This window comes from Hesperophylax consimilis, chromosome 22, assembly GCF_061612785.1.
Source record: "Hesperophylax consimilis isolate HC1 chromosome 22, BYU_Hcon_1.0, whole genome shotgun sequence".
NCBI lineage: Eukaryota > Metazoa > Arthropoda > Insecta > Trichoptera > Limnephilidae > Hesperophylax > Hesperophylax consimilis.
In genome coordinates this window covers 23,742,655-23,968,481 of record NC_142857.1, presented here as the reverse complement: position 1 = coordinate 23,968,481, position 225,827 = coordinate 23,742,655, and the positions used below count along the sequence as shown (strand labels likewise).

The window sequence follows — 225,827 nt, the reverse complement described above, 5'->3', positions numbered from 1 at the left end:
CGGTGGCTTCGTCAACAAGCAAAATAGTCGCATCTGGGGCTCGGAAAACCCAAGAGTTATTGTTGAAAAACCTCTCTATCCTCAACGTGTGACTGTTTGGTGCGGTTTATGGTCCGGCGGAGTCATTGGACCTTACTTTTTTGAAAATGAGGCTGGAGCAACAGTTACGGTGAATGGATTGCGCTATCAAGAGATGATCAATGATTTTTATGGCCGAAATTGGATGGTATTGATCAGGACAACGTTTACTTTCAACAAGACGGCGCTACGTGCCACACAAGCAACGAAACCATTGATCTTTTACGATTGAATATCAAAATAACACCTCTTATTGGAAAACCCTGTATATAAGTTAGTTTAAATTATAATTAGTTATTATATTGCTATTATCTAACAAAGACTAGGCTGATATGTTTACATAGTTCTAAGATCTTTAGTAATTCCTTTAAAGTTTATGTAACTACAGCGTACATTGATAAACCAAAAGCAAATTAATTTATTCAACGAATTGCTGTCTTTTATTTCATTATGCATTTTATTTAACAATACTTAAATTAACTCAACAGTTCAACAGTAAAAATGTAAATTACTTATTTAAATAACTTTCGTCTGCGGTCTCGGCCGAAACTAGAATAGAAGCTAAACGTTGGTTTCGGCTGTAAATCTAGTTTCAGTCAGTCACTACAACTTTCTACAGTAATGTCTAATTTAAGATCATTTTATTGACTTCTTCTCGGTAAATATGGTATGGATAGTTTTATGACCATTGGAACATATGGAGCCGAAGTCAGTTTGTTTAAAATAAAAGGTAACGTTACATGATTTTTTTTTCAGTATTTCTTATGCATATCATAAAAATCACACAAAAACGTGAATTGTTGTTGCAAATGAAAAAATTGCTTTTTAACCTATTATCAATATTTTTGTGAATAAATAAGCGTGTCTGTTTAGAAGCAAGACCATAGAAGTATTTTAATTTGTAAAGAAAATTGACAAATTGTTTGTATACTGAACAATATTTTTTAATTGCATTGCAACATTGTTTGATTGTTGCTTGGGTTTAATTATTTTTGCTAGCTATCCTACATCATTGCAGAAGCAACATATTCTTACTATAATTATGGTAGTTTTTTTTCAAATATTGCCATGTAAAGTTCATAACGCGGGATTATTTATCTTTCATGGAAAATATGTCAACTGCCCAGAGCCAGTGAAGAAATTTTAAGTTAAAATACTAATTTTGGTTGATGAACTTTTGCTTTTAAAATAGGCTTCATTTTCAAAACAAAGTGTTTGTTTGGAGATAGCAGACAATTGATAAAGTACCTATAATATTATTATTTATTTGTCGGGAATTCTGACTATCCCCATTGACGTATATTTAGATAAGACACAAAGCGAAAAAATTGGATCCACTATTTTTACTTCAACCTCTCTTACTTTTGACCTCCAAAGCCCAAATGCCGAACAACCGGAAACTACCAAATCCGGCCTCCATGCACTGCTACTCGCGTAATAATAATGGAAAACGTTTTAATGTATTAGAATAAAAGCCTTTAAAAAGGAGTGATGCCATTTTTCCTGTGAATGTCAAACATAACCTCACATTTGAATGTACTCATTTGTTCCAAAGTTGGTGTTACTCTGTGTTGCCAGAGTAGGGACAAAAATTGTTCCATTTTATTAAATTTCTATACTTTCTTAACGAATTGTGTGTGGATACTTATTTGTTATGAACATGCTGAACATAAATTATTATAACGAATGCCAAAATGATAAATACCTCTATGGTCTGTGATCATGACAGTTGTATGACTTAGCAGTGGGGATGGTGTGTAAAGAAGTGTATAGTTGCGAGGGTAATACAGAGGGCGGGGAGGTGTTTATATGTTGACGCCGCCGTTGTACGCGTAGTCGGCCTTGTTGTGCATCACCAGCCGGTTCTCCACGAAGTAGAAGCTATCGGAGCAGGTCTCAAACGGGGCTGTTATCATCTCTTCCACTGGAAATTAAACACATTCGTATTAACCACCGAAGAGATAAACTGATAGAAGTGTGTTGCCTGAAATAAGATCAATTTTCCCTTAATTAATTTCACTGACCTACTTGAGGCTAAGGAGTTGAAAGGTAGTAAATTGGCGACAATCATTTTATTTCAAATTGGTATAGGGACTTCTAAGGATTATATAATCTAGTGTTACAAGTTGCCCATATCCTCCAATTAATCAAGTATCCCTACGACTACAAATCATAGAGGATACACCAGATAACTTCCAAGGTACAATTGTTCCAAACAATAGTTTAAGCTAATTTAGTAATATTATGCATAACCTTGTTGCTAAATAAATGGTATATCAGTATAACTGCATATATATTGTGGTTTCTTTGTTTTGGTTTCTTGAGAGATGGCCAGAACCCTGCGATCCCGGAGATGTCAATAAACCAGTGGTCGATATATATATCTTATATTTTGTATCATAGGTTAGTTTTAATATTCTCCTGACGAAGGAAGGGTGCTTTCAAAACCGGTAAGAGTGTAATTAAAATTAAAGTGGTCTAAAACAAACAAATTTATATATTTTTATGGTGGTGTGGCTTTGTTTTTATACAAATCTACAATTTTATTCAGAGATTGATGAAATTTTCTACGTGAGATCTTGAAAAACCACCCACATCCCCCTTTCCCACCCTTTAAAGTAGAATTTTGATACTTCAATTCAAAATAAGTGGAATATTATTGTCTACATATGATTTTCTAAAACTCTGCATAAAGCCCGGGTAACCCCAAGGATTTCAGGAAGTTTTTTTTTTTTTTTTTTTTTTTTTTTTTTACAGTATTACCGCACAAGAGTCCCAACTGCTCCCGTCTGGAGCCAGTGAGACTATGGCATCCCCAATTGGGGTATGTTGTGAGGTTGAGGGTATTGGGGAGGGGAGGGAGATGGGGAAGAGGAAGGTGGGGAAGTACCTGGCTATTCAGATCTGGTCACCAAACACGGCTAAAGCCATTTCAAGCAACGTTTCAATTCTGAATGGTGGTCTTACACCAGGGCGTTACTGAGAGTATCTTCCACTCTGGAACGTGCCGCAAATATACTATACATTATTTTAAATTAATTAATTGTGAAATAACACAAATTAATCAAATAAAATTTATTTGCGCACGCCGGGTTCGAACCCGCGACCTTCGGATCTGTAGTCAAAAGCGTATACCACTAGACCACGCCGGCCGTCAATTAAAAATATAAAGTAATAAAATTGATAAAACTTATTTTAAAAGATGCCAAAAAAACATGGATTAAAACATTTGATTTGTAAGTTATAAATACTCTAAGTATCGCCCTGGTGCCTTCACCATGGTGGTCATTACCACTATTCAAAATTGATCAGATCTGAATCCTAACCTTCCTTTCCCTCCCCACACCCTTCAACCTCACAAGATACCATGGGATGCCATAGTCTCACGGGCTCCAGGCAGTTTGGAGTTGCGCGGAAAACACATAAAATAATAATTAAAAAAACAGGTTTCCAAGAGTTTCCCAAAACCCAATGGATGACAGTGGTGGATAGAGTTACCAGCCCTCAAAAAACCTTCTGTCCATAGATAAATTTACGTTGTATAACATCTCAGATAATTCGTAATCTTCTTAAAAGCATTATACACAAATTAAAAATTCGAAATTCAAACACACCAAAACACAAAAAGCCAAACAGTACATTGATAACATAAAATTAACAAATTTATTAGTATTACTGGCAAACCATTGCATGTCAGACCCACTAAACACACTTGCCTTCTTATTGTGATTGAAATAATCCCATTGAAAATTGTTTACACGGCTGGGCTATTGACCAGTCGTTAAATTTATTACCCCTTGGAACCATTAATCCACAACATCAATAGTTCTAACATGCAAGAGACATGCAATGGCTTAATCCAATACGACCGAACAACATGTCGTCAAACTCTTATTAACCTCTACATTTCAGGAGGTAAAAATAACATGTCACCTAAAAGGGGGTTACTAGGGTCCCCCATATATTGCGAAGTGATTGTGTCTTTTAAATTCCTTTTGCCCTTTCCAGTAACATTCAGATATTAGTTAGTACCTACCGTTTTAACCGGACATCGCACATCTTCGCCCTGTAGTCAAACACTAAGGATGGGATGTTTCAGAGAATTTGAACAATTCATCAAATTTAAGCATTTATTTTCTGGTTCTGTGAAGATCCCATTCAAGTTCTGTTATTATATCATTATGGGCTAATTGCTTGACAGAACTGAAATAATAACAGAATTTTAAAAAAATGTTTCACAGAACATTGAATTAACTTTGAAGTTTGAAGAATTGTTCAAATTCTCTGAAACAACCCGTCCTAAGTAATTCAAAACAGTAACTTTCTTGTAAAATGCACCTTTTACAACCACACTCGCAGCTTCTTTGCGGTAATGATTTATTTTTAAAGTAATAAGAATCAAGCAGGGGGAAAGGGACAGTCATTTCATCGAATTGAATAGATATCATTTAATTATCTTAAAAAATAGTAACAGGTAATAAAAAAATTACATGCAGATCGATTACAGAGTGGTTGTTCTAAGATTACCTACAATGTGGAGCATGTGATGTAAAAAAACAACTCAGATATCGCACAAAATTCTCATTCGGGGGAAGTGCATCACCCCCCTCCTTGCGAGAGGGTTAAATGTTGAATAATACAACATTGCAAGCTCATCAATAATCCAAGAAATAAATATGGTTGGGGTTTGAGACAGAATGACCGTCCAGTTAAAACACTGAATTAAAGATTGTTTGTGAAATTGTCATATAATGGCAGACGTAACGGACTTGTAAACTGACATTTCTTGTAGTTTTTTAAACAAGATCTATAAAAATTAAACATAACGCAAAATGAAAGTAGTTTTTATACAACCGGCAATAATCCCCATTTAAGTGTTAGGAGTCTTCTTCTATTCTGTACCTTTTTATTGGTAGGACTAGTCTTCTTATTTTTAAATATATATAGCTGATACGGCAACAAGTCATCGTCTTCTTCCTATTCTAACAATATTTGCTGTATTTTAATCACCGTTGAAGACAGGCCGGCAAAGGAAACATTGGATTAAATGGTACAGCTCTAGAATGGGTAAAAAGTTACCTTTCCAAACGACCTCAAGTCGTAAAAATTAACAATGTGTTTAGTTTGCCAAAAACGAGTCAATTCGGCATACCGCAAGGTACAGTCCTGGGTCCGTTACTGTTTATCATCTATGTTAATGACATATTCATACAAAAACTAAATGGGCAAATAATATTGTATGCTGATGACACTGTCATAATAATCGAAGGAACGGATTGGAATACTGTTAATAACTTGGCAAATGCTGATATTAATATACTGAAAAATTGGTTCGATAAAAATCTTCTCCCCTTAAACACAGAAAAAACAAAATTTATCCCATTTTCAATCAATAAATTTAAATCAGAACCAGAGTTAAACATTATAATACACCAACGCAAATGTAGCAGAACTAAAATAGCAATCAAACTTGTCCTATCCTTAGTCCAACATCCAAAATCAAATATCTTGGTGTATATAGATCAACATTTTAAATGGAAAACACATATCTGTGAACTCGTCAAAAGGATTAGGAAATGTATTTATATATTTATAAGACTAAGAAATATTATTAGACTAGAAAACCTAAAAAGAGTGTACTATGCGATTGTTCAATCTATATTACAATATGGTATTATTGGTTGGGGAGGAACATATAATAAAATTTTGAACCCACTTAAAGTAGTTCAAAGATTGGTAAACAAAGTAATTTTGAAAAAACCGTCAAAATTTTCTACTGAAATTCTTTTTTCAATTTGCAAAGTACCTACAGTAGACAAAATGTATCAAAAATATTCAATACTTCAAATTTACAAATAAATACAGTCAAATACTCATAACTTGCAATTCAATACATCAGCAAGATACCAGAAAACTATTAAAATCCCAAAATTTAACAATAAGCTCATTCAAAATACCTATCTTTATCTAGGCATAATTTATTTTAATAACCTTCCATTAAATTTAAAAAATATCGAAAATATTCAGGAATTTCACCTTAAATTAAAAAATTACCTTAAACTATTATAAGTCCAAAATACGTTCACTACTTACATCTAGAAGTAATATTGTTTAAATCTTGTGTTGTTTCTTACTAATTTATTTACCTTAATACTAACATATATATAATTGAACTAGAATTCCCTCACCAAACACAAGAGCATTGTCTCTTTATGGTGAGGAAAGGCTACTTTAATTTCTATTGTTTTATATCTTGTCTATGTCCTGTATACTTATCTATGTAAAAAAATTTTTTTTTCAAATATTAAATTAAAAAAAGAAAAAAAAAAAAAAAAAGGTACGTCAATTATGCTGGCCGCAATATAATTATAGCCGGCTTCTGAATGCAGGATGGTGACATATGTCGCTTAACGGCAAGCGCCGTTGTGACTTACCGCCATCATCCGTCGGCTTATGAGTCGAAAGGTCAGTTTTCTTTCACAATTTAAAGAATTATCTATTCAGGGTATCATAAGAATGGGAAACACATTTATTTTTAATTTAAATCATTAGAAAAGCAATGGGCCTGCAATGGACGGAGGCAGCTGAGATACTCGTGGGGAAGCAGTCGAGATGAGATAAAATAGTGGCTTACCCAGATCAGGCGGCAGCGTGGGAAATTCGTAAATGTGTTCGCAGGTGTTGCGCGAGTACGGGATGCAGAAGCCAAACTCAAAATCAAAGGTCTTCAGCAGCGTGTCACGGAAGAAGTGGCGCTCAATCATGCGGAAGTGATTCACCGGGCGCCCGCCTACCGTGAACTCAACCCTGTAACAATGTCAGTATATTTACTAACCAATCTTTTTACAATAACATCTATTTGAGTTAGTAAAGGATACATATTATTTTAATAAATATATAAACACATTATCTGGTAAGAGGGCACAATTTACAAAAACATTGTTTTGTAGTTACGACGAAAATAGAATCAGATGCACGACGAAAATTCCCAAGTACTGAAAAACTGTAATCTTTTAACCTTCATGCAGGCGCGCCTTTTTTTATTACAAGTGGGAGCGGGGCGGTAATCACTTATTTTACAGCTTACGAGCTATTTTAATATAGCTTATTTTACAGGTATGTCTCACCATAAACCTTTGTAATCGGGGTTATTTATTTATTAGAATCATCAAAACACATACAATGAAAACATTTATTAAAGCTTGGACATTATATAAAATAGATATACAATAAACGGTTATTACTCATGAAAGTTGGGCAATTAATCACAATATTAGTGTACTAGGTCCAAATAGGAAGGCATTCATTCTACACAATATCCATAATAGATACATATCAATATCATCAGGGAAGTCCACTTTGTCCTCCTGAACTCCATTTTTTTCTTCTTCCGCATCTATTTCGAGGAGGATTTTCTCAATATCTTCTGGGTTTGTGTGTAGCAGTTCACTTTTGCCCCGCCACAAATTATCAAACTTCTTACAAGACCGCTATGTAGTCTTTGGGATGAGTGCACTATGGGCCGTTCTAGAAGGAAGCTCGAGTCAGGATTTCAGAACGCTAGTACCAAACGGGCAGCCAGCCGGTGTGGTCGCGTCTACAAGGAGGATACGAGCGAGCGCTACAGTCGACAGATTTCCAGGTGACGCGATGACGCAATCAGCTAGATAAATTAATTCGCTGGTCATCGGGTTGATCCTCTTCAAAATTTTGCAACACTTTCTATGTGTGTATGTTGCATGGCGCCCTATTCTCGTTTAACAGGTCAGATATTTAATGTCTTTACACAATGTCACACTCAAACTTTTGCTACCATGATAAATTCCATCCGTGCGTATAATACTTCGTATTGCCGCTCACCCCTGAGTTTTAATCTAATTTTGTTGTAAGAAGAGATCTCTAGCTCTATGCGATATTGAATTAAATGTAATATTGAAATTCTTTTATTTCATTATCGTAGCTATATATACATGTTACAACTGCTGGTTGAGATTGTACATGTGAATTTGTATGACGCAGGCGATATTATTATTATCTAATAAAACCTGTTACATGTGAAGCGTGCTCCGAAAAAGTTTAAAAAAACCTTAAAACATAATTTAACCTACTGTAGGTATATTTGATATGAAAGGTACCTACTACGTCTACAATAATTATTGGGAAGGAAGGTCCTAATTATTATACAATACAAGTAAATATTATAGGACCCCTTACGCATTTAGTAAATAGACTTATTAAACAAGATGAAATTCCTGATGAACTTAAATGTGCTATTACTAGCCCGATATACAAACAATCTTGTCTGCAGTTGAAAAATATATTTCTTTAAAAATTAAACAAATACTTAGAAAATTAGACCAAAAACAACATGGCTTTTGAAAGAAAAAAAGGACAGAAATATTACTACGGAACTTCTAGAATTATATGAATAATGAATTAAACCATAAAGGCATGTGTTAGTATTATTTATTAATAATTCCAAAGCATTTGACACAATTGATCTGCAAAAATTATTAATAATTTTAAAAGCAATTGAATCACAGAAAACCTATCAAATTTGTTTAAAAATTATTTATTTAATAGACATATATGTATAAAAATATTAGAATAAATGAGTGGGAAATAAATTGTGTGCTGGTGTATGCTCAATTTTGGGACCTACCCTTTATATTATACTAGCTGATGTGTACCCGGCCTTGCTGGGAGTTATCCTTGGGAGATAGACATATACCGTGGCGGACATTTCTATAGGACTTTTTAAGATATACAATTCCATAGTACATTATTTTGATGTATCTCATAAGGTTTAGCCCGCTTTAGCAATGTAAGCGCCCAAAAGTATTTTTTTTACAACTTAATTAAAAAACATTGAATCTTATCTACTTTCTATAAATATAATATGCATGTCATTTTCGACCAAAAAAACAAACCCCAACAAACACAAAATATCACTAATAGACCGGTCAGACAAGCGTACAAAGAAAACATAAAAACTCCGACGGTAAACACTACCTTTGGACAAAGACACCATAAATACCACGTTATTAAAGCATTCAACAGTCTTCCACTTGAAACAAAAATTGAGGAAAATAAAAATAAATTCAAACACAAAATAAAAAAATGGATTAAAGAACAAAAAGACAATATTACCAAAATACTATAACATAAAAGAATAAAACATATACACGCAACACAAAAAAAATATATAAAACACGCAACACGCACAAACACATATATCATTATAAATGCCGATTTACATTCTCTATTGATATTTTTCTTTTAGTGTTATAATTATATTTTAATTTTTAATCTTTATTTTTTATTTTAAATTTATCTTTATTTTAATGTTGTTTTTCTTTTATTTTTTTTAAATGTATAAATTCTTAAATTATAAAATGGGGGCCTCAGCACGGGTAAACAACCCAGTGAGGCCAACATTACTAAATTGAAATATGAAATATTGTAAAAAAAATGTATCAACAATAAAAAATAAAAATAATATGCATGTCATATATATAAAGCTTGCAGAAGAAATTCTCTAAATGATAGTGAAAACCCTATCAAAAATAGAAGAACTAAGCGCATAAGCAGACAGACGCGGAAAGTGACTTTATTTTATACTATTGAGAGATTTGTATCATTAATGAAAAAACTTTTTTCACATGTATATGCTGACGACACGGCTCTTGTCATATCTGATGAATAATTATCTGTTGCTATTTAATGTGTGCAACAAAACTTTACGTCGCTAATAAAATGGTCACATGACGCAGGCCTAATCATAAATACCAAAAAAACAAATTGATGCACATACAATCTCCGCATACAATGCCTTATACAAAATGAAACAAACACTTAGTTTTAAACCACTTTATTACGCAATAAAGTGGTTTAAAACTAAGTGTTTGTTTCATTTTGTTTAATGTCAAGCCACAAAGTGTTTGCTTTCTTCAATAAAGGGATGGTCCGATGCTCTGTAGGAAACTCGCTTGCACAGCGCGGGTGTAAACTGTGCACCCTAAAGTTTAAGTTTAGACTTACGGAATTCAATACTTCGTTTGTGTGAAAGCACTATGAAACAATAATACAATGTCTTAGTTTACAATCTCCACATACAATGCCTTAGTTTCGATTACACCTGAAATAATATCTTACAATTTTACATGTGTTCATCAAAACATTTTGCAGCACTGCAAATGCGATAAAATTGAAATGGTAAATGAATACGTTTATTTGGGAGTGACTGTTGATTGCCATTTTAATTGGGACATTCAAATAAATAACATGCGTAAAAGAGTGATTGTGGATAAATTATATAAACTGAAATGTTCGTTCCTGTGAATATTAAAAAATCATTACCTATCTCTCGCAGAATCCACTCTACGATATGGAATAACCGCTTGGGGACATTCTTGCAAAACTAATTTAAATTACCTTCTATAAGTACAAAATTCTATACTTAAATTGCTAGTTTAAAAAAAAAAAATTCACCGAAACCTAACATTTCATTGTTGTATCGAAACTTCTAAACCTAACCTAACATTTCATTGTTGTATCGAAACTTAAATATCTTGCCTGTGCAGGCCGTACTATGGGATAAAATATTGATTTAACATACATCTATACTCTGAATATAAAAATAAATTGGAATATGAACATAACACTAGGTTCACAAAGAGTGAAGGCATTCTTGCTCAAAAATATAACTATAAATACGGACAATGAAACCCTAGAATAGACCGTGCCCAAAATGTTCAACATTTTGCCAAGTAACACAAAAAATTGTAAATTCCCAAATATATTCAGATATATGCTGAAAACGGTTCCATGATAACTCAACACAGTGACAATTCAACACACTTTTAAAAAGTGATATAAAGTCATTAGAAACGATGAAAAAATTATTTTTTTAACCTAACCTAACATAACCTACTTAACCCAGTTAATAAAGTTTTTGTTTCATCACTTTCCATGACTTTATATAACTTTTTAAAGATGTGATGAATTATCATTGTGATGATTTATCCGGTCACCGCTGAAAACAGGGCTCATAAGTAGAAATACTTTATATTAGTCATAAGCTTTCGAATTCCACAACGTAATACTAGAAGTCAGGATTTATTTCAGTGCAGAAATTCTGGGACTAACTCCCGTATGTATTCCTCTTTGCCAAGAATACTAATGGAGGGAAACAATTATACCAAGTCCGTGGACATCTTCAATTTATCTTTAAACAAATATAAAATGTTATTAATGAAGCAATTCAGTTATGTACAATAAATATTGTATATTTCTTAATATTCTCATGTAAAAGCCCCGAAAAAGGGCATTGATAAATAAATAAATACTTGTTATTTATTAGCATGTAGATTTAGTGTTATTTTGGATTATGTGTGCCAATAATAAAAATAATCTGAATATGTTATGTGTAGCAACAATATTATGTATTAGTAATAATATTAAGTATAGATACTTTCATCATAATTGGTAGATCCTGTTAACAAACTGCTTAATTGTAGTTTAGCGAGAAAATACTTTAAAGAACAATAAAAAATTAAAGATATTTATTATAATGAATAAATTGGTAATCATACTTGGGAGAGAGTGATTTAATAAATTAATAATAAAGAAGAAAAAACATGAAATTGATGATAGTACCAATGTAATTTTGGTAAAACACTTAATGATAGCACATAATTATGATCCTGTTGGATGCAAAGCACTGCAAAACATTAGTTTATTAATGTTTTTACTCATACATGCAATAAAACAAGAAAAAAACACGAAATTGACTACTCACATTTTCCTCGGATGGTCGGAGAAATTAGTCACATCACCGGGCGCACGGCGGTAAATTACCGACAACCAAACCCTTCCAACTTTTGGGTAAAATTCGGTTTATGGGAGTCACTCGAATAACCGAAATTGAACTTGATTTAGACTAATTTAGAGCTGGGGAATCCGAATCTGTAAGAATTAGGTGGGGGTCGGCACTATTAACTGAGTTATAGAGTTTTGAAATTTTGTACGCGATACATAGAAACCATCTTTTATTTATCAACTATGACTTAAGAAAATCAAATTAATGACTATTTAATTACTTTTGAAATTTCAGTAGTGCTAACTAAAAAAAGAAAAGTGTTGCCATATACTAATAATATTTTTTTTACAAAATAGGTAAGGTTTTTAGTTTGGGTTAGAGTAGGCAGAAGAACATGGGAAAAAGGTATTAGAATTAAATCACAAACCAGTCTATACAAACCTAGCGTAGCCCACAAACTACTTGAAAACTGGGATATAACTCTAAAGGGGACGCGAGCAGGCATTATTAAAGGGGCAATTTTTTGTAACAGGAAATAACATGAAAAAAAGGTATTAGAATTAAATCACAAACCAGTTTATACAAACCTAGCGTAGCCCACAAACTACTTGAAAACTGGGATAAAACTCTAAAGGGGACGCGAGTGGGCGTTATTAAAGGGTCATTTTTTTGTTATAGAAAATCACAGTTAGGTTAGGTTATATATATATATATATATAAATTTAATATTTACAAGATTTTAAATAATAAACTACAAATCTGGCAAATGATATTTAATTTTCTGAATTTTCCATGCATTGATATTATTATTTATATTTTATATTATAATTTTATTATAATTTTCCATGCATTGATATTATATTTTATTTATACCAAGAGCTACTATAACTGATATTGAAAACATTGTTAAAAAAATGAAGAACTCTAAAAGCACAGGTATTGACAATATAAGAATGTTTGATTTAAAAAGAAATATAAAAACTCTTGGGCCAATAATTACTCATTTAATCAATACGATAATAAAGCAAGCAAAAATTCCACAAGAATTTAAATGTAGCATTACTAGACCAATATTTAAAGGTGGAAAACACATTGAACTGGGAAATTATAGGCCTATTAGTATACTACCTGCGTTAGAAAAAATTCTCGAAAAATTTTTATCAAATAAATTAAATAATTACATTGAAAAATTCGCTATCATAGATCCCAATCAATATGGCTTTCAAAGAAAAAAAAATACTGAAAAATTACTGCAAGATTTTTCCAATTACATAAATAATCAATTAAATAATAAATTACATGTTATTGTGTTATTTATCGATAACTCTAAAGCTTTTGACACAATTAACTCTAAAAAACTGCTAGAAACCTTAGAAAAAATTGGAATAAGAGGAAATGTGTTAAATTTATTTAAAGATTATCTTAGAAATAGAAAAATATGTACCAAAATAAATAATACTTTTAGTAAAACAAAGAATGTATCTGCAGGAGTTCCACAAGGTTCCATATTGGGACCTACACTATATATAATTTATGTAACTATAATGAAAAAACTTTTCTCTTTTGTTAAACATTTTGTATTTGCAGATGATACGGCATAGAATATGTCTATCTTGGTGTTACAGTAGATTGCTTTTTCAAATGGGACAAACATATTAAAAAAACCTGTAAAAGACTCAGATCAATTGCTGGCAGAATGTACACATTAAATTTTTTCCTATCAATTGAAACACTTAAAATAATCTATATGTCAATGGCAGAATCTATTATAAGATATGGATTAACCATATGGGGAAATACTAGTACAACCAATCTGAAACAAGTCCAAGTTGTACAAAACGCAATTGTAAAATTACTAGTCGTCCCTAATATTTTTAAACAGAGACATAATACACCGTTGCTGTTTCAGAGTGCCAAAATTTTACCTGTTAAGGCTATACTATGGCAAAAAATCATAATTCAGTATATATTTACCCCGCAGCATAAAGAAAAATTAGAACATAAATACAGTACTAGATTCACGCGCAATGACGGGTTAATAGTTCCGAAATTTAATAATAAATACGGACAGAGAACGTTTGAATACAACATACCGAAGATATTTAATTTATTACCTGACACTATAAAGCAATGTAAATCTATGAATAAGGTTAAATATATGGTGAAAAATTGGCTATCGGAAAAAAAATATTTATTTTAATATGTATGAAATATTGTATGAAAAAATTGTTAATTCTGTAGATATAAGATGTAAATTATAACTTTAAAAAATGTATTTGAAACTAACTTTAAGCACCTGTTGACAAGCCAATTCAATCGGCTTAGCAGGACTTGTTTTTTTGATATAATGTATTAACTATTTATTCAATAAAAAAAAAAAAAATTAAAAAAAAAATTATATGGCAGCACTTTTTATTTTTTGGTTGGCACTTCTGAAATTTCAAGGTATTAAAAAGTCATTAATTTGATTTTCTTAAGTCATAGTTAATAAATAAAACAAGGTATCTATGTATCGCGTACGAAATTTCAAAACCCTATAACTCAGTTAATAGTGCCGACCCCCACCTAATTACAGATTCGGATTCCCCAGCCTTAAATTAGTCTAAATCAAGTTCAATTTCGGTTATTCGAGTGACTCCCATAAACCGAATTTTTTCCCAAATTTTGATGATGACTGCCACGAGAGAATATGAGCCCCTCGTGTAGTATACGGTATTCATGTTTTTCAGTAGGGCAGTAGGCTTGAAGGTTAAGTAACTTTTTAATTGTAGGTACCTTAGTAATAATTAATACTAATTGTACATTTTGTATAGTGCGGTTTATATGAAAAAAATTATCTGAAGGGCACTTTATTTTTTGTAAGGTGTACTACGATTGCTTGGGCCCTCTCGCCAAACGCCAGACCGGTGATTTATATCCCCTGAATTCCCCTCTTGGCGAAACCGTGTAAACCATACCAGTATCATTTTAAGGTATACGCTGACTACGAGTGCCCAGTAAAATTTAACACTTTCCCGACATAATTAATAATTCCTGATGATCTCAAACTGTGCCCGTGGTATTGTTCTCAGGTGCAAAGCTTTCACTTAGAACAAATTTCACTTCGTTTCATTTTTACACTCAAAATAAATATGACATATTTATCAAAATATCCCACTGGTTAGGTTGGGTTAGGTTAGGTTAGGTTAGGTAGTATAGTAAACTTGTAAAAATAATTACATCATTAGAAATCAACATGGCCGCTTATAATTTGTTAATAAATGTCTATCTCAAACTATATTCTCAAACTATATTTTCTGTTTTTTTCCATGTTTTTCCTTTACTATTTCAACTAAAATGAAGCATAATACGTTTGCCCCAAGGTAAGTTCATAATTACTTCTCATACCGTCGAGATTTGGCTTAATTTGACAATTTTAGCGCAAAAACAGTGAGGGCACTGCTAGACAGCAAGTTCCCATTTTAACAGAGCATGGTTTGTGGCAAAATATATTTACTTAATTCTTTCAAATAATTTCAATAAAGTGATCAGTAATAGAAACCAGAGAGACATGAAATGAATCTAAAAACAGAAAATATTTTCTAGATCTCCATCTCAACTCAGACAACAAAGGACTGCTTAATATAAACTGCATTAAATGAATTAAATCTACTACAGGAAGATGCTACTTCGCAGATACTACTGATATTTTCTATAGCATATTATTCAATGAGGGACTTACGTTGCTCCGACAGTCTTCAGCTTCAAGAACTGTGGTGTGAACTGGTAGCGAACAAATCTCCCGGCATTCGGGTCCAGCGGCTCCTCTTGCACCTCCGCGTCTCCCCCTTCTCCACTCTCAGTGTTGGTTTCACAAGGGGGCTTAGCTATTTCAAATAGAACAGTCCCTGTCTCCAAATCGCGAATTTTGAACCTCGTGAAATCAATGTCGTATATATTAGCTTCTGGACTACAGAGATAATTGTCTGTTATATTTGTGAGTCGCAAAACATCCTCGGGGGTGATACTACAAGGCGTGATTCCTTCCTTCGCTTCTAGGGAATGATTTGAGGTCAGCGGCCCGCACTTCTTGCTGAGGACGCTCATCTTGCTAATTCAATTGTAAATGTTTACACTAATGTTTGTGGGAGTCCTGACGCCTACCCTAACCGATGTAAAAACTAATTTCACTAATTGATCGTCAATTATCGAAGAGAAACGTCAGATTTTACTACTTGACAACCACATTCCACAATGACAACAATCGCGTGCGCGAATACTTTTTCGAATGGAATTTGGGACTCCATAAATACATTTAAAAAGTATAACACTTATGCACTGAGGGGTACTTTTGAACGTCGATTTGAAGTCGACACACGCAACCATATATAAACCACGTGATACACGCCAATATGTGAGTGGTTAATATATATGCAAAACCAAAAATAGAATGTGCAAAACTACCTTCCCCAGTCAACTTGCACACTAGAGGTGAAGCGTAAATACTAGAATATACGTTTGGAATAGGTATGTCAAAGATACTTTCGTACTTAGTATTTGTTCTTAAGTATTGCGCGTCTTGCGTATACATACACATACCGTGGGCGGAAAATTTCTATAGTCATTTCGCTTACTCGTCTACACAAGAAGAATGTTTCCCTAGTATTTGAATACTAAGAAAACACACCTCTTATATAGGTGAGTAAGCGAGAAAGGATATTTTATTTCCCTAGTATTCAAATACTAGGGAAACACTCTTCTTGTGTAGACGAGTAAGCGAAATGCCTATAGAAGATATCTTCCGCCCACGGTTTGTGTATGTATGTTCCAGAAAATACGATATCATTATTTATAAAATAATTGTTCGTTGCAATAGTTGATGCCCTAAAATTTGTTATGAAGATAAAAATAATATTTGTTTTAAACATTCACTTTTAAATTTGTTTACTTCGTATTGTGGCGCAACTTGCTATTTTTTTTTTTAAATCCTCAAAGTTGAAAAAAACACTTTTTAATGTTGATGATTCATTTTAAAATGCTTAAATGCTTTACATATGAGTATGCTTTGTCTAGTTTACAATATTTTATTTACACTGCAAGCCTAAAAGCATTAAAATTGCGCCACAATACGAAGTATGTCAAAAAATACAAATAAATAGTAGTATATTTGTGTGTAAGGATAGAATGGCCAACCTTATGATTCCAGAGATAGCCTCATTTTTAATGTCAGTGCCATAAAAATTTTTCTTAAAAAAATGATAACTCCTTCATTTGTACATGCAATTGCTTCGTACGAAATTTTATAGCATAGTTATAAACAGCAGAATCCATTTATAGCCAAAAAAAATACCCTTGACAATTCAAGACTCTATGTCTATGAAAGGCGATTTTCAGCCCACTGTGCGTCGGCGAGTCACTGCGAGCACACTGCGCTCCACCCGCGAGCGGCTCGCAGTAGACTCGTGCCATCGTGCCTACGTACTCACTTGATACAGTATCAGATACGTTACAGGTTACACGGTTAGGTGAGTACCCGGCTTAACGTCTACTTTTGACCGCAAGGACCGCAGGGAACTAAAAATTGCAAGCGACTTGAAACACATGTTCACACGTCTCGATTCGGCGGGAAAATCGAACGATGACTCATACTTGAATAACAAAAGTAGACGGACTTTTCGTTCAACTAAAAACTTGATCAACTCTGTTGAAAGGCTGTTCACACTTGTCGATTAGCTTTCAAGTGTCATTCAATTCCGACTTGATCAACTAATATCGCTCTGTGTGAATGGGTATTATAGAATGAACTGACAGTTGAAGAGATTTTTTTTCTGACTTTTGCACCGGGTTTATATGTGTAGTTAGTATAGGTTAGTAACATGGATTAATAACAAACCAACGTATCTTTAACTGTCAGTTCATTTTCTACAGCGCGGCCTGTAAATCGAGATGGCGGTGATCAAAGCCATCGTTTCCGAAGACTCCATAAATAAACCACTCACCTCACTCACTCCCTAAGAATACCTTACTCACAATCACACTAATTGCGAAGATATATTAATAATATATTAACAAATGAACATGTATTACATTTATATAATTATACACAAATTTCGACTACCATAATACGGAAGTGTGTCTAGTGTGGTAGTCGAAAAGCATGTAAAATGTATACAAATATATTTTACGAATAAAGGAAAGAAAAAAAAGAATTTTCTCGTGGATTATTTTACTCAGTGCCCATTTCCATAGAAGTATTGTCATAAATAAATATAAAAATATCCACAGAAAAAGTCATTTTGACGCAGCGTCGTTTCGCTGTTTATTTTATTTTTATAGAGAAATATAGTTGAATTCATCGTTTTTTTGCACAAGGATGCATTAATAATAGTAAAATATGAATTTTTCGTCAAGTATTTCATCAAATGCGTTAAAATCAAAGCGGCCCGAACGGTGTGAGGTTTGTGGTATCTAACCTTAAATCTGATATGATAAAAGATTTCGAGCTTACCATAAGATTGTTTTGCATTGCTTTCGTTCTGTTAATAATTCTGCTGCTTAAGGAATACTTTTACGCATCTGTGTTCTAATCATTAATCTCCCAAGATGAGTAACAAAAAAGTGTCATATTTTTACAATGCTGATGTTGGAAACTTTCATTATGGCCCCGGGCACCCTATGAAGCCACATAGATTGGCAGTAATTCACAGTCTGGTGTTGAATTATGGACTAAACACGAAGATGAAGATATACCGGCCGTACAGGGCCTGTGCACATGATATGAGAAGGTTTCATAGCGAGGAATACATTGAATTCCTTCAGAGGGTAACGCCGCAAAATATTCAGAGTAAGTTATCAATCAATTTCATTTACAGTATGATGGCCTATTTTATTTCACTTTTGATCTTTTCTACTCACTGTTTTTCTCAATTTACCGCTATTCACATTCACTGTACGCTAGAATAATTGGTAAATATTTCCCTAACTGCCGTACTTTTAGTAGCCACAGATTATGGAAATTACACTTGGTTTCAACTTATTTACTACAAGAAACGGTAATTATTTACCTACGACTACCGTTTGAGAAAATATTCCGTACATGTTAGGTTAGGTTGGATTAGGTAGAATTAAATCACAAACCAGTCTATACAAACCTAGCGTAGCCCACAAACTACTTGAAAACTGGGATATAACTCTAAAGGGGACGCGAGCAGGTGTTACTAAAGGGGCAATTTTTTGTAGTAGTAAAAACGGTAGTCGTAGGTAAATATTTACCCAAGAAACAACTATTTATGATTTATGTCAGGTGAGATGGTAAAAGATGCATTAAAATTCCATTTTTCTCAATCAAAGTTAAGTTTGAAGATAGGGAAATATGCATAAATTATTTAAATAGCCCAAACTAATAACCTAATTTGTTGCATGCAAAGCGGAATTCAGCAAAATTACCAATAATTTGAACATAGAATGATTTTTATCAAAATTATCTCTGTAGGTACCTACAATGAAATTCCACTAAAAAGGTGCTAAATAATTTATTTTTTTAGGTTTCACCAAATACCTACAGCACTTTAATGTGGGGGATGATTGTCCTGTGTTTGAGGGACTATTCGACTTTTGTTCCATGTACACGGGGGCTTCCATGCAGGGGGCCATGCAACTAAACAATGAGGACTGTGATATAGCCATTAATTGGTCAGGGGGACTCCATCATGCAAAGAAATTTGAGGCCTCAGGTAATCTATTACATATCTAGGAATCCTTTTATTAAATTATTATTTTATGGAAAGTGCTGCAGAAAGTCAGCGGCAGCCGCCTAAGCGTTATGAGGGTTTTGTGTTTATTTAGAGAATCTTTAAGTGTCACACAGTATAGCATTAACACTGAAAATTTCAGTGGTCCTGCAGAACATATTGTTTTATTATTTTTGAATTGCTGAAATATATATAATGATATTTTCCTTGTGATTTGAACGACACAGTCAATTAAAACACAATTGAGTTTCTCTGTAAGGAAAGAAGAGGTTTATTTTGCTAATCTCACAAGATTTACATAAAGAAAAGCATTCAGTAACAAAACATTACCTGTAAGGAAAGAAACGACATTTAATGTTATTAATTGTTATGTCAATTCCTTAATCACAATCACGATAGAAATTACCAATTATTCCCATCAATCTGCCTTGTCACAACCCATAGATTATTTTTACTATGTCTTAAACCATAGATTACGAAATATCGAGTCGACTGTGTAGGTACTGTGGCGCACATCCAGCCAGTGACAGTCCACGACACACACAGCCACAATGACGAGACAAGCTCGGCATTGCCTTGAATAAAAGAAAATTATATTTTTTGTTACATATATAATATTATTGCCATATTAATTTTAACATACAAAGAGAAAGGTCATTAACAAAACCCTATCCGCATTAATAGGAGTTAAACTTAATAGCATGTCTCTAGCGGATTTGCTGGGAACTCGCCGCACATACCTCGATTTTAACACGTTGAACGCCATTGTGGAAATGAAAAAAAATTACCATTTTAAATTTGAAAAAAAAAATACTCAGATGGCATCAGCGACCATCAAAACGTATTCCTTTTTTTTTTTTACCAAAATTTTCCATGAAAATCAAGAAAATTAACTGCGGTCACCGGTGACCGTCATGGCGCTATGGGAGAAAAATGACGATTTTAGTTATGAGGTCACCGGTGACCTACATGGCGTTCAACGTGTTAAGGTATTTTCAACCTTCAAAATTGTTCCTAGCATTCTAAAATATATTTTATTTGCTTGACAAGCAAATAATGAATTTGATAGTATTATTGTCCTAGCGTCTGGACGATGTAGGCCCTCTGATTGGTCAAATTAAAATTGTCTGTTTCGGGTAAATTCAGCTAACTTGAAAATTAAGACACGATTTCATACTAAAATAGGATCGCCTCATAATACGAGATTTCTTCAAGAGCATCGTTTCTGCTCATATAATTTTTGGATAATATCGAAGAAAATATGTTTTAGAAAGTTCATAATCCATTGGATTAATTACATTACAATGAAAATTATCCACAGTTACGTGATTATGTTTGACGTTTATAAAAAAATCACGCGTTCCTTCAATGGCCGATACGCACGGCTATAGATGGCCGACAGAGCGCACCTCTGGCGGTATAAAAACGAACCAAATGAATAGCGCGAATATTTAAATATGCAGCTCACAATATTTGACTACTTACGATTAACAAGCGTTTAATAAGAAGATTTCTTCTCGAAACTTATCACTTTGTAATGGCTTTTTTCATTATTATTTATATATTTTTTTTGTTTATTAATTATATCTGCTTTTATATTAACACGTTTCCTCATTTCTAAAATTTCAAAATTATTTATAGTGAAGTATTTTAAGACCTGAAAAAAACAAATAGCATATAACCATAAAACAATATATTCATAAGACAAATAGCATTTAATAACGGTTATTCTAATAAATTGATAGTTGAAATAGATAGATAGAAGAATTTTTTTATAAACTCTCTTTTAATAAAATATTTCTTTTAAATACAATATAATTCTTTTAAATATTTTCCCACTCAATTGGTCTTTCCCGTCTAACGATATTGTAATTCCTAATTATTATAAACCCAGCCTACTCTCACCCCTCCCCCCACCTTCCACACCTTCTTTCCCAATTGCAATCTATATTTAATTTTTGACTTCGGTGTATACACAATAAAATGTAAACATTATATTTATTTATTTGACAATTTGCATAGCGCCGCTTTTGTGAGATATCACCTCAGGGGCGCTATATTGTAATAATCTACCTTTATATATAGATTTTTACTCTCCTGATGATGTTGTATATATAATCTAACTTTAAACTTTATTAGATACAGTAACAGTTGTAGGTAAAGAATTACCACCAGTTGGAGTAAAATTAACACCTTTTAATTAAACCGACTGCTAATCTCATCCCACAATTACCCTCCTTTTATTCATAAACACGGGTACAATTAATCAATATGTAATAATCTATTATTTAAGTCAACTTTGTTATAACTATCTTTAATTGTGACAAACTAAACGATATTGATTCAACTTATAGTCATTGACGGTTGTAACACATATTTAAGCACTGCAAGTCTCCTATGAGCTAATTATATTAGGTACCTAAGATAACAGTTAATATCAGTTGTAGACATGTAGTCAATAATAGTGTTTAATTTGAAATAATCCATCACAAATACGTAAAATTTAATTTATTCAAACAACTGTCATTCTTATTATGCGTAAATTTAGCATGTTATTATTATTAACTCCCTCCTGTTCCGTGTTTTAACAATATATATACTCACCCTCTCTCTGTGAATGTCCTAATATCTATCTTTTAAATGTAACTGTTGTTAATAACACTTGGGCAAACAAATGGGCGAAGCCCAACCAAGAGCCGCCCGCAGGGCCTAGCAGAAAAAAACCCGCGGAGCTGGTTTTTAACTGCTAGTCCTAATATTATTCTAGCTTGTCATTTCATCACTTGCAAACATATTTATTTTATCTGTGAAAAAAGTGTGTCGCGAATTCCGTCTCAAATGTCATAATTCAGATTTTCAAAAGTCATGACAGGGAATTTATTTTCAGGAAAGCCTCGGATGACTTATTTTTACTGTGAAGAACGCTGAATTAGCTTGAAAATATAATAAAATTCAAGAGTATTTTCATACATCTTTATTATACTATTATCTATCTTCTATATAAATGTTCGTTTGTTCAAAATTGTAAATCTCCGAAAGTTTTTCACCGGTTACTTTAAAATTTCGACACAACTTTGCATTCAAATACGCATGTGTTTTTATATACCTGTATTATATAGGGTGTATCGGCACGTACTCGACAAACTTTAACCAGCTATTCCTTAGCACATTTGGAGTAAAAAATGTTATGGGCACTTTGCTGTGCGGTAACATTTTTTTTAATAAAAAATTTACTATTCATATTTTCACCACATGTCACCAATTTTTTATCCTTTGTCAAAGTTTGAAAACCCGTCTGGCAATATTTTGTTCAAGTTTCGTTGAATAATGTACGTACGTACCTACGTTGGCGCGCTTTTACAATCACAACGAAATGGCACGGCACCATTCGTCTCATTTTTAACTATTATTATTTAGTGTGTACGAAAGAGCGAGGACACTTTTTGACACACTTGCTAATAACAGCTGTTGAACACGAGAAACAATGCAAATGACAGTGACGGAGTGTGGATTTTTTAATTTATTTTTTGTTTTTAATGAAAAAAAATGTTACCGGACAGCAAAGCGCCCATAACATTTTTAACTCCAAATGTGCTAAGGAATAGCTGGTTAAAGTTTTTCGGGTACTTGCCGATACACCCTGTATAGATGTCACCTGTGACAGGTGAAAACATGCTTTTTTGAAAAACAGCGCCATCTGTTGGACGTAAACGCAAAACGCGCTATTGTTTATCTATCTGCACAGACAGACTGAGTCACAGCAACGCGTGGAACGGTACAGCTAGTATTTGTTATAAAATCAGAGAGAGAAAACATTTATACTATAGTTCACTAACTACGTAGGAAGATATACACAATTATTAAAAATATATATATACATTATCTGGTAAGACAGTACAATTTACAAAATCACCACTTTGCAAAACACATGTAAGTTATTACGAAAATAGTGTCAGCCGGCGCATGGCGGGCCGCTCTCCATTTAGTTTATTTTTTTTATTTTTTTTTTTATAGTGAATACCTCACAAGAGTCCCAACTGCTCCCGTCTGGAGCCAGTGAGACTATGGCATCCCCAATTGGGGGATGTTGTGAGGCTGAAGGTAAGTGGGGAAGGGAAAGAGGAAGGTGGGGAAGTACCTGGCTATTCAGATCTAGTCACTAAACACAGCTAAAGCCATTTGGAGCAACGTTTCAATTCTGAATGGTGGTCTTACACCAGGGCGATACTGGTAGTATCTTCCACTCTGGAACGTGCCGCAAATATACTATATATTATTTTAATTAATTAATTGTGAAATAACACAAATTAATCAAATAAAATTTATTTGCGCACGCCGGGTTCGAACCCGCGACCTTCGGAATGGCAGTCCAATGCGTTACCACTGGACTATGCCGGCCGTCAAATAGTTGGGCATTTCAATGGTTAAGAGGATTAACGAGGGCAACACGGTATCATTTCTACAAAAATAAACAGTTTTCACAACAATCTAGAAATTCGCCCTGATAATGTATTGTGGTTATTCCAGGTTTCTGTTACGTGAACGACATTGTGATCAGCATCCTGGAGCTGCTGAAGAAGCACCCACGCGTGCTCTACATTGACATTGACGTGCACCACGGTGATGGAGTGCAGGAGGCCTTCTACTTTACGGACAGAGTAATGACCGTCAGCTTCCACAAGTACGGCAACTATTTCTTCCCCGGCACGGGCGACATGTACGAGATGGGTGCCGAGAGTGGACGCTACTACTCTGTCAACGTGCCGCTCAAGGAGGGCATAGACGATCAGAGCTACGTGCAGGTAAACACTTACATAACCCCTTTATTTTTAATCTCAAACAACAACTTAAGGCGATGCCATACGTAGTAATGCAAAATCATGTGTTTTTGGTTTGAAAATTTGGTCGCCTAGAAATGTTTCAGATGCTTTCATTAAATATCGAGTATTTTTTAGATAAGTCTTTTTATAAGCCCAGAAAAAAATAATGTATAGGCCTATGAAAACTGCTTTAAAGTTCAAAATCTCCTACTTACGAACCCATTTTCGGTTATGATTTTATTGTATAATGTGGCAAATTAAGTTATTTATAAAATGATCGGAAAAAAATTAAATATTTATGCCTGAACATCCACAAAATAAAATAAAAGGCACTTTTTGGCCATGTTTTTTTCTTGCATAAATTAAAACAGGCGGTGTTAAGCGGAAATTTAAACCTTATCGCCATCTACGTAAGGGTTGTTATTGATAGCGGCTCAATTTAAAATATTACACAACGTAGTGCATCGCCTTAACATAGCGTTTGGAGTATCAGGCCCTAAAGCTTTTATACTTTCTCTTACCACTAACAACAATGGCAGTAATCGTAACGATATGTAATTTATAAATTTAAATAAGTGTGTTAGTCTCAAGTCTCTAGTTTTAAGTCATAGTCGTAAGTTATATTATAACATTATTGAATTCCACAAGCCGAAGATCGACACTTTGTCGGTGGATGTAGTCATCGGCGAATTCCCCAGTTCGAAGATCGATGCCAGATCTAAGCGGAGATGATGGTGGTGAAGTGGTCGAGGCAATGAAGTTGGTGGTTCAACACTGCGTTGGTGGAGACCAGACTTGTAGATGGTGTTCAGTACTGGGGATGATGTTGAGTCTTTCTGGTACACGACCCGAAGGTGGGTTGACCTGGTCGACAGATGATGCGAGCTTGGATATGCTCGCTGCACGGGAGATGCAGGCGAAGATGATGCAGGGCCAAGGTGCAAACCAGAGATGATGTTGATGAGGGCCTAGGCGCGTGGGGGGCACAGGCCAGGGATGATATCACAAGGCCAAGGCTGTTGTAATCCTGCGGAGTCAATGATTATCCTTACCCTCTCCTTTATGTTCATGCAACGCCTGGCGTAGTAGGTCCGTGGCCCATGGCGTTGAGGTAGGAGCGGGACGTGGCGCAGGGAGCCGGTGCGCGGGATGGGGGCGACGCACGGGACCGCTTGCTCAGTAGGCGGTTGGCGCCAGTTTCCCGGAGAGATTGACCGCATCGGTTTATCATGTGTGATTAAAATCATGTTTTTAATAATAATTTCTCTTCTAATAACCAATTCACTATTACATTAGTATAATTCAATATATTTGTGTTATTTTTTCAGTTTTAATCCATTAATAATGTCACATTATGAGTAATATAGTTTCATCAATGCGAGATTATTTCCTACTATGATTTAAGATTTTCACGGCCAAAAGTATTTTTGTTATTTGTTATTGGGGTGTTATGCCGTGTTGCGCTAACTCCTTCTTTAGCCAACGTTTCGGACAGCATTGCAGTGTCCATCATCATGGCAGATGTGTTATCACATATAACACATCTTCCCTGATGATGGCTAAATTAGCATTTGTGACTGCCAGATCTTGACAAATTTGTTGGTCTCCAGGTGTTTAAGCCGGTGATATCCAACGTGATGGAGTTCTACAAGCCCACGGCCATCGTGCTGCAGTGCGGGGCCGACTCGCTGGCCGGAGACAGGCTGGGCTGCTTCTCGCTATCCACGCGGGGACACGGGGAGTGCGTGAGGTTCGTCAAGGAGCTCAACGTGCCCACGCTCGTTGTCGGCGGTGGAGGGTAAGCAAAATAGATAAAATGCTACACGGATATTGACCTCTTGCATTGAAATCACATATAGCACTCTTAGTAGTAAGCAGAAAAGATAAAGTGTCACATGCATATTGATCTATTGCACTGAGATCAAATGTAGCACTCTTGATAGTAAGCAGAACAGAAATCACATCTAGCATTCTAAGTACAGGGTTTTCCAATAAGAGGTGTTATTTTGATTTTCAATCGTAAAAGATCAATGGTTTCGTTGCTTGTGTGGCACGTAGCGCCGTCTTGTTGAAAGTAAACGTTGTCCAGATCAATGCCATCCTTTTCCGGCCATAAAAATTCATTAATCATCTCTCGATAGCGCAATGCATTCACCGTAACTGTTGCTCCAGCCTCATTTTCGAAAAAGTAAGGTCCGATAACTCCGCCGTACCATAAACCGCACCAAACAGTCACACGTTGAAGATAGAGAGGCTTTTCAACAATAACTCTTGGGTTTTCCGAGTTCCAAACAATTTTGCTTGTTGACGAAGCCACCGAGGTGGAAATGGGCCTCATCACTCAAAATGATTTTCATTTTATTAACTCAAGTGAATTTTAATAATTTCAATGCGTTGTTGAAGCGTGTATCGTTCCATTTTTATTAATGGCGTAGTTTCTACTTGTCAAATGTCAAAAAATGACAGCTTCAAAAGTAACATCTACCGAAATAGCGGGCTATTCAAAATAACACCTCTTATTGGAAAACCCTGTATTTAGATAGTAAAATTAGAATTATTTCTTTTGGTATTGAATTCAAATTTGGAGTAGTGCCTATCAGGCAGTGTGTGTATATTTGTGGATTGTTGCAGATATACCCTGAGGAACGTTGCGCGGTGTTGGACCTATGAGACGTCCCTGCTGGTGGATGAGAACATATCCAATGAACTCCCGTACACGGAATATCTAGAATACTTCGCCCCCGACTTCACGCTGCATCCTGAAATAGCCACAAGGTTTGTTATTTATTTATTTATTTATTTATTTACGGACAAATAGTCCATTAACAACATATTAATAACACGAATAAGTTTTATAAACAGAGATGACAGTGAAAGGAGAGCATATATAAATGAGGAGCGAAGACAATAACAATGACAATAATAATATAAAAGTAAGAATGGGAGATAATAATAAGTCAAAGCATGAAGATGGTTCAAAGGGCATTAGAAATTAGACATTGCGTATTGACTGTCGAAAGTCATTTAGGCATATACCACAAAATTCAATGCTTTGACTTGACAGTGAGTTGACAAGTCTCGACATTCTGGACAAAGGAGAATGGTATCCATAATTGGTAGAATGTTGATTGACGAACAGCAATTCATTATTTCGGAGTCTACGGGAAGGGATGTTGAATTGGATAAGTTGCAACAAAGCAGGTGAGTCTGTAATACCATTGATAATCTTGAATATGCAAATCAGATCAGTGTCCCTTCTACGTTTCTCCAAAGAAGAAATGTTTAAAGTTTGTTCAACTTCATCATATGAGTACTCTCCTCTTTCAAGACCCAACCTCCAAGCGATTCCTCGTAGGAAGCGATGTTGTACGGATTCTATGTGACAGATGTGGACAGCATAGAAAGGAGACCAAATAACACTAGCGTATTCAAGGTGAGGGCGAACTAACGAGCAGTAAAGAGTTTTAAGGGTACTTATATGTTTAAAGTCAGAGGTTATTCTATGAACAAAGCCAAGTAGTTTAAGTGATTTGTTAACAATGTTGTTAATGTGGTCACGGAAAGAAAGTTTGCAGTCTAGAGTGACCCCAAGATCCTTGATAGATGTTACAGTAGATAAACAAACATTGTTTATCAAACTGAATAGGTTTTTTGGTTCTATAAAAGGACAAAATTTTACATTTATCAACATTAAGTTCCATGCAGTTTATTTTGCACCAATTATTAAACGAGTCAATATCACGTTGAAAATGTAAGCAGTCAAGGTAGGATTTAATTATCTGAAGAATCTTATTATCATCCGCAAAAAGCCAGAAGCGTGTATGAGAAAAAACTTTGGTGATGTCGTTAATAAAAAGGTTGAAGAGAAGCGGGGCCAAATGAGCTCCTTGGGGAACGCCGGACGTTACGTCAATGTTAAAGGATTCAAAGTTGTTTATTTTAACCCTTTGTTTTCTATCGCTCAAGTAAGAGCGAAAGAATGATAACAACGGGTTTCTAATGCCTATAGCATAAAGTTTGGCCATGAGAATCGAGTGATTTACTTTATCAAAGGCTTTGGAGAAATCAGTATAGAGTACGTCAACCTGAGTGTTGTCTTCCAAGGCTTTAACAATGGTATTTGTAAAGGACAATAAATTAGTTGTTGTAGATTTCGCCGATCTAAATCCATGCTGTTCATCAATCAGAACATTTTTGAATATAGGAGTGATTTTCTTTGTAATTATCGACTCAAACATTTTTGGAATACAAGATATAATTGATATTGGTCTGTAATTTTCAATGTTTGACTTGTTCCCGGACTTAAAAATGGGTCGAATATATGAAATTTTCCATGAATCAGCAAATGTTCCAGATGAGAGTGATAAGTTGTACAACATACAAATTGGGTTAGATAATGAATATTTACATTCTTTTAGCAAGATTTCTGGAATGCCATCAGGTCCGGTACTTTTTTTGTTAGAAAGTTTACTTAAAGATTGGTAAACCTCTACAAGTGAGATTTGGCAATCATTCAAGTCAATGTTGTAGTCATAGTTGAGTGGAGGGATGTTGCATGAGGCACCAGAATATACAGAGGAGAAGTGTTTGGCAAAAAGGTTGGCGATATCAAGACCGTTAGTAGCATGAGTTTCATTATAGTGCATACTAGAAGGAAGATCATTATCAGTACGCTTTTGCGCAACAAATTGCCAAAATTGTTTAGGGTTTTGCAGTAATTTTGACTCAGTAACTTCTACATAAGATTTATAGCATTTGGCTGATTCGATTTTGGACAGTTCCCTTAAATGAGAAAATTTTCGATACAAGTTTAAGTTGCCAGTGTCTTTAAATAGCTTATGAGTTTTCTTTTTTTCAATTATTAACTGTTTGAGTTTTGAGCTAAACCAATTTGGAAACTTGGGTTGATAGTAACATCCCTTAGGAACAAACAAATCTATAGCGCGTGAGACGCATTCATTAAATTTAAATACAGCGTCATTAATATCAGATTTTAAAAATAGTACTGACCAATTAATCTGGGAAAGAAATTTGTTCATATTAGAGTAGTCACCATTAAGATATTTGTAGTGATAAGAGGCACTTGGTTTCAAAGAATCTAATTGGAAGAAATTAGTGATGTTAATAGAGAGAGGTGGATGATATTTATCTATAGGTAACAAAGAGACATCAGCTTCACTTACTATGATATTTGGTATGCTAGAAAAAATTAAATCTACAAAAAAATAAATACTAAATCTGCACAAAAACATGTTAATCTTAATGAATCTCGATTTGTTTCACAATTCAAGGTTAGATAAACCTCTATGCATATAGAAGAGTGTCATCTGATTTTATTTCTCTGTTTGAAGTTCAAATAAGAACACTGAAGTCTTCAATAACAGACGCTTGTTTTTTTTTGTTTTTACTGCACAAAACTGCATTTCACTTTATTTAATGTTACAAAGAGTTAAATTATTCCCGACCCGGACAAAACACTTTTACTAATGGTCTGTCGACCATAATGACTGCTTGTTACTATTTTATAGGAGAGAAGAAGTGAAAAATCCAGTCGGCGAGGCTTTTTATAAACTAACCAAGTAACACACATTGACAAGCTAATTGTAAACAATTGATAAAGCAAAACATCTGTTTCATCTGTTAGCCCTAGTTTTACCTCTGACCGCTAGGTGGTAGGCAGGAGCCTGTAAAGTAACTGGTGGTGAACTTAGCTAATGGTTCGTACATTTTTAACAACCACTTCTAATAATAATAATAATTTTCTACCGAGCTACATACAGGGGTTTTGCAATGCAATGTAATGTAAAAGAGTATACTATAGTCCAAGGTCTGTAAAAAAACATTACTGTTGATCGCTTAAATTGACGCCCATGTGATTCGTAAATGCACTTTTTATTGTATTAAAAATGTATGGGAGATATTTTTTTGTTTAACGCATTCAAATTTCACAGTGGAGATTTTTAAAATATTGTTTTTTATTCATATTAATGTTTGTCTTTCTTTAAAAAAAAAACGGTTAATCATTTTGCCAAATTTATCGTTATTTGTGTTTTTTTTTTCAGGCAAGATAACGCCAACAGCAAACAGTATTTGGAAGCAATTACAAAACACGTTTATGACAACCTAAAGATGTGCCAAAATGCACCCAGCGTCCAAATGCATCATGTACCAGGTATGTCTGATTCTGTTGTGCCAGTTACGATTTAAATTTTATCACTTATGACAGCTGCTAAAATCTTTTTGGACTTTTCATCCAACTTGACAATAAACACCACAATACCCAAATAAGCATTATTGAATACAGTTATTGTAATGAATGTGCAACTGAGGTTTTGTATGATAGAGACTGCATGAATGCGATACAACTATAGGAATACAAATAACGAATTTGAATGGTTGTCCATTCTCTCTTCATTATCACCTGTCAACATGATTGGGTTACTTTTTCAAGAAAGGTTCGATCATCGGCACCCGAGTTCCGTGATGGAGGACGGTGTAGCGAGCTACCATAGATGTATGAATTTCGTAGACCAGGCAACTCAAATCTCATCCTCGACCGATACACCACTCGATCCATAGAGATTTCCGGGTATTCAGTTTTCGATTTCGCCATCAGATTTAATTAATATCATAGCCTATTCAAGACTCGCATCAATAAATCATAAATTGTTAAATTTAACAGCACGGTTTTTTTCTTGTTGTGGTTTTTCAGTTTCTTCTCGTCAATTCAAAATATTTTGGACAATCTGACAATGTATTTATATTATGTATGTTTCAGGTGACGCCTTTAAGAAAGAAGAATGCGTAAAAGAGGAGCCCGACCCGGATGTGCGAATCAGCCAGGACGACGCCGACAAGATGGTGGACTGCAAGAACGAGTTCTACGACAGCGAAAAGGACAATGACAAACCAAACGTGGAGCCGCCAGCGCAATAGCCGTTTTCCAGAATTCCACACGCACAGAAGTGATACACATGACCGTTTCCTGCCAAGACGGAACTTTCTGTTTTTGGCACATTGACTGCTACACAGATTTAAAATATGTACAGTTGAAAATAGAACTGCAAGTTTTTGCGTGGCTTATTTGCTGGATTCATAGTTGAGTATCTTAACCGCTCCATTACGGAGGTCCCCAATAGAGCATGTTGGGAGATTGGCCAACTGGGCAATAAGAAAAATAAAAGGAATGCTGTTGGTTTAGGTTAGGTTGAGAGGGGCGTTAACGATTCAATCGCTAGCCCCTGCAGAACTTGGAGTTTTTAAAATTTCAAATGTGTTTTGCTTCTAATATACAGGTTGTATCGGTACGTACCCAACAAACTTTAACCAGCTTTTCCTTAGCACATTTGGAGTAAAAAATGTTATGGGCACTTTGCTGTCCGGTAACATTTTTTTTTAATTAAAAAAAAAAATGATAAAAAAATCCACACTCCGTCTCTGTCATTGGCATTGTTTCTCGTATTCAACAGCTGTTATTAGCAAGTGTGTCAAAAAGCGTCTTCGCTCTTTCATACATACTAAATAATAATAGCTAAAAATGAGACGAATGGTGCCATGCCATTTCGTTGTGATCGTAAAAGCGCGCTAATGTAGGTACGTACGTATATTATTCAACAAAACTCGAATAAAATATTGCCAGGTGGGTTTTCAAACTTTGACAAAGGATAAAACAGTGGTGACATGTGGTGAAAATATTAATAGTAAATTTTTTATTAAAAAAAATGTTACCGCACAGCAAAGTGCTCATAACATTTATTACTCCAAATGTGCTAAGGAATAGCTGGTTAAAGTTTGTCGGGTATGTGCCGATACACCCTGTATAGATGTAAAGTACAGAGTGTATCCGCACGAAAAAAGATTTTCACCGGCGATTATTATGTCTTCTTGCTGTCTGATCATATTTTTCAATTAAAAAAAAAACACATGTCGCCAGTGAGCGTAATGATCATCATATGATACGCACTCTGTCTCGTTCCAGCAGCACCACACAGACACGACATATTACGCTTATTTGTTGTGACGCATGGCAGTGTGTTCAGTGGCAGCGTTTTTTTTTTTGTAATTGAAAAAATATCATCGGACAGCAAAATTACTTATATATTTTTACTCCAGATATGCTGATTGTGGGTTAAAATCTTTCCAGTACGTGCTGATACACCCTGTATACAGAGCTGTTGAGAGTAAGATAAATAATTCAGTAACTTAATTTTCTAAATAAAAATTTTACTAAACGGCTTTGAAATAAACAATGCTAACTGCGCTGTAGTTGCAAATTTTATCTGTGAATCAATCAATTATATTATGGCCCTGAGGGAGCACTTCACAGGCTTTCTTAAAAGACCGGTTTGTACAATTTTTGTAATGTCACTGATGTAGGTATTTACTCCACACTGTCAAACAGGGACAGGTGGGTGGAGGAAATCAGGAAAATATGTTAGAGGGAGATGCGTATAGTTGCGTCAACAAGCGTTCGCTCTAATTTGGCACCACACAAAAGTTTCATCTGCCTGGAACCAGTGGAACTATGGCACCCCCGCATGGGGAATGTTGTTGAAGGAGAAAGAATATTGGAAAGCACCTGGCTATCGGACCTGTTCACTAAACATTGCTAAAGCTACTTTAAGTAACATTTCAACTGTTAATCTTACTATTTTTATATATTGACATGATTAATGAAAATAGCCTTGTATTTGTTGGTTTTAAAAACAGATCTGTTGAATTTATTACATACAATCGATAATATTTTTTGTTGCTATACAGAAATATGTATATGGTTTATCGACACTATTGTTACAACATTGTTGTAGGCATTGGAAGCTGAGGTGGTTTTATGATAATGGATCTTTTTAGGTATCGCAGCTAGAGTTGACCCAAACATAGCACTTATACAGATGCATTGCTTTCATACAGCATGTTCCAAACTCGTTATTCGACATTGGAAAAGAAAATTCCAGTCAAATTGCGAAATTTCGTTCACAATATATAAAAAGTATTCGCTCGTAAACTTTTAGAATATTCAAATTTGGTCAGTGTACATTTTTGTACCTTTCTCACTAAAAACAATAATAAATATCATAAACGAGACAAAAGGCTGTTTCTCGGTGATGTTTGGCAAGGTCATCGCTGTTGGAAGTGTGTACATATACAGAAATACTCACAATTTTGAGACCCTTCTCCCACAGGGATACGCAAGTGTCTGATACTCGACGATTCAAGTACATATATTTTATGTTGGCAAAACTTATGTCAAGACATTTTGTAACAATATGTGTGCTTTAAATCATCTCTAAGAAGAAAACAGTCGATAAATAATGACACGATTTCAAAATGACAGCTATGGCAACTGTTTGGTTTTGAGTGAGGTTATGAAAGCATTGTAGTTTTAATGTTTTGAGAATTTAACAATGATTGGTTGCGACAATGACTGGTGCGAGTGAGTACGCAACATGACTATCAGTTACATACATGCGTATCCCTGTGTAAGCAAGGCCGGCCCAGTGTAGGCGCAATTGGAGCAGTGCTAAGGCCGACTTGCCAAGGCGCTGATAATTCCTAATACAGCGCCTGAGGTTTTTATTGGTGACAGGCGCCGTTTGGCTCAGGGCCCAAATGTGTGTTGCTTGGGTTAACTCTAGTTGCACAACCTATGCTAGTTGAATCTATGAAAGCAAATCATTCATTAGTTTTAGATTCGAGTGTGGAAAATTGCATTTATTTGGAAATCCATTAAGGGACTTCTTTCTAATGCCCAAGTTATTTTGGCTGATATGAAATATGTTTCCTAACAATTTGTGTGCAATTTGTCAGATTAGAAAAATGTTTGTCTTGATTAAAATCAGAAGTAAGAAGTGGGAACTTTAGATCATTTATTATTTGGTTGTCCCTTTCTAAACAAATATCCTATTCTATCGAGCCTTATCTAAAAATTGCTTCTTTTAAGTCTGAATTTGACTACAATCTTCCATATAATTTTGAAATTTGCCCATACAAAATTGAATTACAAATTCACCATCCCTCTCTCCATAATTTGAAAAGATGGCCTAGAAAACTCTTGAAAGGTGAAAGCCAGAAGCAATTGGAAAACAAAAAAATATATTTTTTTGCACAATCCTAACGACAAGATCATGTTTAACTCGGTGACCGGATAAATCATCAAAATGATAATTCATCACATCTTTAAAAAGTTATATAAAGTCATGGAAAGTGATGAAACAAAAACTTTATTAACTGGGTTAAGTAGGTTAGGTTAAAATTATTATTTTTTTTCTACGTTTTTAATGACTTTATATCACTTTTTTAAGATGTGTTGAATAGTCACTGTGTTGAGTTAGCATGGAACCGATTAACTCATTTCCAACATGAGCTACGAAGCTTTGAATTATCAATTTAATCGGAAATTTTTATAAGATTTTTAATTGTCAAAAAAATCTTGAAATCTATGGTTCTTCATTTGGCCACCTGCATAATTAAGTATGTCAATCTGTATGCAGTCATTTGGAAAACTTTACAAGTAAAGTTAAGAATATTCTCATCAGCGTTGTGCGAAAAGTTTTCATAAATGATTTAAATCGAGAAACATAATGAAGACAGATTGACTGGCCCATGTAAATTGGGCACAAGCTGGATTGCTGTCAGTAAAAATACTGAATTATATTTGTGATTATGTATGTATTTAAATTTATTTAATCATAAAACTCCTTGTAAATATTTTATACTTTCTTTTAATGTACATACATAAAAATTTTTTTTTTAACAATTTTATTTATATTGTAAGAAAAATTATATAAGTGATGAGTGTAACGCTTCATAAATTTATTGTCAATAATTATATAGTGTAAATATACGATTAAATAAATAAAATATAGGAATGTGTTAAACATTTAGGAAGTGAAATTTTTTTTTATATTTGATTTTACTTCCTGTCCCTTACTTTTAATACGTGCACAAGAGTTTCAACTATCCACAGCTAGTGGTAGGTAATGGTAGGTGCAGGCGCAGTTGGAGCAGTCCGCTCCAAGCGCCGGCTTGCCAAGGAGCTGAGACTACCTAACACCTAGCACAGCACCCTTGAGGTTTAATTAACGCCAGGAGTCGTTTGGATCAGGACCGGCCGTAGCCGAGATCCTCCGTGGTCAAGGGGTAAGGCTCTCGAATACTAATCTGGAGGTCGCGGGTTCAAATCCCGGCGTTCGCAACTAAATTTAATTTAATTCATTTTGTGATCTTTAATTAATTAATTGAAAATAATATATACAGGGTGCGGCAGAGAGAATGGACGTTTTTGAGATGGGTAGTACTCTCCCCCTCCATCTACGAGAGAGGTGGGGGGGTGTCGCTTGACTCGTTAGTTCCTAGCATTGTTTTACCAGTTGTCGTCATGGAGCCGTGGACGGTGGAGCACCGCGTTTTCGCCTATGATTGTTTCGTCCGAAATAATGAGTCAGTCACCGTCGTACAGCGTGAGTTTCGTCGCCACTTCAACATTCATCGGAATAGAGCTGTTCCCTCTCGAAACACCATCCTTCGTTGGGTTGAATCACTTTGCAGGCGTGGTGAACTGATCTACAGAAGACCAAGAGGAGCTCCGCGAACAGTTCGAACTCCTGAAAATGTTGAACGCGTTCGACAAGCCTTTCTTCGCAGTCCGACTCGATCTGTCCGGAAACATGCTGCTGCACTTCGCCTCAGTGATCGTTCGGTAAGGCGAATTTTGCATATGGATCTCCGCTTTCACCCCTATAAATTGGCCATTGTGCAACAGTTACAGCCCGGAGATTATGCACAACGAATGAACTTCGCACGTAAGATGGAAGCACTGATCGATCAAAATGAGAACCTCACTTTTTTAATGAGTGACGAAGCCCACTTTCACCTAAATAAAACATTTGAATTATTAGGGCGATATTCCAATGCCAGCAGCGCATGAATGGTTTGTTGGCGGGAAAAAATTCTTGTCGTTGGTGCACAAATGGTTTTCCAAAAGTTAAAATAATAGTGAAACTACGGTGTCCCCACCTGCATTGGAAAAAACTAACTATTCAGATCTGGGAACTAAATACATATATTAATTTTTTCGGAATAACTTTTATTGAGTAAAACCTCAAATTGTAATTTAGCTAATATCCTTTCAACATAGAATAAAGAAGATAACTAGAAGTGTGTTTCTTCCATACAAATTTAAATGGAATTAAATGCGCCACTGACTTAGTACCTTTTGGTTCTAGACCATTTAGCATGCGGTCTGTCTCTCTTACACTTGCCTGAAATTGTATATCTCCATCTGTTTGAATTTCGTAGTCATGCCTCAAGCTCTCATAACCTTAACCACTTAATGCTCTTGAACGAGCGGTGTTCGCGGACGGCGCGTGTATCGTACCGCGACAACCCGAACACTGCTCGCGTCTTTTGACTTGTTTGCGTTATACAAGATAAACAAACGAACGGCGCTCGCCAGATTTTTTTATTGTTTTTATTTTTTATTATAGTTAGTATTGTTTTATTTTTTTGAATATGGTTAAGTTTTTTTAAAAAATATAATTAATTTTATTTTATATTATAGAAACAAACAGTGGCAGCCAGCCAATATGTGCTCCCGAGCGCCGAACAAACAACAAGATTTCCAACATGGCTAATCACAATACGAAATTCGGTTCGGTTATAATATCTACAAAAGGTACCTACTTATGAAGCGCGCTTAACGTGCAGACCGACTTTGACTTGTGCCAATGTTTGTAGCAGTTCGTTTTCGATTGCGATCCAAAATTTAACTGCTTTGTAGCATATTCTGTGGAACAGTCGAAAGCGTGGGTACATACCAGTTCATACTATTCTTTGCAAATAATACCATATCAAGGACGGCGTTCAGGGTTTTACCACCACATCAGAAGGAACGGTTTATTCAGTAGAAAGTTAAACTAAAACGCGTATGTTTGATATTATTGTCGATATCGTGGTTTCAATTTACCATCTGCTATTTTTCAGCGAATGTTCCGCTTCTTCGATACAAGCGTACAGGATAAAACATGTCATTAAGAGATGAGTGATGGTCAGATTACTTATTATCAGTTCAGTCAGTACTCACCGTTACCGGGCAATGGGCATTGTCTGTTGAATTTAAAACTTTTCTTACTCTGCGAAAGTTTTAAAGTTTAATTGCAGGTTATATCGATCTTATATATCAATTATTAATAAGGCATATCAATTGCAGGTTATACTAATTTATGATTACTTTTGTGATTGTTCAACGTATAAATTAAGAATGAGTTTGAATGTGGAATATATTAAAAACAATAGGTCGAGTTTTGAAAACAAAGTGATAATAAAAAATGCCGGTCCACCGAACTGATAATAAAACAAGAGTGCAAATCTGAATCGAAGAAGTTTACTCGATCATTTAACAAAGCAATGTATAACAAAGGTTCGTAGCTCTGTGCATGTGATCAATTGAATAGTTTATTTTGTTTTAAGTGTTTAATTTACGATATTGATTCAGTTTGGACAATCAGCGGTGTTACTGATGTAACTCACCTTTCTGAAAAAATCAAAAAACATAATTCTTGTCATTTACACTTACAAAAAGTTTTGAGCTTAAAGGTTTTAGGAAAAGTTGACATCAGAATGCAATTGGATTCAGGCTACCGTGCCTAAGTTAAACACCATAATGAGCTATTTAATAAAAATCGATAAAGGTCAAATTTCCCAGAACATGATTACAATGTGACGCTTAAAACGTATGACTTCCTAAATAAAGTTCAGTAAAAGATGAACTCTGTGCAATTTACGCCCGCGACAAAAGCTAACGGCGCTTTATCAATTTTACAACTTTTTATAGTACTTGTTTATTAGAAGACTTTCGCGAGACTGTGAAATTACTAAAAATTTTGTGCGCCATTCATGACGTTTGGAATGACCTCAGATGAAAGCTAAAGATGTTTCTCAACGTTGAAAAGAATAAAATCTTTTTTAAACACGTTGAGTCAGGACAGACTGAACGCACTATCAGTGTTAAGCATTGATAGAGGTCTTCGTTAAACAAAAGGAGCAGAGAATAGAACTTCTTTATAAATAGGTATATACCTTTATTTAATTTATTTTATGACTTAATGTTATAATCCGGTGAACCCCCACATATTTTGACCACCGGCCGCCACTGGAAACAAACAGTACATGATTTACAGTGACGAAACAATATATATAGGAATTATATACTTCATGTTGGGTACCTATGATATGGTTCCTTGTAATTTCTGCTAAGTTGTATGTTTATTCCTTAATTACCAGGTGACGTGTGTACTATATATGTGTGTAATGTATGTGTGAGTGTTTGTGTGTGTGTGTCTGTATGTATGCGCATTAAACAGTTTATATTATTGACATGATGCCACATTTGAATTTAAGCAGTGAATCTGAAAAAATGTCAATGTTTTTTTTGTTTAGAAAAATATCATTTAGAGTATGAAGAACTCGGTTAATTGGCGAATTAGATGCTGCATTTGTTTTATAATTAAGCTTGTGGAATAGCGCTATATGTTGTGTACGTCTCAAAGGTATGTATGTCACAACACAATTTTCTTATTGGATTTACATTATTCGAAATCTGTCTGATAAATCTGTCCCTCAGTATACTGAGGGACGAATCACATTTAGGAAGATGTATTCTGATCAAAACCTTGTACTGTAGTACCGCCCAGCATAAAATTTTCTTTTCCTTTCGTAAAATACGCTAATTAAAGAACATAAACATTTACAGGGTTTTCCAATAAGAGGTGTTATTTTGATATTCAATCGTAAAAGATCAATGGTTTCGTTGCTTGTGTGGCACGTAGCGCCGTCTTGTTGAAATTAAACGTTGTCCAGATCAATACCATCCAATTCCGGCCATAAAAATCATTAATCATCTCTCGATAGCGCAATCCATTCACCGTAACTGTTGCTCCAGCCTCATTTTCGAAAAAGTAAGGTCCAATGACTCCGCCAGACCATAAACCACACCAAACAGTCACACGTTGAGGATAGAGAGGCTTTTCAACAATAACTCTTGGGTTTTCCGAGCTCCAGATGCGACAATTTTGCTTGTTGACGAAGCCACCGAGGTTGAAATGGGCCTCATCACTCAAGATGATTTGCATTTGATTCACTCAAGTGAATTTTAATAATTTCAATGCGTTGTTGAAGCGTGTATCGTTCTATTTTTATTAATGGCGTAGTTTCTACTTGTCAAATGTCAAAAAATGACAGCTTCAAAAGTAACATCTACCGAAATAGCGGGCTATTCAAAATAATCCTCTTATTGGAATAAATACCAGAAAGTCCAATTATATCCTGTGTGTGTGAACCGTATTTAAATTTCTATAATAAACAAAAAACAGTGTTAATCTCAAGTGACCTACCAGGTAAGTATGGTACTGTATATTATCTGCCTGTACAAAATATACATAAATAAGAGTAATAACATAATATGTACATTCTAGCATCACATTCATCAATCAAATACATTGTACATATAGCTGTGTATTAGGGATATAGTTAGTATGTAATAACATAGAGCATTGTAGAAATGCATTATATATTTTTACAGCGCCCTTAAGGTGATTTTGCACAAAAACGGTGCTATAAAAATCATCCAGATATTATTACAGTGATACACAGTTTTGTATGGAAATATAGGCCCAAAGAGGGCTTATATTTGAATCACGAAACACGCCCACAAGGCAATTCTTGTGTAATTCTATGTTCTATGCCTTCTAAGCAATGTTTCGTTTTTTTTAAATTTTAGTCTCTTACAAGGGTGATACTGAGAGTATCTGCAATGAGGTACAGATACTAATAATACTAATTTCAAAATAAATTAAAGCTTTTTTTAATAAATATTTTTTATTCAACAAAACATACAATATTTCAAAAGAATAAAATCTCCTAAATCAAAACAATAAATAAAATATCACCTTGCTTTTGAATTGTAATAGTGTAAAATTATACTTATAATTAGAGCAAGCAGATTAAACAAATGTCACACAAAGAGTGATGCTCTGTACGTTTTTGCCAGGCAGATGGATTAAAAATAACACAAAGATGGCCAACAAAACACAAAGATGAAGATTGTCTACACTCAAAGAAGAGCATGTAGCCTGACTGGACAGAGTAAGAGAAACATAGGTTGTTCATAAGTGAGATGGCTTCGGATGGGTGTCAGCTGTCAACAATCTGCAAACACTGTTACATGACTAAAGGACAAGCAATGGACAGAGAGTAAGAGAAACATAGGTTGTCTATAAGTGAGATAGTTTTGGATTGGTGTGAGCTGTCAACAATCTGCAAACACTGTAGCGTGACTAAAGGACAAGTGATGGACAGAGTAAGAGAAACATAGGTTGTCTATAAGTGAGATGGCTTCGGATGGGTGTGAGCTGGCAACAATCTGCAAACACTGTAGCGTGACTAAAGGACAAGTGATGGACAGAGAGTAAGAGAAACATAGGTTGTTCATAAGTGAGATGGCTTCGGATGGGTGAGAGCTGTCAACAATCTGCAAACACTGTAGCGTGACTAAAGGACAAGTGATGGACAGAGTAAGAGAAACATAGGTTGTCTATAAGTGAGATGGCTTCGGATGGGTGTGAGCTGGCAACAATCTGCAAACACTGTAGCGTGACTAAAGGACAAGTGATGGACAGAGTAAGAGAAACATAGGTTGTCTATAAGTGAGATGGCTTCGGATGGGTGTGTGCTGGCATCAATCTGCAAACACTGTAGCGTGACTAAAGGACAAGTGATGGACAGAGAGTAAGAGAAACATAGGTTGTTCATAAGTGAGATGGCTTCGGATGGGTGAGAGCTGTCAACAATCTGCAAACACTGTAGCGTGACTAAAGGACAAGCGATGGACAGAGTAAGAGAAACATAGGTTGTCTATAAGTGAGATGGCTTCGGATGGGTGTGTGCTGGCATCAATCTGCAAACACTGTAGCGTGACTAAAGGACAAGTGATGGACAGAGAGTAAGAGAAACATAGGTTGTTAATAAGTGAGATGGCTTCGGATGGGTGAGAGCTGTCAACAATCTGCAAACACTGTAGCGTGACTAAAGGACAAGCGATGGACAGAGTAAGAGAAACATAGGTTGTCTATAAGTGAGATGGCTTCGGATGGGTGTGAGCTGTCAACAATCTGCAAACACTGTAGTCTGACTATAGGACAAGCGATGGACAGAGAGTAAGAGAAACATAGGTTGTCCATAAGTGAGATAGTTTTGGATTGGTGTGAGCTGTCAATAATCAGCAAAAACTGGACAAATTTAAGGGTCGCCTATGTTCAAAATGAATTTACAATTAACGGCACAAGTGACATTTATGATAATGATACATGAAAATTATTGACATAGTCCAATAGGAAAGGAAGAAAAAATATAAGATTATTAACATGAAAAAAGGATAAACACTAGTAGTTATTCAAAGAAATAACGACAAAACATGTTTGTGCAGTGATCACATAAATATATGCACTGTTAAAATGTTTAATCAGTATAGATTTATATTTCGATAGAGGCATATTAAAAATATTAGCTAACATTGCGTTCAAGCTACCAGTGGTGTGTAATCTACTTATAACAGAATTGTAGCCTGAATCTGTAGTATGATTGTTATAATAATACATACTTGTTATTACCTTGTTCTAATGGTAGGAACATGAAAGTGAATCAACATTAGTATAACATGGCACCAACTGATAATTTACAATTTTATATAAAAATATAAGATCAAAAAATTGATTCTAAATCTAAAATTAATACTCTCGAAAAATTTGCGAACTCTGTTATGGACTTTTTCAATGATAATAATGTGATTAACATTAACATGATAGGTGACCAAATGGTAGTTATATTCAAGAATGCTTCTAACGAGAGATGTGTCCAGAAATTTTAATGTGTGAATATTTTTAAAGGCTGACAGATTACTCTATAAGTTCAAAACGTTTTAAATAACTTTATATTGCTCGCCTTACAATTCCATACAGACCTGTCACACCTAAAATGATGATGTGTTGTAAGTGTTGACAATATGCGCTGTGATCTACTAGCCAGGCGATATTTGAAAATTATGCAACCCCGGGGTCAGAACAATTTACGGAGCGCCATAATTATGCGGCTGTCGTCTGTCAAAGTGACAGATCCCATACAAAGAAATGATATTCGGCAGCAGTTACCCAATTGATCTGACCCCCCTCTCCTGAGGAAGATTATAGCCTAGTGTGTTACCCCCAGAGATGTGCTTTATTTCAAATAAATCCATTTCAAATGGAAATGCAAAATGGGTATTTTCCATTTTGCATTTTAAATGCTTTTCTAAAAACCATTTTGCTTTTTAAATGCTTTTCTGAATGCATTTTCCATTTTAAATGCTTTTTGCAACATTCTTCCTACTATCTCCACTCATCTTTTTTTAATAAGCCCCAAATATCAGTCGGTCTTCAACCTCGCTATGAGAGATAATTTACATTTGTCAAGTTGCTCCCTGGTAGGAGCCCTGGCAATTGAGTGATACCATTACAAAAAATACTGAACATGGGGCCATGACGCTGTAATATTAAATGTTAGATAGCAGTTTCTATGTTTTTACGTTGGCAACATTAGTCCCGCGCAAATTGTTTTTGGATTTACCATCATGTAATATGTTTGTTCTTCATTGATGTCCATTATTAAATGATAAAATTGTTTAAAAATTCTATAATTATTTTAATTGTTTGACCTGAGAAACCATTTTGCATTTTGAAAATAGGTATTTTGCATTTTGCATTTGAAATGCTTTTCTAAAAACCATTTTGCATTTTCAAATGGAAAAGTTTCGACCCATTTCCATTTTGCATTTCAAATGGTTTTGGGTACCCATTTTGCACATCTCTGGTTACCCCAACATATAATATGCACACATAATATAGCGTAATGTGTCTAAAGCTTAAAACCCAACATTTTCATAGTCCTGTTAGCGATAGAAGTTGTATGAGATACAAAGCGAGAGTTTTTTTGTCAAAAGTTTCGACTACAGAGATTTCAACATTACCCAATGAATTACGACAATATAAAGAGATAATACAATTAATTGGAAGCACATAAACTACTCAAACAATATGCTTACAAAAAAATCCTCAACATTAAAAAGCAAGAGATTAAAATCTATCTTTAGAAATTATTTTAATATGTAATATATAAAAATACTCTTTTAGGTAGCTGTCGATGATGTATCAATGTAATGTAAAATATATTGAGAGAAGGATTCTTAAATTCTTGATCGCCGATGATGCAAAATTTTCACCGTGGGCCAACTAATCTCATAATAACTTATTTGTTGTTTGCAAAATTCTGTTCTTGTAAATTGTACTGTTTTACCAGATGTGTTTAATATTTATAAAAATAGTATATAATCTACTGTCTGTAGCTTCCCCAGAATAGCTATTTATATTCAGAGAAATGATTTTTTAATGGTATCCTTAAGGGTACCCTGGCGAACAAGAGGTTAATTAAAAATAATTCATTGATATTTTCAACTAACTTTAAAAAAAATTATTATTATTAAAAAAATATATTTACACTAATTGAACAAAACAATTTTACAATCATCAATAAGAAGCATTGGTTAATTGTTATTTATGGATTTTTTTGTACAGAGACAGGAAGGATAGTTCCTGTAAGCAGTCTAGCAAAAGCCCATATCTCTTATATAGCGTATTTGTTAGTAGTTGTTCGTAGCCTAGTCCCTTTAAAAGGTTGTCAGTAGGAATCCGCAAACATTGCAATGTTTCTTGGTTCCTCGTAATTGTTCCTGTTGAAACCACCTCATCTGGGATACTTACTTCTATAAGAAGACTTGTTGAATAATGGATCGATAATAATAATATTAATTGAATATACCTAAGCTAACATAGCTTATGAATTAAGTAGATGACAGATTAAAGAACACATAGTTTTCTGACCCAGGAAATTAATTGTGGCATTACAAGGAAAAAATTCACAAATATTCAAAATTGTGACACAACACAAAGTTGTCCGCTGTGGTTACGATCCTTGGCAACGAATTCGGAGGTTGTTGGTTAAAACCCCGGCGTGTAAATTTTATTTGATTAATTTAGATTATTATAGTATATTTGCGGCAAGTTCCAGAGTCGTAGACACTTCTAGAATGGCCCGTGTAAAAGACCACCATTTAGAATCGAAACGTTGCTAGAAATGGCTTTAGCCATGTTTGGTTACCAGATCTGACTAGCAAAGTAATTATCCACCTTCCTTTTACCCGTCTCCTTCCCCTCCCCACTACCTTCAGCCTCACAACTTATCCCAATTGGGGATGCGATAGTCACACTGGCTCAAGACGGTTGGGAGCAGTTGGGACTCTTGGGCGTTTTGTATAATAAACATTTAAAGTAGGAACAATATCAAACGTTGAAACTCTTAAAATTAATAATTACTATCTAATTTCAAGTCAAAGTTGTTTTGTTTGATGTACGATTGAAGTGTTCCATCGCAGTCATAACTGACTACGAAATTATTCAGTAAGTTGCAGTGATCTATGATGTTTTTGATGACGTCGTTGGAGACAATCAGGGTGCAGTCCAGCCACAGGAAGACCAGATGCTTCAGCAGACCCCGACTCAGCAGTCTCATCAGCGTATCGTTCACGGATATCTTCGTCTGGTACTTGACGGACAACCGAGATAAACATTGGGCGTGCGTTAAAAAGAATACGAGGATATTCTCAATCACAAAATTATCACAGCCTAAAGTTAAACTTTTCAACTCACTGAAGATGGGCCCGCTTTTACTCTTGAAATTCGCCGGCACGATCAAGCGTTTCGATTGGGTTATTAATCTGAATTTTACAATGTTCGGGCAGTACTTACCTACGGTTAGGATAGACTCAAACGAGAGAGAGGTGTCAGTTTCTAGAACGGAGAAATTAGTTATATGGCTGCCTTTGATCTTTAAGAGTTCTTGCATGTTATCGGAGAATCCGAAAAAGGATAAATCTAGTCGGTTTAATCTGACGTCGCTTTGGGCTAGCTGTTGAAGGATTTCTTCCTTGTTTAATCCTGACAGATGAGTGAGACTGAGATCTCGTAAGCAAGGACAAAGCGTTAAGAGTTTTTGCACACTGTCGAGGTAAACAAAGTGGCAGTTTATCTTCTTCAATGTGAGGGGACCGTATTCGTGATCCCCGGCAACAAGCGTTGATCCGATATCGCAAGACTCTACCCGCAATTCTTCAAGCGCTGGTAATTGACTGACGATTCTTCTGATACCCGCTTGCGAGATACATCTTCCAACGCGAACACTTAACCTCTCATTCCTCGGGGGGTCGATAGCCAAGATCCTGAGATGCTTAAGATTTAACAGATGGTTCAAACCAGCGTCTGAAACATTCCTGATGAGGACTGAAGCGTTAAACGGAGATTTTCGCAAGTCTACTCTCGAGACTGCGTTGATCTCTTCGAGGTTTAGGCAGTTCTGTCCGATGGTTTCGAGGATTTCGTCGGTGCAGATGAGTTTGAGGTCGAGGACGCGCAGCCGGGTGAGGTTGGGGAGGTGGTCGATCCAGAAGTAGTGCGGGATGCTGTTGTCCATGTCGGACTTAAGGAAGCAAGTTATGTTGGGGTGCGCCATGATGGAGAGCTGTATTCTAGGATCAGCGTGGAGGGCATGAAACCTCCGCTGCGCGCACAATACATCGAACAATCTACAAAAATAAAATTATATTAAAAAAAAAAATAGTGCTATAAAAAACGGTAAAGGTTACGAATTCCGCTTCATGGTAAATATGGAATGTTTACTTTGAATTTAGTTATATTATTACTAAAAGTTACTATAAATGTTGGGGAACCTTTAATAATGCCTGCTCGCGTCCCCTTTAGAGTTATATCCCAGTTTTCAAGTAGTTTGTGGGCTACGCTAGGTTTGTATAGACTGGTTTGTGATTTAATTCTAATACAATATTATGAATATAATCCAACTCTTGATATGAACATAGTCGCCGTCGGCTGCGACTATAACGGCGCTGCATACTAATTGACATATCGCGTAAGTGACTTAATAAACAAAATTAAAATTAAAAGTGCGTATTTTTCCGTCTCCCCCGACATAATAAATCATGTTTTGAAAGAAACAAGTGAAATATTGCGTATTAGGAGTGAAGCGGAATAAGAAAAAAATAATAAAATAACTTCTTCAAGGAATAATAATGTCAGGGAAATGTAACCCGTAAAACGCAGTAAAAAAAAACTATATTTTAAATTCCACAGACAAATTTATTTAAAAAAAGTTAATTATTTTTTCATTGTTTTTCCCGAAAATATTAATATTTCTTCCTGCGCGAAAATTAGTCTATTACCTGGCTGGAAGCAATGAAAACAAATAATTTCTGAGCTCCAGTATATGTTGCTGACAACTAGGATACTCGAATTCATGGCACTCATCGAAAATATTATGACAGGCAGTGTTTATTGTGACGATGGTTGCTTTCACTGCGATATCGAAAAGTAGCTGCGGTTGCTTTCTCGGAGGCATTCTCACTGGCTAGAGTCAATAAGGAAGTTGAGTGAAAAATATTTTGACTTATAAAAAATATGTTCATGTAGATCAAAAAATATCGATTCTAAATATATAAATATATTTCTATATTATTATTCTTAGAATTAGTTAAACGTTCTTGAAAAAGCATTCAATAGCAATATACTGTATACGCTCCACGATTGGTCGAAAGAATTCTGTCGTCACATGTGTCGTGACTTGTACGTACAACGGAACACCTATGGTGCATCTCTTTCTATTACATGAGAGATGATCGATTTAGATGAGAGAGGTGTATAGGCCAAAGGTTTATTTGGGTTTGTCAAATATATGTACGTATTTGTTATTATTATTATATGAAATGGATTTCTAAAGATACATATTCGTATAGTGCTTTATAATAATATGTTGTTTATTGCATAACTTAGATGTTTTTATTATTATACATGTCACATGGCATGTGATACACTTCAGGCCGCCGGCCGCTCAGAAAAGTCTCACAGTGAACTGGGCTGTAAACCGTTATTTTACTTTTGGTCTTTACTTTTCTGCGCGGTGGTCCTGAATTCGCGCAAGGGAACGTCAACAAGTAACGACGGCGATACCGTATAAGTACCGTATCGGGCGTGAAAAGCAAATATTCTAACTTAAAATATTAATTTAACTATGAAATCTTAATCAATTTTCTTTTTTTTTTAATAACATCAATTATAATAGACGGTTAACATTGGTAAAAAAATTACTGGAATTCCTTGTTGAAGAATTAAATTTTTTTCCATACATAATGCTTAAGCGACGTGGTTTTCACAGTTCTAATGACGTCACACTACACCCCGCCTGTTACCGCTCGGATTCCGCTCGTTTTGGCGGGCTTAATAAAATTTAAACTTTGAGAATTAATTTAACTATGAAAACAAACTTTAAAAAAAAAAAAAAAAATACCAGTATTTAAGTTTGAATGCGAACATTGATAAAAAAAAATAAAAAAAATGGACTCAACTTCCTTATTTACAAAATGGATATGAAAATATCCCATAGTTTCTCAAAAGCTAAGGTCTCGACAGTACTTTTAACGCTTTTTTATCGGATTATTGACTCTGTTATGAAGTATTCTTTTCCAAAACAACAACTGACATTGACAACTCGCGCAATACCATAGATATTTGCAGTTTGTAGAATAGTAATTTAATTGCTGTCAAGAAAAATAATGGAGAAAATTCTTAATTCTTCCGCAAAGGTTTTTCTATTTCCACCAAGTTTTTATTACTTTTGACTAGCATTTGATCACCTCCGTGGCGGGGTGATGATTTCAACCTTTATTAAAATATTTTTAATTTTCTCGACTAGAAGCCGAAATTATGGAAACAGACTTAACTTTATTCATAATAATAATAAAATTTTGCCATTTTAACCATAATTATATACCTTTTGGACTATTGCAAAAGAGACAGTGTCAATTTGTATCCCTCACCGGTTCTTTAGAGGTAATCCTCTAAAAAACCAATCACAATCAAATCCAAAACTTGGTGAGCTTTTAGCTATTGTTAATTTAGCCTGCGCATGTTTCTAGACCCTCGTTAATAAAATCACTGTCGAAACGTCAAATCAGTAATCAGTTGATAGACCTTTGGAAATATTTAAAATGGATTGAAAATTATCCACAGTAAACATGGCCGGAGATCAAACGACATTCTTCAAGAAAACAGTGCAACATTTAGCAAGGTCCTTGGCTAACATAAAGCCGACGCCATGGGACAAGGTACCGTTAATTCAACTTGATCTTATTATGATCTCATCTCTAATTTGCACCCTCTTTACAGCTGTCAAAAATCGATGAAACCCGATGTTTTTAAAGTGTGTGATGATTTATGTGATTTGGTTTTAGATCAATACTTTGATGATGCTATGTCCCTCTGTGTCTGGGAATGTGATGGTGACGGCCAGGTCCCAGGAGGCCACCTTTGCCTTGGGTATTTACTTCCTGCAGAGTGGACTCCAGCACAGAGATCACCTCCTGCCATACTTCCTGAAGCTCCTGGGCAGTCTGCCAACAGCGCAATGGGAGGAGTCAGCCTGCACCGTCTCCACAAATGACCGTGAGTCATCTATCTCTCTATCCTTGAGTGTCAAAGTACAGTTAACAGGTATTATTGTAATAATTAGATAATAATTAGAAATGGGTACCTATTTCATTTTTTCTGAAACGGAAAATAATACATTTTAATAATTATTTAAAACAATTGTTATTGATGCATAAGTTTTAAGGTTAGTTTTTCCCTTCTATTATTTAAGTCAAAATAATAATTTATTGAAAACAAAAGACAAATATTTCTGGGGTACGAATAACCTGAAAATATTTGAAAATCTCCTACTGCCACCAAAGTAAGTGGAAAATGTTGCTTGTGTTGTGACGGAGGACTTAGCCAGACGAGGAATTGAACACACAACGCCTGGATGAGACCCAAACAAATAAATTTTATTTGATTAATTTGTGTTATTTCACAATTAATTAATTAAAATAATATGTAGTATATTTGCGGCACGTTCCAGAGTGGAAGATACTACCAGTATCGCCCTGGTGTAAGACCACCATTCAGAATTGAAACGTTGCTCCAAATGGCTTTAGCCGTGTTTAGTGACTAGATCTGAATAGCCAGGTACTTCCCCACCTTCCTCTTTCCCTTCCCCACTTACCTTCAGCCTCACAACATCCCCCAATTGGGGATGCCATAGTCTCACTGGCTCCAGACGGGAGCAGTTGGGACTCTTGTGAGGTATTCACTATAAAAAAAAAAAAAAAAACGCTATGCCAACTCAGCCACTGACCGGTCAACGGAACCTATGATCCTAAAATAGTTTCTTAGTTTGGGTTTAATTGAGATAAATAAAAAACTATTGTAATGTTATTATGTCAATAGATGGTGCGAAGAAAAGACGTCAATTATATATCCATGTTTTTTACAAAATACTTCTAATTATTATCTAAGTACTAAAAAGTAGCGATGAGTCGTTCACTGAGCTAACTCTTTTTTATGAGCCGTATTCGTACGACTCCTCGTAAACCGTACCACGTCTCAATTGGATGGTTACTCTTTTTTATGAGCCGTATTCGTACGACTCCTCGTAAACCGTACCACGTCTCAATTGGATGGTTACTCTTTTTTATGAGCCGTATTCGTACGACTCCTCGTAAACCGTACCACGTCTCAATTGGATGGTTACTCTTTTTTATGAGCCGTATTCGTACGACTCCTCGTAAACCGTACCACGTCTCAATTGGATGGTTACTCTTTTTTATGAGCCGTATTCGTACGACTCCTCGTAAACCGTACCACGTCTCAATTGGATGGTTACTCTTTTTTATGAGCCGTATTCGTACGACTCCTCGTAAACCGTACCACGTCTCAATTGGATGGTTACTCTTTTTTATGAGCCGTATTCGTACGACTCCTCGTAAACCGTACCACGTCTCAATTGGATGGTTACTCTTTTTTATGAGCCGTATTCGTACGACTCCTCGTAAACCGTACCACGTCTCAATTGGATGGTTACTCTTTTTTATGAGCCGTATTCGTACGACTCCCCGTAAACCGTACCATTATTATTATTATATACTCATAGATGTGAACGGCGTCTGACAGTCCGACATCTGGACTAGGATATATATACCTACACCCATTAACTACCTAGCATCTTATTTTACTCGTGTTACGAGGCGGCGTATTGGTACCGAGAGTCGTATGATCACTCATACGCTGGGAGCCGTACCGGGAGAGCTGTATCGAAGGAGTCATACCGGACGAGCGCAGTATTCTCATACTCTCTGAGCAATGGGAATACTGCGTCAATTAAGCTGTCATTCAATTGAGTCGACTCTGAGCCGCACGAAAATATTGAGCCAGTCCCGTGGCTCCCACTCTTAATGAATAAGTTGAGGCTTAGTAAGTGGGAAGATGGTAGAAGATTAATTTAGGTTCTATTCTTTTTCAAACAAATTTTCCCGTGTCAAAAGATGTTTTGCCACCGTGTTGGATTTGGTTAGTATGAAGTGACGTTTGCCGAAATGTTCCATTTCAGTATAAATACACACAAATTATTTAAGTAACCCAAACTGAGAACCTAATAATCTGTCTTGTGCATGTTTTTCCCTCAACGTAAATAGTCATTTCTTATACTGATGAGTTGAAAAATGGGGCGTATTTAGCAGTAATCGGGGTGAGGAAAGTTTATCGTAAATTAAATCAAATAAAACACAATTTTTCTGATGAAAGTACATTTTATTCAGTGAATTACAAAATAAATGATGTAAACTTTATTTTAGTTATTTTTCACAGATTTTTACTTTCCCTTCTCTTTTTGTTATTGTGCTTTTATCCATTTCTGAAACAAACAAAATATTGTTAATTGCTTTATAATTACCTAATCAGAACTTCTCTCTTAGTTTAGGGTAAGAGGGGAATGCAATATGTTACTGTGACCGTGTCAGTACAACCATGCAATATAACGCATTCAATTTGTCTATATTAACAAACGGACTGCAGTTTTTAGAGCACAGGCGTCAGGTGGGAATGCTGTCCTTCTTCTACCAGTATTCCGAAGGAAGATGCTCCTAGGAACTAACATTATTGATCCCTTCGGCACTGGTGCATAGTCGGGAAACACACCAAACAAGCGCCCAACATTTGTCAAGTCGACCTGTTTTTGAGTTCAACAGCTTGACTGTGCAACGATTTGCCGGCCTCTGTGTTTCCTCCCTCCTACAATGTGGGCCTCTTCAAGACCCATGTTCACTCCTTCCTCTTCTCAAAAAGACCCTCTCCACAGCGTCCCCAAAGATGACATAGGACCTGAGATTATGAGATAATTTAAAAAGAATAATAATAATTAATTTCCTCCGACCCGGAATTAATTTATTTGATAACCAATACCCCTGCCATAGGTCACCCCGAGTTGCAAGCTACGGCCAGTGACTCTTTGACCTCTCCAGCTGAACTCTCGAGCCATCCCTCGCGCCACAGCGGGAGGGATTCCAGATAAATTCGCTGTTTTTGAACGCAGATGAAACACTCTTTTCAGATTTTAGTGCAACAAATCGACACATGTAATTGAAAATATGTATATTAAAGTGTTGTATGCAAACATAGATAAATCTCACCAATGATTTTTATCAAAGGTATATAAAAGTTATTGTCACTTTACTTTTGCGTTTTATATAATTTTTAAATTTGCAAACTTTGAAAAATTATTTGTCACTAATAAATGGTGCTTCAATAGAATTATTTAAAAGATATTTACTTTAAAATATTTGTATAATTCATCAGTCCAGAGTCATATTGAGTAAAACCAAATACCCGTACTAATAATACCTCAAATTTCTGACATTTCTATAAATATAGTATTAATAATACCTCCAATTTCTGACATTTCTATAAATATAGTATTAATAATACCTCCAACTTTTGACATTTCTATAAATATAGTATTAATAATACCTCCAATTTCTGACATTTCTATAAATATAGTATTAATAATACCTCCAATTTCTGACGTTTCCATAAATATAGTATTAATAATACCTCCGACTTCTGACGTTTCTATAAATATAGTATTAATAATACCTCCAACTTTTGACATTTGTATAAATATAGTATTAATAATACCTCCAATTTCTGACATTTCTATAAATATAGTATTAATAATACCTCCAATTTCTGGCATTTCCCATACATTATGATGGCAACCTGCTACACTAGCGTTTCCTAACAGCATGAGTTGTGCACCTTGGTTTTTCCTCATACATTTTAATGGATTTGATGTTAAATGTTTTTTTGTTTGTTCCTAAACTGAACCACGGAACCCAATTGTTTTAACAATATTTTAAAATCAAAGTTGATCAAAATACAAATTAGAAAGAGCAAAACACCGCCATCAAATGCTAAATAAAATCAATTTTCTGCCATTGAAAGGAATGTCAAAGTCAACCTAGCTCCTTCTAGCGGCTAGAGTTGTTGAAATTGCCATTATTTTACTGGAGTTGGACGTATTATTAATATTATAGGGTATTTGTAGAGATGGCAAAATTTCGTTTTAACTAAAAACGCGAAAAAATATTTATGTTTCGAAAATAGGGCATTTATAAGTTTTCTTTGCGTTTCAAGGCATTTGAAAGTGTTTCCAGTGATTTCTATTTCGCAAATTAACGCGAAAAACGTGATTTTGGCCGTATTTCAGCTAAATTATTCTATTTAGCGAAATAGGCGCGAATTTCCCGAAAATACCGGGTATTAAAATAATATGTGAGAATTTCAAAAAATCGATATTTACATTACGATTTTTTATAATTTTGTTACTATTTTATGTGTAAATATTTAATTTTTTTGTACTGTAGGCTAAAATTGCTTTTTGACATTACACAAATTGTGCGAAATAAATTACGCCTATTGATGTTAATCGCAATCTGCATTTGTTGTGTTTGTGTTCGACCCGTACTTAGAGTTACCTTCCTTATTCATTTAATATTAAAATTAATTATTTATAATCTTTCACATGGAAATACTTGCAAATGAAGGTTAAACATATATTTTACCAAAAATACTTAAAATATGCGCTAAAAACATTCGGGAAATACATTTTTTTCTATTTTGCTACAAAACGCTAAATTATGCCTCAAAATGCTATAAAACGCTAAATTTCTAATTGTTAATGCTAAAAAATCTGAAAATTAATGCTAAATTTTGCCATCTCTAGGTATTTGGTATAACTCACCTATTTGGTCACTTCATTATAAGTTTCACTCAGATTCTATTGTAAAAATACAGCACTAATTTTGAACTGATATGCCCAACTGTATCTCTTAAACGGCTGTATTTACGAGATAGAGCTTCGTGTCACTAATACATATGATAATGGCATTACCGAAACCAAGCTTAACTCAAAACACCAGTTTTTGTAGCTAAGCCCCTGAGGTTCTTCAGTTTATATACATAATATAATAATATGGCAATAGAATTAGTGGTAAATACTTACAGATTTCTCAATTTCCTTGTCCCTGTGCCCCGGCTCCTGTCTTCCCTCCTACGCCAAAGTTCATACCAGCTGTAATATTATTTATTTATTTTATTTTAAATGCGCACCAATAATAAATATACATTTTATTTTATTAACCACTCAGAACATTAGAACGTCAAAAGACGTAAATATGATAAAAGCGGTCAAGACATTAGAACGTCTTTTCACGTAAACGCGCGAGATTTTACAAAAATCGATTTATTTCCATCACTAGTACACGGATTGCCATGATTTAAAAAACAGAGTATCGGTAATGAATAACGCTACGCGTCTGTATTCAAGAATATCTATGGAACGTAGAGGTGCATTATCTAAGCCGATTGGATCTGTCATCTTGTTCGTTCATAATTTATTGCTTTTCTAAATAATTTATTAAAAATATTTTAGTTTGAACGGTTAATATTTTGAGGTGACTAATATTTTTTAATTATATTTCTTCAATATATAAAGTGTTATTTCTTTATGATACTCAGAAAAAAGTACATTTTTCACGGCTTTGAAATAATGGTCAGCGATTTTTACATATTTTTGACGTTTTCATAAAATGTATATTTAGAAACGATAATAGCGATAAAAATGATAATAGCGGTCAAGACATTAGAACGTCTTTTCACGAAAACGCGCGAGATTTTACAAAAATCGATTTATTTCCATCACTAGTACACGGATTGCCATGATTTAAAAAACAGAGTATCGGTAATGAATAACGCTACGCGTCTGTATTCAAGAATATCTATGGAACGTAGAGGTGCATTATCTAAGCCGATTGGATCTGTCATCTTGTTCGTTCATAATTTATTGCGTTTCTAAATAATTTATTAAAAATATTTTAGTTTGGACGGTTAATATTTTGAGGTGACTAATAGTTTTTAATTATATTTCTTCAATATATAAAGTGTTATTTCTTTATGATACTCAGAAAAAAGTACATTTTTCACGGCTTTGAAATAATGGTCAGCGATTTTTACATATTTTTGACGTTTTCATAAAATGTATATTTAGAAACGCAAATATTTACGTATAACAACACAATACGATAGTGAATTTCATAATCTTTCCAAAACATTTTTTAGAATGAGGCTACGTTTCCCAAAACGTGAGTTATGAAGCTTTTAGCAAAACTCGTAAATAACACAAAAATTTTCACGTTTTGACAGTTCTCAAAGGAACACACAGTAAATAAAAGTCTTTGTCTGAGAGGTTAAGTAATAATCGCATTTTTGAAATGTTGAATATATCTATATCAGGGGACAGGTAATTTAGTAACAGAATCATTTTTCCGAGCGGCATTACTAATGGTAAGTTAGTTCTGCATTTTGGAACGACAAAGGTTCTGTGCCTGTTTGTCGGGGACATAAAACTCAAGTGTTTCTATTATATCGGGAATACAGATGTTACCGTTTAGAACTTTATATGCTGTTGTCAGCAAAGCAGTTTTCCTTCTATCGGTGAGACTATTAATACCCAGCATGCCGGACAAAAAGGCTGATGGATATAACCAGGGATAATATCCGAAGTCTCTAAGATATAAATATCTCAGAAACTTCTTTTGTACTTTCTCATTATCATTTAAGAGTAGGTTAAATCCATTGGTCCCCATATTACAGAACCACTTTTCAAAATGCTACACACAAAACTATAGTGTAGTGGGTTCTAAGTTAATTTCAGTGATTCCTGACATTATAATCTGCCTGTACCATAGACACACAAATTGATAGAGTAGCCCATCAAGGCAAGGGAAACAGACCAAGTTGGGCAGAGTGCGGAGGACGGCTTGACCGTCTCCCTTTCTGTAATTTTTCAATAAATGAATCTGACGGTAAACAGGCAACTTGCATTTTGATATCAGCATTTAGTGAAAATAAAATCTGTTTACGAATTACCAGGCATTTTTACAATGGCGGGCAAATAGCTGGCTGCGTTATAATTTACCCACCTAACTCATTTTTAGCATCGCTACGCAACCCGATTTGAAAGAGGTTCGGTTTTTTAACCATTTTTAAAAAACACTCTGATCCTGCGCAGAAAAGGGCAGTCCACAATGGACTGCCCTGCAAATCTTTGTCTTACTTTTCTGCACCTCAGGTTATTTTAATGGCTCTCTGGTGTTAAAGGTACAACTGATGCCATAGATTATTCAAAGCATTCTCCAACCTTGCTGGTGCCAAAAATATGGTCACGTGGTTTGCCTTTAGCTTTCCGAAATGATGCCCGGATATCGTGTTAGGCAAGTCTATCAATTTGTCTATGGCCTGTACATAATATAAATAAATTATATCCTAAAATACAGGGAAAATATATATACATAATATGAAAAAGACCAATGAGGGATTTTTTTTTCTCATTTTTTAATCTCCGATTGAACTCCCAATGAAATAGGCCAAGAAGCGCCGCCGGCCTCCGTAGCATTCCACGAATTGGGGATGCCACAGTCTCATTTGTTTCGAGCAGTCGGGGTATTAGTGCAGTGGTAAAATAAATAAATAAAGTTTGAGTATTACCTCCCGCATCCCCTTGGGCCCCATCTTGGCCTCCGTTGGCCCCTCCGCCTGCTCCTGCATTAGCACCCAAGTTGAAACCCATTCCCGCTGCGGAAAAACAACCTATGTTAGTATTATGTTGGCTTCTTATGGGTGTTGCACTTCAGCAGCATGTTGAGTTTGTTGAATTATGATCATCTTGGTACAATTCTTCTGCTCATAAATTCAATTTAATACAGGGTTTCATTATTTCCAATAAGAGGTGTTATATTCAATCGTAAAAGATCAATGGTTTCGTTGCTTGTGTGGCACGTAGCGCCGCTTGTTGAAATTAAACGTTGTCCAGATCAATACCATCCAATTCCGGCCATAAAAAATCATTAATCATCTCTCGATAGCGCAATCCATTCACCGTAACTGTTGCTCCAGCCTCATTTTCGAAAAAATAAGGTCCAATGACTCCGCCGTACCGTAAACCGCACCAAACAGTCACACGTTGAGGAGAGGCTTTTCAACAATAACTCTTGGGTTTTCCGAGCCCCAGATGCGACAATTTTGCTTGTTGACGAAGCTACCGAGGTGGAAATGGGCCTCATCACTCAAGATGATTTGCATTTGATTCACTCAAGTGAATTTTAATAATTTCAATGCGTTGTTGAAGCGTGTATCGTTCCATTTTTATTAATGGCGTAGTTTCTACTTGTCAAATGTCACAAAATGACAGCTTCAAAAGTAACATTTACCGAAATAGCAGGCTATTCAAAATAACACCTCTTATTGGAAAACCCTGTATTTTAAGAGCTGTGTATACACTAACTTGAAGTGCAAATCTGACTGATCAATTCTAACCGAAATTACTCCCAAACAATAAATTTGTATCTTTTTGGGACATTGTCTACCAATAAGGCAGTATGATATAGATACCTCCAAAAGGAACCCTTTAAAACACCGTGGTTCACTCAAGTTAATCTGACGAGATCGGAAATGAGAATCATTTTTTTGATTAAGATCTGGACTTGCACTAATGGAAGAAGTTGTATTAGATAGGCCTCTTTGAGTCTCCAATTTGCTTGATATGTGAACAAATTGAAGAAGTTGAACATACTTTAACGAGTGACAATATTGATTACATACTTCAAACCCATCGGAAGTTCAAAATTTAATAAGTTCATCTGAGTTCTACGCCATATCAAGAATCTTAAAATGATCATGTAAATTGGAAAATATTTGAAAGTGAATTCTTACATAAAGGACTAAATACCCTTTAAAGAAGGAAAATATTTGAAAGTGAATTCTTACATAAAGGACAAAATAACTTTTAAAGAAGGAAAATATTTGAAAGTGAATTCTTACATAAAGGACTAAATACCCTTTAAAGAAGGAAAATATTTGAAAGTGAATTCTTACATAAAGGACAAAATACCCTTTAAAGAAGGAAAATATTTGAAAGTGAATTCTTATATAAAGGACAAAATACCTTTTAAAGAAGGAAAATATTTGAAAGTGAATTCTTACATAAAGAACTAAATACATTTTAAAGAATATTAGACTTTATAATGACAGTATATTAATATGGTTATTGCAAAACAGTTATTGCGTCAGAAACCTCGATAAAAAAATACTATAAATGACAAAAAAACAAACAAACTGAAGTTAATTGCTTTAACTCAATCGTTACTGGTGGTGTGCTTATAGCAAACAAGCTCACAAATTTATAACTTAATTCAGCTACTTTTACTTGTGCAAATTTCTTACCTCCAGCTCTCGCATCTCCTTTAGTGCTCTGGGCTTCGCTCTGAAAGAAAACATAAATTCATTTTTACTGTTTGGTAATTACAGTGTTACAAGAGTCCCAACTGCTCCCAACCATCTGAAGTCAGTGAGACTATGGCATCCCCAATCGGGGTATGTTGTGAGGCTGGAGGTAGTGGGGAGGGGAAGGAGATGGGATAGAGGAAGGTGGGGGAGTACCTGGCTATTCAGATCTGGTCACCAAACATGGCTAAAGCCATTTCAGCAACGCTTTAATTCTGATTGGTGGTGTTACACCGGGGCGATACTGAGAGTATCTTCCACTCTGGAACGTGCTGCAAGCATACTATTATATTATTTTAAATGAATAAATTGTGAAATTGTGGGCAAAAAAGTTTGGGAACCTCTGATGTAGAATCACCTCGTGAAGTTTGTGTATTTTACCTTCGGTCACCCTGTATATAGCAGAATTTCACCCTGTACATAAGTGTTAGTTAATCTCATTTCATGATACATTCAGGTAAATGAAGGTTATTTTATAACAACACGCTTACAATAAAACATCTATTAAAATTTATTTGTGAAGTTGTTTATTCCAGTGTTAATTGTAATTTTAATTGTGGTTATTTTCACGTGTCGTTCTCACAATAGAACGAAATGATATGTATTATGCCTGGCAGAGTTTTTATTGTGTTTTTTTTTATAATCTTTGAGGGTAATCTATTGCATGTTTATCATAATTTTAATGTCAATTATTGTTGTCATGATGAATGTTACGCAATTATTATTAAATATTATGGACTGTTTAAGAATAGATTTTAAAGAATGAAAGCTGAAGATTATTTATTACCTCTCATGCTGCTATAAAAAAAAATGAAATGTGAAACCCTTTTGATATTGGCACTTATGAATTTTGTGAAAATCGAGACCAGTTTCAATTCAAATTAAATCTGAATCTTGTAAAAATGTTTTTATTTTCCAAAGCTATAGGCACTGTTAGTTTTATTTTGAACTATGTTCAATAGCTCTGGCCCTTCAGGGTTGCACAGTAAAAATTATAATCTTAGAAAAAAAACTTTTGTATCTCTGGCACTCGAAAAACTGATGTAAGGTGTTGATTTTCTTGAAATCTAATGACATTTTATTAAAGCTGTATTATCATATTTTTGTCTGTCATGAGTTGGCATATCAGCCCTCCAAAGGATAACATTCAGTTTTGGGATACCCTGCATGTGTGCGAATAACCCGTGCCCACAGCGCTAAGCGCACACATGTGCATCCGTTTTCGTGTGAAATGTTTGAATTTCACAAATAATGGTGAAAAAGTAGAAGAAATAATTTGTTAATATATGCGCGTAGCACTGTGGACACAGTTTATTCGCACACCTACAAAGTGTCTCAAAATCATTGGAGGGCTAATAGCCCTACTCATGACAGACTAATTCTACCCGAAATGATTGGAAAATAATCAATCAACATTTTGGTGAAATCGGGATTTTGATAATGTCCATGCTGCGTTGGACATGCAGCATTCCTGTGAAGAGGTTATGCCCTGAACCAAGGCCAATTGACTGCAAGGCACCTTAATCTTGGATCGAGGATCGCCAAGATCATTTGTCAAAGCCTGGAATGATGACTGTCGAAACACCACATGTAACATTTGAAAAGGAACATGAAGTATCTATCCCGTTTGCTATTTTGTGTTAGTAGATTAAGCCCTCGTAGAGCACTTTTCAGGATTCATTGTAGGTTGCAAATTTCCTTGTTAATATGAAGCCTATTTGCCTCAGTTTAAGTAATACCATTATCACAATTACCTACTCCTAGGTTCAAGACGTGCGGTAAGATTGCTGAAAGGTTTATTGGTTTCTTTTTCTCCCTAAAAAGGATGGCGCTCGTTACCAATTATTTTAAAATCCTAAGATTTGCTAAGAATATGATAATATGACTTTTGTAAATGAAATTAGCAACGAGTCATTAGTAAATTATAAAGATAATAGGAAGTCGAGAGAGATGGGAAGAGGAAGAGTTCACTGGTTTTGACAAACTTCTTTGCTGTAACACAATATTTAACAAAACATTGTGCCACAAAACATTGTATGAGATCTAATTAAATAGACATTTAGCGCCAAATTTACATTCCACATTGATGGTTGTAAGCAACTACGTGACAGCCTATTTTGGCACCAGCGGCTTTTGATTCCCGGCTGCATAATGTTGGAATATTTTGCAGAATAACTGTTGCAATCATGGTTTCCTGTGCATTCAAATTTTGTAAAAATATTAAATATAAAAGTGAAAGACAATCCTAAAGCTCAACAACAGGGGCCTAAGTACACAGGGGTATGCGAATGACATTGCGACCATAATAAGGTGTTGGGATGCAGACACAACCAGAGGCCTTATACAATCAACACTGGCAACAGTGGAACAATGGTGTTAATAAACGGGGCTGTCAGTCAACCCAGACAAGAGAGAACTGGTAATCTTTGCTCGCCAAAGGAAATTAGAGGGATGAAGCAATCCAACCTTCTATGGAAAGGAGCTAGAACCCTCGCGGTTCAGTATCTCGGAATCATCATAGATGCCAAATTGCGCTGGAAAAACCAGGTGGAAACTGTAGGCAGAAAGGTATGTGCTCTAATGTGGGCAACTAAGCGAATGTGCGGCAGAACGTGGGGATTCAAACCTAAAATGATGCAATGGCTGTACACACCCAACCAACTTGTAAAACCAAGAATAATGCATGCAACCTTGGTCTGGTGGAGGAGCATAACACTGAAAATAGTAATGGCCACACTCAAGCACATACAGGGACTTGCATGCAGAGAAATCCCAGGAGCCATGCGAACCACTCCAATACTAGCCATGGGAGTGCTGCTGCATCTACCCCCCCACTAAACTTAGAAATAGAGTGGTCGGCGATGGTGGCAACCTACAGGTTACTATGGAAAGGTCAATGGAGAGGTGAGTTGCCCAAAAACAGTCACACGGAGATTTTAACAAGGCTCAGGGCAATTAATCTAACAGCTGGAATGAGGCAGGATGGCAAACAAGCCGAATACTTCTTCAGACAGCAGTTTAGAGTGACCTACCCCACAAGGAAGGAATGACAGACCCAACCCACAGACAGGAACTAATCTGGTTAAAAGATGGAGGAGGGAACAGGGGCTGGGGTCTATCCACAGGGTTCCAAGAGGGAACTTAGAGTATACCTCTAGGAACGCACTGCATTGTATTTCAAGCTGAGATGGAGACTATCTTAGCCTGTGCAAAGGAGAACATACGTATCGGGTACAGGATTAAGGACATAGGCATATGCTCTGATGCCAGGCAGCCCTAATGGCACTAGAAATTAACAGATGCGACTCCACCCTGGTGATCAGATGGAATGCAGGATCATTCTTGAAAAACTTGCTACCGTCAATAAATTAACCCTGATCTGGGTACCAGGACATAAAGGAATTGAGAGCAATGAGCGGGCTGATGAACTAGCAAGGAAAGGGGTGAAAGGACCACTTACGGGTTCCGAGCCGGCTGTAGGAGTAGCAGCATGCCACATTAAAATACATATTGAAAGGTGGGTCAAATCCCACCACTGGGAGGAATGGGAAAGGGCACCCGGAATGAGGCAATCCAAAGTACTTATAAACAGACCAGACCCAAGAGGAATCATACAACTACTCAACAGAAACTCACTGAGGGAACTGGTAGGACTACTAACGGGACACTGCCATCTCAGGAGACGCATGCAGTTGTTGGGAGTGGAAAACACCGACAGATGCAGGAAATGTGAAGAGGATGAAGAGACTCCAATTCACCTTTGGTGCCAATTTCCCGCTCTGTTGGGAACAAGACTCAGATACCTGGGAAGACACATTGTAGAAACAGAAGACATAGCCACATATCCAATGACAACCCCGGTAAACTTTATAAAAGGGGCCGGATTACTGTTAAAGGAATGATGTAAAATGGGGGATAGCACATTGGCCCACGGCCTAAGTGCTCACGGGAAACTTACGTCAACCGTCACATATTAAAAAAAAAAGATAATGAACAGTTTTTTATACATCAGTGAGTGGCACTCATAGTATCAAAGCATACAAGTATAGCGATGTAAAAAAACAAAATGTGTTTTTTAGAAATCTCATCCAGACAGTGAAATTATCGGACAATTGCAAAAGTGAAAACTATTTACTCCTACAAAATATTCGTTTTTTTTTTAATAAGTCAAATCTTTTTCAATAGATCAGAGATTTTTAGTAACAGCTTGGGACGGCCGTTGTAAAAAAGAATGTGTTGTTCATAAGCAGATTTCATTATCGAAGACTAAAATACTTTACAATGCGAGCTGCCTGCAGATTGTCGGATACACACCTAAGACTACCCCACTGCCTTGCTTATGTTAGTTTCTTCATCTCACCTTTAATGGCATATCTCTTGTATCTTTGATCTGTGTATGAACATTTAAATAAAATCAATCCAAAAAACTAAGTTTTTTTTTAACTATCCAGCAGCCAAGTGGGGGAGTAGGTAGTACCCAAAATTACTATCCTCCTTATATTAGCTTAAATACTTGACATATCATTAGAGTATTTTACGTATTCCTGCGCAAATACATATGTTACCATTAACAGAATAATTGGGATTTCAATAGTTTAAAAGCCCAAAAGACAGAAAAATGAATGGGGTCGTCGGAAAACCCACTTGGTTACAGACGTTTTGTTTGGCATTTTGACCTATCAAGAGTTAAAGATGAATTTATTTTCAATTGTCTTTTAAATTTTTTTCAATCCAGTCAAACAATTTTTTTATTTTTGACTGAGGATTGAATCTTTCTACCCAAGAACTGGAGTCAACGACTCTAACCAACCGACCCAACTCCCAATTTGATCAACATACATACTAAATAATATTTGCTTAGCAACTGTTACATCTATTAAAGACCTTGGTGTCTCTCTTGATAGCAAGCTTTCTTTTCGGGATCACATAACTGCAATCGTTAATAAATCGCTCAAACTACTTGGTTTCATCACTAGAATCACTTCGGACTTCAAAAACGTAAATACCCTTAGAACTCTTTACTGCTCCTTGGTTCACCCCCATCTTGAATATGCTTGTGTTATTTGGTCTCCTTTGTATGCTGTCCACATTCGACGCATTGAATCTGTTCAACATCGGTTCTTAAGAGGGATTGCTAGGAGGCTAGGATTAGAAAAAGGCAAATACTCATATGATGAAATTGAACGAACTCTAAACCTAACCTCCTTTGGAAGTCCGTCGGGAAAGAAATGACCTCATTTGCTTCTTCAAAATTATAAATGGTATTATTGATTCACCTACTCTACTGCAACTCATTCCCTTCAATATCCCCTCGCAAAGACTCAGAAATAATGAACTGCTCTTCCTCAACCATCATTAGACAAATTATGGATATTATTCACCATTGTCCAGAATGTGTAGACTGGTCAACTCAAGTCAAAACCTTAACTTTTTTGGGATAAGTCTAAATGATTTTTGCCAGTCGCTAAACAAGTGACGGAATATTATAAGTGTCCTGTGGTCCTGACCCACGGCGTATTCTTGACTTGATTCGACTTGTCACTTTATTTTCTAATATTATATCTACCATATGTCTTTGCTTTCATGTACATTTGTCTACTCCTGTATTTTTCATTTTACTTTATTCGTGTTATTATTTTGTAATTTGGACGATGTCCGTTAATAAATAAATAAATAAATAAATAAACATGTATTGCGTATTTTAACTTCTGTAATGTCATAGAATTTCAGAGATATGCATATAAGTCAGCATGTGTGTGTGCATGATTGCCACCAAAAGTTGATAGAATGCATCGTCATCAACAACGAGTACTATCTGCCAGGTTACAGCTCAATCAGACATTACCGCCCAAGTATTACAGCATCACCATCATGAAAGACCACTGTTCAGAATTTGAATGTCGCTTACTAGTGATGATATGAATTTATTCAATGGTTCATGCGTAAATTGAGGTTATTAATACTTCAGACTAATTTGTTTGCTTTTGGAAACAACTCAAAGTCTGATAGAATTTGTTGTCTCCCTTACTGCTGTGGTGAGAAATATGATCTAAATACTGCTAGAAATAGAAAACACCAAGCTTTGTATTCAAATCTAGAAGGAAACCACACAAGAATTAAAATGTACACCTCTATGAAACCAAAGGTTTCGACCGCAATTCGAGATATTTTTTTATTAACCCTTAACGTCGCAGAGAGAAATTTTTTCGTTTTTGTTATATTTCATACGTTTTGTGTTGTTCGCAAATCACACAACCCAGGAATAAATAAAGAAAAATTGCTAATTTACAAATCGTATGTATGTAATAGTTTACAAGGCCAAGTTTTCATAATTGGTTTTTATTAATTATTTCTGTGTGAAATTACAAAAAAGTGAGGTCACATTAACATTTATTTTTCTCGTTATCAGTAATTTTAGCTCAATGTTTAGACAAAAAAATGTAAGGTTAGCCATTTTTAAAACTTTTTAATATTTGCATTCAATGTTTTATTTTAAAAAAATGATATGTTTATTTTTAATAACAAAATTTGAGAGCATATTTAATCACCTTTATATCCCATATAGATTATATGATTTAAGATTTTCACTGCCAAAAGTGTTTTTGTTCTTTGTTTTTGGGGTGTTATGCCTTGTTGCGCTAACTCCTTCTTTAGTCAACGTTTCGGACAGCATTACAGTGTCCGTTAGCTAAAGAAGGAGGTAGCGTAACACTGCATAACACCCCAAAAACAAAGAACAAAAAAAAAAGATTATACAGGGTTTTCCAATAAGAGGTGTTATTTTGATATTCAATCGTAAAAGATCAATAGTTTCATTGCTTGTGTGGCACGTAGCGCCGTCTCGTTGAAATTAAACGTTGTCCAGATCAATACCATCCAATTCCGGCCATAAAAAATCATTAATCATCTCTCGATAGCGCAATCCATTCACCGTAACTGTTGCTCCAGCATCATTTTCGAAAAAGTAAGGTCCAATGACTCCGCCGTACCGTAAACCGCACCAAACAGTCACACGTTGAGGATAGAGAGGCTTTTCAACAATAACTCTTGGGTTTTCCGAGCCCCAGATGCGACAATTTTGCTTGTTGACGAAGCCACCGAGGTGGAAATGGGCCTCATCACTCAAGATGATTTGCATTTGATTCAATCAATTGAATTTTAATAATTTCAATGCGTTGTTGAAGCGTGTATCGTTCCATTTTTATTAATGGCGTAGTTTCTACTTGTCAAATGTCAAAAAATGACAGCTTCAAAAGTAACATCTACCGAAATAGCGGGCTATTCAAAATATCACCTCTTATTGGAAAACCCTGTATATCCCAATCACCTTTCGACAAAGGTTTTTAGTTTTCAGATACGTTCAGGAATATTCTATTTATTCGGATTTTATGGCAATGCGGAAATATACACAAATTCTCTGAAATTTTGACAGCGTCTTTAAAAAGTATATTGGTCAATATGCCAGAGGCCCGTTTTTTTTACAGTAAGGAAGTTGAGTCCATTTTTTTTATTTTTTTTTATCAATGTTCGCATTCAAACTTAAATACTGGTATTTTTTTTTTTTTTTTTAAAGTTTGTTTTCATAATTAAATTAATTCTCAAAGTTTAAATTTTATTAAGCCCGCCAAAACGAGCGGAATCCGAGCGGTAAGAGGCGGGGTGTGGTGTGACGTCATTAGAACTGTGAAAACCACGACGCTCAAGCATTTTGTATGGAAAAAATTTTAATTCTTCAACAAGGAATTCCAGTAATTTTTTTACCAATGTTAACCGTCTATTAGAATTGATGTTATTAAAAAAAAAGAAAATTGATTAAGATTTCATAGTTAAATTAATATTTTAAGTTAGAATATTTGCTTTTCCCGCCTGGTACGGTACTGTACGGTATTGCCGTCGCTACTTGTTGACGTTCCACGCGCTAATTCAGGACCACCGCGCAGAAAAGTAAAGACCAAAAGTAAAATAACGGTTTACAGCCCAGTTCACTGTGAGACCTTTCTGGGCGGCCGGCGGCCTGAAGTGTATCACATGCTATGTGACATGTATAATAATAAAAACTTCTAAGTTATGCAATAAACAACATATTATTATAAAGCACTATACGAATATGTATCTTTAGAAATCCATTTCATATAATAATAACAACAAATACGTACATATATTTGACAAACCCAAATAAACCTTTGGCCTATACACCTCTCTCATCTAAACCGACCATCTCTCATGTAATAGAAAGAGATGCACCATAGGTGATCCGTTGAACGTACAAGTCACGACACATGTGACGTCAGAATTCTTTCGACCAATCGTGGAGCGTCTACAGTCTATTGCTATTGAATGCTTTTTCAAGAACGTTTTTTTTTTTTTTTCAAGAACTAATTCTAAGAATAATAATATAGAAATATATTTATATTTTTAGAATCGATATTTTTTTATCTACATGAACATATTTTTTATAAGTCAAAATATTTTTCACTCAACTTCCTTATTTTAAGTTTAAAAAAATGTAAAGCGAGTCATTTTTAAATTTTTTTATGTTTTCATGAAAACATTTTATATTTCGTAAATTATATGTTTATTTTTAATAATAAAATTTGATGCCTGAGGGCTTAAATATTTTCTAAAGAACTTACCCCAATCAATAGGCAGATAGCCAACAGAGAAAAGATTACAATCTTGTACATTTTGTGGTTTTCGTAACACTCTTGGAACGCAATCTGATTCTTCTTGCCATGATCTACTTTATTTATACCAATCCTTCATGTGAGGGCATTATGTACGGGTGAATATTGAAGTGTTCCACGTGTAAAATTATATTTTATTATATGTTGTGTAAAAACGTATTTATTGTTGCATAAATTATTGTAATATTTTATTTTCATTTGGGGAATGTTATGAAGCTAAGGGAGAGGATCGAGTAGGGAAAAGTACCTGACTTTATCAATCTGGTCACTAAATATTATTTTTTCTTTTCTTACCGTTCTGCCACAGAGCTCATCAATTTATTTAATTTTTATTTTTTTATTTGGACATAACAGTACATTTTACTACAAGTGATAAGGTACTAATTATTCATTTATACATAGTTAAAATACCTATCGCATAATTTGTCCAATACAATGTCTTAGTAATTTAGTAAGAAATAGGAAGAAAGGGTGTGGAGAGATGAAGAGAGAATTTTTAAATCAAGAAGTGCACGAAGGTCACGAATTGTAATTGGCACAAACACAGCTGTGCGGTCGTAGGTATCGATGGTCTAAATCAAAAACTACAACTGCAGAAGTGTGGATGTCTCATGTTCCCGCATAGCGAATTAAAGCGGGACATCAATAGTATGTCATTTCTTCGCACTCTTCGCGTATTAGTATCACACGGTTGATTGTATTGGTGTATTTGTTCCCGATTTTTAACAAAAAACTCTGATTTTTAATTGAATTTGAAAACTATGTAATATATTATTTTTTAATTCAGTACATAAATGTATAACGGAGGAATACCTAAAATCTGAACCCAGAATTTATTATATTTATAGAGTTATTAGAAGCAATGTGTAGTAAATACACACCACAGATAAGGAAAGGTTAAGTTAATTCAAAGAAAATGTTTACAAGGTTGTAAACAAACTGAAAAAACTACTACTGCTATCATTATAAGTGGAAAATTTTGCTTGTACAACAGTGGAGGACTTAGCTAGTAGAGGAATTGAACCCACAACTCCTGGGTGGGAACCAACTAGCTATAATACCCAGGTTATCTGATTTTCAATAATCTTTAATTGTATTGAGCAATTGAAAAATATGTTATATACAATATATTTTTACTGTTAAAGAGCTGAAAATAGATGTATTAACCTAAAAACTCGTAGACGGAAAACGGAACCCACTGATCAACAATTTTTTCCACTTCATCACACAGATTAAGAAACACGTGAACTTCGCAGCACAGGTTCTCCTAGTGAGGTGTTCAACACTATATCAAATAATCCATTTACGATACCCATTTAGGGAAATGTATGTACAGGTAGGGTACCTTACACTCCACAGGTGACCGGATAAATCATAAAAATGATAATTCATCACATCTTTAAAAATTGATATAAAGTCATGGAAAGTGATGAAACAAAAACTTTATTAACTGTGTTAAGTAGGTTAGGTTAATTTTTTTTTTCACTATTTCTAATGACTTTATATCACTTTTTAAAGGTGTGTTGAATTGTCACTTTGTGAGTTATCACGGAATCCACTCCACAATATAAAAAGTAAATTATATTATTTGTATTCTCTTCATTTAATTTACCTGTTAAAAGTATAGAAAAAATGCCCATAGATTATTCCGTTTCTAGTGCGACCTCCATAGGTTTATCAGTGATAATATAGTAATTTATATAATTAATTAATTCTGTATTTATCTTTGCACTTGATATAAACAACGGCGCTATAAAAACAAATTATAATTTGTATCTTCATGCCACCGGCTACATTCATGTAAAAAACATAATTATTTTCCACCTGATATAATTAAGATACCCTATTAACCCTCCCACACCAAAGGGGGTAATACATATCCCCCAAATGAAAGTTTTTGTGATATCCATGTTGTTTTTTACATCACATAGGTACTCCTAGAAAAACTATTCTGTAATAGATCTGCATTAAAAAAAAATTGTCAATTACAATTTTTAAGTATTAATTAATATCTATCCAATTATGATGAAATAACTGTCCCCCCCGGATCCTCATTATGTTTTTAAGAAAATTCCTCACCCTAAATAAGCCGCAAGTACCAACGTAAAAAGCGGATATTACTAAGCGGCGATTGTGGTCGTTAAAGGTGCATTTTACCGGAAAGGGCTACCATAACATGTATTTGAGATACGCTCAGTTTATTACTATATCTTTTACCCTTTTGCTTACGTTAACGATTGACTGCTGGTTCAAACGGTACGTATAGGAAATTTACTAATATCTGAGTGTTACTGGAAAGTGTAAAAGATTATTAACCCATTCCCTCTCCTCTCTCCACCATATATAGTATTTTAATTTGGGAGGCAGGTATGGGTACCGTCGCCCCGAGATCCAGTTATTGGATAACCAAATGACGGCCGGCATAGTCCAGTGGTAACGCATTGGACTGCCATTCCGAAGGTCGCGGGTTCGAACCCGGCGTGCGCAAATAAATTTTATTTGATTTATTTGTGTTATTTCACAATTAATTAATTAAAAATAATATATAGTATATTTGCGGCACGTTCCAGAGTGGAAAATACTACCAGTATCGCCCTGGTGTAAGACCACCATTCAGAATTGAAACGTTGCTCCAAATGGCTTTAGCCGTGTTTGGTGACTAGATCTGAATAGTCAGGTACTTCCCCACCTTCCTCTTTCCCTTCCCCACTTACCTTCAGCCTCACAAAATCCCCCAATTGGGGATGCCATAGTCTCACTGGCTCCAGACGGGAGCAGTTGGGACTCTTGTGAGGTATTCACTATAAAAAAAAAAAAAAAAACACCTCTGCCATAGGTCGCCCCAAATGGTTCGCTACCTTTGGTGACTTAGTAGGGGTGCCCGGGTTCATGGGGTGAGGTTTGTCCAGGTCTTGACGGCGCGACAGGTGGGATTAATTGGGTGACACTTCTTGATGTCTTCAGTCGGACTTTCTCGACCTATCACCTTGCATCGCAGTGGGAGGGAAGAATTCATATGTCTATCCTGGATATACTGACCCCCAGATTCCTACTCACCTCTCATACTATTTTCCTTCCCAGAACTTCTTATTCTTAAAAAAATCCTTCACACAGCATCCCCAAAGATGACCCCAGGCCCTGAGCGAAATTATTTTCCTCAGGGCCTGGGGTTAGTGTAAAAAAAATCCTGCAAGGTAATCCGAGGATTTCCAACATATTCTTTCATCTTTGTCCTTTTAAATTGTGGCATAATATTTTGAATACATTTATTTTTTAATCCTTTTCTTTTTTAATGTAAATTATTTTTTCTCTCTTTCTTTCTTCTCTGTTTTTAAAAATAATAGTTTGTTACATTTTTATTGCAATTAAATATCATGGCCACCCTACATGTTTACAGCATTTTATTGTAATGAATAGGCTGATAGGTACCATGGAGGTATCCAATTCATAAAGCCCAGCTACACTACTCGCGAAGTTGATCGAAGTTGACCGAATACGATAGTGTGGGCACGAACTTCGCTTCGCTTCGGGCAACTTCGCTTCGCTTCGCCCGACTTCCGATTGTTGTCGGTAAATGCGCCCGAGTCAAAGGACTCGAAGCGTTACTCGCGAAGTTGCACGAGTGTGTGGGCACGCACTTCGAACTTCGGCTAACTTCGTCCAGGACTTCGTCGAAGCGTCGAAGCGAGTAGTGTAGCTGACACTTTAGAAACGTCAATGTAACAATATTGTTATCTTAATATTTGTATTATTTTTTTTTACTATTTGTAATATTTTAAATCTCTTATAATCTTTCTATTTTTTTTAATATTTTGTAAAATTATTAACCTCAACACAGGCTTGTCCTAGTGAGGTTAAAAATTCTAACTTAAAAAAAAAGATACAATGTAAAGAAACGATAAATAAATAAATTTATAATTAATTTTTTTTTTTTTTTTAATAGTTATTTTAAGAACTAAATCCTTCTCTCTACTGATGGACAAAGCTATCAAATGATGCTTATAATTATTTCGATTTAACCGTTTCCAATGTCATTATGTTGTATTACATTTTTAGCCCCATTTATTGAGTTATTTAAGTTAACCCAGATCTTTATTTAATAATGACAAACCTCGCACCATTCTGAATAATACTCAATGTGATAATGAACGCAATGACAGAAATTTCATGCGCTATTTTATCTGATTCTGCCTAAGCCATACATTATGTTAATTATTGCATATATGCGCTGCTTCGCTGTTATTAGATCTATTTTCACACAACATCAACGATAATTACTGGCCATAATTAAATGTTGTATGCGCTGGTCAATTTTCATTTAAATTATTTTAATGAAAGAAATACAAAATTCCCCGGTAAAACTAATGAATCTAAATGAAACATGAAACAAAACAAGACACAGAAAAATAAAAATATTACGGTCTCGACTGGGAATCGAACCCAGGATTTCTGTCTTACCGGGAGTAAGATATTTTAAAAAAAATTTATGGTAAACTTTGGTATTGCTTGTTATTCCGCGTTCTTGTGGAGTAAACCGATTCATATCTTGTCAATTTGTATTCTGCGTTTGTTTACTTCACAGATGTCAAAACCGAATTGACATTTGGCGCCATTTGCAAAAGTTATTGCGTTTTCCAATAGGGTGATTACTTTTGCCCCACATGCCTTGTCGATTTGTATTCTGCGTTTGTTTACTTCACAAATGTCAAAACCGAATTGACATTTGGCGCCATTTGCAAAAGTTATAGCGTTTTCCAATAGGGTGATTACTTTTGCCCCACATGCCTTGTCGATTTGTATTCTGCATTTGTTTACTTCACAAATGTCAAAACCGAATTGACATTTGGCGGCATTTGCAAAAGTTATAGCGTTTTCCAATAGGGTGATTACTTTTGCCCCACATGCCTTGTCGATTTGTATTCTGCGTTCGTGTACTTCACAAATGTCAAAACCGTATTGACATTTGGCGCCATTTGCAAAAGTTATAGCGTTTTCCAATAGGGTGATTACTTTTGCACCACCCTGTATTAATAAGCAGAGGCGCCTCTATGAATCCAGTCGTGGTAGGTCATTTGAAAAAAATGTGTGACTAATCTTTATTTGATATTGTGAAAAATGCCCATATATTATTATCTGTATCAATTTGTAAATAGGTATGTCATGAATCCGCAACTCAAAATAATATTATTTATTCTTTATTTTTTAATTTTATTTTACATTATAGAAATAAACAGTACATGATTTACAGAGATGAAACAATATATAGGAATAAGATACTTCATGTTGGGTACCTATGATATGTTTCCTTGTAATGTCTGCTAAGTGGTATGTTTATTCCTTAATTACCAGGTGACGTGAGTAGTATATGCGCATTGAACAGTTTAAATTATTGACATGATGCCACGTTTGAATTTGGGCAGTGAATCCGAAAAAATGTCAATGTTAGAGTTTAGACAAATATTACTTAGAGTATGAAGAACTCGGTTGATTGGCGAATTAGATGCTGCATTTGTTTTATAATTAAGCTTGTGGAATAGCACTGTATGTCATGTATGTCTCTGTAATATAGTAAATTGGAAATAACTATACAAATCATGTACTTCAGGCAAATTATTTTAAAGAGGATACATTTTAATGTAGTTGTGCACACCATAAAATAAATAAAATATTTAAAAAAATAAGAGTTTGAAACACTCGTCCGCAGTATCTTACGATACTTGGTGCGAAGCTAAGAGTATGGCGGTTCCATGGTGCGAAGGGTTGGGACATGTATCAATTCCATTTAAATTTAGACTTAGATTCTATTTCACAATGATCTTTTAAGTTTTTTGTTTTGTTTCATTCTTCAGCTTCATTCTAAATCGTAAACAACATAAAGAATTATTCCAAACCTTTCCCAAACTGTCCAATTGTCCAACAACCATTGTTCCACACACAACAAGTGTGTAAAATGAAAAACCGACATATGTTTATATCACCATATCTTTAAAACGTAGTTGCGCGTAAGGTTTTAAAATTGAATAGCCTTAAAATGTGTACCCTTCACCCCCCCCTTTGCCCCTTGTCCCCTTTCCTTGACCCGGGCCAAACGACAGGGAGCATTATTATCGTTGCATCTTGGTCACCGCGAACATTTGTGTCATTTTGTGAATACCCGCATATGTTGAACTCGGCTGTGATTGTTTTGGAGCATCACAATCGTCTAGTGAAACGTTTTTACCCGCCGCAGTGAATGTCACTGTTTTTTTTTGTGTTGAGTGAGCGAGTGTTAAAGGGAATTGCCCTTAATTGTATGCAAGCTGATAAGTGTAAAGGAAGCAGCGGCTACAGAGGACGAGACCTAGGGTAAGTCTTTGGCCTTTCCCACTCATTTCCTCTTGTAAACAAACACTAAGGCAAATACAATTCGTTTTTGTTTTGTCTAAGTCATTATCGCACTTACCGCAACCCACCCCGCACAATTGCGAACGAAAGATTTGCGCACCACCAAAACGTATAATATTCATCGTTCTGTCTCTCTCACGGCCATGACCTAAGCATCCCTAAGCTTTCTTTGGTACCTAATTTTTACTTAGACTAAAGACATAGTGCCATCTCGTTTATTCTATGGGACAGAAGATGCCAAGGCCGTGGACATTCTTTAAATTGACCCAGCGAATCGTATGTACTTGTGAATGAAAGCTTCTATTAGGGACAATAGATGTCACTGCTCATCACTCGCTGCCCCAGCCGCTCGCAGCTTTGCTATTTCGTGGTACATTTCAAATAAATTAAGAATAAGGCCAGTTGTTTTGATGTTGTCTTATAATTTTCGGGGGTCAAAAACCAATTGACCTAAAGGAAGAGCCGCCCCTGTTGATAAGTAAGACAGAGATCCTGAGATCAATTCCCAGTTGTGACCGTTATCTTTTTATTTTCTGTGTCTTATTCTATTTCATGTTTTGTTTAGATTTATTAGTATTATCTTCTTCTTCAATGATATATTACATTGATGGGTATAATCACGCTACAAGGTTCACAGAAAACTTATTAATCCTAAAAGCAAACAAAACTATATTTCAAAAAGGACCACACTACATGTCCATTAAGGCGATGCCATACGTAGTAATGCAAAATCATGTGTTTTTGGTTTGAAAATTTGGTCGCCTAGAAATGTTTCAGATGCTTTAATTAAATACTGCGAGTAGAATACATCTTGGCCTTTGAAATAATCGAGTATTTTTTAGATAAGTCTTTTTATAAGCCCAGAAAAAAATAATGTAGAAGGCCTATGAACACTGCTTTAAAGTTCAAAATCTCCTACTTACGAACCCATTTTCGGTTATGATTTTATTGTATAATGTGGCAAATTAAGTTATTTATAAAATGATCGAAAAAAAATTAAATATTTATGCCTGAACATCCACAAAATAAAATAAAAGGCACTTTTTGGCCATGTTTTTTTCTTGCATAAATCAAAACAGGCGGTGTTAAGCGGGAATTTGAACCTTATCGCCATCTACGTAAGGGTTGTTATTGATAGCGGCTCAATTTAAACTATTACACGACGTAGTGCATCGCCTTAAAGTATATAACAACCTTCCACGTAGCATCAAACTAATAGCCGGCATACTTAAATTTTAATCATCACTAAAACATTTCTTTTAAACAAATGTCACTACACCTTAAATGAATACCTTACATAAATTAAATACCTCTGTTTTTTATTTATTATTTACATACATTTGTTAACATGTAATTGTTGGGTTATGTAATAAAATTTGTATTTGTTGGGTTAGCTGGAAGAAATAGGATGTAACCTATAAGCTATACCCTTTGTACTCTGTATTTTTGAACAATAATTTTTTTTTTGAATTTTGAGTCTTCAAAAGTTATTAAAGAAAATAAAAATTTAAACCTCATAGTATTTCTGTACCCGAGAAGTATAATGATGCAACTCCGATATACGAAACGTTCAGGAGATCCGAAAACTTGAACGTTTCATGTGTTGGAATTGCATCCCTATGCTTCTCAGGTACAAATTTTAATTCCTCCTATTATCAGCGTTATAAGTGTAAAATTTTGCATGTATAGTGATTTATTTAATTTCCACGGTATAAATATACCATAAACAATAATTGCATGTCACAGTATACAAGCATAATCAAATACTAAAAATATGTTTTTGTTAAATAACAATGAACTGTGTAATTTGATTGTAAAATGACGACAGACAGTATAATATGAATACAATCTCTAGAAGGATGTAAAAGTAGGAAATAAAGTACCTACAGAATATAATATACAAGGTGTCCGGAGGGAAAGTGCACTAACTTCGCGAGGTTCTACATGATAAAATAAAAAATAAAATAAGTTTTTTCGAAATTCCAACTTTTTTTTCCCATATTAAAATATTTAAATATATAGTTTTTTTTCCCTTGCTAATATATTTTTCCATATAAGAATATTTATTTTCCCATACAAACGATTCAACTTTTTTTATCTAAAAACTACCTTAAAACGTTGGAATTTCGAAAAAGTTATTTATCTTTTCTACTTCTAAAATTGTGTAAAATCACCCCCTGAAGTTAATGCACTTTACCCTTTAGGTTAAATTAATATTGATTGAAAAGATATGACAGTATAGCCTTTTTGTACCTACCTTCCCTGCATACACATATTACTAACTTCATTTAATCCAGGTACAAGCAAGTGTTTGAAATGCTCAGTCCTGGTATTGTTACATTTAAATAGGATTTTGGCATGAATAGCTCTCGTAGGTATGTTAAATTCAATGGGGTTAATTAAATCAGGGCTGTCTATACTACTATTTACAATTTTATACAAAAATATTAAATCGGATATAATTCTTTAATCTGAGAGTTTTAGTATATATAATTCTTATATTGAGTAATTATAGTTTACTTATTATGGGAATACCGAGAACGATTGAGGACTTATCTAACTGAGGATTGACTAAGAAATCCTACACACTTGTCCACTCGGCTCTTAACCGGGTTTATTGTAGCAAGCGTATAATACGGTTGTATTCCATAGAACTTGTAATATAAATAAATTGCATTGCATTAATAATTGTTACTTCCATTCCGTTTAACTATTCTCGTTTTACCATTCATTTTCTCCTCGCATATTCTAAGAAATGTTTGAACTCTAATTCCAGGTATTCCCGCGGCAGAGAAGTTCAGTTTCTGCCTCAACACACTCCTGTCCGATATCGCCACGCGTCATGCCGACCTACGCGATGAGATCATCTCGGCTCAAGTGGAACTCATGAACAACCTCACCAAGCACATCACCGAATGCCACGACAGCAAGGAGAACGCCCTTTCTAAGTTGCAACTCTGTAAATGCACCATTCCCGTGCTGATTGGCCTGGCAAGATCCATGGGACGGTTTTGCACAAACAATCCGCCACTTCTTTGCCGAATATTTCCTGAACCCGACCCACCTGTTCAAGTTAAGATTGTTAACTCGGTGATGCACGATACTCTAAATAAGAAACGGAGCTTCAGTCAGTTTCGCTCGATCATCCCACGCTCGCTTTCCGGTAACTTGAATCCGGCGGCGATCGAAACTTTAAGCGTGAACTCGCAAGATATAAGCGACGGGATAAATTCGACGAATTCTCTTAAGAAGGGTTATCTTCAGAGTCATAATTCGGTTCCTTACGATCCGACGGTATATTTCTTCACAAAGTACGGGTCGAGTTTTAACCAGTTCCCGAACATGAGATTCGCGATGGAGTCGCCAGAAAAAAGAGCAAATTTGCAGTTTCCACTGATGCATCTGCAGACTATCTTGGCTGTGGCAAAGAAGTTGTTAGTTAAGGATCTGCTAAGCTATTTAGATGAGGAAGCAGAGGATATTTTTGCATCAGGACAGATTCAGGTATTTTATTTTGCGTTCATTTACTGTCAAAAATATCAATATCAATCAATACTGTCACAAAAGTAATTCATTTTGTATTTGTTTTTAATTTGTTTAGGTGTTCCCCTACCGATCCTTCTCCGAGACTCTGAACTTGGCCATGGTCACACTCCTCAGGGAGTTACTGCAGAGTCAAAAGGACTTACCTGTTCCGTTTACCAAAGATGTTCAGGTAATATGAATTGATTATTGTATTTTCGAACTCTTTTTTTTTGCTGTCTAAAAACGAACTAACTAACAACCGTCATGCCGTTTCCCAGTAGGGAAAGGCAGAGAGAATGGATCGCCATACAATTCTATCTTGGCACACACTTCTTTGCTTCATTTACATTCACAACCACTTGAGTGAATGGTTTTCGGTTTTCGATTTAATTAATATCATTCCTCTAAATATTAATATGGAAACATATATGAACAGCGGTTTAAAGCCAATGATCCCACCAAAATTTACCGTTTATCCCATATTTTTAGGTCTATGCACATTCTATTTGGTACATTATGGCAAGCGATCGCTCAAGACATTTTTGCAAATTTTCCATAATATGCCAAAAATCGTTCTACTGGAATAAATTGGTGGATAAAAACTCTTCCGTTATTCTAACATGGCCCGACTAAAGTATTATTATCATTCCATATCTTCCCAAAGCGTCCCCGACTTCTACCATTCACTTTCGTATCGTATATTCTTCATTTCCTCCTTTCTATCTGTTGTGTAAGTAGAGAATATAATTTAAAAAAAACTAACCAACCATTACGCCGTTTCGCCGCAGGGGTAGGCAGAGAGGACGGACCGCCAAACAACTCGGTCTTGGCACACACTTCTTGCCTCATTCACACTCATACATACTCTTCTATTATTCTGACTCTTGACATGGCCCGACTTGAGTATCTGATTCACTTGGTCGTGCCATGTCTTCCTCGGGCGTCCTCGACTTCTGCTACCATTTGCATTTGCATCATATATTCTCCTTCCACTCCTTTCTTTGCTCATTTGCTCTACATGCCCAAACCATCTATGCGTCCCTTTCTTAATCTTATTCATCAGCCTTGCACTCTGTGGATCTCCACATTTCTCACACGATCATACATGGTTTTACCACACATACGCCTCAGGGATCTCATTTCAACAGCATTTCAGCATCTACTTTCATCCTTTCTCTGCTAGTTCCATGCCTCACTTCCATACATCAGGGTGGGTTTATTAGCGCCAACTGTGTTCAGTCTTCCATTAATGGAGTTACCTACATTTACCCTTCTTTCAATATCTCTGTCAGCCTTCCCATCTCTCTAGAACATACTTCCTAAATACACAAACTCATCCACCTGCTCCAAGTATTCCTCATTCACAACTATATTGCACACTGTTTTCGTACTCTCTCTTTCAAACACCATTACTTTAGACTTACTTATGTACATTCATCATTAACTCATTTTTCATACATACTTCGTGCATCCTAGACACGAGAGACTGTAGATCTTCAATACTGTTTGCAATCAGCACCGCATCATCAGCATACAACAGGCAACATACTTTCAGATTACTCAAATTCGCACCCAATCCCACCTCTTTCAATTCTTGCATACAATTATCCATGTTAAGATTGAATAACCACGGTGACATTACGTAGCCTCGTTTAACACCTTTTGTGATATCAAACCACCCTGAGAATATAATCACCGCAGTGAAACGAAGACGGACTTTTGAAAATTTCATGATTTGTGGAATTTGATAACCCAGGAAGAATAATTAACCATACAGACAATTTTCAATAACAAAGAGTGGTCCTATTGTGAATGTCCTGTTTTTAAATGCATCTATTTGAATTACACTTTTGTTTTCGGTAGTGAATGAATGCATATTTTGAAAGCGGGAATTAACCCACTTCCCGACATCCGATTGAGCTAAAACTCGACAGATAGACTCGTTGTCGATGACAATGCATTCTATCAAACTTTTGGTGGCAATCATGTACACATACGCGGTCATACATGCATTTCTCTGAAATCAGATGAAATTAATGCAGTTAATATGCAAAATAAATGTCGTTCCTACATGGTCGGCATTTAGCGAGGTTGGTACAGTTGTCGACTGCATTTCCTAGGTAGGAAGGTTCAATCTTCAAAATATTTTAAAGACTTTCGAAAATAGATTTACTATTTTAAAACACGATTTTACGGATCGATTTTTTATAAGGTTTTATCACCGGTGAGAATTTTTTTTTAGATTTTCAATCAATTTGTATTTAACAGTAATTTTTTTCCAGGAATTTGTCAAGTGCCTCTTCTTGAACGGTCAGACGGAGCTACAGAGCCGCCACCACGACGCATCGGAACGGGAGGACCGTGAAACCAACTATGCAACGGTCAACAAATTCAAGGTCAACGTCATGGCCAACTCGGCTTGTGTCGACCTGCTCGTGTGGGCCATCGGTGACGAAACTGGTGAGAACTGCTCAGCCTTTGAAATGTAACAGTAAAGTTGTAAATGCGGCATGAAAAAGAATGAAAGGTTGCAACTGAGCTATAGCAGTAATTATGGGCATAGTTCTGATGTCTCTATTATAACCTCTCACGTTTTCTTGTAAACGATAAAGATAAATGATAGGCTGCAACGGAGATCTCAGCAGCAAGAATGCATTCTTTTGGCTGCCAGGGCGTTAAGACCTGGCATTTAGAATTTCTGCCGATATGTAACATACTTCTTTTCTTTAAAAAATTTATGATCTTTTTGAATATAATTTCTATTCAGTTGCCGAGATAAAAATTAACTATACAAAATTCGCTCAACAGAAAAAAATCGCTAAGTATGCTCCAAAAATTATGAAAAAACACTTCTGGTTCTGATATTTAACATGTTGTAGGTATGAAAAAATTCACAGAGATTCTTTAAATGCTACATAACTCAGATGTAATGTATGATTTAATAAGTCATGCCTCTTGCGCCTATTCATTATACTCTTTTTTTTATATTAGCGTGTTTATTAGTCTTATTTACATATCTCCCTTTCAAACAATCTTTTTCTTCTTCTTTTTGAACACTTATAACGGAACCTTAACGAGAGGGTTCAATTCCGGTTCCAGTAAAGAATCGGTCCAAATTAATACTTATTTCCAATCTTTGCTACAAAGTTAGCTATTCCGTGTACGATGGTTTTTTCAATCTTCGATTCCTCGTTTGGTGATATTTATTCATGATTAAACCTGAAACCTTTTACAACTGGTTGAAATTTATTTATTTAGCTACCATAAGCATTCAGCCCATAGGCTCCCATTTTTCAACTTATTTCTTTCCCAGTGCGCCAATCCCTTTGGTAAAGTTTACCAAAGTTATCATTGGGTTTTTGACAATGTTTCCCAGTTTTACAACCTACTCAATTGCTGCCATAGACGAATGGGTGTTACTTTGGTAAAGTTTAGCAAAGTATTATTGGGTTTTTGACGATGTCTCACAGTTTCACAACATGGTATTCAACTCAATTACTGCCATAGACGAATGGGTGTTACTTTGGTAAACGTTTCTACTCCAATTACTGCTAAATGAGCCCAAGTCATTGAAGTAACACTTCATTTCAACAACTATTTACGCCAGGGGAGGTGGAAAAACATGCACAAAATAGGTTATTAGGCTTTTAGTTTCGGTTATTTAAATCATTTGTGTGTATTTAGATTGCAGTGGGAATCTTTTGGAAAAGGTCACTTCATACTAACAAAATCCAACATGGCGGTACAAGATATTTTGATGATGGAAATTATGGAAAAAATGGAACATTAACTTCAAAAATTTGTATCCGTTGAGCGCCAATATGTATCCAACTTGAAATCTGACAATAATATTTTCTGTTTGTGGGATTCTTTCCTTTGGCCAAACTACAAAGGTTAAATCGCGGAAGTTCGGCATTTCAATGGTTAATGCATATTTTACTATCTCCCCCGACGTCAATAGTAGTTTCATGTTGTAATTAAGTTGAAACGAAGTATTATTTAAATAATTTAGTTTATTTATTCATTTTCGGGAAATCGACAGCTTACATTTAATCAGTTTGTACATAAGTATTATATACATAGTAAAAAAAAAAACAAATTATGGATTTCCTCCTTGTGACTTTAACTGAGACAGAATAAAATGGAATAAGTTATTTAAATTTGTGAGAAAGGAATATGAATTAAAAAATTTATACAAAGCAAAGATTATATAAAACGAAAAATTTACAAAACAATAGCCAATTCGCAACTGAAAATATCAGCCATGGATAATACGCTATCGTAATTATTGCATAGTCTGTTCAGGCAAGAATTCTGCTTAGAGTTCGTTTTGCATTGATCCACCCTGAACAGGACACAAGAGCGTGTTTAACTCTGGGCATTGAATATTATTGTTAACTACTTTATACAGGAATAGAGCATCCTTATGATGATGCCTCCTTAGTGCAAATTAAGAAGTAACTTTACGGTTACTTCATCCTCTTCTCATTTCCATTAAAAGCTATTGATGTGTTCAACTCCCGAAAGCTACCACTAGTTGATTCTATTTCCTTAACAACTTATGTTTTTAGAAATAGTGTAACCAAATAATGTACCTATATAATCTACCATGAGTAGTTTCCTCAGAAAATTGATGATTTTTCTATTGTGTGTATATGGATACGGCGGCACTCTGTATTTTTTTATGTGCAAAACTTTAGCCTCTTTTGTTTAATATTCATCTCGTGTTGTATATTTCTATGTAGGTATTATATATTTTATCTTATTTTCCAGTTGAAGATGAGTATGACGTATTAGACTTGGCCCAAGTCCTTATGTATGAAATAGGTGAAAATGTTCTGTCAGTTAGTGTGGCCCTTGTTGCAAGCATAAAAAAATAATAACCCATAGATAAAAGTGCCAATTTGACAGGCTATAAAATTATATGTTTTTCAGCCATGTTTTTTTTTTTATTCCAGTACCTGCCCGCATAACTAAAAATAATTGTTCATCGTCCCTTTGCTATAAATAATTTTTTTTTTTTAATTTTCTGCCTTCCTGTCCTTAGCCAATTTGATGTCATTTTTGATTTTAAATCCTTGCTTGCTGGTTTTGCTTCCCGTTTGACAGCTCCGATCAAAGCATTTGTTTTTTATTTTCGAAAATATATTTTTTTCGTGTTTTGTTTTTGTTCTTTTATTTGAATATTGTTTTTAGGTGCTGACTCTTTGTGTGGCCGCTTGAATGAAAAACTGACTTCAACACACAATCATAAACTTGTACTGGCCCATATGCCATTACTGATGGTTTGTTTAGAGGTTTGTACATTTTTTTATTGATTAAAGTTATAAAATACTCTTGTCGTCATCTACTTACACGGCTAAATTTGGTATTAACTCATTACAATGCATTGCACATAAGCAATATAACGCATTACCTAGTAATCTAAAACTTTCGACAACTAACAAAAAAACATTGGCAAAAGCTCTTAAAAGCTATTTCCTCAGCAGTTTTATTAATGACGGACACATTCTTTCTTTGGAACTCCAAAATATCTTCTGCTTTTATTTATTTTAATGTATCTATGTTGTCTTGTCTTTAACATAATGTTGTCTTTCCTGAAATGAGTTTTGTAAACTCACTGGGAATAATATATTATAACTTATTATTTTGTAATAAATAAATAAAAAATATTTTGTACTGTCCGAGCGTCCTGTTTTAACTCAACCATTTGTCATTTTAAAATAAATGTAATTTTTTTTTGTTAAATCCGGTTCAGGTTTCGAGATGGTGGCCATTTTAACCTGTCATGCGCTGCAGTAACCGATTGGTACAGTAAAAAAAATCAATTCAAAAACATTAAGTTATTATGAAATTAGAATCAGCTGGCGCATAGCGAAAATTTTGCATCGTCATACAACGGGTTAATGGTTCAGTAAAGATTCTTTTTTCAAATGAGAAATCATCTCGTTTATTAACTAAGTTGGTAGGAAGTTAAGTACCTACTTTTAAATTTTATAATTTAAGAGAAAATTTATGTTTTTGATTGAAAATAGGAGAAAATTGGAAGCATTCTTTTTTGGACGCGAGGTCTAATATTCACAGAACTACTAGTATTAAGAACTACTAGGAAAATGTTTTATTATTTTCTGATGACAGGGCCTGGGCAAGTTGGCGGTGAAGTTCCCCAACATCGCGGGCACATCCATCAACTGCCTGCGCGAGTTCCTGGTGAAGCCGTCGCCTATCCTGGCTAAGCTGCACAAGCTGGCCGCCGACCGGGTCGTCAAGGAGAAGGTCAAAGTCACACGTTAGTAACAACACTATTCGTATTGTGGTCGGCTTTGTGGTAACGGCAGTAGTTACATTAATTTAATGAGTTCAACAAACAGAACACTGATAAAACAGAACATTGAAAAATGGAGAAAAAAATAAACAACACATAACTTTCTTCTTTTTCTATTCTTCGTGGTCCTGCGCTGCATTTGTGGATGTGATATTTGATCACTTAAAGCATTTGTGATTTTCCTCTGTTTCTCCTAGCCTAGCCTAATCTATTCTAACCTAACCTAACCTATCTTAAACTCACCAAACCCAATGTCTGCTCCATTTATTCCCTGGCGGAATTGATGATGTCCACAGGACTATGCCTGAGGTTCTAGGCTGGCTCACAGGCCTAGATGTCCCTCTCTGACCCTCCCACCATACGGAAGAAGAATAAAAAGACCTAACCTAATCTATTCTTTTATCATGTTCTGTTTTATTCGGTAACCCATTTAATGATATTAATAATTAAGGTTGGGGTGTTCAAAATAATGCCACTTTTGATGACAGTACAATCGGAGATCAGTGCTATTTTTAACATTTGACATTAAAATGGCTGTTTAACATTGATTCTTTGTCCGTTTCAGCTTTTCTTCAAACAAGTCGAGCATAACTTGTCTGCCGATCATAATTTGTTAAAAAGCTACAATGTACCGACGCATTTAACGGGGACCGTTCAAAAGTCTATAATTCAAAATGGTGCCGATTGTTGATTTGACTGTCATTAAATGTGATGAAAGTTTGAAACAAACCAACCTTAATGATGTTTGGGGATTGGTAAATAGCTAGAAATGCTAAAAACAGTATATATATATACAGTGAAACCCTCTTATAAGGTTTTTCAGGGGATCAAAACAAAAACTATGTGGTAATCTTACAAGGGTTTTACTGTATTTGCTAGTTGAGTTGAGTGTTGTAAATGTTACTTTATCATATTGTGTACATTAAAACAATGATTATTTTTTTATATTATAATTCAGAGATTTCTGTAATATTTTTTTGGGTGGCCAGATAACTCACCAAAATGTCAATTCAACACACCTTTAAAAAGTGATATAATGTCATGAAAAGTGATGAAACAAAAACTAGATTGCTTTTAATGACTTTATATCAATTTTTAAAGATGTGTTGAATTGACATTGTGCTGAATTATTATGGAACCTTCATGTCATATTATGAGCACTATGGCAAAGAAAAACCAAAAAAAGTTTTTTTTGGATTTTTTTATTTGCTTCTTGTGCTAATGAGTCTGTTGAGAAAGTGCTAGTCAGAATCGAGATGTTGCTTGAAATGGCTTTAGCTATGTTCGGTGACCGAATCTAAATTATTATTAACCTTAGTCTTTCCTTAATTTGGGTGGACTGGTTGGATACTGTAGTCTCAATGGCTTCTAGAAATAATGTAAACAAGATTCTTATAATGTTAAATGTGATTTACTGATCAATTTGGCAGCACTTTTCTGATATGTGGAATAATTTGAATAATTAATAATCATTGTTTTAATTTATTTGTTAATAACACGTCTGCGTTAAAAAGCTGTTAATACAAACAATTAAAATTTATCCTAAAATGTACATGTTAAAATAAAATTTCTGCTTCATTTTTCAAAAGAGAATCCAAGCATTATTCAAGATAATTATTTATATATACATATATGGCGTCCGGAAACCGGTGGTGAATCTACAAACGACTCCAAATAGTCGATTTTGTGGTATAACTTTTTTTTACAAATAAGTGATACCACAAAATCGACTATAAGCTCAAAAGCTTTCATTTTGGAGTAAATAGAGTCCGAAGTTGGAATTCATTAGGGCAATTTTATCAAGCCACAAAATGAAAACTTTACAAGAGGCGATAAAAATTAATATTTACAAATTCGTAAAATTAATTTAAAATGTTTAAGATTTTATGAAAGTGCTTATTTAAAAAAAAATTCTATTTAAAATATTTCATTTTATTTATATTCTATTTTAATTTTCCAGAAAAAACCTAAAAAAAACTTTGCCCATAAATAAAGGTTTAACGATCGTTGTTCCCAACTTTTCGAACGATCAATCTCAGGATCCGATCAGCCAAGTGATTTGTTCAGTAACGTTCAACTTGCCGTTTCCAAACATCTTTACAGTTGATTATCTTAAGTAGCCCTGCCCACTTTCATAGACAATAAAATGACGTCAAAGTAAAAACTTTCAATGTTAAATTAATATTGACAAATTAATTATTGCATTTATTATAAATGGATATAATTTAAAAAAATATATATATTTAAACATTATCCGATGTTTCATATATTTTTAAACAAACGTATGTAATATATTAAAAATAAAGTGTTAGCTTGACTTTAATGCCACCATGTCTTGGTGTCGCGAATATTTTTCACTCTGTCGACACTTTTTATTTACTGAGGCAAGCTTAATCCAATAGTTTGGCTTCCTTAAATCGGTTGATCGCTCAGTCGCCACCTTTCCGTTGGAAAGAGCGTAGTTTTGCATTTGAGCAGTGTTGAGCCAAAATTTCGGCTCAACTGTTGATCAGTAGGATTGGGAACAACGGCCGTTAGTGTTAAAAATGCCTGAATCAGCAAAATTTTTTTTATTACGTTATACTTTGAAGACTATTCTATACGAATACACTGAAAAGTAACATTCCCAACAAATGTGGCTTGAAGGGTTTTACCAAAACACAGTCGATGTCTTTTAAAATGCATCGAAGCTAGAAACTAGTTTCCGGACACCTTGTATGTTAATTATATGGAATCTCTCGGTATAAAAAAATAATTTAAATTATTAACTGCGACTTCGCCAAGCTTTTTTTTTTTGCTCATATCTCCACTTCCCAATGCTACGTTAGTCGGTAACAAAGCATTTCTCTAACGATGTATTATATAAATATATTGTATTTGCAAGCATTAATGTTTCCTACAACCAAGAAAAGAAAGAGATGATGAAAATGTAACTCTTTTGCTACATTTTCAATCTGTATTTTGCTTTTGCTAAAAAGATACAGTATTTTCAAAGGTAATTTTTCAAAATCTAGTGATGCTGCTGTTACAATATTAATAAATCTTTAAAGTGTTCATAATGGACAATCATTATTTATACAATTTTAATTATAATCTCATGACTGTTGATTAAATAATTTATTGTAATCTCGCGAATATTGATTGAATAAGTTTAGTCTCAAATTCTTTATTGAAAAATTGTTATCTCATGATTATGTATTGAATAATTTTTACTCATAATTGTAATCTCACGATTATTGATTGAATAATTTATTGTAATCTCATGATTATTGGTTAAATAATCGCACATAATTGTATTCTTTCGATTATACTCGTTTATGAATTCAATATTAATTATTTTAATCGGTTTCTTAAAATTATTGATTATTTGGTAACTTTATTTTACGATTGAATTAATGTAATCTTACAATAAATTATTGATTTTTTATAATCATAGTCATGCGTTTATTAATTGAATTATTTTGCACATCTAATGTACAACTATTCTAATGTGTAACCATTTTACAGTAATTATTGATTGAACAGTTGTAATTAAAATCATACAGTTCAATTGAATTGTGTAATGTAACCGTTATTGATTTGACAATTTTTTAATTGTAATTTGTTGCATCGCTAGTTTAACCCAGAAATTAACCAGAAATTAATATTGAAAAGTCTCCTGTTTCATAATGGATGTAGAAATTATTAAGGCTTTTATCGCTGTCTGTCCGCTATCGTTTCTGCATTGCACTACTACTATCTGCACCTGTGGCACTGTAAAGTCCTATCAATTGGAAAATACTAAATAATTAATAAATTAAACCCTAAAAATTAAAATAATGTGTATTTAAAATAATTGGTTTTGAGAGTGGAATTTAAAATTTGTAATAAATATTTTGTGGTGTATTACTAGTCTCGCTTCTTTTAACAGCTTCATAGTGGAGTTCTGATACCAATCCTGATGTATGGCAGTGAGGAATGCAATTGTCAGACCAATAATTAATGAGATTCCTGAGGCATTTGTGTAGTTAGAAAATGAATGAGCGAATTACGAACGAGAATATCTACTAGCTTTAAAAGTCTCCAGTCGAAAAGGAAGGGCCCTAGCAGTAACAGCTTATAAAATTATACATATCTATTGTTTGTACCAAACAACTACTTTCAGGGGTGGCACCATGATCTGCTGTGAATTCAACGTGGTAGAACAGAAGTGTTGGCTCAGCACAGCATCGCACGGGATGTGGTGCTACTAAGTTACATCTCTCTCGATGTCTTCAACATAAACCTTAAAGGTTTCAAGAGACATACAAAAGTATCTTAATTCATTGAAAAAAATCTGAATAGAATGAAATGTCTGAAAGATTGAAATATGATTTGAATGCATATAGTGGATGCGTTATGAAAGGAGTGTTGTATTAATTATGTCATGTTGTGCAGGTTGATAGAAAGGGTCTGGGACATCCTAGGAAGGCATGTTGTGCAGGTTGATAGAAAGGGTCTGGGACATCCTAGGAAGGCATGTTGTGCAGGTTGATAGAAAGGGTCTGGGACATCCTAGGAAGGCATGTTGTGCAGGTTGATAGAAAGGGTCTGGGACATCCTAGGAAGGCATGTTGTGCAGGTTGATAGAAAGGGTCTGGGACATCCTAGGAAGGCATGTTGTGCAGGTTGATAGAAAGGGTCTGGGACATCCTAGGAAGGCATGTTGTGCAGGTTGATAGAAAGGGTTTGGGACATCCTAGGAAGGCATGTTGCGCAGATTGATAGAAAGAATCTGGGACATCCTAGGAAGGCATGTTGTGCAGGTGGTTGATAGAAAGGGTCTGTTACATTCTAGGAAGGCATGTTGTGCAGATTAATAGAAAGGATCTGGGACATCCTAGGATGGCATGTTGTACCCCTGCAAGAAAAGTGTCACAATTCAAAAAAGTAAGTTCAGAGAAAATGTTAATTTTGTAATCTTATCATATTATGCTATTAATTTCGAAGCAAATATAACAAAAGTATAGTCAAACAATATTTTAATTAAATCTTTCACATCTTTTTAATGTATATTATGTAAGTACTTAATAATAAATATTATTTATTTATTTTCCAAATATTTCTGGATTTCACCCTTCAAGTTATTAAAAATGATGGAAAAAGGACTTTATCCCTTTTAGTGCCATTGTTTTTTACTCATATGTGCTTAGAAATGCCAAAGAAATCTTTTGTTTTTGATATCATTTACCCTTGTCTCGAAAAAAAAACTGTATCTCTTCAAAAAATTATCGAATTTTAATAAATTTTTCGGTGTTTTCTTAAACTCTTTGCACGCGGCCGTATCAACTGTTACGGCAAAAAGTCCATACTCACATGCGGCTGTATCAACAGTTGATACGGAAACTTTGAATGCCGATATTCCAGCGGTCTTTTGACATAAATTTATTTCCCGCTCGCTTGAACATTCGTAGAACTATCACGATGCTGACATCTACAAGAATTTCTCGAAAATAAAATTGTATTTCATTAAAAAAACATCGATAATCAAGTGAGCCTCTTTGCGCCTTCGAGTGCTATAGTTTACAATTTTGTCAACGGATGGCGTTAGTTCAATTTTGTTATTATATTAACCACTCAGAACATTAGAACATCAAAAGACGTAAATATGATAATAGCGGTCAAGACATTAGAACGTCTTTTCACGTAAACGCGCGAGATTTTAGAAAAATCGATTTATTTCCATCACTAGTAAACGGATTGCCATGATTTAAAAAACAGAGTATCGATAATGAATAACGCTACGCGTCTGTATTCAAGAATATCTATGGAATGTAGAGGTGCATTATCTAAGTCGATTGGATATGTCATCTTGTTCGTTCATAATTTATTGCGTTTTTAAATAATTTATTAAAAATATTTTAGTTTGGACGGTTAATATTTTGAGGTGACTAATAGTTTTTAATTATATTTCTTCAATATATAAAGTGTTATTTCTTTATGATACTCAGAAAAAAGTACATTTTTCACAGCTTTGAAATAATGGTCAGCGATTTTTACATATTTTTGACGTTTTCAGAAAATGTATATTTAGAAACGCAAATATTTACGTATAACAAAACAATACGATAGTGAATTTCATAATCTTTCCAAAACATTTTTTAGAATGAGGATACGTTTCCCAAAACGTGAGTTATGAAGCTTTTAACAAAACTCGTGAATAACACAAAAATTTTCACGTTTTGACAGTTCGCAAAGGAACACAAAGTAAATAAAAGTCTTTTTCTGAGAGGTTAAGTGACATAAAATTTAAGTGTCCAGTTTTAGAAAAAGTTTTCATAACTAAAAATGATAAGTGATCATGGTGTCCCACTTGTGTCTATCACCTAAGTACACACACGCCGAGTGAATGGCGGGACCACATTCAAAAGATACGGTACGTCTTTGTATGAAATTTTATGTTTTTGTTTTTATAAACATCTAAGAGTGTTGACATTCACTGTTTTTGTAATTGAAATAAGCGATTTAAAAAAAAATAACGCACACCATATGCCCTACCTCGCACGCCGAACTCTCAACGCACACTAAAGAAGTGAAAATCGTCGAAATATCGACGATACGCATTCAAACGGTTAAAGATATGTAAATACTTAGCCCTTTAAAATCCATTCCGACTTGTTCATCTTCTTTATGAACGCTCTGGCATCCAATTTTGGACACAAATCTTCTTTAACCTCTTTCCGCATGATGGGATCACCTACGTATTTAATTTTGAGTTGTGACACTTTTCTTGTGGGGGTGCGATGTCATGATCAAGTGAATCAAATAGTTGAGTCGAGTCATGTCAATAACGGAAGAGTGAGTGTGAATGTGAATAAAACAAGGAAAAGATGCAAAGGACAAAGTTTATGACATCAACTCTGCCTACCCCTGTAATGATATGGTGTGCTGGTTATGTAGTTAAATAATAAGTTGGGTTAAGGTTTTCATAGCTGTATTTTTATTTGTGTAAATTTGATCAAAATTGTATTTTTTTTTGGTTAACATTTTCTCAGTGTAGTGGAGATTAATATTTCCAAAAACTTTGGCAAACGAATGAAAGAAAAAAGAATTGGCTGAAAAGATTAATACATTTTTATTATTAACACATAATTGTTTAAAACAATAATTGGTCTGGTTTATTTTAAAATTTGAAGGTTATGGGTTTTTAATTCTATCTCTTTCCACTAACTTTTCTTGGTCTGTTTAATGTTTTAAATTTTTTGACAATTGATATGATTTACAATGTATCCATGAATGATAGGAGATGTTTAAGTGTTATGCAATAATCGTTGTAAACAGCCATCAATTTTCACCGACTAAATAAGAATCGGCAATTATTGCGAATCTTTTACTGACAAATTAAGATATGACAATATTATCTTTTCCTGAAAAATTAAGAAGAGGTACTTAATATTATTCTTTTCCTAAAATATTACGACATGGCACTTAAATGTATTCTTTTCCTGACAAATTATAAAATGGTAGTTAATAGTATTCTTTTCCTTACAATTTAAAAATTGGTACAAAACTATTTTTTTCCTCACAAATTAATAAATGGTACTTAATACTATTCTTTACCTGACAAATTAAGAAATGGCACTTAATACTATTCTTTTCCTGACAAATTAAGAAATGACACTTACTACTATTGTTTTAGTGACAAATTACAGTGTTTTATCTCTTTTTTATATCACACTTATTGAGAGAAAATCACATGGGTTGCTCTAAAATTGTAAGTATGTAAGACACTACTTTCAAAGATATGTAAATACTTCCCACCGTAGCCCTTTAAAATCCATTTTGACTTCTTTATCTTCTTTATGAGCGTTCTGGCATCCAATTTTGGATATACAACTTCTTTAATCTCTTTCCGCATGATGGCATCACTCGTTGCCAGCAAACTTTAACTCCCACTTTTTACTCTTCGTCGAACAGAGACCATAAAATTTTCATTAGATATCCAAGAGTGCCCCTTTTTACATAATTTATATTAAATTTAACAAGAATGAACACAGTGCCTACATCTGATTTCGAAAGATTTTGACGAATGACGTACACCCAAAACTCTAAAATAAGTTAACCATTGCTTTTATTTCCCAATCAAGAAAGCCACCCGATTGTATTTCCAAAAGTTTGCTAGCCAAACTATGTTCTTAAAATACCATTCTAATAATATAAAGTGAAAATATTCTTGCGAAAACTACGATTATTGCAAAACTCTTTTATCTCCCGTCGAGATTAACATGGGAAGATTGACCGAGCTTTGATCCCCAGTGCAAGGGCGCGAGCTGACGGACGTGGGTAACGATTTAGGGACCGTAGACAACAACATTGCGTCTTCTCGTTGTTCAGCATTCGAGAAGCTGCGCGATGCCGCCATAGAGAACCTCTGCATCGCGCTGGAGGCCGCGCAGTCGCTGGACCCGCTGCCTGTGGTGGAGCTCGTCTCCTCCGTCAGTAATAGGCTCTTCACGGCCGAAAGCAGCGACATGTAAGTCTACAAAGTGTTGGAAAATTTTTATATTAACAAATAAAATTTTAAAAATTGTTTCTTTAGTTTCGTCCATTCCAAACTAGCAAATCTAGCAGTTAAAGAGGCAAAATAAAGTGTTTGAAAAATGTAAATTGTGGCAGTCAGTGCAGAAGTGGTGTAACTCACAAAAATAGCGAGCTTAGATAAGATGCAGAGTGGAAGATACTCTCAGTATTGCCCTGGTGCTTACACCTTACACTTAATGGTAGTCTTAACTACCATTATGAATTGAAATGTCGCTTGTAATGGCTTTGGCTGTGTTTGGTGAGCCGATCTTAATAGCCAAGTACTTCCCTACCTTCCTCTTCCCCATCTCATTCCCCTCCCCCACTAACTTCACCTCACAACATACCCCAATTAAAGATGCCATAGTCTTACTGGCTCCAAACAGTTGGGAATCTTTTGTGGTATTAAAATTTATAGGGAGTTTACATCCCCCAAAAATGATAATAATGTTTACCTTTCTCTACATTTATGTGAGACTGGTATCATTATAATCCAGACGCCAGACGCCTCGCGCAGCAATTCATTCATTCTCTCTCCAGCGGTTTCAGCCGCCGGTTTATCCCTAAATCCCCTCTAACTTACGCTCTCTCTCTCTTTTGTTCATAAAATTATTGTAACGTGAGTTTGTTAAAATAAAACTAAATTTAAAATATTTGATTTCTGATTTTACACACCGAGAGTAACCACGCAACCTTGGATTCTTTGGTTTGAAGAACCACAGAATCATCCAGCCAACAATCCACTTAAATTTGAAATAATTCACACACCTACAAGTTTTTTTATAAAATAATTCAATTGGCGCCATCTACAGGGTTTTCCAATAAGAGGTGTTATTTTGAATAGCCCGCTATTTCGGTAGATGTTACTTTTGAAGCTGTCATTTTTTGACATTTGACAAGTAAAAACTACGCCATTAATAAAAATGGAACGATACACGCTTCAACAACGCATTGAAATTATTAAAATTCACTTGAGTGAATCAAATGCAAATCATCTTGAGTGATGAGGCCCATTTCCACCTCGGTGGCTTCGTCAACAAGCAAAATTGTCGCATCTGGGGCTCGGAAAACCCAAGAGTTATTGTTGAAAAGCCTCTCTATCCTCAACGTGTGACTGTTTGGTGCGGTTTATGGTCCGGCGGAGTAACAGTTACGGTGAATGGATTGCGCTATCGAGAGATGATTAATGATTTTTTATGGCCGGAATTGGATGGTATTGATCTGGACAACGTTTACTTTCAACAAGACGGCGCTACGTGCCGCACAAGCAACGAAACCATTGATCTTTTACGATTGAATATCAAAATAACACCTCTTATTGGAAAACCCTGTATGAAAGATCAGATTATAAGGTCTTTTAAGTATACCCTTAATATTGTTTCAGGAGCGCTATGCTTTCCAAAATCTTGTCATTTCAAGTGCATTATTTTTATGTTAATATTATATGACTTATTAAATAGCTGTACTTAATTTTATACCCACAATGTTTCAGCTCCTCAAGTCTCATTAGCACCAACATAGTAATAATGCTGGGACATGTGGCCGTGGCTCTTAAGGACATCCCAAAGGCAACAGACACCATCCTGCTCTTTTTCCAACAGAGGCAAGTTTCTATAAATTATGCTTTACATTCATTTCCGTTTTTAAATATGTTTTGTATATTTTTTGTTTTTGGGAATGAATGAATGCAAATCTTCCTAAATGCGAAACTGATAAACTACAATCAGTGTTTAACGCCGCAGGAAGGCTTCTCACCGGGTTACCCAAGTTTTCGCACATTTCGGAACACCTCCGAAATCTTCACTGGCTGAAGTGTCCTGAAAGGATCCAGTACAAGCTATGCTGGATGGTGTTTAAAGCTATCAACGAAATGGCGCCACCGTATATTACTGAGCTATGCATTCCGGAAAATACTGGTCTAAGGCAGTCAAGTCTTAGATCAGCGACATCATCTGCAATTGGAAGGTTGAAAGAGCTTAAGCGAAATCCGAACACTAAGTTTGGTGATCGTGCATTCGGAGTATCCGGCCCTAAGGCTTGGAATAAACTTCCTATGGAATTGAGATGTATAACCAGCCCAACAGAATTTAGATCCAAACTAAAAACTCACTTTTTCAGACACTCATTTCCATAAATCCGTCATTCTATCCAAATATATCATTTTTTTCATTTTTTTTATACCGTTATTGTCACATTATCTAGCGATTCAGGTCATTCAATTTTGCTATTGACTTGCCTACCAATGGACAATGGACAATATCAGCGGGAACATAACAAGTCAATCGGTTTAATTGTTGGCATATGAATCATCTAGATGCGTTTAAGATTGACGATTGATTTTATTCATTAATTTCATTCATTTAACAAATATATCAAGCTAACAATAAAAAACCCTAATATAATAGAACTTCCTTCTTCTTCTGGCGTTAGTAAGATTAGATTGTTAATATTAATTTTAGTTGTAAGTTGCTAAATATGTAAATACTCTTATATATGTCGTTAAGATAGTAGTTATAGGACTTAGTCATAAGTCACTAGATATAAGTCTTTGAGATAAGTCAGTAGTTCTAGTATTAACTATTTAAGAAATAGTACAGCGCCCTTGAGGTGATTTCTCACGAAAACGGCACTATATAAATTAGCCAAATATTATTATTATTGAATCATGGAAGCGGAAATTAACCCACTTCCCGACATCCAATCAAGCTGAAACTCGGCAAATAGATTCGTTTTCGGTGACGATGCATTCTATTAACTTTTGGTGGCAATCATGTACATACAAGCAGAAATACACGTATTTCTCTGAAAGAGATGAAATTACAGCAGTTAATATATTAGATAAATTTCGGTTGTACCCAATCGGCATTTGGTGAGGTAGGTAGAGTTGTTATCTCCAGTTCCAGTTCAGGGTAGGGAGGTACAATCCTCAGTCGAAGTAAAAAAAAAAAAACAATTAAGTTTTAAAAGACATAGATAAAAAAAATAGATGTATTATAGTACAAAAAATTATGGGTTGATTTTTTAATGCAAGATAAACTCAGTAAAATAATTTATTATATGCCTTAGTGATCAGTGATGGTCGCCCCTTGAGGTCATCTGGACATTTACCCCAAAATATTAATATTAATAATATTAGATGACAATAAATCGTAAAAACCTTAGGAACAGTCAATTCTGTTTTTGCAGTTTTTTTCAATAACACTATCAACAAAGCTTAGAGGAAATATCCATTCTTATTAGGATCCTAGATTTTTCCCACCCCCATATATACATCGCATACTAATAGTGTGGGAATCAAAGGTGTGCATTCCATTTATATACATAAGCACTGCCTACCTTACTCGCATAATATTAACATATATAAACTCATTGTAAAATATGCTCTAAGTTCCAGCTACGAATCGCCGTACCGACCGTACACTAGAATGTGACAAAAGCAAAAACTAAGAATGCCAAATGTCGTCAGATTGTTCAATGTCTACCCTGTAGGAGCCGGCAAGAATATTCAATAAACGAAAATACATTTTTGTTGAGGCCAACAATACCATACTTGATAATGTTACATTTTAATTTTTGTGTTTAACAAACCCAGTAGAAGTAATATTCAAAGGCAAAATGAATATATAAGGCCGGCACTGTAATTACAATGCTTCAGCTCTTAGAGTTTAAACTACATAAAATATGTACATGTTTGCTTTGTTCGCATTCAAGACCTGAATCGTTTGTGTTAGACTGTTTATTTAGCAGAAAAAAAATTGAACTTTCATGTATCTGGTAATAGGCTTGTAATATGCATAGATGAATGATTTGGCTTATGAAATCCAAACCTAATCGGCAACACTCAACAGTTTAGTCATTGTTAGCAATTTGAATTTGTTATTTTCCCTTCTGCCTTCCCTGATCCAAAACTCTGTGCGTGCCACTGGTAAGAATAAAGAATAATGTGTTTTATTTTTGATGATTTTTATACACTACCGTGAGATTAAGTGGCAGCAAATAAAAGTAAGGATGGGTTTATTATCTAGAAATAAAAAAAAATATTTAAGAATACTAAAATGTATTACCACAAAAAAGACATAATAAAAAAGAAATTAATTAGCATCCTACTATATAATCTGTCTGGCAGAGGGCTTGCATGGGTAAAATGAAGGTGTGATACCAGTTCGTTCTTGATGCGAAGTAGTTCACAGCAACTCCCAGTTTATAATTTATCCAAAAATAATCTTGTAGTCCAATGCAAAACAGCCTCACGCTGCTGGTCTCCAAAAGGGTCCCTCTTAACCAATCAGGATCGGCAGATGTCATCCGATTCCATCAATCCAATGGTCAATGCTCCATATGCAAAGCTGATGCTCACAAAAATTGGCGAATATGTTCGTCGAACCTCAACCAAGAGGAATGCCCGCTGCTCTGGGCTGGTGATCAAAGAATGGCAACTGCTTCCAATGCAAATCACAGATCCTTGCTCCCTCAGGTTTTTCAACTCTTCAAGTCAGAATTCCAGGGCTGTCAATATGACCAATAGCAAAATGACAATGTGTAGGTACTTAAAGTTCCCACACACCAAGACCATAGATGCGATGTAAGTACAGTGATGCACACACACCTTGTTACAAATCTTATATGTAAACACTTATCTCCCATTTTTCTACATAACATTTTTTATTTGTTTACATAAACGCGCATTGGTCTTTTACATAGATACAAAATAAATATATAAAAAACATAATAGTTATAATAATAACAAATACAATTAATGATTATTGCATATCTGCATGTATGTTTGCTTTTTGAAGGAAGCAATGTTATTTGAATTAAGGTAGGCAGAGCAGATTTCATTCTCCACGCGACGCAATCTCTGTGAACAAGAATTGTAGATAAAATTAGTGCGAGAAGCAACTATTTAAAATGGAGCATGTAGTCTAGTGTTGTGTATGTTGGGGATACAACACTATCAAAAGTAAAAATAGAATTAAGAGTATTTTAGTTGAATGAATGCCAAGTCATTTAGAGTTTGCATCAGTTGTTTGGTCTCTATTTTACACAATCCACATAAACAAAATCGAAGCAATTCAAAACAAATTCCTAAAATATCTATGTTACAAGTCATTTATAAGATTTAATAATTATGCAGAGGCAACTTCATACTTTAAAATTGATTCACTGTGTGTACGGAGGCATCATAAGGATGCACTATTCCTGTATAAAGTAGTTAACAATAATATTCAATGCCCAGAGTTGCTAAACAAGATTCCATTCAATGTACCTGCGCGTTCAACACGCTCTTGTGTACTGTTCAGGGTTGATCAAAGCAAAACAAACTCTAAGCAGAATTTTTGCCTGAACAGACTATGCAATAATTACAATAGCGTATTATCCAAGGTTGATATTTTCAGTTCCGAATTTACCAAATACAAAAGGTCCATAAAAGAATATTTCTCTGATGGTTTGTGAATAATGTTTATGTCTCTATTGTTTATATCTCTATTATGATTTGATTTATACCTACAACCTCTCTCCATGGCTATAAATGTATTGTTTTGTAAATTTTTCGTTTAATATAATCTTTGATTTGTATAATTTATTTAAATAACTTATTCCATATTATGCTGTCTCAGTAGAGGTAAAGTCACAAGGATGAAATCCATAAATGGTTTTATTTTACTATATAATACTTATGCACAAACTGATTAAATGTAAACTGTCTATTTCCCGAAAAAGAATAAATTAATTATTCAATATTGTAGATTCTGCCGTGTTCCCGCTTTGGACACGCTCATAGTGGACCAGCTGGGCTGCATGATCATCTCGCAGTGCGACGGCACAGTGTACGACGAGATCATGAAGATGTTCACCGTCATCACCGTGGAGGCGGGGAGCGCTGCGTACGGAGTCAGCGGGGCCATCGATGACAGGAAGCAGTATAGGTAAACTTTGTTTTCATTTAAATATTACAATCAACAAATGAATTGATTCATAGTAATTCAAATATGACAGCATGAGACGAGGAGTTCGGTTGCTATACAATATTTTCAAGATGCATTTAGTTCATCAGGGGGAGTTAGGCTGTGTCTTGTACCATAGCACTTAATTTGGGAAGTGGATATGGGTACCGCCACCCCGGGAACCATTTATTGGATAACTATCACCTCTGCCATAGGTCACCCCAATTTGGTGTCTTAGCTGGGGTGCCCAGGCCTGCGATTCTGGAGTTAAACGATCAATCGTTTTCGTATGCGCCGTCTTCGAGTGAAAAACTACTAGTCATCGCGACTAACTTTTTTCGAATGTTTCAATTTTACGTATTCTTGAGCGTCGAACGGTCGAAGTTGGTAGAAGAGATGATTATATTGGCAACCCCTGTGAATATTGTCTATGTTCCTGATGTTTTTGGGATTTCTATGGTGTGACTGTCAAACAGACAACAGTTATTCGTTATTCAAAACAGAAATGGCTGCGGGACATATTACAAATTGCCAAAAGCAACTCTTAATTGAGCTTGTAAGCTCCGATAAAGACTTAGTAAGTGGGAAATTTTCACCCACCTTTACATTTGCGGAATCCGCGCGGCAAAACAAAAATTGACGGCTAGACTAGATTTTGACAGCCAATTCCATAGAAACGCCAACAACCTACCACTCGCTGCCCTGTTTCTACTGGTTATACCCAGTAGTTGTTGTGTGGAATGACTTTTGACGTTTGGCGTCAAAGTATGTACCTTCGACCAATTTCGGGAATAGCAACGACGACCAACGTACGTACTTTCGACGGCGATTACGAGCGCCCTCGATTCAGGAATAGAGCCCAAGGTTCATGGGGTTAGGTTGAGGGAGATCATTTGACCTCTCCAGCGGGACTCGCAGTGTGAGGAATGGATTAATACGTCTGTCACTCCTGGACACACCGCCCCCCAGATTCCTACCCACCCACCCCTCATACCTGTTTCCTTCCCAATACTTCCTCTCCTTTATTTCCTTAAAAAGACCCTCCGTACCTCATCCCCAAAGATGACATGAGGGAAATTATTTTCCTCAGGGCTTCCTGTGTGGAGCTAATGTAAAAAAAAACTGTATATTGTTCCACTTATTATCCAATATTTATATTTTTTTAAATTATTTATACTGCGTTTTTACAAGAAGATCTCACTTACTTGAGAACAATTCAGTTATAAAAACTCAGTTATTACACAAATAGGTACAACAATTACAAAAATCTACTAATACATAGGATTCGTTAATTTTCATACATCTAAATAAAGATTAAAATATAAAACAAATAAAAATAAATATACAAAATTTTAATATTATATTTAAGCTCAGTCAAATGTCAAATAGTACAACAAAACTAATATAATAATTATCTGGCTTGTTTGGGTTTTTTACCATCAAGCATATTCAATCGTAAAAGATCAATGGTTTCGTTGTTTGTGTGGCACGTAGCGCCGTCTTGTTGAAAGTAAACGTTGTCCAGATCAATACCATCCATTTCCGGCCATAAAAAATCATTAATCATCTCTCGATAGCGCAATCCATTCACCGTAACTGTTGCTCCAGCCCCATTTTCGAAAAAGTAAGGTCCAATGACTCCGCCGGACTATAAACCGCACCAAACAGTCACACGTGGAGGATAGAGAGGCTTTTCAACAATAACTCTAGAAAATGACAATTTTGCTTGTTGACGAAGCCACCGAGGTGGAAATGGGCCTCATCACTCAAGATGATTCACTCAAGTGAATTTCAATGCGTTGTTGAAGCGTGTATCGTTCCATTTTTATTAATGGCGTAGTTTCTACTTGTCAAATGTCAGAAAATGACAGCTTCAAAAGTAACATCTACCGAAATAGCGGGCTATTCAAAATAACACCTCTTATTGGAAAACCCTGTATTAAAAATAAGACCATATTTTGTTTCAGGCACGTGGCTGGAGCGGTCATTAATGCCCTGGCCAACATTGCGGCCAATGTGCCCGGCGAGCAGGGCATGACGGAGCTGCTGGGCCGCTTGCTAGAGCTGTTTGTGCAGTTGGGCCTGGAGGGCAAGCGGGCCTCCGAGCGGACGCCCAACTCCACCAAAGCCTCCAGCAGCGCGGGCAACCTGGGTGTGCTCATCCCTGTCATTGCTGTAAGTTACTTCATCTCTGAGGCTCGGTTGTTTCGCAGAAATTAAAATGTAACCATTTTAGCCATTTTGTTTTTTCGACATTTGAAAGCTCCCCGTTAAATACTGATTTTTGGTGCGTTTTAATAAGCTGAGAAGCTTAACAACATGATAGTTGTCCTCTTCTGTTGATCACAATTTGTTCAAAAGCAGAAACGAACTTAGAGTCGGCATTGAACATGATCTGAATGGTCATTTGATGACTTTGTTACATTTGAATTTCAGCGAAACAATTGAGCCTAAGTCATCTACCAACGCCCCGTTCTATCACCGTCTCCCTTGGTGTAAGTTAACGTATGTCTAAGTCACCGTAAGTCACCATGATAGTGGGTATGTTAATAAGCATAGACTGTTTTATCTCCCAGCCACCAGGACTATCTTGCCATACCGTGGTCATGCCGTTTGGGAGGGCAATCGTGCTGTTGAACAGAATTGTGATGTTTGGTAATAAGTTGGGTTTTCAAGCGATAGATGGCACCAGTCATAAAGCTTACTTCAGAGCCCGACAGATGTCGCTAGAGTGTAGCAATTGCCTGTGGGATATTATTGCCAGACAACAAGCTTCTAGAAACAGAGAATTACCAACCCTCAGGTAATAAACAGTGTAGCTAAATCCAGACTTATTTATTGTAATGTAAATAAACGCAATTATAATTATTTATTTATTATCACACGCCCTAATGGGCTTTTACACACTACAAAGTTTAATAGTTGAGTATCACAGTTATTATAAATTCAACAAAATTAAAACGATAAAGGAAACATAATACAACGAAAAAATATTAAATGTTACAACAAAAGCATATAATAAAATAAGATACATCAGTAAAAATGATAAGAAGTCTCACATAAATAGATATTCAAAATAAAAATATATATATATATATTGCGGAAATTATAAATGTCTATTTGTGTCTTGATATATAAAAGAATTGAAATAAACAACATTTATATTGATTATTTTTAAGATGAAATATATCTCCCAGATCAGAGTATTTATTTCCGAGACTGTGAAGTCTTGGAATCGGGGAATTTTGATAAGACAGTGTCCTGGTGTTGTAAAAATAAAAGGGTAGTAAATTTCGGCAAGATCTTTTGGGTATGTGGATGCTGATTAATTGGAGTAACTCAGGACAGTCAATTTTGTAATGAAGTATTTTATGTAATACTATTAAATCTGTGTTTATTCTTCTTTCAGAAAGTTTTAATAGGGACAATTTATCTAGTAAGTAGTTATAATCAATGTTTTCTACAGGAATATGCAATTTATAGTTTATATACTTCAGGAACTTATGTTGAATATATAGTAAGTAAGTAAGTAAGTAAGAACCTTTTACTTTTTCAAAGAGTTCCCAACACAGGAATCTGCAAGAAAGCAGAGATATAACAAGAATCAATTCAGATATGGAAATACATCGCATCAATGAAGCATAAAATTTATTTATTTTACTCCTGCTGCACATGTTATTTAATTTAGCTTTACAAACTTATTCAAAAACACTGTAAAATTGATCCATTTTAATGTTTTTGAAATAATAAAATGAAATCAATTGAATAAAAGAGTATGTCTGTTGTATTTCAATATCTTTATTACCCTACTTTCTGAGTGTATATACTGTATATCTTCTTATAGTCTTTATAGGTTATACCAGTTATATAATAGCTATACCAGTTAAACTTTACACGGGACAAATTATTATTCTCGACCTGTCTACAGTATTTTACTTGAAGTTGATCATAAAAAGTCAATTTCCAAATTCTGTGAAAGTTCTGTTTTTATTTAATTTCTCTGAAACAACCGCCATAATAATATCATAACTTCCGCAGAACTTTTTTCACAGAAGTTTGATGAATTGTTCAAATTCTATGAACCTAAGGACGGGTCACAGAATTTGAACGATTCATCAAATTTCAAAGGTGATTTTCAAGTTCTGTGAAAGTTCTATTCGAGAACTGTTATTATTGCAGTTTTGTGAAACAACTGGCCAATAATGATACATCAGAACATTAATAGAACCTTCATAGAACTTGAAAATCAACTTTGAAATTTGATGAATTGTTCAAATTCTGTGAAATAACCCGTCCTAAGTGTGTATATGTACATATAATTAAATGTTAATGTTGGCAGGTGCTGGTGAGGAGGCTGCCCCCCATCAGGAACCCCAAGCCCCGTCTACACAAACTGTTCAAGGACTTCTGGCTCTACTGTGTGGTGATGGGCTTCACTGCGGCTGAGTCAGGTATGGTACTAACCGCCACTCCGCAACTATGCATTGTCTTTATTTTACTTCAATGCTTCTGGCTTTGAGTGTAAGGAAAACAAATATCAAAGAACAACAAACCACCACAACCACAACAACAACCACCACTACAACTATTACCACAACCACCACCACAACAACACTATAACAACCACCACCACAACAACCACTACAACAACCACCACAACAACCACTACAACAACCACCACAACAACCACCACAACAACCACCACAACAACCACCACAACAACCACCACAACAACCACCACAACAAACACTACAATAATTACCACAACAACAATCACCACAATTTCCACCACTGCAACTACCATAATAATCTATTCCTCAACCACCATAATAACCTCTTCAACTACCAACCACCACAAAAAACCACAAAAACAAATGCTACAATTGCCAAAACCACAACAACCACCAAAACAAACACCATAACAACCACATCACCAACCAGAACAAATACTATAATAATCACTAAAACAAACACCGCATCAACCACCACAACAAATACCACAACAACCACCACAACAAACACCACAACAACCTCCACAACAAATACCATAACAACCACCACGACAAACTAAGAAACAACCACCTCCTTTTTTTTTCTTGAATGATGAAAACCAGAAAGATTGGAAACAATGAGTGAAATTAATAATTATTTAAAAACTATGCATTTTTGATGCCATTATATTATTAATGCTGAAAATCTTATTAATTGCATTATATAATTTAAGTTTTAATTATAATTTACATTTTCATCGAGCTTGATGCTTTTAGTTTAAAATACATGCCACAGGCATTGGTTAACCTTTAGAAGAGTATGGCCGTACCGTGTACGTCTGTAGAAAAATATGAGTATGGACGTACACCGTACGGCGGTATCTGTAGGAATCGTCCTAATAATAGTATGAATTATTAATGATATATACAATATTCTTTTATTATTTGCCAAATTACTAGATGAAAATCTCCAATACATATTAATAACTATGGTCACGGGAGCAACATAGCCGAAGATGATCCAATCTCAAGTCTTCCAAGCTTACGTGACTGGTACCAGTGCAGTTCTGATGAGTTGTAAAAGGCTGCAGCATATAGGATTAAGATTTTAAGAAAGATAAACATTCCCAGGTTACGAATAACCTGACAATATTTGAATTCCTCCTACAATCATTTTAAGTGACAATTTTTGCTTGTGCAATGAAGGAGGATTTAACTAGCAGAGGATTGAACCTGCAACCACAATCCGATGCATTTTTCCACTCAAGCACTAATCAGTTCCGATGATAGCCAATCTTGGACACGAGAGGGCACCATAAGAAATCTGCAAATTATTATAAAGCCTATTTTTCACCAATTTCCTCTCACTTTCATTATGTTACATGATTTTAACCTCTCCGCGAGTACGGACGGAATGGTTCGTTCGAACAAAAAAGCCCCAAATAATATGAACGCACCAGGGCGGCGCGGCGTCTGCGGCTAACATTCAAATAAATATAACGGTTTGTGTTACAAAACGCAGGATTACTTAATCAGTTTTCATAATATAAGATTATTATTAGTTAATTGTGATATTAAAGTCACACAAATTGTTACGAAAGTCTCGAAGACTTGAGTTGGAACAACCTAACTCGGCTGGTCGCGGGAGATTGGCTTCTCCGACTTGTTTACAAAATGTCAGCAACGTTTGCCTGTGCAGGAACCTCCGTGCAGATGTATGGCGATAGTCGCAAAGATGCTTGATTCGTCGAGTATCAGATACTTGTAAAAAGTCGCTCGCCGAGAGGTTAAATCATAAAATTATTGCTAAATTCTAAAACATTGTTTTCTTTTTACCGGTGTTATTTTTCTACACTTCCGTTTAAACACGGCGACAACATTTTGATAGTCATCTTTGAACAGGCGTTAGAAAACGTGAGTAAAACTAGCAAAAGGTGCTATGTGGTCCCCGTCCTACACACTTTATATATAGTCCGTTAAGCTATGAACAGTTGTCCTATTCATTGCCACCTTCAGGGTTAATCTGTTTCTTTTCACAAGTCCTAGAATGCAAAGATGTCTTACTAATGGTGGAGTTGGCACGTTACTATAATGACGGCGTTGTTTTCAACGCCGACACTTTTGTATAGCTGCATGTTCCTTAGTTCATAGTTTCGATGGGCATATTCGAGATATCCACTTTGAAATCTCTGGTCAATTGAGAATTGAAACATTTTGAAATGTTAAATACAGGGTTTTCCAATAAGAGGTGTTATTTTGAATAGCCTCCTATTTCGGTAGATGTTACTTTTGAAGCTGTCATTTTTTGACATTTGACAAGTAGAAACTACGCCATTAATAAAAATGGAACGATACACGCTTCAACAACGCATTGAAATTATTAAAATTAACTTGAGTGAATCAAATGCAAATCATCTTGAGTGATAAGGCCCATTTCCACCTCGGTGGCTTCGTCAACAAGCAAAATTGTCACATCTGGGACTCGGAAAACCCCAAAGTTATTGTTGAAAAGCCTCTCTATCCTCAACGTGTGACTGTTTTGTGCAGTTAACGGTCCGGCGGAGTCATTGGACCTTACTTTTTCGAAAATGAGGCTGGAGCAACAGTTACGGTGAATGGATTGCGCTATCGAGAGAGATGATTAATGATTTTTTATAGCCGGAATTGGATGGTATTGATCTGGACAATGTTACTTTCAACAAGATGGCGCTACGTGCCACACAAGCAACGAAACCATTGATCTTTTACGATTGAATATCAAAATAACACCTCTTATTGGAAAACCCTGTATTTCATTGTCGGCAAATTTCACCAATCAAAGTTTTCAGATATCTGAATTTGAATGCTACTGAAATAATCTTATTTGAATGCATTTATTTTTTTTTCTATTTTTTAACGGGTAGATAAAACTTTGAAATATCCGTTACATTAAATTTATTACCATATTTTAACCCCAAGGCTAATTTGTTTGCTTTTGGGAAAAGCTCGTGTGATCTCTTAGAAATCATTATGTCTCCCTTACTGCCATGGTGAGAAATATAAACTAAATGGTGTTAGAAAGAGGAAACACCACTCTTTATATTCAAATCCAGAAGTTAACCACAGAAGAATTAAAAATTACACCTCAGTGAAACCAAAGGTTCCAACCGAAATTTGAGAAAAACTTATGAAACTTTGTGAATTTTTTATGAATTATTTTCATACTTTTCAACTGTGACTATAATATTGATAGTAAGTGTAAGTAATTTTAGTTCAGTAGGAACGTAAGGTGTGCTATTTAAAAAAACATATTTTTATTTTTAAACGTATTTCATCACGTAAGTTTTTAGATTCTCACGGCCAAAAGCATTTTTGTTGTTTGTTTTTGGGGTGTTATGCCGTGTTGCGCTAACTCCTTCTTTAGCCGACGTTTCGGACAGCGTTGCAGTGTCCATCATCAGGGCAGATCTGGTAGATCCGAAGATGTGTAAATTTTGGTTGTCGAGTTTGTGCTTATTTATTTGTGGCCTGGGCCCGTCCAAGTGCGAAATGCCAACGGAAGTGGCGACATCTTGTGGCGAATTCTGAAAGCACAGTATTTATGATAGCCTGGGGCCCATCCAAGTGCGAAATGCCAACGGAAGTGGCGCCATCTTGTGGTGAGTTCTAGAATTAGAAAACCGATTGACAGCGGTTAGAGTAGATGTACCCAGTATCAAGGTATAAATGCAATGGTTTTATATTGTATTATTATATGGTATTAGAGTATACTTAGACATGTTATTTGCGTTTAGCTTTGGTGTAGCCGTCAATTACCGGATACCAAGAGCTGTTGAGCTTAGCTCCGTCGTCTCTATTGATATTAAATGGATTTTTGTAGATTTCAATTGCCTCCATAATCAGGCGTGATCTATAAGTTTTGGGTCTTCCCAGGACCTCGGGAGCAAATCCAAAGTAATGGCCGGTTTCAATTAAGTGTTCGGCGATTGCCGATTTATTAGGGTGGCCAAGTTTACAAGCACGAAAATGTTCTGCTATCCTTTTGGAAATCGTCCGCTCTGTCTGGCCTATATAAATATTAATAATTATTTAAAAACTATGCATTTTTGATGCCATTATATTATTAATACTGAAAATCTTATTAATTGCATTATATAATTTAAGTTTTAATTATAATTTACATTTTCATCGAGCTTGAAGAAAAAAAAGAAAAAAAAGAATTCTCGGCTAAAGAAGGAGTTAGCGCAACACGGCATAACACCCCAAAAACAAACAACAAAAAAAGTATTTCATCACCTTTCAAAAACACCTTGACTGACCTTCTGACGGAATGTGCCAGAGGCCAAAGGATTACATTTTTAAACATATTTTAGCTTTTCAAATTTGCAGTTTATTAGAATAAATTCATGGAAATGTATGCAAAGAATTATTTGAATTCCTCCATAAGCTAGAAAATGTTGTTTGTGCAATGATGAAGGACTTAGCTAGGCAGAGGATTGGACCTGTGACACATGGGCGGGAACCCGACACATTTGTCCACACGGCTACTAACCGGCTGAAAGTTCTATGTTTAGTTTTTCATTTGTTCTATGAAAAATGTTAAATGTTATTTAGACTAGGACAGAATTACCAGTTCAAAATTAAAAGATTATTTCAAAACTTTATGAAATGTTTCTTTTTCAATATTGTTTCGATTATGCCCATTACTAGTTCGTAGCGTAATAGTCAATAATTACAACCATATTTATGTAATCCTTAATATTGTATTTACTACTAACTTAAGAATGATAATGATTAATAAATAACCCCTTAATTTATCCCAATCATATTACAAATTACATATGTGTATGGTTCGACTGTTATTAACATTTTTCTTCTAGGGGCCTTTAGGAAGGAGTTCTCTAGGGGTGATGGTCCATAGGCTATTCTTTTAGTTTTCAGAAACAAAAAGTTCTTCCATTATATTTGTTAATTTTACACCAAAAAGTTTGAAATTCCAAATTTCCCTTTGGATGTGACCAAACTGTAAATAGTAACCTCCAGTGCACAATTTCTCTCTTTAGACGTGATTTTTGTCTTTAGTTGTAAATAGATATTTTATACATTGCCTAGATTTCAATTGTTATTGTCAAAATTCAAATATGGTATTGTATTTTACATTTAAAAAATATACACAGTTACAGCTTGTCAAGAAAGTGTAAAAAAATTATAAAATGGAACATAAGATTTCATAACTATGGCAACACCGAAATTAGAACAAATTATAATAGTTTAAAATATGAGGTTATGTTTGACTTCCTAATTTGACAGATTTTGGACATTAGAAAAATGGAAAAACGCTATTTATTACAAATGTTTTTAATTTTTTACTAAATTGCTAAAAGTTTGCATTTCTTCCACATAGTTTTTGTAATTTGGATTTATCATCTACTTGGGTTCTTTGATATGTACATTTAAAAAATACAACTCCCAAGTGTTGCATGCTCCTGTAAAGTAATAAATTGTTAGGTTATGTTATATGCTCTGTTATCTGAGGCACTAACCTAACCTCTAATATTCCAGGTCTATGGCCAGCAGAATGGTACGCGGGCGTGAAAGAAATCGCCGTCAAGTCCCCGTACCTCGTGTCGCAGACCCCGTCGCGTTCGGAGATGCGCGAGCTTCAGTACACGTCGGCGGTGCGCAACGACTCGGTGTCGCCCCCCGAACTGCAGGAGCTGAAGACACAGATCCTCAACCTACTGGAACACCCTCCAGACGTTGTGGCCTACCTAAGCAAGCTGAGCTTTGCACAGTGCACATACTTGTTGAGCGTCTATTGGCTGGAGACTTTGAGGTTAGAATTTAAGCGATTTATTCCCCTGCTAATGAAATTGAGTTTTGTTCATAAAACTTCTAATTATTCTTCTAAGCTACGCAATTGAAGTGAGTTGTCAGATGTTCCTACTTCAAGTAGCCTATCAATTGGTACAAAGTGCTACTTCAAGTACTTTTTCAGCTAGTGCTGCTTCGATAGCTTTTAAATTAGTAGGAAATACTACTTCAAGCAACTTGTCAAGCTAGTACAAAGTGTTGCTTTAGTAGCTTGTCAATTGATTGAAAATGCTACTGCAAGTAGCTTGTCAGCTAGTACAAAATGCTACTTCAATTAGCTTGTCAGCTAGTACAAAATGCTGCTTCAATTAGCTTGTCAGCTAGTACAAAATGCTGCTTCAAGTAACTTGTCAGCTAGTACAAATTGCTGCTTTAAATAGTTTGTCAATTGGTAGAAAATGCTACTTCAAGTAGCTTGTCAGCTAGTACAAAATACTGCTTCAAGTAACTTGTTAGCTAGTACAAATTGCTGCTTTAAATAGTCTGTCAATTGGTAGAAAATGCTATTTCAAGTAGCTTGTCAGCTAGTACAAAATGCGGCTTTAGTAGCTTGTCAGCTAGTAAAAAATACTACTTCAAGTAACTTGTTAGCTAGTACAAATTGCTGCTTTAAATAGTCTGTCAATTGGCAGAAAATGCTATTTCAAGTAGCTTGTCAGCTAGTACAAAATGCGGCTTTAGTAGCTTGTCAGCTAGTAAAAAATGCTGCTTCAAGTAACTTGTCAGCTAGTACAAATTGCTGCTTTAAATAGTTTGTCAATTGGTAGAAAATGCTACTTCAAGTAGCTTGTCAGCTAGTACAAAATACTGCTTCAAGTAACTTGTTAGCTAGTACAAATTGCTGCTTTAAATAGTCTGTCAATTGGTAGAAAACGCTATTTCAAGTAGCTTGTCAGCTAGTACAAAATGCGGCTTTAGTAGCTTGTCAGCTAGTAAAAAATACTGCTTCAAGTAACTTGTTAGCTAGTACAAATTGCTGCTTTAAATAGTCTGTCAATTGGCAGAAAATGCTATTTCAAGTAGCTTGTCAGCTAGTAAAAAATGCTGCTTCAAGTAACTTGTCAGCTAGTACAAATTGCTGCTTTAAATAGTTTGTCAATTGGTAGAAAATGCTACTTCAAGTAGCTTGTCAGCTAGTACAAAATGCTGCTTCAAGTAACTTGTCAGCTAGTACAAATTGCTGCTTTAAATAGTTTGTCAGCTAGTACAAAATGCTACTTCAATTAGCTTGTCAGCTAGTACAAAATGCTACTTCAATTAGCTTGTCAGCTAGTATAAAATGCTACTTCAATTAGCTTGTCAGCTAGTAAAAAATGCTACTTCAATTAGCTTGTCAGCTAGTACAAAATGCTACTTCAATTAGCTTGTCAGCTAGTACAAAATGCTACTTCAATTAGCTTGTCAGCTAGTACAAAATGCTGCTTCAAGTAACTTGTCAGCTAGTACAAATTGCTGCTTTAAATAGTTTGTCAATTGGTAGAAAATGCTACTTCAAGTAGCTTGTCAGCTAGTACAAAATGCTGCTTCAAGTAACTTGTCAGCTAGTACAAATTGCTGCTTTAAATAGTTTGTCAGCTAGTACAAAATGCTACTTCAATTAGCTTGTCAGCTAGTACAAAATGCTACTTCAATTAGCTTGTCAGCTAGTACAAAATGCTACTTCAATTAGCTTGTCAGCTAGTACAAAATGCTACTTCAATTAGCTTGTCAGCTAGTACAAAATGCTACTTCAATTAGCTTGTCAGCTAGTACAAAATGCTACTTCAATTAGCTTGTCAGCTAGTACAAAATGCTACTTCAATTAGCTTGTCAGCTAGTACAAAATGCTACTTCAATTAGCTTGTCAGCTAGTACAAAATGCTACTTCAATTAGCTTGTCAGCTAGTAAAAAATGCTGCTTCAAGTAACTTGTCAGCTAGTACAAATTGCTGCTTTCAATAGTTTGTCAATTGGTAGAAAATGCTACTTCAAGTAGCTTGTCAGCTAGTACAAAATACTGCTTCAAGTAACTTGTCAGCTAGTACAAATTGCTGCTTTAAATAGTTTGTCAATTGGTAGAAAATGCTACTTCAATTAGCTTGTCAGCTAGTACAAAATGCTACTTCAATTAGCTTGTCAGCTAGTACAAAATGCTACTTCAATTAGCTTGTCAGCTAGTATAAAATGCTACTTCAATTAGCTTGTCAGCTAGTACAAAATGCTACTTCAATTAGCTTGTCAGCTAGTATAAAATGCTGCTTCAAGTAACTTGTCAGCTTGTACAAATTGTTGCTTTAAATAGTCTGTCAATTGGTAGAAAATGCTATTTCAAGTAGCTTGTCAGCTAGTACAAAATGCGGCTTTAGTAGCTTGTCAGCTAGTAAAAAATACTGCTTCAAGTAACTTGTTAGCTAGTACAAATTGCTGCTTTAAATAGTCTGTCAATTGGCAGAAAATGCTATTTCAAGTTAGTACAAATTAGTTAGTCATTAGTACAAAATGCTACTTCAATTAGCTTGTCAGCTAGTACAAAATGCTACTTCAATTAGCTTGTCAGCTAACAAAATGTGTAAATTGGTACAAAATTCTATTTCAAGTAACTTGGTGAACCACTTTCAAGGTGAAGTGCAAACTTATCTAAATAATATGAGATGACCAAAAGTATACTTACACTACATAATAATGAGTTGTTAATTATTGTATCTTGTTTATAGAGTTTCAAACTCTCCAGAACCAAGTCTCCAGCCCATACTGGAGTATCTGAGTGATTCTGCCCTGCAGAAGGATAAGTTGGGAATGTGGCAATGTGTTTGCAGGTAACTTATTATTTCTTTTAAATTGCTATAAAGATAATATGAGTCAAAACTACTAGTGCACGCTATTGTCAACAACTGCTGAGCTCTGTTAAATTTATAAAAATTGCAGTAAAAAGTAATCAAACCTATATATTTAAGTGATCAAACGATAAAGACTTTAAAAATCCACAATCTACGTGATTAATACGTTAAATTCTGCATTGCATTCCATTAAAAGTGTACGAATTTAAATAATACGGAACTGTCAAAATTAATTGTTTTCAAGATTACGTTCAAACTACATCAAAAGTGCTCAATTTTGTTTTTTGCTAAGTGTTAAATCACACAGTTTTTTCTTTTTTTAAAAAGTTTTAAATCCAATTCTATTAATATAAAAGTAAAACTATCAAATATTGAAATTGAAGGATTTAGCAAAAACAGCACTGTCATTTCTCAAGCTGAATTACAATATATGAAGATCTATTATCTCGCCTACTCATAACTCGGAAGTGGTTCAGTGGATAAATCGGTCACGCTGAAAGTTATATCAACGGCGTACGTTCGAGCCCCAACCAAACCAACTAAAAATTTTATATTTTATTTTTATTTTATTTAATCTCTAACGCACGACTGTTAAGTTGCGGGGCGCGTTCAAGGCCCAGAGAATCCATCGAAAATTGAATAAATTAAAAATATTTAAAATCTTCTAACTATGCCTAACTGCTTAGCATGTCCCGAATCGACGGGAACTACATTTGTATGCCTAGTATGTAAAGGAGCATACCATCTTCTCTGCGGTGGAATCACAGAAACCGCTTATCGACGACTGACAATGGAACGGCGCACTCAAATTAAATGCAAGAAGTGCGCAACCGTAGCGGTTGGCACTTCTTCCCAGGCGCAGTCACCGGTTTACGATATCAGTTGTGATAAACCCATTGGATCGGAGAACAGCGAAATCCTGAAAAGTCAAAATGCAATCATCTTACAAAATAATAAAATACTGGATACAATAACCTTCATGAGCAAACAGTATGAAGATATTCTCCTCCGCGTGCGGGAGTTAGAAGATAAAAATATGGTGTTAACAAAACAAAATTCCTCTTTAGAATCCCGAATTGACCTACTAGAAGGCCAGCTTGAAAATGTCGAAAGGTCGGCAAGAGCCAAAAATATAGAGGTGAGGGGAATACCCGAAATAAAGGGAGAAAGTTTGAAAAATATATTCCACAATATATGCCAAACCATTCAATCAAAAGTAAATACTTCAAACATTGAAGCGTCCTACAGGACACAAAAACACAAAAATGGACCTATTGTTTTTAAACTGACCTCGAATCGCGATCGAGAACAATTACTATCGGATATAAAAGCCTTCCACAAACAAGCATCCAGTCTCGAGGAGAAGCTCAACACTCTGAACTTAGGGATTGCCGGACCAAGCTCACCAGTCTACGTTGCGGAACACCTGACATTTCGTGCTAACCACTTGTGGTACCTGGCCCGCAAAGCTACAAAGGAAAATTTTTTTAAGTATTCGTGGATCAAATCAGGGCAGATCTACGTACGTAGAGATATCGGAACACCTGCAATTCGTGTTTCTAATGCGGAGACACTGGCACTACTCTCACCAAATTCATCACAATTATAGTTCTAAAATTATCATGTGTAAAACTTTTATTGTATCGTATTATTATTTTTTTATTGTACTTGTTTTGAGGTATCACATATATTGTACTAGTGTCAGAATCAAGAATCCGTTAAAAGATACTATTCCTATTTCTATTGCTTTGAAACATTAACATTATTTTCTAACATTGCCAACAGTAAAAACTCTACATACAACTTGTTTTCTAAATTGCTCGCCAAGTTTTGTTCAGCTTCTAGTCTTCATCCAAAGTTTAGCTACCAACACCCTACACCAATTTAAAAAATGGAAGATAATATAAATAATATTTTAGACAATTTGTCGCAGATTCCATGTATCGAAACAAGTAGTTCTGTAGAAGTTCAAAAAACCCTAAATAAATCCAACCTAAAAATATTTTCCATGAATATCAGAAGCATGAACAAAAATTTCAATGAACTAATGATACTACTTACAGAACTTGACTCAGACTTTGACTTGATTATTCTGAGCGAATGCTGGATCAGAGATAACTATATTCCTAAAAACATAAAAAACTATAATCAATACAGTACTCAGAATAACCAATTACAAAATGATGGCGTTATTATATACATAAAAAATCATATACAATACTCTATAAAGGAAATCACAATAACTCACTCAAATTGTCTTAAACTTGAAATAGAAAATAGCGTTACTGTTCTAACTATATACCGATCACCGAGCACTTCCAATATAACACCATTTTTAAACTCGCTTAATCAGTTTCTGGCATGTATTAGAGATCATGAAAATGTTCTAATTATTGGTGACCTAAATATTAATATTATAAATACAATGCATCCCCAAGCAAACGACTACATAAATTTATTAACTCTTCAAGGATTTATCCCAGCTATTACAGCCCCTACTCGTGTCTCAGAGTTATCCGCCAGTTGCATAGACCACGTCTTTGTCAAATGTAAGCTAAATATCAAATCTCTCATATATCAGTGCACTGTGACAGATCACTACGCTACTATCACCTCCATTTCTCATAAAATTCAAAAATTACCAGCATCCACTATACAACTAAAGAAAATTTCTTATGACACTCTCTTCAAACTGGTTTCCAATGAAAACTGGTCAAATTTCTACAAAATTAGCGATCCAAACTTAGCGTGTGAATCTCTCATCAACATCCTACATAAGCATCTGAAAAATGCCACATCCCACACACACAACAATCAAAGTAGTCGTACAATTAAACTAAAACCTTGGATAACTACTGGTATTTTACACTGTATCCGCAAACGTGATAAACTTCATAAATATTGTAAAAATAACCCCACTGATTACGAATCTCTCTTATTTTATAAAAGATACAGAAATGCCTGTAAAAAAATAACCTGTACGGCCAGAGAAGATTATTATAGGAAACAGATAGAGGAAGCTGCGAATGATAATAAAAAAATCTGGAACATTGTCAAAGAAATATGCTACACCGACAAAATTACCACACCCATAAATAAAATAACCATCACAAATAAAACACTAAATGCAACCGAAAATTCAGAAACAATCGCAAATCACTTCAACCAATTCTTCTCTACAATCGGATCGGATCTAGCAAATAATATTTTAAAAAGAAATAGCAAGTCTGAAAATAATCTTGCAAATACTATCTTTCTCGATAATCTGAGCTATGACCCTTTCAATCTCACACTAACAACAGAACAAGAAATCACTGAAATCATCAATTCACTCAAAAATACACACTCCACGGGAGTTGACAATATATCCACTAAACTAATTAAACACCTTAAACCAATCATTGCTAAGCCCCTTGTATACATCACAAATCTAAGTTTTCGAACTGGCCTTTTCCCAAACACTCTAAAACATTCAACAATTATTCCTATCTTTAAATCAGGGGACAGATCAATCGTCAATAACTATAGACCAATATCTCTACTGAGTCCAATCTCTGAAATAATCGAAAAAACAGTAAAACAAAGGCTCTACAAGTTTCTCGAAGAAAATAAAATCCTGTCAAAAAACCAATACGGCTTCCGCAAAGGTCTTAGTGCATCATTTGCAATTGCAGCTTTTACTAAATTAATTTCTGATAACCTCGATAAAAGTCGCAAGCCCCTCGCTGTATTCTTGGATCTGGCTAAAGCCTTTGACACTGTATCTCACCACATACTTTTGAAAAAACTCTCACAGATAGGAATAAAAGGTGTTCCTTTTAAATGGTTTGAGAGCTATCTAACAAATAGGTCCCAGTCAACTATTATTAACTCCGCTAAAGAGTATAGAAGTACAAGTTTGCCAATCACATATGGCGTGCCCCAAGGCAGTGTGTTGGGCCCACTTCTGTTTCTAATATACATTAACTCGTTATGCAATTTGGATACTGGTGGCACTATAATATCTTTTGCCGATGATACGGTTATAATATTTGCAGATGAAAATTTGAATTCAACATTTGAAAAAGCAAATCATGGTATAAATGAAATAAAACACTGGTTAGATTCCAACCTCCTCACTCTAAATATTGAGAAAACTAAATACTTACTTTTTTCCATACGCAAACCTAATCTCCCTCAAAACTATCATAAACTTACCATACATTCATGTTCACAGAAATTCAACATGGCTACATCACCTTACAAAAATTGTTCATGCGATAACCTTATAATATCAAACGAAATTAAGTACTTGGGGGTCATTATAGACAATCAACTGCGATGGGAGGCCCATATAAATTCTACAACAAAAAGGCTCCGCAAATTATGCTACATTTTCTACTCTCTCAGATCTATCCTTAACCTACAAACACTAAGATGTGTATACTTTGCACTTTTTCAATCAATTACTACATATGGTATAGTGGGATGGGGAGGTTGTGCAAAAACGATTCTTCATCCCATGGTTTTAATTCAAAAACTGTTACTAAGGATAATATTCAAATGTAAGCCAACAAACCCATCAGAACCACTTTTTAGAAAACTCAGAATATTAGATATTCGACAATTATATGTTAAGACCATTCTCATATACATACGGAAAAATGACTTGGTGAATAAAACACAACAAAAAATTAACACCCGTTACTCGTCACACCTAAATTGTAAAATTCCCCAAACGAAAACAGCTTTCGCCCAGCGGCAGTTTTCTTATATTGCTCCCAAAATATTCAACTCGCTGAGTATTGATATCAGAAAATCAAAAACTCACAATTTGTATGTCATAAGTGTTCAAAATTGGTTATTTATAAAGGGAAGGAACTTTTTCAAGGAATGCCTGCCATCATTAAATTAAGCTCATTTTCTTTATTAGTCATTTTTGTTTTTTCATTCAATTCTGTAAAGAAAAAAGTTTAATAATTAATTAATTAATCTTTATTTTCATTATTTCAACAAGTTCATTTTCATAATTTCTACTTTATTTTCATTATTTTAACAAGTAAAGTAACCTATTTATTTGCTGATTGTGTTCATTTTATCTCATTAATATCAACAGTTTAAAATACGGTTGATGTACACTTGAGCAATCTACTGAACTGGGAACCAGTAAAAGTGTCACCTATTATACACATACATTGCATGTAAAAAAAAATACTTAGATTAACAAGTTATCAAATATTACATTTATATAATTATATAAACCTATGTATATAAATTTCGACTACCATAATACGGGCGTGTGTCTAGTGTGGTAGTCGAAAAGCATGTAAAAACTGTACACATTAATATTTCATGAATAAAGAAAAAAAAAAAAAAAAAAAAAAAAAAAAAAAATATATATATATTCTGACATTAACTGGGTGACGGCTCTAAACTGAGCTATCACAGCAACCTTTAATTCAACATGACTGAGTGTTGGCAGAGGGTTCCAAACCGTCGGGTTCCCATGCACGCGTCACTGGTTGAATCCTCAGCATTTAATCAAAACATTTTATTAATCGACTCTTGACATGACCTGATTCAAGTATTGGATCACTTGCCCAAGTCATCCCTTCCTCGGTTCCAAGAACACTCAACACATCCCTTCAAGCCTTGGAAGGACATTACATATTAACCATAAACATCATATTCCATTTGAAGGACAGATCTGACCAGGGCGTCCACACATTACTAGTCACGAACATCATATTCCATTAGAGGCTTTGAAGGACAGATCTGACTAGATAGTCTATACATTATAAAAGTATTTTTATCTGTTTTCTATAATGCGTAGAAATGTGATTTGTACGACGTTGGAAAGATGAAAAATTATTCTTCTCAGTATACTTTCTTCTTTCGTCTGCAGTTTGATGCCTCACTGCCATACATCAAGGTTTGTATTAGCACTCCACTGCAGACTGCTAACTTCATCTCGTTTTATTAGCGACTACCGCGTTCAGTCCTCCATCAATGAAGTTTCCTGCATTATTATGAAGGTATCTTTGTTTATTTCCAGTGTCGGAGACAGGGTGTTCCAAAAGTTCCTGGACGTGATGTCCAACAAGCCCAAGGACGAGGCTCGCGAGCGAGAGCTGGAGTCGCATGCGCAGCTTCTGCTGGTGAGCTTCAATCACATCCACAAGCAGATCCGCCGGGTGGCCGACAAGTACCTGGCGGGCCTGGTGGACAGGTTCCCCCATCTCCTGTGGAACTGCAGGGTGAGCATTCATTTAGCATACACACATACTCTGGTACTAAGTTCCTGGACATGATGTCCAACAAGCCCAAGGACGAGGCTCGCGAGCGAGAGCTGGAGTCGCATGCGCAGCTTCTGCTGGTGAGCTTCAATCACATCCACAAGCAGATCCGCCGGGTGGCCGACAAGTACCTGGCGGGCCTGGTGGACAGGTTCCCCCATCTCCTGTGGAACTGCAGGGTGAGCATTCATTTAGCATACACACATACTCTGGTACTAAGTTCCTGGACATGATGTCCAACAAGCCCAAGGACGAGGCTCGCGAGCGAGAGCTGGAGTCGCATGCGCAGCTTCTGCTGGTGAGCTTCAATCACATCCACAAGCAGATCCGCCGGGTGGCCGACAAGTACCTGGCGGGCCTGGTGTACAGGTTCCCCCATCTCCTGTGGAACTGCAGGGTGAGCATTCATTTAGCATACACACATACTCTGGTACTAAGTTCCTGGACATGATGTCCAACAAGCCCAAGGACGAGGCTCGCGAGCGAGAGCTGGAGTCGCATGCGCAGCTTCTGCTGGTGAGCTTCAATCACATCCACAAGCAGATCCGCCGGGTGGCCGACAAGTACCTGGCGGGCCTGGTGGACAGGTTCCCCCATCTCCTGTGGAACTGCAGGGTGAGCATTCATTTAGCATACACACATACTCTGGTACTAAGTTCCTGGACATGATGTCCAACAAGCCCAAGGACGAGGCTCGCGAGCGAGAGCTGGAGTCGCATGCGCAGCTTCTGCTGGTGAGCTTCAATCACATCCACAAGCAGATCCGCCGGGTGGCCGACAAGTACCTGGCGGGCCTGGTGGACAGGTTCCCCCATCTCCTGTGGAACTGCAGGGTGAGCATTCATTTAGAATACACACATACTCTGGTACGAAGTTCCTGGACACGATGTTCAACATTCAACATGCCTATTACTATGTCTAAAATTCAAAATACTTGGGTACTAAGTTCCTGAGCGTGGTGTCCAATATTCAACATAGGTCCTCTGATGCTAAGTTCGTAGACATGATGTTCAACATTCAAATTAATGTAGTGCCTGGGTTGATTTTCAACATTCAACATACAATTTATATTATGGTACATAGTACCTGGTCATAATGTTCAACATTCAACATAAATATTATTATGGTACTTAGTACCTGGACATGATGTCTAACATTTAACAAACATTCTCCGGTACAAAATTCCTGGACATGATATTTATTTATTTTATTTTATTTTTATTTATTTTAATATTGCATTTAATTAAAATAGTGATAACATTCAAAATATCGACGCCGAAAAGGCAAAAGGTTGTAAGCGACAATTTAGTAAAAAAATGAGTTAATCATACAGTTTTGATTAGAATTTTCTGATCAAAACTATATATTTATCTCACTTTTTTACAAAATTTTCACTTACGCCCCTTTGCCTTTCGGTTGTCGATTTATTTTATTATTGTACTTAGTTCCTGTTCATGATGTCCAACATTTAGCATACATATTATTATTATACTTAGTTCCTAGACGTGCTGACCAACATTCTAACATTCGAATTACTATTTATAATTATTTTTAACCCTGGTAAGAAACTTAGTTAATTTCAGTTAATCATGTTTATGAAATGCAACAGCACTGTAATAAACAAGCCAGCTAGTCATTTTATTACTGATTATTTTTATTTGCTGACATTTTAACATTTGCCTTTCCTTTATAGGTTCTCTGGGCGATGCTGGACATCCTCCAAGTACTATCATTCAGTCTGCAGTTGGACGCAAACCAGGAGACGCCCATGCTGAGGGTTCCCTCCACAGACCTCACCCTGCAGCTTCAGGATACCTTGGATGCTAGAGAGGTTGGTAATATGCAACTACCAATATAACCAACCACTTTATTTAGCTTGTCTTCTCAAGTCATCGTCTTACATAACTATGTATCATTGAAGACAATATTAATCACTCTCAAATGAAAAATGTGATGCTAAAAAACTCTGTGTAAAGGCCGGGCAATGTCGGGGATTTCAGCTAGTGCAATATATTCTGTGTAGAGACCAGGCAATGCTGGGGATTTCAGCTAGTACAATATATTCTGTGTAGAGACCAGGCAATGCTGGGTATTTCAGCTAGTACAATATATTCTGTGTAGAGACCAGGCAATGCCGGGGATTTCAGCCAGTACAATATATTCTGTGAAGAGACCAGGCAATGCCGGGGATTTCAGCCAGTACAATATATTCTCTGTAAAGGCCTGGCAATGCCGGGGCTTTCAGCTAGTACAATATATTCTGTGTAGAGACCAGGCAATGCCGGGGATTTCAGCTAGTACAATATATTTTGTGTAAAGGCCGGGCAATGCTGGGGATTTCAGCCAGTACAATATATTCTCTGTAAAGGCCTGGCAATGCCGGGGCTTTCAGCTAGTACAATATACTCTGTGTAGAGACCAGGCAATGCCGGGGATTTCAGCTAGTACAATATACTCTGTGTAGAGACCAGGCAATGCCGGGGATTTCAGCTAGTACAATATACTCTGTGTAGAGACCAGGCAATGCCGGGGATTTCAGCTAGTACAATATATTTTGTGTAAAGGCCGGGCAATGCTGGGGATTTCAGCCAGTACAATATATTCTCTGTAAAGGCCTGGCAATGCCGGGGCTTTCAGGTAGTACAATATACTCTGTGTAGAGACGAGGCAATGCCGGGGATTTCAGCCAGTACAATATATTCTCTGTAAAGGCCTGGCAATGCCGGGGCTTTCAGCTAGTACAATATACTCTGTGTAGAGACCAGGCAATGCTGGGGATTTCAGCCAGTACAATATATTCTCTGTAAAGGCCTGGCAATGCCGGGGCTTTCAGCTAGTACAATATACTCTGTGTAGAGACCAGGCAATGCCGGGGATTTCAGCTAGTACAATATACTCTGTGTAGAGACCAGGCAATGCCGGGGATTTCAGCTAGTACAATATACTCTGTGTAGAGACCAGGCAATGCCGGGGATTTCAGCTAGTACAATATACTCTGTGTAGAGACCAGGCAATGCCGGGGATTTCAGCTAGTACAATATACTCTGTGTAGAGACCAGGCAATGCCGGGGATTTCAGCTAGTACAATATACTCTGTGTAGAGACCAGGCAATGCCGGGGATTTCAGCCAGTACAATATACTCTGTGTAGAGACCAGGCAATGCCGGGGATTTCAGCCAGTACAATATATTTTTTTACTTCAAATTTTTCTGCAGAATTTGATGAACCTTTTTTCTTCTTTTAGAGCATTGTGAAAGATTTTGCCGACCGTTGTCAGGGCATCGTGCAGGAAGCCATGAAGTGGGCACCACAATCGACCCGTTCTCACCTTCAGGAGTATCTCAACAAGGTAAGCCATAGACAATAAAAAGAACCTCTCTGGTTTGTAGTTTTTATCTATGATTTTTCTTGTCACTTTAAACATTTATACTGAAAACAAACAGTAATATTAGAAACCTAACCTAACCAAATTTTAAAGATAGTTAACGCATTTTTACTGTGAACAGTCGAAAGGGGTAAATCCTCACATATAAAATCACCCTCCATCAATATAAAATTGGTCCGAATAACCACTGACAGCCTTACTAAAAAACGTGGTGTAAATGTTAAGTAAATATAAGTATAAGTCAGAACAGTGAAAAACTTGACTTATTACCAAGGCGTTTATTTGATTAAAATGGTCTTAACCGGGCTCTAGGTCGTCTTTACCACACCAATGTTGAACGAAGACGGTGAGTGTGAAAATTAATGATTTTATTGGTTTAATTCACGATGATTCAAAAGTCATGGAAATTTAAGAAAGCACAACAATCGTGATCTCGTACTTGATGGTGAGCTATATTTGAACAAATGTTGAAATGGGTCGAGAACCAGCTAATAACGGGGATCATTCAAATGTCAATCACATGCATCTTGGTCAAGGATTCCAATCCATAGATATTTATAGTAAATTGGTTAAAAATAATTTTTCCAAGCACCATTGAAAAAGCATTTCATTAAAATCTTATAAAATCTACAGTTTCTTCTCTAAAATCAGGTACCGAACTCAACCCTGTGGCACCACGCAGGGCTGGCCCTAGCTACGGATTCCCTCCTTCAGGCCGCAGGGCTCAACCAGCTGAGCGCCCCCCTGTCGGTGACGGCCCTGGACAAGCGGCCACGCTGTGTCAAGAGTGACAGCTCTAGGTTCGTCAGCATTCTGAGTGTTAGGAGTCGATATGCCGGAGAGGTGAGTTACCGTCTTGTTTATATTTAATGTGTCATGTTATACACGGTGTCCGGAAACTCGTGCAATGTGTCATGTTATACACGGTGTCCGGAAACTCGTGCAATGTGTCATGTCACACGCGGTGTCTGGAAACTCGTACAATATGTCATGTCATACACGGTGTCCGAAAACTCGTGCAATGTGTCATGTTATACACTGTATTCCGAAACTCGTGCTTTGTGTCATGTTATACACGGTGTCCGGAAACTCGTGCAGTGTGTCATGTTATACACGGTATTCCGAAACTCGTGCATTGTGTCATGTTATACACGGTGTCCGGAAACTCGTGCAATGTGTCTTGTTATACTAGGTATTCCGAAACTCGTGCATTGTGTCATGTTATACACGGTGTCCGGAAACTCGTGCAGTGTGTCATGTTATACACGGTGTCCGTAAACTCGTGCAGTGTGTCATGTTATACACGGTATTCCGAAACTCGTGCATTGTGTCATGTTAAACACGGTGTCCGGAAACTCGTGCAATGTGTCATGTTATACACGGTGTCCGGAAACTCGTGCAATGTGTCATGTCACACACGGTGTCTGGAAACTCGTACAATATGTCATGTCATACACGGTGTCCGAAAACTCGTGCAATGTGTCATGTTATACACGGTGTCCAGAAACTCGTGCAATGTGTCATGTCACACACGGTGTCTGGAAACTCGTACAATATGTCATGTCATACACGGTGTCCGAAAACTCGTGCAATGTGTCATGTTATACACGGTGTCCAGAAACTCGTGCAACATGTCATGTTATACACGGTGTCCATAAACTCGTGCATTGTGTCATGTTATATACGGTGTCCGGAAACTCGTGCAATATGTCATGTCATACACGGTGTCCGAAAACTCGTGCAATGTGTCATGTTATACACGGTGCCCAGAAACTCGTGCATGTGTCATGTTATACACGGTGTCCAGAAACTCGTGCATGTGTCATGTTATACACGGTGTCCGGAAACTCGTGCAATGTGTCATGTCACACACAGTGTCTGGAAACTCGTACAATATGTCATGTCATACACGGTGTCCGAAAACTTGTGCAATGTGTCATTTTATACACGGTGTCCAGAAACTCGTGCATTGTGTCATGTTATACACGGTGTCCGGAAACTCGTGCAATGAGTCATGTTATACACGGTGTTCGTAAACTCGTGCAATGTGTCATGTTATAGACAGTATTCCGAAACTCGTGCATTGTGTCATGTTATTTACGGTGTCCGGAAACTCGTGCAGTGTGTTATACACCGTATTCCGAAACTCGTGCATTGTGTCATGTTATACAGGGTGTCCGGAAACTCGTGCAATGTGTCATGTTGTACATGGTGTCCGGAAACTCGTGCAATGTGTCATGTTATACACGGTGTCCGGAAACTCGTGCAATGTGTCATGTTATACACGATATTCCGAAACTCTCGCATTGTGTCATGTTATACACGGTGTCCGTGAACTCGTGCAGTGTGTCATGTTATACACGGTGTCCGTAAACTCGTGCAATGTGTCATGTTATACACGGTATTCCGAAACTCGTGCATTGTGTCATGTTATACACGGTGTCCGGAAACTCGTGCAATGTGTCATGTTATACTAGGTATTCCGAAACTCGTGCATTGTGTCATGTTATACACGGTGTCCGGAAACTCGTGCAATGTGTCATGTCACACACGGTGTCTGGAAACCGTACAATATGTCATGTCATACACGGTGTCCGAAAACTCGTGCAATGTGTCATGTTATACACGGTGTCCAATGTGCAATGTTTCATGTGTCTCGTTGAAAAAAATTGCTGGAAGAAAAAAAATCGAAATGCTCAGATTGAAAAAGAAAGAAGTTTATTTTGGGTTTTTTATGTGATGCAGATTCACCAGTTTCCCACTTGTACTGAATGCTTTAGAAATGAGATCCCTGAGGCATATGTGGTAATACCGTGTGTGACGAAACAAGGCGTGTGTACCAAGAAAAGTGATGTGTGATGGACTATTATATCTACCTACCCCTGTGGAGAAAAGGAATATGGTTAGTTAGTTAATTTAATTAATAATAAGTTGCATTGTATTCCAGGTGGCAGGCATGATAGACGACACTCCTGAGGGGGAGCGGGGCCGCGTAGCGGAGCGTGTAGCTGGCGACGTGTGGGCCGCGTGCCGGCGTGGGGGGGGCGAGGCCGCCCATCGAAGGGCCCTGTGGCGTGCCACCGCTCTGCTCATCACCACGCCTGGCCTCCACAGGCATCTTCTGCATGCTGTGGGTAGGTACCTGGCTTAAGTTTATTGTGCTGGCTTGTGTATGATTATGGGACATTATATTGTTTACAATATTTTTTTAATCTATGGTTATATATTTTATCCTGATCTAAAGATAAATTGCCTATTATTACTTAAGTGAATTTGAAAAAAAATCGCCACATTATTAATATTAATCACATTCGAAACTATGACCATTTTGGTAGCGGGTAGGTGGCGACAGAGACGTACATGGGTAACAGAGGGAGAAGGAAATAGATTTGACCCGGCAATATTGTTGTAACATTTGTAGCCTAGCAAACTTACTGTCAAGACTGAGCAATACATCGACAAGAATAAAGAAAACACAAATAATAGTGTAAAATCTATTTTCATTAAAAATGTGAAAGAATGATTGTAATAAATAATAGGTCAACTGTGTCAATTGGCGCAATCTTACATACGAAAATATGGAAATAAGTCAACTGTGTCAATTGGCGCAATCTTACATTCGACAATATGTAAATAGGTCAACTGTGTCTATTGGCGCAATCTTACATACAACAATATGGAAATAGGTCAACTGTGTCAATTGGCGCAATCTTACATACGACAAAATGGAAATAGGTCAACTGTGTCAATTGGCGCAATCTTACATACAACAATATGGAGATAGGTCAACTGTTTCAATTGACGCAATATGGAAATAGGTCAACTATTTCAATTAGCGCAATCTTACATACAACAATATGGAAATAGGTCAACTGGACAATTGGCGCAATCTTACATACGACAATATGTAAATCTCGACGGAATTAACTTACCGGCAAGAAATTGCCATATAAAGTTGCTTGTTTACCAGAGTCTAGTGATTTTCTAGGAATATATTTGAAGAAGGAACAGTTAGATTTTTACCTCTAATGTACCGATCTGCATCCGACATTCTCTATGGTTTATTGTTTTTTTAGCTTGGTCCCAAGTAGAGCAGTTTACAGAAGACGCTATGAACACCACACTGGATTGTTGGCAATGGCTGATCACCGGCAGACCTGATTTAGAATTAAGGCAAGTATTATTAGAACCCCATTTATTCGATCCGCAATAATTCAATCCCTTGAAACCTTGTAATTTGAATTCATTAATTATAAATCCAATACATCATTCAAACCCCGATTATTTGAAATGAATGAAGGGTAAATGGTGCTAATAAAAAATTGTCCAAAGAAGCGAAGCTAGCAGTCCACAATGGAGTGCTGGTACCTACTCTGATGTACGGAAGTGAGGCATCGAACTGGCAGAGAAAGGATGAAAGTAGACTGAATGCTGTAGAAATGAGACTCCTAAGGCGTATGTGTGTTAAAACTCATGTAGGTTGTGTGAGAAATATGGAGATCCATTAAGAATCCAAGGCTGATATAATCGTAATGAGTTAGATTATGAAAGCGACGCTTAAATGGTTTGGGCATGTAGAGTGAATGAGCGAAGAAAGGAGTGTAAGGAGAATATATGACGCAAATGTAAATGGTAGCAGAAGTCTGGGACACCTGAGGAAGACATTGTACATTGATGGTTAGTTAGTTATTATTGCACTAGTGCAGACCGGTGAAAAATCAGGGGATTTTATAATTCCAATTTCTAAAAATACAATAAAAATAATTTTCTGTTAAAATATTATACATACCATGTTAGGTACATACTTTATCACTTGTCTGAATTATTCTTCAAACAAGCAGTTAATTTTGATTATGTCATTTAAATTTGAAGCAAATTTGAGTTCACAATAATTTCACACAGAAATAACTTACATCAAAGAAAATCGAAATTAATATTTGTGTTGTTTATTATTTATTGTGGTTGATCTTTAGGAAACACTGATAACCGTTTTATAATACTTTATTAATTCAGACTTTGACATTAGACTCCTTTAAGAGATAGACCACAGGTGGTAATATAATTATCACTACCTTCAGTAGTGATCATAATACATAATAGTGAAGTGACAATATGTTTGATAATTAATTGTGTAATTTCATTTCAGATTCCTCCACGAAATGTTTGCAGCCTGGCAGTACACTGTTGACAAGAAGATGGGATTGTTTTCCATTCAAACTGAAGAGACAAGTCCTTTGGCAGCCTACGAAGGTTACTCCTCAATCTTTATACATGTCCTTAAATTCATCCTAAATCATTTTTACTCAAAATATAGCCTTCTCCAAAATGTCTGTCTCGCCTTGACAGGAAGAGGACACAGATACCTGGGAAGCCAGGAGATACCAGGAACCAGGAGTCATTTCCAAACACCCAATGACAGCTCTGTAAACTTTTTTTTTTATTACACGATAATTACAAAATGATAACAAAGTTATAATGTATTATTCCCAGTGAGTTTACAAAACTCATTTCGGGAAAGACAACATTATGTTAAAGACAAGACAACATAAATACATTAAAATAAATAAAAGCAGAAGATATTTTGGAGTTACAAAGAAAGAATGTGTCTGTCATTAATAAAACTGCTGAGGAAATAGGTTTTAAGAGCTTTTGCCAATGTTTTTTTGTTCGTTGCCGGAAGTTTTAAATTACTAGGTAATGCGTTATATTTGTGTTATTTGTTTTTGGGGTGTTATGCCGTGTTGCGCTAACTCCTTCTTTAGCCGACGTTTCGGACAGCGTTGCAGTGTCCATCAGTGTCCAACGCTGTCCGAAATGTCGGCTAAAGAAGGAGTTAGCGCAACACGACATAACACCCCAAAAACAAATAACAAAAATGCTTTTGGCCGTGAGAATCTAAAAACTTACCACAATGCGTTATATTGCTTATGTGCAATGTATTGTAACTTCATTTTCAAACGTTCAAAGCAAAGCAAAAACGCTTCTAAGCCATTCAAAAACGACTTTTAGTCAAATGCAAAACTGCCTCTCTTCCTCTTTTGGTGAGGTTCAAAAGCGTTGCTCTCGAAATGCACCAATCACGAGCCAGTAAACATATATGAACTTCGCAAATCCAATATGGCTGCCTTACTGGTTGAAGTATTTAACCGCCACTCTAACAAATGTTCAGGTTCAAAACCGCCACTAAGCTGACTTAAACTGCAAAACCTCCACTATTCAAAATACATTTGTTTTTAGAGCAGAAAAAAATCTAAAAATGAATGATTTGAAAATGCAAATCTAAAAAAACATGTATTTTTAAAATGCCGAATATTTTCCATTTGTGGATAGTGGCAATTTTGTTTTTATACCTCTCATATGCTGTTAGTTGCATATTTGAATATTGTCGCCACAGACTTTTGGTTCACTCATCTACCACCAGAGGTGCTGCTCTCGCCTCTATCTAAGTCCTCTAAGTAGAGAACTACTCCAGCTGTTAATGTCTCAGTTGGCGATGAAGGAATGCACTGGACCTACTCGTAGGAGGACGCTATTTCAATGGCCCGATTCTAATCGAAGAAAAACATAACCTTACTGATTATTTTTATTTAATAAGCGTGCTGACTGAATATAATAAATAAATAATAAGCCTTTTATTCTGAACTTCTGTTATCTATATTAATATTAGAAATGTTTTGTTTGTTATAATATATCCCGAAGCTCAGTTTGCCTCTTGGCATAGGCCTCCTCTAACAATTTCCATTGGGACCTGTCACGCGCTACTCTTCTACATTAGGCTTTCTTCGGTTCTAAAGGTTCTTGTATTTAAAGTTGCAATATTGAGTATTTTGTTTCTTCTTGTTGTTAGAGGGTTGTGGTCTATAACTGCCGCGGGGACCAGCCGAATTGGGAGACTTTTTGTTGGTTGGTTTTGGTTGTTAATTTTGGTTGGTGTTAATATTCCTTGTTTCCGATCTTCCGAGACAGTAATAAGTTTTTTGGAGCATTTAGTTGTGGGTCAGAACTTGCCCGGTTGACACAGTTCAGTATGTTAGGTCTGTTGGTCTCTTTCATGCTAGTTTTGGGTAGAGGTTGTGAAGGATTGCTTGATATTTTGTTTGTATTTACTTTCTTCTGTAATCCGAAGTCCTCTTTTTCGCTTTTCTCTAATGTTGTCCTTCGTTTTTAACACTACATATCAGTTTGTCATATTTTATGTAAGCAATTTTTCCTTTCTTTTTCTCATCTTCTAGTTGAGGTTGTAGCTGTTTTCGTTTTTCCAGGATTTCCTTCGAGTAGTCTTCTTTCACATTAATACCTCGCGGAAGGTTTGTCTTGTTCTTGAGTATAAGGTGTTTTTTCCATTGGGTCGTGATAGAGGCTATGACCGGACGATTCGTGTTTTCGCTTTGTTTCCCTATTCTGTACACGTTGCTTATTTCTTGGCTGAATATATTTGATTATAAACATTCGTCATTTTATTTATCGCTAACAACACGTACAGACTTTCTTTGCAAATATTTTATCAGGTTTTGTTTTATTTTTATATAATTATAATGTTATTTTTTAATTGCTTTTAATAAATTTTAGGTTGCGATCTAGAACCTCTGCCCCCCTTCGTGGCCCCCCACGGGGTGTGGGTTGGCTTCCTCTGTCAACTGGCCGACACGGCTAAATACAGCAGTCAAGAAAAGGTCGACATGCTGGCAACACTCATTCATAGGTATCTTTCTTTTCTCATCTTATATTATTCATAAACTGCTCGTTCATAAATGCCACTAATTTAATTGTTTTTTTAAAAACCACTTTTTGCAAGTTATATAGGTATCTTTATTTTTCGGAATAACTTTATTCAGTAAAACCTCAAATTGTAATATGTATTTAAATATTGAAGACAATATTAGTGATTTCTAAACGAAAATCTGAAACAGAAAAATCAGAAAAGGAAACGGTCACATCTGGGACTTGAACCCAGGACCCTTGTCTTTCCGGGACACTGCTCTACCAACTGAGCTAATGGGACCCTATTCCCTTCGGTCACTTTTAACTGTATCATACTTCGAATAAGAACTACTAACATTGTCTTCATTTTTTTCACCGCACATTTTTATTGGCAACTATCTTTATGTATGATCGCAAGATTCAACCCGAACTAAATGCAATCCAGACAGCGTCTTTTTAGATAAACCTATCTTATTTTTTTATTTTTAATGTGCGACATCTGTTGACTTTTCTGCAAGTCTAGAATGAATATTTATTTTTCGGAATAACTTTATTAAGTAAAACCAATAAGACAATATTAGTGATTTCTAAACGAAAATCTGAAACAGAAAAATCAGAAAAGGAAACGGAATATTTATATATAGGTATCTTTCTTTTCTTATCTTATATTATTCATAAACTGCTCGTTCATAAATGACACTAATTTAATTGTTTTAGGAAAAACCACTTTTTGCAAGTTATATAGGTATCTTTCTTTTCTCATCTTATATTATTCATAAACTGCTCGTTCATAAATGCCACTTATTTAATTGTTTTAGGAAAAACCACTTTTAGCAAGTTATGCTTTCAAATATTAAGACAAATTGTTTGTTTGCGCATGTAAATACGGAATAGGAATGGATAGGTACATATATTCAAGACACCAAAAGGTTTAAAAAATTTGGTTAAAACTTTGCAATCTATCCAAAAGAGTAGCCATAAAAAATATGAATTAATTGAAGATATAATTTTAGTATGTGATTCTGGAATTGAAATATGAGATGGATAAAAATGACCGAATGTAGTTAGGTCTCAATAGCTCAATTAGGTTCAGGTCCCAGTAGTGACTGTTACCTTTTTATTTTCTGTGCGATTCGCTGTGAATATTTTATATTTTTACTAAGGACGGGTTGTTTCGGAGAATTTGAACAATTCATCAAATTTCAACATTCATTTTCGGGTTCTGTGAAAGTTCTATTGAAGTTATGTTATTGTATTATTATAGGTTAGTTGCTTGACAAAACTGAAATAAAAACAGAACTTGAAAAAATCTTTCACAGAACTTGAAAATGAACGTTGAAATTTGATGAATTGTTCAAATTCTCCGAAACAACCTGTCCTAAGAGTTATCTTCTTCAATGATAAATAGTATATCTATTTGACTTTATTTTGTATGACAAATTATTATGATTTCTCAATCAATGTTTTTTATCTCTCTTTTTTTCAGATCTCTTCCCATGACCGTTGGTTCTAGGGATAGTTCACAAAATCGTCACGTGGATGCAGTTGGTGTCAGATTTAAGTAAGTTTTAATAAGTTTTTTTTTTTAAATATATATGTTCGTTGTGCTTTACTAATCCCGCTTTATGTCATCTCTCCAGGCTCCTATCCTGCGGCCTCTCTCTCCTGCAAGGCGACATCTTGCCGCGATCTCTGGCGCGCAACGTGGTGCGTGAGCGCGTGTACAGCGCGTGCCTGGACTACTTCTGCCGCGAGCCGCGCTGCCCCTCCAAGCACGGCGCTGCTCTCCGCGAGGACATCATCGTGCTGGTCAAGTTCTGGCAGGTCATGCACTCGGACAAGAAGTACTTGAAGGCCAGCGCTATTGGAGGTAAACATCTATTTAATCCCTCACGGCAACATCTTACCGCGATCTCAAGCGAACAACGTTTTGTTCTACAGAATGAATGCTCGAGTCAGCTGGGTTCCGCAGTTTTTTTTTTTTTCGACAACTGCGTTAGCTTCCGTTGCGTATAGAATGAATGAATTTTTTAATTCCTCCTGGTCAATGTTTTAGAATTACTCTTTAAGAAGGTACATATAGTTTTTTTTTTTTAAAGTACAAATTGACTTATCGTCGCTCTAGTTCGTTTTTGTCCAACAGACCATTTTTGGCGAAATTGAGTTAAGTACGCAGTTGTTCTCAGAAATCATTTATTTATACGATACAAGTGAAAAAATAAAATTTAAAAATATTTTTAATGTGTTTTCAAAATGCAGTTTCTCTTAAGTCCACCAAAATTAAACAACATTCCGAGCGTGTTTATTTGTCCTACACTCCTTTCACTTTGTCCTACATCCAAATTAAAAACGTGTTTTCTGCGTAATTTTAAATATTTGGAACAAATTTTACTTAAAAATAATAATTTATATCACTTTATCATTTAGTAAGCTTACAAGCAAAATTGTCGCATCTGGGGCTCGGAAAACGCAAGAGTTATTGTTGAAAAGCCTCTATCCTCAACGTGTGACTGTTTGGTGCGGTTTATGGTCCGGCGGAGTCATTGGACCTTACTTTTTCGAAAATGAGGCTGGAGCAACAGTTACGGTGAATGGATTGTGCTATCGAGAGTGATTAATGATTTTTTATGGCCTGAATTGGATGGTATTGATCTGGACAGCGTTTACTTTCAACACGACGGCGCTACGTGCCACACAAGCAACGAAACCATTGATCTTTTACGATTTTATATCAAAATAACACCTCTTATTGGAAAACCCTACCCAGCTTTTAAGTTAGGGCCAGTTTATTAATTTGGATGTCTATGCAATCAATGATTGCTGAGATCGAAAATTAAAAAAAAAAAAAACAATCATTTTATACAGGCAACGTTTGACGGAACGCAATTTTCACCTATATTCGAAGGCCGCATGTTGATGCTTGTATTGTGGACTGTTAAATAAATTAATCATGGATACAGTATGTAAATCATAGTTTTGTGTGTCATATTTGTAACCTCGAAACTTAACTGTTTTACCCTTTATATGTAGTTCCAAGACTCCCCCCAATCCATCCAAAATCCACTGGCTCCATTTCCCGCTCTGAATCCAAAGCGAGAGAAAACAATTATGTGATGACCAACTCCTTTAACCCGGAAGGTAGCCCGCATGGATTGCAAAATCAAAATCTAGGTTTGCCTTCTTCCTTTTCTATCCTTCACATCCATTCACACAATTCATCATCCTCCGGTGTACCTCAAGGTTCTCATTTAGGCCCATTATTATTTAATGTGTATATATACGATATTCACAAATGTTTTTTACATGCTAATTACCTAGCATATGCCGATGATAAAAAAATATACTTAGTTATTAAATCAATCAATGACTGCGTTAAACTTCAAGAGGACCTCAATCGTCTCTTTGTCTATTGCGAATTAAACAAACTTGTTTTTAACATCGCAAAATGCAATAAATTAACATTTACACGTAATAAAAATAAAATATCCTTTGTATACACACTAAACGGCACACACATCAATGAAGTAAAATATTTCAGGGACCTCGGGGTAACACTGGATGTTAAATTAAACTTTATCCAATACACTGGTGACATCATTAACAAAACCAATAAAATGCTGGGATTTATAATTCGCATAGCAAAACCCTTCTACAACATAAACACTCTATATTTCCTTTACACGTCATATATTCGCCCGCACCTGGAACACTGTACACCGATCGGGACTCCTTTATACCAAGCCCATATCGAAAGAATAGAAAGAAATCAAAAAAAAATTTTTAAACACATAAATTATAAACTAAACTTACACTTCTCAAATTATACCGAATCCATTAAATTTCATAATTTTAACTCCCTCCAAACACGACGTCTAATTTTTGATCAAATGTTATTATTTAAAATCCTAAATAATGGTCTGGACTCACCAGAACTTACCAATTTAATAAATCTTCATATTCCGTCTAGATCAACCTGACAATCTGATTTATTTTATCTACCCTCGTGCAGAACAAACATTCGAAAAAATTCCCCAATTCCTCGTATATGTGCACAATATAATACAAAATTTTACAGCATTGACATTTTTGGTAAACCTTAAGAAATATCGATATGAAGTAATATGAGAGTATGGAATGTATCGGCAGCATCTCCTATCCTCTTCCTATTTTCCTCTTCCTCTCCCCTTCCTTTAACACCAAATTAATTTTAAGATACTAAAACTTCATTTCTAATTAACTTTAACATAAGAAACTTCTGTGGCTTGACTTCAGTTAACTTGTATATTTATATCTATCATTGTATATTATATAAAAGCTGTTTGTTTCTTACAAAATAAATAAATATATCATGGTATTCTATGTGAGAAATACCTTACCAATACCTTATCGTTCCTCTATTCACCGTTTAAAGCACGCAGTTCTAATATCATTTTACTCAATCGAACGCTGCCGGCGGCCGCTTCTGACATTGGTTTTCGGTAAACGTTCGAACACAGTGGCTTTTACTTTTTAGGTTTTCAGCATTGAACCTTAAAAATTAAATTTAAAAAAATTGGGCTGAAAAATGCTTCAATGTGACATTTTTATGTAAACACTATAATTTATATGTGAAATATGTGTGTTTTTTTAATAATATTTAACATTTATACACGAATGTAGCTTTTTTTCTATATCCCGGGCGTTGATGATTTTTTATTTTTTTTTTATTTAAAAATATATTTCTTTTATACAGGGTGTCCGGAAACTCGTAGTACAAGCGGGAAACTGGTGAATCTACATCACATTTGGAGTCGATTTTGTAGTATATTTTTTTTTGATCTGAGCTTTCGTTATCGAGTAAATAGAGAGAAGTTGATTTTTTTTTTTTTTTTTTTTAATCAAATTCTTATAAATTATTACTAAAGATCAAAGTACCCAACTAATTAAAACTATTTGAAAGTAAAACAAATGAGGAAACTCGGATTTGAAGCATTATTTTGAAATCACCCTTCATTTAATCCGGTGTAATCATAAAATATTTCTGCTCTGCAGAGTTAAAACATCTGTTGTTCAACCCTAAACACCAGAAAAAACTTTAACCCTAAAATAGCCGAAAAATATATTTTTTTGGTTTTTTTTTTTTTTTTGTGAAAATGCTCAAATCAAAAAACTTTATGTTTATTTGGGTTCCCCATGTGGTGTAGATTCTCCAGTTTCCCGCTTGTACTACGAGTTTCCGGACACCGTGTATAAAAACATATATATGTTATACTAAAAAAACTAATGACAATAAAAATGTTTTCTTTTTAACGTAACTACCCAATTCAATAGAGATAAACGTTTCTCGTGTTTGAGTTGGGGAGCAGTGCCATTACAATATATTGTATAAGGTAAAGAAAAGAAAGAAAGTTTTTATTTATAAAGTAAAAAATAAACAAAAAGTATAGATAATGAAAATAGACTAAAATAGCAGTTACTAAATTAGATACACAGTAAATGTAAATAAATTTAAGAATATATTTATTTGCATTTAACATTAATTTAAGAATAAAAGTACGTTAGGTATTGAATGACTATGGAATTTAAGCATTCCTATGTAGCTACCACAAATTCCAACCGTAGATAGAAGTGCATAGAACAATCAATGTTTGTTTTTTCATGGCAGTTTTATTAATAAAACTGAGAAATATCTGTGAATTTCAATGTGATGTAATAATGTATGTAATATGTTTGCAGACTTTGACATGTACAATCCGAGCACCGTGACTCTCTCCCCGAGCAGCTTCACCCTCAATACCCCGGAGAATCGCTCCTCCGTCAACGGTAGTGACTTTGGCCGCCAACAGGCCAGTGGCTGGATTAACACAGTGAGTGATCTTACCGCATTAGTTATTTCTCATTATTAGATTGTTAGTCTTGTACATGTACAATCCGAGCAACGCAACCCTTTCCCCGAGCAGCTTCACCCTCAATACCCCGGAGAATCGCTCCTCCGTCAACGGTAGTGACTTTGGCCGCCAACAGGCCAGTGGCTGGATTAACACAGTGAGTGATCTTACCGCATTAGTTATTTCTCATTATTAGATTGTTAGTCTTGTACATGTACAATCCGAGCAACGCAACCCTTTCCCCGAGCAGCTTCACCCTCAATACCCCGGAGAATCGCTCCTCCGTCAACGGTAGTGACTTTGGCCGCCAACAGGCCAGTGGCTGGATTAACACAGTGAGTGATCTTACCACATTAGTTATTTCTCATTATTAGATTGTTAGTCTTGTACATGTACAATCCGAGCAACGCAACCCTTTCCCCGAGCAGCTTCACCCTCAATACCCCGGAGAATCGCTCCTCCGTCAACGGTAGTGACTTTGGCCGCCAACAGGCCAGTGGCTGGATTAAAACAGTGAGTGATCTTACCGCATTAGTTATTTCTCATTATTAGATTGTTAGTCTTGTACATGTACAATCCGAGCAACGCAACCCTTTCCCCGAGCAGCTTCACCCTCAATACCCCGGAGAATCGCTCCTCCGTCAACGGTAGTGACTTTGGCCGCCAACAGGCCAGTGGCTGGATTAACACAGTGAGTGATCTTACCGCATTAGTTATTTCTCATTATTAGATTGTTAGTCTTGTACATGTACAATCCGAGCAACGCAACCCTTTCCCCGAGCAGCTTCACCCTCAATACCCCGGAGAATCGCTCCTCCGTCAACGGTAGTGACTTTGGCCGCCAACAGGCCAGTGGCTGGATTAACACAGTGAGTGATCTTACCGCATTAGTTATTTCTCATTATTAGATTGTTAGTCTTGTACATGTACAATCCGAGCAACGCAACCCTTTCCCCGAGCAGCTTCACCCTCAATACCCCGGAGAATCGCTCCTCCGTCAACGGTAGTGACTTTGGCCGCCAACAGGCCAGTGGCTGGATTAACACAGTGAGTGATCTTACCGCATTAGTTATTTCTCATTATTAGATTGTTAGTCTTGTACATGTACAATCCGAGCAACGCGACCCTTTCCCCGAGCAGCTTCACCCTCAATACCCCGGAGAATCGCTCCTCCGTCAACGGTAGTGACTTTGGCCGCCAACAGGCCAGTGGCTGGATTAACACAGTGAGTGATCTTACCGCATTAGTTATTTCTCATTATTAGATTGTTAGTCTTGTACATGTACAATCCGAGCAACGCAACCCTTTCCCCGAGCAGCTTCACCCTCAATACCCCGGAGAATCGCTCCTCCGTCAACGGTAGTGACTTTGGCCGCCAACAGGCCAGTGGCTGGATTAACACAGTGAGTGATCTTACCGCATTAGTTATTTCTCATTATTAGATTGTTAGTCTTGTACATGTACAATCCGAGCAACGCAACCCTTTCCCCGAGCAGCTTCACCCTCAATACCCCGGAGAATCGCTCCTCCGTCAACGGTAGTGACTTTGGCCGCCAACAGGCCAGTGGCTGGATTAACACAGTGAGTGATCTTACCGCATTAGTTATTTCTCATTATTAGATTGTTAGTCTTGTACATGTACAATCCGAGCAACGCAACCCTTTCCCCGAGCAGCTTCACCCTCAATACCCCGGAGAATCGCTCCTCCGTCAACGGTAGTGACTTTGGCCGCCAACAGGCCAGTGGCTGGATTAACACAGTGAGTGATCTTACCGCATTAGTTATTTCTCATTATTAGATTGTTAGTCTTGTACATGTACAATCCGAGCAACGCGACCCTTTCCCCGAGCAGCTTCACCCTCAATACCCCGGAGAATCGCTCCTCCGTCAACGGTAGTGACTTTGGCCGCCAACAGGCCAGTGGCTGGATTAACACAGTGAGTGATCTTACCGCATTAGTTATTTCTCATTATTAGATTGTTAGTCTTGTACATGTACAATCCGAGCACCGTGACCCTCTCCCCGTGGAGCATCACCCTCAATACCCCGGAGAATCGCTCCTCCGTCAACGGTAGTGACTTTGGCCGCCAACAGGCCAGTGGCTGGATTAACACAGTGAGTGATCTTACCGCATTAGTTATTTCTCATTATTAGATTGTTAGTCTTGTACATGTACAATCCGAGCAACGCGACCCTTTCCCCGAGCAGCTTCACCCTCAATAAAATAGAATATAATTCAACAGTATGGTCACCGTTCTACAAAGTCCATTCTCAAGCCTTAGAAAAGGTACAAAATAAATTTCTTCGGTACATCAATTTTAAAATGAATATTCCCATCGAATTGATAAATTATAATAACTTACGTACCGAAACCAGACTTCTCAAACTATCGGATAGAAGAGTTCTAACTGATATATTATTTTTATTCAAAATTATCAAATCTCTCATTGACAGCCCTGAATTATTGGAATTAATTTATATGAATGTACCTGCCAGACAAACTCGAAGCATAGACAGTTTTAAATGTAACAATAACCTCAATACTAACTACTCTTTGTACTCACCAATTCCAAGAATTCATCACCTTGCAAACAAATATTGTAAACTTATCGACATATTTGGTGTTAATAACTTTGAGAGTTTCAAAAGGCAACTAATTTTAGACCTTTTTGCTAAGTATTAACTTGTAGTATTTATTAGCTTTAAAAAAAAAAGGTCTAGCCTTCATACTTTTTTATACCTTCATACATTTACTTTACCATATTATTTTCTAATTACCTTATGAATAAATTATATTTAGCTATTTTATCCATGTACATGTTACACTTATATACATATACTGTCAACTTATTATGTAAAAGCCCAATAGGGCGTTAATAAATAATAAATAAATAAATAAATACCCCGGAGAATCGCTCCTCCGTCAACGGTAGTGACTTTGGCCGCCAACAGGCCAGTGGCTGGATTAACACAGTGAGTGATCTTACCGCATTAGTTATTTCTCATTATTAGATTGTTAGTCTTGTACATGTACAATCCGAGCAACGCGACCCTTTCCCCGAGCAGCTTCACCCTCAATACCCCGGAGAATCGCTCCTCCGTCAACGGTAGTGACTTTGGCCGCCAACAGGCCAGTGGCTGGATTAACACAGTGAGTGATCTTACCGCATTAGTTATTTCTCATTATTAGATTGTTAGTCTTGTACATGTACAATCCGAGCACCGTGACCCTCTCCCCGTGGAGCATCACCCTCAATACCCCGGAGAATCGCTCCTCCGTCAACGGTAGTGACTTTGGCCGCCAACAGGCCAGTGGCTGGATTAACACAGTGAGTGATCTTACCGCATTAGTTATTTCTCATTATTAGATTGTTAGTCTTGTACATGTACAATCCGAGCAACGCGACCCTTTCCCCGAGCAGCTTCACCCTCAATACCCCGGAGAATCGCTCCTCCGTCAACGGTAGTGACTTTGGCCGCCAACAGGCCAGTGGCTGGATTAACACAGTGAGTGATCTTACCGCATTAGTTATTTCTCATTATTAGATTGTTAGTCTTGTACATGTACAATCCGAGCAACGCAACCCTTTCCCCGAGCAGCTTCACCCTCAATACCCCGGAGAATCGCTCCTCCGTCAACGGTAGTGACTTTGGCCGCCAACAGGCCAGTGGCTGGATTAACACAGTGAGTGATCTTACCGCATTAGTTATTTCTCATTATTAGATTGTTAGTCTTGTACATGTACAATCCGAGCACCGTGACCCTCTCCCCGTGGAGCATCACCCTCAATACCCCGGAGAATCGCTCCTCCGTCAACGGTAGTGACTTTGGCCGCCAACAGGCCAGTGGCTGGATTAACACAGTGAGTGATCTTACCGCATTAGTTATTTCTCATTATTAGATTGTTAGTCTTGTACATGTACAATCCGAGCACCGTGACCCTCTCCCCGTGGAGCATCACCCTCAATACCCCGGAGAATCGCTCCTCCGTCAACGGTAGTGACTTTGGCCGCCAACAGGCCAGTGGCTGGATTAACACAGTGAGTGATCTTACCGCATTAGTTATTTCTCATTATTAGATTGTTAGTCTTGTACATGTACAATCCGAGCACCGTGACCCTCTCCCCGTGGAGCATCACCCTCAATACCCCGGAGAATCGCTCCTCCGTCAACGGTAGTGACTTTGGCCGCCAACAGGCCAGTGGCTGGATTAACACAGTGAGTGATCTTACCGCATTAGTTATTTCTCATTATTAGATTGTTAGTCTTGTACATGTACAATCCGAGCACCGTGACCCTCTCCCCGTGGAGCATCACCCTCAATACCCCGGAGAATCGCTCCTCCGTCAACGGTAGTGACTTTGGCCGCCAACAGGCCAGTGGCTGGATTAACACAGTGAGTGATCTTACCGCATTAGTTATTTCTCATTATTAGATTGTTAGTCTTGTACATGTACAATCCGAGCACCGTGACCCTCTCCCCGTGCAGCATCACCCTCAATACCCCGGAGAATCGCTCCTCCGTCAACGGTAGTGACTTTGGCCACCAACAGGCCAGTGGTTTATTTATATATTTTATCATGATGCACTGGCTGCAGTTCCACTGGCTGAAATTCGCTTCCAGTCCTCAGTCTTTCCCATTCTGCTTCAATCCTCTTCCACCAAGTCTATCTGCCTCTTCCTCGGTGTGCCTTCGTGTCACTTCCGCTGTGTAATTTTAACTGCGCAGAGTCATTATTTTTGTCATCCTATCATCAGGTATTCTTTCTAAAGGAAGATTAATATCTACGAATAAGATGATTCTGTATTTTCTGCAGACAATTATTAGCGTGTCTTTTTCTAATGATACATGTTTTGTGATTGTAGGTGCCGCTATCGTCAGCGCCCTCCGGTAGTACAGCGGGCAGCGTGGTTGGCAAGAGGTCCGCTCGATCTGTCAAGCTCAACGCCAAAAACCCGGCAGATGTCTTCGTCAAGGACTACATGAAGAAACGAAACCTTATCCTGGAACTCTTGGTGAGGAAATTCATTCCACAGCTAAGTTATAGCGACGTGACAAATATTGTCAACGAATTGCATTTAAAAAAAGAAAATACATATTGCATCATATAAATTTATATATGTATATGTAGGATTATTCTGAAAAGTTTAACTTTTGAGATTTTTAAAATGCTTGTAAATTTTCTACTTTATAGTTGAATACCACACAAGAGTCCCAACTGCTCCAAAACGTCTGTAACTAGTGAGACTTTGGCATCCCCATTTGGGGTATTTTGTGAAGCTGAAGGTTATGGGGAGGGGAAGGAGATGGGGTAGAGGAAGGTGGAGAAGTATCTGGATATTATATAGTGGTCTTTCACCAAGGCACTACTGAGAGTGTCTTCCACTCTGGAACGTGCCACATACTACATATTATTTTTAATGAATTAACTGTGAAACAACATAACTTGTTTCAATAAAATTTACTTGCCCGCGCCGGTATTTGAACCCTCGACCTCCAGATTGCTAGTCTTACCCCTCGACAACGAAAGCCTTCAAATTACCAATTTTGCCATTAAATGCATAATAATAGTTAAGACACCAATAATAAAATGCGTTTTTGAATGCCGGTTTATTTGTCTCCAGGCCGTGGAGATAGAGTTCCTGATAATCTGGCACAACCCGGGCACGCGGCCCGAGCTTGCCGTGCCTGGGGAGGACAACATCGCAGCGTGGCGCTCCAAGCCAAGCACGGAGCGTGCCTGGAAGGATTACCTGCGCCTGGCCTGGGAGATCAGCCCCAGCCTGGCTGTCTTTTTACCCGAAAGGTTCGTTCTTTAATCACTCTTTGTTGTAACATTGATTAATTCTCAAGTTCATATTTTCATTACATTCATACTAAATTTGTTTCACTCTTTTAAACTTTTAACTATATAGGTATTCACGTTTACAAATTCTGTTACATATTATATATCAATGTGTTTGTTATTGAATTCTCTGTTTAATGAAAGTCCTGAATTTTAAAAAAGTGGCATTGTGTAGTTGTTAACAGTTGTCAAACCGACATACAAAATTTCATGCATTTATGAATTTTATGATTTTTTTTATAAAACCTACAAATACTTCGGTTTGTTTTCCAGAATAAAGAATGAGGCCATAGTCCAGGAATTGCGCTGGAAGGTCCGAATGGACCCCCTGGCCGTGTCCCACATCCCTCAGGCTCTGCAGTACCTGGTCACCACGGACGCTCTGCTCAATGACTCTATTGAGGTATTTATCCACTCTATTGAATATCGTCAGAGACAAACATGGTAAAAGTGCGCCCGTGTTGTAGCAATGTGCCATATCTATAAATGCAGCATTTTGGCTTTACAGTGCTCAATCAATTCCATTCGTCGAGTTACATCATATGAACTTACTTTTATTTGTTTATTGTGGTTAATTTCCAAGGAATTGACGATGGCATAACTGTATGCTGTAACTCCAAAGAAAAACACTTCTGTAATGGCAGAACATCACAACTTAAAATACAGCGTTCTGCCAGGACAACCCCACAAACACGCTTTTTTGTCATCACAATGCTGGGAGACATTGGACGGAGATGCATGGGCAAACCTGTGAGGGCAATGCCTCCCGTATCGCGGCAGCTATCCATGCTACGTGTGCGTCGCTTGATGTGTCAATAAGCTCTATCTCCAAGAAGATAGTTTGAGATAAATGACTTTAAACTTTTTTGGACATTTTGTTCATTTTCTCTCAAACTAATTGTCAAAATTTCAAATTTGGTAAAAGGATTGATAAAAAAATATCCAAAAGAGTTTAAAGTAATTTTTCACAAAACTAGCTTTTTGGAGATACAGCTTAATGCCATTACACATGAGTATGCTTAGGACGGATTACATTAAGTTAATTTTCAAGTTCTGTGAAAGATTTTTTCAAGTTCTGTTTTTATTTCAGTTCTGTCAAGCAACTAGCTTATAATGATATAATAACAGAATTTGAATAGGACTTTCACAGAATCCGAAAATGAGCATTGGAATTTGATGAATTGTTCAATTTCTCCGAAACAACTCGTCCTTAGAGTTCAAACACCACTATTCAAAAATGAGCTATACAACTACACAATTTGGACTGAAGGATCACCAGGGCTCTGTCACGTCAGGAGATATGCAGCAGGGATTATAAAGGATTCAAGAGACATCGCTAAACACCCGATGATGATACTGATGAAATTCAGTCATTAAGGAGACTGGGTCTACTGTCAAATGAATAAGGTTAAACATGGGAGATAGCACATCATCATTAAATGAATAAGGTTAAACATGGGAGATAGCACATCATCATTAAATGAATAAGGTTAAACATGGGAGATAGCACATCATCATTAAATGAATAAGGTTAAACATGGGAGATAGCACATCATCATTAAATGAATAAGGTTAAACATGGGAGATAGCACATCATCATTAAATGAATAAGGTTAAACATGGGAGATAGCACATCATCATTAAATGAATAAGGTTAAACATGGGAGATAGCACATCATCATTAAATGAATAAGGTTAAACATGGGAGATAGCACATCATCATTAAATGAATAAGGTTAAACATGGGAGATAGCACATCATCATTAAATGAATAAGGTTAAACATGGGAGATAGCACATCATCATTAAATGAATAAGGTTAAACATGGGAGATAGCACATCATCATTAAATGAATAAGGTTAAACATGGGAGATAGCACATCATCATTAAATGGGCCTGTGGCCTGAGTGCCTACGAGAGTTGGTGAATGTCTTAATGCCTTCTTGTTCGTAATTTTTTATATTTTAGTTAATGTATAGTGGTTTATTTCTTCAGTTGGTGCACATGCTGACCTGGGCTCGGGTTTCGCCCATAGAGGCGCTCTCCTTCTTCTCACGTCAATACCCGCCTCATCCCACTTCGGCACAGTACGCCGTCAGAGTCCTGGGAAGCTACCCGGCTGACGCCGTACTCTTCTACATACCGCAGCTGGTGCAGGCCTTGCGACACGACACGGTAAATCAATAATCTACTTTTATTTTACTTAATGCTTGAAATGTATGATTATTCCGTTTTTGAGGGCCCAGAACTCTCAACTGTATACTACTAGCACTGGAGATTGGCTTTTTTCTTTCTTCTTAATTAGATAAGTCTTTGAAGACCGTACTGTGACAATAGTTCGAAGGTAGACAAACTCATTCACTACTTCAAACGCATATTCATTAACTGTTTTCACAGAAAGGTGACATTGAAGTTGGTGAAATGGAACCAGGCTTTTGTCTTGGCTTCAATCACTCTGAGGCCTTACTCCGTCCAATTTCGTCCTTTCTCATTCCCCGCGGATGACCTTGACGTGTAGACTACATGGGACATGGGAATGCGCAACTAATATTTACATATCAATGTTTCAGATGGGCTATGTCACAGAATTCATAAAGGTGATAGCTTGCAAGTCCCAACTGGTGGCTCATCAGCTCATCTGGAACATGAGGACCAACATGTACACGGACGAGGAGATGCAAAACAAAGACCGTGAGTTCCGCTGTTTTTTTATTTAATTTTATTATTTGAGAAAACACAGATACAGACCATTATAAACATGACAGTAAAAAAAAGCATTAATTGGAGAATTCACCTGCATCATAAACATTTCTCACAAATCAGTTCTGCCTTTAATTTTATTATTCTTCATGTTCCAGCAAAACAAGGGTGTCTTTAGATGTTTTGTAAACGGGAACAGAACGAGAAGTTATCTTGATTGCTTTGTTTACTTGTGTTCTTATGATAATATTTTTGTTTCCCTTTCCCAGCGGCACTCTTCGACACGCTGGACTCTCTGATCAAGAGCATCATAGCGTCCTTGTCGGGGCCCGCCAAGGCCTTCTACGAGCGCGAGTTTGACTTCTTCGGCAAGATCACCAACATCAGCGGGGAGATCCGCCCCTTCCCCAAGGGCGCCGAGAGGAAGAAGGCTTGCCTGGACGCACTCAGGAAGATAAAAGTTGGTGACAGTTACAGATTTTTCATCAAATATATTTTAATATACGTAATTCGACTCCGTATCTTTTTCTGGTGCAGAGATGCTGCTTTAAGTATTCCTCGAGCATACCCGACTTCTTCTACAATTCAATCCACTCTCTAAACACTCCTGACACTAATAAGAACAAACTTTGAATTTTTTTGCTATATCGATCGACTATTTACTTATATATTACTAGCCGGCATTGTTGGGGGTTATTCTTAGGAGATAAACATATACCATTTTAGACTTTTCTGTAGGCCTTTTTAAGATATACAATTCAGTAGTACATTACTTTTATGTGTCTCATAAGGTTTAGCCAGCGTTAGCAATGTAAGCGACCGAAAATATTTTTTTACGACTCGATTACAAAACATTGACTTTTCTCTACTTTCTGTAAATATAATATGCATGTATCATATATGTAAACCTTCCGGAAGAAATTCTCTAAATGATAGTGAAAACCCTATCATAATCCGTTGCGTAGTTTAGAAGAACTAAGTGTACAAACAGACAGACGCGGATAGCAACTTTATTTTATGCTATTTGGAGATGAGTTTCTTGTATGTAATTAAATGATGAACTCTTTTTGTTACAGGTTCAACCTGGGTGCTATCTGCCTTCCAATCCTGACTCCATGGTCCTCGACATTGATTTTAAAAGCGGTAAGCACCCAAATCCTCGTAAGATTGCAGAAATGACATCAATTAGTAAATAGCATACTATTTTTGGATCGTTTCAATTTATATTTAATTGATTATTTTCCTAGGCACCCCCATGCAGAGTGCAGCCAAGGCGCCGTACCTGGCCAGGTTTCGAGTTATGAGGCACGGCATCAATGAGCTGGAGAGTCTGGCTCTGTCCCTAACTCCAAGTGGGGAATACGATCTTCCGGTAAGAAAAATCATTTTTTAACTTAACTTGCAAGGTAAAACACACTATGTGTCTTGAAAAACTATCCCAAATTATCGACTTATCAATAAAAACAACAAAATTTTGTCAATATCTTCATTAATAAAAATAAATAATGATAATAATATTTGGATGATTTGTATAGCGCCGTGTTTGTGCAAAATCACCTCAAGGGCGCTGTATAAATATATAATACATTTTTACAATAATCTAACTAACTAACTAACCATCACGTCGTTTCCACGCAGGGGTAGGCAGAGAGGACGGACCGCCAAACAACTCGGTCTTGGCACACACTTCTTGCCTCATTCACATTCATACATCGTCTCATACATACTCTTCTATTAGTCTGACTCTTGACATGGCCAGACCCAAGTATCTGATTCACTTGATCGTACCATGTCTTCCTTGGGTTATTACTAACTATATATGGAGATAATATACAGTACCATACCTAAGTTCTGCAACTGAGAGTCCCGTTGTAACCCCTAATTATTTTTTAATATTCTTCGTTTATGTGAAAGGAGAAGTTACAATGCGCTATCAAACAGCCTGTACAAACTGTGGAGGTTTTAGACATCTTTATGAAACGCTTTCACTTCTTCCAGTCTAATGATGATATTCAGTTCCTTATGTCCAATGTCCAAGTGGCCTCCACATGATCCAGCCATCTAAATTTCTCTCCTCTCCTGCACTCCTTCGTTCTGAAGGCTTATTATTAAGAAGCCTCTTTGGTGCTCAGTTATCTTCCATCCTTATTAGCCAATCATTTCAAATTTTCTCTCCCAACCATAAATAAACCACTCTCTCTAGATCGATATCTTCGGGCTTTTTGAATGAAACAAATTGGTCCAATCATAATCAATTATAGATATGCTAATATTTAGACACATTTTTTGCATGCAATAATTCTACGTCACACACCATCCACGAGGATAGAGGAAACTCATAAAAAAAAAGCGACCATAGACAGTATAATTCTCATTCACAGCCTTCCCCATTTATTAGCCTAAAATATTTTTAAAATATAAATGTTTTCATATCAAAATATTCCCTCACGACATTAAAATGAAAAACTTAGTTACATGTGCAGCATTTTTGTTTTAGCAAGACAATAAATTATAGAAACAGGTTAAATCATTAATGAATAAGGTAAGATTGATGGAATTATATCTTGCATGATATAATCACGATCCAGTACGGCCTCACAATACGCACAATCCTGGCACGAACACAGATACTGTCTAAAAAAGAAAATAGATTAATTTCTGCGATAAAGTTAAATTACGGCTATTACAAATTAGCAACAAAAGAAAGAGAGATTCTCACCTGTTTTTTGGTTACAAACATGTTTTCTGTTTTGTGTTCGAGATGACAAGATTGCGTTGGCAAAGCGTAATTTCTTAACGATCGATTCGGCTTTTTGCTTACGATTGAGAAACGAGAGCCACAAACCGACAGACATCTCGCTAATATCAGATAAACAATATATTCAAATCCGCGAAAACTCCACGACAACTGCGTAAAACAACCATAGTTGTACCACTCAGCTGTCAACAGTTTTTTTCCAAAGACATTCAGAGTTTGTTATTAGTGGATGTGGTTAGTCAATAATGTGACGTTATAAGCCATGTAGATTACCGTGTCTTTTCTTCAGTTTCAATTTTCGATCAGAATTATACCCCCCTGCTGTCCCAACTGTCATAAAAATTTTTCTGTCATAGACAAAATGCAACTCTTGGTATTCGAATTTAGAACAATAACATGACAATATTGAGTAAGTACCTTCACTGGTTTTATTTCATTCTAGCTCTATCATCAATAAGTAGCTACTGACTGAACAATTTTTAATAACTGAAATGTTGCCAGCCATTCAAAATCCAATATTTTTTTCGCTTTTCTCCAATCGCCTAGTTTTTATTCATAGACAAAACACAACTATTTGAAATTGGAACAATAACACAATTGGATTTAAGTAAGTAGGTACCACATTTTCTTTATATTCTTAGCCGCATTATAATGAGTAGGTAGGTACTCAAATTAATTTTTTCCTACCCGTTTAATAAATTTCGAATATTATTTTCAGGATGACGGAAAGGACCGTTTCACGGGTCTAGGAGCTGAGCAGTGGCAGGCAGCCATCTTCAAGGTGGGCGATGACGTGCGGCAGGACATGCTGGCATTGCAGGTTATCTCAATCTTCAAAAACATCTTCCAGCAAGTGGGGCTAGACCTCTACCTGTTCCCCTACAGGGTGGTGGCCACTGCGCCAGGGGTTAGTTGTTTTATATATTAATTATTGATAACATTTACATTGTTTTGCCTTATTCCCGTAACAGTGGCCTAGTCCCTAAAGGCTCTGTTAAACTAACTCATTTTTTGCCGGCACGGTACGTATTTACATCAAGACTTTTGTATGGTCAGTCAAGATTGTTGTGCATTGCCTTTTCTTGTCTACCGATATTACGACAATATTGCCGGGCCAAATCTATTTCCTTCTTACAGTTACATATTTGCGTCTTTGTCACCTACTCGCTACCAAAACGGTAATAATTTTTTATTTTAATTACGAACACAATTTTTATTTCAGGTTTGTACAAGTTTCGTGGAATTATTTCCGAAGATCGTATTTTTTTGTTTTGTGTTTTTGTCTTTTTTTATGTGCGCATGAGTGCTAACTGCCCCCAACCGTTTGGAGCTAGAGAGAATTATGGTATCCCCAATTGGGGTTTGTTGTAAAGTTGAAGGTATGTAGTGGGTATCGAGCTATTGATCTGGTCACCGAACACGGCCAAAGCCATTTCAAGCAACGTTTCAATTCTGAATGTTGGTCTAGCACCAGGGCGATACTGGAACGTGCCGCAAATATACTTTATATTATTTTAAGTTAGTAAATTGTGAAATAACACAAATTAATCAAAAAAGTTTAGTTGCACACGTCGGGATTTAAACCCATGACCTCTGTCTTCCTATTTGACCTAACGGGACTCAACATTATTGATGGCTAATACCGAGCCCTGCAAGACTATTGACTAATTGCTTATTAGCAGCACCTTTACATAAAGCTCACTAATTCAGTATTCGGCTATGTACGTCGCACGTTGACCGCCACAATGTGACTTCCCAAGCATTGTGCCGTCATGTCTCGGCGGACAGACATGAGTTGTTTTAGTTTGTTATCAGAAATATGACGAAGATGTTATATATGTAGTGATTTGTTTACAGTGTGGTGTCATAGAGTGCGTACCCAACGCCAAGTCTCGAGACCAGCTCGGCAGGCAGACCGACATCGGAATGTATGAATACTTCATCAAGAAATACGGAGACGAAAGTTCTAGAGAATTCCAGGTAAATCTTTTTTCTGTATTTATGCTTCTGTTGTGTTGGCCTAGAAATTCCAGACTAATCATGCAAAGATTTTTGTTATTGTAGTTGCAGTATTTGTCTGCTAATCAATTTGTGGTTTTATTCATAAGGTAGACTGTAATCAATATTATTACTCAACTATGGGATAGCTTGTGAATATTGGAGATCGCTAAAGTAATCTGATCTACCCCATTCCTTTGGTGCACGTCTTGTTGCGAATCGATATTATGGCACTGAGAGACAGCATGGTTGATCACTGCACAAGCTCCTTATTACTCAATATTATACCACTGACACAGCACTATATTGCTCACTCCACAAGCTTTCTTAATAGAATGATTTTGAACACTTGTTGCAATGGTCATCAACGTAGGTATGTATTCCAGCACTGTAAGAATGGGAGAAGCAGGGTGTAACTATATCCACCAATGAAAAACTCTGAAAATCTATGGAATAAACTTTCAAAAATTTTCATTGGTGTATACTATAATAAGTAGGCTCTGAATTAGAATTTTATTGTCTATATATATTGGCATATCTATGGTTTTTTAGGTCCAATTTGTTTCATACAAAAAGCCCAAAGTTTTCGATCTAGTGAGTGGTTTATTTATGGGGAGATGTAATTAGGTAACAGGTTGGGTGGGGGAACATATTTTCATAACTTTCTAGTGGATCTAAAATTGTACTTTGTTTATTTTTAGGCTGCTCGAAGATGTTTCATAAAATCCATGGCGGCCTACAGTGTTATTGGATTCCTTCTTCAAATCAAAGATCGACACAATGGCAACATCATGCTGGATACCGATGGACACATCATACATATTGGTAAGACACTAATGTTGTAAAATGGGATGACTTTGTACAGTTTTCATCTATGAAACTAAATATTATATATTTTTTAAATTTATTGTTGTCTAGTTTAATTTGTAGAACTCCATTCTAGTTTAAAGTTTTTCTTTTATGCACATATTCAATTTATAAAACAATTTAATTATGAACAAGTTCTGCCGTGTAGTTATTATTACCCGCGACAGCTGTTACGTCTTCTGAATGCATCATCAAACTGTTTGATATCAGACTGAATTGACAGAATTTATAAAATGTACTTACATTTTTCTCTGTCACTAAAAATATCTAAAAAAATATAACCCTATTCAAAAGTTTCTCCATATTACGGTACCGCATATTTTGATGTAAAAATGCATAATTTTTGTGTATTGTTGATGTACTTAGATCGTTATCTTTTGTAGATTTTGGCTTCATGTTTGAATCGTCTCCCGGTGGCAACCTGGGCTTCGAACCGGACATCAAGCTGACGGACGAAATGGTGATGGTGATGGGCGGCAAGATGGAGGCGGAGCCCTTCCGCTGGTTCTGCGAGCTCTGTCAGCAGGCCTTCCTGGCTGTCAGGTACATTTTTTGTTGTTGTAATAAATTGGAGACTGCTTATTGATAATTCCCGTGAGCATTCTGGCCATGTGCCCACTGTTGCATATCCCATTTTGCCTTATTCCTTTAACAATAGTATGGGCCCTTAATTACAGTTCACTAAGGTTGTCATTGGATGTTTGGCTATGTTTCCAGGTTTGATAATGTGTCTTCCCAGGAATCTGAGCCTTGTTCCCACCAGGGCGGCATATTCGCACCATAGGTGAATTAGAGTCTGTTCATCCTCTTCATCCACCCCCAACTTGCTTGTGTTAACTCCCGTTAGTAGTCTTACCAGTTCCCTCGGTATGTTTCTGTCCATATTGAGTAGTTGCCTGGCTCGTCTAGACTTGGCTCGACATACTAATTTGTACATATTTTGTTATCGCTCCAGTAAACCAAATCAAATTATTGATTATAAAATATTTATTTTTTGGAATAACTTTATTAAGTAAAACCTCAAATTGTAATATTTAACTATTGAAGACAATATTAGCGATTTCTAAACGAAAATCTGAAACAGAAAAATCAGAAAAGGATACGGTCACATCTAGGACTCAAACCCAGGACCCTTGCCGGGGCACCGCTCTACCACTGAGCTAATGGGAACCTATCCGCTTCGGTCACTTTTAACTGTATCATACTTCAAATAAGAACTACCAACAATGTCTTCATTTTTTCACCGCACATTATTTATTGGCAACTATCTTTATGTATGATCGCAAGATTCAACCCGAACTAAATGCAATCTAGACAGCGTCTTTTTAGATAAACCTATCTTATTTTTTATTTTATTTTAATGTGCGACATCTATTGACTTTTCTGCAAGTCTATGATGAATATTTACTTTTTGGAATAACTTTATTGAGTAAAACCTCAAATTGTAATATTACTTGGAGGGCTTTGAAGCAGAGAATGGACGGTTATCTCGAGAGTATTTCCTCCTGGGGTAAAAATAATCTCGTCGAATTTAATGTTTCAAAGACCCAATCCTGTCTGATTACGTCTAAAAGGGATCCAAATGATAATCTAGTCTCCTTCAACGGAAGCAATCTTCCGAACAGGCCTTCCATTGATATGCTTGGTGTAACTATAAGTGACCAGCTCAGGTACGGGGGCTCCATCGAAGCCAGAGTAAAGTTGGCCTCTCAGAAGCTGGGCGTACTGTACAGGGCCCGCAGATACTTTAATAGTACACAACTGCTCACCCTGTACAAATTGCAAGTGCGCCCTTCGAATTTGGCAGCCATCTCTGGTCTGGAGCCCCTAAATACCTGAAAAAAACCCTTGACTCTGTGCAGAAACAGGCTGTCCGTTCGATAGATTCCCCAATCTTAACAAACGGACTGCAATCTTTAGAGTACAGGCGTCAGGTAGGTATGCTGTCCTTGTTCTATCGGTATTACAATGGAAGATGCTCTGAGGAACTAGCGTCATTGATCCCTTCGGCACCGGTGCGTAGTCGGGATACACGCCAAACGCGCGCCCAACATTTGTACACAGTTGAACGGGTCGCTTCTACGATTCGTTCTTAAGTTCAACAGCTCGGCTGTGGAACGAACTGCCGGCCTCTGTGTTTCCTCCCTCCTACAACATGGGACTCTTCAAGACCCATGTTCACTCCTTCCTCTCCACAAAAAGACCCTCCACACAGCATCCCCAAAGATGACATAGGCCCCGAGGGAAATTATTTTCTTCAGGGCCTCCTGTGTGGAGTAAATATAAAAAAAAAAAAAAAAATTTAATCTCCTGGATTCGAGTCCTAGATGTGACCGTATCCTTTTCTGTTTTTTCTGTTTCAGATTTTCGTTTAGAAATCGCTAATATTGTCTTCAATAATTAATTATTGATTATAAAATAACCAAAGTGCATTTAATTTAAAATGTGAAAAATACTGCCTAAACACTGCTTTAACCACAGTTGTTTTACGCAATTCCAAGCACGAAAACTGTTAAAAGACGTCAGTAAATAGTGTTCTGCTTTGACAGTTGCCGGGAACAAATTTCTTGACAACAATAACATAGTAACATAGAAAAGTTTGAAACAAAGTTCCGATATGCCTCTTTGATAAATCTCACTGTGCTCAGTGTAAAAAGGCAACACTTGAAAAAGATTTACCCTGTGCCAAGTGTAATCTATGTTACCATACAACATGTAGCGGCTTAACTCATACCGAATTACAATCACTCATGGCGAAATTCAGGATGAAAACCTTATAGAGACACGAACACCGTAAGTAAAAAAACTGCTTAGGAGCGAACTAACAGAAATAACTAAGGCAATATATTTCTTTAGACCATTACGGGGAAGAAAAGAAGATAATTTACAAAAAAATTAAGTGCAAAATGAAAGCAAAACATTGAAACACACGGTTAATCAAATCCAGCAAACTTCTTTAGAGACATCGTTAGAAATACAAAGAATTGAATTAATAGAAAATGATGACCCAAAAATTCCAATTTCACACATATTAAACACAAAATGAGTGTGAGGATTTGATTACCCAAAACAGAATTGTAAATTGCTACACCATCAAGAAATCAATTACTGTCAAACTTCAAACTAAAGAAGAAAAGGATATGATACTATCACAAAAAAAGAAAACGGGAAATTTTACAGCGAAGGACATAAAATACACTACTTCGGATAGAAAAATCTTTATAAATGAAAAGCTAACTCCTTCCAACAGCCAGCTGCTTTGCTTAGCGAGATCCACAACAATCCATCGGCTATAAATTTGCGTTGACAAAAAATGGCTTGCTTAGAAAAAACCAAGAATCTCCAGTAATCTACATAAAGGATGCAAATGATATCGCACCACAATAATTGGAACTTCCTTTGATCTGCAAAAAACTCTTCTGGCTGAAACAAAAAAAAATGTTTTTATTTTTGGAATAAACTAATGCGTAAAACCTCAAATTGTAATATTTAATTATTGAAGACAATATGAAACAGAAAACTCAGAAAAATGTACGGTCACATCTAGGACTCGAACAAAGGGATAAAATATTTTAATAGTTTTCCTGAACACAGGACCCTTGAAGCAATTTAACCCTTTTAGACCGTATGTATGTTCAAACGAACACTAACTTTGAGAATTATTTTTTCCCAAACTACATCGAATAAAAGACTCGGGTTTTTGTTTTCTAATACCTGGCAATCTTCTCTATGGCGTCTATTTTTGTCCGCTATGTTGTCACTCGTTATCCCGCCGAAAATATCAACAACATTTTGACAGTTCGCATGCTTTCGGCGCTTCGAATTCCTCTCGCTATTATTTGCATCATATAAGGTGAGTTATCCATTGTTTTTACTCAATTTACATTTATTTTGTTGCCCAAAGGCGCATTACAAAATAATAAAAATAGAAACATCCATCTTACAAAGATATTTACGAGAATATTATAAGTGAAAAAGCATGTTCGGTCAACCTAACATTCGGTTTCAATGGTAGTTTTTTTACGAATATGGCGAATTTTTCTTTATTATTGTCATTCAAAACCATTTAATTTCAGTATGTATTTTAGCACAAATGTTATTTGTTAATGCATTATTGATTTGTCATTATATTTTATGTGGTGTTTTACAATTTACAGATGAATAACGGTCTCAAAGATATTGAAATAGCACTTTTGCTAGAAGGAGATGTGTCTGACATAGAGCTGGAGCCGGATGAGGAAGAAGACGAAATCCAAGACCTTTTTCACGCAGAAGAGGGCTATGTTGATCATCAAACCCTCCAACGTGAAGTTGGGATGGGCTTTGAAGTCATAGTAAGTCATGAAGTCTTTAAAATCCACATTTAAATGCATATTTATGAAACCGTATTATCCATTAATTTTATCTTATGTTCAAAACATAAAATTTACTATTTTCAGGACACTGAAGTGGACAGTCAGGAAGAGGATCCTCCCCTGGACATGGATGAGGCAGAGCCCACCCAGGAAGCAGACAACGTTGCCCCAGAGGCAGTTGCGAGGGCTGATGTACGCTGGCGACATCGAGATTTGGAACCGGTGAACTCTGAATGCATAGTCAACTTTTCTGAACCGAGTGAAGTAATAACAGCTCTCCAATACTTCAAATATTTCATTGATGATAAAATTATTTTAAATATGGTGGAACAGACCAACCTTTACTCTGTTCAGAAAAGTTGCAGGAATGTTTGCACCTCAAGTGAGGAAATGGAAAGGTTTCTCGGCATGCATATTTTGATGGGTATGTTTAGGCTTCCTCAGATTCGCCAATATTGGCAAGAGGGACTTAGACTACCCATGATATATGATGTGATGTCGAGAGACCGATTTATCAGCCTCAGGAAATATTTACACCTAAATGACAACACAAACTGCGTGCCCAGTGGTCAACCTGGGCACGATAAACTATTTAAAGTTCGTCCATTTATAGATGCTCTCCGTCACAACTTATCTGTGATCGAACCAGAAGAATTCAACAGTATAGATGAAGCCATGATCCCATTCAAAGGGAGGAGCATTTTAAAGCAATATATGAAAAATAAACCCCATAAATGGGGGATTAAAATGTTCGCCCGAGCAGGAGCAAGTGGCTTCGTTTATGACTTTGAAGTCTACACGGGCAAAGACACCAATGTGGGTGAGAGGACTTCACTGGGAATAAGTGGAGATGTTGTTGTACGACTCTGTAGAGGCATTCCCCAAAATGCGAACTTCAAGGTTTCGTTCGACAACTGGTTTACCTCTCACTCACTTATTTCTAAATTGAAATCTGTAGGCATATGGTCCATTGGCACTGTTCGTAATAACCGACTACGGGGTTGTACCTTTAAAACAGACCGTCAGTTGAAGGAAGAGGGCCGTGGGTCATATGACTACAGGACTGAGGTTGAATCTGGTGTGTTTGCCCTGAAATGGTTCGATAACAGAAATGTTCACTTCGCATCTTCATACGTCGGACGAGAACCAGTTGGTACCGTCCGTCGGTGGTCGAAGACTTCCCGCTCCTACATAGACGTACTATGTCCTGCCATCGTGGCTCAGTACAACAGGTTCATGGGTGGTGTTGACCTCAACGACATGTTAATTGCACTATACCGGACGGATATCCGATCGAAACGCTTCTATTTGAGAATAATTTTTCACCTTGTTGACATGTGTGTGGTGAATGCATGGCTATTATACAGGCGTCACTGCACACAAAAAGGTGAGAAATATAAAACTCTGATAGTGTTTCGATCGGAGATTGGGCGTGCCCTAACTTCCAGCAGTGCAATCAACCCACGTCGGAGAGGTCGACCCTCAAATGAATCGCAGGAGGAACCGACGACGTCTAGTAGGCATCGGGCGAGACAAGTCAGACCTGTTGATGATGTGAGGTTTGGTGGTTGGGGGCATTTTCCTGAGTATGTTGAAAACCCCTTGAGGTGCAAACACTGTGTCAAAGGCATTATTCAGGTCAAATGCCAACGGTGCCAGGTACATCTATGCTTTACACCTACTCGCAACTGCTTCAAGGACTTTCATGCAAGGCCTGAGTTCCATCATTGACCAAAATCTTTTTTTTTTGTTTATTTCAATTATGTTTCTTGTTCACTATATATGTTTTTAAATCTTTCATTAAAAATGTTAATTTTTAATAATAAAAATACTTTTAGTATGTATTTGTAGGGAGTATATTTTCCGATATAAATAAAAAAACTGCCCTTTGATAACTAATGTTTAGTATTCAACCTAACATAGCATAACTTCTATTTTTGTATCTTTCATAAAATATGTTAATTTTCATTAAATAAAATCCATTTTTGTATGTATTTGTGGTTATTATTCTTTTCCCATGCAAATATAAAAGTACCCTTTGAGACCTAATGTATGTTCAACCTAACATAGCATTACTTCCAAAACTTATTAAAAAAAAAAAAAAAATTCCAAAAAATTATAAATAATTCCCAGAGTTGTAATCAAGCCTCAAATATTTTTTTAGACTGCCAGTTTTAATTCAGGTCTGAAAGGGTTAAACTTAATTCATCATTAACCTCTCAGAAAAAGACTTTTATTTACTATGTGTTCCTTTGCGAACTGTCAAAACGTGATAATTTTTGTGATATTTACGAGTTTTGCTAAAAGCTTCATAAGTCACGTTTTGGGAAACGTAGCCTCATTCTAAAAAATGTTTTGGAAAGATTATGAAATTCACTATCGGATTGTGTTGTAATACGTAAATATTTGCGTTTCTAAATATACATTTTATGAAAACGTCAAAAATATCTAAAAATCGCTTACCATTATTTCAAAGTTGTGAAAAATGTACTTTTTTCTGAGTATCATAAAGAAATAACACTTTATATATTGAAGAAATATAATTAGAAACTATTAGTCACCTCAAAATATTAACCGTCCAAACTAAAATATTTTTAATAAATTATTTAGAAACGCAATAAATTATGAACGAACAAGATGACAGATCCAATCGCCTTAGATAATGCACCTCTACTTTCCATAGATATTCTTGAATACAGACGCGTAGCGTTATTCATTATCGATACTCTGTTTTTTAAATCATGGCAATCCGTATACTAGTGATGGAAATAAATCGATTTTTGTAAAATCTCGCGCGTTTACGTGAAAAGACGTTCTAATGTCTTGACCGCTATTATCATATTTACGTCTTTTGACGTTCTAATGTTCTGAGTGGTTAAGACATAAATATAACATCCAAATTCCTCTATTTTCTACACAAAGAATGCACAGCAATTATATTTACAAAGGGATAAAATATTTTAATAGTTTTCCCGAAGAATTAAAAAAAATAACAGTTTTGATATTATTAAAAAAAAAAGTAAAATTATATTTCAAAAACTGAACACGCGTAACATCATTAACCTTTCCTTATCTGTGGTGTGTATTTACTACACATTGCTTCTAATAACTTTAATAACTCTATAGATATAATAAATTCTGGGTTCAGATTTTAGGTATTCCTCTGTTACACATTTATGCACTGAATTAAAAAATAAAATTTTACATAGTTTTCAAATTCAATTAAATATCAGAGATTTTTGTTAACAATCGGAAACAAATACACCAATACAATCAACTGTGTGACACTGCTACGCGAAGAGTGTGCGAGGAAATGACACGCTATTGATGTCCCGCTTTAATTCGCCATGCGGGAACATGAGAAATCCACATGTCCGCAGTTGTATTTTGATTTAGACCATCGATACCTACAACCGCACAGCTGTGTGTGTGCTAGCCGCCAGCCAGTCGGTCGCGGACCGTCATTAGATGTGTGTGTGCTAGCCGCCAGCCAGTCGGTCGCGGACCGTCATTAGATGTGTGTGTGCTAGCCGCCAGCCAGTCGGTCGCGGACCGTCATTAGATGTGTGTGTGCTAGCCGCCAGCCAGTCGGTCGCGGACCGTCATTAGATGTGTGTGTGCTAGCCGCCAGCCAGTCGGTCGCGGACCGTCATTAGATGTGTGTGTGCTAGCCGCCAGCCAGTCGGTCGCGGACCGTCATTAGATGTGTGTGTGCTAGCCGCCAGCCAGTCGGTCGCGGACCGTCATTAGATGTGTGTGTGCTAGCCGCCAGCCAGTCGGTCGCGGACCGTCATTAGATGTGTGTGTGCTAGCCGCCAGCCAGTCGGTCGCGGACCGTCATTAGATGTGTGTGTGCTAGCCGCCAGCCAGTCGGTCGCGGACCGTCATTAGATGTGTGTGTGCTAGCCGCCAGCCAGTCGGTCGCGGACCGTCATTAGATGTGTGTGTGCTAACCGCCAGCCAGTCGGTCGCGGACCGTCATTAGATGTGTGTGTGCTAGCCGCCAGCCAGTCGGTCGCGGACCGTCATTAGATGTGTGTGTGCTAGCCGCCAGCCAGTCGGTCGCGGACCGTCATTAGATGTGTGTGTGCTAGCCGCCAGCCAGTCGGTCGCGGACCGTCATTAGATGTGTGTGTGCTAGCCGCCAGCCAGTCGGTCGCGGACCGTCATTAGATGTGTGTGTGCTAGCCGCCAGCCAGTCGGTCGCGGACCGTCATTAGATGTGTGTGTGCTAGCCGCCAGCCAGTCGGTCGCGGACCGTCATTAGATGTGTGTGTGCTAGCCGCCAGCCAGTCGGTCGCGGACCGTCATTAGATGTGTGTGTGCTAGCCGCCAGCCAGTCGGTCGCGGACCGTCATTAGATGTGTGTGTGCTAGCCGCCAGCCAGTCGGTCGCGGACCGTCATTAGATGTGTGTGTGCTAGCCGCCAGCCAGTCGGTCGCGGACCGTCATTAGATGTGTGTGTGCTAGCCGCCAGCCAGTCGGTCGCGGACCGTCATTAGATGTGTGTGTGCTAGCCGCCAGCCAGTCGGTCGCGGACCGTCATTAGATGTGTGTGTGCTAGCCGCCAGCCAGTCGGTCGCGGACCGTCATTAGATGTGTGTGTGCTAGCCGCCAGCCAGTCGGTCGCGGACCGTCATTAGATGTGTGTGTGCTAGCCGCCAGCCAGTCGGTCGCGGACCGTCATTAGATGTGTGTGTGCTAGCCGCCAGCCAGTCGGTCGCGGACCGTCATTAGATGTGTGTGTGCTAGCCGCCAGCCAGTCGGTCGCGGACCGTCATTAGATGTGTGTGTGCTAGCCGCCAGCCATTGAAGTTACCCACCGCTTTCCCACCCCGGTATAGGTGACTTATGGTCACCCCTTCGGAGTTCTCGCAAGAATCTAATTTTTTTGAATAAACGGCTCTACAATTTAAAGTGAAGTTAGACCTTCAATGTCCCCGCATACGGTGTTAGGAAGCGGTATGCAAGCGCTTACAGATGAGTGACTACAATGGGTGTTATGATCAATGAATACTTCTCAAAAATTTAAAACAAGAACAAATAAACATAGAAAATCAGGACAAAGTTAGAAAGCGTAGAATTCACAGTCTATTTACGAGAACGAAAAAGGGAGAAAAAGAAAGAGGAACATATTGTACCAAAGTATCAGCAACCTAAAGTAGAGAAAAGAGATGAGAAGTACATGGTAAATAAGAAAAAAAAAGAAAAAAATACATGATCAGTAACCATCGCGAATATCGTGTGGTCACCGAATTCAGGTGAGCTGTAAGCAAAAGAAAAAGAAAACGCAAAAGAAAAGTGGTTCAATGCCTCGCAGCTGGCAGTCCCGAGGATGGATTGGTGGTGGTTGGGAAGACAAATGCAGGTCCAAGTGCCGCGCCCCTAAGCCGACCTCGTGGTGGTGCCCAGAAGAAAGTATATGGGATGATAGGGATTAACCCTAAAGACCCTAGGGGAGAAAAGCGTCAGGAAGTCGGAGGCAGGGCGGAAGGCACCCAGGTCAGCACGGACTTCCCTCTGACCCACAACCACCCTCAGGGGTGGCACAGATGTCTGGCAGAGTTCCATAAGTGCTAGAGCTTCAGTGAGCTTATGCGGGGACTAGGTCCGTGAACAACCCCTTATGGGGATATCAAACAACACAAAACAAGCAATGGAGTTCAGTTCTGGTCTGAATGGTTTCAAGATCTAAGATAGAAAAAAAAAGAAAAGAAAAAAAAAAGAAAAAAAAAACATACAGTCAGAAAACATTAGTGTCTATTAAGTAGATGAAAATTAACAATCGCAATAAACAATATAAAGTCAACAATTTTACAATCATAAAGTTTTACCTGAAAGAATAAGAGAATTAGATAAAAGAAGTAAAAATAAAAACATATGAAACACATTGTTTGGATTACTATAAAAGTAGATAAGTATATGCTAGAAAGAAGAAACAAGAAACATGTAGAGTTGCCAGTGCCATAAGATTAACTTGAACCATAGTCTGTCATCCTCACTTGTACATTGATTGCAGCAGCTTGGGCAGGGCAATCTCTATCCCCTGTGGGATGGTCGGCAGGTTTTTTGAAACGTGTACAAGTGGCACAGACAGCGGGAAGGGCTTTCTTAGGGCAAGTCTCGTAGTTATGCCCCAAAGTGGCGCAGTGACGGCAGGTTTCATTGTCTTGCTGACAATACTTACTAATGTGCCCATATTGTTGGCATTTGAAACACCTGGTTGCCCCCGTATAATCCCGAGTACGGCAGGCATTCCATCCAAGGAAGCACATACCGCTGTCTATGAGAACTTTTCTGGCTAACGGGTGACATGTAACCACCATGTTCATGGTGGGAGTGTCTCTCTTGCCAAAAAGCGAAACTCGCCGCATGGTTCTAAGATGATCTTCAAGAGAAAGCGTCGTTTGACCTACTAGATTATTGGTAAAGACCTCAGAGAAGAGCTCCTGGTCTGCAGATTGCTCTCCTTTAGGGACATTGTATAAGACAATCTTGGGAAGGCGTCCAAGTGGATTGATCATTTTAAGACCATTTGCAGCGAGCTTCGCTTCGGCCTTCCTGATGTTCTCCAATCCTTTTTTGTCTCTGGCTTGGAAAGCCATGCCAGCACCCTTGATTTTGCGGGACCGAACAATCTGGAAGTCATCTTGTTTAGGGTTGAGAACCTTCTCAAGCTTCTTCAGAGTGTCCTCCGAAGTTTTACCCTCCGGCACCTGAGGATAGAATAGGACAGTCAGCGGTTTCTGAGGAATCGGTCGTTCATGACCGTTCACCAGAATCTTTTTTGAAGCAGGCAGGTTAGCAGCAGCGTTAGCATAGGAGAAAGTCTCCTTATGTAGTGGCATAGTAGGAGCAGGAACTGATCGAGAGTTAATGAGCAGGTCTAGCCTAGTTGTAATGGCCGATTGAGCATTCAACATCTCGTCTATGGTAGAACTTCTTGTCGAGAGAGTGTTCATTTCCAACATCAGACGAGTAATGTCCGACATGAGGTCATCTAGGGTGGAGTTCAGCAAGTTTTTATCAGCCTTATTAAGCTTGTTACTACCATCTGAGATTATTACACGAATTTTTTGGCATTTTTCCAGAGCTGGAATTGCCTTCATTTCTTGATTGCCAGGCGAGTCACTGTACCTAACTCGTTTTTTATTTTCGGCATTCGGAGTGGTGTAGGGAACAATGGAAGGCATTTCTTGATTATCAGCTCTAGTCGGAGTATCCTGGGCAGTAGTTTGTGTAGTACCTGCTTCAGCTCGTTTTTTATTTTCAGCAGTCGGAGTGGTGAAGGGAGCAGCGGAGGGCACTTCCTGGTTATCAGCTATAGTCGGAATATGCCGGGCAGTAGTTTGTGCAGCTCCTGCTTCACTGTCTGCCTCAGTTGTAACAATATCCCTATGGGACTTTTTTTTATATTTTGTGGCTTTAGAAGGTCCAGCAGTAGGCGGAATGGTGGATAAAATATCCTCAATTTCTTTCAACAATTGTTTACGACTCTTCGGAGGAATCGCAGAATTCCCAATGGAGCTGTCCGAATCATCGGAAGGACCCTCACTAGACGCCATTTATAAAGAAAGAGGGAAAAAAAGACAAAAAAAGAAAAAAAAAAGAAATGGGGAAAAAATATTTTTTCCCCAGATTTTACAAAATTTTCCCCAAAAATGGGGAAAAATGTCGGGAAAAAACTTTTCAAAAATGTCAATACATATGAAGAAATGTCAAAATTGGATATCGAAAAATGTTTTAAAGAAAAATCAATAAATATAAAAAAAAAGTATTTAGGATTGATCCAACAAAGCTTCCAGAAGCCTCTAGAAGATTCCAGAAGGCTCTAGAATGTTCTAGAACAATCCATTGAAAAAAAAAATAGCACGTGGTGAGAAAGGAAAGAATTTTGTAAACAAGTGACGTCACAGAAGAATGTTTACGCGAGAGCTTCTAGAAAGTTCTAGAGAGTTCTGGAAAAAGACTAGAGAAAAACATGGTAACAATAAGGTCACTGCCCTGGAGAAAAAAAAACCACTATTTTCACAAAGGAATATCACAAAATCACTGTTTTTTAACGGGAAAAGTATGGGCGATAGAGGATCGAACGTATAACTGAATTTATATTGTTAAATAGAAAGAAAAAACACAAAAACGGGTACGCAAATACGACAAAGTACTGCGTAGTACGGAAAACACTCGTAAAAACGGGCAAAAGCCCGTATTTAAACAAAAGAAATACACTGTTGTGTTGTAAATAGTGATACTGATAACGTATATGTAAAAAATATTAAAAAAAGCGAAAATTTTCGTTATTTTCGGGAGTACTACAAGGTTTGAGAATTGTAACTCCGGAGCGAGATTAAAGCGACTGCACTAGAGGGCGGCGAGAACTGAAACTGACTGCCAGCCAGTCGGTCGCGGACCGTCATTAGATGTGTGTGTGCTAGCCGCCAGCCAGTCGGTCGCGGACCGTCATTAGATGTGTGTGTGCTAGCCGCCAGCCAGTCGGTCGCGGACCGTCATTAGATGTGTGTGTGCTAGCCGCCAGCCAGTCGGTCGCGGACCGTCATTAGATGTGTGTGTGGTAGCCGCCAGCCAGTCGGTCGCGGACCGTCATTAGATGTGTGTGTGCTAGCCGCCAGCCAGTCGGTCGCGGACCGTCATTAGATGTGTGTGTGCTAGCCGCCAGCCAGTCGGTCGCGGACCGTCATTAGATGTGTGTGTGCTAGCCGCCAGCCAGTCGGTCGCGGACCGTCATTAGATGTGTGTGTGCTAGCCGCCAGCCAGTCGGTCGCGGACCGTCATTAGATGTGTGTGTGCTAGCCGCCAGCCAGTCGGTCGCGGACCGTCATTAGATGTGTGTGTGCTAGCCGCCAGCCAGTCGGTCGCGGACCGTCATTAGATGTGTGTGTGCTAGCCGCCAGCCAGTCGGTCGCGGACCGTCATTAATGTGTGTGTGCTAGCCGCCAGCCAGTCGGTCGCGGACCGTCATTAGATGTGTGTGTGCTAGCCGCCAGCCAGTCGGTCGCGGACCGTCATTAGATGTGTGTGTGCTAGCCGCCAGCCAGTCGGTCGCGGACCGTCATTAGATGTGTGTGTGCTAGCCGCCAGCCAGTCGGTCGCGGACCGTCATTAGATGTGTGTGTGCTAGCCGCCAGCCAGTCGGTCGCGGACCGTCATTAGATGTGTGTGTGCTAGCCGCCAGCCAGTCGGTCGCGGACCGTCATTAGATGTGTGTGTGCTAGCCGCCAGCCAGTCGGTCGCGGACCGTCATTAGATGTGTGTGTGCTAGCCGCCAGCCAGTCGGTCGCGGACCGTCATTAGATGTGTGTGTGCTAGCCGCCAGCCAGTCGGTCGCGGACCGTCATTAGATGTGTGTGTGCTAGCCGCCAGCCAGTCGGTCGCGGACCGTCATTAGATGTGTGTGTGCTAGCCGCCAGCCAGTCGGTCGCGGACCGTCATTAGATGTGTGTGTGCTAGCCGCCAGCCAGTCGGTCGCGGACCGTCATTAGATGTGTGTGTGCTAGCCGCCAGCCAGTCGGTCGCGGACCGTCATTAGATGTGTGTGTGCTAGCCGCCAGCCAGTCGGTCGCGGACCGTCATTAGATGTGTGTGTGCTAGCCGCCAGCCAGTCGGTCGCGGACCGTCATTAGATGTGTGTGTGCTAGCCGCCAGCCAGTCGGTCGCGGACCGTCATTAGATGTGTGTGTGCTAGCCGCCAGCCAGTCGGTCGCGGACCGTCATTAGATGTGTGTGTGCTAGCCGCCAGCCAGTCGGTCGCGGACCGTCATTAGATGTGTGTGTGCTAGCCGCCAGCCAGTCGGTCGCGGACCGTCATTAGATGTGTGTGTGCTAGCCGCCAGCCAGTCGGTCGCGGACCGTCATTAGATGTGTGTGTGCTAGCCGCCAGCCAGTCGGTCGCGGACCGTCATTAGATGTGTGTGTGCTAGCCGCCAGCCAGTCGGTCGCGGACCGTCATTAGATGTGTGTGTGCTAGCCGCCAGCCAGTCGGTCGCGGACCGTCATTAGATGTGTGTGTGCTAGCCGCCAGCCAGTCGGTCGCGGACCGTCATTAGATGTGTGTGTGCTAGCCGCCAGCCAGTCGGTCGCGGACCGTCATTAGATGTGTGTGTGCTAGCCGCCAGCCAGTCGGTCGCGGACCGTCATTAGATGTGTGTGTGCTAGCCGCCAGCCAGTCGGTCGCGGACCGTCATTAGATGTGTGTGTGCTAGCCGCCAGCCAGTCGGTCGCGGACCGTCATTAGATGTGTGTGTGCTAGCCGCCAGCCAGTCGGTCGCGGACCGTCATTAGATGTGTGTGTGCTAGCCGCCAGCCAGTCGGTCGCGGACCGTCATTAGATGTGTGTGTGCTAGCCGCCAGCCAGTCGGTCGCGGACCGTCATTAGATGTGTGTGTGCTAGCCGCCAGCCAGTCGGTCGCGGACCGTCATTAGATGTGTGTGTGCTAGCCGCCAGCCAGTCGGTCGCGGACCGTCATTAGATGTGTGTGTGCTAGCCGCCAGCCAGTCGGTCGCGGACCGTCATTAGATGTGTGTGTGCTAGCCGCCAGCCAGTCGGTCGCGGACCGTCATTAGATGTGTGTGTGCTAGCCGCCAGCCAGTCGGTCGCGGACCGTCATTAGATGTGTGTGTGCTAGCCGCCAGCCAGTCGGTCGCGGACCGTCATTAGATGTGTGTGTGCTAGCCGCCAGCCAGTCGGTCGCGGACCGTCATTAGATGTGTGTGTGCTAGCCGCCAGCCAGTCGGTCGCGGACCGTCATTAGATGTGTGTGTGCTAGCCGCCAGCCAGTCGGTCGCGGACCGTCATTAGATGTGTGTGTGCTAGCCGCCAGCCAGTCGGTCGCGGACCGTCATTAGATGTGTGTGTGCTAGCCGCCAGCCAGTCGGTCGCGGACCGTCATTAGATGTGTGTGTGCTAGCCGCCAGCCAGTCGGTCGCGGACCGTCATTAGATGTGTGTGTGCTAGCCGCCAGCCAGTCGGTCGCGGACCGTCATTAGATGTGTGTGTGCTAGCCGCCAGCCAGTCGGTCGCGGACCGTCATTAGATGTGGACCCCCCGCACGTTTTTTTAACATCTGCCGATGGTTTTTTCATGTTTTCATGATTATAATCACTTTTGATATAAAACATAATAAACATGAGCGATTAGCTATGAATATTCATATTTTTCCAATATTAAATCGTTTATTTTGAGATGTGTATTGACTACACAGCACAGGAACGCGTGGATTTTTTTAGCACAGTAAGGGAAAGGTTAACAAAATGCAGTAACTTCATTTCGAATCATATTTATATTGCTATAATTTTACCACATCCTCTACTATCATACACTGTATGATATTACTTTTTACTCCTACACAAAACTCAAGAGCTAGTTCTCTTCATCGGTGTAGAAATACTAAAAAACATAATTTTCACTATTTTGTTCTTATGCCATTCACTTTGTATTTTTGTAACAATATTATAATTCATTTTTTATATGTTATGTATCAAAAGAATAAATTGTGAAAATATTTTCGATATAAATAAATAAAATAAATGTTTTTGTTGTCGACTAACCTAACCTCATAATATTTCAGGCCATACCAGGAGGCCATCATCTCGCTGGTATCCTTGATGCTGGACACTGGGCTGCCGTGCTTCCGCGGGCAGACCATCCGCCTGCTGCGTGCGCGCTTCGCTCCCAACTCCACGGACAAGGAGGCCGCCGCCTTCATGCTCAGCGTCATCCGAAGCTCCTTCCTCAACTTCCGCACCAGGACCTACGACATGATCCAGTATTACCAGAATCAAATTCCGTACTAAACCATGTTCACTCCGTATTGGTGTTACCAGAATTAAATATCATCATCAAAAATATTCTATATAACTCATTTCGGTTGTCTGTACGTCCTGTGTAATTCTGGTTCAATGAACTCAAATTTGCTTTGAATTTATGTGTCATTTTCAAAATTGGAACTGACTGTGTGAAAATTCTGACAACCGATAATGTACCTAACTGTAATATAATATTTTATCAGAAAATTATTTTAATTGTCATTTTTCAAATTGCGTTTATAAGACGGACCGCCCTCCTTTGCACAGAATTAAGTAGGTTTATCAATTATTTTGGGGCTCCAGCCCAGAGGTGGCTCTCAAATTCTATTGTTGGGCGTACATGAGATTTGAACAAGGTTAGCAGCCGGTAACTACTGAAGAATTTGCTAACAATTATCTATGAAAATGATAATGTACTATGTATTTCTTGAGACCCTGTGAACGGGCATTACAGTAAACTGCCATTGGATTAATCAGAGTGTTTCTAAAAAAATTATAATATTACAAATATTTATTAACCTTATCTATGCGTCTGTAGCATATGTGAATCATCAGTGGCTATTCCCGTATATAGATGTTGCATATATGATACATACACTCATATTGTTTTAAAACTGTGCCGCATATGTGGGATAGATTGCGTTGGTAAGTTTAAAACTGTTAACCCCTCAGGCCGCTGGCATATTGACCGTTTATTTCTTAAAGTCGGAGAATCTGTGTATTTTTTGCTTTGCAATAAAATCCAAATGAATGTAATATTTCTGCATATATTTAAAAAATAAAAACTGTTTTTGAAAGGTGATGAAATAGGTTTTCAAATTTTATTATTAAAAATAAACACATAATTGTTGGTATATGAAAATTTTAAATGTAAACATGAAAAAGTTTTAAAAATAACTAACGTTTTAACTTAACATTTTTTCATAAACTGAAATGTCTGATAATGAAAAAAAACAAAGCACTCTTTATTAGACAAATATATTACAAACATTATTGTTACCTCACTCTTTTTGTTATTTCATATAAAAATAATTTATTTTTTAATTTTATTTCAATCATTGTTCTCAAATTGCTGTCAAAACTTTTGGTTTCATGGAGGTGTAAATTTTAATTCTTCTGTGGTTAACTTCTAGATTTGAATATAAAGAGTGTTGTTTTCTCTTTCTAACACTGTTCTTGACACTCTGATTTATATGAGACCATATGAGCTGTTCCCAAATGCGAACAAATTCTACGGGCAATAGCTGTTTGTTTGCAAAACCAAACAAATTATCCTGAGGGGGTTAATTAAGTATTACATAACATAATATTTGGCTATGGTGCATTTTTTTTTGTATTACTCTGTACCTAAAAAATACACTGAAGAGATTAAGCGATAGAAGTATTTTGTGGGCGTGTCTGTGTGCCCCAAGAAAACTTAATTTTTCTTACTTCGGGTGAAATTGATCAAAGTTTTTTAAATGTTGAAATTCTTTCTTTCAAAGGTTTTATTTAAATTGGTGACAGTTATCTTTCAAATTGGTATGGATCACATTTCTAGAAATTTTCTGTTCAGTGTTAAAATAAGATGTTTTTACTATTGCATTTTTTGAGAGGGTTTTGGGAGCACTTATTATTTAGGTTTTGGTTCTTAATTTATTTTCAGTTGGTGAAATGATTATATTAAATTATTTAAATAATGCAATAAAGCGGGTGTTATATGATATTTTGAATGGTTGTATTCAGTGGTGCTGTCCATTTTCTATAACAAAGGGTTTTCAACACTTTTAAAAACAGGTTTCCGGAAATCAAAAATTGTAACTAATGGTTTCCGGAAATTTAAAATTTGTAACAAATGATTTCCGGAAACCCGCTTAACGACAGTATTGATCACTGACAGGAGAAGAAGTATTTTGCCATGTATTATTTTATTAATTTAACATTCCAAATGGTTGTAAATAATTATTGATGATTTTTCTTAGAAAGTCAGTTACTAGTGTTTTTTTTTAAATTTTTATTTTTTATTTTGTATAATATTATTGAGTTTATTTATTATAATAGCAAAATCTCGTACTTTTGTAAATTATTTTAAGTGTTTAGTAGCATTTATAAATATATATTTATATGTATTTATTTTTCAAATTCAACTCTTTGCATATTTTGAAAATATTGTCAGTTTTTTATAAGGCAATCAGGAGAAGAAAAAAATTGTGTCAAATCTATGATTTTTATTTTATTATATTGTCATTGATTAAAATCGAAGGTGTGTTGTTAAAAAAATATATATTATACCCAGCGTTAATTCACATGTATCAAAAACAATCAGTACTGTATACATGTTCTTCTGTTACTAAAAATTATGAAATATTTTTCTGTTTTATACAATATGTATATTATAATATTAGGTATGTTATGATGTATTACATTGATTTAATTGTATATTATGCAATGTTTAACCCTTAGGATACGACCATCTACAATAGCAGTTCATATAAAATCATGACTACCTTCAGATGCACTGCAATGTGCAGTGTATAGAGCAGTCTATGTTTTAGAAGTTTTGAACGCATTTCAATATTGTCCATGAAAATTCCTAAGTAAAACGTTGACATTGTAGATGCCTGTCAATTATTTCAAATATAATTTTCAATATTATATTTGGTTTTGAGATATTCACAAAATATTAGCAGTCTTCTAAGGGTTAAAGTATTACATAGATTTAATTATGCAATGTTTAATGAATTACATAGATTTAATTGTATATTATGCAATGTTTAATGTATTACATAGATTTTATTGTATATTATGCAGTGTTTAACTTTGAATGTAACAAATAATAATATTTTCATGTTTTTCGCTAATAAAATGTTGTCAAATGACGCAAGGCTAGAGTTCACATTAGAGTTTTGATACCAACCTTTGACAAATGGCAGTGCGACGTGGAACTGGCAGTGGAGGGACGAACATAGATTGAATGCAGTAGAAGCACTGAAGAAATAAACGGGTAGAAGTGTGACTTGTCTGGTGTGTCCCAAGTAAGGTCAATTTTGAGTCATCGAACCACACAATTGTTTAGTGTAACAATAACAAAAACCAAAAAATACTTGCAGAACTTAATATTATATTATTATATTTCATTTTAATTAAATAAAAAAAAACTAATGGAACCACTTCATGGAAACCTTCGCAATCGGTTGTTATTACTTTTGAAGGCCCAAGTTTGCCATCTCGGGTATTTATTTGTTCCAACGCGCTTCCTGTGGAAGTATATAAATTCCTGACGATTCAATGTTTTAGCTGTTGCCTTTTTGGACATTCGAAACCCATATGTCGTTCCCTTCCAGGATGTTTTCATTGCGGAGAGGACCACCCTTTTGATCTTTGCCAAAAATCATCGAATGATCCAACCTGCATTAACTGCAAGGGCAACCATACTGTGGTTAGTGTGGCCTGTCCAGAATTGACCAGATAAAAAAATATTATGCAAACAATGGCTTCAGAGAACATTTCGTATCTCCAGGCATTAAAATTATTCCCACCTACCAAAAAATCATTAGTAGAGGTAACATCTACCTCAATTTATTTCAATCTAACGTCCACTTTGTTTTTTGCCTCTCAGAAGCTGGGCGTACTGTACAGGGCCCGCAGATACTAATAGTACACAACTGCTGACCCTGTACAAATCGCAAGTGCGCCCTACTGTCGAATTTGGCAGCCATCTCTGGTCCGGAGCCCCTAAATACCTGAATAAAACCCTTGACACTGTGCAAAAACGGGCGGTCCGTTTGATAGATTCCCCAATCTTAACAAATGGACTGCAATCTTTAAAGCACAGGCGTCAGGTAGGTATGCTGTCCTTGTTCTATCGGTATTACAATGGAAGATGCTCTGAGGAACTAGCGTCATTGATCCCTTCGGCACCGGTGCGTAGTCGGGATACACGCCAAACGCGCGCCCAACATTTGTACACAGTTGACACTTGTCACATGAGAACGGGTCGCTTCTACGATTCGTTCTTAAGTTCAACAGCTCGGCTGTGGAACGAGCTGCCGGCCTCTGTGTTTCCTCCCTCCTACAACATGGGACTCTTCAAGACCCATGTTCACTCCTTCCTCTCCACAAAAAGACCCTCCACACAGCATCCCCAAAGATGACATAGGCCCTGAGGGAAATTATTTTCTTCAGGGCCTCCTGTGTGGAGCTAATATAAAAAAAAAAAAAAAAATTAAACTTCTTCCATCGTCTTCCCACAGGGAAAAAATTTTTAAACCACTAAAATCAAAACCAAAATTTGTTGCTTCTATTGATAAAACTCAACATAATGCTATTTTGTCTAACCCGAATGGGAATTATAAATCTCAGACACTCAATGGGAGTGCTTTAATTAGTTTCCCCTCTTCCCTAAATCTGCTTTCTTAAAAATGATTTTTTTTAATAAATAATATATCTTCAAAGCGTTATCTTTGTCGCGTCACTCTTTGGAAGAGAGTCTCTGTCGTTTGTTCAGTAATTTGAACAACAGAAAGAGGCTAATAGATAGAGATCGATTCCCTCTCGTACTAAAAAGTTTTCTTTGATTCAGATCTCTGTCTTCTTCCATCTAAAATCTACAAGATGATCCAATCCTTCCTATTTACATTACCCCGTTTGATGCTATCAATTTTATCCCCAATGTAACAATAATAACTTCTGACTTCCGGATGAATATTCTAACTTCCCCTAATAACTTTCAAAATGTTGAGGAACACTTTAAAAACATTATCTCTTCAAAGTTTCCTGGATTTTCCCTCATATTTACAGATGATTTGAAATCTGATCACAAAGAATGTGGCGCATCCGTATGTATTCCTGAATTCAATGTAAATCTATATTATAAATTGCCTAAAGAAATTTCCATACTTACTGCAGAAGGTTTCTTTATTAAACAAGCTTTAATTCAAATCCAGCTCCTCAATATTCATCGAGCCTTACTGTGCACTGACTCTCTAAGTGCAGTATTAAAAATTTCCTCTAATATTTTGATGGTGCGCAAATCCTTCGTTCGCAATTGTGCGGGGTTGGTTGCGGTAAAGTGCGATAAAGACTAAGACAAAACAAAAACGAATTGAATTTGCCTTAGTGTTTGCAAAGGGGAAATGAGTGGGAAAGGCCAAAGACTTACCCTGGTCTCGTCCTCCTTAGCCGCTGGTTCCTTACACTTATCAGCTTGCATACAATTAAGGGCAATTCCCTTTTAACATTCGCTTACTTAACACAAAACAAAAACAGTGACATTCACTGCGGCGGGTAAAAAACGTTTCACTGGACGATTGTGATGCTCCAAAAAAACAGTCACAGCCGAGTTCAACATATGCGGGTATTCACGATGACACGAATGTTCGCGGACCAAGATGCAACGATAACAATGCTCCTTGTCTTTGGGCCCGGGTCAAGGAAAGGGGTAAAGGGGGGTGAAGGGTACACATTTTAAGGCTATTCAATTTTAAAACCTCACGCGCAACTATATTGTTTGTTGTCCAGGAGACTATGTTATTTGTGATATTAAAAACATCCTCAATTCCTTAAACGAATCTAAGTTTGAGACAATATTGGTTTGGATGCCTGGCCGAGAAAGTTGATTCTCTCGTTAAACTTGTAACAGTCTCTGGTTCTATTCCTTTAGATTTTAGAATTCCTGTCTCTGACGTCTTCTCTCGAAAAACTCTAACTGTATCTTTCTATGCTGGAACACAAAATCATATTCCATGTAAACCTTGGTTCCACGGCAAAGAAAAACCAAAAGATTTATTTCCTGTATCTCGAGAATGGGAATTGGCCACTGCTCTATTGCAGCGCATTTGTTTAAAATCCGGATACTTGAGAGTTCATTCTGCCAGTGCGGTGTGGAGGATGAGACTCTTGACCATGTCTTCTTCAATTGTAAAAACCATTCTTTCAAAGGCATGTATCGTTTGCTTATTAAAATCACCCACCAGTCTCCTCTTAGTATTCCTTATTTGCCGTCCCTCAACAACTCTCGCGTATATTCAATTCTATATATGTTCATAGACTTGAATGACTTTAATATATGACATGTCCTGTCGCCTTATATATATATGTAGATTTTTTTAAGGGCGGAGACGGTTTACACTTAGTTCCTGTGAGCACTTAGGCCATAGGCCCATTGTGTTATCTCCCATTTTACCTCAATCCTTTAACAACAACCCGGTCCCTTTAATAAAGTTCCCCAGGGTTGTCATTGGGTATGTGGCTATGTCTTCTGGTTCCACTGTATGTCTCCCCAGGTATCTGAGCCTAATCGCCTTATAGATATTCCACAAAAGTTTAACCATATACTCTAACGGCACGAAGCACACTTTTTAGGGTGAATTGCCTTATACAAAAAAGATCAATTTCCCCTCACATTGGGCAAAATTGTCCAAACTTTTTCGAGGATCGAAATTCTTCTTCATTGATCTGTCTTGGGCGTAGGAGTCGAAATGTCTTATGTAAATATTAATGATATCAGTTTTTTTTTTCAAATCATTCTTCTAGAGGTTTTTTGTTCAGTGAATAGAAATGATATGTATTACCGATGCGATACATCTGAAAAAGCATGTTTGAACAATGTTAAGAAAGGGATGCTTTGATGGTTTTTAAGTGTAGATCGGATGGAGATGGAGAAAGGAATGTCAAGAAGGAATATTTGAAATGTAATTGAATGCCCCGGAATTACTTGTGTGAGGTTATGTCAAGAGTCAGAATAACAGATCTATAATGAATTAATGAAGCAAGAAGTGTGTGCCAGGACTGTGTTGTATGGTATGGCAGTCTATCTTCTCTGCCTACCCCTACAGAGAAATGGTGTGGTGATTAATTAGTTAGACTCGTTAATGAATTCGGTAGATACATACTGTGTTGTCAGGAGAATAATATATATAACTTATAGATTTATAAGTAATTAATTCCTTTGGTCTCGCCAACAACTATTTTGGATTAAATATAAAAATAATTTTTATGGAATTAATATAATAAATTTAAGTCATAATGGATATCCTTACAGCTTGTCATACTTAACTTTGCAGGCAGCCAAAGATAACTAACGAACATTAAGCAATTTTTTGTCCCTCAACTGTAATGTTAACTGTGTCAATCGAGTGATGAGTTTATCACTGTGGCCACATTCATGAACAAAATACAGTGAAACCCTTTTATAAAGTGTTTCGCACTATTAAAATGCCTCTTAGTGGGAAAACCTTATATATGGGTCAATTTTAAATACACCTATTTGAATTTCATTTTTGTTTTTGTGGATGAATGCAAATCTTGGAAGTGGAAATTAAACGACTTCCTGACATCAGATCAAGCTGAAACTCGACAGATAGACTCGTTGTCTATGACAATGCATTCTATCAAATTTTGGTGGCAATCGCGCATATACATGCGGAAATATAAGCATTTGTCTGAAATTGGATAACAGCAGTTAACCTTTCCCTTACTGTGCTAAAAAAATTCACGCGTTCCGGTGCTGTGTAGTCAATACACATCTCAAAATAAGCGATTTAATATCGGAAATATATGAATATTCATAGCTAATCGCTTATGTTTATTATATTTTATATGAAAAGTGATAATAATTGTAATTTAATTGCTGAAAACATGAAAAAACCATCGGCAGATGCTAAAAAAACGTGCGAGAGATCCACATCTAACGACGGTCCGCGTCCGACTGGCTGGCGGCTGGCATACACACAGCTGTGCGGTCATAGGTATCGATGGTCTAAATCAATATACAACTGCGGACGTGTGGATGTCTCATGTTCCCGCGTAGCAAACTAAAGCGGGACATCAATAGCGTGTCATTTCCTCGCACACTCTTCGCGTAGCAGTATCACACGGTTGATTGTATTGGTGTATTTGATTCCGATTTTTTTACAAAAATCTCTGATTTTAATTGAATTTGAAAACTATGTAAAATATTATTTTTTAATTCAGTTCATAAATGTATAACAGAGGAATACCTAAAATCTGAACCCAGAATTTATTATATTTATAGAGTTATTAAAGCTATTAGAAGCAATGTGTAGTAAATACACACCACAGATAAGGAAAGGTTAATATACAAAATAAATTTCGGTCTTACCCAATTTGGCTCGGGGACGAAGGTTCAATCCTCAGTCAAACAAACAAAAATATTATATGTTTTAAATACATCTATTAATAAAAATAGATGTAGGTATTATATAAAAAAAGCTTTGTTTTTTACATGTAGATTTTTTTATTTTCAAAGAACTGAAAAACTGATAATTTTTCTGTCTTTTGAAGAATTTTAATGATAAAAAGGTTATGAAAAAATCGTAGAGGTCAATAAATTATGTACTTGTAAATTCACTGTGGTTAAATATTTATTGATATTAAAAAATACCTATTTAAATTGATGTGTAGTATGATTTTAATATTATTGGTACCATTATATTGACTGTTATATATTGTATTTTATTCTAATATATAAAATCTTGTTAATAAAGTTTACATTATTTATTGAAGTAAATAAAGTTTATTTATTTATTTAGAACTAGCTGTACCCCGCCACAAGTTGCTGCGGCTCAATCTGTCTGTGCAGATAGAGAAACAATAGCGCATGTTGCTTTTACATGCAACAGTTAAACGCTGTTTTTCAAAAAAAAACATGTTTGTCCAACAGATGGCGCCGTTTAAAAAAAAAGCATGTTTTTACCTGTCGCAGATGACATCTATATAATATTGATATATTAAAACACATGCGTATTACAGCGCCCTTGAGGTGTTTTTGCACAAAAACGGCGCTATACAAGTCATCCAAGTATTATTATTATTATTCTAATGCAACATTGTGTCAGAATTTCAAAGCAATCAGTAAGAAAAACTTTAAGATTTAAGATATTGAACAAATGAAAATTTACATAGATATATAGGTTATAGCACAAGTTCCATTTTTATACTACATTGACAGTCATAGTTCATAGTACAAGTAATATTAAATATAGAATCAAAGAGAGAAAAGAAAAATTATAAGATTGATTATACAGGGTTTTCCAATAAGAGGTGTTATTTTGAATAGCCAGCTATTTCGGTAGATGTTACTTTTGAAGCTGTCATTTTTGACATTTGACAAGTAGAAACTACTCCATTAATAAAAATGGAACGATACACGCTTCAACAACGCATTGAAATTATTAAAATTCAATTGATTGAATCAAATGCAAATCATCTTGAGTGATGAGGCCCATTTCCACCTCGGTGGCTTCGTCAACAAGCAAAATTGTCGCATCTGGGGCTCGGAAAACCCAAGAGTTATTGTTGAAAAGCCTCTCTATCCTCAACGTATGACTGTTTGGTGCGGTTTATGGTCCGGCGGAGTCATTGGACCTTACTTTTTCGAAAATGAGGCTGGAGCAACAGTTACGTTGAATGGATTGCGCTATCGAGAGATGATTAATGATTTTTTATGGCCGGAATTGGATGGTATTGATCTGGACAACGTTTTCTTTCAACAAGACGGCGCTACGTGCCACACAAGCAACGAAACCATTGATCTTTTACGATTGAATATCAAAATAACACCTCTTATTGGAAAATCCTGTATAAGTAAACAAAACAAAAGAAAAAATAATGTACTTTGGTACAAAGTAAATGAAATCAAGAACAATATAAAAAACCTGTTATGGCCTCGTTAAAATAGGCATTGCTTAATAAGAACACCTTTATACTTCAATAATATTAAAAACATCAGCTAATATTGCATAAGGATTACTATTGGCGTGTAATCTATTTATAAATTAATTATAGCCTGAAACTAGTATAATTGTCACAATAATACACACTATCCCTTGTATTTCCTGACAACCTTTATTATAGTAATAATAATAATAATTGGATATTTTATGTAGCGCTTTTTTGTGAAAAATCACCTCAAGGGAGCTATACAATTTAGGCTAGGCTCTATCTTATTTTAATTACTAACCGATTCAGAAAAACACACATATTATTTGAACAGATTGATTTTTAAAATTTATTTATTTTTTTATTTTTTCGACTTTGTCCGGGTTAAAAATCTTCCCCACAGGAAAAACTAAACCCTTCCACAAACTTTTCCACAAATGATCATCTAGTGAATCCACATTATGCAAGTGCATTATATAAGCATAATAAATACAAAATAATACAAAAACAACACGTCAACTCACCAGAGATCAAATGGGAAAATAATTCACCGACTTCAGATATTTTCATATCAGAGGGTTCGGCTTGGTAGAACTTCTAATTGGACCTATAAATCCGACTAAACCCTCAACATAAATATTTTAAAATTCTTTCGGAATTCTATGTGTATTTAAATTGACTGATGTTTGCATTTTTATGTATAAATTCTTTGACAGATCTAATACGCCTAAATTTTGAATGAGAGAGCTAGGTATAATGCCAGTAGACGAAATAACAAATTGTAATATTTTTATAGTCTGAGAATGCCAAATTCTTTTAATTTCATTTCGTAAATATAAAATTTCTTTCCTAAATTGATTGCTTTATTATTCAGAATTTTTTCATAGGTGTTTTTTGACTGAGATACTTACCGTATAACCAGACGGCGTCTTTGGTTAGGAAGAGAAATAGAGATCAACCTAAATGAGACTAAAAATTATGAGGGAAAAGAAAAAAAATAGGTTCGTTTACAAATTCCATTTATCTTTGGTGAAAAAAATACATAAAGCGCAATAAATTAAATAACAATCATCAAATCGTCGATCAGCACCATTTTGAATTAACTCTGTGTGTGTAAGCTTTGAAAAAATTGTGATCAACTGACAAACATGACAGCATGACTCTTGTGCTTGACAACTGATCACAATTTTTTTAAAGTTTAATTAAGAATTAGCGTTTATCTGGGACCATTCAAATGTCATAAAATCAAAATGGCGCCGGCAGCTGATCATCATTTTGATAGTCATAAAATGTGCTGGGAGTTTTAAACAATCCAACCTAAGTTTTTAATAATAATTATAATAAAATAACTTTTGGTTGCGCCAATGCGCAATAGACATTAATTTATACATACCTACATCTCATGCACACATACACACATACCTGCGACCACTGTACTGAGATAGTATTATTGTCCTACCTTCCTTTCCATTTCTGTTTTTTTTATGTGCCCTTTGGTATCAGTATGTTGCAATAACCCGAACCGCTCACAATAAACCGCATCCGCGCGAGATCTCATCTCCCTTATTGTATGACATTATCATTCGCGCCGATATCCTGCAAGCCGCTACATTGTTGTGAGGAGAAAAGACAGGAAGAAGCGAGTGCCCTTTCCTAATGGTGAGTCCTTCTTTTATCCGTACAACAAATATTGTCTTATGTGCAGTGGTCATTGCTCAAATATCCAAGGTCCTTCGACAAGCATTTCTTACACTATCATAAAAACAACTTCTTATACACCAACATTGTTTTTAACACCACTTTATTGTATATATTTTCAATATATACAACCATCTGGTTTCAGTTCACCCTGGATTTTCATGGTGCAGGTTGAGGTGAAAGTAGGTGGAGTGAAGGGGAGGGGAATATGTTTAAAATGGGACTATTTGACAAGTCTAATTGTCCTGGGTTCGAGTCCTAGATGTGACCGTATCTTTTTCTATTTCAAATTTTCATTTAGGAATTGCTAATATTGTCTACAGTAATTAAATATTACGATTTGAGGTTTTACTCATTAAGTTATTCCAAAAAATAAAATATTCATACTAGACTTGCAGAAAAAGTCAATAGATGTCGCACATTCAAATGAAAATAAGTTATATTTAGCTAAAGACATTGTCTAGATTGCATTTAATTCGGGTTGAATCTTGCGATCATACATAATGATAGCTGCCGATAAAAATGTGCGGTGAGAAAAAATGTAGACAATGTTGGTAGTTCTTATTCGAAGTATGATTCAGTTCAATATGACTGATGGAGATAGGGTCCCAATAGCTCAGTTGGTAGAGCAGTGTGCCGGCAAGGCAAGGGTCCTGAGTTCGAGTCCTAGATGTGACAGTACCTTTTTCTGTTTCAAATTTTCGTTTAAGAATCGAATATTGTCTTCAATAATTACAATGAAACCGGTTGGTTTTATATATTGAAAATATATTCAGTAAAGTGGTGTTAAAAACAAAGCGATTTTATTATAATTATGTATACCCACAAAGCGTTTGCTACATGTGAAAATTTATGTTTTAAATGTGTGTTAAATAACACCACCGATATTCAAAAGTTTAAAAGGTAAATTATTTATATATTTGATGAAGAAGATTGACCAAGGAAGAGTCTTTTTTAATAAGATCCAAATTAATTATTTATAGAATACATCAACTAGAATACTAGATGACAGAAATATCGCAGCTGGTGGAGAAAGTGGATCTGGTTTAGTGATGTTAGTCTATATCCAGTTTCTTGAAGGATCCTTCAACTCCAAACAGATTTCCAGCATTTTGCTGCGGACCCATTCTCTTGGCTTCTACAACACGCAGTTTCTCTTCATTCAGGAAGTAATCACGGTTTGCAAGGACTTGTTCGAAGGTTTGTCCTGAAACAATCATATAAATTTAATACACGCAGGTAAACATCAGATTATATATCATTTAGAATCTTTAGTCCAGTAAAGCAATGCTACACATGTCAGTTTTCGTCTATAGTTTTCTCAAGCAACAAGCGAAAGAGAGAGATTTTTATAATATTATCATCTAGTAGTCCAGGAAAGAATCTGTTGTTCAGTAAAGCAATGTTAGATGCAACCCATCTCAGTTTTCGTCTACAGTTTTCTTAAGCAACAAACGAAAGAGAGAAATTTTTTAAATTAAAAGACAAAAACAAATAAATTGTCACATCTCACTTCTCAGCACGTCAAAGCTAGGAGCCTCTCCGCCAAGCTCCTTGGGCAGTGTTCTCTTTTCCACATGCTCATAGAGGGACTCAATCCCTTGGCCATGGATATGCAGCAGGGCCAACAGCTCCGCGTGCAAGAATGGCTTGGCCATGTTGAATAGCATGTCCATGAAGGGACCCGGGTTTACAAAGTGGATCGCTTTCAGTTTTGTGGGCATTGCATCCTGGAATAATTCAAACAGTCAAGTGTTAGGTACTCTGTTTCGCGGGAATTATCGTGTAGTAAAATCAATCACAGAAACAAAACAGCTTAACACTTCCTAAATCTGCTTTTTCCAACCTCAAAAAATTGCGTACAAATAAAATTTCGCATTTCATTACAAATGAGTTGTAGAGTTGCAAAACCCGCTCTGGAATTTTTCGCAAATCTGGAGATGTTACGAAAAACTGTTTGAATCACTTTGAATATACATTTTATGTCAAATATCAATATAATTTTATTGATACTTAGTGAAAAAATTAATAACAAATTTATTTTCAATTTACTTTATTACTTTTTGTGAATGTACCAATTTCCAAAGCGGGTTTTGTATTATTGTTGCATTATGAGTCGTTTTCTAACTCTGCCTGTAATTTATTTATTTATAGTACAAGTATTGAGTACACAGAGTATAAAAAAATTACAAAACAATTATATATAGTATAAACATTACATATTAAATTATTCAAATTAACTAAAATTTACAATGAGGCTACAGAAAACAAAATGTAAACTTTGTTAATTACGAGAAGTTGCCGTTTTCAGTGCTATTAAAAAATATCTGCTATTTCTGAATGTAGTGAAGTGACTCTTTTAGGAACATGAAATGAAATCAGTAATACCGTCTTAGGTATTTTATGTCATTGGTATATATTTTATATGTAGGTGCTGTAGGCAGTTTCAGGTTCGAGTAAAAAAGAAAGGTTTGACGTAGGACTGTTCACCCTACACGGTAATAAACCTGTAATTATGTACACCGAAACAAATGTATTGGACAACAAACTACAACATAAACCAACAACAACCCAGGACATGAAATAAATTAACCGCGAACTCGATAATCTAATTTAGCATGACGCCGTTGAGAGATTCTGAAGGATGCTGCAATGGGCTGGACATGTTGAAATAATGACAGATGACGTGAGTATCTACAATGTAACATTCAGGACAGGTTGTTTCAGATAAATTCAAATGTAACATTGTCATCAAATGGACATTCAACGCTATTTTTTTTTTTTTTAATGACATTTCAAAGGTCTATGTTAAAGGCCGATTCGAAGTCTGTTTCAGATTTTGAACAGCTTTTGATAGAAAGTTGAATTGTAGCTAGAATTGGCGTTTAGCGGGGACCTTTCAAATGTAAAAAAATGGCACTGAATTTCCATTTGAAACAATTGGGCCTCAGAGTTGGTTTCTTACCTGCACATATGTTATAATTTTCTTCAGAGTCATTATTCCTAATTTGGTCATGTGTCCCAACTGAACGCCTTCTAGGTCCATTACTCCCGCATGTCCTGTTCCAGAGGTTCCCTGAAAATAAATATTTTTCTAAACAATATGATTTTCTTGTGCGTACGAATGTGATCAAAACTGATTCTGATGTAGGAACTGTTGATTCCCTTGAGAATCAAAGGGTACCTAAATAGTTACACCATTTTTTCTACAGAATCAAAACACTACACAATTTCCTCTTAAATAGTAATAATAATAATACTTGGATGTTCTGTATAGCGTATTGTGATGTTTGGTAATAAGTTGGGTTTTCAAGCGATAGATGGCACCAGTCATAAAGCTTACTTCAGAGTCCGACAGATGTCGCTAGAGTGTAGCATTTGCCTGTGGGATATTATTGCCAGACAACAAGCTTCTAGAAACAGAGAATTACCAACCCTCGGGTAATGAACAGTGTAGCTAAATCAAGACTTATTTACTGTAATGTAAATAAACCGCAATTATTGTAAAGAACCTTTTAATTATCAAAGAGTTCCCAACACAGAAATTTGCAAGTAAAGGCAGAGATATAACATGTATGAATATATTTATTTATTAAATGCTCCATCATAATACTAACCATATACTAGACTAACTATTATAACAACTTATGCCTAACAGATTGCATCCACCGGTTTGTCGATCACACAAAAACTATATGTACAATACATTGCCAATGAACATGAAGCTGCGTTAGAATGTGTTTAACATATAAAATGAATTATTTTGTGTATATATACAGAACCATACTTACAACTTGAGATTAACACAATTACGAGATGAAGACATTTCAACTGTAACTTGAAATCATACAAATTGCAGCTCACTAAGGACGGGTTGTTTCGGAGAATTCGAACAATTTTCAAGTTGAAATTTGATGAATTGTTCAAATTCTTTGGAACAATTCATCCTAAACTAATACCTAATTAAAAATACTTGTATTCTGTTAAAATTATACTATCATTATCCATAGTGATATTGTACAGTTTTTCCAATAAGAGGTGTTATTTTGAATAGCCCGCTATTTCGGTAGATGTTACTTTTGAAGCTGTCATTTTTTGACATTTGACAAGTAGAAATTAAAAAAAAATGAACGATACACGCTTCAACAACGCATTGAAATTATTAAAATTCACTCGAGTGAATCAAATTTTTTTATTATTTTTATCATTAACTCCACACAGGAGGCCCTGAAGAAAATAATTTCCCTCAGGGCCTATGTCATCTTTGGGGATGCTGTGTGGAGTTATGGATGCTATGCAAATCATCTTGAGTGATGAGGCCCATTTCCACCTCGGTGGCTTCGTCAACAAGCAAAATTGACGCATCTGGGGCTCGGAAAACCCAAGAATTATTGTTGAAAAGCCTCTCTATCTTCAACGTGTGACTGTTTGGTGCGGTTTATGGTCCGGTGGAGTCATTGGACCTTATTTTTTTGAAAATGAGGCTGGAGCAACAGTTACGGTGAATGGATCGCTATCGAGAGATGATTAATGATTTTTTATGTCCGGAATTGGATGGTATTGATCTGGACAACGTTTACTTTCAACAAGACGGCGCTACGTGCCACACAACCAACGAAACCATTGATCTTTTACGATTGAATATCAAAATAATACCTCTTATTGGAAAACCCTGTATAATGTTAATTTTATTGTTTTGAATAGTATAATCATTCAAAAACTGCATTTGTTTCCTTGTTTTATAATATTATGTGATTCCTTTTATTGTTTATTTTTATGTCATATTGTTGTTCATATTGTTAAGGTACAAATACAAAATCAAAAACTATAATTAATGAAACTTTATTGGTTTAGATAAATAGGTTCTTAAGTGGGCGATAACGCCCCCTTGTAAGCGTTTGAGACTTTCAGGGGGGCAGTAGAATAGCCAGAGAATATTAGAGGCGTTGGAGGATTATTTATTTATTTATTTTTCATGTTCTCCGTAAAACGGTTATTCACCAATACATTATGGAGAAGATTACAAATTAGACAAAAAGTATAGCAAAACACATAAAAAGGTCAGTTTCACTACTTTGTGACATACGTCAAAAGATAATTGTTAAACTGCCTGTAGGTTACGTTAAAAATGTCGATGGTCAATGCAGACTCGTTGAGCAGTTCAGTCGCTCTGTTGACTGGGGCGTTCTGATAGGCAGAAGTCCTCGCTTTTGGAGCATAAAAAAGGGTATGGGACCTTCCACGAGTATACTTGTCTGGGACATATAAGTTAATCTCTTTCAAAATAGATGGATTATGTATAGTTCCAGAGATTATCTTAAAAAAATGTTTTCCTAAAAATATTTTTCGGCGGGCTTCTAATGTATTAAGATCGAGCATTCCTGCTAAGAATAAGGATGGATACAGGAAAGGGTAGTACATATATTCCCTCATATATAGGTAACGCATGAATCTCTTTTGTACTTTTTCTATTTCGAGAATATGGTTTTGCTCAGAAGGGGCCCAAATAATGGAGCTATATTCCAAGATACTGCGAACAAGTGCTTCATACGTTCTTCGGATTGCGATTCCGTTGGTAAATGATCTTGAATTACGAAGAACAAATCCAAGCATTTTGTTGGCACGGGAGACAATATCAGATATATGGGATTTGAAAGAGAGATTTGCTTCAAAAATTACGCCAAGGTCTCGAATCTCATTTTTACGTGTTAATTCATGTTTATTAATGTGGTAGGGGAACAGGAATGTATCTTTGGACCTTGTAAATGTAACTACACTGCATTTCTGAATACTGAAGGGTAAGTTGTTCAGTTCCGACCATTTGACAAGAGAATCAAGATCGTTCTGCAGAAGAATGGAATCGATGTAACTTTTGATTGCTTTGAAAAGTTTTATATCGTCAGCAAAAAGGAGATATTTTGAGTGGTTTATAGTGTTGCCAATGTCATTGATGAATAAGAGAAAGAGAAGGGGTCCTAGATTCGATCCCTGGGGAATCCCGGAGTTAGTTTTGTATTCGTGAGAGATATGGTGTCCGTAACTGACATACTGACGACGATTGCGTAAGTAGCTAGCCATAAAAGCGAGGAAATTCTGAGAGAATCCGATGTCACTTAATTTTTTTAATAAAATATCATGGTCGACTTTATCAAATGCTTTCTCGAAGTCTGTATAAATCACATCAACAGGTACAAAATTTTCAAATGAATTGTGGATGTGGATGTGGGCTGGTACAAAATACAGTCTAAAAAGACGAAAAAAACCGCGCTAATCACGTACTATTAAACCAAAGTAAATTTTAATATTCTTTAATTTTTTGTTATTGTATGTTTTGTAATAATTTTATCACGTGTGCGAAAATGCACTTATTTCGGTAGTTCGGGATTGGATCAAAATTGAACTGAAAGATCCATTACATTCAGATCTATATTAAATTTGATGATATGAAAATTTTAATTTGAATTATGAAAATTTAAAACTCTCGATTTCACTTGAAATGACTCATATATACTCGTAAATACAGGTTAGTAAAATACTTTTAGTAAAAAATAGCAAAAAAATTGTTATTAAGTTAGAGTAGAGTAAACTATAACAAGTTTCTGTTGAATGATTTTTTTTTTTTTTTTTAAATAAAGACAAACATTCCCGGGTTACGAATAACCTGACAATATTTGAAAATCTCCTACTACCACCACAGTAAGCTGTGTTGTGATGGAGGAGCCAGCCGAGGAATTGAACACACTACGCCCGAGTGAGACCCGAGTGAGACCCAAGCGCGATGTCAACTCGGCCACCGACCGGTCAAATAGGTTATAGGAATAACTTTGTTTTAGAATGCATTGATAGTATTTTTAAGAAATATTATTATCAAATATAAATATCACGTTATCAGTACCTTCACTACATACCACGTCAGCTCAAAGACAATTTTTGAAGTGAAACTTCTTTACGCGCGTTATGCATTTTCGAGGACCGGAGTAAAACCGTGATCATTTCGCTATAGGAGCCTAGCTAATATTATATACCTACCTAGTTTAGGTCACTCTCCAAACTCAGCTTCGCGGTCTAGAGGCAGAGCGCCCGACTGTTGTCGTGAAGAACCGAGGTTCGATCCCCGCTTTAAATAAAATTTTTTTCTTTTTGTGATTTTTTTAATACGAGGAAAAGTGATAAAATGCTCTCGTGCTGCGACTTTGTCAGGCATACATATAAGAAGATATCTACATGATTGTTGTCAAAAATGCACATTTATATTTTTTTATTGAGTAATTTATTTTAAGAATTTTTGCGATCGAACCTTCTAATTCTGTTTGAAACGATCGATTGAAGGAAGCGAATTTTGTATCGTAATATAATATCATTATACAAACTCCGTTATAAAAATAAGCGCGGGACAAGTCAATTGAGGAGTACACGTTGTATACGCGGTTCTCGTCGCGCGAGATACCTCTCCTCGCGGTCTAGAGGCAGAGCGTTCGATACTCGTTATGCAGGACCCGGGTTCGAATCCCATATTTTTGTAACTTTTAATTTTTTTTATCACATGCTACTTATAAATATGTCAATATTAGGAATCTAGTTAAACGTTCATTTGTTAACAACACGCCTATAAATAAATTTATGCTTTTTAAAACTATAATGTACAGCATTCTGAATAATAATAATATGAAATGAAAAGAGAGAGAGAGAAGAATACTAAAAGTTTCACTTCCGTCGTGCGTAGGCTTGCCACACACTGTATTTTTTTTCTTCCTAGCTCCTAAAATCTTTAACCTTATCCCTGAAAACCTAAAAACCGTGAGTCAACCCCATTCCTTTAAAAAACAAATCACGAAATGGATCCTTACACGGAATAACTACATTACAACTACAATACCCATTCATTCTACACTATCAATTTAATCACCTTTCAGACAAAACATAATATATCCTTATTCCCTAACTTAGCGGTATAGTATGTACGTAATTAATTAGTGTGATCTATTTACTAATAATTTCTTAAATTCTGTAACCTCTCCATCCTCTTCTTGCAACCCAAACTAGCTAAACATCATTTTTCATTTTTGTATTATAGTAATGTATAGATTCTATGTCCGCAAACTGTAAAATTCACCCGCCATAACACAAGGTCATCTCTAGCATGGAGGGTGAAATATCACTAAAAACCACATGTACTCTCTAAATCATGTATCAATAAAATAAAATAAAATCATAAATAGTTACATCGATAACATTTGAGTGGTTTCTCTACCGAATGCTTAAGAAAACTAAAAATGGCTACTCACAAATTGTTGTAAAACAATGTCATTTACAAACATGAAGTACTTGACAGAGTCAATTAAGTTCCATCTGGCCGGGTTGGTATCGTGCAGCTTCATATAGACCACACGTCCTCCCCCCTTCATAGGCTCTGGTAAAGTTACAATGGTTCTGAAAGATTATTCATTTTTATTAGTTTTAGTTAGTTGAACCTAAGAAGCCCTGGAAAGAATATTAGTGCGATTTCGTATGAATGGCATTGAAGCCTAATCTTGGGTGAGGGGAAATTGCTTGGCAGCCATCTAATATGACTAACTTTTGAACCAATTTGGGTAATTTGGTAGGTTTCGGCAATTTCCATGCATCTTTCCCGTCACCCTGCGGCTTCAAATTGTTCTGGAATTGCTCCGTCCAGGGCTTTTTAGGTCTATGGGGCTCCTAGATTGAGAAGGTACACAATGTCACTAAATCGAGCAACCATTTTTATTTTGAGGAACCTGTTCCAAAAGTAACTGAATAAATAACCCGTTCCAAATCGATCTCCGGTTTGGAATCGGATTATTGTCTTGTTACTTATGAAACCTGTTCCTCAATAATGAAAACAAAATGACTTATTTAAAAAAAAGTCAAATATTCATGATTTTTAATATTTTAAACATTCTAAACAAAACCGGTTTATTTTTTTTATCAATTAGTTTAGTATAGAAATAACAAAACTTACTTAATTTGAAACCATGGGGTGAGAAGGAATATATGTATGGAAATACCAAAACCTACATTATTTGAGCCGCGGGGTAAGGGGGTATATACATATATTGAAATAACAAAACCTAGGGAGAATGAGTACGGAAACAGCGCAACCTTCCTAATTTGAAGCTGCGGGGAGAGGGGTATATGTATGCAAAAACAAAACCTACTTAATTTGAAGGCGCGGGGTGAGTGGGAATATGTATGGAATTACCAAAACCTACTTAATTTGAAGCCGTGGGGTGAGGGGGAGTATGTATGGAAATACCAAAACCTACTTTATTAGAGCCACGGGGTGATGAGGAATATGTATGGAAATAACAAATCCTACCAATTTGAAGCCGTGGGGTGAAGGGATTATGTATGGAAATACCAAAACCTACTTTATCGGAAGCCGCGGGTGTGGGGGGATATGTATGGAAATATAAAACCTACTTAATTTGAAGGCGCGGGGTAAGTGGGAATATGTATGGAATTACCAAAACCTACTTAATTTGAAGCCGTGGGGTGAGGGGGAGTATGTATGGAAATACCAAAACCTACTTTATTAGAGCCACGGGGTGATGAGGAATATGTTTGGAAATAACAAATCCTACCAATTTGAAGCCGTGGGGTGAAGGGATTATGTATGGAAATACCAAAACCTACTTTATTGGAAGCCGCGGGTGTGGGGGGATATGTATGGAAATATAAAACCTACTTAATTTGAAGGCGCGGGGTGAGTGGGAATATGTATGGAATTACCAAAACCTACTTAATTTGAAGCCGTGGGGTGAGGGGGAGTATGTATGGAAATACCAAAACCTACTTTATTAGAGCCACGGGGTGATGAGGAATATGTTTGGAAATAACAAATCCTACCAATTTGAAGCCGTGGGGTGAAGGGATTATGTATAGAAATACCAAAACCTACTTTATTGGAAGCCGCGGGTGTGGGGGGATATGTACGGAAATATAAAACCTACTTAATTTGAAGGCGCGGGGTGAGTGGGAATATGAATGGAATTACCAAAACCTACTTAATTTGAAGCCGTGGGGTGAGGGGGAGTATGTATGGAAATACCAAAACCAACTTTATTAGAGCCACGGGGTGATGAGGAATATGTTTGGAAATAACAAATCCTACCAATTTGAAGCCGTGGGGTGAAGGGATTATGTATGGAAATACCAAAACCTACTTTATTGGAAGCCGCGGGTGTGGGGGGATATGTATGGAAATATAAAACCTACTTAATTTGAAGGCGCGGGGTGAGTGGGAATATGAATGGAATTACCAAAACCTACTTTATTTGAAGCCGTGGGGTGAAGGGGAGTATGTATGGAAATACCAAAACCTACTTTATTAGAGCCACGGGGTGATGAGGAATATGTATGGAAATAACAAATCCTACCAATTTGAAGCCGTGGGGTGAAGGGATTATGTATGGAAATACCAAAACCTACTTTATTGGAAGCCGCGGGTGTGGGGGGATATGTATGGAAATATAAAACCTACTTAATTTGAAGGCGCGGGGTGAGTGGGAATATGTATGGAATTACCAAAACCTACTTAATTTGAAGCCGTGGGGTGAGGGGGAGTATGTATGGAAATACCAAAACCTACTTTATTAGAGCCACGGGATGATGAGGAATATGTATGGAAATAACAAATCCTACCAATTTGAAGCCGTGGGGTGAAGGGATTATGTATGGAAATACCAAAACCTACTTTATTGGAAGCCGCGGGTGTGGGGGGATATGTATGGAAATATAAAACCTACTTAATTTGAAGGCGCGGGGTGAGTGGGAATATGTATGGAAATACCTAAACCTACTTTATTGGAAGCCGCGGGTGTGGGGGGATATGTATGGAAATATAAAACCTACTTAATTTGAAGGCGCGGGGTGAGTGGGAATATGAATGGAATTACCAAAACCTACTTTATTTGAAGCCGTGGGGTGAAGGGGAGTATGTATGGAAATACCAAAACCTACTTTATTAGAGCCACGGGGTGATGAGGAATATGTATGGAAATAACAAATCCTACCAATTTGAAGCCGTGGGGTGAAGGGATTATGTATGGAAATACCAAAACCTACTTTATTGGAAGCCGCGGGTGTGGGGGGATATGTATGGAAATATAAAACCTACTTAATTTGAAGGCGCGGGGTGAGTGGGAATATGTATGGAATTACCAAAACCTACTTAATTTGAAGCCGTGGGGTGAGGGGGAGTATGTATGGAAATACCAAAACCTACTTTATTAGAGCCACGGGATGATGAGGAATATGTATGGAAATAACAAATCCTACCAATTTGAAGCCGTGGGGTGAAGGGATTATGTATGGAAATACCAAAACCTACTTTATTGGAAGCCGCGGGTGTGGGGGGATATGTATGGAAATATAAAACCTACTTAATTTGAAGGCGCGGGGTGAGTGGGAATATGTATGGAAATACCTAAACCTACTTTATTGGAAGCCGCGGGTGTGGGGGGATATGTATGGAAATATAAAACCTACTTAATTTGAAGGCGCGGGGTGAGTGGGAATATGTATGGAAATACCTAAACCTACTTTATTGGAAGCCGCGGGTGTGGGGGGATATGTATGGAAATATAAAACCTACTTAATTTGAAGGCGCGGGGTGAGTGGGAATATGTATGGAAATACCTAAACCTACTTTATTGGAAGCCGCGGGTGTGGGGGGATATGTATGGAAATATAAAACCTACTTAATTTGAAGGCGCGGGGTGAGTGGGAATATGTATGGAAATACCTAAACCTACTTTATTGGAAGCCGCGGGTGTGGGGGGATATGTATGGAAATATAAAACCTACTTAATTTGAAGGCGCGGGGTGAGTGGGAATATGTATGGAATTACCAAAACCTACTTAATTTGAAGCCGTGGGGTGAGGGGGAGTATGTATGGAAATACCAAAACCTACTTTATTAGAGCCACGGGGTGATGAGGAATATGTTTGGAAATAACAAATCCTACCAATTTGAAGCCGTGGGGTGAAGGGATTATGTATGGAAATACCAAAACCTACTTTATTGGAAGCCGCGGGTGTGGGGGGATATGTATGGAAATATAAAACCTACTTAATTTGAAGGCGCGGGGTGAGTGGGAATATGTATGGAATTACCAAAACCTACTTAATTTGAAGCCGTGGGGTGAGGGGGAGTATGTATGGAAATACCAAAACCTACTTTATTAGAGCCACGGGGTGATGAGGAATATGTATGGAAATAACAAATCCTACCAATTTGAAGCCGTGGAGTGAAGGGATTATGTATGGAAATACCAAAACCTACTTTATTGGAAGCCGCGGGTGTGGGGGGATATGTATGGAAATATAAAACCTCCTTAATTTGAAGGCGCGGGGTGAGTGGGAATATGTATGGAATTACCAAAACCTACTTAATTTGAAGCCGTGGGGTGAGGGGGAGTATGTATGGAAATACCAAAACCTACTTTATTAGAGCCACGGGATGATGAGGAATATGTATGGAAATAACAAATCCTACCAATTTGAAGCCGTGGGGTGAAGGGATTATGTATGGAAATACCAAAACCTACTTTATTGGAAGCCGCGGGTGTGGGGGGATATGTATGGAAATATAAAACCTACTTAATTTGAAGGCGCGGGGTGAGTGGGAATATGTATGGAATTACCAAAACCTACTAAATTTGAAGCCGCGGGGTAAGGGGATTATAGAGTAAGGATGCCATTTACCGGGTACTTTTTTTTGATCAGCCATAAAACGAAGAAATGATTGAATTTTCTGAAAATGAGTTTGTATGTGTATAACTGTATTAATCTTTTATCATGTATGTACAATAAAAATAATTTTGCGGCCGTACTTAAAAACACAAAAGCAAAAATATGTGAAAGGAGAAATTTTGTCTTTGAAAAAAAGAGGTCCTTATATCGGGTACCATACCTGCCTTTTATCGGGTACCCGGTGATAGGATGCCTACCATTTATCGGGTACCCGGTAATACGCATAAAAAGTATTTCTACAGGTGCTTTGAAAAAAAAATTTTTTTTTTCAATAAAACATAGTTAATTAAGTTATAAAAAGTCTGTTTATTTTCGTACTGTTATGTTCAACCGTTAAGGCAAATATCACATATGAAATCGAAATTCCCGTTATCGGAACATTCTACGTGAGCCCATTTTTTACATGCAATGCATTTTATCCATTTTTCTCCTCTGAGATTAGATGAATATGCTTTGTTACAGTAAACGCACGCTGCATCTTCTTCATCGGTATCTGGATCATCGTCGGTATCCATGAAAATAACAGAGTCATCGTTACTCTCACCACTGCTGGAATCTGATGTGTCCACTTTTTTTTGCTTCCGTTTCATCTTCGTTGTATTTTCAGTTTTCGTCTGTTTTTTTATAGTGCGTTGTTTACCTTTAACCAAATTTAATTTACTGACGCCTTTCTTATCTTGTTTAGCTAAAGACTCACTTAAATTGTTTTTGTATGGGGATCCTGAAATTAAACAAGCAGATCCGGTTCTTTTACTTGTGTTAGGTTTAACAGTGGGTAGTTTTTTAATGTCAATACATCTAATGGGATCATTGCTTGAAGATGCAGCAGGGGTATCTACAGTGCCAACAGTTGCCCACGCCTGAGTGAGATGTGTGCCAGAATCAAGTAACTCAGCTTCTAGCGTAATATTTTGTGATTCTTCCGGTTCTGGAACATCGTGAGCAGCAAAATCGTGGTCTCTGAATATGAAACGATTGCAAGGAAATATGCCACTTTTGCGGAAACCATTGATGGCCACTTCAACAGTTGCACTACGTTGGTATGCTTGCCCCATAAGACTTGCGACTTGTAATGGAGTCACCATTCTTCCGACATTATTCCTCAACCACGTAGTTACAGCTTTTGAATAATATGTTTTAAATGGCCCCATAAAAGCTAGGTCTAGCGGTTGCATCTTAGGAGTTGAATGTGGGGGTAAACAAATTATTATAACGCCATTGTCGCGGGCCATGTTGATTACGTCAATATTTCGTGTATGCGAGTAATGACCATCAAGAATAAGAATAATTTGATCCCCTTTAGAAGGCCTTGTGTATTTAACGAAGTGGCAAAACCAATCAGTAAAAATATTTTGCTGAACCCAGCCTGAAGGATGGCACGCCGATGTAGCTCCTGGAGGAGCTCCATCCATGAGTTCTGCTTTCATGTTTTTACGGAGAAATATGAGCATCGGAGGTACGTAGTTGCCAGATGCACTCATACATGTTATAACAGTTATGAGGGCTCCTCTTTCTGCAGATGTTATAGCTCCGACTTGCTTCTTTCCTTTCAGCGATAATATTTTTGGCAATTTACTTTGCACAATGCTGATACCGGTTTCATCTACGTTGTAAATTCTAGTTGGGGAATTATCAACACTGTCTAATTGTGCCTCCAAAATATCAAAAAATTTTGAAACATTGTCTGGGTTGAAACCTTTAATACGTGCCAAAGACGTGCCTTGGGGCTTCCTCTTGGAAAGATGGGGGTGTCTCTGTAAAAATAATTTAAGCCATTTTGCACCAGCAGACCTTTTTTCGACGTTAAACGGATGTGGTATTTTGTTTAAATCGGCAAGTTGAAAAGCTAAACTTTTGACATCAGCGAGAGTGAGTCCGTAGAACCGTTCATCCATTTGAATACTGCAGTACTGCACAAGCTGTTTTTCAAATTCTGCTGACAGTGTAGGCTTTCTTCCAGACTTCTGGGAAATTAGTTTGTCGATGCAACTTATTTGCTTCTTATTTCTTACGTAATCTTCTAAAGTAGTCTGTGGGACATGGAACTCCCGGGCTGCTTTCATATATCCCATCGTTTTGTTTTGAACAGCTTCTATAGCTCTTTTCATATCTGAAGGATCCCATTTTTTGCGTGTTGAAGTTGCCATCTAAAACAAATATTAGCTGAATAAATTAAGCCTTTTATCGGGTACCCGAAGTTGGCCATTACCGGGTACCCGGTATTGTGGATATCACAAATCTGAACAACGAAATGATGACAGAAACGTATAGAGCGATGAAATGTCCAAAGAATGCATGTCGTGTGAACTTAACTACATAGGTTAAAAGAAAAATAATAATAACTATAAAAAAAACACTTACCCTTGTTATCAAAATATGCCGTGTTAAAACTGCCTTGATAAACTATTTATCAGATTTTTTGCAAAAATGCCTGCCACTTAATGAACGTGTGAGTGACGGTTGTCGATCTTCGCCTTATAATGGCGGATGGTAAGATCTCTGTTTTACCGGTCGATTAGTTCGCGCAGTTGGCACCAGTTTCGACATAAAGGGGTACCCGGAATTGGGCAACTACCCGGTAAATGGCGTCTTTACTCTATATGGAAATACCAAAACCTACTTTATTTGAAGCCGCGTAGTTTGGGGGAATATGTATGGATTCACTATGCACCACTTTTCATGCAAACATTTCAAAAGTTTGTCATACAAGATGGCTTCCAGGCAATTTCACACCTCTCGAAATTTGGCTTCAATGACATTCATACAATATCTATTTATTTATTTATTCAAACGCTATATAATGGCTTTTACAATACAGTTATAATCGAATTACATAAGAATTGAAGAATTGAAGAATCGAATTGTATAAGACCTGTCATATGTCGAAGTATGAGGTGAGGTTATTGCACTAATGCTTTGTCCAGGGCTCTTTAGGTCCATGCCATCAGCAGGTGTCCTACCCGACTTTAACTAGCGATTCTGGAGCATATTTGGAGTAAAAATGCAAATATTGTTTTCCTGTATGTCATTGATTACAATTAAGACAAACACAAAAATATTTTTCTATCACACGACGCCACTGATCACAGTGCCCCACGTCGCAATGGATAACGTGACACGTGTTTTGTCCTGTATAGAGCGTATCACGTGAAAAGGGACTGGGACACGGTCAAGCGGCTTGATCGCAAGCACGTAGTTTTTTTGTCTATTGTTGTCTATTGTTGTCTATTATTGTCTATGCTTAGCGGCTTGACAGCCCGCATCAAGCCTCTCCGTCAAGCATGGCCACGCCTTCCTGTGATTTCGTGGTGGTCTATGTATATGTACTTCTATGCCTTCCTGTCATTTCGTGACTCGCGGCAAAATGGAATCTGTCAAAGACAAAGCGTTCTTGGCTCTTACGTTAGCTTTATGTTTTAATAAAATAATAAAAAGAAACGAATTTGGTGTCAAGAATGGTACAAGTTAAGGTACCGCTTTACCCATGAGCATTTGCAAAGTGTATTACAGGCTACAGTTATTTTTTGTATGAATATCTTGTGCGGTATTCATACAAAAAATATGTTTTCTCCATTGAAAATTCAGAAAATTATTTATTCTACAGTTTGATTATTAATGACCTTGAAAACCGCTGTCATAATTATTAAAAAATACTAAAATACTTCCAGAATTTTTAAATTAGATGGATTTCTACAAATTGAACACAAAAACAATAACTAAGTACCTATTTTATAACAATTTTATTCAATTTATATCATTGTTTATGATTCGTGATATTTATTTGTCTATTCCCACAAAAATATAAATTCGCATCAAGCCCCGCCGCCAGCACGTAGAATTGCGCAATGCTTGCAAGCCAGCTTCGGTACACGGTCAAAATGCTTGTCACAAAGTGCCATAGACAATAAACTACGTGCTTGCGATCAAGCCGCTTGACCGTGTCCCAATCCCAATACGTTAGGTTGTATCCGTATTTTAAATTCTGGAGAAAATTAAACGGTTCCTTAAATTAGGCATTTAATGTCAGGCCTCACATGATTTCAGAAATGTGTTGCATAGCGGGCAGCAGGGGGTCCCTGTTGCTAAAGAACTCTGGTACGTGTGTCCTGATGGTGTAGTAATTCTCTATGGTTCTCTTGGCAAACTCCACGCTGAACAGGCAGCTATGCAGAAAGAGGATCAGCTGCAATTCTGAAAGAAATGTATGCTTATTAAGTCCATATGTAATGCATTATTCAAATACAGTAACAAAGGATTCAATAAAAGAACGATAAAATGAACCCTAAAACAATAATGAATAACAAAATTAAGACCTCATCTCTTTTTCACATTTAGTTTCCAAAGAGATTCATAGTTTTTTATAACCAAATCCTTATTAAAATATTATATACTGTACACAATATTATTGTTATTGTCACAATGTTTACAAAAAATGTAAACATTAATTTATGTATCAAATACGTCTGTCTCGACACAGGTTTATCCTAGTTAGACAGACATCGAAAAAAAAAACCTGTAAAAAAACTTTATATTGGTTATTAAGATAATTAATTTAATACAAATTTTTTTTTAAAAGTACTTAGCATCAATAATTATGATCTTCTTTATACGAAGTAAGTGAATGATTAGTTAATTAATTTTCGCAATAGTCCAGTTGTTTTCTTTTAAATCGAGGTAATTTACTCATTAGACTAATAATTATGACGTTTAATGCGGGTAGTTGTAACTGGACTATTTAAATGAAGATTATAATATATTTCCTTGAATCATGACAGCTTTAATTAATGGGGCTTCAATGTTCACGAGGAACAGCGGTTGTAATTCTCGGGCCAAATAAACTCGGCTGTTAAGTTGTTATGTTATTAACTTATATGGAAACCAATACGAGATATATTTATAGAAAACGAAATTTTTTGTAAATCCAATACAAGTTAGGAGGCTGCTTTGAATGAGTGTCCCGGCCTTGTGATTTAGGAGGTTTTCGTGGAAGTTACAGTGCCTTTAGGATACTCTGACAATTACCTGATTACCACCTCTGTCCCATCCTCCATGAAACGCCATCCTGACAAACATGTAAAGAGGAGGTATGGTAGGTACTACAGGGCAGACAAATGGACGGCATGCCGTGCATTTTCAGCGGTTTTCCTTGGAATGTGGTCTGCTTTAACTCCGAGGATCCAGGTAATCAAGTTAGCGATGGATTGCTACATTCTCTTCCCTGTCAAATCTTCTGGTGCGGGCACAAAGCCGTGGTTTGACCATCGCTGTGCTGAAGCAGTCAGTCTCAATATCATGGCTTATAAACGCACTACGGAAAATTGACCCCATGGATAACCATTTGGATTGTGGAGAACGGGAAAGGATTGCAAGAGTATTCTAAATAAAGGTAAGTGCGACCACGATCAAGAAATTTCCAAAACTGGCCGATTGCCCCACTGGTAGCCGTTCTTTGTCAGAATCGGGAGAATCGCGAATTTCTGTCAGTCGGGAGAAATTTCTGCAGAACTACTTTCTCACCTATGACCAAGCCAAAACAAAACATCAGTTATTTGCCAAAATTTTCGAGGTAACCCAACTTTTCAAGATAACGGAGAGACTGCGATTTACAATAATGATGGAACCAAAGATCCGGAATTAAGAGTCCACTTGACAGGAGCCACTTCGGGAGCTTTTTTTAACATTAACCCCGCACAAGAGGCCCTGAGGAAAATAATTTCCCTCAGGTCCATATTATTATGTCATCTTTTCGGATGCAGTGTAGAGGGTCTTTTTTAAGGAAAGGAAGAAGAGGAAGTTCTGGGAAGGTAAAAGGTACGAGGGTTGGGTAGGAATCTAGAAATCAGTGTATCCAGTAGTGATGGAGGTATGCGACCCACTGTGGCGTAAGTCCAGAGCCAAGGCGAGAGGTCAAAGGATCTTCCAAAACCAGCCTCTCCCGATTCGGCACATCACGCAGCTGGTGGGCAAGCGCCTCCTGAACACACCTCACCCGATAAACAGTTAGGGTGAACTATTGCAGAGGTGGTTATCCAATAAATGGTACTCCCACCCGCCTCCCAAAATGATATAGCTTGGTGTCGTATCTGATAATTATATACATCTGCTAAATAATCCAAGAACCAATGAACTCACCAGGCACGTCAGGAAGATGGGCTTGTTTCTTTACCCACTCACGGAGACTATCCAAGTCTTTCTGCTGCATCTCGGGGTTCTTTCTGAACTCTTCTTCCACTGATATCGTCTGGGTCATAGCTTTATTCGCCATTCTTTTTTAGTCTAAAATAAAATAGTAATTAACATAATTATACAGTATTTTTTGGTTATTGTTATTGTTACAGCTGTTTCATCATTATTTCATAATTATTAAAAAAATTAAGATAACATTAATGTGGGGAAAACAGACTTCGAAATACCCCCACGGAATATGAAATCTCTTGTCACAATTATTTTATTAGTAAATCGGTTTAACCGGTAATAAATCATTTTAAATTAGGAGGGGGTAAAATGGAATCATATAAATTAGTCGTCTAAACGTGGTTAAAACCGCAGTTTGAAAATGGACTTGAATGCCGAAACAGCTGGAACAATAACAAAAATCAAAAAATACTTAATAATTATATTATTAAATTTGATTTTAATTAAATTTAAAAAAAATAAATGGAGTTCTACGAATTAAATACAAAAACAATAAATAACACACTCAACGTCCATAATTTCCGCAACACATTATTTATTAACGCCCTTATATTATTTTTTATTTATTGTGCTTTACTCGACTTAGTAACATTTATTGTGTGTGTTAAAATCAAGTACACGCAGGTTGAGTAATCTACTAGTAATATCACAGTAGTATTTTAATATCACGAGTACATCTCTAAATAGTATAAAATAAAGTCGCTATCCGCCTGTCTGTTTGTGCGCTTAGTTCTTCTAAACAACGCAATGGATATTGATATTGTTTTCACTATCATTTAGAAAATTTCTTCCGGAAGGTTTATATATATAATACATGCATATTGTATTTATAGAAAGCAGAGAAAAGTCGATGTTTTATAATCAAGTCGTAAACATATTTTTTCGAGCACTATATTGCCGACGCTGGCTAAACCTCATGAGATACATCAAAATATTGTACTACGGAATTGTATATCTTAAAAAGGCCTACAGAAAAGTACTTTTGTTTTATGTCTATCTCCCAAGGATAACCCCTAGCAACGCCGGGTAAATGTCAGCTAGTACATAAATATTTTTATTGCAAAACGTGTTACGATAATAAATACGTACTTTTAGTAGGTATTAAAAAATTGATCATTAAACAGCACACGCATAAACAATTTCTAAAATGATGTGAATTTATTTATTTATTTATTTGTTAAGACATACCCAGTACAGTAAGATACAGTTAGATATTTTTAGTTATTACATAGTTGTAGTACCTATTACGTATGTCCATAAAATATCATTACGTAATTTCGCCTGAGATTGTTGTAAAAGGAAGGAAGTGTGTGGATAGATAATAATAAATGAATTGAAAACAAGAATTATATTAAGCTCACGAATTGTAATTGACTTTTAATACATAGAAGTTTTAAAAAATGATGTGAAAATATTTTTGAAATATGTCATGCTAAGAAATTTAAAAAGTTAGTTTTGTATGTTAGAAAGGAATCATGAAAGATGTCTAAATGCAGTAATTTTTCGTAATGGGTGTATGTATGTTGTGATTGCGCGAGTAATTACTGAGTTGTTTGCTGCATTGGTATTGTTGGCTTGATGTAAGTTATATTCTAAAATTCAATTATTATTATTATTTTTTTTTTTTTTTTTTTTTATATTTACTCCACACAGGAGGCCCTGAAGAAAATAATTTCCCTCAGGGCCTATGTCATCTTTGGGGATGCTGTGTGGAGGGTCTTTTTGTGGAGAGGAAGGAGTGAACATGGGTCTTGAAGAGTCCCATGTTGTAGGAGGGAGGAAACACAGAGGCCGGCAGTTCGTTCCACAGCCGAGCTGTTGAACTTAAGAACGAATCGTAGAAGCGACCCGTTCTCATGTGACAAGTGTCAACTGTGTACAAATGTTGGGCGCGCGTTTGGCGTGTATCCCGACTACGCACCGGTGCCGAAGGGATCAATGACGCTAGTTCCTCAGAGCATCTTCCATTGTAATACCGATAGAACAAGGACAGCATACCTACCTGACGCCTGTGCTCTAAAGATTGCAGTCCGTTTGTTAAGATTGGGGAATCTATCAAACGGACCGCCCGTTTCTGCACAGAGTCAAGGGTTTTTTTCAGGTATTTAGGGGCTCCAGACCAGAGATGGCTGCCAAATTCGACCGTAGGGCGCACTTGCGATTTGTACAGGGTGAGCAGTTGTGTACTATTAAAGTATCTGCGGGCCCTGTACAGTACGCCCAGCTTCTGAGAGGCCAACTTTACTCTGGCTTCGATGGAGCCCCCGTACCTGAGCTGGTCACTTATAGTTACACCAAGCATATCAATGGAAGGCCTGTTCGGAAGATTGCTTCCGTTGAAGGAGACTAGATTATCATTTGGATCCCTTTTAGACGTAATTTTAGACGTAATCAGCGTCAAAAATTACAATTACAACAATGTAATTTCGAATGTAATGTGATGTACGTAATATTCTAAAATTCAATTATTAAACAATGTAATTTCGAATGTAATGTAATGTACGTGAAATTCTAAAATTCAATTATTAAGCAATGTAATTTCGAACATAATGTGATGTACGTGAAATTCTAAAATTCAATGTAATGTGACGTATGTAACATTCTAAAATTCAATGATTTAATAATGTAATTTCGAATGTGACGTACGTAACATTCTAAAATTTAATGATTTAATAATGTAATTTCGAATGTGACGTACGTAACATTCTAAAATTCAATGATTTAATAATGTAATTTCGAATATGATGTAGGTACGTAACATTCTAAAATTAAATGATTAAATAATGTAATTTCGAATGTGACGTATGTACGTAACATTCTAAAATTTAATGATTTAATAATGTAATTTCGAATGTGACGTACGTAACATTCTAAAATTCAATGATTTAATAATGTAATTTCGAATGTGATGTAGGTATGTAACATTCTAAAATTCAATGATTAATTAATGTAATTTCGAATGTGACGTACGTAACATTCTAAAATTCATTTATTAAATATTGTAATTTCAAATGTGACGTACGTAACATTCTAAAATTCAGGTACAATTTGAGATTTTCACGACCAAAAGTATTATTGTGATTTGTTTTGGGGGTATTATGCCGTGTCCGCTACCTCCTTCTTTAGCCAACGTTTCGGACAGCATTGTAGTGTCCATCATCAGAGCAGATGTGCAATGCTGTCCGAAACGTTGGCTAAAGAAGGAGGTAGCGCACGCGGCTTAATACCCCAAAAATAAATCATTATAATTATAAAATTCAACTATCATAAACAATATGATTTCGGATGTGATGGACGTAAAATTTTAAAATTCAATTATTAAGCAACATAATTTCGGATTTAATGTAGTATAGGTACGTAATATTCTCAAATTCAATTATTAAATAATATAAATTTGGATTTGATGTACGTAACTTCTAAAATTCCATTAAATATAAATTCGGATGCTGTTTGTGATGTACGTAAAGTTATACAATTCAAGTTTTGTAAACGATACAATTTCGGATTTCAATACGAAAAATATCTAAATTTAAAAAAATAGAACATTCCTAAAACGATCAGTAATTATTATAATAAATTTATGCCGCCGTTGTTTAAGAAGTTGATTTGGGTTCGGTTCTCGGCTAAATTAAATTAATTTATTTGTTTTATATAATCTAGATTTTATGAAAATAAATATTAGGTTTAAGGCGAAGGTAAATGCTAAATCACTATTTAGATTAATCTTTGCTACGAATCGGTATACACTATGAATGCCAAAAAATATACTATGCATAAATTGAAGCTTTTTCTTTCTTTATTATTGATCGGAATTGGAATAAAATTATTGGTTGCGTTACAAAAAATATAAACGTAAACCACTGATAATTTTGTTTTTTCTTGAGGTAACTAAGAACTCATATAAGAAACACCTTTAAAAAAATACCGTTTTATGGCTAAGATTATTTTTTATAATTATTATTGACTAACTTTTTTTCATTCATATAAAAATATTCAACAAATAAATAAAACTCACTTTGGCGCTTACGTCAAATATAGCCAGACTCCACTGGTTAAGCAATTGTCACCTCTATTCGTGGTGATATAAGACGCAAACATTCTAGCATCTGTACAGAAGTCCGCGGAACGTGGCACGGAACGGAAGTCGGTTGGTGACAGTTTTTTCGACGGTTTTTTCTTGTCGGCATTATTTTGGTTACGAGCTTAGAGTAATAATTACACTCTGGTTACGAGTATTATTAGTTCTCAAACGGTGAAGGAGTTTTGTTATTATATTGTTATTATTCATGACCCAAATATTATACTTTTTTATCTCAAAATACTTTTGAATGTATAGTTTTATTCATTATTTAACAAAATTAATGACTTACTTCTTACGGAAAAATGCTTTCCGTTTGCATTTATGTTGACTAATAATGCGTTTTTACAGGTCCATAATTTATTGAAAATGGGGAATAAAACAAAAAATGTCGTCTTACTTTGCGATATTTTCGGAAGAAAAATCGAATTCAGCGACACGTGAATCGAAAAGATGCTGAGTATGGAGAGTTCTGCATAAAACCAGAAATTCCTGAATCTATTTTCGAGGCGGAGAAAGAAATACTTTTGGATGAGTTGAGAGAAAAACAAAAAGATAGGAATAAAATAGAACGGGAAACAATTTTACAGAGTAACTGCAGTGAATGGATGGAGTTGCGACGTAAAATGATCACAGCATCTTCATTTGGAAAAGTTGTACGTAGAAGAGACAATATAAGCTGTGCAGCTCTTGTAAAATCGTTGCTGTACAAAGTCAATATCTCTCATGTATCTTCAATAAGTCACGGAAGAAAATATGAGAAAGAAGCTTTACATCAGGCTAGCGTTGAACACGATATTGAAATTCAACCGTGTGGGCTATTTATTGACAAGGAATTTCCATTTCTAGGAGCTTCTCCGGACGGTCTTAGCGGCGATATGCTAGTAGAAGTAAAATGTCCTTTAACGTCCTTCAAACTTGGCTTAGAAAGAGCTATTCAAGAGAAGAAAGTTACTTTTTGGAGGACAAACAAAGATGGAAGTATGAGCATAAATACAAATCATGATTGGTATTTTTAGGTTCAAGGGCAACTTCACATTACGGAAAAAATGTCTGTTTATTTGTTGTATGGAGTGGACGGAAATATCCTTTAAAAACTGAATATATTTATAAAGACGACGATTTCTGGAAAATAAAAATGGAACCCAAATTGGTCCGATTTTATTTACATTGCTTACTTCCTGAAATTATTGATCCAAGAAATAACAGGAATATGCCAATTAGGAATCCTTCTTTTATAGTCGATGCAATCAATGACAAACTAAAAAAAATACTCTCTCAACCTCCAACAAAGCGTAAATTAACATATTCAGAAAAAATACCAGATCCGTGTGATGTTGTAGAAATTACGCCTATAACGCAATCATCATCAATGGAGTTACAAAATGGCATAATTACAGACGATGTGTCATCAACAATTGTTCCTGATTTCAACTCTATTGATATTGAGAATGTTATATCATTTGAGAAATTTTAGGTTTATGAATATGCTATATAAATTCACAATATAAGTATTTTTTGTTTTTCCAATTTTTTTACATTATAATAAAAGCAGGTATAAGTACATTTTTTTAAATACATGTAAAGCTAATATGTTCTAATTAGTGGTAATAATACCTCCCTAGTTGAGAAATGATCGTGATTAGAGAGGGAGTACTATCACAAGTTGATATTAGATTATATATTTAGTAGTTGCTACAATTAACATGCATGTAGAATTATATACTCATGCACTATTTTTAGAAAAAAAGAACTTAAGAATTGTTCCTTGATAATTTCTAATACTGGATATTTGTTTGGTAATTTGATTGTTCTTCAAAAATTATTTGTAAATTGAATTTAAAAAATATATATAAATCTGATAAAAGTGAATTTTTTTTTTTAAAATAATATATGTAAGTGACATTTCAATGTAATGTATTATTAACAAATATTTTATATGTATTAATAATGCATACAAATAATAAAAATCAATAAAAAATATACAGTTATTAAAAAATATTAATTATTATATTAATCACTAATATCCCCACAGTTTGAGTCCATCCGGCAGCTATAGCTCTGCCGCTGTTGTCAAAATAAGATTGATAGTAATCGTCCACCAGTTAAAAAGGTATTAGTAGGTATACGGAAGCCTTGGCGAACGGGGAGGCCTGGTCGGGCGCTTCCTACGTATAGCAGGTACATAGTACGCGGCTACTGCAATTACTTGTCTCGTGCAGATAAGTAACAAAAATGTGCACATTTTATATTCTGTTGGAAGGGGTAGAAACCCAAATATGTTTGGCGTTTATATTCGCCTTAACACATTTTAAATATTAGGAAAAGAAGGAAACAAACTTTCAGCTTTACAAATTCTACAATCATCTTGCGCTTGTTTGCGGTATTATTACACTTACTAAAATTATCACAAGTAATAACTTATAAGTAGGGGGAGTCCGGGAGAGTTTACCAGGGGAGAGACAATAGCCACTGCTCAAATAATCTGTGTGAGACTACGTATTGCGACGTTGCCTTGCTTCTTAAATGCTAGTCGCTCTAACGCACTGTCGTTCCTTTCGTCAGTGTCAGGGGCGTACAACTCCCGTCTGACCTTGTAACCCTGATGGGAGGAGTAATTCAATACCCAAATTCTTATAGACAAAGCTGTTGTGGCTGAAAGCTCAGATCTCATTGGCTCAGAGCAAAAATTGTAGTTTGATCTCTCGCTCTCTACCAAAGCGACTTGTGTAACAGAAAGAGAAGCTAAGCATGTGTTATGCTGCGATAAAAATTAACGGTAATTTCCAAGACGCCATTTCGGAAATTGAAGTTTTTAGCGTAAATATTTTGAATTTTGAAAATCGTCTAACCCATCTAAAAATAATGTTGCGTGCTAGAATTCTTCAAGGTGATAAATTAATGCCGTGTTGTGTTAAAGGTTGCTCAGACGGATTCGATAATCCGGTGCTAGCAAGAAGCAGCAAGAAATACGTTTGTTTGTGTGTGTCATTTCGCAATTGAAAGCAAAAATACGGTACTTTTGGGATTAAAAAAGAATGCTTGGCAACGCTTAATCTTCCAGTCATCATATAATATCTTGTCTATCTCCACCAACTGAAAGAAGGACCCGAACCCGTTGTTAAATACAGGTACTAACCTCTCGTTCTTTGATACAATGTTCCTGATTCCTGAATGTACTTCATTGGCTAATAATTTAATTTATTTTCCTTTTCAGACCTATCCGTATTCCGACGCGATACTATACCACGTATTAGGATGCTAAAACTGCTAAAAAAAGCCACGATTACATCAAACAAGGTCATTTAAACCTCTCCAGAATTGCATCATGTAAGTATTCAGATTTAACCAGCATTTTTCATGATGTTTGCTGACGACAAAGCTGTGGAAATTATATGAAACCCTTGCAGGAGAATTTGAATAACTTCTAGTGCTGTGGCAATAATAATTAACACTTAAATTTGTTGAATATATATTTTGTGTATATATTCTTGTATTTTTGTGCAAGGTCAAATTAAATCCTATTAAGTTGTTGCAGTAAGACAGAAATCCTGGGTTCGATTCCTAGTTGAGACTGTTACTTTTTATTTTTCTGTGTCTTGTTCTGTTTCATGTTTTGTTTAGATATAATAGTATTATCTTCTACTTCAATGATAAATCAATGCTCAATACATCGGTTGTACTGACCCTGTTTTGTATTACTGTCCATTGTCTTTTTGAAAATAAAAAGTATTTTTATGTGTGCAGCTGTGGGTTTTTTTATTTTCCTTTTCCTGCATTCCAATATTTTTATTTTTAAAATATAATTTTTTTGGGCTAGTGAATAAACGATGTTAGCTGGGTGCAGTTATATTGTCTATGTTTGCACTTTTTTAAATGGCCTTGAGATTTATTTATGGTCCACAAAATATTTACCTGTCTGGACCAAACGACCGTTTTATCTGTGGTCGTCTGTGGTTAAGGGGGTGACAAAATGGGGCCATACAAAAAGCCCGAAGATATCGATCTAGAGAGTGGTTTATTTATGGTCAGTGTGGTTTAAAATTGCGAAGTGATAACGTGTTTTCGTGTCCGGTAAGTGATTTATTTCAATTTCAGATATATCATCGGTGTTGTCTTATATTAATTGATTCAAAAAAGTTATCTATTTAAATGGCAAGTGTATTTATCCTAGTAACACCTACAGTAGATAGCTTTTACGGATGTGGCATAGTTTTTATAAAAAATAAATAATAAACCGATTGGCGTGGGGTGGGAGACATTAGCCACGCGTTGGAAGGAGACTTTACCCAGGGTAATCTCTCCCGACACCCCCAGGGTAATCTCTCCCGACACTTCAGGTACACTATAATGTTTTTTTTTCAGATAAATAAACACCCAAAATGCCCTTCAAATATAAAAAAAAAGATTCAACAAGGAACAGAAGTAAATTAGAAATATCAGTAATAAAAAATGCTTTAGATGACATCGTTAAAGGAAAATCCATTAGAGGTGCTGCTTTGAAATATGGAATTGATCGAAACACATTACGGAATTATCTAAGGGACATGAACAAATTAACTAAACTAAGTGAAAAAGGAAGCCAGTATGAAACATCTCAAATATTTACAATAGAAGAAGATAACGCACTTGTTAACTATCTTCTAACTTGTAGCAAAATGAATTATGGCTTGACCAAAAAGGCGGCTATGAAACTAGCATGTGAGTATGCAAAAATCAATTCCAAAAACGTTCCTCAGTCTTGGACCACAAATGACTGCACTGGAAAAGATTGGTTCAGAGGATTTATGCAAAGACATCCTGAACTTAGTTTTAGAACTCCCGAAGCAACCAGTTTGTCCAGATCAACGAGCTTTAACAGAAAAAACCTTACTGATTTCTTCAAAAATCTCGAATACGTTAGGGAGGAATACAAATTTGAAGCTCACAACATCTACAATTGTGATGAAACAGGGTGTACGACCGTACAAGTGTGTCCCAAAGTAATAGCTAGCAAGCATGTGCGTCAAGTAGGACAAGTTACTTCAGCTGAGCGTGGCACTCTTGTGACCGTTTGTTTCGCCGTCAACGCTCTGGGAAATGTTATTCCACCGTTTCGTTTTCCCAAGGGTTAAATATAACGAAACTTTTATAAATGGTGGTCCCCCAGGCTCACAGGGCGACTCCTATCCAAGTGGATGGATGACAACCAAAAGTTTCATGAAATATATGCAGCATTTTGTGAAATATTCAAACGCATCTCTTCAAAACCGAGTCTTGCTTATCCTCGACAACCACGAGAGTCATGTCAATATTGAAGTCGTCCAATATGCAAAATTAAATGGAGTAGTCATGTTGACTTTACCACCCCACTGTAGCAATAAGTTACAGCCTTTAGATGTTGCCATATATTCATCTTTCAAGGCAAGATATAACACAGCCATGAATAACTGGATGCTAAGTAACCCAGGGAGAACAGTTACAATTTAAAATATACCCAGCTTTGTAAGCACCATTATGTCGCAGGCTTTCTCAGCCAATCTAATATTTTAAGTGGATTTCGTAAAACCGGAATACATCCCTACAACCCAAATATCTTTACAGATGAAGATTTCTTATGCTCAGCAGTAACAGATAAAGAAATGACTGGTGAACTTCAGGATCTGGAAGCTCCTTCGGCTGATTCATCATTAATAGCTCCCCAACTAGACTCAGATGTCACCATGATCGAATCAGCTTCAACATCAACTGTACAACGTCAGTCAGAGCCTTCGACGACTGCTGATGCAGATTCGATATTGCAGAACAATCAGCAGAGATGGCTACAACGTCTCAACTTCTGGATATTACAACTGTACATTCCGATTCACCAAAAACAAACACTGTTTTGCCTGAAATTATTAGACCTTTTCCTAAATCTGCTCCTAGAAAAAATATTCGTCGTGGTAGACAGCCCGGAAAAACAAAAATATTGACTAAAACACCAGAAAAACAAGACTTAATTAATAATCATGAACTGAAAAATAAGAAAATGAAAGTAACAAAAACAAAACAAAGAGGTAAAGCAAAAAAGAAAACATTTACAAGACAAATTTTACAGTCAAGTGACAGAATTAAATATAATTAAATTATAATTCGACTTAGAAGATCCCAGATATGACGATAGCTCAGATGACCCATGCGACGAAAATAATTGGTTTTGTTTCGTATGTGGAACGGACGAAAAGATAGCCATGCGACTCTGTGCCATTTGTGGCAAATATGTCCATGAGATGGTCGGACTAACTAAGGATGACAAGGAAAAGTTTATTTGCCATCGTTGTTCTAATTAAGAAAAGGGAAATTGATCAAGTTTATAATAATTTAAATAATAAATGTTGATTCTCTTACACGTAGTTATAAGGTTTTGAATATTTGTCATAAGGTTTTGAATACTTATTGGGGTCATAATAATTATGTCACAACTCAAAATATTTGTGATATCATTAATTTGTGGCTATTGTCAAATTAAAATTATTAAAATACTCAAAGTTCCTCATTTTCACATTGTATTATGTAATACCAAGTGCCTTATCTTAAAAATTACATTTTTTTAATAAAATAACAGTGTTTTTATTTATTATTTCACCTACTTCTAAGTCCGGGTAATGTCTCCTTACTTGGAGGGTAAAGTCTCCCACCCAGGCGGGAGAAATTAGCCAAAATCAATTTTGTGTGAATTCGTTAATAACTGATAAATTATTAAATGTTATATCAAACGTTCTTCAGAGAAAATATAGCTAAATAGTGCAGCTTAAGATACAATTCATAAAAAGTAGCAATATGTAGTTATAGAAAAAAAGTAAAATAAAATAGTTGAGGGCGGGTACACTCTCCCGGACTCCCCCTACCTCTTATCAGTAGTACATTGGAATTTAATTAAAACAGCCTCGTGTATGAGATACAAACCAGTAGTAAGGTACACAAATACATATACACGGTATCCGGAAACCCGTAGTACAAGCGGGAAACTGTTGAGTACTAAAAAAACATTTTAGATCGTACAGATATATATCTTCTATACCCCTTAGCGACCATTTTTTTTAATTTGACCTAAAAATTAGATTTACTCCAAAACGAAAGATTAAATAAAAAAACTCCAAATGTTGTGTAGATTCACTAGATGAGCTTGTACTACGAGTTTCCGGATATCGTATTTAAGAATAAGAATAAAATAAAATGGATTATGCAACCTGGTAGATCCTTGACGTAGGTAATTATTCATAATACATAATTAATATTTACATAACATGAAGAGTTCAGTCATAATTCATGATATTATAATAATTACCACAATAATTAACTGTTTGATTTTTTCCAATCTTTGGACCTACGCTAGGAAATGGATTACCTATACCACAGCGCCCTTGAGGTGTTTTTGCACAAAAACGGCGCTATACAAGTCATCCAAGTATTATTATTTATTATTATTACCGTGGTAATTAAAAGCACAGGGTCTGCCTTGAGGCTCTCAAGGTGTTTTAGCTAGCACGGCAGTATACCTCCGTCATCTTTATTGACTTTTGCACTGGGTTAGTATATATAGTAGTATAGTTATGTTAGTAGCAGGGATTAGTAACAAACCCTGCTAAACGCAGTGCAAAAGTCCGGACACAAGTCACTTTAACTGTCAATTCATTTAGTACAGCACGGCCTGTGTATATATAGTAGTATAGTTAGGTTAGTAGCAGGGATTAGTACCAAACCCTGCTAAACAGAGTGCAAAAGTCCGAACACAATTCACTTTAACTGTCAATTCATTTTGTACAGCACGGCCTGTATTCTGTATAAGGCCTTGCGCGCACCACGATTTTCTGTACCACGATAATTTTGTCGCAGAAATGCAACGTATGAGTTAGTAAGTATGTGCGCGCATATACGTCAAATAAATAGTTGCTATTTTAAAATTGTGATTTGTCACATTTTTCCGCGACAGCGCGCGACGCGATTGTCGCAAAATAAAATTATAGCATTTGAAGTTATATGGACACGCGCGCACTGCGATTTAAAATCGCTACCTGACAACCTTTCTTCAGCTGAGATTGCATTCCGCCATCTAGTATTATTGTATGCAATTTGAGGTCCAACAATTCTTAATAGTTTGTCAAATGTCTGAACCGTTATTCTATAATAGCCAAAGAATTTTTTTGGATATTGTCGAAGATCATTGTATTTCAGATAAAAGAAACCTTTATCATATCTTTCTGCTGTAAAAGGATGAGTCCAGTATTTATGTGTTATTTTATTCCTCCTCTTCCGAAGAAGTAAAACAATACAAGTAATTTGTACGAAATCCATGTTGAGAATTGACAATTAATCGCAATTTTTCATCGCGATGCGCGCAGTAATATTTTTGCGATTTCTTATAGCACGATTTTAAAATAGTGTCGCAAAAAATACAATCGTGGTGCGCGCTAGGCCTTACAGAAAGGTAGCGGTGCCTACACAGAATTTAAAAAAAAATCCAGAAAAAATTAAACTACATTTTTACTAACTTAAATGGTTACCTAAATAAATACATAACTTAAAAAATAGCACGTACAGAATAACACAAGTAGTGCCTCGTGCGCGTGTTTCGTTATCCGAATATTTGCATAATCGAGGATTAAATTTGCTATACAAAACAGGACACCCTGTAATAACTGTAATTAATCGAACTTGTTGCAACATATCATATTTCCTAAACCAGTTATTACTTAGCTAGGGACTCTTGTAATATTAACCTGAGAATGATAATGATTAATGATAATGATCACCAAAGTTTGGTAATTAACATAACTTGATGGACTGTCGTAATATAGTACCATATTATGAATACGAACCAAATTCATTTTTAGAAAACGAATTTTATAAAATATATTATGATAAAACTATACCAACAGACCGAACGATTAGTCATAATAGACCCGATATAGTTTTACATGACAAAATTAAAAAAAATAACTTACATCATTGATGTCGCTATTCCAAATTCCTGTAATATTAAAAAAAATCTGCTCATGAAAAAATATTAAATTTATTTATAACAGATTTAGGAAATGAAATAAAAAGAATTTGGCATTCTCAGACTAAAAATATTACCATTCGTTATTTCGGCTACTGGCTCCTAGCTCTACCTAGCTCTATACCTCTATACCAATATACTATACCTAGCTCTCTCATTAAAAATTTAGGCATTAGATCTATCAAAAAATGTACGTAGGTATAAAGATGCAAAAGTCGGTCATTTTGAATACATGTAGGATAACGAAACATTTTTTAAATATTTATGTTGAGGGATCAGTAGGATTTATAGGCCCTGTTAGGAGTTCTACCGAGCCGAACCCTCTGATATGAAAATATCTGGAGTCGGTGAATTATTTTCCCATTTGATCTCTGGTGAGTTGACGTGTTGTTCTTGTATTGTTTTGTATTTATTTTGCTTATATAATGCACTTGCATAGTGTTGATTGACTAGATGATCATTTGTGGAAAGGTGAGTGGAAGGGTTTAGTTTTTCATATGGGGAAGATTTAACCCGGACATAAAATCGGAAGTAGTAAATTTTTATTGTCTTCTTTTCTTAGTAACATATAGAGATAATGATATCCTCACTGGGATCTCCCGTGCTGAGGATTTCATTTACATATTATAATTTAATTATAAGAAATTAATATTACCACAAAGTAACATATGAATTTAATTATAAACATATATCATGCAGTATAATTTTTTTATTTTTATATAATCTTAAAATAAGTAAGATAGTGTTTTTTTGTATGGTTCAGTTTAGTAGATTCGGTTTTAGTCTGTGTTTGATATCAGTTTATTTTCTATTTCAGATCTCCCTATATTAAGTAACCAGCTTTTTATTTGAGATTTAAATGTTATAATGTTGAGGTTTTTGAGTGTGAGTGGTATTTTATTGTAGAGTTTAATACTATGATATAAGAAGCTTTTTTTCCCAAAAGTTGTATTAGTAGTTATTTGTTGGATAAGTTTTTGACCATGAGATCTAGTGTTTCTATTGCACGTGTTTGTTGTTATTTCTTGGTTTTGTACTTATGAATGTAAATGAGTAAGTTTTAGAATATAGTTGTTTAATTAACATGATGTTAAGATTGGTGAAGATTTCGTCAGTGCTAGTTCTTACAGGAACTTTCAGTATAATTTTCATTATGGCTTTTTGAGTTTCAATTAGTGGATTTAGTATATTTTTATATGCACTGCCCCATCCGACAATACCGTATAGAATATATATCTCATTTATAAAAATTATATTATGTTCTTTAAAGCTATCAATTTAATCACATATGGACATGTCATAGATTTCTTCAAATCGGAAGTCGCAGTTTCAAGTTCCGACGTGCGCAAGTAAATTTTATTCGATTAATTAATTAATTGAAAATAATATGTAGTATGTAGTAGAGTAGTAGATACTTCATTAAGAAAGATCATTATTCAGAATCGAAACTTTGCCGTGTTTGGTGACCAGATCTGAATATCCAGGTACTTCCCAACCTTCCTCTTTTACATCTTATTCCCTTTCCCACTACCTCCAGTTTCACCACATACTTCAATTTATTTTAACTGAATTCCCATGGCTGCAAAATTCTCACTGAATTCATTATAATCTAGGAAAACACATATGAAACATACCCATACAAATAACTTATTAGGAATTAATTAAATTTCTGAAAAAGTGGATATATTTAATTGCTTGGAGTAAAATCTCACTTTAAGTGATTTTCTCAGGAATACGGCGCTATGGAAACGATCCGAACATAATTTTTAGAAGGTACAACAAACTCGAATACTTGAGTTTTTTTTTAATTGTTCTATGACTTAGATATTTCAATAGATAAGTCTCCTATTGTTGTTAAAGAATTTTTATGCGTAAACAAGATAAACGGCTCTTTCTCAAAGACGTTTCGCAAGGACACCACCGTCGGAAAGGTTTTTTACAAATTTTATAAATTTTACTTCGCCAGGTGAAATACAGTGGAACAAACCAAATTTGAGATAGAAAAAACCTGATTTTCTTACCTAACTCCCTAATGCATAAAACACATGCACTATGAATAATATAATTACTGTTAAAATCACACGAGATCACTATCAGAGCTAGGAAAACAATTCAACGCACTGCAGACTGCAAGATGGACCGAAGAGCACTGAGGGCAGTTTCCTCTCGTTATAGGCAATCCGTCAGTCTTCGTGTGCAAAAATTTCTTTCCTTCGTTTACTAATAATACATCAATAATGATGTAGAGAACTAATTAATATATATTCACAATTATCACACGAAACAATGCTTTGATTAATAACTTTATGCAAATGATATAATATGACATTAGATTCGTTCGATTTTAACGATGCTTGTTTAATTCCATCGATCTTGTACGGTCGTGCGAGAAATTTTGATATCTGGAAAGAATGCAAGCATAATGAGAATAATTAAGGCGAAGCTTTTTAACGAATTGGTGTACATTATGAATATCAAAAAATATGCTTTAGATAAATTGAAGGTTTTCCAATCGTTTCGCTTGAGTAGAATACAAATAAAAAATAAATTACTCAATAAAAAATATAAATTTAAACTACTAAAAAGAATATTTTTCATAGAAATATATGAACGCATAAAGGAAACAACTTTTTAAAAATACAGTATTATAGCTAAGATTATCTGTGACAGTTTCACTTGATTAACTTTTTTGCTTTCTTATAAAATTATATACAAAATAAATGAAAACCAGTTTTGTGCTTGAAATCGAACGTTTCTAAACTCCGTTTTTCAAGCGATTTTAATGCCTATTACCTACAATATAAGAACCAAGAATATACACTTTTTTGGCTTTATAGCTTCCTCTTAATAATGGTGTGGAGAACTAATTAATATATTCACAATTACCACACAAAACAATGCTTTAATTAATAACTTTATGCAAATAAAATAATATGAGATTGGAATCGTTCGATTTTAACAATGTTTGTTTAATTTTGTATTACTTTCTAATGGTGATCTAATGCATGTTGCGAGATACTAAAACACCTCACTAACTACCTTACACAGCATTAAACAATAATCCTTGTTCAATTGCAGTAATGATTGCATTTTGTGCAGCCAAAGCCATCTCTATGTGAAATGTTTATTCTAGCATAAGTTTATTCACATCCCCACCTTGTATTAGCCATATTATATACCGCATAACTGAATGTAAACTTGACATAGGTACAACATTTATCATTATGAATAATTACTCGAGGACTCACTTCTCTACTTTAATGTATCCTAAAATGAAATGATGTCTTTGAAAGCAGATGAAAGACTATTTGAGATTTTGATTTTACAGACGGACACGTGCAATCAAAAATATAAGATTTTTGAACTCAAAAATATCTAAATATTTTTAAATCGCTCATTGACTTTTTGTAAACAACATCTATTACTTTACATTAAACTAAAAAACACACTTAATTAGACAAACGTATTATAAAGATTATTTTCATTTTACCTTTAACTTGTTTTATATAAAAATAATCATTGAAAAGAAATTGCAAACCTTGACCAGGTGAGTTCAACTGTTTTATGGATTTTTATTCAAATTATACAGTAGCATTGATGGTAAACTTCTAAATGCAAAGAGCAAACTTGGTTTCCTCTCTTTCTAAATCTGTTTAAATTTTATTATTTGTGACCATAATAGAAAAGGAGATAAAACAAGTTTTATGAGGATGTATCATTTGGTGATAGATATATGGCCCAAGTGGTTTTAAAGATGGTATTCAGTTTGTCTTTTTACGACCTTTGTTTTTTTAAGTGACAGTTGAAGATCTGCCTATCTGTACTATATACCATCAGGGGAGTTGTATCACCATCTGGTTGGGTGACATTGTGACGTGGGTTAAGGCGATGCCATACGTAGTAATGCAAAATCATGTGTTTTTGGTTTGAAAATTTGGTCGCCTAGAAATGTTTCAGATGCTTTAATTAAATACTGCGAGTAGAATACATTTTGGCCTTTGAAATAATCGAGTACTTTTTAGATAAGTCTTTTTATAAGCCCAAAAAAAATAATGTATAAGGCCTATGAAAACTGCTTTAAAGTTCAAAATATCCTACTTACGAACCCATTTTCGGTTATAATTTTATTGTATAATGTGTTAAATTAAGTTATCTATAAAATGATCGAAAAAAAAATTATGCCTGAACATCTACAAAATAAAATAAAAGGCACTTTTTGGCCATGTTTTTTTCTTGCATAAATCAAAACAGGCGGATGGTGTTAAGTGGGAATTTAAACCTTATCGCCATCTACGTAAGGGTTGTTATTGATAGCGGCTCAATTTAAAATATTACACGACGTAGTGCATCGCCTTAAGGACTGTACGAAGGGATTTTTAAATCAAGAGGCCCAGATTCAACCAGTATTTTTCTCCTCATGCATGTCATTTTTATATAAGAAAAAGTTAGAGAAAGGACTCTTTCTCATGCTGATGCTGCCTATTGTCACTGTTCATAACATCAAGGCTGTCTAATCCAATATTATTACCCAGACATGTATAATACAGGGTTTTCCAATAAGAGGTGTTATTTTAAATAGCCCGTTATTTCGGTAGATGCATATGAATATTAGTAGACCTGCCCTAAGTGATTAAAAGCGTATTATCCCCACTCCCCATACCGGTTCCATTGGAGACGGATGGGCTCGCGTATGGCCTCAAGTGAAATTTGAAAACGTGACGTCATCATTCTTGTGTGAACTATGGTCGAGGCATCATCGGTTCATTTTACGAAATAACACGGCAAAATGTTGACTTGTACTATGAAAACTTGTAAAAATAGATGTGAAAAAGAGAATAAACCCAATTGTCGTATTACATTCCATATATAAGCATTATTTTACTTTATTTTAAGCATATTCACATCGTATAATATGAATCAGTTGTTACTATCACATCGAGAAACGTCTGGACGCGAAACACAAAGCTGGTTGGTTGCTGGGAAGTAAATTATGAACATTTATAAAAGTGTCTTAACTATATACTTAAACGAAATATTCGACTCTGAAAATAGAACCGAATTTTTTTGCCGAACTTGGACTTCGCAAGTTTGTTCATAACGTGGCGAGTAATTTGCGCTCCCATGTAAAAATGTCTATTCATTCAAAAGCAGATTTTACTTTTAAGAAGTAAATGGTGATATTATAATGCGAGATGCCTATTTACTGTCAGATTGATTTATTGACGAATCACAGTCAGCTTCACTCCCTTCGTTCTTCAACAGTTGATTTTACCCCTCGCCATTATCTTCTCGTCTATTAATTCCTATGTCTGTGGGTAGATGTTACTTTTGAAGCTGTTATTTTTTAACATTTGACAAGTAAAAACTACGCCATTAATAAAAATGGAACGATACAATGACATGCTTCAACAACGTATTGAAATTATTAAAATTCACTTGAGTGAATCAAATGCAAATCATCTTGAGTGATGAGGCCTATTTCCACCTCGGTGGCTTCGTCAACAAGCAAAATTGTCGCATCTTGGGCTCGGAAAACCCAAGAGTTATTGTTGAAAAGTCTCTCTATCCTCATAGTGTGACTGTTTGGTGCGGTTTATGGTCCGGCGGAGTCATTGGACCTTACTTTTTCGAAAATGAGGCTGGAGCAACAGTTACGGTGAATGGATTGCGCTATCGAGAGATGATTAATGATTTTTTATGGCCGGAATTGGATGGTATTGATCTGGACAGCGTTTAATTTCAACAAGACGGCGCTACGTGCCACACAAGCAACGAAACCATTGATATTTTACGATTGAATATCAAAATAACACCTCTTATTGGAAAACCCTGTACTTGGTGGACTGAAATGAAAAAGTTAATTTTTAGTTCGTTTCTTATTTTTCACTCCTTTCCCCACCACAGATATCTGAATCTAAACACGTTATCCACTCTATGACTTCAGGTAACATCAACACAGATATCTAAACACGTTATCCACTCTATGACTTCAGGTAACACCAACGCAGATATCTGAATCTAAACACGTTATCCACTCTATTACTTCAGGTAACACCAACGCAGATATCTGAATCTAAACACGTTATCCACTCTATGACTTCAGGTAACATCAACACAGATATCTAAACACGTTATCCACTCTATGACTTCAGGTAACACCAACGCAGATATCTGAATCTAAACACGTTATCCACTCTATGACTTCAGGTAACACCAACACAGATATCTGAATCGGAACACGTTATCCACTCTATGACTTCAGGTAACACCAACACAGATATATCTGAATCTAAACACGTTATCCACTCTATGACTTCAGGTAACACCAACACAGATATCTGAATCGGAACACGTTATCCACTCTATGACTTCAGGTAACACCAACACAGATATCTGAATCGGAACACGTTATCCACTCTATGACTTCAGGTAACACCAACACAGATATATCTGAATCTAAACACGTTATCCACTCTATGACTTCAGGTAACACCAACACAGATATCTGAATCTAAACACGTTATCCACTCTATGACTTCAGGTAACACCAACACAGATATCTGAATCTAAACACGTTATCCACTCTATGACTTCAGGTAACACCAACACAGATATCTGAATCTAAACACGTTATCCACTCTATGACTCCAGGTAACACCAACATATTATTAAAGGTATTCGAGCAGACCACACACAGTACCGAGTCCCATTTTCATAGTAGGGAGTTATATTTACCTTTTGAGCCCGGAACACCCACGTCTACCCCCAATTTCTTCAGAGTTCTTCACTCCGTTCCTGATGTAGTGATATTTTTCCTTATGGTCTACCACAGTTTTTTGTGTAGCTGTAGTTAGTAATCTATCTATATCTGTATATAATATTATTAAGTGTATTATAAATTTATATTATAAAAAATAAAATAAAATCCATCGATCTTATACGATCGTGCGAGAAATGTGGAGATCCGCAAAGAATGCAAGTGTAATGAGTATAATTAAGGCGAAGCTTAGTGCCAAATCACTATTTTGATTAATCTTTATGACGAATTGGTGTACATTATGAGTACCAAAAATATGCTTTAGATAAATTGAAGGTTTTCCTATCGTTTCGCTTGGGTATAATACAAATATAAAATAAATTACTCAATAAAAAATATAAATGTAACTAAAAAAAAATTTTTCAATAGAAATGTACGAACGCATAAAGGAATCAACTTTTAAAAATACAGTAATATAGCTAAGATTATCTGTGACAGTTTCACTTGATTAACTTTTTTGCTTTCTTATTAAATTATTTACAAAATAAATAAAAATGACAGTTTTGTGCTTGAAATCGAACGTTTCTCGGTTTGTCAAGCGATTTTAAAGGCTATTACCTATAATATAAGGTATACCAATGATATACACATTTTTTACATACATTTTCCATCCGCCCACGTCTAGTGCAAAACTGCTTGTGTTCAGGGCCACCGCTGGGATACCTGAGGAGGATAGACAGGAAGAAAACAAATGCTCTTTTCCTAATGGTGAGTCCTTCCTTACCCATACAACATATTATTGTGTTATGTGCAGTTGTAATTACACTAATATTCAAGGTCCTTCGACATACATTTTTAAACTCCTGAAAATAAAAACCATAACACCTTTTACACACCATAGTTGGTCCAAACGAGCCTAATATTGATCCTTAATTTCTGTAAGAATCCATCATAGTGTTATTGCGTTTTACATACCCGCGTAATTATTTAAATATAACCCGCATTTTATTTCTGGATATACCTATCCCACATCACTGGATAGTTTGAATGGAAATAACATAGGCCAATACTGCTTGTTAATATATGTTTCAAATAATTTTATATTGATCTTGTTATATCAACCGCATTTAAAAAAAATTAACAGCATTTCCTTATAAATAATTCCATAATTGTAATTGTAATATACCGCTGTGGGTATTCAAACGGTATCTCTACAGAGATTCCGATAATATACACTTAGACTGTGCCCTTTTCTCCAGTCTAAGATGCTCGTGGAAGATGAGGATTTTCCAATAATACACGTTGTTTCTTCTGAACAGTGGAACTTTATTGTAGATACAAACAATACGTCTAGCTCTAGGAGCAGGCAGTTTAGATCTGAGCAATTTATTATTCAAGTCTCTGTACAAAATTAGACCAACAAAAACAACAATTAACTTACATATTTGTTTCGAACCATTAAGATTAAAAATTACTAAACAAATTAATATTTTTTTCCCTCTCGTATGCTTTCTTGTCGAGTGGGTAAGTATTAGTAAGCCTATGCACCATTGAGTGGAAACAAATTTTAAATTCAATCTTTAGCAGGGTAATAATTTACTAGGGTAATAAGTAATAACCATCAATAATTTCTAACATTTTTACACAGAAATCAATTAAGAAATCAGTAATTGAAATTAAAATACCTACCTAGAAATAATATAAATGTATCGTCTGTAAGTGGGCTACCCACAGTTTGATAATGCCTTTAGAGGGCAAAACAGCTGTCACGCGTAATAATAATTACACAGCAGAACTTGTTTAAAAATAAACTGTTTTTATAAACCCAATAATAATATTATTGTATATATAAAAAAATAAAAAATAAATTAAGTCCAAACCATTTATTTTAACAATTTAAACTTTATTGACCAATGTGAAACTCCCTTGTTTTAACACCCCCATGATGTTTCGACTAAACCTCCTGATATTTTTTAATGTTCTGGTTCGCCCGATCATATTGTTGTCACCTGTTCCGAATTCCTACTCGGGATGAGGCAATCGAGCGTCGTTCTTAACCTTCTACCAAAAACCAAAACCGCTGGTTCGACCCCCATCGTACAATGTGGCGTATTTCTGTAGTCAGTCAAAAAACTAAACAATTTATTTTTAAAATCAGCCTGAAATTTATTACCTATCAACAGTTTTTTTAGAAAACCTTTTGTTGTCTTGACCGCATTTTCAGCTTGGCCATTACTCTGAGGATGCTAAACTGGTGACGAAATGAATTTAATATTATTTCCCTCTAGACAATCTCTAAATTCAGCAGTCGTAAACGATGTACCATTATACGAAACTATAATTTCAGGGTTTCCGAAATTAGCGAACAATTTTCTTGATTCATAAATAGTATTTAATGAATCTGCTTTTTGGACTTCGATACAAACAATCAATTTCGAAAAAGTATCGCAAATAACGAGGAACATTTGTCCTCCAATAGGGCCACAATAATCAATATGCAAGCAACTCCAAACTTTCCCAGAGTTCGGCCAGACAGAAAGATGGCTCTTCGGTGGTGATTGCTTGGTCGAAGCACAGTCCATACATCCTTGAACAATTTTCTTCAGATTACTGTTCACAGAAGTCCACCAAAAGTAATCCCTAGGTAACTTTTCATTTTCACTATTCCTAAGTGTGAACGATGTAATAACTTCAACACTTGTTTCTGTAACGCACTTGGAACAACTATTCTATATTGCCAAAATAATGACCGGTCGGTGGCCGAGTTGACATCGAGCTTGGGTCCCACTCGGGCGTAGTGTGTTCAATTCCTCGGCTGGCTAAGTCCTCCATCATAACACAAGCAACATTTTCAGCTTACTGTGGTGGCAGTAGGAGATTTTCAAATATTGTCAGGTTATTCGTAACCCGGGAATGTTTGTCATTAATTAAAAAAAAAAAAATTATTTAACAAAAACTTGTTATAACTTAATAAAAATTTTTTTGCTATTTTTTACTAAAAGTATTTTACCAACCTGTATTTACGAGTATATATGAGTCATTTCAATTGAAATCCAGATAATCATTCACTATTGAAAGTTCGTTTCTTTTAATCCACTACTTCCAAAAAATATTATTTTTATCTACGCGCTTAGGCCAACCCTGCAACCAAAACCAATATTGTCTATATTCTTGGTATACCTTATATAGTAGGTAGGTAATAGGCATTAAAATCGCTTGACAAACGGAGTCTAGAAACGTTCGATTTCAAGCACAAAACTGGTTTTTATTTATTTTGTAAATAATTTTATAAGAAAGCAAAAAAGTTAATCGAGTGAAACTGTCACAGATAATCTTAGCTATAATACTGTATTTTTTAAAGTTGTTTCCTTTACGCGTTCATACATTTCTATTTAAAATATTTTTTTTAGTAGTTTACATTTATATTTTTTATTGAGAAATTTATTTTTCATTTGTATTCTACTCAAGCAAAAGGATAGGAAAATCTTCAATTTATTTAAAGCATATTTTTTGGTTTTCATAATGTACACCAATTCGATTAATCAAAATAGTGATTTGGCATTAAGATTCGCCTTAAATACATTTCTCAAAGAAACTCACAAATTCGGACCCAAAATCATCTTTGAACTCTTCAACCGAACTTTCTAGCGGTAACCGTGAATGAAAATCGTCATGATTATTACTCGATTTCACATACTCTATTGTACATAATATAAGAAAACCCATCGAGGATAATTCATAACGCTGAAGGCGGTTTGCGGCAAGAATCGGAATAGTTTTATGTTCACCTAAGATTCTCATCAATGGCATATTGTCAAATAAATATTGAAAGAATCTATTCAGCCCAAAAACGATTGCTAAGGCCTCTAAATCTAAAATACTGTACTTTTTTTTAGCGCTCGTCAAACCACGCGATGCGAACTTGATCGATCTTGTTGTGCCGTCTCTGAAGACATGTACCAAGCATGCCCCTAGTCCTGAAGTACAGGGATTTCCAATAAGAGGTGTTATTTTGATATTCAATCGTAAAAGATCAATGGTTTCGTTGCTTGTGTCGCACGTAGCGCCGTCTTTTTGAAAGTAAACTTTGTCCAGATCAATACCATCCAATTCCGGGCCATAAAAAATCATTAATCAACTCTCGATAGCGCAATCCATTCACCGTAACTGTTGCTCCAGCCTCATTTTCAAAAAAGTAAGATCCAATGACTCCGCCGGACCATAAACGGCACCATACAGTCGCACGTTGAGGATAGAGAGGCTTTTCAACAATAACTCTTGGGTTTTCCGAGCCCCAGATGCGACAATTTTGCTTGTTGACGAAGCCACCGAGGTGGAAATGGGCCTCATCATTCAAGATGATTTGCATTTGATTCACTCAAGTGAATTTTAATCATTTCATTGCGTTGTTGAAGCGTGTATCGTTCCATTTTTATTAATGGCGTAGTTTCTACTTGTCAAATGTCAAAAATTGACAGCTTCAAAAGTAACATCTACCGAAATAGCGGGCTATTCAAAATAACACCTCTTATTGGAAAACCCTGTACTTGCATCCGTGTACAACTTCAATGGCACATCCGGAAAATAATTAGTAAGAATCGTGTTGTTGCCCATTAACTTCTTAACCGAATAAAAATACACACATTGGAAGACAGGCGTAAAATAAACGACTTAACTTTTTTATTAAAAACACTTAACTCGAACTTCTGTAACTCATAAACTTACGAATACCTACAATAACAACACGACAAAATACACTATTCCACTGCAGCACACATAAGCGCAATTACATTGCGAACTCCCCAATACAACGGTTTCACACTATGGGAAACCAATACTTAGGTGATGTCTTGTATCGTGAGGCGTATTTATCGTAGGTACCCAGTAAAAGTACCGGGTATTTTCATGCGATACTTTGTACTTGTGACAAATCTCCAAAATACCTGGTTCTAAAATACTCACTAGTATTTTATACCGGGACTAAATATTTTTAATAGGCACTTTTACCAGGTATTTTTGATAGATATTTTTGATAAGTATTTTGAATAGGTATTTTTGATGTGTATTTTTGATGGGTATTTTTGATGGGTAATTTTGATAGGTATTTTTGATAGGTATTTTTGATGGGTATTTTTTATGGGTATTTTTGATGGGTATTTTAAATAGGTATTTTTGATGGGTATTTTTTAGTGATGCAACAGAGCTCTGCTTCCGCTTCCGCTTCTGCAGAAGTTCCGCAAGTTTTACACTTCCGTTTCCGTTTCTGGTTCCGCAAACTTTATAACAGAACTCTAAACGGAAAATACAGCGAGGCGCGCGGAGGCGGGGGGCGCGGGGAAGACTGGACAGGGGGCGGGACACAAACGTGTCGCAACGAGTTCGTTTGTTTATAGTTTATGTATTTCGGCAACACTGTCGTGACGTTTTGCGTTAGCGCGTAAATCTTTTGTTATTCTACTCTACTTATTAATGTTGTGTTTAGTGCAATCATGAAACCAAAAACAAGTCCCGTTTGGAACTATTTGGTTGAGATTGATGGCTGAAGTGCCAAATGCAAACTCTGTGAAAAAGTTTATTCGCGAAAAGGTCGCACGACTACAGCTTTAAAGAGTCACCTAAAATCTAATTTACCACTGTTTAATTTAGTACACTGTTTAAAAAATATAATTTGCCACTGTTTAATTTAGTACACTGTTTAAAACATATAATTTACCACTGTTTAATTCAGTACACTGTTTAAAAAATATAATTTACCACTGTTTAATTTAGTACACTGTTTAAAAAATATAATTTGCCACTGTTTAAAAAATATAATTTACCACTGTTTAATTTAGTACAATGTTTAAAAAATATAATTTACCACTGTTTAATTTCGAGTACTAAAAGTACAAAATACAAATTTAACTATGTAAACAAATCTTAAAAAATATAATTGTGCTTTTTCTTCATAGTATTAACACTGCTTCCGCTTCCGCTAAGATTTACTTTTGACATCTGTTTCCGTTAAGACACTTCCGTTGCATCACTAGTATTTTTGATGGGTATTTTTGATGGGTATTTTTAATAGGTATTTTTGATGGGTATTTTTAATAGGTATTTTTGATGGGTATTTTTAATAGGTATTTTTGACGGGTATTTTAGATGGGTAATCCTGGTACTTTTTATGATGATTTTTTATGATCGGAAAACGGAAAAATGTGGGAAATTTTTCGACAGGGAATTCCGTAACCCCCCCCCCCCCCTCCAAGGATTTGTAAAAATTATTGTGGGGAATCACATATGAATTTTTGTTTGCGGGGAAAATTTTTTCACAAAAATTCTGTAACAATCCCCACCCCTACCCCCATGGATTTCAATATTTTGTGGGGAAGCACACATTTTAAATTTTTTGTGGGGAATTATGGCCATGGATTTCGAATAATTAATGGGGGAATCAAGCTTACGTAGAAAATTTGTGGGAAATATGTGGGCAGAATTTATGTGAGTGTAGTTTAGAAATTATTTCTTCATATAACTTGCTACCTATCTGCGAGAGCTGCACAATACTACAATGCCCTCTAATCAAATTAAGCCGTCTAGACAAATTAAGCCGCCTAATCAAATTTAGCAGTGTAGTCAAATTATTCCATCTAGTCAGTAATTTTACTATATTACTAAATTCTACTTGACTGCTTTATTTGACTAGACGGCTAAATTTGACTAAAAAGCTTTATTTGATGACACGGCTTAATTAAAGAAAATGGCTGATTTTTACTAGTTTGCTTTATTCAACTAGACGGCCTTATTTGACTAGATGGCTCAATTTTACCAGATGGTTTATTTTGACTAGCTGGCTTAATTTGACTATACGGCTGAATATTACTAGGCGGTTTAATTTAACTAAACTGCTTTATTTGAATAGGCGTCTAAATTTAACTAGACGACTTAATTTGACTAGGCGGCTTTATTTGTCTAGACGGCTTAATTTTACCACACGGCTTTATTTAACTAGACGGCTTAATTTAACTAGATGGCTAAATTTGACTAGGCGGCTTTATTTGTTTAGACGGCTTAATTTAACTAGATGGCTTAATTTGACTAACCTAACTTGAAACCTAACCTACTTAACCTAACCTACTTAACTCAGTTAATAATGTTTTTGTTTCATCACTTTCCATGACTTTATATAACTTTTTAAAGATGTGTGTAGATGGCTAAATTTTACAAGACAGCTTATTTTGACTAGATGGCTTAATTTTACAAGACGGCTTAATTTTACTAGATTTGGCTACACGGCTTAATCTAACTAGATGGCTAATTTTGACTAGTTGGCTTAATTCTACTAGACGGCCTAATATCGGCCTAACTTTCAATTTATCCATTTCCATAATATGTATGTATAAAGAAGAGTGTCCAGGTGTGCTTTGTAAATCTCACACACTTATCTTTACACAAAGGGTAGCTAGCTCACTGTCTACATGAGATTTCGCAAAAAAAAACACCCCATCATCTTTTCCAACCCCAAAGCAGAATATTGATACGTCTTCGTGAAGTTTTGCACTTGACGTCCAAATTAAGAGGAAAATTAATGCACAGTAAAAAGAACGCTGCGTAAAGCTTGGCCAACGCAGCTAGTGCAGGATAAAGAAAAGTGACAAGCTTTCTCATTTTCACGATGGTAAAACACCAAATTTATTCTTAGTGCGTACATAAGTCAGTGGATATTATTTTAAAGCGTCGCACAGTGTTCCGTTTCATACAAGCTAGACGGAAAAAACTCTTTTATAATTATAAAGTGTTTGGAACCCTCTTGCGGGGAGTATTTAGTCTAAAATTTGGGTTAAAAGTGTTTAATTTATTTTTTTTTCTTAAAAAAAAAAAAATCGGAAAAAAATCTTTTAAATAATTAATAACAGTATTAATACCGTATTTGAGGTTTTTAAAGAAAACAAATTTAAAAAGTTAAAAATTTGTCTATTTTGAGAATAATAAATATGTAATAGCACAGCCAAAAAATATAATACAAATCACGAAAAAATTGCGAAAGTATAAATAAATGATAAAAAATAGCCAAAAAATAATCAAAACAATCATTATTACTAATCTAGGAAAACAATTTTAGTCATATTTAGCAACAGAACTTAATAAAAATAAGCATTAGTTGCAGAAAGTACAGTCAGAAAATAAAATAATAATATCAAAAGTTTTGCAAGAACAGTAACGAAACAAAAATTTATTACTTATCTAATAAAGTGCTATCTGAGTCATTTGCGGCGAGAGAAATTAACTGCACATAAACATCTTTAATTTTTTTAAGACAGAGTACAGAACCAATAGATTTGTGAGAAAGTGCTTAAACATAATGCTTATTGAAACTAGATGCTATCTGAGTTATGTTCAGAGGAATCATCAGAATAATGTTCAGAGGAGTCATCAGAATAATGTTCAGAGGAGTCATCAGATCGCAAACATTGTGTCCTTGACTCGGAATTGGGTGGAACAAGTAAATTTAACACTTCAGAGGGAAGTGAGCTCGATTTTTTTCTTGGAACCTCTCTAAAACTATTTATTATTGGATCTGATGTAATTAATAGCATGGTTAACATATCTCTGTTTGTTTTGATGTTCGGTCGATTTTTCGGGTGTGCGATCACCTAAATCTTCTACAGTCTTTATTTCGCACCTCTTCTGACAGGTGCCCAATAGGTACAATGCACGAACTAATCACATCAAATGAATGGTATTATAGTTTATGAACAGTTGTTGGCATGGTATACCAATCATATAGGTTAAGATATAACTCCTTAGTGTCATGCACATACTGTTCAAAATGTTCGATGTTAATGCTATACCCAGAAGCTATTGTACTCAAAATTATGCAAAACCTCTTGATGAGCTCCGCATCTACACCCGTTATCTCGGAACTCTTTTCGTGCTCTCGAAAAAACCAGTGTTTGTGTTGCCAAACCCAGGTTTTGGCAACACAAACAATTAATCCCATCAATCTTAATCTACAGTTAATACCATTTCACTTTTAAACCGTTCCTGTAATTCTTTTTTTCTAGTACTTAAAATTAGTTTATTTGCATCCCCTCTGACTTGCCAGAGTTGTATTCGGTAAGCGATATGCAAAAAACATTCAAAAGTTTTTATCCAGGCATGCAATGTAGATAAGCCGAAGGAATAAAATTCTTGTCGTGGAACTCTATTGATAACCGTAGTATTCATTTCACTGGGTTTGGCACCACAAATATAACACGACATAGTCGACTTATTTCCAGTCATTACATTGCAAATTTTGCCATCTACCATAGTTAATAACATTTTAAATTTTAGATTCAAATCTACATCCTCAATGTTAATTTTAAAATTTATCAAATCCGAGAAGCTGCCATCCACTTTTTGGTTATATTCAAAGATATTAACTGTACTTGGCTTTCAAATTTTTTTCACTGCTTGCACTGAGATTTTGACGTTCAAATTTACTTAAAATATGATTATATATTCCCTGAAACCTTTCTTTCTTGGGTAAACTTCTCCACGTCTCGAACAATTTCTGCCTGGAAATCTGGTATGTGGTGCCTGTGAAATGACAAATTATGATCGGTGAGCATTAATGAGCAAAAATATCGAAACTGATTTGAATAGAAAATTAATTGTTCAATCTACAAAAAAAAAATCACGGAACCTTATTGATACTTTATCCGAAAAAAATTCTCGAGAAGTTAGAAATTGAATATTTTTAAATCACAAAAAATACACAAGTTAAACATTATTTTAAAAAAAAACTGTAATGTTTTATATTAAAATTTTACAATTATAATATACTGCATACCTTCCAAAGTAGTTTTCATTTTTTTTAGAACCAAAACACATTATTTTAAGCACATAAACAACCTTACAGCTCGCGCGACAAGATGCGAATAAAAGCAACTGATAATTCATTAATTAATTTACCTAACTTTGGGGCTCTGGTATGAGTCAACCCGTGCATTAATTACCCCAATTACAAAATCATTTGTCACACTAACTACCTGTTAATACCCCCATGACGTCATTTTTCAAGAATTCAAAAGTGACTTTTTTCCGTCTAGCTGTATGAAACGAAACACAGTGCGTCGTAGGCAATTTTTTAAAATTTAAGTTTTAGGATTCGTCAATCAATGTCCAGTTTTTTGAAGGATCCCTCGACCCCGAACACATCTCCAGCGTTTTTGGCTTTGCCGGGCCTTCTGGACTCGGCTACCCGCAGTTTCTCTTCACGCAAGAAGTAATCTCTGTTAGCCTGGAGTTTTGCAAAGGTTAATTCTGGAAAGTAAACAAAACGACATATAAAATCATGATTAACTCTTGCAGAATTTAAATTATACTAATACATAAAGGGCCGCATCAGGCTCACGGTCCTGCCTGAGCACGTAGGAACCCTTGTTATAGGGCAGAGGTTCCCAACCTTTTCTGGCTCACCACCCACTATCCAAGTATTTTTTTTCTTAAACTTTCCGTTTAAGTTATTTCTTTTTCCATTAAAAAAAGTGTGACAGCATATGCGGAAACCATTAAAAAGTACCAAAGCATACGCAGAAAAAGCAGCGCAGGCTTAAAGAATATTTTAAGCGAAAATTACATGTTTTGAAATATCACTACCAAACGGTTACCAACGGGTTCGATCCTCTACCAGTTGAGTTCTCCATCATTGCACAAGCCACATTTTTAGCTTATAACGATGGAAGTAAGTGTATTTTTAACATTTTGCAATTATCTGTTACCCGGTAATGTAAAGTTTTTTGACAAACTATTAAAAGTTTTTTTAATTCCCTGAACCCCATTTCAGCCACTCATCTCCCTTGGCGTGCGATATCACCCACGTTGAAATCAATATTCTAGATTTTACATACTTCTCAATTCCTCCAAACCTAGAGCGTCTCTTCTCAAGTCTTTGGGCAGGATTCTCTGCTCCACGTGCTGGTGGAAGGAGTTCATCTCCAGTCGTATGAATGACTGCATCAGGCTTATGTGTGTGTGTGAACTCTTGTTCTAGAGACTACATACTTCTCAGTTCCTCAAATTCCGGAGCGTCTCCTTCCAGGTCCTTGTATAGGATCCTCTCCTCCACGTGCTGGTAGAAGAACACTGCATAAGGCTTATGTGTGTGTAGAACCCTTGTT

At 36.2% G+C, this 225,827-nt stretch overlaps 6 protein-coding genes across 7 annotated transcripts; 2 read left to right on the top strand and 4 right to left on the bottom strand.

Moving 5' to 3' along the window:
* Window positions 1-218: 218 nt before the first annotated feature.
* unc-119 (unc-119 lipid binding chaperone) lies at window positions 219-16,120 on the bottom strand. The gene is made up of 3 exons (XM_089645473.1): window positions 15,621-16,120; window positions 6,713-6,885; window positions 219-2,002 (listed from the first exon to the last, which is right to left on the bottom strand). The coding sequence occupies exons 1-3, from the start codon at window positions 15,983-15,985 to the stop codon at window positions 1,884-1,886; spliced, it is 657 nt and encodes a 218-aa protein (XP_089501599.1). The 5' UTR covers window positions 15,986-16,120; the 3' UTR covers window positions 219-1,883.
* Window positions 16,121-18,168: 2,048 nt separating this feature from the next.
* On the top strand, window positions 18,169-35,308 carry HDAC3 (histone deacetylase 3). Its single transcript, XM_089645183.1, has 7 exons — window positions 18,169-18,722; window positions 19,423-19,611; window positions 24,157-24,431; window positions 26,060-26,247; window positions 27,081-27,224; window positions 30,512-30,621; window positions 31,228-35,308. Exons 1-7 carry the CDS (start codon window positions 18,482-18,484, stop codon window positions 31,383-31,385), a joined length of 1,305 nt encoding a protein of 434 aa, XP_089501309.1. The 5' UTR covers window positions 18,169-18,481; the 3' UTR covers window positions 31,386-35,308.
* A 5,059-nt stretch (window positions 35,309-40,367) lies between these two features.
* Window positions 40,368-48,135, bottom strand: LOC149413288 (uncharacterized). Its single transcript, XM_089645035.1, has 3 exons — window positions 48,009-48,135; window positions 46,822-47,017; window positions 40,368-46,170 (listed from the first exon to the last, which is right to left on the bottom strand). The coding sequence occupies exons 2-3, from the start codon at window positions 46,995-46,997 to the stop codon at window positions 44,895-44,897; spliced, it is 1,452 nt and encodes a 483-aa protein (XP_089501161.1). The 5' UTR covers window positions 46,998-47,017; window positions 48,009-48,135; the 3' UTR covers window positions 40,368-44,894.
* Window positions 48,136-48,612: 477 nt separating this feature from the next.
* Window positions 48,613-167,197, top strand: Pi4KIIIalpha (phosphatidylinositol 4-kinase III alpha). Its single transcript, XM_089645313.1, has 38 exons — window positions 48,613-48,759; window positions 48,886-49,096; window positions 76,208-76,935; window positions 77,033-77,146; window positions 79,239-79,416; window positions 82,153-82,253; window positions 83,095-83,245; window positions 91,556-91,772; window positions 93,312-93,422; window positions 97,567-97,746; window positions 99,732-99,939; window positions 102,104-102,215; window positions 107,796-108,069; window positions 110,801-110,902; window positions 116,958-117,159; window positions 118,892-119,029; window positions 120,443-120,547; window positions 121,235-121,426; window positions 123,531-123,717; window positions 124,660-124,756; window positions 125,730-125,833; window positions 128,153-128,285; window positions 129,771-129,845; window positions 129,925-130,154; window positions 134,000-134,130; window positions 139,019-139,168; window positions 139,778-139,959; window positions 140,272-140,401; window positions 141,994-142,173; window positions 142,569-142,689; window positions 142,968-143,158; window positions 143,775-143,841; window positions 143,946-144,070; window positions 146,175-146,363; window positions 147,314-147,436; window positions 148,156-148,279; window positions 148,705-148,864; window positions 164,262-167,197. Exons 1-38 carry the CDS (start codon window positions 48,670-48,672, stop codon window positions 164,485-164,487), a joined length of 6,339 nt encoding a protein of 2,112 aa, XP_089501439.1. The 5' UTR covers window positions 48,613-48,669; the 3' UTR covers window positions 164,488-167,197.
* LOC149413287 (uncharacterized) lies at window positions 51,280-67,079 on the bottom strand. 2 transcript variants are annotated; one of them, XM_089645311.1, is made up of 5 exons: window positions 66,997-67,079; window positions 58,304-58,343; window positions 56,570-56,656; window positions 54,027-54,095; window positions 51,303-51,380 (listed from the first exon to the last, which is right to left on the bottom strand). In XM_089645311.1, the coding sequence occupies exons 1-4, from the start codon at window positions 67,045-67,047 to the stop codon at window positions 54,034-54,036; spliced, it is 240 nt and encodes a 79-aa protein (XP_089501437.1). In that variant the 5' UTR covers window positions 67,048-67,079; the 3' UTR covers window positions 51,303-51,380; window positions 54,027-54,033. The 2 variants fall into 2 exon arrangements, with proteins under 2 accessions (XP_089501438.1, XP_089501437.1); XM_089645312.1 differs by lacking the exon at window positions 54,027-54,095 and having other exon boundaries at window positions 51,280-51,380.
* Window positions 167,198-176,912: 9,715 nt separating the features above from the next.
* LOC149413285 (alpha-tocopherol transfer protein-like) lies at window positions 176,913-194,896 on the bottom strand. Its single transcript, XM_089645454.1, has 6 exons — window positions 194,764-194,896; window positions 192,666-192,822; window positions 184,143-184,287; window positions 178,823-178,933; window positions 177,371-177,587; window positions 176,913-177,064 (listed from the first exon to the last, which is right to left on the bottom strand). The coding sequence occupies exons 1-6, from the start codon at window positions 194,894-194,896 to the stop codon at window positions 176,913-176,915; spliced, it is 915 nt and encodes a 304-aa protein (XP_089501580.1).
* Between the last annotated feature and the right edge of the window lie 30,931 nt (window positions 194,897-225,827).

Excerpts from the sequence above, each read along its gene's own strand:
- unc-119 (XM_089645473.1), bottom strand. The coding sequence starts at position 15,985 with ATGAGCGTCCTCAGCAAGAAGTGCGGGCCGCTGACCTCAAATCATTCC. Across the intron at positions 6,886-15,620 it reads CTGAAGACTGTCGGAGCAAC|GGTTGAGTTCACGGTAGGCG; the intron begins GTAAGTCCCTCA and ends ACATTGTTACAG. Across the intron at positions 2,003-6,712 it reads CACGCTGCCGCCTGATCTGG|TGGAAGAGATGATAACAGCC; the intron begins GTAAGCCACTAT and ends TTTAATTTCCAG.
- HDAC3 (XM_089645183.1), top strand. The coding sequence starts at position 18,482 with ATGAGTAACAAAAAAGTGTCATATTTTTACAATGCTGATGTTGGAAAC. Across the intron at positions 18,723-19,422 it reads AACGCCGCAAAATATTCAGA|GTTTCACCAAATACCTACAG; the intron begins GTAAGTTATCAA and ends TTATTTTTTTAG. Across the intron at positions 30,622-31,227 it reads CCAAATGCATCATGTACCAG|GTGACGCCTTTAAGAAAGAA; the intron begins GTATGTCTGATT and ends TGTATGTTTCAG.
- LOC149413288 (XM_089645035.1), bottom strand. The coding sequence starts at position 46,997 with ATGCCTCCGAGAAAGCAACCGCAGCTACTTTTCGATATCGCAGTGAAA. Across the intron at positions 46,171-46,821 it reads TTTTCATTGCTTCCAGCCAG|ATTGTTCGATGTATTGTGCG; the intron begins GTAATAGACTAA and ends TTATTTTTGTAG.
- Pi4KIIIalpha (XM_089645313.1), top strand. The coding sequence starts at position 48,670 with ATGGCCGGAGATCAAACGACATTCTTCAAGAAAACAGTGCAACATTTA. Across the intron at positions 120,548-121,234 it reads TTCAGGAGTATCTCAACAAG|GTACCGAACTCAACCCTGTG; the intron begins GTAAGCCATAGA and ends CTCTAAAATCAG. Across the intron at positions 148,865-164,261 it reads CAGGCCTTCCTGGCTGTCAG|GCCATACCAGGAGGCCATCA; the intron begins GTACATTTTTTG and ends ATAATATTTCAG.
- LOC149413287 (XM_089645311.1), bottom strand. The coding sequence starts at position 67,047 with ATGTACAAGATTGTAATCTTTTCTCTGTTGGCTATCTGCCTATTGATT. Across the intron at positions 56,657-58,303 it reads AGGAGATGCGAGAGCTGGAG|CGGGAATGGGTTTCAACTTG; the intron begins GTAAGAAATTTG and ends GTTTTTCCGCAG. Across the intron at positions 54,096-56,569 it reads GGCCCAAGGGGATGCGGGAG|CTGGTATGAACTTTGGCGTA; the intron begins GTAATACTCAAA and ends ATAATATTACAG.
- LOC149413285 (XM_089645454.1), bottom strand. The coding sequence starts at position 194,896 with ATGGCGAATAAAGCTATGACCCAGACGATATCAGTGGAAGAAGAGTTC. Across the intron at positions 184,288-192,665 it reads CAACACATTTCTGAAATCAT|AACCATTGTAACTTTACCAG; the intron begins GTGAGGCCTGAC and ends ATAATCTTTCAG. Across the intron at positions 177,588-178,822 it reads AAATTATAACATATGTGCAG|GATGCAATGCCCACAAAACT; the intron begins GTAAGAAACCAA and ends GAATTATTCCAG.